We start from the raw sequence: 224,435 nt of genomic DNA, 5'->3' as shown, positions 1-224,435 counted from the left end.
TTGACAGTGTAGACTGATGCAATCCTGCAGGGCTAAATAGATACTGATATTAGCACTTAATTGTTGCTACCCCCACCTTACATCTGAACTCGCAAAAGCTTTCTTAAACAATCGTGTCATTTTTAATGTAAGGGATGATGTACAATCAGCTGATATTATCATAAATTAACTGCTAACAGGGTTATCAGGACCTTGGCAAGAAGTGCAAAGTTATCATCCTGAAGGGGTTTATTTTGCAATATTGGCCAGGATGTACATTATCCCCCCCTTATTACATGACTACTTACTAAATAAAAGAAAACATACTGTTTGTTTATAACAACAATTCATATTATTAACATCATTATTAATATATATATATATATATATTTTTTTTTTAAATGCTTTTAATTAGCATGGATGCATAAAATTGATCAAAAGTGACATTAAAGATTTATAATGTTACAAAAGATTTCTATTTCAAATGTTCTTTTGTAATTTCTATTCATAAAAGTATATCAGCACTGCTGTTTTCAACATTGATAATGTTTCTTGAGCATCAAATCATCATATTAGAATGATTTCTGAATGATCATGTGACACTGAAGACTAGAAATTCAGCTTTGATCAGGAATAAATTACATTTTACAATATTAACATTTAAGTTATTACAGTATATTGTTACGGTATCTATGTATATAGGAAGAATATATGAATATTTAAAATGTTAATAATATGTTTAATATTTATTTTTTAATCTTACCTGTAGATTATCTTCTACTTCCACAAAGAAATTCTGCAACTGCGATATTAATTGAAACATTTACTAATAATATTAATAACATTAAATATTGATATTATAAATAATAATAATTATATATACATGTAAATTATAGCTACATATAGTTAATATATGTTAATATTATATATAATTAATATAATATATAATCATAATAATATATATAATTATATATTATATTAATTATATGGCTTCCTGAACTATTGACCATTTAAGAAATACAGAGCTGTAACAGTTACTTCTTAAATGTTCAATAGTTCAGGAAGTACACTTGGGCTACATTAAACTCACTAAATTGATTTTTCTCAGAAAGCAAACAAGCATCTATACAACTTCCTAGGATCCAAGATGATGTTATCCTCTCTTGTACACAGTGGAGGCAGAGGACACGGGCACTTAGCACATCAGATTGTCAGCGTGTCCCTCACAAGCCCCCTTTCCAAGCCCTTCTCTCTTGCTGCGCTGATGTGTGCTAAGCTGGACGTGTCTCTAGACACCCTGTCGTAGCGTATGCCGCCCTGGTCCCAGGCTTCCATTAGGTCTTGGTCATCTGAGTGCAGCACCAACACGGCACACTAATGCACGGCCTCTCAGGGCTCTGCTTCTACAGAGAGCCCATTGCTTTCAGCCTGAAACAAGGGAGCAGACACCACTTTACACTGCACATGTCCCTGTGTGCAAGGACCACTTGCTAAATTTACTTGACCTGATACACAAAGCTAATGGCTTGTTTTTAGGTGCATCTGGAGCAGCTCGTGTTTGCGAAGCCTGGAAGGGTCTTAATCATCTCTTATAGTAATAGTAGCTTCTCTGTCGCACAGTTTCAAATTTGGCAGACGATGTTTTAATAAAGACGACTTTATTACACAGATGCTCTGGAGCTTTGAAGTGCTGACATCTCTGATCACCTTGTAGTCTGTTGACTTTGAAGTGAAGTTCAGAGGCTCTACCACAGCCAAATCCACAATCAAGGTGCGTCTAAATGAGAGACTGTTTAGTTTGTTTTAGTTTGAATCTCTTTTAGAACAAGTCTGAGCGTGTTTGGTGTCTGTACCCAAATGGAGTCTAAAAGTTTTTGCAGCTCAGGAGGCCTAGTTAGAAAAATAAAATATGAACACTTGCTTTCTAGGGGAAGTAGAGTTTCTGCCTGTGACCTAACGTTTGTCCCTACATAATGCACAATGACATGGGAGTCCTAACAAGGTGTACACATGCCCAGAGGGAGGTCACTCACTCGTGCCGGCTGATATCCTTCCTTTCGTGGCTGATGATGTTGGATTATTGTGAAATACATTAATGCATTGAAATTAATATTTTCCAGATAATAATTTAATAATTTGTACAGTAAGAATATAAAAACTGCATTACAGTATAATGCTTAAATACCATCTAAAAGCCAATTATTTAATTTTAGGAGAAAAAAATGTTTTCACATCGGGTCCATGGACAATTGAAGAGGGGAAAAAAAGATTTTGCTGTAAAAAGCACAATACAAATGATTTGCAATGCTTTATACACATTCAATATTTTCCTGATTATATTTTAATAATTTGTTTTGGCTTTAGAATATAAAATCCAACTGTTTAATTTTAGAGAAAATATTTTGTCTTTATAATATCATACTTTGACATCCAATCCATGGGATTGAACCACATATGGCCTTAAAAATGAAGACTCCAAAAGAAAAGTTTGTTTTACAGTAAACACTTTTAAAGGCATGCAAATTTTGGAAAAAGAATATTTATGGTAGGTATATTAAATGCAATTGCATTGATACAAAAAAAAAAACAAGATACATTTATAGTTTCAACATTATGTGGTCCAGATATTCCTCCTTAAAAGAAAAAAGTATCAGCTGTATGCAGTGACCCACATTTGTTTTTCGACGACTAAAAATGTGTACAATTGATACATTTACTCATGAAGCCACATTAGGATCTCCATTTCCCTGGGATTGAACCATCGAGGGCCATTAAAATGAAGATACCAAGAAATTTTTGTTAAGACCCCGAATCTATATAAGGATATTAGGGTATCTTTAATACTTCTTAAGTTACAGGCATTCAAACTTTTTTTCAAACAAAAAAACACAAGTGCTTTTCCCCATTTTGAAGTATGGCATGTAATGCAATAAAGATTGCTAAAGTAAACAGATTTAACTAACATACCTACCGATATCTGTGTAAAAACAAAAAAATGATGCTGCCATCTTTCTAAAGTCATTTTTCCCCCCTGTAATTTGGCTCCAAATCTCAGGTGAAAATTGTCTTTTTGATCCTCCCTCTACAAAAGAGTGAATTACTCAGTAAATCTGATGACATTTAATATTTTTGCTTTCTTCTTCATTTATGCATTTCTTTCACCAGAAAAAAAAAGATCAAAATCAAAAAATGTTGCCAATAAACCAATTAATTTTATCACACATTTTCTCACAGAAGATAAATAGGTCTTTATGCATACAAATATTTATCCGCCTTTATATTTTAGGTACGAGTAAGGATATCCCTTTCGTATTTGTGAGTCGTTTGAAAATCTCTGATTTAAGTGACCGACAAAAAGCCACAGGTTAGTTCATTGTTCAATCCCTAATCGTGTGACTAACCTACCATCCTAACAACGTGCACAGACACTGAGAGAGCTGGAAGATAAATCGGGCTCACTTCATTCAGGGACCGACAGGAAAACAGGGCAACCCCATAATCCCCTTCTCTGAGCCAACACTTAAGGGAGGCACAATGAGGCTCTTTCCACCTCAACCAAAAAACTAAGTGCATTGAGACTGCATCCACCGAGATGGAGATGGAGTACTCCGCGTTCAGCGTCTCCATCGCCCGCTCCTTTTTCAGGGTTTGGATGAAAGTCGCAGCTCTAGGATGCGTTTCCACAATCCCTAACAATATCATCACAGAGCCAACAGTCAGTGGATCTCAGCTCTGGCTGCGTGCTCTGTGGAAGTGTGCGAATAGAGAGATAAAGGACGGAGTAGAGATAGAGGCCGAGCGAACTCCCTGCTGCAGAGCCTTAGAACAACAGTGTCTTCGTGACAAACAATACAAATAAGGTTGACCAGCCATGCAAAAACTCAAATCCCCCAGCAGAACGCCTGTCAGAGCACAGCTTTCACTTGGCACACAAATAAAGCCCGAGATGAGAGAGGTGGGGGCAATGGAGAGCCCTGCTTATTTAACAATTTATCAACAGAGCAAATGTGGCATCACACGGCAGCATCAATTAGAGAGATATCAGGGCACACATTGGCGCGCTGGCATATTAAATGAGTATTAACCGCAATGCCTCGCTCTGCCAGCCCTGAGAAGCAACATTGAGATTCCCTGTTTATCTCATGGCACCTAAAGACAAGCGTTAAGGCGGCAAACCATGCCGATATATTCTAGAAACAACAACAAAAGCAGCTTGTTCTGTAAGTCTCTGCATTTTGTCACACAGTGGCACTAGTTTAAAAATGACATAGTGGTATTTGTGGGTGCCTGATTGCCAAAGCCAAACTACTACTTTCAAAGTGAAAGTACGGAAATGCTCATTACTGTAGGAAAACAGGAAAAGCTCTGCTGTTTCTCACACGAGGCCTGGCAGCACATCCCCATGGAGTCGCAAAGCCTGCAGCCAGATGTCTCAGTATGGCATAATGGCTGTATAATGCATTTTCCACATATATATTTTAATGTATGTCTTTGTTAAATGGGAAGTGTTCCACTTTATGACGTGAGATGTAAATGTGTCTGGACCTGTGATGGAGAGGCATAAGATCATCTAACCAATGAGAGGCCGCAAAGGGATGTTTGCAAGAAAACTTAAATGATTACATTAATAAGTAATAATCCCTGTGTTAATGGGAAGACTAATTAAAAGTATTAAAAAAAACTCAGCCACTTAGATACAGTGGTATGAAAAAGTTTGGGCACCCCTGTAAATTTTCATGATTTTCTTTTATAAATCATTGGTTGTCTGGATAAGAAATTTCAATTAAATATATCATATAGGAGACAAACACAGTGATATTTGAGAAGTGAAATAAAGTTTATATGATTTATGGAAAGTGTGCAAGAATTATTTAAACTAAATTAGGCATGTGCATAAATTTAGGCACCACAAAATAATAATTAACTCAATATTTTGTGCATCCTCCTTTTGCATAAATAACAGCCTCTAAACGCTTTCTTTTTCTTCTTTACAAAACATCTCCAGTTCAGTCAGGTTTGATGGTTTACGAGCATGGACAGCCCGCTTTAAATCATACCACACATTTTCAATAATATTCAGGTCTGGGGACTGAGATGGCCATTCCAGAACGTTGTACTTGTTCCTCTGCATAAATGCCTTAGTAGATTTTGAGCAGTGTTTTGGGTCGTTGTCTTGTTGAAAGATCCAGCCCCGGCGCAACTTCAACTTTGTCACTGATTACTGGACATTGTTCTCCAGAATCTGCTGATATTGAATGGAATCCATGCGACCCTCAACTTTAACCAGATTCCCAGTCCCTGCACTGGCCACACAGCCCCACAGCATGATGGAACCGCCACCAAATTTTACTGTAGGTAGCAAGTGTTTTTCTTGGAATGCTGTGTTCTTTTTCCGCCATGCATAACGCTCCTTGTTTTGCCCAAATAACTCTATTTTAGTTTCATCAGTCCACAGCACCTTATTCCAAAATGAAGCTGGCTTGTCCAAATGTTCTTGAGCATACCTCAAGCGACACCGTTTGTGGCGTGTGCTGAGAAAAGGCTTTTTCCGCATTACTCGTCCATACAGCATCTCCTTGTGTAAAGTGCGCTGAATAGTTGAACGATGCACAGTGACACCATCTGCAGCAAGATGATGTTGTAGGTCTTTGGAGCTGGTCTGTGGGTTGACTGTGACTGTTCTCACCATCCTGCGCCTCTGCTTATCTGAGATCTTTCTTGGTCTGCCACTTCTGGCCTTAACTAGAACTGTGCCTCTGGTCTTCCAATTCCTCACAATGTTCCTCACAGTTGAAACGAAGAGCTTAAATCTCTGAGACAGCTTTCTGTATCCTTCCCCTAAACCATGATGTTGAACAATCTTTTGTTTTCAGGTCATTTGAGAGTTGTTTTGAGGCTCCCATGTTGCCACTCTTCAGAGAAGATGCAAAGAGAAGAAATACTTACAATTGGCCTCATTAAATACCCTTTCTCATGATTGGATTCACCTGTGTATGTAGGTCAAGGGTCACTGAGGTTACCAAACCAATTTTGAGTTCTAATAATTAGTGCTAAAGGTATTGAAATCAATAAAATGACAAGGGTGCCTAAATTTATGCACATGCCTAATTTAGTTTAAATAATTCTTGCACACTTTCCATAAATCATATAAACTTTATTTCACTTCTCAAATATCACTGTGTTTGTCTCCTATATGATATATTTAATTGAAATTTCTTATCCAGACAACCAATGATTTATAAAAGAAAATCATGAAAATTTACAGGGGTGCCCAAACTTTTTCATACCACTGTATCTCTGCTTTATGTCACGTAGTTGAAATGGCCTGAAAACATGATGGCTGTGAAAGGTTCATTTTAGTGCCTGTGACCATGTTTACCGAGCTTGATGACTGATGAAAATAAGATGGCGATTAAAAAGAACAGCTGAGCATCAGTTCACGATTAAAATATATAGTTTACTAAAGTTATTGCTTTTAGTTATTATTTTGCAATAAATTTAAAAATGCATAAAACTAACTTGATGAGATTTATACTTGGTTTTAATAGAACAATTACATAGTGTAAAAATACAAAATATAATCGTGCAGTGGTGCTCAAAAAGTTTACATACACCTTGCAGAATCTGCAAAATGTTTTAACATTTTAACAAAATAAGAGGGATCATACAAAATGCATGTTATTTTTTATTTAGTACTGTCCTGAATAAGATATTTTACATAAAAGATGTTTACATATAGTCCAAAAATATAGCTGAATTTATAAAAATTATCCCGTTCAAAAGTTTTACATAGCAATGATTCTTAATACTGTGTCGTTACCTGGATGATCCTAGGATGTTTTTGTTTTGTCATGGTTTATTTTACTGTATATTTGATCAAATAAATGCAGCCTTGGACTTCTTTAAAAAACTAACTAGTTAAATTAATATAAAAAACTAATTAAAAAAATCTTACCAACCCCACAGTTTTGAATTATAATTTTTTTTTAAATATTAGACTCTATTTATATTTTGGGCTCTGTGTGTCATACATACAAATGTATTCAGACATTTGTATGTATGACACACAGAGCCCAAAATATAAATACAGTCTAATATTTTGAAAAGAATTATAATTCAGAAGCGAAGCACATATCACCCACTGCCTGAGTTTCCCTCTCTCACCTGTGGTGTGATATCTCTTGTCAAAACCAGTGAGCAGTGGCCTTTTTATAACAAACACCAGTGGCTGGGAGGCCAAATGTGAGCAGTACCTCAGCCTTCAGCAACCTGGACTGTAATGACACTTGATTTGCACTGACCTGCTGCAGTGTTTATCTGGTGAGCACAGATCCATCAGTTGGGTCAGTATGAAGCATTCATAAGTTACAGCCCTTAATTCAGCGGCTGAAGGATTTACTGGACAACAGCTGATTTATTGATTCAGGCTGATGCAAGTTTTGGTCTGCGGCTTGAAAGACATCATAGACCACGGTTTATTATGTTGCAAGCTGCAGCTGATTGACAGAAAATGCCCTTGAAGTTGTGCACGCTGTCACGATTATTTCAAACCCGCCTTTGAACTCATAAAGCCGCTATATGGTCTCTCACTCTCACAGCGTGGAGTCGAGCCTCTTAAAATGGCAGGAGATGAATGAGGGGTGGGATTGGTCCCTTGCTCCTTCCATTATGTTGCTGGATTTATTAGCTTTTATCTATGTGCTTGTAATTAACCCTCCTTGTAGAAGTCTGCAGCCCCAGTACTATATAACTAGTGCTGGCAAATGTTCCAATTCCTCTCAGTCAACCCTGTGTGCCCACAGTCATTATTCAGAGGGACTCACAGAATTAGTCTGGTGTCCCTGGGGCTCGTACAGAACCTGGATCCACTCCATCATCAGCCTCTGAGACCGAAGGTACGTCATGACCACTTTCAGACATCTGCCTTCTCCAGAGCGACTCCAAGCAGAGATGCAGGCAAAGACTGAGGCGCTAAAATCAGTATTGATAGAAGTCTTATTGATAGCCTTTGGAGCCTGTATCCTGACCAACCAAACAGGGAACACAGTGGTTATAAGGTTCAACGTGAGACTATTTTGTCTCCTGTTTTTAATTGGGCTCAACTGATCTCATGAGGAAAACATTCAAGGACAAAAAAGCAAAATCAAAGACCGTGAAATGGCTTAGGTTCATTTTAGAAGACATCAGAAATATAATGTGACCTGGTTAAATTAGCATGGTTAAACATCTCCAACCCTGTCAAATAAAGTGTATAAAATAGGTTTGTACATTGTAAAAATCTGCAGTTTCATTTCTAGTACTATCTCTTAAAAATATTCTTTATGACATTGATGGTTCCATGAAGAACCTTTACAGTTTTTCTCAGTCGCTTTGGTGCATTTCTCACATCACTATTTACATTTGCACAACAGTTAGTTCAACCTCCACAACATTTAGTCATTTGTGCACATCATAGTAGCAGTTTCTCATTCCTTCCAACAAATTGCAAATGCTTTTGGACATGCATCAATTGCTTTCATACAACTCTCTGCTGTTTTATAACATTATCCTTTGCTTATGTCATGTCAGTCAAAATTAACTATACTTGTGAATGCTGAATAGTCATTCCATATAAAACTAATAGTCCTCATTTCATTGCTTGAGTCATTACATACAAAAATGTTGAACTAGTTGTCAAAATCTGTCAAACAAATTTTACACATTTTTTTAAAATCTTTTTTTTTTCTTTCTGAAAATGTCTCCTAAATTGAACAATTTCTCTCAGGTGAATCTCAGCTTTCACTGATGAGGAACGTCTGGATGTGCATGAATGATTACAGTACTATGTATGCTGTATGTTCAGTTCCAATATGTACTGCAATATTGTGTATAGTTGTGCACAGCTCTACCCAAAGGGAGTTTATGTTTGTTGTAAATAAGGGTGTATTTTTTCTTTTGCACAATGCTGTGAACAAATTAGAATTGCAAACAGCATATGCAGTAAAAATGTGAAACATACATATTCAGTGTCTTGTACTCGGTTACCTCACTAAATACAGTAATGTGTAACTTTACTGTATTTTTCAAATGGCTGTGCAAATAGTATATAGTGCTGTCTTGAGCATTTCCAGGTAGTGTCACCAAGATCAGACTTTTTTGCATTGGAAAACATTTACAGAGTAAACTGTCATAATGAAAACATGACAAAGCCATTTGACTATCTTGTTCATAAACAATGGTGTCAGGACTTTTCATCTTGATGACACTGACACTTTCATTGACATGAATACTTGCTTTTGAGGAGTGAGCTATCCATTTTGAGCAAGTGACACGCTTTTGCAGGTTATCAACTAGGTTTTGCAGTTTGTACTAATTGTTTTGAGAACTGCATTAACTGTTGTGCAAATGTAAATAGTGATGTGAGAAATGCACCAAAGCGACTGAGAAAAACTGTAACATCCATGGAAACTTTTCATTCTACAAAAGATTGTTTATAGTGGAAAATGGTTCTTTAGATTATTAAAATGTTCTTCACTCGTTCACAGTAAGAAAAAAAATGGTTATTTTAAGAACTGTTCACTGAAAGGTTCTTCTGGGAACCAAAAATGGTTCTTCTATGGCATCACTGTGAAAACCCCTTTTAGGACCTTTATTTTTAAAGTGTCGGACGGACGGACAGATATATAGACAGACAGACAGACAGACAGACAGACAGACAGACAGACAGATAGATAGATAGATAGATAGATAGATAGATAGATAGATAGATAGATAGATAGATAGATAGATAGATAGATAGATAGATAGATAGATAGGGTTTTTACTATAAGGTTTCACTGGAACAATAACAATGAACAATAGCCTATACTTCTACAGCATTTGTTAATCCTAATTAATGTTAATCTCAACAATTACTACGTTTTTTTAATTAAAAGTTGTATCTATTAAGATTATAATGCACTGTGAACTAACATGAACATGAACATTTTTATAACATTAACATAAGTTAATAAATGCTGTAAAATGTATTGCCCATTGTTAGTTTATGTTAGTTAATGCACCTTATTGTAAAGTGTTACCTATGTTTTTGTGGAAACTGATACATTTTGTTTTTCAGGATTCTTTGATTTAAAAAAAAAAAATCAGAAGAACAGCATTTATTTAAAACTGTTTTACTGGAACATTTAAATAAAACTAATTTCTTTTTAAACAAGAAAATAAAATCTTGACCCAAACCTTTGAACAGTAGTATATATGCCATTATGCAATATTCTGTATTCTGTACATATTATTTTCTGGAGCTAATAAAGTCCAGAATCAAATTTATGTTGTTTTAATAGCTAATATTCCGGTGTGAAAAAGTGCAGTTATTCACCAGAGGCGTGTACATATGAAATTAGGAACATTAACAGCAATATTTATAAGATAAAAATCAAGGGAAAAAATGCTTTCAGCGTACATGGGATTAAAATCGAGCGGCAACCTTCCAGTCGCTCTTGTGAAGCCAACACGGACTTACACTTACACAGCACAACAGTGACTTAAACTGCAATTCATCGATTGGCCACTAGAGACAGGCCCCAAAAGGGAGTCAATTCCATATATCCCCCATGTTAAAATGCCCAACTTTACAGCAGAAAAAAAAAACGTTTACAGCCTGGTACAAAAATTGGTTTTGGTCTATAGCTAATTTTGCCCTTCATGACAACTGTGAGGGGGGTGAATTTTTTTTTATAACTCATCCGTTTAAATTATATTAAAGGGGTGGTTCAGGATTTTGGACATCGGAGCTCATTTCCAAGTTAGCCTGAGTGTTATTTATCAGTGGAGACAGTTTTCAACATTTTTCATCCAGTCCTTCCAGTTGCATAGTTCGCCGGTGCTAGGCTAGCGTGAGTCAACGGTATCTGCTAGCCTGCCATTAAAAACAGTTTTACCCACTCCACAGTACACCAAAATCAAATAAATTATAACGCCAGACTATCGATGTAAATGTCTGTTGAGAGAATAATGTTAGAAATCAAACTACTCTTGCATCTCAATGATCGCATTACATTTACAGGAACTAGTTTCTCAGCAGCAGCGGAATTTTACTTTGCTCCGGTTAGTAGTACTGCGCCGAAAAGTAAACACAGAACAGAAGCGCACTAATGTTACAGTTGGGACGTCTAGCTAGCTAGTAGTAAGAGAACAATTCGGTAAGCCACCAATCGGTTCTGTCCCGGTTCTCTACGGCATCTCCAGCTGCTGTTGACTCTACAGACATTCTTGCTCTTTCTGCCCTTTTAGCATCCATCTCGATTAGTTCTTCGTCTGTGTATTCCGGCTCATACATGTACAATGTATAACATTGCAATTGCATTCTTACTAGTAACAACTAAAATTAGAGAGCTCTCTAATTGGAATTGTTACTAGTAATAATTTAATTAAAGAGCTCTGCAATTGCATTCTTAGTAATAACAATTCAATTGTAGAGCTCCGTAATTAAAAATGAATGGAAGTCAATGGAGACATATGACTAGTAAAAATGAATTTGTAGAGCTCTCTAATTGTAATTGCTACTAGTAAGAACTGAATTGTAGAGCTCTCTAATTGAATTCTTACTAGTAAAAATGCAATTACGACGAGTAACGTTGGGTACAATTTAAGCTAAAACGGCTTGCCATAATAGTCTCACTTTTAGGTATGTCTTTTAACTATTATAGTATTTCGAAGGGCAAAAACAGGAACTTTATTGACTCTATTTTACTCTATTGGCTTTACATCTGTCACTTTAGCACGAGGCCCTGTGCTGCGACAATACTGCCAATAGCATATAGCATTAGCTCCTTGGCCTGAGCAAACTCGATCACGTCGAGCTAGGCGGGTGTGGTTTCAACAACCAGCACCTCAGCTCCACCCGCGTCGCTCCTCTTTGCCCATTTTCTGTTATCCGGGAGTGACTCGCTGCTAAGATGGCAACAGCCGGCTCCGCCCACTTTAGGCTTCAAACATGCTCTTCAGAAACCTACGGGTGACTTCACGGACACTACGTCCATTTTATTTTAAAGTCTATGGTTAAAATACAGCCATTGCTTATTAAATCGATTGCCATTGCAATTAAAAGTGGTGCAGTAAACACCTGAAGCACCTGAATAATGTTGACTCTTGGTGGCACATGGAGGGTGGGTAGCCTATGTTGTGGCACCTCAGTGAAGGGCAGGTGTGACAGTCTTTTAAATTAATCAAGTATTAATCATTAAAAGAAAGGACAAGACATCAATTCACAGGGCCCCAGGGAACGATTCCAGGCTTTTCTTTCAAATCCACAAGTTCACCTTTATTCTAGAAGCGGGAATATGCATATTGAACAGTCTGCAATCTTGGCGGTCCATCAGAAAATGTAATAGGCTCCTCAGAGAAAAGACAGTCACCTTGACAGTTGCTATTATTCAAATGTAAACAATAATGAGAAAAAGATAGCTTGGGACACCTTTGCCCATTCTTAAACTCGTCCTTGATGGTTAATAATGTTACAATTCAGGCAGCTGAATATACAGTGCTTTTCAATTGCTGTGCAATAGATCCTCAGTGTAGCCAGTTTTCCAACCACACCGCATGCGCTACATGGATATGTGACACTCCACTTCTCCAAACCAGACAGCAGGATCAAGCAGCGCAGGCTAACCACAGATCCCATTGACTCAGCAGTCTAACACACACAAAAAAACACATCGACTCCCTTAATAAGAACAAGGGCAGTCTGTCCCGCGCGGCACACACAGTGAGTTTGGAAGGGAGCATGTTGGGACACGGCTGGTGTGGTTAGAGAGGGACGTCAGCGGGCTCGGATCCAGCAGAAATAGCACTGTACTGCAACCTGGACCTTCATCATCACTGGGCAGATGGAGAACCATTAAAGCCATGATCAATACACAACACAGACTGCAGGAGCTGAGCCCATGCCTGGAATCTATCACGGCCTTTGCTTGCCTATAGTCCCACAGTGCCAGGCAGCAGGAGCCCTGAGACATTTAGGATCAGCTTCCATCTGTCTCTGCTTGTAGACATTGCGTGTCAGACGGCAAAACTGTTCCAGGAATAGCACTTCTACAAAATTAATCATTGTGAATATGCTTAAAGAGATTTCATATTTATGTTCCGCTGGCTCTCTGGCCTGATTTACACCTCATGCGTATAAGCAGCAGTAGCGCAATGCATCAGCAAACTAAAACAGATTTAGTATATAAATACATTTTATTTTTTATTTTATTTTTCCCTTTTAATAATCATTTTATTTACTCTTGATTTCATTATTTAATTCAATAATGATTTATCTAATTTAATTATTGTTTTAATAATTTTTATTTATTTATTTATTTATTATTTTAATGCTTATTTAATTATTTATTTTAATAATAATTATACTATATTATTATACAATATTTATCTTATTATTTAATTATTTTATTTTTTATTTTTAAATGTAATGCTAATTAAATTATTTTATTAATTATTTATATAGTTTCTTTTAATTTACATTGTTATGTTTCTTTTTTTTCTACGTATTTTAGTACATACTAATATACTAATAATATGTACTCCCTTGCGGCCCTCTAGGGGCCCCAGATTTGAAAACCCCCACTCTAGAAATAACTGGGCTTCATCTCATGTTTCAAAAATTGTCATCAAAAGTAGGCATCAAATATTTTTTCAAGTTGAAAAATATATACATATATATATTTTCTAAAAGGGTGTATTAATCTTACTATGACTATATTATATTGGTATTATTTTAAAATAAATACAGAGAGGGAACTGTGTTACAAAAGGCATAGTATAATCCAGTTATTTCAGACTTCTGTCTATAAGGAAAATGCTTGTCTAGCATTACCAGGATCCACTGTGACACCTGCCCTGCAGAGTACTGAAGAAAAAAAAAAAGCAGATTTGCACATGCATGCACGAGCACACACACAGCACATCACTGCCGCAATCTGCTACAAGTCACCTGTTATGGCAGCATAATTACCTGCTGCTGTGCCAGGGCCTCATATGAGCCTCCCCTCAGTGTCGTTATGAGACAGGTGGCTGAGATAACCATGACTCTGACTGACTCAATCTCAGACCTGCATTAAATGTGGGAACAGCAGTCCAGGGATGCCACCGCATCAGCATAACAACAGGAAAAGGAGCCCTGCTGTTTGGGATCTCACTGTTGGAGTCATAGGGCCTCTACTTAAAAAATAGCATGTATTTTCTTTCTCTGATTAAGGACAAACCACTCAAATATTGACAAGGAGGGCGGCCACATAATGGATAACTTATTGCTGACCCCAGTATAACCTGCACGATGAGTGATATAGCATGGCTGTTAAAGTGCTTTACTTCAAATATGATTTCTTTTGATAGATGGGACAATAATGATAAGAAATTGAAAACCGTTAAAGCCAGGGCCAGTACTGTAGAATGGACAGATGTAATACATACACATATATATATATTTCATTCAAAAGTTTGAGGTCAGATTTTTTTTAAAGAAATTATTATTTTTATTCAATAATGATGCCTTCGATTGGTTCAGCTTTGTAATCACAGGAATAAATAACATTTTAAAATATATTAAAATAGAAAACAGTTGTTTTAAATTGTAATACAATTTTACAATATTGTTGTTTTACTGTATTTTTAATCAAATAAATCCAGCCTTCTTTCAGAAATATTAAAAAAAATATATACTAACCCCAACATTTGTATTCATATATGTGTTTTGCTTATACTGTGACAATTTTGTAACAGTGTCATTCTCTCTGTATTTCTAAAGACATTCATAACAGCAATAAAAAAATTACTTCATCTATATAGCTTACCTTAATTTGATTTTCTTTTGAAATGAGCATGGAAATGAAATTGAATTAAATTATCCAACAATCCTAAATTAACTTAACATCTGCCCTCCTTCTACAGTGTGATCAGATATAGGATCCCCTCTGAGGCCTTAGTGTACCCACCCAGCTGTTTGAAGAGTGTGCCCCATTGTTTGCTTATACATTGTTTTTTCATCAGTTTAAATGAAATTCAATAATGAAGTCAAATATGTGAGGATGCTCATCCAAGCATAAAAGCACTTCTACATGTTTGTTGAGGGAGGCCTATATTTGCCTCGAATATACACACACACTACAATCATTGGCTACAGCTGCAAACTCAAGCTGTAGAATAGATGCAAATGGGCTGGAAGCGAGTGTGTCTGGGCGCTGCACGTCTGGCTATGCCTTTAGCAGCTGCTCTTATACCTTCTCATGTGAAACAGTTCCACGACAATAGTCTCACTTTCCCAACTCAAGCTAATGATAAACACGCTGGCATCTGGGAGGTTTGATAGCAATTCCCAGCAGTGTCATCTGCAGAGATGTAGAGATGCCAGGGGCGACATTGAGGGAGAGAGCAGCACAGAGATAACAGAACCAGCTGCTGAAACATAGATCCTTCTTTGGGCTCACCTCTCTCCCAGAAAAGCCAGATCTGCATAGTCAAGCAGGCTCGTGGACTCAGTGTGCTGCAGAGAGATGTTAAAAGAACAGCACCTGGTCAATACAGCATGCAGTGAAGACACTGGGACCTTAGCAAAGCAATGTTTCTTGGCAAGAGTTCTAAAAGAATTTAAAAAAGTCACCCATAATTGCTCTACAGAGACATTATTGACTTTATTGTGCAGATTCATGAGACAAATGCATGTTACTAAACCATTCATTTAAACATTTTAAATTAAAACTTTCTGGCGTTACACAGCAAGAGATAAACTGAATGTCTGTAATAAATTTAAGTTACTTACTGGATGATATGTTTGTGCCATGCTAATAGTGGGTTCAAATCATGTCAGAAAGATTGTACTTATGACATGACCGCACACTGAAGCGACCAACATGTTGTAATTACAAGCGGGTAACTTTCTTTGAGCCTCGAGTTTATGAGTTGGGGGCACATCCGCGAGAAAACATGGCGGACAAATCTGTATTGACGTTGAAATGAATGTTGAATGAATCATTATTTTTTTGCGTTTACAATAAAACTCACTAAGTTGCATGTACAAAATATGATAGTATTGTATACTTGCGATAAAATATATAACTATTCAGTTTAAAGCACCTTCATAAATTAAAAACACTCCTGATGAGCGTTCTTTATTTTTCATTTTGCGGAGGTAATTTTGTTCATCACCATCACCATCAAACATTACCATCTTGCTCTAACTGATTTGAACATACCTGACGTTGTTATGACTGAACAAGAACGTCCTAGGAGCAACTGAACTCACCAAAGGTTCTGTTCTGATTTATGAAATTCTTTGATAAGCAGAGCAACTACCCCTAGTGGTCAAGAGCATATTGATTGTGTTGAGGCTTAATTTAGCCGTGTTGTCAACTTTAACTTGCTTTTTACATTTAGTTGTTTTGTGAATCTAGCCTATGGGTCACCGTAGAAGCATGCTATTAGTGACTATAATATTCAACAAAATATAACAACAGCAATATTAAAAGATGGACCTGAGTCGTATCTAGACTTGAATGTGGGCTCTTTAGACTTTGGCTAGTAAGTAACCCTCCAGAACACCCTATCATTTGCAAAGCCACTACTAAAAACTGCTCAAAACACCCTAGATTTGTAGTTGTAACATTTGACAAAGCAAGAACCAATCACATTTTTTTGAAAATAAGAACAAAAACCTAGTAGCTTAGCGTAAACCATATAAATCATCCCTGGCTGATCTTTCAGTGTGCCCTTGGTTGATCCTGTTGGAGAGATCCATCTCTCTCCTGTTTGCCTGCTGCCAAGGAGATGTGTGAATGAACAGGGAAAATTACACTCTCTGAGACCCTGCTAATGAAGTCATCTCCCTCGGCCCAGCCAGCCAGTCAACTTTTTAATTAGTAACTAATCAAGTCAATACAGAACTCACCAATGAGAGGCGGGCTGGCCTACACACACAAACCTGCCTTAGTCCCTACGTCCTTCTTTCCCATGCAGCGATAATATTTACAGACTCCTCTCCTTTGGCAGCGTGGGTTTAGATTACGTTAATTACTTGGGCCTTAGACGGCATTAGTGAAACGTGATCTCCAGTGTATCAGCTGTACAGAACTGTTGGCTTGTAAATAGAAAACCATAGGACGCTAAAAGGGCTTAGAGCCGCTCTACTGTCTGAACGCAGGGGCACCGATAGGGGAAGTGAAGTCAGAGCAGCTGCCTGAGAGAGTAAACACAAATACAGATACAGCCCCCAGGAGATACATCTGATACTGCGTGAACACAATCATCCCTTCAATCATACAGCTTTCACTCATGCAAGCAGGAATATGGCTATTCTGGAGGGGACCTTTAAATGAAAAACAGAATTATGTAGTGATCAAGTAAGGAGGAAATACATTACTAAATACAAGGGAAACGTTAGACTTAAAGTGCTCCTATTATGCTATTTTAAAGTTTCCTAATGTTGTTTTGGAGTCTCCTACAAAAACGCCCATTGCCATAACAACGTCAGCTCTGCGTGTCCTGAGGGTTCCTACACCGTAAACTAAACACAGTAATGAACAATGACATCGATTTTACCATATCAATGCGAGCACGAGTCCGATGATGAACACTGGAAGAACTAGTTATTCAACCCATCTCAAGGACGACTCGAGCAGGACGTTTCTCAGTGAAGCACTACTCAGTTTGAGGTACATTATATGAGATGTTGCAACTGTAATTCCTCACCACATCAGCATTAAGTTCATGTCCATCAACAAACCGACTATTTTACTTGTACTAATTTATTTACTGAGTATTTTTGTAATATATTGCGGTGAACACGTGGAAACTGTATCAATAACAGTGCATGTATGCAATGTATACATTAGCCGAGCTCTAGCTTGAATGACTGATGTAACATAAACGTTGGTAAAACAAATCTTGCTCCATGCTTAATCTTTCCTCAAAGTAGTGAGAATGACAGACAATCTGCATTAATAGACACAGTTTTAGGTAATAGTGGCCCACAAACTGATTAGCAGAAGTATTTCAGTAAGACAGTAATAATGTGAGTTAGCCGGTTAGCAGGAGAACTACACAATATAAAACTCAAAACTAAGTATTTTGAACACCAACTTTCAAGAGCAAGTGGTTTGCGAATCCTGCATTGAACTCCGAGATTTGAGAAGCAGTCATCAGTGAAATAAAGGGAACACAGCAAAAGTTTAGGATTATATGATATTGTGGTAAAGATGAATTTTAACCACTGATTCTTCACATGCTCGTCCTTGGGCAGTGAAAAAAAACTGGCTTTACCTTCACATTATAGAGCACAGCGCCGTCTTCTCGACATGATGCTATCCAGTATCCACAGGAATCAGCTGCTGGTTTGAGGTTCAAGTTTTCCCTGGTGTCTGCGCGCAATAAGTGGGCGGGCAATATGCTAATGTTTGGCCTTGACGTCACAACGGAACGGCTTATGACTCGTTTGAAAAACAATTAATTTCATTGACTCTTACTTTTGAAAGACAATAACTTTATATACGGTGCACTTTCAGATTTAAAACTTTGCAGGATGTTTTCATTCACTTTTCATTCAGCTATGTTACACACCATATAGGGTCCCTTTAACAATCGGATAACGTTAGCTATGGTAGATTTGTGTCTGCCGTATCACTGAACTGTCTCTCTCTTTTTTTTTTACATAATCAAATTATTTGGGGCATGAGAATAGTAGCATTCCTGTTTTGTTCCTGCTTCCTCTTAACGATTCTGTTTTTTTTCTTTATTGGTTCTTATCTTCAATGGTTCTATAATGGTTCTAGTGCTTTTGCAAAAAGTACTGGAAAATGACTGGCGAAATCATTCAGTCATTTATATGGTGCTGTGGCCTACCGTCGTTCGTTGGTGAAATCCTTTAGGGTGCGTTAATATGGCGGGCCGAAAGGTCCAAAAATAAGACTAATGACTTGTCAAAGTCACTTTACTATAACCACTAGCTACTGATTCCCCACTGATAGGCCGGCGGTGGATCTACTCACTCTCCTCAGCTGGCGACTCACTCTCCTCACGCAGGAGCGACTCACTCTCCTCACGTAGTAGCGACTCACTCATGTATTGACCTAATTCATACCCTTTTCAAATACTGTGATGGTGCAATAAACATTCAGTAAAGTTAAAATTTTTTGTAAATGTCATTTATTCAGAACCATTATTCCCATCAGTGTTCTGTAAGCTAGCCTAGCCTACTTAAATCAGCATATTTGTATACGCCCTCTAATGGATTCTCAATGCATTTTTTTTTTTTTTACCAATTTCCCCCTAACCTTCGGCTGTCATCTTTCATGTCAAATTCTTACATTTTATCAATACATTCAATAAGAATAAGTCACTATAGGGCTTTTACAAATCAAATTGGACTCCGAATCAACGAAAATCATTTATTTTTTCACTGGAGAGAAAACAGAATCTACATCAGAGGTGGCATTTAGATCCACCTAAATGGATTCTATCAGTGGGGAATCTCAGTAGCTATAGTGGCTATAGTAAAGTGACTTCCCACGACAAGTCATTAGTCCTATTTTTGGACCTTCTGGCCTGCCATACGTTCACATTTACCATTGTTCGGCAAATTTTCGTTGGTGGAATCCTTTAGGGGTGCATTCACATTTACCGTTGTTCAGCAAATTTTCGTTGGTGAAATCCTTTGCAGTCACATTTACCGTTGTTCAGAAAAAAAAAATGTAGGTGAAAACCTTTAGGGTGCGGTCACATTTAACGTTGTACAGCAAATTTTCTGTGACTTCAGTGAGATCTGTGCTTCATACATCGTGACACTATTGACAACAGACTGGATCTTTTTGCAGAGTCTATATGAAATTTCACTCAAAAACATCTGGTTCATGCGCCACGGCACATCAAAATAAATGCTTTCAAAAATAGATGAAATGGATGTTGTGAATTAAATTTTGGGGTGGCACCCGGGGTGGCCAATCAGATATCAGAGTTAATACCAGTGCTGGACACCCCCCTCTGGCTCTACCACTTTTGGAGCAGTATATTTGTTCAGTATAGAAAGTTACACACACAGCTATTAGATCCATTCCACCTTCAGCCATACATTATGCCAAAGCAGTGCAGGATGCAGTTTCCTATCGACACAGCATTTAATAAGTATTTAAACAGATACCTAGGTTCACCTGATTAACATTTTAATCAATATTTATTTATTCATCAGAATCTAAGAGCAGCAGATGGTTTGATAACGAAAGCATTTGATCAACACTTTCAAGACTCACTTTGGCCCATTCCGACATTACAAAGCTAATTCTGTTATCAGCCAGACCAATCTTAATTGGAGTTTTAAGCCTTTCAAACATGGCTAGAGAGCACTGATACACGAGCTGGCCTTGTGTCACACTGCTGTTAATATTAGGAAAGCCGCTACTGCCCCCAAGCCCTCAGCTGAAGAACTGCATCCTTTGGATAAACTTCATGAAAAGTGCCTCACAGCGTGGATCAAACCAAAGGGTCTGTGTATGGCTATTTAGTATGTTCCAGCTATTTCTTGCTGGTAGATGTCATAGCGAAACACTATTTTTCCATTGATGGGCGCTGAATTGGGCAAATATTTAATTGAACTATATTAGCTTGCTAATACACCAAAGCCAAGATTTGTTTTGTAGGGTTTCTAAAGGAATAGTTCACTTAAAAATAACATTCTGTCATCATTTACTCTCATGTCGTTACAATCTGACTATTATCTTCTTGAGAAAAAACAAAAGAAGGTATTCTAAAAAAAAAAATCTCCATTTTTTTTTTCATAGAATGAAAGTCAATGGGGTCCAATCCTGTTTGTCTAATGTTCTTCAAAATAAAGAAAGTCATACAGGTTTGGAACCACATGAGAGTGAGTAAATTATGACTCATTATGGAGTAAATGAGTTTTGATTTTATAGTGAACTATCCCTTTAAAAGTAATTCAGCCATGTTTTTTTGTTTTTTTCTTCAGTGGATGATGTTTAATTTAGGGAGAGTATGATCAGTGTCTAAGAGATGAAGGGAGAGTTTTGTAATGCTGGGACCTGCTCATAAAACAGCATCCTCTTGTTCTCAGTGCCTTGAAGCCTATTTTTCACAACTATGGACCACAAATGCCTTCTTCAAGACAAAAATCCATTTGAAACAACCCGTCAGTCTTTGAGTGTTCGATGGCGAGAGGTTGTTTACTCACATGCCTCTCTCAGAAAAACAACTCCTTACCAGCATTTTCTGAAGTCCACAGAGCACACTCTGTTCAGCTCTCGCAGTCTGCCCACGTCCTGAACATCACCTTGGGTCCAGACGGGCCCTCTGCCTCTGTAAACAGCTCTCCTCATAGCTCAGCACAGCTAGTGCTCATTCATTCTTATACTTCCAGCATCATACAAAATGTCACCTTATCTGGATTCATTCATAAATGATGATGATTAGCTCCTGGTTTGGTTTCAATCTCTCTGAGCTGAACAGGAGGGTCGGCTGCCCTTCCACTGCCATTGTGCTAATTGACTCATCAGCTCCGTGCTTGGCCCGGCCAAACCGGCCATTTCAGCTAATGCAGACAATATGGTTCTCTGACAGGCAGGAGGGCCGGCCTTCTGTCCTCTGCTTGGTCTCTACAGGACGCCTGCTCTCTCATCACGCTCTGAGAGATACCGCTATGCTAAATGGGATAAAGAGAAAACAGCGATTGACTGATTTATGACTGACCTTTACAGGATTAGTTCACCCGAGAATGAAAATTCATGATTTATAAACTCATATGATTTTTTTTTTCTTCTGTGGAAATACGGAATTATGTTCTTGCCCATTTTTTCCATAAGCTTCAAAATGGACATAAAATCAGAGTAAAATTATCTTAAAAGTAGTCTTAAGAAATCATGCTTTATGTGATGAACAGACCAAAAATTTAAGTCTTTATTCACTGATAATGTATGAATACTTAAGATTACACCGTTGCAACCAGATCTGTACTTGCAAGCAGAACCTGAGAACCAGTTTTGTGCACAAATCATTTAGACTGGTTTTGTAAAACAATTTATTGATGATTGAATTAGACTTTGCTACTTATTTGGTTAACGTGTCAAGGAGATCTAGCGCAGATGTCTTACATAAAGCTATTGTATGACTTCAGAGGACTTGGAATATAGTGTACAGGTCGTATGAACCACGTTCTCATACTCTCATTGTGCCTTTCTTTGATTTTGGAGCTTGACAGCTCCAGTCTCCATTCACTTTCATATATTGGAAAATAATGCACCTTTTGGTTCCAGAATGAAAGTCATAATGGTTTGGCACAACATTTGGTTGAATAAATAATGACATAACTTTAATGTTTGTGCATTCAAGTTATAAAGTCCGGAATTCATGGAATGAAAATTAATTTTCTAAATGCATGCTATTCATCTTATTGTGAATGTTTCATCCATGCTTGTTTACATTTTGGAGGATGTAAAATTCAATCAAAATGTCTTTCCATGGAATGACAGACTTCTCCAAACAGTTTGTTTCATATAAACCCCGTCACTTCTTTACACTTGACTGAGAGATCACAATTTCTCCCTCCAATCAACAACCCATAGAATCAAATCACACCCTAAATTCACACCCTAAACAAAAAAAAAACAGTCTGTCGCTACTTTAGCTTCATTGTGACATTGCGAAAATTATGAATTGTGAAAAAGAAATTCGCCAGATTCAGTCTGTGGCCTTCCTAAACCTCTTCTCCCATTTTAGGACACTGAATAGTGGTACATGGTCAGGTTCTACAATGGAGGAGTTGGGCAAGGCAACACGGTTTAAGCCAGTTTCTTGTTTCCTTGATAGAGTGTTTTGATAAGATTTCTTGGTAAGTTGCTGAAAAGCAACTATTAAGAAGTCTGAGATGGAGTGAGCGCTATAGCGGAGCCATCTATTTACAGTGCCTGTTTGTGCTCAAGCCCCAGGCTGCCCACCGCTTTCTGTTTCTTCCTCTCTGTTGCATCGTTTTAATTACTAGTTGTGTTGTCACTGTCAGCAGGCTCTGTCTGTCTGCTACAATCTTCTCCTTTGCCTGAGTTTTCCTTGAAAGTACACTGCACTGAGTGCAATTAACTCCTATAATTTACGTTCTATGGCATGAAAGTAACAAATGTGCTTTCTGCAGTAAGACACACCAAACACACCTAAACAGTATAAAATGCATAAGATTACACGTTACTAGACAGTCATTTGAATGGAATCTCCTACTCTGCAAATTACGTATTTACCATCTATTCAACAGCCACCCACCCTATGACATTTGGCCAGTGATTATAGACTGAAAACTTCAGAAGGCGCATAATGAGGCACTGTTAATAGAATTATAATGATTATAATAATTATGCCTTAAAAGATTATTGTTCCATACCATATATTACAATAACCTTTTATGCATTTATGTTAAATATTTTTGTGTATTCATTTTTTTTATTTATTATTATTTAGAAAAGGTAATAGAAGAGTGAAATGAAATTTTTAAAACAATTCAATCATTTATTGATCATTATAATTATTTAATTTATATAATGTAATCTGCATTTTATTGAATTAAAGGTAATGAAAAACAATTATGATTAATAAATAAATAACTGAATAACTTTATAGTCCACATACATTGGCACTCTTGAAGTGAATCGACCATTCATAGGTGATTTGTTTAACTTTTTCTCATGTGAAAGAGCCTAAAGAAAGATGCATGTTTAAGCAAACTGACTGACATGTTTTTGTTTACTTACAAAACTACTATGAATTTCTTTAAAGGATACTATGAAGGACAAGCAACTAACTTCCTTAAAACATATTAAGGCTTCATTCTCTATGTTAATAGAATGAGCAAACTTTTAAATTCATGTAAATATTTGCTCATGCAACAGACTCTGGTTCAGAAGTGAACTACCTAAGCTATGCTTTTTTAAAACATTACGTCTAATGTATGCACAGAGGATATGAATCAGGGAAATGTCACTTTAATCAGAGCATTATGTTTGATTAATGATGTAATTATGGGTGTTAAATAGTGACTGAAGTGTTTTAGGCAAGCTGTTCACTGAGACATTGTGAAACACCATTAAGGCATTACAGAGGAGCCCAGTCAAAAGAACAACCATATAGGCTGTTGCTCATTACACCAGTGGCATCTGTGAGATTCAACGCACTACCCCATCAGCCCACAGAGAAGGTCCCATCACACAGAAACACACGACCAAATGGGCCTGAACACCCAACATCTACAGTCATCAAAGAAGCCCTTAGCCAGCAGGGGCAATGGCCTGGACCTGATTACTGTCTTCACATCTGATATTACAGCTTCCATACTTGAAGGAAAAGTTATTATAGATGCCCAGGAGGAAGAAATGGAGGCTGCATTTAATACAAACTGGCTGTTTTGTTGCATTACAAGTCAGCAGCTTTGAAACGGTACGTTTTCAGCCATGTAGAGTTGAAACTTCATTTGGTTTCATTCAACTTTTTCCTCAAAATATTCGGTTTGCAAGAAGAAATGTAGACGTAGATGTTGACCTGTTTTCCCAGTAAATCATAAATACCTCAATTTGATTTACAAAGTTAAGCCGACTCCAAATCTCAGAAATAAATTCAGTCAGTATTAATTATATACTCGGATTGTCAGAAAATAAGCACCTGCTTCCAACATAGCTCCCTTCGGAGCAGAACAGTTTTCACAGCAAAGGCAGGTGAGACTGAAAGGTATAGAAAAAGACCGAAACAGACACGTCTCCTCTTTTGACTCGTCTCCAGTAAGCTGGTTGTCATGGCAGGGAGGAGACAGAACAGATGCTCACAGATGCTTAGTGGCGGGTACTCATGTCTAGAATAGTATTTCTATTAATGTTAGTAAGCTAAAATTGTATTTTCTTAAATAGCTATTTTTTTTCCAGACGACGAATAAACCTAATGCTAACTGATATCAGTGTGTAACATTATTTATTTTACACTATTTTTGACAGCATGCTAGTAGTCTGACCAAGGCTTTGACCAACTACAGTTCTTTAGAACTTAATCAGGGTTCATGGAAATAAGAATGAGTGGCAAAGGCTTCTTACTGCAAGACTCCAAATAAATGTAGTGTCAGTCTGTCATAAAATGAGGACTACCTAACTTTTTCTGCATCTCCTTATGATTCTAAGCTGAACTCGAATGGCACTGAGAATTGGGTAAGAGACAAACATAAATTACTTGTGGAAATTGAGAGATGAAACCATGCTGATGACCTGGGTCTGTGGTGGAGTAGTGAGGTTGACGTGTAATTAAACTAGAGGTTCTGTGGGGTGCGGACTGGATCGATTCCATTCCTAGAGCTTCCGAACAAATCTTTGGGGTGCAGACTGGTGGGAAAGTGAACCAGAGGTTACCCCATGAGGAAACCAGGTCTATTGGAGATGTCCAAAATATTTCTTAGGCGCCAAAATAACACGACAGACACAGTGTAATCACCATGGGAAAAACTCAGAGTGAAAAATATGATACACCAGTGTTTTGCCAGATGAGAAGTTTATCCATGTATCTTTTTACTCTTCAATTCCTTTTATAAGAGTTTTAATTTTCCTTGCTTTTATTTTGTGATTATGTTAATTCCTTTCTGTGTAAAGCACTTTGAATTACCTCAGTGTATGAAATGTGCTATATAAAGTTGCCTTGCCGACATGACAATGGATTCCCATGTATCAAGCAACAAGAGCGCCTCCTGCTGGTAGATCTAAGCAGATGTAGAAGACCATGCTCACTGCAAAACCAATGGGTCTGAGAAAGATGCCGAGTATCATTCAAGCAAAAAGCAGTGGTGAGCTTTTATGAAGTTAAATCATTTAAGTTGTTCATTTTTTTTTTTTTTTTTTTTAAAAAACCCCATGCAAATATATTTCAAGCTTCTAATGTAAAGTCAGAAAGTCAAGTGACATGAGCTTGATTAATGTTCTAGGACCGTTTTTTTTTTTTTTATCCTCCAACACAATTACTATGAAAAACTGGACTTCACTAAGCTTTGAAAAACTATTGTTTAATACCTTCAAATCATAACATCAGAAACCCCACACCTATTTGCCATTTAGAGACCTTTAAACTCCAAACAGCCTGACTCTGAAGCAAGTGCCAATTGTTTCACATGCTCAAAGTACATGAGGACTTTTCCCCCCATTTCGTACAGGCACACAGTTGAACATCTCTCTCCAAACCACAGTCTAGTCAAGATGAGACATGAATACTCCAAGGAATGTGCATTTCAATGTGAACCCCATTAACACGCACTCATTTCATTCCTCTTCCAGTTGCTAGTCCTGAAATATTGCCACTTAAGTTAAACAGAGCCAGTGATAAGTCACTGCATCTTCTCTGTTAAAAGGTCAGTTTCACATAAATCTGCTGGTCCCAGAAAAACAGACATTAAACACTCAAACTTAAAATTCCAGCAGGGAAGTTTTAAAGCTTTTGAACTGTAAACTGAGTAAATGAAAAAGCCTTTCTATTAGATCTGCATTTGTGTTATGACAGCATCGATTTTGACAATGAAATATTGTACTACTTCCAGCCAAATGAAAGTGTCAATCACAACACAAGTGGCAGAACAATTGTTTTCACTTGCAGTGTGCACATCTTGTGATTCTTTTGCTCCTGTGTTAATGAGAACATAGCGTGTTATGCATTAAGAAAGCAAAGCACACATATAACTTATCTTCCACTGTTTATTTGTTGGTGACTTTACATGTTTAGAAAAAGAACCCAAGGATTTTTCCTCCTGTGTGTTTCCGTCTGGCCTCCTCATGGTCCATGATGCCAGCTGAGGTTGTCAAAACAATGAATCTGCAAAGAATAAAAAGACAAAAAGCATTACCAGGCTATCCAAGATGGTGCTGCCCTTTGAATACATTTCGCCCAAGGCAGATGTTTAGATGATTCTGCACTGCATCACTGACATTTGCAAGATCTTAATGTCAACACAAAGCAATGAAAAGGGATCATTTGTGACAAATGTAGGCAAATTTGGACAAAACCAGCCTTTAGGTGGTCAAGACGACAATTCAGTTACAAATAATGAACAAAAGTTAAATCAAACATGACTATGAATGGTTGACCAACGCAGATTTTCTTTTAATGGTTGACTTGAGTGCAAAGTGTCCAAAAGCCAATATAATGCTGATATACGTCAATTAAAGACAAAAATGAAACTGTTCAAGTGCATAATCCAACGTTTTTTTATTTAGAGCTTCAAAATGTACAACTCAAACGATAGTTGAGGCGTAAAGTTTTTTTGCAGTTTGCCTCGTCAGGTGCTTAATGTGCAAGACGTGTTTTCGTCAGTGCAGAACTTAAATTTCATAGGCATATTCTCGATCTGTAAATGTTAGAAAGTCTTGCAAATATTTCCATTTTGCTGTCAGGAGTGGACGAGCCTTATACTAGTCTCTGCTAAACTTCACAGACTACAGTGAACGAGCGCCACCGCAAGCATGCGCACCAAACAGATGGAGCGCAATAGAATGGGAGTGCAAATAAGTGTATTCTTATGACACCATATTAGGGGTGCAGAATTTTCCACATCCGCATCGCGATGCAGTAATAGACCATAATCGATTATACACAACTGACGTTTCTCTTAGATCGTTCGTCACATACGCACTTCACCCACTATTTTAACAGCATGTGAGCTCAAGTGTGTATATAAAAATAGTAATATAGCATATATGGGTTTTTTCCTAAAGAGAAAATGTAGAAAATACAGATATACCATAAAATCACAATTCTGCCAAAAAAAAAGTTTTTTCCCATATCATCCAGCCCTATTTAAAAGGTAGGGGAGAACGATTGCTGCTGTGACTGGTTTTCTTTATAAGATTTTTTTTTATAACAGCTACATGGCCTTATCTTGTCGTTGAAGTAGTGCATATTAACATATGAATGACTATTTGAAACATGCAAAAATATCATGTTTTTGACCGAAATTTGAATTGTCAGCAAGCCGACTATCTAGATAGCACGGTAAATGTTTAAAGGCTTGTCAACGAATGTGATACTACATTTTATTCAAAATTAAATGTCTTCAATACATTTTGGCTTTAATATTTCCCCAAGAAATAGGCAAGAATGAACCTGATGTCCTTCATGATTACGGTTCTTTCCTACAACAAAGCATTGAACTCGAACTCGTAATCATGACTTCACAAGCTATCAGAAATTTCCTACTTATTACTTCTGAAGGCAGGATAAATCTGCTCTGATGCAAACGAAAGTCAGAGCCTGATACTAGGTTACTATACTGTATTAAATTTCTAGCTCAAGTTTACTTTGTGAAAACTCTACAATTATCTTTAAAAAAAATCCAATGAAATAATCATGGAAGAAAAGTTAAAATGCTGTAACTAAGAATTTTAACAATGTTAATGTGACGGCACAAAAAAAGGAATAGTTTATCTACCATTTTGATATTTAATTCATGTTTGGGTTTAGCGAACAGAGATCAGTATTTGTCAGATATTCACATTCAAGAATTATTGAATGTGCAGCTAATGTTTAAAATCTCAGAAAATTCAGTACACAACTTCTGACAATTCTAAAAATAATCAGTAGCCATGTTTACTAAGTTACGAATTTAACGAGCGCAAAAATGGAATATCGCATAAAACATTTGCAAAGCACCAAAGTTTCCATACAGTGAGTCGAAGAGTACAAAATCGTCACTTTGAAGGTGCTGCAATAGTAGCCACTTTATCAAATATTTTCATTTAGCCTATCATTTTCTTTATTACCTGCGCCTCGGAGCGCACGGACGGAACAAAAGCGGTCATGTTATCTTGAGGCAGGTAATTACACCGAACCACCTCTGACGACTGCTCAGACATTTCAGAACTAAAACAGCATTTGAGATGCTGTGCAACGAGATCAAGTCCACTGGTTGGTCCAGTTATGGCCTTCCCATCGCAGTCACATGACATTTTTGATGCGCATTGAGGAATTTTAGTAAATGTTTCCATCGTAGTTTATGCATAGGATTTCTTATCGAATAAAATGTTTTTATCCGACTCAATTTAGCGCATACGTTTTTTTATGCGCATCACATTAAGTGGATGGAAACAGCTTGTGAAAGATAGCATAAAGCTAATATAAAACAGTAAAATGCAAAATAAAATAAAATAAACATTTACTCACCCGAACTGTCTGGACGGGAGAAGGTTGTTCTGCCACTTCTCCAGATCCTTCAACTGCACATCGAACCGTGGGCTGATAACACCACACTGCATTACAGATAAAAAGTTCAGAAAAAGTGCTAGAACTCCTACTTCATTTACATAAAACACCAGTAGCAAAAGGTAGAGTGCGTCAGTAAGTAATATGAACTAGAGGTCTGCAAGCCCGTCGGGTCCCGACAAAGCCCGACACGCTGAGTCCATTCGGGCCGGGCTCGGCCATTTTTTTTTTTTTTAACAGATCGGGCTCATTTAGCTTCTCTCCTTTCATCGCGCCCATAATATACGTGCAGAGCGCAGGCTACTGTATGAAATATTGTTATATTGATAATATCATAAATATGCAACGCAATATGCGATTACGCGAGTAACGCGACGCACGTGCAACGCATTAGGTGACAGTTGACCATGCAGAGCATCAGGGAGAAGTTGGAGCGTGGGGAGTTACTAAGTTCCCAATACTTCAGGAAAAGCTGCATTTTGAAAGTTTTGATTTGATTACCACAACAATCAATGAGCCTGAAGCCTTCAACAGTGGATGCTATTCTTTTTCTTCACAACACTCGCGAATAAACAGTGAATTATGACCAACGTACATGTAGCCTACTCAGTTCAACAGATTTTTTTATTTATTATATTTGTATTATTATTTAACGTTAGCCAGTTGGCGAAGAGTTCTTTGAAACGTTGTTCTTCAGTAAAGTTACTTAACATCAAAAAAAAGGTAGGCTATAGGCCGTAAATCTTTATGGACAGTCTGTATTAATATTTGTGGGCATAATTGTCGGTGGTGGTAGTTATGTTTGAGGCCTATAATAAGAGTTTACCTCTTAGTAGCGTGTGTGTGTGCATGCGTGTAGCAGAGACAGCACGCATCAGATAGCGCGCGTCAGAGAGCTTAAAGTGATATTGATGTTGGTCTCGGATCGGGTTCGGGCTGAAAAATTGCAGACGTTGTCGGGCTGGGGCCGGGTTAGGGCTTGAAGACCACGGGCCAGGGCCGGGTTAGGGCTGGATTTTTTTGGCCCGTGCAGGGCTCTAATATGAACCCATTTATATGATACAGAACCACTAGAACCAATTCAATAAGGCTCGTCATTATAATGTTCTAAAAAAAATCTTAAATTTTAAAACCAGCTGTGGGTTTTACCCAACAACGTAGGATAGCCTGGTCTATATTCACAATATTTTCTACCATATTGCTTAAATATAGTAACAGTGATGACGCAAAACACCCATTTACCTAGTTGCTGTCCATTTCACTGGGCAGAAGCCATAGACACTACTAACCTTGGCACAGGGTGCAATAGTGCCTACGTGTCAGGGACTATAACGTCTTACAGAAAAAGGCACTTAACGAATTCACTTACAGTTTATGAAAAATTACTTGAATAGTTATTTTAATAGAACCAATAAGTAGGGTTGGGTACTGAACTGTTCTTTTAATGGCACCGACCGAATTACATTGGTACTACTGAGTACCGATTCACATTAAATCAATCGGTGCCAAATTTCGGTACCTGAGAACGCATCTGGGCGAGAGAGTAAGACTATTTAAATACGAATCCTGCATGTTCTGCATGTCTGTGTAATTGAATGGCGCAGACGTGCCGTTTCTTTTAACACACACACACACACACTGAAGCACGCTCTGCTGTTTTCAGCCTCTGCAGTCTCACAATATGAGGACATGAATGCATGAACATCTCTCCAGAGCCACTCCTCAGCATTTTACAGTTTCATTTAAGAAAAACTATCATATAATAAAACACACGGAAACTCAACGGTCTTCACAGCAACCTGTCAAAATAAAAGTTCGGTTTAACTAGACAAATATATTACTGTTGTACAGATGAATTTAGATACGTCTCAATGTAATAATACTAACTAACACTAATAATAATAATCAAAACTTTAAGGAATAATCACTATTTTTTCTCCATGTTTTAATTTTAACAGTAGCACGCACAGTTGTGCAGCATGTTGTTTGACAAAAGTTTGATTCATTTCATACGATTAAAATTACATTGTTTTTTTCTCTTCATTTGATTACCAGAAAATACACTTTTTTGTGGAAATTTGTGGAAAAAACATTTAATAGAAATGATTTTTTATTATTATTATTATTATTATTATTATTACTAAAATGGTTGTTTTTATGAATATACAAACATCACAGACAATGGCAGACAGCGACCAAGTCAGCTCTAGCATTGTCAATAACACTTCAATAACTAAAGAAACAGTCATTTATAGAAGTAAACATGCCTAAAGTACCGAAAAAAGGTACCGCTGGGTACCAGCACCAAATTTCATGTAGGCCTACCGGTTAAAATGTGAACGGTACCCAACCCTATACCAATAAGGCACTCCATGTTTTATACGGTGAATATAGTAGATTGTGATCTCTCCACGCAAGAAAGCCCTTTAGTTGTCACTAAACATGCAACACAGTACAAGTCTCTCATACTTAATGGTGTAATTCTAGACATTTGTGACCATCTAGTGAAGGTTTTTCAAACCACACTTACCTTGTTCAGCCTCCCCGTGAGATTGACAACAATTTTCCCGGCTCGGTGATCATCAATGATCTCAAATTCTCCAATATAACCTGCAAAGATCACAACCAGCTTGAGCAGCTTGTTTCACGAGATATAACATCAGAATCTGCTTTACAAGACACTGAAAGGCTAATGAACCAACTCACCATGCTTCATCATCACAGTAAGAAAGCGCACTATAACTTTAGAGCAGGGCCTGATGAGAACCTGGCGTTTCCCACGTTTCTCAGCATTGTTGATGCTTTTCAGCGCATCAGCGAGAACGTTCATGCGCACCATGATGCCTGTGGAGACAAAGAAAGTGTTAATTATCCGATATTCAGTTAATATAGCCATTAAACAGCTTCATCCTCATAGCCACGGTCACAAGCCAAACCTCTACTTTAAAAACCAGGTACACATTGACAAAGCAGGTTAAAGACAAAACGACCATTTTCGGTTCGTTATATAGTCATGTGAAAACTGTATACGATTTTCAACGACACTATGCGCAATGCTGAACGCTTTGGTAAGGGGTGAATTAGTTAGCAAACTGAGCTACCTTTGTTTGTCTCCACAATAATACTTTCTTCTTAAATACAGCATATATTTGAGATTAGAAACAAGGCACCGGACTGCTTGAGGACTTTGGTTTGACTCGGGTTTGTAGTGTCTGTCCCCCAGAAACATGGGCAGAGGCACTACTGAATGGTGGAGGATGGCGAATCATGAATATCAGGGAAATATATGCGTTTATATAGTCACGATTGACCAAATGACTCAAAAATCTGGCGTTTAGGCTGCTCATAAACACATATTTCAGTCTAGCTGTTGTTGATACACAACGATGTCCGTGATTTTAAACAGATTATTCAAGCATTGTAGGAATCCTGAACCTTACCAGTTCTGCAATATGGCGGAAAGAGGAAGGAAGAGGGGCGCGCGGTGCAATTTGGGAAAATATGTACTCTCGCGAGAGCACAGAAGGACTGTCTGGACGGTACTGCCACCTAACTGTCTGGAGCGCCTCTTTGACACGCTTCAACAACACAAACAAACAAGGTACAAATCTCTGAATATAACCGCAATTGTTCAGCCTTAGGTTGAGCATAGCTAGTACAAAGAACAGAAAACTCAATATAGAACAAACAAATAATTAAATAAAAGAAATACAAAAATAAATAAAATGAAAAATACAACAAAAGGGGCTTTTTAAATTAATTGAAACTCTTTGACAAACGTGTTTAACTAAACATATTTTTTTCATAACTGTCTTGTTTGCTTTTTCTCTTTATAGTCAATACTTATTGCAATCTTATATGCACTAGTATTCAGCTTTTTTAGAAAATTGTCTGTACTATTAATGTTCTGCTATCTAAGCTTGTGCTTAACTATACAGGCGTGATCAAACGTTTACACCTTGCAGAATCTGCAAAATGTTAATTATTTTAACAAAATAATTCATACAGGGATCATACAAAATTCAAATTATTTTTTATTTAGTATTGTCCTGAATAAGATTTTTACATAAAAGATGTTTACATATAGTCCACAAGACCAAAAAAAAAAATAGCTGATTTATAAAAATGCCCGTTTTTACATGCCCTTAATTGTTAATACTGTGTCGTTCCATGATCCATGGCTGTTTTTTTTTTTGTGATGGTTGTTTTTGGGTCCCTTGTTTGTCCTGAGAAGTCAAACTGCCCAGTGTTCTTCTGAAAAACCCTCCAGGTCCCACAAATTCTTTAATTTTCCTGCATGTTTTGCATATTTGAACCCTTTCCAGCAGTGACTGTATGATTTTGAGATCCTGAGATCCATCGTTTCACACTGAGGGACTCAAACACAACTATTTAAAAAGGTTCAAACATTCACTGATGCTCCATGAAACACGATGCCTTAAGAGCCCGAGGGTGAAAACTTTTTGAATTTGAAGATCAAGGTAAATTTTGTCCCAGCACATGTAAGTGTCTTCTGTAGCTTCCGAAGGTCAGTACTTAATAAAAAAAATGACCTTTAAGCAAAATAAGAAATATTTGGACATTTTCATCCTGTTCAAACGTTTTTACCGCCCGACTCTGTTTCCTTATAGAGCATGTTTGAACCTTTTGTAAAATATCTAAATAAAAAAGTAACATATTTTGTATGACCCCTTTTGTTTTGTTAAAATAATTAACATTTTGTAGATGCTGCAAGGTGTATTGTAAACTTTTGATCACGACCATCTAGGCTCTCTCTCTCTATATATATATATGTGTGTGTGTGTGAGAATTTCAAAAATGGCATTGAAATCAAATAGTTACCCCTCTGAATTTGACAAATTGACAAATTTATTTTTTGCCCTGACATCTTCTATGGTCTACTAGAGGTTGGAAAAAACAAAACATACAATAAAAACAGGCCAAACACATTTCATGCACATTGTTTATTCTGTTGATCATTTCAGATAATGCTTCATAATCTCAACAGACTGTGATTTTATTTTGTATAGCTGTACAAAAGGAGCTTTAAGCCACGCTTAAAGGTAAAAAACAAAAAAACAAACAAACAAAAGAAAACAGTCACTTAAATGTTAATGTCAGATGAAGCATTGCTTGGGCCATATAATCTTTGATAGATGGCTTTAAGTGCCACACAGTCGACCATAAATCTGTCTGATCAGAGTCTATGGTGCATGTCCATTTTGCTGGTTCTTCAGTAAGAGATCCATGTAAGCGCCATCTATCAGATCCTCCTGCTTCACTCCCAGCTCCAGCATCAGCTGGTTTGCGATGGTCACTCCTTCTTCTCTGCTCTGGTGTTCTTTCATCACCACCTCAAGCTCCATGAAGTCCCCCAGGCCCTCCACAGAATCAACATGCACCCTGGTCTGCCCCACCATGTACAGCCTCCTCTCCTTCTTCACCTGCCCCACTTGCCCCAGTGCATCCGTCAGAACCTTGACAAGCCCCTGTGGGTCGCTGGTAGGGGTTATGGAGTAGTTTGACAGCTTGGGTCCTTCTGTATCTGGCCTCTCATAGAAGATCAACTGCCCTGTCCCATCCTGGAGGTCCCTGAGTTTCAGCCGTCCTGCGGGCACTTTGAAAAACGTGTCTTGCTGACGGATCACAGTCCCATCGGTACCGCTCAGCTCCTTTGCACGCTGCGTGAGGTAACGCAGGTCACGCAAAACTGCTTTTATTTCTACATTTGACGGCATGTTCACAAAAAATGCTTATTACAATAGTGCGCTGCAGTAGATCCAGGAGCTCTTGTTGCTTTGGCGCGCTTACACGCAAAACTATAAAGCGCATGTGTGGTAGTTGGTGACGCTATTGATTCATCCAAATGATTCGAATCTTTTGAATCAGTTCACGATCAGTTCACGAAGAAGAACAAATCCTAAACGTTATGTTACAGTCATTCGTTAAAAACTCAATTTTTTTCAACCTAAAAACGTCTTGTTGTACTTTATTACAATTATTAATAATCATAAAGATAATATTTAAATATCATAAACGCTTTCCTCACAAATGACTACAAAGCACACCTATGACTATGTCCCTCCTCCATTTGGTCAAGCTAGGCAACTATTAAAAAGACAATAATAATAAATTTTCATTTTATGGTCATCAATAGTATACAATTCAATTCTTCCCTTCCCTTATCTTGATATGAATAAGATTGACTTGACGAAATAAACATAAATCGATCCGAAATGAACACGTATTTGTTCAGTGAAAGGAGCGTATACGTTAACTATGTCCATACAATTATATGTTTTGTGCTATGATCAGTCTTTGACGGTAGGATGAAAATATGAGCTCTCAGAAGGTGACGAGAACGATTCGTTCACTTACAAGATTCATCCAAAAAACGCCACTACTGCGCATGCGTACACAAGTATAGCTTTTCACTGCTGTGACTGAAGTCAAATGTCGGGTAGAACTCAAATGGATTTCTAAACAAAATATTTACACGGCTTTAATGCATTGACATTTTTAGGTCAATTCGATTTTTTTAGCTATCGTAATAGCACGTAATCCGTAGTGTCGCTAGTCTAATTTGCTTTGCAGAGACATGTTTACATCCCAGACCTCTTCCTTCCAGGAGTCCATAGACGTGGATGAAAGGGATGTAGACTTCGACAACGAAGAGATCGCCGGATTCAGCCAGAAGATACAACAGATTAACAGCTACTATGCAATATACTACTACCAAAACACAAGGTACAGTGGTTTTCACTTACTAGTCATGAGATAGTGACTTTGTGCCAAGGAGGTGTTCCAACTGCAGAATGCTTTGCAATATGCTAGTTGTTTTAGAAATACTTTGCCCTTTTATGCCTCATATTAAAGAGTATTTGAGATTTATGCATGTGTACTTAGGTTCAGAGAATTTTGCTTCTTTTCTACGTATATGAGTTAAAATTCACTATTTTTGTGCTTATGAATTAAGAGTTGCATGACATGAAGAGCAATGTCTTACATTGGCAGCATAGTTCATAATAGTGAGTTAGTCTTATGAAATAATATGACTGTATAATGGATGAGTTATACACAGTATATGGACCCTAATATGTATACAAGACATTGTAAAACACCACACATGAACATGTAGGCCATTTATAACCTGGGAGATCTTAACGTATCAATGCTTATAAAGTATTAAATGCATTATCAAACTACCCAGATCTGAGGCTTCTGGAGAGAGTGTGGCCTGGAGCCAGAGGAGATCAGACTCAACCACAAGTCAGGATGACTTTAGGTAAAGAGGGGTCCATCCATCATCTCTCAGTCATCGCAGTCCAGTGGCTTTCAATGTTGTGATGGAAGAAAAATCATGGCTTTAGTCAAAAAATGCACACAGGATTCTGCGTCTGGCTTTTCATCATGTTGACTTGCTCATCTCATTCATAACCATTGAACTAATCTGTCTAACGGCAAACTCTTTAGTATGTATCTCTGCTAGGTGCCGTTGGTGATTCTGTGTACATCTATGGTTCATTAACTGCTTGTCTGTCCGCTTGTTCACTTTGCCCTTCCTTGTTGATATTATAGTTTTTTAAAACATATTTTTCACTCTTAAAGTCTCACCCTGCTGGACGCCAGCTTGCCATCCGAGGCGGAGCCAGAACTACGAAGCTACATCTCCCGCAGGCTGAGCAAGGGCGCTTTGCTGGGGGGTATGGGTAACATTGCCACCGTGGAACTAAGGTAGATCATATCAGTGTTGTTATTGTTAACTAACACTATAAAAAATATTTTAGTTAATTGTAATGAAGCTGAAATAAAATACATGTAAAACTTTAACTTTTAAAACGTAGAAATGTTAAATGAATTTTAAATGAAAATTAGAAATATTGCTTTGGCAACTAACTGAAATAAGTTGCACAAATAAATATCCAGAACCATACCTCATTGTCATTCAGTATAATATCACCATGTATTTTCTTTCTCAACTGATTCAATGATTGTTGGTGTTCAAGCATCCCTGAGCAAGCGGTGGGCTGTTACTGCTGTCTGCTGGAGCAAGAGAAATCTCCGGAACAGCCTGAGGCCGATGGCAACGGCTGGGTGGTGTGTCTTCTCGGAGGATCAGAGAAGGGCCTGAATCTATATCCTCAAATCACAAATGACTGACCATAAAGTAGCCGTGAAACAGAAATTTTAATAGTCTTTTCTTTTCCATTGTTCTGTATATCCGAGTGAAACGGCTTATCTCGAACAAGTAGAAAAATGTGGAATTGATTGTATGGTTGTAGTTTGCTATTGCTATGATGTCATGTGAGTGACAGATTGTCCCGTCCTTGCGCCAGTAAACACAGAGAAGAGGTGTCACTGCAATCTAAGGGAGGGGAAGTTGTTTTGATTAAAGATTATGAGGGCACATGAAAAAAAAAATGAAAAGATATGCATGCACGGGTAAATCATTTATAATAATAAACTGAGATATTCCATAAAAATAATTGTGCATTTTAATTTCATGGTGACTTTAAACTGAAAAAAAAAAAACAGCATTGTGCATTAAGGAATGAAGTGATATCAAGTTTTACCATTGCATTCAAATACTGTTCTCTCTTAATAGGATAATTCATTTTACTTAACCATACAAACATTCAGAATTGAGCTGGACAAGTACGTCCAGGGTCTGCAGGGCTGTTTGACTCCAGAGGTGAGGACAATTTTTATTTTTATTTCCAGAAACAATAGACATAACATACATGTTGAAATCGGTCTGTTTTGTTGAAGTTATAAATCTGCTGGCACACTACCTTTGATATTCATTTGCTGTAAACATTGTTGGTAACCTCTTGTTACAGATGCATAACTTGGAGACAGATGTCAGGCCCTACCTGAACCAGTGGTACGAAGAGTCAGTAATGCACATTCACAGAGTGGTTCAGCTGTTGCAGGCGAACGTCGGGTACCTTCTGCATGCTGTAAGAAACCACTGCTGTCTAGATCACATACACTTTACATCTGAAAACAATAATATACTGTATTAAATGGAATGGTAAATGAGGGTAACATCACGTCTCTGCTGCAGGCTTTGAGTCACAAGCTTGTAGAGGTCACAGGGACGGATGAGAAGACAAAAGCAGATGTAGCAAGGTGAGCAGAAGAGAGAGTTCGTTTTACGCAGTACTCTTGCAGTTTAAGTACTGATAGTTACTGCAGCTTGATCAATTGTGTTGATTAGATTCATCAAAGCAGCAAGCCTGCAGGGTCTAGTCCAGGAAGACACCACTACAGCCTCCCTCTGTAAGGCCATGTCAGAGGACTCTCACACCAACCTGATCATCAACTGCTCAACCAGCCCTCCCACACTAACCAATGAAGGTCAGCTGGAGCATCATCATCATAAGCCACTAAATCTACAGGCTTTCTCCTTTCATGTTATTTTGATAATGTTGTGTTGTTATTTTAACCTCTGCAGTCAGTAACCGGTTCTGTGACGACTGGATCCAGGCCTTCCTCAATGCTGCTGAGCGCTTTAACCCTTTCCTCCTCCGTCAGATCCTGGAGAACTTTAAACTTAAGGTTAATGTGGTGTTCACTCATTTTTGTTGCTTGCTCAATCTACTTGATTAAAATGTTATAATAAATATTTATTAATAAATTCATATTACAGAAGTTTACTTAAAATACATTTGTGTTAGGAGCACATCAATAATTTCATTGGCTTTAACAAAGAATTGCTGAAAAGGTTACATTTAGCATGCTAACATGCTATCGGTAGCAAATAGTTAAAGGGATGGTCCACCGAAATTGAAAATTCTGTCATCATATACTCACCCTCATGTCATTCCAAAACCTTTCTTCTCCTGAACACAAAAGAAGATATTTTGTAGAATGCTGATAACCAAACAGTTTCAGTTCCTATTGAAACTATATTTTTTGTCTATAAAATGGAAGTCGGTGGGATCCAAAACCGTCTGGTTACCAACTATTCTTCACAATATCTTTTGTGTTCCGCGGACGAAAGGAAGTCATACAGGGTGAGTAAATGATGACAGAATTTTTGGGTGGACTATCCCTTGAAATGCAGGAGATTCATTTGAGTTATTCTAATTTTATTTGGGTCAAAGTATATTTTTTAAATGTTATATTGGTAACCGTAACACTCTTCTGTCTGGTTTTCAGATCTCGCATTAACACTTGTAACTACTCATTTGTTTCTGGTCACCCTCTGCAATCTGCAGTTTGATTTAATTATTAATATCTCAAACTAGTTTGTTGTAAACATTTGCTCGCAGTATAATGTTACAGTATAATGTATATGCAGTATAGTATGTTAAATGTAATTTAATACATTAGAAAATGAATCTTAAAGTATTAAAAATCTTCTTTAATTACTGATATCATACACTCTTATTTCTGGTATTGTTCCGTCTCAACTGAAAACTGCTGTGATAACTCCTATAATTAAGAAACTGGGGGCTGATTCAAGTAACTTTGATAATTTTCGCCCCATTTCAAATCTCCCGTTTCTTTCTAAACTATTGGAAAGGTTTGTTGCAGCCCAAGTCCAGAATCATCTTTCTCATAATGGTCTGTGCGAGCAATTTCAATCTGGGTTTCATCCTTATATATGAAGGACTAAAAATGACAGAACGAAAAATAAATAAATAAATAAATAAAAGTAGAAATAAATAAATAAATGCAGAAATAATAGTGAAAATAAATACATTTTGGTAATATAAACGGCTATTTCTGTATTTTTACATGTATTTATTTATTTATTTATGCATTTCTATATGTATTTATTTATGTATTTATACATTTATTTATTTATATATTTATTTATTTATATATTTATATATGTATTTATTTATACATTTATTTATTCCTACATTTATTTATTTCTGTATTTCCACATTTCTACATTTATTTATTTCTGTATTTCCACATTTCTACATTTATTTATTTCTGTATTTCCACATTTCTACATTTATTTTTCCCTGCGCATGTATGCTAATTGACCAATGGCTAAGCCACGCCCCCAAACGCGATGAGCCAATCACAGTACGCATAGCTAACCCTCTCGTCCATTGCAATGCATTGCGGTTATCAGTTTTCATTCGTTTTTATGTTTTTTTCTTGTCATTTTGGTTTTTAAACAGCGTGTGTGTGTGTGATTTTGGTTGGGCGACAGTTGTAGGTTACAGTTTGACAAGAGTTTACAGTTTGACAAAAGCACAATGTTGTGTTTTACACAAATATAAGTGGGCTAAACAACTTTGCAGTTTTAATTATGTCCTGTATGAACAAAATGGAGTATGTTTTTATGTTTCCACTGTTCGATCGCGCCCGCTCTCTGACACACACACAGACGCACACACAAACACACACACACATTCCAGCAATGCAAACTTGACATCGCAGCCTGTTCATTATTCTGCGCTCACACCAAACGCGAATAGAGCGTCAGATTCGCGCGTATCCGCGTCTAGTTCGACGCTTGAACATTTTGAATCCAAAGCGAATAGGACGCGCGTATAAAGCGAGCGTTTGAAGCGAAATAGCACCAAACTATAACGTTTACACTGTGAACTGTAAATCTTTGTTCTGGTCTGGAGCTGAAGCTTATCGACCTTCTCAACAATAAAATTATTAATATAACCCTCCAATGCATATTTAAGGCCCTTTTGGTGACATCGAGATGATATATAATCTGTCTCCAAAAAATCATCAATTGACTCCTGTGAAATGTCTCCTGTGACAGCTGCCATAGCGCCTGTTACCGAATGTTGACTGTTTGTCCGAGTGAGTGGAGGGGGCGTGGTTAGCCATTGGTCAATTAGCATACATGCGCAGGGAAAAAGAAATGTGGAAATACAGAAATAAATAAATGTAGAAATGTGGAAATACAGAAATAAAAAAATGTAGAAATGTGGAAATACAGAAATAAATAAATGTAGGAATAAATAAATACATATATAAATATATAAATAAATAAATATATAAATACATAAATATATAAATAAATGTATAAATACATAAATAAATACATATAAAAATGCATAAATAAATAAATAAATACATGTAAAAATACAGAAATAGCCATTTAGAATACCAAAATGTATTTATTTTCACTATTATTTCTGCATTTATTTATTTATTTCTACTTTTATTTATTTATTTATTTATTTTTCGTTCTGTCATTTTTAGTCCTTCATACTTATAGTGTTGAGACCGCATTAGTTAAGATCTCAATGACTTATTGTTAGCTGCTGACTCAGGACTTTTATCTATACTAATTCTGCTCGATTTAAGTGCAGCATTTGATAATATCTCGCACAGCATTGTGTTAGACAGATTGCAGTCTATTGGAATTATTGGTACCCCCTTGACTTGGTTTCGATCGTACTTTACGTACTCAATTTGTATAGTTGAAGCAGTTTTGTTCAAAGCCTTCGTATGTCAATACAGGTGTCCCACAGGGCTCAGTATTGGGTCCTCTTTTATTTATTATTTATCTTTTACCCCTTGGTAATATTTTTAGAAAATTTGGTATTCAATTCCACTGCTATGCCGACGACACCCAACTTTACCTGTCCTCCAAACCTACCTCTACTTTTCCTCCATCTGTCCTCTCAGATTGTTTAGCAGATATTTAAGAATAGTTTACTTTAAATCTTCTTAAACTTAAAGAGGCTACATGCAACTTTTTCTCCAAAATAAACGTAACAATAGCCTTTTTATTTTACCATTTATGACTCAAACATCTCCTGATGAGCATACTGACACCATGTCAGCTCACAGTGGGTGCACCTATAAGCCTGTATCCTATTTTTCCTATTTTCTGTCGGGTCGGATTTTTCGCGCGCTGTCTGCGGATGTGACGTCAAGCGCGTTCATGTTAAACGTTTCAGATCACTCTGCCACCACCGCTAGTCAGCAAACAAACTTAGTTTCTCAAACAATATATGTATTTGACTGTTCTTACCTCTGTAAACATAATGTTGACTTCTTTGCAGCGGATGACTTGTGAAGTGTGCACGTACGAGAGCGAGCAGAAAGGAAGAGCAGTTCCGTTTTTTGGCCACAGGTGTCAGTCGCGAGTTTAAATTTCAGAAAATCGCATGTAGCCTCTTTAACAGCAGTAAAACGGAAATTCTTCTTGGTGGCTCAAAAACCAATCTGACGAAATCCACGTTCATCTGTGAATATTGACAACTTACCAGTGTCTGTATCTAAACAAGTTAAAAGTCTGGGGGTCATCCTTGACAGTACTCTCTCATTCGAAGCACACATTTAGTGTCATTCGCTCTGCTTATTTCCATATACGTAATATTAACCGACTTCGTCCGGCTCGCTCAGTAAAAAGCACGGCAATTCTTGTTCATGCTTTAGTCACTTATTGCAATGCTCTTTTTTTATGGCCTGCCTTCAAAGCTACTCCACAAACTCCAGCTAGTCTGCTCGAATCATCTGCAGAACTCCTCTAGCTGAACACATTACTCCCATATTACATTTGCACTGGCTCCCAGTTAAATATCGTACTAATCTTAAAATTCTTCTTCTTACAAGGCACTCAACAATCTTGCCTCTTCATACTTATTTGACCTTCTTCATATTTACACTCCTGCTCGGACTTTAAGATCATCTTCTTCACTCACACTTGTTATCCCTCAAACTCGCACTACTTCCATGGGGTCCCGAGCCTTTAGTCATGCAGCTCCTTATTTATGGAACCTGCTGCCACAAGATGTGCGAAACAGTGGAAGTCTTCGCGTTTTTAAATCTCGCCTTAAGACCCATCTTTTTCGGCAAGCCTTTTATGTGATTACTTTTATATTTTAATTCTGGTATTCAGGCTTTAATAATGAGTGTTTGTTTATTGTTGATTTTTTTATTGTGTTTGTAAGGTGTCCTTGAGTGTCATGTAAGTCGCCTATAAAAAAAAGTATAATAATAATTTTTAAAAAGTTTAAATTTAAAAAGTATTTCAAGTATTAACTAATAATAATAATTACTAATCAGCTAAATTATTAAATTAACAAAAAATCTGTATAATATCTGTATATTATAATCTGTATATTACCCAACCTGATTTAAGAGTGATCATATTCAGAAATGGCAATTACATCATTATGGCTGTCTTCAACATGCACATTCTTTCTCCATGCAGGCCATCCAGGACATGAACAACCTGAAGCGCTTCATCCGTCAGGCTGAAATGAGCCACTACGCTCTGTTCCGCTGCTGTCTGTTCCTGCAAAGCTGTGGAAACGGGGATGTGCTGCTGCAGAACGCACGCGCCGAGCACAGCAGCTTTCCCGAGGCCTGTGGAATCATAAACGTGCTGGAGGAGTTCCTCAGTGAGCAGGCGCAGGGCACGCTGTACTGACACCTCCCCGTCTGCAGGGGGACACTTACCTATCGGAGAGAGCACCTTGAAAGGAGTTACCCCTGAATTGCTATTCAACCCCCATAATCATAGTAGTGTGGTCTGCATTTTGGGCACTTGAAAACACTAAATATAGTCCATCTTTTTGTGTGTTTTGAGGTTCAACAGCAAAGATTGAAAAAGATTTTGCTATGATGTGCTGCTGTATGTTGTTGTGGCTGCTTAAAAATTATAATCTGAATAGACCCTATAAAACGGGCCAATGAAAAATCCATGTGATTAAACTTTATTTAAATTATTCTTCTTAATAATGTGTATATGTTAACACAATAGTGTTTAAATGTGATTCTAGGGTGTAGTCTCAGCTGTGTAGCAGTTGTTGTTTAGATTTTAAAACAAGTGTTCTGCAGACCGCACTATACATTATAGGAAGCTAATCACGAATCATGTGTACTAATCATGAAGCTCTCCACAAACTAATAGCCCATTATCACTCCACTCCATTTCAGAAGAAAAATTACTGTGACCTGCATAATGCATTGCCTGTTTTATTTTTTAGATAAGTGCATCATTTGATGTTTGATATTCCTTTTTGTTCTTGTTTGCTATTTAAAAACCTCTGATAATCATAAATTCAGAAATCGTATGTAAATGTAATGGTCGAAAATAACAGGGTTAAAAACATACCTTAAACATGAGATATATATATAGGCGACAGCAGTAAGTGGCAGTAATGTGTATAATTATATGTGATTCTCCCTCTTGTTCAGATTTGACATGACTGTACTGTGAAAAATTTGTTCCAGGAACATATCATTTGTGTGAATTTGTTAATTAAAGAAATGTATAACACTGTAGATTGAGTTACTGTTAACTCTTTTTCTGCCATTGACGGAATTTTCCGGCTTTCTGTGTTTTCACTGTTATACGGTAGGGAGCGATATGACGTTTTCTGAAAGAGCACTGAATCTTCTGATAAAAACACAGGCAAAAAAGCAGCAGGAATAAATGGACTGTGAAGCTTTAGGGGTGTTGATGGGGTGCTTCTCAATACTAATATTGTCCTCCAGCACATGACCCGGAAACCGATTGAATTCAGCCATCTTGGAGGACATCTCAATTCCACCATGAGGAATGAGGAGTGAGGAAGATTCCTGAGGAGTCATGAGGGAGGATACACAGATGGATCCTTCCCTCGCATAATAAGGGGGTGGAGCTATGATACGAGGGAAGGAAACGAGGATGCACAACTAAGAAATGAGAAGCACCCATGGACTCGATCTGCTACGTCTATGTTTTGATCATCATTCTAAATCCGATCCAGATATAGTCTTCGACTAAAATGCGATTTTCTCAGCTTTTTGCTTTAAATGTTTATTTTTTTAATGAAACTTAACCATATTCAAGTGTTGATAAAAAGGAATGCATAAAGCTTGAAAAAACGGGTGTTTTTGTTTAAAAGGAGAGGGTCTGTTCTTTCGACATATTACATGTTCAGATATTCATACAACAACATATTCAGGGGGCTATTAAACTTTTGTGAAAATTATCAAAAATGCTGGCAGTGGCTGGCAACTTTTTTCAAAAACGCTGGTGGGGAAAGAGTTAACAGTTAACCTTGATTCTTAAATTCATGCAAGAATTAAAATAACTCTGTAAATTCATACAGGCAAAGCTGTAGTTATACCTTTTTTAATCTAACTGCTTACACTTCAAACACCTCATACAGGATGGAATAGACCGAGAAAATATTCATAAGCTGTTTTACCTGTAGGATTAGTTGGTAGGAACCAATTGTAGATTGTTGTAGAATGTTATGTTATATCATTGTTCATTTAAAAGGACTTCAGCTGGACAGATTAAGTAGGAGTCTTGCCTGGAGGGAATAATCATTTAATACCACACGTTTAATGTATCAGGATTACAACACATAATTGCATACTGGAACTACTGTACTGTTTTGTAATGCAATATCAGGCATATTTCTACAACAGATTCTAAAGTTTATTTGTATTAAATTTATATATATATTGAATTTCACTTAAAGTCACCACCCAAAAAAATGTATATACAGTATTGTTACATCCTAAACATTTACATATTGACATTAATTCAAGGAAATATCACAAAATAACAACAACGCACCTTGTAAGTATAGAGAAGAGAAAACCATGCCTCGAAAAAATATAGGATTAAACGATAGCATGGTTAATAAAATCACATTTTAAAACATTATTTACTATACACAGCATCACTGCAATATTTGATTTCCAGCCAAAATAAAATTTTAAATAAAGATTTTTTTAATCATTCAACAATATTCCCTTAAAACAGGTTTATGAGACACAAATGTCAAAAAGAACAAAATGAATATACAAATGCAGATGCATATTCTTCTATACATATACATATTCATATCATTAAGCTCCCTTACAGTGATTTGAATATATGGTTTCACTCTGCCACCTTGATGTCAAAAGCTACTACTCCATGAAGAGAAAACCCAAGGTAGAAGGTCACATTCTCATTTGAACTTGGCAAGGAGGCAGTAAAAAGTGGAATGACTCTGATGTTGCTTTGATCAGATACCCGAACAAACAGATTTCCATTGTCGGTGTATCCAGTTACCCGTTTAAGCACTTTTACAACGTCTGGGTTAGTCCACACTTCACCGCCTTGCCACTTGAGGCGTCTCTCACTGAGGGTACCCTTGCAGAATTTTTCAATTGTGGTCTTGTGCACAATCTTATTGAGACCCCTTGCTTTTCCAAGGAGGAAGTGGGTGAAAATCCTTCCTTTTCTTGAGGCAGCAGATTTAATCTCAGAATATCTGTGAAGTGCTTTTATTGCATTCGCGGCAATGTCACTTCTTGGATTGGAGTCCTCAGGCCAAAATAACAGTGAAAGGAGCAAATACGTAGTATCTGGTAAGGCAGTTCTCTTTTCACTACAAAACCGCCTACTGAGATCTTGAAGTTCTTCAATGGAAAGAATTTTTCCAGAGCCAGGTGAAGCACAGGAGAGCGCTATCTGACAGAAGATGAAGTTTATGAGCTCCGTCTGGTCAAGATCCTTTTTCAGGTTAGCTGGAAAAAGGCTAATTATTTCCTCAAGTTTTGCTCCAGCTCTTTGTTTCTTGTTATCAGAAAGCAGGTAAAGAATTGTTGTAATGTTACCACCTCCGAGTTGGAAAGATTTCATTTGTCTCATTAATGGGGTAACTGTGTTTGTATCAGAAGCCTCAATGTCAACAAAGAACAACTTGGCATACACAGCACATTTCCTGAGGAGCCATCTTCTTGGATTATTTACCGTTTCAGGCTCTCCTTCATCCAACTCCTCCTCATCCTCAGAAATGTAATTCTGAAAGCGAGCAAGATCCTCAGAAATACATTCCAGGGCATTTCTAATGCTGTTTTTCATTCCTTTTAAAAGGCCATGAAACTTCTGCCAAGTTGTCTGTACTTCCTTTGGTATGTAGTCAGTGAGCAGGTAATTCATCAACTTCCTCTTTCCCTCTTTGTTAGAAAAAATGTCTACATATGACAGGAGCTCAAGCAATCGACATCCAATATCAACTTCTCCAAAATAAGAATTATTCAAGCAGACAGTCTGTGACTGGGGGCATTTTTCAGATTCTCTAAAAGTAGTGATTCCTTTCAGAGCAGTATCAATGATATCAGTGGCATCCTCTGGTTGAATAGGATATTTCATTTTGAATATGGCATCATGTTTTTCATAGAACCACTTTTTGTATACTTGTCCCAGTGTGTCAAGTATATATGTGTGCTGTGGGAGACGATACTTGGCTCTTTTGGCCCAAATCTCCGCTTCCTCAAAAATTTTGTTTTCATAAAGCAGTCGTGCAAGCTGTTGAGCAACAAATGCATCCTCATCAAAACGAGTGTAAGCCACCTTTAAAAGGTCAATGGCTTTCTCCAGATCTTCTGTCTCCATAACATGCTCTATTAAAGGAGAAAACCAACTGTCATTTGGATCTCCCTTGCTTTTTTTGGTCCGTTTGATAAACAGATCTCTGATAAACTTTCGAAATTCATCTCTTCCAAATCTGTGGTCGAACAGCACTTTGTCCTTAAGGAGACGCATTGCTATTTCACTTTGGCTCTGATAGATGGATAGCTGCTTCAGAATTTCCTCAGCTATCAAATGGTGAATTATTCTCACAGAGAAGATGTGTGTCTCACTAGATTTTAGCTGTATGAAAAAAAACCTGGCTTGCTCACTTAAGGAATTTTCAAATGTTTGGTGTCGAATTTCATCAGCCCATGTGGACTCTGGACATTCGGCCATTTGATCCAATTTGTCCAAGTGAATTCCTAAACCTAGGAATGCCTCACAGTGTGATACAGACAGGTAAGAATTCTCAATATGGCTGTTCAGTAGTGCCACAAATTTGATCAACTGTGTCTGAAGAGATGAATGATCAATTTCCTTTAGCAGATTCTTAACACAGTCTGTGACATAAGACTGTTCAAACTCTTTACTCATGAGCACCAAAGTGAGAATAAATTCTGCGTCAAACTTCAGCTCGAGACTCTCTGCTTTCTTTGAGAAGAGCTTCTTTTCTGCTGGGGACAGTTTGTGTGTAACTGCGACTGTGCGTAAAGGCAGTGTTTTACACATTCTTTCTGGATCAAGTGACCTTTTGCAGCAGAGAATGATGAAACACAGTTTTGATGAACTTATTTTCATTGTTGTGACTGCATTGCTTAATTCTCGTCTGAGGTCATCCTGATAGTTTACATTGCAGTCCTCCAGCAACAGAAGTACAGGTAAACAGGTGTTCTTGTCAACTTCCTCATAATTCCAAAGTTGTACAGCATGCTCACAGACAGTTGCAGCCGGGTACTCTTGCTTAACAACAGCACATCGCATTTTTTTCCTCCAGGTCCAGAGGATCTGACGTGCCACTGTGCTTCCGCCACTACCAGGTTGATGATATATGTTGATATTTTCAATGGAGCGTTTTAATGAGTCGGCCTGCTCGAGGTCTTCCAACATTTTGTTAATTTCTGCGTATGCATCACGCTTGATGACTTCCCCACATTGATTTCTGTCAGCCAGCCACAAATTCAACCAGTCAATTTCCCCTCCTTGATAGAAGTATTGTTCAATTTTTTGTATTTGCTCTTGTTCCATGACATTTACATTTGTTTCATCACACTGGTCAACACGGACTACTTCTAAGGAGAGCATACTATCTTCATCCACAGGTTTTAAAAAGCATACTCCATTGTTTGACACGGGCAAATGCCTTGTGGCCTGAACACTGGTGAGCTGAATGCTTTGAACTGTAGCATCTACATGACTCAATGACATACCAACAATACTGATTTGTTCAAGCACATCTGTCGAGCAAGACACTTGGGCAAGGCTTGACCACTTCTTGTAATTCTCCCTTGATTCTGAGATTATGACTATGTCCTCATGGCCACTCATTTCTGCAAAGAATTCATGAAATGTGTCAATAAAGGGTTGTTCAAAGTCAGACGTGAGAATGAAAAGCACCACAAATGATCTTTTAGGGAGAATCTCATTGCAGATCACAGATATAGCTCTTTTCAACAGTTTTTTCTTGTTTTTGATCCAGGTTTTTTCATCACATGGAGACTCATCTCCAATGTAATCATTTCGACCATTGCAGAATATCCAGCTTGTTCTGTCATAGAGCTGTAACTTCTTGACTAAGTCAGCAGTGTTATCCATATGATCATAATCACGCAGGAAGTGCAGGTTTACGGCATGGTGCTCTTGGTAATTGTGACAAAGTCCAGATAATTTTGAGTCAGGGTCATAATCAAAAACACAGAAGATATTCATGTGGGCAAGGAACTTGATGTTTTGTAGGTTTTCTTGATCAAATCTATTTGAAACAATAATGTACCGCAATGTTTTGTCCATGTATTTCTTCCCATGTGTCAGAAGGACTAAGAGTTTTCTTCCTAAGTCCTCTTTAAAATGAGCCTGTATCTGATTCTGGTTGTTTTCTTCCCATTCTCTTTTTTGGTCAATGTCTTTGAGAGCTTGAATGAAACTGACAAGTTCATCTTCAGTAACACGTGGTGTATTAGGTCCAACTCTTTGATAAAAAGCTTTTTGCTCATATTCAACTTTATTTGCTTTCTCGTTGAACTTTGGAATGCGGGCACCATACAGTTTTCCCCTCACAACGTTCACTATGGGAACTACATCAACTTCTACAATCCAGTTTTGGGCCTGACTGTCTTTGTCAATTACTGGTATGAATTTTGGAGGCTTGATACATTTTCTGGCATCAGAGTGCTGTGTTGGAAAACAATTTTCAATGTAGTCTAAAGCATCTTCAAATACCTCTTTGTCTTCAATGGGAATTCCAATTATCTCTCCATGTTTGTATGATGTTTTTGTCTTGTCCATGACCCCAAAGTGGATTGTGCCATTTGCACGCATATTCATGCATGCACATGCAAATCGAATGACTTCACTGGCAAATTTGATCTTTAGCTTTCTTGGTTCTAATTTACAGGCAATTTCCAGTGATTTATACTCATGACATGGAGTGATCAGATTGTCTATTCCTGTCTCTGGTGGGAGTATGGCATGTTTTATGTAGATGAAGTGTTCGTCATTATCATTAAATTTCCGAAACCTACTCTGTGGCAAACACACAGTTGATTCAAGAATATCACATGTAGAAAAGTTTTGTTCAGGACTAATGACATCACTGGAAGACACAATTTCATGTTTTGCTTCCTCTTTGCATTCTCCGACAAAACAAGGTTTCTTTTTATTTGTTTTTGACTTGTCTGGTTGTAAAAGTTCATCTCTTTTACTCAGCAAAAGCTGTATTTGGCCACCTCCAAAATCAAGTTCTTTTAAGTATGATTTTGTAACATTTAGAAGAACAGGTCCTGTTACCTCTTCTTTCTCAAGTTTCTGAATGTGCTCTGGTTTAATCCCAATTGTCTTTGACCATGCACTGACGTGCTGTTCATTCCAGTCCGAGCATGGTATAGAATTGTAGTCTAAAAAGAGCAAATTATTGGGCATTTATAAAAAGGGCATGTCAATACCAAATAAGCTGAGAAAAATAATGTCCCATTTATCCACAAATTCACATTTTGAAAGGTCCATCTCTAAATAATTTAATAATCTTCATAAATTATGTATGAGTTAAAAAAAACTGCCTCTAAGCTGTCAGGGTTTTGTTTAGTTCTGTTTAGTTTCATTTTGTTTTGGTTACATATTCTCTGTTCCCGTTTTGCCTGTGTTCCTGATCATTATTAGTCTCCCTGGTAGTTAATAGAAGGTATGCATTGACGTCACTTTCCCGCCAGAACACGCCCCCCTCAGCTGGACTGAGTGGCAAAAGAGCTGCTGCATGACTGGATTTACTAGAGGAAACTGCAAAAAACGTGAGTAAAACAAACGATTATCAGTTAAAACTAAAGGTTGAACTCAATATAGTGTTCCTTACAACTTACCAAAGATTCATGGATATTGAAATGCTGCCAGGAATCTTTATATTTATATAACGCGTTCACAGGCAAATTTGCTTTATGTATTTCCCCGCTGTCGAAATCAGGCTCACATAAATGTCAGGGTTTTCTATCAAACTTCATCCTTACGTTCTAAACTTTAAAGCAGATTTTAGATTGGTTAATATTAACTGTCAATCACTCCCACTCCCTTTTACTGCACTCCGTTGTCACGTGACAGGGAGCTGACTACCGCACGAAATTTAAAAGGCTGAATAAGAGAGAAGATGAAACAAGGTTTTTCCTGCATTTAAATTTTTTTGGCGGCCACCAAAGCAAATTTTTATCCCGCCAAAGCCTTATTTGATCGGTGAGTGATAGATGACTGACTGCTGCACTTGTGACAGGGCGCATGTTACTGAACGAGCAGAAAGAGAGCCATCTCCTCCGGCCAGGACCTAGAGGGCTAGCGCACTATAGTCTGAGGGCTTAGTGCTCTACAGGGGCTCGATGCAAGCTGGGCCGGCCAATTTTCCACACGGCAGGGGTTTTATACGTTCCCCATACGTAATGTCGAGGGACTGACTCGATAAGGGAACGTCTTTGGTTACTCAACGTAACCGTAGTTCCCTGAGAGGAGGGAACGAGACATTACGTAAACTGCCGTGTGGAAAGCCTTTTCAGCCTCAATAGCTCTAGTTCAGTCGAAAGATTCTGAGTTTTTTTGGCTATTTGCAAGCAAAAGAGTTATTCAAATCAGGCTTCGGCATTGAGGAAAATGGATTTCCCCATACGTAATGTCTCGTTCCCTCCTCTCAGGGAACTACGGTTACGACACTAGAAACCTTTTATAATGACAGCATTTTTATAACTGTTTTGGTCACATTTGGTCGGGAAAAAAAGAATAATTAACTATTATTATTATTATTATTATTATTATTATTTGCATCTGTGCAATTGGTCAAATCGGTGTTACCATGTGAGCGAATGAATTGCATTCCCGCTTAAAACGAGCGTTCGTAAATATTTCCAATAAAAGCTGCACTCATCCTCAAATGTGCATCATTGGATCATTATGGATCATCCTATCATCATAAATGATAGGAAACCCAGCAACGGCGATGATCAGCTTCTCCTCCATTTTCTCGAAACTAATGTTTTGGTAGGAACGAAAGTTTACATCATATGTTTCTCCGGAATCAGCCAGCGCGAAGGACGTCTAATCCGATTGGTTGCTGGCGTTTTGCCGCTTAACTGCGTCATAGCTCATTACCATAAAGTTGAGCTACTTTCAACTTTCTGATTGACGCTCTGGTCGCTCAAAACGCCCAAAACGCGACGCCACTGGATTTAACACTCCTTGCAGCTGAGAGAAGCCAGCTTCCATTAAAAATTAATGACTTCCGGTAACTTTGGAAGCTCAAGTCGGCGGCGGTGTGCGTAAAGTTAACATTAGCCTAATCCACTGTGAAGTAACATGAACAAACAATGAACAGCTGTATTTTTTAACTAACATTAACAAAGATGAATAAATACAGTAACAAATGTATTACTCATGGTTCATGTTAGTTAGCCTAATCAATTAACAAATCAAACCACATTTACTGAGAACACCTCTTAAAATGAGAACGTAAGTGTGCTTACCCTATTTTTTTTAGTAAGAGTGGTTAGCAAGATTTAACCTTAATAAACTACAGTATTTTCAGGTTATTTATATGACAATGTGTAGAAAACTTACCAAAAAAAAAAAATTGCAAAGCAAGTTGTTGTTAGCTAGCTGCTAATTGTATTCAATTGTATATGGTAGAAAATTAGACTATTAGTTAAAAAAACTTTTTAATGCTACTTTTTTTATTCTACTTTTTGATATTGATATGATTATATATCAAAATAATTATTAGGTCTAGCAAAGAAGGATTTTATCTTACAAAGCTATGAAATCTAGTGGTAAAATCACAGCTTTAAAAAAAAAAAGGAGACCACCACCGAAGACCAGTTTTGACCCAGGAAAAACCCTGTAACGCTGACAGATTTATTTGTAAGCCGTCACCTAAAGTCACAAATAATCGTGGAGTTGGTGATGTGGTTAATGTGGATCCACCAGCTGAAAAGAAATCGTACAGCTTTCGTAGAGAGCCTAAAAGATTTCGAGTGGCTCCACTATGCTGAAAGTTCAATGGATTGTGTTCACTGCAGGTAACACAGCGTTCGCAACTGAATCCATAAATATTAAGCGCAAGAGCTTGGTTAAACACTGGACTCTGGACATTCGGCCATTTGATCCAATTTGTCCAAGTGAATTCCTAAACCTAGGAATGCCTCACAGTGTGATACAGACAGGTAAGAATTCTCAATATGGCTGTTCAGTAGTGCCACAAATTTGATCAACTGTGTCTGAAGAGATGAATGATCAATTTCCTTTAGCAGATTCTTAACACAGTCTGTGACATAAGACTGTTCAAACTCTTTACTCATGAGCACCAAAGTGAGAATAAATTCTGCGTCAAACTTCAGCTCGAGACTCTCTGCTTTCTTTGAGAAGAGCTTCTTTTCTGCTGGGGACAGTTTGTGTGTAACTGCGACTGTGCGTAAAGGCAGTGTTTTACACATTCTTTCTGGATCAAGTGACCTTTTGCAGCAGAGAATGATGAAACACAGTTTTGATGAACTTATTTTCATTGTTGTGACTGCATTGCTTAATTCTCGTCTGAGGTCATCCTGATAGTTTACATTGCAGTCCTCCAGCAACAGAAGTACAGGTAAACAGGTGTTCTTGTCAACTTCCTCATAATTCCAAAGTTGTACAGCATGCTCACAGACAGTTGCAGCCGGGTACTCTTGCTTAACAACAGCACATCGCATTTTTTTCCTCCAGGTCCAGAGGATCTGACGTGCCACTGTGCTTCCGCCACTACCAGGTTGATGATATATGTTGATATTTTCAATGGAGCGTTTTAATGAGTCGGCCTGCTCGAGGTCTTCCAACATTTTGTTAATTTCTGCGTATGCATCACGCTTGATGACTTCCCCACATTGATTTCTGTCAGCCAGCCACAAATTCAACCAGTCAATTTCCCCTCCTTGATAGAAGTATTGTTCAATTTTTTGTATTTGCTCTTGTTCCATGACATTTACATTTGTTTCATCACACTGGTCAACACGGACTACTTCTAAGGAGAGCATACTATCTTCATCCACAGGTTTTAAAAAGCATACTCCATTGTTTGACACGGGCAAATGCCTTGTGGCCTGAACACTGGTGAGCTGAATGCTTTGAACTGTAGCATCTACATGACTCAATGACATACCAACAATACTGATTTGTTCAAGCACATCTGTCGAGCAAGACACTTGGGCAAGGCTTGACCACTTCTTGTAATTCTCCCTTGATTCTGAGATTATGACTATGTCCTCATGGCCACTCATTTCTGCAAAGAATTCATGAAATGTGTCAATAAAGGGTTGTTCAAAGTCAGACGTGAGAATGAAAAGCACCACAAATGATCTTTTAGGGAGAATCTCATTGCAGATCACAGATATAGCTCTTTTCAACAGTTTTTTCTTGTTTTTGATCCAGGTTTTTTCATCACATGGAGACTCATCTCCAATGTAATCATTTCGACCATTGCAGAATATCCAGCTTGTTCTGTCATAGAGCTGTAACTTCTTGACTAAGTCAGCAGTGTTATCCATATGATCATAATCACGCAGGAAGTGCAGGTTTACGGCATGGTGCTCTTGGTAATTGTGACAAAGTCCAGATAATTTTGAGTCAGGGTCATAATCAAAAACACAGAAGATATTCATGTGGGCAAGGAACTTGATGTTTTGTAGGTTTTCTTGATCAAATCTATTTGAAACAATAATGTACCGCAATGTTTTGTCCATGTATTTCTTCCCATGTGTCAGAAGGACTAAGAGTTTTCTTCCTAAGTCCTCTTTAAAATGAGCCTGTATCTGATTCTGGTTGTTTTCTTCCCATTCTCTTTTTTGGTCAATGTCTTTGAGAGCTTGAATGAAACTGACAAGTTCATCTTCAGTAACACGTGGTGTATTAGGTCCAACTCTTTGATAAAAAGCTTTTTGCTCATATTCAACTTTATTTGCTTTCTCGTTGAACTTTGGAATGCGGGCACCATACAGTTTTCCCCTCACAACGTTCACTATGGGAACTACATCAACTTCTACAATCCAGTTTTGGGCAAACACACAGTTGATTCAAGAATATCACATGTAGAAAAGTTTTGTTCAGGACTAATGACATCACTGGAAGACACAATTTCATGTTTTGCTTCCTCTTTGCATTCTCTGACAAAACAAGGTTTCTTTTTATTTGTTTTTGACTTGTCTGGTTGTAAAAGTTCATCTCTTTTACTCAGCAAAAGCTGTATTTGGCCACCTCCAAAATCAAGTTCTTTTAAGTATGATTTTGTAACATTTAGAAGAACAGGTCCTGTTACCTCTTCTTTCTCAAGTTTCTGAATGTGCTCTGGTTTAATCCCAATTGTCTTTGACCATGCACTGACGTGCTGTTCATTCCAGTCCGAGCATGGTATAGAATTGTATTCTAAAAAGAGCAAATTATTGGGCATTTATAAAAAGGGCATGTCAATACCAAATAAGCTGAGAAAAATAATGTCCCATTTATCCACAAATTCACATTTTGAAAGGTCCATCTCTAAATAATTTAATAATCTTCATAAATTATGTATGAGTTAAAAAAAAACTGCCTCTAAGCTGTCAGGGTTTTGTTTAGTTCTGTTTAGTTTCATTTTGTTTTGGTTACATATTCTCTGTTCCCATTTTGCCTGTGTTCCTGATCATTATTAGTCTCCCTGGTAGTTAATAGAAGGTATGCATTGACGTCACTTTCCCGCCAGAACACGCCCCCCTCAGCTGGACTGAGTGGCAAAAGAGCTGCTGCATGACTGGATTTACTAGAGGAAACTGCAAAAAACGTGAGTAAAACAAACGATTATCAGTTAAAACTAAAGGTTGAACTCAATATAGTGTTCCTTACAACTTACCAAAGATTCATGGATATTGAAATGCTGCCAGGAATCTTTATATTTATATAACGCGTTCACAGGCAAATTTGCTTTATGTATTTCCCCGCTGTCGAAATCAGGCTCACATAAATGTCAGGGTTTTCTATCAAACTTCATCCTTACGTTCTAAACTTTAAAGCAGATTTTAGATTGGTTAATATTAACTGTCAATCACTCCCACTCCCTTTTACTGCACTCCGTTGTCACGTGACAGGGAGCTGACTACCGCACGAAATTTAAAAGGCTGAATAAGAGAGAAGATGAAACAAGGTTTTTCCTGCATTTAAATTTTTTTGGCGGCCACCAAAGCAAATTTTTATCCCGCCAAAGCCTTATTTGATCGGTGAGTGATAGATGACTGACTGCTGCACTTGTGACAGGGCGCATGTTACTGAACGAGCAGAAAGAGAGCCATCTCCTCCGGCCAGGACCTAGAGGGCTAGCGCACTATAGTCTGAGGGCTTAGTGCTCTACAGGGGCTCGATGCAAGCTGGGCCGGCCAATTTTCCACACGGCAGGGGTTTTATACGTTCCCCATACGTAATGTCGAGGGACTGACTCGATAAGGGAACGTCTTTGGTTACTCAACGTAACCGTAGTTCCCTGAGAGGAGGGAACGAGACATTACGTAAACTGCCGTGTGGAAAGCCTTTTCAGCCTCAATAGCTCTAGTTCAGTCGAAAGATTCTGAGTTTTTTTGGCTATTTGCAAGCAAAAGAGTTATTCAAATCAGGCTTCGGCATTGAGGAAAATGGATTTCCCCATACGTAATGTCTCGTTCCCTCCTCTCAGGGAACTACGGTTACGACACTAGAAACCTTTTATAATGACAGCATTTTTATAACTGTTTTGGTCACATTTGGTCGGGAAAAAAAGAATAATTAACTATTATTATTATTATTATTATTATTATTTGCATCTGTGCAATTGGTCAAATCGGTGTTACCATGTGAGCGAATGAATTGCATTCCCGCTTAAAACGAGCGTTCGTAAATATTTCCAATAAAAGCTGCACTCATCCTCAAATGTGCATCATTGGATCATTATGGATCATCCTATCATCATAAATGATAGGAAACCCAGCAACGGCGATGATCAGCTTCTCCTCCATTTTCTCGAAACTAATGTTTTGGTAGGAACGAAAGTTTACATCATATGTTTCTCCGGAATCAGCCAGCGCGAAGGACGTCTAATCCGATTGGTTGCTGGCGTTTTGCCGCTTAACTGCGTCATAGCTCATTACCATAAAGTTGAGCTACTTTCAACTTTCTGATTGACGCTCTGGTCGCTCAAAACGCCCAAAACGCGACGCCACTGGATTTAACACTCCTTGCAGCTGAGAGAAGCCAGCTTCCATTAAAAATTAATGACTTCCGGTAACTTTGGAAGCTCAAGTCGGCGGCGGTGTGCGTAAAGTTAACATTAGCCTAATCCACTGTGAAGTAACATGAACAAACAATGAACAGCTGTATTTTTTAACTAACATTAACAAAGATGAATAAATACAGTAACAAATGTATTACTCATGGTTCATGTTAGTTAGCCTAATCAATTAACAAATCAAACCACATTTACTGAGAACACCTCTTAAAATGAGAACGTAAGTGTGCTTACCCTATTTTTTTTAGTAAGAGTGGTTAGCAAGATTTAACCTTAATAAACTACAGTATTTTCAGGTTATTTATATGACAATGTGTAGAAAACTTACCCAAAAAAAAAAATTGCAAAGCAAGTTGTTGTTAGCTAGCTGCTAATTGTATTCAATTGTATATGGTAGAAAATTAGACTATTAGTTAAAAAAACTTTTTAATGCTACTTTTTTTATTCTACTTTTTGATATTGATATGATTATATATCAAAATAATTATTAGGTCTAGCAAAGAAGGATTTTATCTTACAAAGCTATGAAATCTAGTGGTAAAATCACAGCTTTAAAAAAAAAAAGGAGACCACCACCGAAGACCAGTTTTGACCCAGGAAAAACCCTGTAACGCTGACAGATTTATTTGTAAGCCGTCACCTAAAGTCACAAATAATCGTGGAGTTGGTGATGTGGTTAATGTGGATCCACCAGCTGAAAAGAAATCGTACAGCTTTCGTAGAGAGCCTAAAAGATTTCGAGTGGCTCCACTATGCTGAAAGTTCAATGGATTGTGTTCACTGCAGGTAACACAGCGTTCGCAACTGAATCCATAAATATTAAGCGCAAGAGCTTGGTTAAACACGGAGAGAGTGCCAAGCACAAAAAATGTGTGTGGCAAACAAATCAGGTTCATCAGGTTCGATTATTAAGGCTTTTAATCGCCAGGATGCTGCTGGTCGTTCAGCTCTACTGGCAGAGCTAAACGTCAAATTTGGTGGGTGCTCCTAAATTTTTGCTGGTGCTCCTAACTTTTTGAAGTTGGGAGCACCAGTGCTACCAAGTAAAAAAGTTAATTTCGAGCTCTGTATATTATATATATATCGTCATATCGTATTCGTATCGTATCGTATCGTATCGTTATTATATTCATATCGTCCAGCCCTAAAACTTGTATAGTTTTTTTGTCACTCAGTGGGTGTGACCGCAGTCACTCCAGCAGACAGTGACGTCACACGCATACCCTCTAGTTCCTGCACCTGTTCTGTTTTACCTTGATTACTCCCCTGTGTGTTTAAATCCTGAGTCCTTTCTGTTCATTGTCCCGTATCGTTTTCATCTTTAGTTTACATGGAAGATTTCTATTATTATTATTATTCCTGTGATTCCTAATTGGACTAGTGAATAAAGACTGCCTTTGTTATGGATACCCATCTTGTCTTCATTGTGCGTTTAGTACAGCTACCAAGCATGAAATAAGCAGGGAAATGTACATGTAATTTAAAATGACAATATTCCATTTAAAAGAACAATATTGAATTGTACACTGAACTGAAACTACAGAATATGCTCTATGGTTCTAAATTGAATTCTAAAGAATTAGCTTATCTAAGGACTTCTTAAAATTATTAATACTCACCCATTCTGTGAGGAATATTCAAGGAGTATGTTTCAAAGATTTTGTGCCATCATTGCTGAAACAAAGAAAAATAATCATATTTACTATATTTGAACCATATCTATTTGAATTGTGTTACACTGATTAAAACACATAGGCTAACAAATGAATGTTTATAGTTGAATAGTATAAGTTATCACAAATGAAGAAACGATCAAATGATGAATGCTTTGTAAAATAACAAAGGGAACAAACCTGAGATCCTTTTTGCTTTGAAAAGCCTTAGTTGAACAAGATGCGTTTCATCATGGGGCCCTCTGCTACCAAGTCATTTTAAAATCATTTCATCATCAATTTCAAATCATCATTTGAAATTAAAACCGTTAAAAAAAAACGTAAAATATCTGATGAATGCATAATGTAATAATGTGTCACTTGTTGAGCCAAGTAAGCTTATATGTTAAATAAAACACAAAGAAAAGCCAAATTTTTTGACAAGTTTGTATTGACGAGCAAAGAAAACAGAGCTGCCAACATTGTATGAGATAGCCTATTCAAAGCAACGCAATTTCTTCATACGTTTGTGATATATAATGAAATTTTAATTTTAATTACAATGGTCATGTTTGTGCTTTTTGATTAGGCCTATTTATTATGTGCAACATTAATATTCAGAAACGGGTAAAGTTACTTCTACCGTTTGTTTTTCTGATTAACTTTTATTAGCCTGCAAACCAAAATAAAATGGGCCTAGGCTAGGCTACTTGATTATATTACTATTATTATTATTATTAAATTGGATGGGCTATCTCTGCTATTCTGAATTAACAGGATAGTTAAAGTTTTTCTTCTGCAGAACAAATTGTATAACGAATAGCATACGAATAATAATTTTAAAAAAATCATATAAAGATCAAGAAATCCAGAAAAAATGTTTAACAAAATTACGAAAATAAGGATAAATTATGTTTGACAGGGAACGCATCTCAAGGTCGCATGCACAGACTCATGTTGCAGTTGGAGCAGTCATCACCGAACAACAGGCAAATTAAATATTAAGCTAATTAAAGTTAGAAAAGTTCAGTGAGTGATTTTCTTTTTCTTTTGTTCTTTGATCAACATTAATGGTAGCAGCGAGTATATGCTGTCAGTGCACTGATTCAATAGACATAGGCTTACCGTTTTTCTTTCTCAACCATTTAGGACAAAATAGCAGGCATGCAGACGTGTTCTCTCGCGTCTTGTGCTTAAAGAATGCTATCAAGAAGAACACCGTTCCTGTCCAGTGACGCAAGATCAGCGGCGTTTGAGGGGCCCCTAATTGGCACGGGGCCCTGGGGCGGCCGCACCCAAGCACCCACGCTATCTCCGCTACTGGTTGTATAAGATTACTTGATATATCTGGGAGGTTTACTATATGAACATAGCACTGATGTGGTAAAGAACTTCCTTAATGATTTTATGAACAAATGGACATCACTTTTTCATTTATACAAATATCACAATCAACAGCCTGCAATCGATATAGACCAGGCCTATTATTTCACGTTCTAGGCTTATCACAATAGCATTCAGATTGGCATGTCTCCCATCCTACAAAAATAAAATAAAATAAAGTACTCTTAGAATTAATTTCAGTGATTCAAAAGACCTATAAAGAAACCGATGAGCATGAAAACAAATTCAAGGAGGCAGATATTACCTTGATGAGAAAAAAGAAAACATTTTTGACACTGTTTAATACAGCGGATGTCTCTTCCGCGTAGCCTATCTGAATACGGAAAGCCAATTTAGCGAGCTGAACACACAAAATGTATAATGTAAGATATTTAAATTAAAACCAAACACTTACCTATTGAATCACAAATTCCAGTAACTTCGACAACTTTAAGTCTAACTTTCAACGCTAACGTTAAGTATTGGGTGGGAGAGGGAAAATAAGTTGTAGGCCTACTGCACTTCCACAATATTCCTATAAGCCTATATATATTTACATTTGTTTAAATACACAGAGCCGATCCTGACCTCCCAGGGGCCCTAAGCAAAACTCTGTTAAGGGGCCCTCCTACCTGACCCATGAGCCATGTAAACCATTTGCCATTGCCACACAGTCACACCTGACACCCCAGTGCTCCCACTCCTTTAACTAGTAGGCTACTAATGAAAATGTAATTCCTGATATCAGAAATAGACATTGTTACTAGAAAAAGTACATTAATATCTAGAATTCACATTTTAAATAGAACAAATTTAATTAGGCTATTGATATCAAAAATGCATCCTGTGAATGAATAAAAGCTAAAATGGCTTGTCATAGCATGTCACTGTGTTTTAAATGAAATACTCGATACTTGATGGTTATTATTTACTGAGGGATGTACATCCATATTGACCAGTATGTCCAGCCAATCAACATTTTAAATTGCAATATAGCCTATAAATCAATAGTCAATGTCAATACATTGCTTTCCATCTTGCTTAATTGCAGAGTTGTAACTAAACTGACTTGGAGACTAGATAATCATTGTCTTGTTTTAAAGGTATGTGCGCCTATAATGAGGAGTGCCATCACGCCCATATTGTACTGGTCCCCACAGATGTTGTGCTGGAAAGAGCGCGTTTCATTTCGTGCACGCGCATGAACGCATGTTAACGCGCCACGCGGTTATCTTTTCCGAGCTGCAGTTTATAAACAAACACCGTTGCCCTTTGTCGTTTATCAAACGTAATAAATAGTTGTATTTCAGTCTCACTTATTTTTTGTCAGGCACAAAGTCACAGAACACAGGCACAGCCCTGGAAGTGGCCGGCATTAGCAAGCAAGACACAGAAAGACCAAAAGATGCATTGCACTCCCCAGCTAACGTTAGGTTAGCAAGACACACAGACTAGAGAGAAATGCACATCAACTTAAATGGTTAGTTCACCCAAAAATGAAAATTCTGTCAGTAATTACTCACCCTCATGTTGTTCAAACCCCGTAAGACCTTCGTTCATCTTCGGAACACAAATTAATATATTTTTGATTCAATCTGAGAGCTGGATCACTCGTCCATAGGCTTCTAAGACATTATAACTTGCTGGCCCAGAAAATGTATTAAAGACATCGTTAATATAGTCCAAGTGACTCCAGTGGCTCATTAAGTTTATAAAGCGACGAGAATACTTTTTGTGCGCAAAAACAAACAAAAATAACGACTTTATTCCACTTTTCATTTCCTTCTCTCTGGGCCTCGAGTCTTTTCACGTAGTGTTTAAGCGTAGCGCGTCTGGGTTGCACGTCACCACTTATCACACACATGACCAGCGTCGCCCAATTTTTCTCTCTCTCTCTCTCTCTCTCTCTTCGTGACCAGAAGGATAGTTCTGCTTAATTTTCTCATCGATGTTGTAAACTTTGATTGACGCGCTTTGACCTGGCTTTGACACGAGGGGGAGGCGGGGCCTTGAGTAATTTACGGGGCCCTACGCAACTTGCGTAGTGTGCGTATAGGACTGGTCGGCTCTGTAAATACACAATAGACATAGGCTATTACGAGCCTGAGGCAAATTCAAAACGTAATTCAAACAGTGATACAACTTGCATACGACCCTTGTCTGGTTCACTCACTAAGGAAAGCACAAAACAACATAGGCCTATACTCACACACAAGGATGCACACGGTGGAGCGCGTCTTGTCTCTCTGCAGGTGAACTGAAGAAATGAAACCATCAGAACACATTAAGTTTAATTTCAACAGCCAGGCTTCTTTTTAAAAAAAAAAAAAGATATGGGCTTTTTCCTTTAACAAATTTCCCATATTTACAATTTATGAATTAATAAACATGGTTCCCTTCAACTCAGTTGCATACAATTTTGTCAGTTTTCCAACATTATCTATACATTACACATACAAAAGAACTGGGCTCGATTTGGTTGTTCTAAAGGTATGTAATAATAATAATAATAATAATAATAATAATAAAAGTCACACTCATGGTCTTCGGGGTGTTTGTTATTAATTATAATTTAAAAATTAATTTCTTATTCTAAAGTTTGCATTTTGATTATTGAAATAAATAATGTGAGATCACAATCAAGTCTTGTCTTTTAGTGGCAGTTTATGTGGAATTTTTGCTAATTTATGTGGCATTGCAATTACAAGACACTTCAAAATACCTCAAACAACAACAAAAATTCTAAACTTTTACAAAAATACTGATTTAATGTATTTTATAATGTTAAATATACGTTAACAAAATATTCAACACAAAAGCTGTTATAAGAGTAGTTAGCCACATCCAGAAAGATGAATTGGTATCCAGAAAGGGTATTGCAGGCCAGTAGGGAAAGAGGAATAGCACAAAAAATTAAGCTTTGGTTGAACAGAGGATGAAGCAGCGTGAGACCTGGGCGTATATGAAAAGGAGTTTCGCCAAACTATATGGCCTAGCACACCTATGTGGATGTTAGATACATTAGTGGTAGATTTGGAGCTATAACCAAGACAATGAATAAAAATGCCGATTTGGTGAGCGAGTTTACTAGATATGTGAAGCATAAGTACATACATTTTAAGCATATTTTTACAGATGGATCAAAGCATCCAGTAACAGGAAATGCAGGCTCTGCAATATAGGCCTAGTTCCCAGTCAGAGGAATGAGATATGCAGGCAGGCCTCAAATGACTTATACTGCCATCTTGATAGCCAGAATGGATTGAACAAAATCAACCAAACAAAGCTTTAATCTGTAGTGACTTGAGTCTTGAGTCTCTTGAGTCTCAAATCAGGTATGACCAAGAATCATTAGTAGTTACTTTATGAAATTATGATTATCCAATCAAGAATAAAGAAACAAGGCAACAAGGTTGTAATCATTTGGATCCCAGCGCAATAGGCATTATGGGAAATGAAAGGTTATAAAATAGCCAAGCAAGCTTTGAAAAAAAGAGATTATAGACATCAAGCTTTCAAGATCAGAAGGGAATTATTTTTGTATGGAAAATAATTTTTAAAGAATGGCAAAAACAGTGGGATCAAGAATTAAAAGTAAGACATCTATATTCATTAAAAAGAAAAAGAAAAGAGTTGACACTGTGGAAAGTATGGGGTATAAGTTAAATAGCACACTTCATGTTTAGGGAAATCCCAAATGGATTTTGTGAACATTGTCAAATACCAGAGACTGTAGAACATGAAATACAGAGGAAGGACAAAATACATGGAAAGAATAGGATTAACAGTAACAGGACGTTGAGTAAAAAACATACTTGAGTAGACAAGGAAGGAAATACTTGATCTGCTTTCTATTAAAAACAGAACTGATGACGAGAATATGACCTTGCTTTGTATAGAAGTTAATTAACCCCAGAAGATGGCAGTAGTGCAACATCAAGGATGCAAGCTGTTGTTAAAATTGTCAGGTCTTGTCCTTATTTTGGTGTGCTCAGTCCTGTTTTTATTCTGTCCTCTTTTGTTTTGATAGTGTTTGAACAATATCAATTTACAAACTCAAAAAGGGAACAATAATATGCATATTAAAATATACATAAATGAAATGTTATTAAATCTGCATTTGAATATCTATCATTTTGTGTATATATGCTTAAATAGGTTATGACAGGTTAAACAGCATATTCAGTACAATAAACAAAAGCATAATCTTCATATGTTTAGGGGGGGGGGGGGACTCATACATGACTATATAATTCACCAAGGTATTGATTATCTGTGGATAAGTATTTTATGGATGATAAATAATTTTTACATTCTTTTTTAAAACAAGTTAAAGAGTGTTTACTTAGAGTTTGTTACGTTGTTTATTTTGGTTCTTTTATATAATTTTAATAAACCTTATTTACACTTGAATCCAACCCTCCCTCGTCTAGTTCCCCCCACGTTACACAGACATACATGCATTTAAAGGAAAACCTTTGAACAATTTTAAGCCCATTGATAATTAGAGAGTGTGGGCAAAAGCCCTCAGCACCTTGTAGCTATGCACCTCACCACCTGTAGGGGCTCTCAACTTAACATTACACAAATCAGGACAAGATTGCCTTCCCATGACAAGATTGCCTTCCCATGAAGTACCACTACTGAAAATAGACTTGTCTCGTGAAACTGTAAAACAAGAGGTTTAAACATTCTATTGAAAGGTTAATTTGTTTGATTCGAAATTTATTTTGAATTACAACAAGACAAAGGAAAGGAAAAAGACACGTTATTGGCACTTCCCTGTTTAGCGTAGATGCCCAGGGACAGTTTGAAACTCTACAATGAGCACAAATTAATCATTGTTCTACATGAACGATGACAGTCTGGATGGAAAATGAACAATAAGGTTTATTCCATCAACGCACATTTAATATCACCCCAGTCTTGCTAAAAGTGACCCAGGTTCACAGAGGAGCAGTTTTGACCCAGGCAGCAGATTCACTGTCCAAACAGGCTATCATGTCATTTAGAAGATCGTCACTCGCAGGACTCTGAGATTCTGCGAAAAAACAAAATCACACATCCACTGGTTTGGTAAGTACATTTCATTTTCAAATACATAATATTGCAAATATGTTGAGCTGACCTAGTTATAACTCCTGAGTCTGACACATGATAAAAGAAGAAATTAAGACACTGAAAATCCTATATTCTCTACGCTTTTAAAAAATAAAGGTTACTTATTGGTTCCATGAAGAACCTTTAACATCCATGCTGTTACCACAAAAGGTTCTTTATAGTAGAAAAATGTTCTTTAGATTATTAAAAAATGGTTATTTTTAAAACTGTTCACTGAAAGGTTGTTTGGGGAACCAAAAACAGCTCTTCCACGGCATCGCTGTGACACCCCTCTTTTGGAAACTTTATTTTTAAGAGTGATAGAGGCATAACAGTCAACACAAATATTATAAAAATGCCCATCAACCTGTAATTTTCTAAGATCTTACCAATTGTATGTTCAGTCAGTTTCCTAATCAAGGCGTTTGGGACATCATAGATGCTTTCAGTCACCTCTGTAAAACGGAGAACAATCACAGCACACTGTGTGGAATATATGAATGTTTACAGTGTAAATGTATAATTTGAGTGGGTGGAGACTTGCCATGCTCTCCCTCATTGGTTGGCCATTTGGAAGGGGGAGTGTCATAGATGACTTCTTCAGCAACTGCAATTAATCATTAGAAATCATCATCAATCAATTATCAAGAATAATAGGTTCAAACAATATACAATAATTTTTACCAATGAATAAGTATACAGCTGGCAAGGCAAACCTAAATGCAGACATGTGGACATTCGAAGTTAAAATACTATATTATATTTCACAAAGCATTTATGAAAAAAGGTCATTATACACACGTTTTCGAGATGGTAGAACGTCATATTCATAGTCATTCAGTATAAACTCCTCAGTGCTTTGCTCCATTTCATTGTCTGTGTGCAGAGTTTCTTGAGTCTCATCAGCATCTGAAGACACAAATTCTTGTAAGAGTCTTTCTTCATAGACATTCATAAATGTATTTCAGTTATATATTTATTTATTTATTTATTTTATTATTTATTTATTTATTGCCTGTGATGTTTCCCAGACACAAGGTTGACAAGAATATTAATCTGCTAAATAGAATATCTTAAAGTTAAAGTTCACCCAAAAATGAAAGGTCTATAATAATTTACTACACATTTGTTAATCTTCAAAACACAAATGAAGATATTTTAATGAAACCTTAGAGATTCCAGTCTCTCCAATGAAAGTCCATTACACCAAAAATTTGACGCAATATTGTTTTTCACAATATAATAAAGGCATTTTATTATTACACAAAGTTACCATGAAACCAAAATTTACAATTCTTAATAAGTTTCCCATCCCTCTTGGATCAACATTCGCTCGACGTGATGGTGGGACAACCTGTCACTCCCATGAGGTCACAGCAATAACAAACCACCACTATCCAACAATCCAATCAATTTGCGATGGACAAAATCAAGTCCCGCCCTAATTTTTTTCTTGTTTGAGAAGCTGTTTAACTTTAATAAGTCACAATAGGGAAGAAAAAACTATCACAAATTCTGTTCCATGTCAACTTTAAGAGTGACAGTTTTGAATTGCAGAAGGTATTACAGAAAAGCATTAAAAGTCAGCAGGAAGTGGAACTGGAGAAAGTCGCATCATGAATGCGGGACATACCAGTGAAGGACTGGAATGATTCTTGACCAATGGAGAGACATCTGCTGTTCATTGACGTGCTGCCGGTCTCAGTATTTGATTCTTCACACCGGCTAGACCGAGCTTCAGGGTTGTTATCTGGCACCAGCTCCCTAATCTCAATAACACACACAACACATTCAGAGCGTTATAAATCTCATACAAATACAAAAACTGACATGAGCGTCTTAAAGAGCAGCGGTACCCATTGGAGACAGATCCAGCTCTGTCGGGCCCATTGAGCAGCATGGCTTTCCAGAGCTGGTCCATCCACTCCTGCCTGACATCAGCTGTATCTGCAGCCTATTAGCACACAATTCACAAATGGATTGCAAATGTTTATGGACAAAAGAGGCATAAAGAGAGTATTCATAAGTCCTTCACTCACAGTGCAATGCATGTTCCCTTTTTAAACGAAACTATTATGACAGTCCTGTCTTAGTATCAACAAAATAACATTATTCACATGTGGGTGATGGCAGACCACATCCTCAAACACAGATTATAGACACTCTCCTGATTAACATGGAAACTCACCAGCATTTTCTTCTTCCCATTTTTCATTGTGATCTCAAATAGATAGCGATTGTTCTCCGATCTGTTTACCTCCCGCACAGACTGAACCTGTTAAGCCATGTGGTTAACATAAGGAAGCACTTATTTGGCCTTCTGATCAGTTTACCAGCATCTACACAATGATACTCAGATAATATTACAAATCAACTTTACCTCATATATGTAATATTGTCCCCTGAGGTCTAACTGTTGGGGTCAAAGAAAAACAATAGATTAATAACCTTACCAATAAACGGCAGTAAATTGCATTTTTAATTCAAAGCAGAGGTCTTCAACAGGTGGTCCATCTTTTTTTTTTTTTTTTTCTTTTTTTTTTTACACATTACACAAAAAAACTTCAATCTTCAAGTCTGACCTCTGAGGTCCATTTAAAATGCACTATTAAAATATTAAATCAAACACTTAAATACTTACAGCACTCCCATGTTTTCTAGTGTAGAAAAAAAGTGTTGTATTGTAAAGTCTGAACCAGTATGTCACCCACCGAAGCCTCTGAGGAAAATATATTGAATTACTGAGCAAAGAGATTCCCTCAGGTTCATATATTATGTAATGAGTATTAATTAGATCACAAATTACATAATGTATAAAACGAAACAACTGCTGCTGCTAGAACTACTTTAAAAGTATTATAAGAAAATAGGTATCCCGCAACTACCTTTTAGACCAGGGATGGGCAACTTCGGTCCTGGTGGGCCACTGTCCTACAGAGTTTAGCTTCAACCCTAATCAAACACACCTGAACAAGCTAATCGAGGTCCTCAGGATTACTAAAAAATTACAGGCAGGTGATTTTTTCAGGTTTGGAGCTAAACTCTGTAGGACAGTGGCCCTCCAGGACCAAAGTTGCCCATCCCTGTTTTAGACTGTCTAAAAGTCTAATGATTCCTCCAAATGACAGACATGAAACACTAGCAATATGTACATTATATTCATACCATTTTGTCTTTCCGTTTCTTCAGAAAGCCCTGGCAGAGCGGAGGCGGCACTCCTCTTCCAGTCGACATGCTCATGCTTAGTTTTGTAAACTGAAAGTGTTCACACTTCATCATAAACGTAAATCAACACCATGACTTCCCCTTGAAACTGTTACATCCTCACTTCAGATTTTTGTAGAATAAAGAGATGCTGTCCTCAGTCAAATGCCAAAATATGGGGGAGGTTCTTGTTCATTTGCTTTGCAGTTCTCAATTTTATTCAATTTTTACGCACTCAGTAAGTGTCATTATAATGTGATAATACTGAAAAAAAACTATACATTACGTAAAAACTTTCAATATTCACTGTAATGTTATTTGAGTAGTTTTGTTTCACAGTAATGTATTTAACTGCCATGAAAATGTCTTAAAATAAAAAAGTCAATTAAAAGGTAAGTAAATAGGCTTAATTTATTTTATGCAAAATTATTATTAATTAACTATTATTATTATTGGGTGGGGGAGACAATTATTTGAGCATATAGTAATGCAAAAAAAAAAATGCCTAGGAAGTAAAATTCAAGTAGGCACAGTGTCTCTGAAGTAAACAGGCAGATTTATTCACACAATTATTTATTGTAAATGTTTGAAAACCCACAAGTGCAACAATCCCATGGTTTTGAACAGAGAGCATTGCATTGAAAGTTACATATGCATAAGAGCTAAAACATTAGACAAACAAAATGACTTCGTCTCTACATGATTGTTAGTTGGGAAGAATGTCATACAGTCCTTGTAATGTAGTGAGGAGGAACTATTTAATCTGGTTTGGAACAAACCTAGTTATACCATATCAATACAGAAAATAAAAAGTTTTTTTCCTGTGCATAATCTTTATAAAGGCCATGAGTAGTATGGAAAAGAAAAGAAATACAACTTAAAATAAAAACCAAATATTGCATAAAAGAATCCCTTGTTCTATGCATGTTTCAAGCAATGCCAAAAACAACATAGAAAAGGCTAATAAATTAATAAACACAGCTGTGATGTGCTAAGAGCAAAATGACCTTTACATTTGAGAAATGGCTTTGTTTCAGTGCTTCTCCCTAAAGCACGAGTGTCTATGTGATACAGTTCAAATATGGTTTGTTCACTAGCTAGAGACAATCTTATAACGTCCAGTAAGATATTTACATATATAAACAGAGTTCATTCACCTATCAGAGTAAATCCTGACGCTCTGCTGTCTCTTTTAAATATAGGTCACACCAATTATACTGACCTGAGGAAAACATGAGTGTGCATCAATAAAAACCTCCTGTCGGATCAGCAGAGGACGCGATTACAGCTCCCTGCCATACTGTAGATGTCCCGTTCCAGTACACGGCTGATGAGGCGAGTTCCTATAACACTTGGTTTGGGAAAGGCAGTTTTTATACAAAATGTGGCTAACTATTTCTAGGAATCTTCTGTCCTAAATGAAATAAGGATGGAATGAGGGATCATGGGTTTTGTAGTTTTTTAAGAGGGCCTGGGTTGCTGTAACATGCCGGTTGTACTGATCACCGTTGCTTGAGGAGAGCTTTGTACATGGCGAAGCCAAGGACAGCAAACACGGTGGCACCGACACTCGCCCTCAGCCAAAACGTAGAGTTTTTCAGGTCAGCTTGGGTCATGTGTCTGTAGAAAAGCAAAAGTAAGACAAACAACAGGATTGTTAAGACATACTGCTCATACGGTTTGTGAGATATGACAAATGGCAAAATGTCTGAATCGGCAAGGTAGTATTTTCACACACACACACAAAAAAGGTTTGAAGCCAGTTCTTTATATTTTTTTGCTGTAGTGTGTCAGTCAGTTTACATTTCCAAACATTCCTTTTGTCAATAATTGTAATAATCCAGTGAGACAACAGCCGGTATGATCCACACGGAGATCTGATCTCACCATTATCTCAGTCCGTCTGTGATTACATGAAGAAACAGAAAAACTGAGACCGACTAAATGCAGAAGAACTGCGGCATCGTCTCCAAGATGCTTGAAGAAACCTTCCTGCAAAGCTACAGTACTGTGAAAGGGTTTAGGCACTTGTGTAAAACTGCTTTAAAGTGAGGAAGCTTTCAAAAATAATGTCATAGATTTTATTTATGAATTAACTTCTATTAACTAAATCAAATCAATATTTGGTGTGACCACCCTTTGCGTTTAAAACAGCTTTTGTCCTAGGGACAGTTGCACATAGTTTTTCAGGCAGCTTTGCAGGAAGGTTTCTTCAAGCATCTTAGAGACATTGCCACAGTTCTTCTGGATTTAGCCTGTCTCAGTTTTTTCCTGTTTCTTCATATAATCCCAGACAGATTCGATGATGGTGAGATCAGTGTGGATCATACCTTCTGTTGTCAGACTCCTTGTGCATTAAAAAAATCTCACTGGATTACTACAATTAATGGCAAAAGGAATGTTTGGAAATGTAAACTGATATTTCATTAAAATTCACAGTGATAGACATTTATTTGATCATATAGGTTTTTTGACATTTATTTGATCATAGTTTTTTTTTTTTATCCATTTAAAGGCATTTAAAGGGGTGGTTCAGGATTTTCGACATCGGACCTCATTTTCAAGTGAGCCTGGTTGTTATTCATCAGTGGAGACAGTTTTAAAAAAACATTCATCCAGTCCTTACTTTTGGATAGTTCGCCGGTGCTAGGCTAGCGCGAGTCAACGGTGCACGATAGCCTGCCATTAAAAACAGTTTTACCCACTCCACAGTACACCAAAAGCAAATAAATTATAACGCCAGACTATCGATTTAAATGTCTGTTGAGAGAATAATGTTAGAAATAAAACTACCCTTTCATCACATTGCATTAGTTATAATTTGTTCCCTGTATTTATAAGCAGTCTACAGCAGCGGCGGAGTTATATTTGGTTACCTAGGAAACCGAGAGAGCCGGTCCACATAACAATCACGCAAGTGTATTTACCTGCCGCTGACAAGAGTACTTTGATTTCTAACATTATTCTCTCAATAGACATTTACATCGATAGTCTGGTGTTATAATTTATTTGCTTTTGGTGTACTGTGGAGTGGGTAAAACTGTTTTTAATGGCAGGCTAACGTGCACCGTTGACTCGCGCTAGCCTAGCACCGGTAAACTATCCAAAAGTAAGGACTGGATGAATTTTTTTGAAAACTGTCTCCACTGATGAATAACAACCAGGCTCACTTGAAAATGAGGTCCGATGTCGAAAATCCTGAACCACCCCTTTAAGCATACAGTAGGATTTATACTTAATACAATTGAATTTTATTTTACTTTTGGACATCTGATAATATACAAAGACAGCAGCACATATACATTTCAGAGCTGCTGAAACTGGAAAAGAGGCAGCATGGGAAAGCAGGAATCAGTCAGCTAATGTTTTCAGGGGCAAAAAGCCAAAAATGTTTAAAGAACACTGCTCAGACGGTAAAGACAGGGTGAAAGAGAGCAACACTACAGGAACAAGAGGTTTCTTGTGAGGTTAAACTCACCCAACACGCATCCAGAAGGTTTAAACAGCTCAACACTACCTATCCAAATTCCAGGTTCAGACACAAAACTTTAAAGGCTTATCATAGCAATGTTTGTTTGAGTGAAACCTATGAAAAATATTATGTCGCTAAAGGGAAAAAATCCCATCAAAGCAACAAAGGTGATATGGCATTCACAAAGCAACAAATAATAAAGAGTATTTTGCAGAATTCCACCCAGACATCTGCAGATACCTTAAGGTTGTGGTGAAAAACATAAATAAAAGTGAAGAAGAAATTAATTTTATTTAACCACCTGACTGTAAACCGGTCAAGAAGATTTCTTCTTTGAACTTAACATCCCATTTAAAATCCCATTGTGGCACTGGCACCTTGTACCCCAGGAAGGGGGTCTTTACCTGTTACAAATGGGCAGAAACGGGTCAACAGACGACTCCATGTAGACAGAGTCCTCTACAAAGCAGACTGCATGAACCTGATGGGTGAGGCAGGACTCCTCGTCAGCCAACAGAAACGTGCCCGCATCTTGTATAAAAGATCTCAACCTTATACACACATGCACACAGCATGGCAGTTCAACAACCGCACACCTGACAGGACCACCCCAACATACCCCACTGCTCACCACATGCTGTAAACATACAAACTCTTGCACACCACTATATAGTTATTAAACTATACTCACCACTATACTATGTCACTAAAAACTAACATATTGGGAATTCCGAATGCTTTTTTCCATTTTAACAAATGATTTGTATGTTTTTAACCGTGGCAATGAATGCCACTTTAAATGTATATTTTAAATATGTGTACATACATATACTGTGTATACATATATACATACACACACATATACATACATATATACATACATACACACACACAAATGGGTTGGACCATGAAACTGAAACACCTGGTTTTAGACCACAATAATTTATTAATATGGTGTAGGGCCTCCTTTTGCATCCAATACAGCATCAGTTCGTCTTGGGAATGACAGATGCAAGTGCTGCACAGTGGTCAGAGCGATTTTGAGGCATTCCTCTTGCAGAACAGTGGCCAGAACACTGTGATGCTGGTGGGGGAAAACGTTTTCTGACTTAAAAATACTCCAAAGTGGCTAAAAAATACTTCGATCTGGTGACTGTGCAGGCCATGTTCAACTTCACATTCATGTTCATCAAATCATTCTGTCACAAATCTTGCAGTGTGTATTGGTGCATGCTGATACACAGCACGATAAGGATACAATGTTTGACACATCAGATGCACATGGTTCTCCAGAATGGTTCAGGAGTTCTTGGCAGTGATGATGAATGCTTTTGAATGCCCCATCAAGCACAGTAGGGAATGCCATGATATTGCAGCCCAAACCATCACTGATTCACCCGTGCTTCACTGGGCAGCAACAGTTTGGTGTTAAGCCTCTTTGGGGCTTCTCCACACCATAACTCACGGATGTGGGAAAGACAGTGAAGGTGGACTCAGAGAACAATACATTTTCACATTGTCCACAGCCCAAGATTTGCACTATTGACACCAATGAAACCAACATTTGGCATTGGCATGAGTGACCAAAGGTTTGGCTATAGCAGCCCGATCATGAATATTGACTGTGGAGCTCCCAATGAACCGTTTTGGTGGAAACAGGAGAGTCGAGGAGCAGATTTAATTCTGCAGTGAGTTGGGCAGCTGTGGTTTTATGCTTTTTGTATATATTCCGGGTTAATACCTGGACATCCCTTTCTCTTTTGAACTCTGATATGTCTCCCATACAGCTGTGCTATTGCTCTGCTAATTCAACCTTCACACTCTGATCTTACTGATGGAATGTAAAATCAGGATCAGCCACCAGGCCACACGTATATAGGTGTGAAACCTCCAACACTCATTGCCAGGTTTTCAGTTTCATTGTCCAACCCCTGTGTTTGTGTGAGATTACAATGCATACACACACATACACACAGTTGTACTCAAAATTATACAACGCCCATTGCAAATAGGCTGGTTGCAGGTTTATTGGCAAAATTTACAGACTTTCAGCTGTTTGCAATGAACAAATCAAACAAAAGTAATTGAAATAGCTCAATAAAACAAATGTTTCAAGTGGTTTCAAATTCAACTAAAAATGCAACTTTTAATGATTTCTGTAGTCTCAAAATTATTCAACCCCCTGAATAGAATAAGTTAAGAGAATATATAATTGCCCTTCACAAACAAGGAACAGGATACAAAAAGATAGCTAAGGCACTAAATGTTGCTGGAGACACAGTTGGAAGCATAGTTCGCAAGTTAAAAGTTTAAGGAACAGTGGTTACACTACCTGGACGGGGCAGAAAAAGGAAGCTATCAATGGCTGTAACCAGATTTCTTAGAAGGCAGGTTCAGAAAAACCCTTGAGTGACTGCAAAAGACCAGACGTTCACCACCACTGACCCAAAAGCACAAGAAAATTGCTCAAAATCAAATAAGCCAAAGAAGTTTTGGGATTCTGTTCTGTGAAGCGATGAAATAAAAAGGCCCTATGGATTAGCGGTATGTCTGGAGGAAGAAGAATGAAGCATCTGCTGAAAAGAACACTGTCTACAGTTAAGCATGGTCGGGCTCGGTGATGCTCTGGGGCTGCTTTGCATCCTCTGGCTCTGGAAACCTGCAGCGGGGAAGGCAAGATGGATTTATTGAAGTATCAGGACGTCATGCCGTCAGTGAGGAAGCTAAAGCTTGGGTGTCATTGGACCTTCCGACAGGACAATGACCCCAAGCATACCTCAAATTCCACCAAGGCTTGGTTGAAGAAGTAGTCCTGGAAGATTCTACAGTGGCCATCACAGTCACCTGACTTGAACCCCATAGAAAATCTCTGGTGGGATTTAAAGGCGGCGGTTGCAGCACACAAACCCAAGAATATTACTGAACTGGAGGCCATTGCTCATGAGGAATGGGCTAAGATTCCTCAGAAACGCTGCCAGAAGCTGGTGTGTGGTTATACATCTCGTTTGCAGCAGGTCAGAACAGCAAAAGGGTGTTCTACTAAGTACTAAAGATGCTTTCCATGAAGGGTTTGAATAATTTTGAGACTGCAGAAGTCATTAAAAGTTGCATTTTCAGTTGAATTTGGGGAAACCACTTGAAACATTTGTTGTGTTGAATTTTGTTTGATTTGTTCATTGCAAACAGCAGAAAGTCTGTAAATTTTGCCAACAAACCTGGGGGTTGAATAATTTTGATTACAACTGTTTATATATTCATGCATTGTGTATATATATATATATATATATATATATATATATATATATATATATATATATATATATATATATATATATATATATATATAAAACGTTTTTTTTTAATCAAATGTACTTCTGCCACCTACTGAGCACTGCAGTATGGACAACCAATAAATAACCTGAATTTAAAGACCATACACATCTTAACCCTTAATCGCTGTTAAAAAAGGACAACATTTAGGCTGTTTGGGGTCATTTTGACCCCAAACTTTTAAAGAGCAATTGCATAAGGAAATATACATTTTTTATATGGAAAACTATATATAATTTTTTTTATTTACTTCTCAACTATACATTTATGCTGTGTTTTTGTGGAAATTTTGAAGTTTTTTACCCATTTACTGCACAATTACATAACTAGGCCATAAATTGGCTCATGAAAAATGATTTTTTAAAGAAAAAATTACTTAAATGATGATCTTAATTAAATCTAAATAGTTTTTGGTCATTGCTCTATGTGTTAGAGATAGAATACTGACATCTGCTGGTTTGTGGAAAAACTTTAGAAATTATAATTAAAGAAAGAAAGTGCAATGACCACATATATCCAATAGAGGGCCATAGAGACTCATTCATTTTCACTTTATTGTTTGTGATGCTTCAACTTCTCCTCACAACTTTGATATATATATTTTGTGAATATTTCTTTAAACATTTTGAAATACATAAAAAATCTGTATTTTTGTCAGAGTTAGAATTTGTTGTTGTTTTCTGATATATTTTGAATTATCTGCTTTTGCAAATTATTATACATACATTTGCAGAACCATTACAAGTCACCACTATGACATGACTGTGGTGTGTGTGTGTGTGTGTGTGTGTGTGTGTGTGTGTGTGTGTGTGTGTGTGTGTGAACAAGCTTGTTCCATGTTGCATATGTGACATTTTTCAGATTTATGCCAGTTTAGTTGATTTTATTTGCCAATTTCTATAAAAATGCTCTCTGTTGCAGTGACATAGATGTGTGTGTTTGTGTGTGTGTGTGTGTATGAGATAGAAAGTTCGTTCCACTTTGGGTTTATGCTCTAGGACCAGACCTTGATTTAAATGTAATTTTTTTTTAGATTTATGCCAGTTTTGTTTATTTTATTTGCCAATTTCTATAAAAATGCTCTCTGTTGCAGTGACATACACGTGTGTGTTTGTGTGTGTTTGTGTGTGTGTGTGTATGAGATAGAAAGTTTGTTCCACTTTGGGTTTATGCTCTAGGACCAGACCTTGATTTAAATGTAATTTTTTTTTAGATTTATGCCAGTTTTATTTATTTTATTTGCCAATTTCTATAAAAATGCTCTCTGTTGCAGTGACATACATGTGTGTGTTTGTGTGTGTTTGTGTGTGTTTGTGTGTGTGTGTATGAGATAGAAAGTTTGTTCCACTTTGGGTTTATGCTCTAGGACCAGACCTTGATTTAAATGTACATTTTTTTAGATTTATGCCAGTTTTGTTTATTTTATTTACCAATTTCTGTAAAAATGCTCTCTGTTGCAAACACATACATTTGTGTGTTTGTTTATGTGTTTGTGTGTGTCTGTGTGTGTGTGTGTATGAGATAGAAAGTTCGTTCTACTTTTTATTTATGCTCTAGGACCAGACCTTGGTTTATATGTATAAATTTTCAGATTTATAATGGATTTAATTTTATTTTTTTGACAAACAAAATAAAAAAAAGTCATTTTTTTCATTTTCCCATTCATTTTCAATGTGGGGTCATTTTGACCCCAAACAGCTTAAACGGTAAATTTTTTTTTACACACCTTTAGAACAACCAAATCAAGCCCAGTTTTTTTGTGCATGTTTAGATAGGTTATTTAGGAAAAGTCCCAGAGTTTCATGCCTCTGATATGAAGGTAACATTTTTAAAAAATGAAAGAAAAGTCCAGTGGGGTCATAATGACCCCAAACAGCGATTAAGGGTTAAACATCAGACTGGCTATAAAACACTGACTATAAACGACATTGGCAAGAACAAAATAGGGGGGAAAAAACTATTCGTCAAAGCACCAAACAATAATGGCAAGAGAAGCATATGTTTTAGATGAAACAATACATTTGCAGCAACGGGTTAGACATGTTAGCCATTCAAATACGGACACAATGCAACACAAAGTAAGCCCCTTGGATGTCAAATCACTGCATATGAACAGTTAGTCCTGAAGCTTTCTTAATTAGTGCTGAGAAACATGACATGGTTAGAAGAGGGACACTCCATTAGGGACTGCTAACATGATGTTAAGAGATGCAAAACAAAGACGAAAAGAGCCAGCCAAACAAATGAAAAGGAACACCTATGGAGGGACAGAACAAAACAAATTCACAAGATTACATTTAATAGACATGTAAAGGACTTCGATTTAAAAAAGGTTTAACCAAATGACCAAATGCACTATTAGCATGACATTAAAAACCATAGAGGTGTAAGAAAGGCATATGCTTAGAAGAAAATTTTATACAATAAAACTGTTTTAGTCATGCACTAACTTTAGACATTAATGATCACTTATTCTTTACTTTGGTTCTTATTCTTTATTCTTATGTGAATAAGGAAATAATACAACTCACACCCATGCATTTCACCTGGTGTTACATTTTATAGGCATAGGCAGTAAGAAAGATTAGATCTACCAAATCTAAGAGAGCAACTGCTCAGTATGAAATAACTCAGTAAGAATTGCAACCAAAAATGAAAGGCTTATATGAACCTTGCGGCCACATTTGACGCTGAAGCAAGGATGAGTGAATTAGTGCAAATTTACAGCTTGCATATCCACTTCAACTGACTAGAGAAAAGGGTTTAACATCATCACAACACGAGGACAAATGCAAATCTGTCTTATTCGGTCCAAAATCCAAAGGATGCCTTTATAAACATCTGTTTTTAATGTTTATGGCATGTTTGAGAACAACCGTATCCATTTTTAGGAATTATAAAAGAAAACAAGGCTGCATGACATTTGAACTAGAAATGGAATGAAATCATATGGAATTTAACATTTATGATTCTGACCATACAAAAGTTTGGGATCAGTACGATTTTTGAAATAAGGCCTCGTCACACTAATACATTATCGTTTGAAAACTAATCTTTTTCTCTCCGTTTTGGCCTTCCATCCACACTGAGACACTGTTTTTATTCATGAAAACGCTCCCCAAAGCGGATAAATTTGAAAACGCCATTTTCGCATTGTAGTGTGGACTGTCAAAACGGAAGTATTAAAAAACGATGATGTAAGTTTAGTCATGTGACATATTGTACTAATAGATATTCATGTTTATACCGGTATTGTGCCTGTTATGTGCTATTCACTTTCACACTGTTGCTAAAACATGTCACTTTGCACACTTTTCATATCACAGTCCTGCAAAGATGACAGAAAATGCACTCGCGTTTGCTGTCCTGCGGCAATACATGAGAGCAGTTCACTAAAAAAATTTAAGTTACACATTCTACATTGATTAAAAAAGAAAATCAAATGTGTTTTTAATGGGTAGTATTATTTTGTACAGAAATAAATTATTTATAATTAATATGGGAATAAAGTTAGTGTTAATTAAAATTTGAAGGAAAACAAATATATTGATCTGAAATATAGCAAATTAATTTTAAATTCATTCAGGTAGGCCTACAATTACCAAACATTTCTCAAGGTCTTTTTGTATTTTTATTAATTTAATTAATTAACTAATTATATAAAACTATTGTCAATGCACTACAAATAAACTGGTTCTATGCCTTTACTTTATTAATAAAACTTACTTAAAAAATACAAGGCTTATGACATTTATTTTCCTTTGGTGGTACAGCCTGAGACATGCACAATAAAAAAAAAAATTGCCTTCTGCTTTTTTATTTTGCTTTTCCCTCCATTGTACCGAACTCGTACCGAACCGTGATGTCTGAACCGAGGTATGAACCGAACCGTGACTTCTGTACTGTTCCACCCCGAATATTTGATAATATATATTATAATATATTATATATATATATATATATATATATATATATATATATATATATATATATATATATATATATATATATATATATAGTGAACAAGTTTTATATTTAAAAAAAATAAAATAAAAAAGATTCTCATCTCTAGTTTTACTTTGGCTTACATTAGTCTTAAGCTTGAGCACACAAGCAATATTCAGTCTGCACTTTGCAAACTGGGTTAAGATACGGTTGGGTAAGATGTATCACAGGCTGAAGCAGAAGTGAAAGTGCGATTATCATGCCTCAAATGCATCACTGATACTTTAGAAAACTTACAGAAAATGCTAGTTTCAAATACAATGTTAATCAATAGGAGCTGCTATAACACCATGTTTGGGCCTTGTCTGGATGAAATGCGTTATTCTGGCCGACCAGTCTACTTTAGTTATGATAAATTCAGTGACACAAACTTTAAAATAACACAGCCTTCATCATTTTAACATATAGCCAGAAAAATTCCCAACATCCCTCTGTGGATATGCAATGTAAACCTGTCAGGCCAACAGCAAATAAAGGGGTGTTAAGAAGCCGAGATTAGAGATCGCCCAGCGAAGAGAGAGAGTGGTGGTATATAGAGCTGTACTCAGAGACCTGTTCAGAACTGCACTGTAGATTTTGGCCTTTACAGAGCGCACCAGCTCAGAGTTCAGGAGGTTGTGACAGATGCAAAAGGTACACCTGTTGCAGCTGCACATGCAGCGTAACTTGGCGTGGCTGCAGAAACACACACAGACAAGAAGAATCAGCATCACGTGACGAAGTTGCAAGAGAGCTGGATCCTCCACTTGGGCTTGGACATGAAGTAGCGCAGGGAGGTAAGCACAGTTTAAAGAAGAAAAAAAACTATTCATTTGCTGGGAGAAGAGAATTGTGGGGAAAAACAGCGATCTATTGACAAGTTACGCAAAAGGAAAAAAAACAGGAAAAGAAAGAGTACGCTGGGAAGGCTTGAAACATCATAATCAAAACATATAAAAGGAAACATTTATAGAACTTGGCAAAACAAGCTCAACCAAAAAGCTTGAATAGGGCTGCACGATTAAGTGAAATAAAACTGAAATTGTGATATGACTTGATTATCAAATCGCATAGGCTGCAATTTAATTCTATTAAAATCTGCACTGGACGTCTCAGAGGGAAGCACACGGTTCATTTACACGTGAGCAGCTTTTTTGGCCAAACTGTGCAGCCCTACCAAAAAAAAAAAAAAAACAAATAGGATTTTTTTATTTAAATGAATAAAGACGGTTAAAAAAATAAATGTATACTTTGAATTACATATTTATACTTAAAGTTCTTTCCTAAGAATCGCTTATCAAAAACTAAGTACTCTGTATTGTACTGGACCATGAGTAGGTGTTTTCACACACACAGCCTTTTCCATAAAAAATGATATTTTTTGTTTTCAAAATCAGTTATTTAAAACAAAGTTCTTGTACACAGCCTTAGGAAAGAACATAACTTTCATCACCACCAGCCACTACAGAACCGTTTTCCTTGATATTATGCACTTCAGTAAAAGACCATGGAACAAATGATACTTGAATGTCTCCGAAAACCGCACCAATGAAACAGCTTTCCAAGATACTGCTAATATGACACCTACCTAACAGCTTTAAAAGCACAAGGAGATGATAAATAGATAGACAAACACAAAAGAGGCGAGCAGGGAGAGCCGGAGGAGCCAATCACAATCTAACAGGAGTAGCAGACAGTGGGGCAGATTGGTTGGGTTAAAGAAGGGGCTTCAGTATATACTCACGGATACATGGCCATAGTGGTGAGTTTGGTGTAGATGTCTTTGCTGGGTGCTTCGGCTGTGTTGCAGGTGAACAGCTGTGGCGGGTGAAGCTTATGTTTCCGGCAAAAATCCAACGGGGACAGGCTGTAGTACTGACGCGCTTCATGCAGATCTGACTTGGCAGCGATAATCATACAGGGTGTCTTGCTGTCCATATAATGTTTCTGTGAAAAGACATCAAGGTGTTAAAAAAAATCCTTGACCAGCATAACAACATATATTTGGAGTTATTTATGCGTTTTTGTTGAGCTTAAAAAAGGATGCAAACAAAAGCACGATTCTTTCCCCATATCTCATCCTGAAGAGTAGGAAAGAAGCTACACATGTACACACAGATGTCAATCCAGTGGAAACCGACCAACAGATTGTTGACCCTGCCCGTCGAGCTTTAACTTAAACTAATTCACAATAAAAATGTAAATGTTCTATTCATCAAAGAACACCATTTTCAACATTGATAATAATAAGAAATGTTTCTTGAGCAGCAAATCATCATATTAGATGTGATACTGAAGACTGAAATAACAGCTGCTAAAAATTCAGCTTTGACATCACAGGAATAAATTACTTTTTTTATATAAAATAGCAAACCGTTATTTTAAATTGTAATATTTAACAATATTACTGTTTTACAGTATTTTGATCAAATAATTGCAGTCTTGGAGAGCATAAGAGACTTTTCAAAATCATAAAAAAAAAAAATGTACAGACCCCAAACTTTTGAACGGTAGTGTGTGGATGACAATTACATTTATGCACTTTCTTACTAAAGTGAGTTTCAGTAAAGTACATATGTCGCATTACCAGAACAAGTAGCCAAGTGTATAATGCTACATGCTAAGCCCTCTCCAAGCTTATATGAACACAAGAAAACCATACAAGAAACCCACAATAACGACATTGAAACTTTAAAGCTACACTGTGTAGGATTTTCTCCCATCTAGTGGTGAAATTGTTTATGACTACCAACTGAATATTACTTTCTAGCCCCTCCCATTCCGAGGGCGTTTTAACTCCTACGGTGGCCGTATTATTTCAAATCTGCCGGCAGTCGCGAGTAATCTCCCCCTCGCATTCGTCACGGTGCCACTGAGTGTCAAAACGCGAAAGGCGAAGCTTGAATTTCCAGGTATGTCCCTCTTTGGCACATGTATTTTCAAGATGGAGGCGCAACATCGCTGCCGCCATTCGAGCGACTCGCTCGTATGTATTCTAAATGGCAGATTCTACGCTTACGAGAATACTTGATTAGTTGGTAGAAGTAATTACACATTAATGAGCACATATTTTTGAAAAAACAAAGTGTTTTTTGCTAAGAATCAACTTAAAAATTACACAGTGTAGCTTTAAAATGAATTTGACACTAATTCAATACATAGTTTTATTGCTACTGCACATATAAAATCTACAGCTGGGATGCACGTTTACAAAAAAGGCCCATTTCAGCAACATAACTTACTGAAACCACCATATCAAATTGAATGAAGTCTTGCCAATAAACATATTTTAAAATATACTGACCTTGTAGACTTTAGTGCAGTACTCAAATGAGCACGGGTTGCTGATGTCATACACCAGGCAAACAACATCACAAGCCATATCAGCCTCAGAAAGGAACTCAAAGTCCGGCAGCACCTCATGCAGCTGAGAGAGAAAGAACCGCTAATCAGCACTGGCCAGACATGAAGACTACCATATATCAGTGTAAAAAGCAAAAGAACTTTGACTTACGAGCAGATATTTCTCTTGTCCATAAACATAAGTTGTGCTAATGGCATAGTAAGACTTGTGGTCTTCTCTTATCCTCTTCTGACGCTGCAATATGAAGAGGGAGAAAGTCAAAATCAAAGTCAAAGTCAAAACGCTAGACGCTCCTGTGAGGTATTTGTACTCACCACAAGGTTCCTGCCCAGGAAAGCCTGCAGAAAGCCACTTTTACCACTGCCCCGAGCACCTAGGACATTGCAGCGGAAAACACTGCGCTGGGTCTGTTTCTTCTGCAGATCGATGCGCTTATTCCTGGTGACTGCACAAGGATAAATAAATCAGCCTTACAGATAAATGAACGAATGAAGATGCATGCTAAAACACACTTACTTGTTATAGCGGCTGCCTGTGACTCCTGTTCTTGGATTATAGAGTAACCAAGATAACCCAGGTACTCCAAACATCGCTGCACATCGAGGTATGTTGTTAGCCTGAGATGGAGATAAATTATGTGTTCAACATTTGAATGAATGACTTCAGCAAAAATCAAAAGGTTCATCTTCAAATCCTGCGGGATTGCACTCACGTCCACTGGGAAAGGTAGCCTTGGTAAGTGATCCAGCCCTGCTCATTGGTGCAGACAGTGTGGTTGACATCAGGACCCCAGGGCATGTAGGGAAAGACCTTGAACAAATCCTTCAGCTCATCGGGAGACAGGGAACAGTCTCGATCCTGACACAAACATTTTGAGATTAATTTAATAAGGCATTCTTAAGTGTTCACCAACAATTTTTATATTGCTTTTTCTATATAAAATAAGCGCCATATGGGCGTCTTTAACTTTTGCTACTTTTTCAGCATCTTATGCCAACTTATAAAAATGCAAGAATGCGTGTGAATGACCACAATAATGTCCTTCTTTTAGGTGCTGTAAAATACACCGCTGTATTATGCAATTAAAACAAAAGGCCAAGCCATTCATCATAGAAGGTCTTTATTCAAACTCAAGTTACATAGCTGTCCTTATCAAATGCAGCTATTTGGGAAACTCTTTTTGGCATTTTGCTCTGCTCACCTTGTCATGCTTGTCAAAAACGCTCTGGAGGAAGAGGTAGGCATTGTGGTTCAGCTCTGTGGTGCAGTCTGGGGGTATTTTTAACCTAGAAAAACATTTCTTTGATTATTTAAAAAACCAGGGCAGCGCAACAGATCTGCAAAAAAATTTATCCAATCAGAGATTATGAGCTGCTTAATGTGGCATGATTCATTTAAAGTTGAAGTACTGGATTTGGGGTGGGACTCACAGTGGAAACAGGTATTCTTGTGTCAGCTCCAGATCATCATCATAACCAAACCTCCTGAGCACGGTCCATGTGGTCTCATGCCTTCCCCGCTGAATGAAGAGTGTATGAAGGAACAGGAAACCTAGAAAACAGAGAACACGCGTATCAGACACAAACAGAACCTGATGGATGAACGAATTAAAAAATGTCATATAACATTTATATTATATACCATTACATTAAATTATAAACATCAGGGAAAATATAATTACATTATCTAAGATTATTATATACTAGTATATATTAAAATAATTATTTATATACTTAAAATATATATAAGATTTGAATTCATACACTTAAAATATATAATAAAAATAATATTCTTTTTAATCATAATTTTTTTAAACAAATTGATATCTATGGGATGCCAAATATCACTGTGATATAAAAAGCCGGTGGCATTTGCCTTTCCACTCAGCTCACCCTTCCGTGTGAGGCCGTTGTCCTTTACCCCATCTGACATATTTTTCCGCACAACATTCTTCACGTCCTCCAGCGCTTGAGGTGCCAGGGGTATGTTAAAACAAGTTCTCTGCAAGGCAGAACCACCAATCATCATCAATATTGCTTAAGAAAATATGACAATTTTCTTTCACTCTCATTAAGGTGCAGTTTGTGCAGCTGTGTGTGTAATCAACCTCTCCTGTCACTTATCTGGGGAAGTATAAAAAAGCCACAGCAATTTGAGCACAAAGTGCTGAAGAAACCTGCTCTCACCTGGAAGAAATTAAGCTCATTATCATTCAGAATGCCATCATTGTCAAGGTCTGATATTTTGAAAATGCGAGTAAGTGCTTTGATGCAAGATGGCTTCATCTGGAGAATAAACAGAAAGAAACTCATTACTATACAGCATTACAGATCATTTTTTAGATGTAGGGATCAAACCCACTCATGTGCTTCTTTGCGATAGAAAGAGGCCAGATTCAGGTCCAACAGAAGTAATATGAAGTGCTAAATCTCTTACCTCTTTCTCTTCTGGAGAGTACAGAGGTCCTGTTGGGTGCAGAACGGCCTTCTGGGCGTAGTAGAACAACTCTGAGATATTCTTCAGGTTTTTGGCTGAACACTAAGAAAGTGTAATAAAATGAAACCATGATGGGCTTTCCTGATGTTCAGCATGTCTTTTTCAAGCATTTCTTTTACTCTACTATGCTAACAACTTTAATATAACAACGCTCATTAATAGTTGTTTTGATCTTTATAAGATGGGGTCTTTAACCTTATCAACCCAAGAATCCATTAACTAAAAATAGCATTTGTCACAGTATTTATTCATCTTTGTAAACGTTAGTTAATACAAATACGACTGTTCAGTGTTAAAAATGGAACCTTATTGTAAAGTTTTACAAATAATCATTATTGATGTATAGAGTCATATTATACAGTGCATTTGAATTTTACTTAAAGCAACACTAAGGAACTTTTCCTCTTCGGTCACCCTACAGGTTGGAAGCGGAATTGTCCATTACCGCTGTCGTAAATAATTTCGCCGCCCGCAGCCTACTGTCGCACGCACACTCGCTGTTTATCCAGCAGCGGCTTTGGAATGAACGATGTCCACTGACAAGGTAGAGTATGTTGCATGATTTCATGAAAGTATGATGTATTGCGACATCAGAAACGAAGGAAAACTAAATAATGACTATTGTAACGCTTTACGTAAAGCAAGTCAAATTTGTAGTTTTCTTATGTCTCATTCGAACTACAGAAACGTGACCCAGTTTGGAAAACTTGCATGGTGTGGTTATAGCAGATATAGGGCTGCAAAGCGAATCCAGAAGTGCCTTTCACCCTGTTACGACTTGATGAATCACTGATACGATTTTGGAAACATTATTTTAAGGTAAAAAATGTTCCTTAGTGTTGCTTTAACATATTTTAATGTGGGAGGGACAATTTTTTTTATCAAACAATAACTAGCAGACACCCTGCAGTACAGGACTGATTTGATCTGCATTCACTGGCCTCTTAGTGTGAGAGCTCTGTCTCTCCTTTCAGACTGAAACCAATGCTCTAATACAGCAGGAATGAGTGACGGACACAAGACCGAAAGAATGATGCCACTTTCCTCCATGGCACTACTGCTCCTCTGCACACACTCCATCTCATAGGGACTGGAGAGGCATGTACAGAACATCATCACATACGTTCAGACCAAAAGCACACTTTTCAGACTGAGAGCATCTCTCACCTCCACGCAGGTCTCAATCTCAGAGTACTGGTTCATGATGGGCAGGATGGTCTCCATGCTGCTGTGCTCCACTAGGTCAGATTTATTCCCCACCAGGATCAATGGTACTCTGTGACAAGAAACACTGATTACAGTCCTTGAAGGTACATTTCTGTGGGGCATTGTGCCAGAATTTCAAACAAGCAGCAATTGTTACATGGGAAGTACATGGATTATTTATTTTTTTCATTGCCAATCAGTCAGAGGACTATCTTCATGGGAGGACGGAGTAAACAAGTCATAAAATTAATAAAGAACGATATAAAACAGTGAGTACATGGAAACATTGTTATTGTTTAATGATATTTGCTTTACTGACAATAACAGCCTGTCAAATAACTATTTATATGTATTTATTTACCAGACGCTTATCTAATATTTGCATAATTGTATTATGCAAATATAATCATCCAAAAATACAGTGCGTCTCATTTTTACTGTACATGACATCTCAATACAGATTAGATATTATATTATATATTGTTATAATCTATGTTATAATTAATCAATTATGTTAATTTATCATTAATTCTGTTGCAGAAAGAATACAGACTATTATTTTTAAAAGCATGCAGAAAGACCAAAGCGCATTCATGAGAACCGAGGCCTTCAAGAACCTGGCAGGAAGCCACGCACCTGCTGTCCTTATCCGTCCTCTCATTGATGAGGGGAATCCAATGACTTGTCACCTACAGAGAAGCCAATATAACGAGACACAACAGAACCTTTCAGACTATCAGAAGTTAAATAGCAAGAAATGTATTTGGTTTGGTAACTACAGAAAGAAAGAAAAATGAGTATGGCATACACGGAAACAAAACTTACCTTTTCGATAGATTTCTTGTTGTTTACTGAATATATGATGCATATAACATTGGCCTGTGCCGAGAGAGAAAACGCTAGGGAGGTGAATAAAACAATAAAATCAAACTAAATTGTGTTATCAGAGAGACTAAAACAAGCCACACCTTTGTTATTTCTTGGTAAAGCTGCTCATCTGACTGTTCTGCTTCTGTGGGATAAAAAAAATTAAACATGAAAGCACACAAAACACCAGAGGATTAACCTTGTCAGTAGAGGTTTGCATATTAATATTTATATAAGAACAGTGATGCAGGCTTTATGAATCTCATCATACAGAGATATGTGATCATGCATCCTTACCGGAGTAGTCCACTATGTGAGTGGGCACTCTCTCAGGTGTAACATCAGCAGGAATAGTGATCTCTTCGGCTCTGAGAGGAACCTTCAATGAGATACACAATACAAGTGAGTGAATGCATTTAGGCAAGTATAAAATTGGCTTAATAAAATAAAGTTAGTTTAATGAGTACCTCATCAGGGAACTCCTCACTGACAAGTGACATGATCAGAGAGGTCTTCCCCACTTTGGCTGTGAAGAAAAGGATTTCCAAAGTGACCGTTGAGTTCTAGATCTATTCACAGCACTAAATGATTCCCAGAAACATGCCTGTCAAGATTTGAGTGCCCTTATAAAGGGGCAGTTGGCGATGTTAAAGCCGAATTGTTCTATTTGCACTTTTATGGCCTCAAATTGCAAGACTACTTTCAAAAATTCATGTCACACCACTGGACCATTTTAAATGAACTAGCAAACAACAAAAAGGTGATTAAAAAGGGGGATAAACATCTATATAAATTGTAACCTAAAATCTAAATGTTGAAAAAAGAAAAGCTTGTGAACAAGTCCTGATCAGTGTTATTTTAGTATCATTGAGAAAGTAGTAAAAATGTTTTATTAACATTTTGAATTACTTTTTTCCCCATTTTCATTTTAAAGTCTAAGTATTCTCAGTTAATGTTTATTTCATTTCAAGAGACAATGTATGGTTTTAGTTAAGTATAAATAACCTAGGTTCTGATATTTCCAAAAATGCAAATGTACTGATCCCGTGATCAGTATGTAAGCTAATGTTCTCAATGTGTTGGTGTTACTATCTGAATATTAACACTTGTAAGATGCTGAAATGTCAAAATATCAATTACGACTGAAGTTGTCACTGAAGCTTGATGTTTTGGCATTGGTGAGCAGTACGTTTACATGGACACGTACTATTCTGGCTGACCTATCTAAACTTTGGCAGCTCCTTCAGTAGATGCCTGAGAGTTGCTCTTAAAACTGCTATAAATAACCCTGATAAACAAGGGTGAATCTAACTAAAATTATCAACAAAACATGAATGATGGACTAGTGTCATCCTTCATGTCAGGGTTTGCTGATCTGGTTAATTATGATAATTAAAAACTGCAGTTTTTTCAGTAATTTTACTTAGAACGGACATGCATGTAGATTAATATAACATGTTGGATGACTGTAGACAACGTTTCAAAACATACAGAGCTTAGTAACGTTAACTTGGCCCTGTTGTTTCATTCTGTCACTCGTCAATATATTGTCCCGATGGCTGAATAGAATTGTTTGTGAAAAAGATAAAATACAGAATGAAAGGGGTTTATTGTGCACATAATAGTGAACAGCAGCGCATGTCGACTCACTTACTTAGAGATATGCATTGCGAATCAATTCAGCAACTGCAGCCAGCTAACGTTAACACAAATGATAAAACAGGAAAACATGGAATTAATTCACTTACGTTCTCCGACTAGTAATATCCTCACGTCCTTTCTCATCGTTGCGACTTTAATGTGATCACAATAAATACTGAACAAGTCCTTTGTCGTGGATCACAGATCCTGCTGCTATATATAATAAGGCGGGCCTGTGTAGGGCAAAACGGACGGATCCACTTCTGTCTGCCTCAGTCTGTATAAAACATCTGTTCGCACCAACTGAACACAAAGACAATTCATGCCATTTAGACAAAGCGTTTCTGCGTATATGAAGGCACTGCTTGCTTTCTTCAGATTCACTTCATGACATTTCTGGGTTCACATTTCAAGCTCATACCAGAGGCGGCTGACCTCCAATAATAACCGGTAACTACGGAACACCGTTACGGACAAACGCGAATCTCCTTGCGCTGACAGTTTCTGATTACAACATTCGCAGTTATACTGTTATACCGTCTCCTGTAGGACTGGAGAGGAAACGCGTGTCAACTTTCCCCCGATGAAAGGAAAAACAGTTCAACAGTTCTTTGCTGAGAATGATGGCCTCTAGAGTCACTATTATCTGTGAAACTGCTATTACACTGGGTATTTTGTCTGATTTATATATGTTTTTACCTATGTTCTTATTATTATAATAGGGTAGAATATGTTTTAGCAAAATTTTGTTTGTGTATTTGTTTTTAGTATTATTATTATGGGTTATTGTATGTTTTAGCTAATATATAATAGGGTACAGTTTGTTTTGAGCGAAAGTTTTGTTTTCGGAGTGTAGTCAGGCAGATAGATCGCTGTTGGCTGTGTGCGAGGACTGAATGTGGATGCTGCTACTGTAACAAATCTAATTTCCCGTGAAGGATTAATAAAGTATCTTATTACTTCACTATAAATAATAGACACGTTATACATAATATTTTAAATATAATAATATAATTGATTAATAAATACATTCAATACATATTACTATCAACATACTGCTAAAGTTGTCCGTCTACGAAACAAAAAACCTTTTAACAGAAAACATGGGTGGCTACTTAGTATTGATAATGATAGAAGATAGATTTTAATATAAACAAAATTGAAGAATTATGAACATAATTCTGCTTTGTTCAGTCGCCCATATGATTATAAATCAGAAAACAAAAAGTGTCCAAATGTCAGTTTAATGAAACCTCTGTGTTCTACAATGATCATTTATCATCACACACTCCACTTGCATTCTCCATTTCTGTACAGCCATAATTCCTTATTTTTAGCTTCTATTTTGAGTCTCAGCTCCTGCACATGTGGACTCACTGTCACATGTGCGTCTAATTCAGTTCTCTCGCATCTAGGCCTAAGATGAGATTCGCTTCTTGGTCAAGGCTCAGAATGTCTCCTTGTATTGTGTCAAGATCTTATCCATCTTCATATAATTTCTGCTCCTCAGAGAGCTCAACCCATCCTGGTCCATCCTCATCTGACCTACTGCAATCTTCTCAGTTTGGTTTCACATCCCAAAATGCACCAAGTGGGAATATTTTTTTAACTGCTTGTTAGAAACAATGCCCCAAAGTGACATTCTTCCAAGGTTCCCGTTGAGTAAATAATTTCTGGGACTCAAATGTTAACCTTTGATTCACCCAGAACATCTGGTTTCATTTTAAGATTTAGTGACAGTGTCCATGTGTCCAGAGTGTTGTGCTTTGAGCTTATTATCCCATCCAGCCATTGTGTTCACCTCCGTCTACGAATATTGGCTTCGGCTGAAAAGAGGTAAAGTATAATTTTTTTACAAACTCAGTTATGTTTTGTTATATTTAATTAACACACTTGATAGAGAGTGGTGTAATCTTACTGGTGTAATCTTGGGGCATCATAGGTTTGGAGATGACTGTTTTCAAGGCCTCCACCCACTCTCTTTGATCTCGCTCCTGCTCACACATGAAGACGAACTGCCGATCCGGAGTCTCCACAATTACCCCACACTTCCATTTGTTCCCTCTTGTCCCTTTAGGGACACACTCTCTCACTGAATACCCATGATTCTCTGAGCCAATAAAAACAACTCCAAGTTCAATGGCATCCTTTAGGATAAAAAGAAAATTCACAATATTAAATTAAAAATGTGTTTTTTTTGTTTTTTTTTAAATTGATTACACTTACCATGTGTTTCAAGTTTAGATTTTTGCTGAACTGAAAAACAGCCAACACTTACTCAGTAGGAAAGGAAAAAGCAATGCAATTCATACCAGTTGTGTTTTAAAATAGAGTAGTTTCCTGTCCAGGGAATCCAAAATAAACCATCTTTTCTTGAATGGCTCTCGCTGCTGTTCAACATAAACAAAGAGTCAGAGATGTTTGTTTTAGCGTCAAATCACTTTTAAATTAATTTCAAAGGTTTAAAGTTCAAAATGTATTTGTCACATGCTCAACTTAAGTGGTAGGAATATTTTTTTCCTACAAGCTATTATACTTTCCTTGAGACAGCAGGACAATAAAACACAATTCAGAAACATTAGTTACAGAATATGCAGATATGTACACAGTGGCCTAACATAGTGGTTTTAGTTTTTGTGAGTGTGTAAAGAGGTGTTTGAGGAGCGTTTTACAAGAATAGCATGATTTATCCTTAAAGGGTTAGTTTACCCAAAAATGAAATTTCATTAATTACTCACCTTCATGTTGTTCCAAACCCGTGACTACAGTGGTTCAAATGTAATCTTATGAAGCAACGAGAATACTTTTTGTGTGCAAAATATCTTCATTTGAGTTTCGAAGATGAACGAAGGTCTTACAGGTTTGAAACGACATGAGGGTGAGTAAATAATGACAGAATTTTCATTTTTGGGTGAACTATCCCTTTAAATGTTTGTGCAATTTAAAGACAACTACAAATACCTTGCTACACTGAAAAATCTAGATTTTTAAATATACATTTAATGAAAATAGAGAGAACCATTTGTGGACAAAAAAAGAAAGAAAAACTTACCAGAGGGCCAGTCTTCTCCATGAAACCCTCTTTCAGGTAGTTTCTGGTTGTCCATGGTATTAGCTTAAGACAAAAAAATATTAAATTAAAATTTACAATCAAGATATTAATAAAGAAATGATTAACCCTAAACACGGGGGGGGGGGGTTTCTTGAGACACCAACTTCTGCTCCTCGGACACATTATCGGTGATGAACCCAGGGGTCACGGGGTGTTTTGGGTCTAAGATCATCAGACACCCTCACCTGGGCGACCCAGCCGGGGAATGATCAGTCCCTGGCTACACCATTGCTCACCCTTTTTAATCCACAGACACCTTGATGCTTTTTCTGCAGTTTCGTTTATGTTCTTGGTGGCTGTCCTTTCCTGCAACCCTTTAATGCCAGAGACTGAATGCCTGATGTAATGACTGCCCTGCAAAGCCCCTGCCTGCAGCCAACCTCAATGGCCTTCCAACCATGTCTAATACATTCCTCAACCAGCTCATTGGGATTGGGTTTCTTGAGCCCCTGCCCCTTTAATAGTGAAAGCGAAAGTGCCCTTCTCTGTCGTACTTCTCTGTTTTGACAGAGGGGGGCCCAGCTCCCTACTCCCCTGCGGAACTCTATTTCGCCACTGCCCCTTATTCACCAAAAAGCCACAAATGGAAACTACAGAGTAGAACATGTAGCACAAATATCATTGATGTTTACATCTACAGTGATATTCTGTGATGATGCACCAATCACAGAACAATCTGTTCCTCGACTAGACTAGAATACTATTAAAATATACTACACATATAGCATTTTGTTTGTTAACCAACTAAAATAAATGTGTTTCTTGTTTAGAGATGCAGCAACTCACAAAAAAAACTAAACAAAAAATGCATTTCCATGTCCTGTTAACATTGTTGTGGTGTAGGGCGTTTATCTGGTGATCATTCATGTTGTGAAATTGGAGAGAAGGCAGGCCTTTAGCTGTTGATGGTTTTAGGAAGTAAAATCACTTGGAAAAGGGGAAACTTGCAAAACTTCCTTTTTATGTGGCAATGTTAGCTACAACATGAAAAGGCTCAACACATTTTTGAGAAAATCAAAAACTTTGTACGGTAAAGCAAATTAAAAGCACTGAGGAGACACGTGGTATTTTAATAAGTCCAAAAGCAACTATACAAAAAGTACTTACATCTCTATCACTAGCTGTAGGAAAGGCTGTTTTCAGGTAGATGTGGCGAATAGCTCTAATGGCATTAAACCAATTGACAATCTCCTAAAATGGAGAAATTACAGAGTAGATACTCTTTAGTATACAAGCTGCCTCTGAAACTCATTAAGTTCAATTCAAACAAATATGAGGTGCACTACAGCTGCACAATTTTTTGGAACAAAGCAGGAAACAAGATAGATTTACCTGACCATTTTTACTGTAAACAAAAAGGTTTCGGGTTTGATCATCCACACAGTAGGTGATCTGAAGGCCGTGAGCATGTCCTATCTTTTCAGGCTGGAAGGTTGCATTCAGGTCCTTCACAGAAATAGTAGCCTTTGGCCCCTTAGATTCCTGACAAGCACAGATACTATTTAATGAATTGTGCACCTAATATTAATTTGATTCTATACATTTTTCAATCAAAGGCAAATGTTTTAAAACAGAGCTAGTATTGTGTTAAAAGGATATTAGATGATGTATGCATAGCTTTGATTGTCTTAAAAGTCATATACTCTAGTTACTCTCAGTCTGTGCTGTGTTTTACGACAAATGCATTCACTAAAGAAAATAGCATTTCTAAATGGTCCACAAACTTCATTGCTCAATGAAAAGTTTTTTTTCTTACATCCTCCCTGTAGTATTTGAGGGTAAAATCACGCACTGAAAGAACAAACTTCCTCTCGAGAAACTGTCCGTTATCCTTTCCTTTCTTCCACAGCATGCCCTCATAGACACCTATAGCCAAGCAAAACAATTGAAATATTAATGTTAATATTAGCAGATAGAACAGGCTTAAGTAAACAGACTAAGATGCGAGCTGAATGCATTAAGTATAATGTCAGTTATTAATCTTTCATTTTTATTATTCAAGTGTGGGCCATTTTGAATAATTCACCTGATTTTCTTCAATAATACACTTTTTTACACTATAATGATAAGTAAGAGTTTAAAATAAAACTTCTGGGAGCTGAAATGGATTACCTGCTATCAAGGGTCTTTCTGTATTTTTCTCTGTAAACTCCATTCTTTCGTATTTGGCTCGAATCCATTGTTCTCTAAGGACCCTATTCAGTGCACATATAATACATTTTGTTGAGCTACATGATGGAGTGCTAACTGATGTAATGTCATTATATATATTACAGTTTATAGTACACTTACAATACTATTTTATAAGAAAGTGGATTGTACTATTTCAGTTGAATATGAACATATATTCAACTACATGCGCAATGAAGCATAAAGAATCAAGAACACAACTGACAGAATCAAAGGAATGGACTTCAATACCCTTTTAGTGGAATTAGTAGTTCCTGTTACTGTGATCAACAGTAATACACAGCGTTTTTTCTTGCCAGTAAGATGTTTGATGCTTAATCAGCCCTTTTTTTTTTAAACTTCCCAAATCAGAGATCTGTTCCATTATGATATAAAAGTAGTGTTTCAGCTGTAAATAAATGGGTTTAGTTTGACTTTTCAGTCAGTAGAAGAGCCTGGACTACTCACTCGCAATCATCTGTGTGGGGCTGATAATAAAACACAGGGACATATTTCTCATAGAAGTTTTTGGCAGAACGGTTTCCATTGGCCTTCATGAACTTCTCATCCGAAAATGCATTGAGAGGAAACAAAATGGTGTTAGGGTTCACATTCAAGACTTAATGGAACCACTAGATGCTCACATGTAAAACAGTGACTATGCAAAAAGTGACATGTAATAATCAATATATTTTCATTAAAAGCATTTAGTTCACAAGCTCCTTTTTACCTGCACAAGCTCATCATCCCAGAAGTCTAAGCGTATGGACTTGATACGACTTACTGTAGGAAGATTGCGATGAGTTCCAGAACAGTTCAGACACACAAATATTCCCAGAGTATATGAAGCCCAGTCTGGATCTTCAAGTGATAACAGAGTAAGTAAGTGAGTCAAACAATGGTTTCACTTTATTTTGATGAACCCTTTAACACATTCTGTTGTCTAGAAGTAACATTGCACCTACATGTCTACTAACTCTCATTAGAGTATTAGTAGACTGGTAGGGTTAGGATTAGAATAAGTTGACATGTAGCCTAGTTGCAAAGTTACTTATAGTCAGTAGAGTGTCTGTTGGAGGACCATCACAATAAAGCGTTAGCAGATATTAAGCAGACTGTACAGTAATAGTCTAATGAGAGTTAGTTGACATGTAGTTGCAAAGTTACTTATAGTCAACAGAATGTTCAAAAGGGAAAAGTGTTACCCAAACGATTGATAAATAAAGTTCCCACATTCATGGAAAAGCATAGTAATTTTAAAATTGTGATTTCCAAGAAAGGCAATGAAAAATAAACATTTTTATATTAAATATATTTTCTTAATCACGAATGACTACATATTATGGGGAAAAAAAGTCACAAAAAGGCATGGAAATTCGTGGGTTAAATATGTGTGGGGAAACCCTGCCAACCATTCTGTCAAAAAAAAATCTGAAGAAATTTCATATAAATACAACTATGGTATGAATAGATTCTAAATGCTACGGGTTTCGAAACAACTTGTTTATAGAAGCCATAGTTACACTGCTAGAACCATGACTGAAAAAAAAGCTGTTTACTCAGGGCTATACCACGACTTTACTATGAATACCTACAACCAAGGGCGTAGATTTGGTTTGAACATTGGGGGGGTTGAAGTTAGGGTATGCCTCCTGATGCCTCCTTTTCATGTGATCATGGTATAAATATTGGGGGTTTGTAATGCATAGATTTAAATATTGGGGGGGTTATCTCCCCCCCAAATTACGCCCCTGCCTACAACTACAACTTTCAACTATAAATAGTGTCAAAATATTGTCAGAGAGCTTTCCAATAATTACTTGCATCCCGAGTAAAATTACACAAATAACTACCGGCTGAGAGTGAATGCAGTGTTGACAATGGTCCTGTACTCACCTGCAGCTCCACAGTCAGCACAGCAGCTATTCTCTGGCAGCTTCGCCAACTCTAGAAGTGTCTTCTTGTTCTTTTCCCGATTTGCCATAAGCGAAATGCTTTTAAACACATAAAGGTTGTAGTTCAAACTTTAAACTCTCTTATCCGTTTCTTGGTTATCCCGGAGGTCGCGGTTTCACTGTTCATTCAGTCTCCCAACACTGCTGCGCACCGGTCGCGTCAGATTCGAAACTCGTATGCGCTTCAGCGGCAAAACGCTGCGGTCTCAGCAGCTGGACTCGAGGTCTTCCGCAAGCATTCACTAAACCCCCCTTCGTGTTCACTTCCTGGAGAAAACAACAAACTCGAAGCTACACCTATGATGTGTGGTCTATTTAATAATCTATTTACTCTCATTACTTTATAATAAATATGAGAGGATAATTAGGCAATAATGAAACCAAGTTGTAAACAGTGGCTCACTGTGGGTAGAGTTTTTAGTGCTTAATATGGTTAAAATATTTCATATTAAAATATTACATCTGTACCAAACAAAACATGAGAATGATTATCAAGATTGAATTAACTCATAATTAGGTTAAATCATAGGTGCCAACAGCTATAATATTCTTGCAAGCTAGTACATTTACTCCAGTCACACACTGAGACTGCATACAAAACAAAAATGTTGCATTTTCAGGATTAACAGGTATACAGTTATCTTCCAGGATTCAAATGGACTAAAACCATCCCATTTAGGAGATGTGGAAGTGAAAAGTGTGCTTCATGACTCAAAGTTTCACGTAAAACAATGTAAGGTCTATCGTCTCATGATAAAATATGAAATATGGTAGTGAGGGGGTCATACACAACCTGTACACATTCCAATAGCACCATCATGTTTACAGAGCTCTTGCAATTTACATACATATTAAAAAAAACAAAAAAAAAAACATGTTTGCTGGCAAATAGCAAATCCACATTTATTACTTGATAAAACTTTTTGGAAGATGCATGACAAAAAGTACAAAACAAAAATGATCAGCAAATTTAAAACATCAGTACATATATGTGAGGTCTACAACAACATAAAACCACACTCCTTCTGAGTATATATTACTGTACAAATGCATGTTCACCAGCAGCCTTTAAGCGGCTGCCTAAAGATGCGTGTAATTTAAGGGAACCCGGAAGCCAGGAACTCCACTGTGCTTTTAGGAAGAGTGAAGTGTATACCATCCAAATAGTGCAAGAACCTGTAAAAGTAGGGGAAAAACACAACAGTATGATCATTTTGTTAAATATGGATCTTCAGAGTAGTTTTGCCACTACAAGACAAGTGAATGTGATCATTTAAAAACAAGTCGACAAAACGTTGATCTGTTGAATTGTGACCTCATGCCATATTTAAGCTTTGCAAAAGCCACATCCTGTCCCTCCACTGCATTGTGTTTTTTTTAGACCTGTGCACTATGACCAAGTTGAATTTGACACGTCGTTGTCAGTTCAGCAAAAAACAAATGCATCAGGTACTAAACATTATATTTATGAGATGCGAGTTCAGACTGTGAAACTGTGGTTGGTTACCATGTTAGGCCATCAAATACAGTGTTCAACCTTCATGAGACAGCATGATTTTTACAGTTGTTTTCTTTGTGACGCTTTTGCCTACTGTAAATATAGAGTGTAATCTTAACTTGTGAAATGTGCCCACTGTGTAAAGGGTATTTCCATTGTCACTGTTCAACTCAGTGTGGTATCTGGATAACTGGAAATGATCTCACATTGGGAGCGTAACAAAGAACAGGGTCTCTTGTTCAAAAACAAGGGTGTGTCATGCATTCGAGAAATTTCAGGCTTTCAGGGTGGTCAAGACAATAGTGTACAGCAGACTATTTTAAACCAAAAGATTTCTCTCCTAACCTGCCACAGGGTTTCCATACCTCTTAAATAATCCATTTCCATGACTTTTTAGTCATGGAAACACACTAAAATAATAGTCTTAATGCCCATTTCAAATACAGGAAAATACAGGAACATACTCCAGACTTCTCACTGATGCCCCACCTAGTGGAAGGGAATGATGCCTGCTATAATTAACAGTATGATGTGATTGATATTAATAAATCAGTAATATGAAAAAAAAAAAAAAAACAACTAGAAAAAGACAGAAAGACAGTTCTTTCAAATGTGTAATTTTGTAACCACTATGTAATATGTGTACATATGTTCACTGCAGATAGTCTATAAATGAATCTAATAATAACTCTCACCTGCGTTTGATCTTTCCCTGCTCCTTCAGTCTCTCTGACCTGCAGATGGTGCGTAGAGAGGGGAGGTAGTCCAGAGCCACTGCTGCCCGGTTTCCCAGCGTACCAACTGACATGGTAGAGAGCAGCGACTTCAGCACCTCACTTCTCCTCTCCATCAGCCTGTACAAAACAAAATGAACACAATCTTACAGCACGCTGTGTATAAACCGCCTCACAGGGCAGAGAGCAAACGTAAAACATTGAGACAAGGGATGGGTATATAGAATATTTGTGTTAAGTTTACAATGATTTTGAAGATTTTTTTGGTTTTCCAAAGACTGTCATTAAACTAGTTTCACGATCCTTGTCTCACAACTTGCCGTTTTAAGAACATTAATACATATTTTAATAAACTTTAGTGGAAAAAAACTTTCAAGAAAGTTTTGCCATTGGCATTTTGATATACTATTTTGGTAACACTTTGCAATAAGGTTTCATTAGTTATCTACATTGGTTAACATGAACTAAGAATTAACAATACATCTACAGCATTTATTCATCTTATTTAATGTTCATTTCAACATATACTAATACATTATTAAAATCAAATGTTGTATTTGTTAACATAAGCTCATGCACTGTGAACTAACATGAACAAACAATGAACAGCTGGATTTTTATTAACTAACATTAATAAAGATTAATAAATACAGTAACAAATGTATTGCTCATTGTTAGTTCATGTAAGTTGATACATTAATGTTAACAAATGAGACCTTATTGTAAAGGGTATACAAGACATTTTTATATATAACACGTATGATTTTAGTTCACTTAAAAATGAAAATTCTGTCATCAAGTCAATGGGGTATCAACTGTCTGGTTACCGACATTCTTCAAAATATCCTCCCTTGTGTTCAGCAGAAGAAAGAAATTCATACATTTTCTGCATGGCATTTTGATGAATTTTATACATATACATATATATATATATATATATATATATATATCAGGGAACTACACTAACCTTTTCCACTGGTGGCACTTGCGCTACTAACTTTTTCAGTTACTGGCGCAAAACATGATTTGGTCGCACAAATTATTTATAGTAAGCTGCTCTGGATAATAATGAACAATAATGAAACTGTATTGCATACAGATGTGCTTTTTATTTTACTTGCCATCTTTTAAACCACATGCCTTTTTGTTTTTGTTTTCTTTAACATTGGTTGGGATAGATTTACTGCAATAGAAAATACAGTACACAATAAAGTGCAAAATGGATTTCAACATGCTATGGTTGGCACAGATGGGCAGACTCCTGAACTCTTAAGTAGTGATGCACCGATGTGAAAATTATTCCAATATCCAAATATGATACTAAATAGCACAGGGAAAAGGGCTTCTATTTGTGACGTGCTGTCTTTGCATTTGAACATTGCACATTTTAAACAGGACACGCATTAGCTGAATAAATGTTAGCCAATACAAACATATTTATAGAAAACAGTTGACAATGAATAGACAGGAGTCCAATAATAGCATAACGAATCACTTATTCTAAAAATAATATCAAGTATAAGTTAGACGAATCCGACATATAACGAGGGCTGTGTTAACAGTAAAACGTCCGTCATTTAACGAATTTTAAAAACACGGATGGATAATACAAAATGCTTTCTGACATTTTGACAGAAAAACAAAACAAGCAAGAACAAAATTTAAACTATAGCCCGTCAATTTTCATTTTACAATTATCTTCTCTCTCTGTGTGCGCGCGTCCGTGTTGTGAGAGAGAGAGAGCTCGCGCAGCACTGATACAATGGTACGTCTAAGTAACGGTCGCGGGGCTGAAGCCAACTTGATGTGTTGAATGCTCAGAGCACGTTATAAAACGTATTCTTAAAATACACATTTCTGTTTTAATAAATGCTCATAGTAAATCATAGCATATTGCCTAAAACATAGGTGCAAAAATAATCAGTGATACATTTGCGACCCATTAAAAATGAGGGTCGCAATGGCATTTCAAAAGGTCGCATATGCGACCATTTTGGTCGCAGTGTAGTTCCCTGTATATATATATATATATATATATATATATATATATACACACACACACACACAGAGCGAGCGAGCGAGCGAGAGAGAGAGAGAGAGAGAGAGAGAGAGAGAGAGAAAATAGAATATATATGTAAAAACATGTAGGTTAATATTGCTCCTTGTTACAATGTATTATTGAGATTTTTTTTTAGAGACATGACCTAGCCTTGGATTAAATGCAGTATAAATAAAAGCAACAAAAAAAACACAGAAAGGCTGAATTCTCACCTTGGTTCACAAGGTGCGACTTGAGCAAGGCTGAAGCCATCTCTGTGTGGAGCCACAGGGAGGGTGAGCTCCTCTTCTGCCTCTCTTCTGATCTCCTCCTCCAGTTGCTGTGCTCTGTCCCAGGCCTCAGAGACTACAGCCTTGCACTTCCTAAAGCTCAAATGCCCCAATGCAGCGTGGATTTCATCAACACTAACACTATTTACCTGGCTAACACACTCTAACCGAATGTCATCGGTCATCCCACTTTTGACCTTCGCACCGGTCCAGCCAAAGTCCTGTGGTCTGCAGGAACCCTCTCCATGCAAAGGTGGGTAGTGCAATGAGGAGTCCAGGAAGGACATGTGGTCCATATACTCTGCTAAACCGCTTAAGCAATGCGTCACTGGCTTGCTCTTCTTTCTTTCGGTTTCAGATAACACAATGTGCCTCGGTTTTATCGGCACAGCTTCAGGCACATTCATGGACAGATTGGCTGCTTCCGCATTAGTGCTTTTAGCAGGATCTCTGCTGGTTTTTGGCAGTGAGAGGAAGTCTTCCTCCGACTCTGAATCAGACTGGAAAACGTCTTTATTGCCCATCTTCTTTCGCCCTCTCATTCTGGAGGACAATTTAAGGGGACTACCTTCTTCAGAGGGCTCTTCCAAAGCTTCTAACCTCACATTTTGAGGTACTTGCTCAGGTTGGGACTGTGGGTTTGATGCTGATTGTGATTTGAGGGTGGACTGCGGTAAAGGGCGAGTTGGCAGAGGAAGCAGACACTCTATATTGCAGTAGATAAGTTCCACTCCCATTCTGTGGACCTTTGAGAGAATATCCCAGCACTTAATGCTCTCTAGTATCGAAGACTCGTGCTGTAAAATAAGATCAGATTGATCAGGAACAAATTCTGGAAATGAACATGTTTAAACAATTATATTTGTAGTGTATTAATAAATATATACCAATGATACACAATATAGTGGTACTATATCTGTTATTGGCCAATAAATGTTTTTTTTATATATAATTATCGGTATTGATATTGGATATTTAACAGTACATGCTCATTTAATCTTTAAAAACACACAAAAAAATTATAATTTAAAAAATAATTTAACAACAATATGGAACAAATAGGGAAATTAGTATTAAAATATTTTAAGATTTATAATAATTCTATAATATTCTAATTCTATTATATATATATATATATATATATATATATATATATGGCATTTTTTGGCTATTGCCAATAACGTAAAATAATTATCGGCTTAACAGTATTGGACAGAATTTTAGTATAATTGCATTCTTAATTAGAAAATATCACAAATTCAATACTCACCTTTAGCAGCAAATCTGCAATATTTTTTGTTTGCATCTTGCAGATTCCCAGCAAAGTCTCTGTGCATGCAGTGTGGCAAGGAGGTAGTTTATCCTCATATACATCCTGAGCTTTGATAGACTGATGGTGAATGTCACCCGTGACGTTCTCTTTGAGATCTATAGTGTGAAACAAGATGTTTTTGATAACTATATACAGATATTATACCATAAATCCAAAAGTTCTTAGTGCACCTTTTTTAAATCAATTAAATATATCTTTACCTGATGAAGGCAAAGGTCTCTGCATCTGCTGTCCACCACCACTGCATGCCCAGAATTGTAGGTGCAGGAGGCTTTGCCGAATATCACAGCTGTTCCAATCTAGCAGACAGGACACATCCTTAGTGTCCGTTCTCATGTTTTCTACCAGACACAGCAGCTGGAGGTAACTTGACACATCCGCCTGGAAAAACCCAATGCATTGACTATCACAAACCAAACACAATATAAGAGAATATAGGAGAAAGTAATTAGACAAGTAGAAAAAAATTAATTAACTGCACTTACCACTGAAGGAGATTTGAAATGGATTTCCTCAAAGTACCCATCAAATGTAGCACCAAAGGTCGGATCTGGAAAAAAAGGTCCAATGATGACTAATTCACAAATCTTGCATAGTACATTTCTGTTCACTGCCAACTTTACTTACCACTGGTTGTTAAAATAACTGGTCTCTTGGTTGTGGTCATGAAGGTTTTTATTGCAGCCAAGAATCCAGTGTCATCATCAAAAATGATGTCCACCTCCTCAAATAATATGAGGGATGTGGCAGTTTTCTTGCCCTGGTCTTCAGCTGAGATCTTGGTGCTGGCTGGAGTTCCACTGGCACACTCTTTGCTTTTGCTGTCAATCTCTTTTGCTTTGGCAGACTTTTTCGGACATGCTTATAATAAAACATGAAATGCCATTAGAAAGGTCTCAAACATGAAGCTTGAAAACAATTTCCTTAAAGTGCCCCTATTATGCTATTTGAAAGTTTCCTAATGTTTCTTTGGAGTCTCCTACAACAGGTTTACATGCATCAAAGGTCAAAAAACTGTTTCATTTTCTCATAATATATATTTGCACATCACCACATTTTCAATGATTCTCAAACGACTCGTCAGATGAATCAATCTCTCTAAATCCCTCCTTTCTGCAAGCTACTCTGCTCTGATTGGCCAGACAGCTCAGTCTGTTGGTCTACCACGTGCAGCGTGTGTGTCGAAAACAAAAACACCCATTGCCATAACAACGTCAGCTCTGCGTGTCCTGAGACTTCCTAAACTGTAAACTAAACACAGTAACGAACAATGACGTCGATTTTACCATATCAATGCGAGCACGAGTCCAATGATGAACACTGGAAGAACTAGTTATTCAACCCATCTCAAGGACGACTCGAGCAGGACGTTTCTCAGTGAAACACTACCCAGTTTGAGGTACATTATGAGATGTTGCAACTGTAATTCCTCACCATCAACATTAACAAGTTCATGTCCATCAACAAACCGATTATTTTACTTGTAATAATTTATTTACCGAGTATCTTTCGAATATATTGCGGTGAACACGTGGAAACTGTATCAATAACAGTGCATGTATGCAATGTATACATGAGCCGAGCTCTGATGACTGATGTAACAAACGTTGGTAAAACAAATCTTGCTCCATGCTTAATCTTTCCTCAAAGTAGTGAGAATGACAGACAATCTGCATTAATAGACACAGTTTTAGGTAATAGTGGCCCACAAACTGATTAGCAGAAGTATTTCAGTAAGACAGTGATAACGTGAGTTAGCCGGTTAGCAGGAGACCTACACAATATAAAACTCAAAACTAAGTATTTTGAACACCATCTTTCAAGAGAAAGCGGTTTGCGAATCCTGCACTGAACTCGTCAGTAAAATAAAGGGAACACAGCAAAAGTTTAGGATTATACTGCTGTGTTATCGTGGTAAAAATGAATTTTAACCACTGATTCTTCACATGTTCATCCTTAGGCAGTGAAAAAAAAATGGCTTTACCTTCACATTGCAGAGCACAGCATCTTCTCGACATGATGCTGTCCAGTATCCACAGGAATCAGCTGCCGGTTTGAGGTTCAAGTTTTCCCTGGTGTCTGCGCACGCAATAAGTGGGCGGGCAATATGCTAACGGCTTAAGACTCGTTTGAAAAACTATTAATTTCATTGACTCAGAGTCGACTCTTACTTTTAAAAGACAATAACTTTATATACGGTGCACTTTCAGATTTAAAACTTTGCAGGATGTTTTCATTCTTTTAGAGCTATGTTACACACTACATGATAGGTCATTTTCAAAAATCCATAATAGGGGCACTTTAATATAGCTCACAATAAATGTCAATATCATTTCAATATTTGTGTTTGACTTAGATCACTGGATTTTGAATTATTACCAGGTGGTGTTTTCTTGTCTTGACTGTTTGCTTCTTTGCCAGTGGGTCTTCCACTTGCTTTGAAGAAATTGGCCAGAGATGTCGGAGCCAAGCCACCTTTTCTGGATGGAGCACTTCGAGGAGACTGAGGAGGCTTCCTGGGCGATGATACAACCCTTCTGGGGGAGTTAACCTTTCCTGTGATTAGAAGAGACACTGAGAACCCATCCAAATAGTCATGCACACTATACTGTAGTGCAATCATCAAGGAAGAGAAAATTCATACTGGGAGAGGTGCCAGGTTTGATGGTGGTGCTGCTGCTGCTATAATTGCTGAAGTAGGACGGTTTGTGAGCGTTGACACCTTGGATGTCCACTTGGTGGGACTGAGTGGCTTCCTTCAGCTGAGATAAGATCTGACGACCACTCCTTTGAGAGGAGGAGTTTACCTCAAATACCTTGAAGGAAAAAAAAAACAGGGTGGATAAATACTTTACTTTTTTGAACAACACTAGACAGTCTCAAAATAGTAAAGTGAAATGAAAAATGAACCAGACCTTGAATCCCAGTTCTTGCGCACAGGCATAGACTGCAGCAGTCTTGCCCACTCCAGTGGGTCCAGTGATAAGAAGTGTGTTACACAGATGATCTTCCGTCTCATCCAGGCCTTCACCTATGAGCCAGGAGTCTGCATAGAAATAAAGTTGAGGCAATGACAAGAATATGAATATTGGCACAGCCGAAAATGGCAAGCAAAACAGCAAGCACTGTCATTTAGGATCTTTTCATACCATTACTGTCCTCATCTTGCTTTTTTTCCTGCTGTTTCCTCTTCTCTTCCCGGTCAGCTCTCAATTTCCACTCTTTCAGCCAGCTAACGGTAACGATCAAAATGAAATGGGAAGAAATGTTATCAAAAAAAGAAATATTCATTACTGACACGTAGATTAGTGAATGGAAACTTTCACCATCTTTGATTAAACTTGGCAGGATAACAACCTGTGTAGTCTCCGGACAGACTCCATATTCCCGATTATTTCACTGGAGTGCTGAGGCTGATATTTTTCTGTCCAAAGCACATCCTCTTTCACTCCATCTAGAAATGAAAACATGAACAGCCACATTTAAACAACATATAGTGCAAACAAGTTTAATAAACATATATAAATATTTAGTAATACTTTAGGTTCAGTTCATTATGTATCATGCACTAACAATTACAACCATGTTGTACAGCATGTATTATTCTAGATTGATGTTAGTTTATAAATACACTGCCGTTCAAAAGTTTGAGGTCAGTTTAAAAAATTTTTTTTTTTTAATACATTTATTCAGCAAGGCTGCACTAATTTGATCAACAGTCAAAGTAAAGACTTTTACATTGTTACCAAAAAAAAAAATCAATTTCAAATAATGCTGGGTTTTTTTTAGCTTTCTATTCTTAAAAGAATCCTGGGGGGGAAATGCAGCATGGGTTCCAAGAAATATTAAGCAGCACAGCTGTTTTCAACATTGATAACATTAAGAAATGTTTCTTGAGCATCAAATCAGCACATTAGAATGATTTCTGAAGGATTATGTGACATTATGCTAATGAATTGAACATTATTGTAAAATCTTACCAAAATTTTCACACAGACTTTAAGAGGAAGATAACTACTCAGCGTGTGAAAAGATTGTCTACAAACTTATTTAATTTTCACCTTCTGTGCTTGAATTTTCTGGGACAGAGGAATCTACTATAATGTGAATGTCCTTCTGGTTCCCCACAGGTGAGAGTAACTCTGCTGGCTTGGGTTCTTCTTTCTGCTTTTGCCTCTGTGATCGACCTCTTCGACTTCTGCCAGATGGAACTGTGTCAGAGACATTCCGTGCTGCCTGACCTCCTGATGGTGGACTTTCTTCAATCACTATGACATCCCCTTCTGAGTGACTGGCCTTTGGTTTTTTACCCACTTTGCCTGTTGTCTCTCCTTCATCTACACGCTTCCGTTTCCTTCCGACGCCATCAGATGATCCAGCAGGGCAGGATACCTTAGACTCGCCTTCAGGTTCTACAAATAATCATATAAATGACATATGCAAAAAATCTGTAAATAATTCAGGGTTACGTTTCATTATAAATACATTTATGCATTGCATATTCATGTGGGAAGAAAAAACAAAAACAAAATGATTAATTGTATTTTTTAGTCACCTGAGGCAGAGGCTTGGAGGATGCAGTCCTCACGTCTCTTAACAAACCGCATAAAGAAACGTTGATGAGGGAAGGAGGGATTGGAGATTCTCATCTCCTCTAAAAGATGCTGTCTGATTGGCTCAGAAAACTCTGAATTCCGACAAGAAACCTAAACAATAAATAAAAAGAAAAACAAGTTAAATTCGTTGCTGTACATAAATACAGGATGCATAAAAAAGTCTCCTTTGCTCACCCAAGCTGCATTTATTTGATTAAATATACAGTAAAAACAGTGATATTTTGAAATATTATTACAATTTAAAGGTGCAGTATGTAAGATTGACAGCTAGTGGTTTGAAATGGGTACTGCAGTTCAAATTCAAAATATTGGAGAGGGTTGTTTCTCCTCAGACTCGAAGCTCACGCGGGTTTCCAGATTGAGGACACGCAACAGGAACAAGCACAACTGACAATGGAAGGCGAGGAGATATACACACTTATAAGTTGATGAGTTGATTTATCTGTGTTTTAATATGCTGCCGTTCATAGAGATTTTTAGATGGATGCAGAGGCTTTTTAGGTTGGGTAGAATCTGTAATCTCTGATCTAGTTATATACCCGTTTTCTATTCTAAAATATAATTTCTTCCTGCGATGTCAAAGCTGAATTTTCAGCATCATTACTCCAGTCTTCAGTGTCACATGATCCTTCAGAAATCATTCTAATATGATGCTCAAGAAACATTTATTACTATCAACAATGTTGAAAATATTTTTGAGGAAACCGTGAGTTTTATTTGTGATGCTTTGATTAATAAAAACTTCAAAATAAAAGCATTAATTTTAAAATAGATTCCTTTTGTAACGTTATACATATCTTTTGATCAGTTGAATGCATCCTTGCTCAATAAAAATAAGAAATATTCTGCCTTTTGAATAAAAAATGTGAAAAACTTTCATCTAAAAATTGTAACCAAAAGATTACCAACCTTCTGGCAAAATGCTCTCTTAGCAGGAACTGTAGCATAACCTAAAGACTTCTCCAAAGACATCGTTTGAACAGCTGGTAAATTATAGGACTCCTTTATGCACACAAGGAAAGGATTTGTAGGCCACTGGAGGTTCCAAACAGAACAATCTGACATGGAAAGAAATTAACACATTAGTCTCACATTATTCTCAAATACACACCCACACACACACACACACACACATGCGTCTGGTTCAGCAACTTTGTGGGGACTCTCCATAGACGTAATGGTTTTTATACTGTACAAACTGTTTATTCTCTCCCCTTACACAAACCCTACCCCTAAACCTACCCATCACACAAAACGTTCTGCATTTTTACATTTTCAAAAATACTCATTCTGTATGATTTATAAGCTTGTTTCCTCATGGGGACCTAAATCAAGTCCCCATGAGTCAGTGTGCATTCAGGTTGAAGTCCCCACCGGGATAGAAAAACAAGCACACACACACACATCAATGTAATGCTCTAACCAACAGAAGACCTGTCAGCTTACCTGCAGCCCTCTGCTGAACATGCACCACTGTCTGGAAGGAAGCACAAGCCTGACTATAAGCCTCTCGGCTGGCTGCTGTTTTTGCGATCTGCTTTTTAAAAGACTCCGGAAGGCCGCTCTTCAGAAACTCTCTCTTTGCTCTGAACTGTTCATCATCTTGCGAGTTCTCGGATGCCTCTCGACTGACAGGGTTTAGTTTGGGGAAAAGCATTTATTAGATTTATAAACTAATGACAAAATAAGAACATTGAAGAGAATTTGCCAATTCAAATACTGTCTGTTTTCATTAGTGTAATACCTGCTGTCGTCAAAAATGGAGATGACAACAGACGTTCTCTGGGCTTTTTTGTCAACAAACAGAGGAGCCAGTTTAGAAGCTGAAAAAGAAATCGTAAATAGACACGAATGCATTTTTTAAATGACTTGAATATGCAGTTTCCATGTTTGCCCCCCAAATAAACCTTCAGATATTAAAGCAAGTATTGACTTAATTTTAACTATTTGTGTCAGTCCAAGTTACCTGCAGGAGTTTTGGATGTTTTGTTTTGAGTTGCATTTTTACCCAAAACCTCGTTCAAACTACGAATCTTCTTTTGGCTCTTGTCACTTTCTTGTGAGGTGACTGGAGTGCTTTCGGTTTCATCCAAAAAAACTACAGAGTCCTAAAAAGATGACATTGATATAAATGAGAGAATAACTTGAGAAATTATTAGCAGCATTTATAAAACATTTACACCAGTTCAATTAAGACGCATCCACTATCTCACCTCATCTTCACAGTAATTTATGATTGACTCTTTGCCTCTTGTAGAGCGCCGTACAGTGTCTTTCTCCTTATTAGTGTCCTTTTTACTTTGTTGAAGAGCTTTGGCTTTCTGCACCAGCTTTCTAGCTTGTTTTCTTTTTTTAACTGCATTTAATTCCTAACAAATGAGAGTTTTGTGAGTTTGTGAGATATCTTTAATCTTAAAACATCTGGCAATAACAACAATTATTAAATCATTTATTTTGTATTTATTATAAGCATTTATTAATGTTATTGTACAGATTTTCTTAATTAAAAACAACTATATAAAACAATTTTATAAACAACAAAATATAAATATTAAATAATAATAATAATAACAATGTTTAAAATATATAATAAAAAAAAAATATATATATATAGCATTATTTTTTTGTAACATATATAAATCATAAATGTTAGTTACCTGTGTGGAGAGAGGACTTGATATTTCAAAATCTCCAGCTTTTGTAGCAGAGGATGGAAATACTCTGGTGATTTTCATCCTATCAAACAAAATGGCAAATTCATGAAACAATAAATAATTCAAGAAAAAGTAAAAGGAGATTGTAGGAAATTAAAAGTTAGTCTCACCTGATGGGGCTGCCTTTCTTGTCTGGTGGGCACAGCATTTCAGCTCTAAAAATGCCCCTTTTAGGCCTGTGAGCTTTTGGGGTGGAGGCCAAAGAGGGTAAGGGTGTATTTTGGGACTCATCGTCATCTTTCACAGTGTTCTCTTGCCTCTCTTTCTTCTGCGACACACTATTGAGCACAGCGGCTGATTGTCTGCGTGAAAGCTCTCTGGTCGACCTCCTCAGCTCTCTGACAGCCTGTTCACTGTTGTCATTATCAGCTGACCCACTCTCATTGTTGACCTCAATGTCTGCGGCGGGTTCTTCAGGTTTTGGAGTTGCAGCTTGTGCATCTTCAGCTTTCTTAGCTTGTCCCTTTTTCCCAGGCTTCCTACCTCGCTTCTTTTTGTCCCCAGGACAGGTCTTCTGTTCTTCATTCTGCTCAGAGCTGGTTTCTGGTTTGTGCTCAAGAGATCTTTCTTCATGTTCCTTGTCTGTTGTCTCTGGATCCTTCTCTTGAACCTGGTTCTGCTTGCTCTGACCCTTGCTGGTTTTGCTTTTAAATCCATCAAGACTAGGCTGCTTAAAGGCATTCATAAACTGCTTTCTCTCCGCCTCAGTGCTTTTAGGAGGATTGGAGCTGGATTCCATCACATCAAGTTCAAGATCTTCCTCGAGAACAACAACGTTAGACTTCCTTTTGAGGTCAGGCAATACGTCCAGTTTAACCTCTGGGATAGGAACAGACAAACTCTTGTCTTCTTTTGTTTGACTTTTTTTATTTCTACTAAAAATGGATGCGACTTTTAAATCCTTGGCAGCTTTGACAGACTCATGATGATCGGGGGAAATGGGATGCACCTCAGCTTGGATTGTGAGAGTTCGGGGTGACACCTGCAGAGGACCGAATGCAGAATCACCCTGACCATCACAGGTGTTGCCTTCATTTGACGTCTCAGCTGTGTCAGTCTTGGGAATCGCATTGCTCTCCTTCTGCTCTTGGTTCTGATTTTGTAGGAAGTCTTCAAATGAGATTGTGACGGTGCTACTTTTCTTTTCCGCACTTTCCTCCAATTTAGGGTCACATACAGGCTCTTGAGCATCAGGATCACATTCCTTAGTCTCTTCACTGCCCCCTTTCGTCTTTCGGTTTCTCCTCACAGCAGATTTTCTGTTCCCACAATCTTTCTTCCTGCTTTGGTTTAAAGAGGGTTTTTGCTCAGAACTTTCCCCAGAACTCTTAACCGTCAGGACATCTGGATCAGCCTCTGTGGTGTTTTTCCTCACGCCAGATTCTTTATTGAAGAAGGCATCATTACAGGCTTGAGCTGGAACAAGAACAGTATCCCTTTCCTTTACAGCTGATTCACTGGTTCTCTCTATCAAGATAACATCATCTGTGACCACCTGTGCATCCTCCTCTTTGGACTTATTGTGGCCCTTGGCCTTCCTGGTTCGCTTCTGCCCCTGTCCTCTTATAGGTTTTCCAGGGACTTCTCCACTTCCTTGCTCTGAAGGTTGTGGGGAGTTCTCTTTAGCTACCAGAGAGCAGCTTTTTATTTCTTGTGCAGGCGAGGTTCTCTTAAAGTAGTCCATAATGTTGTTAGACCGTGGTGGTGAGAACGGTTTCTCCACTGGCTTGGGCATAAAGTAGTTAGTAATAGTTTTGACAGATGGTGCATCGCCATCCTTCCTCAATTTCTTGCATGGCTGGAGAAACAGAGCAATAATGACAAATGATGAAAATCATTCAGTGTATTTCGAATATAAAAACGGTGCCATATAACAGCATATCAACTTTTTATATGACACATACCTGACCCTCAAAATCCTCTATGACAGCTGCCATAGCAACAGCACCAGCCATCGTTTCACCCCCAAAACTAAAAATCTGTATGGAATTAACAGACAAAGCCAAGGTTTTAGAAGAGTTTAAAGACAAATACACAAAACAAAGTCACTTGAATCAAGTGTTAAAAGTGTATTTAAACATATTTACAACATGTAAGTTTGTATAATTTCATAATTCATAAGTAGCTACATTTACAGTTTGAATAAACAATGCCTCCACAATTGCATATATTAAAAGTTTACCTGTCAACTAACGTTAGCTATGTGTTTGTAGAAAATTCATAAACATTGCAGACACTCACCGGTTCTTTTCCTTCCTTCGGTGATACGTTGATACATGCTCCAGAATTACAGATCACAGTGTATGAACTATGAATACAACAACGAGTTTAAGTAAACACAAAGCCTATCTATCTACACATTTTCCAAACATCGATATACATTCCCAAACCGGCGAAAAACAAACATAACATGTGGTATTATCCAACCCGAAACCCGCCATGCGTGAAATCTGAAATTAAAAGTGCATTTGACCCTAATAATGAGAGAACATATTCTGTAATAATGTAGGTTTTAGTGTAGTTGAATTGTTTTCGACAAATGGCGCCAAATATCATGGACGTCTTTCGCCGCGCCGGTTCGGCCAATCACAGTCCGTTTCGTCATACATTCTCAAACAGGAAAAAGCGCGACATTAGATTTCAAAATAGCAACACCCCAACCGTCATTCTGGGAAAGAGAACACAAGAACAAAAAGGTATTTCTTTAATTAATTTCTATTAACATAGTTATAATGTCCTCTTAAATGTAATTAACTTTATCTTAATTAATTATCTTAATTTTATTTTGTAATTAACCATGTCTTATCAAAACATATCTTACATTTGAGGTTTAAACGTACATGTGTATTATGACAAAACACTCTTTAATAAGTATCTTAATATTTTCTGTCAGATCAATGGTTTTCCCTCTCCCTCTCTCGCTGTCAATTTTTAATAAATTAAACATATGTCATTAATAAGAGCAATTAATGTATGCTGTCACAGTCGGAACCTTTATTTTGAAAGATGAGCCGAACCTTTGGTACGGGCTTGTTGATGCGACGGTCACACTTGCTTACGCCGCTTTTCTAACTACCGTCTACAAAAGAAACGACGGATGCCTAAACGAATTTAATCTAAAGTCCCAGGTATTTTATATGCATTTATATGTACATTTCAGCATGTGAAATGCAATTCTTATTTTGACAGAAAACTTTTCCCTTTTAAAACACACAGCAAAGCATTAACGTTACTAGTATTTATGCTAACAGCTTTGTCTGTACACTATTTTTGTAGACCAGGCTTTGCAAATGTATTAGAAATGCTAGTTTTTGAACAAAAAAGGTTAAGATACTTCAAATTAAGTTAAAGATATATTCAAATAGTTCAATTTGTTTTATCTCATTTGTTAGTTAGCCAGACATATTACATTAATATTAGATTTAAAGTCATGTTGTGAGTTTTAGTATTATTTTAAATTATAATAATGCATAATTAACACTAACACTAACAATACCGAAACTCTTACCACGCAATTAAAGTGTACATTTAATGTAACATACAAACAAAAGTTTTCTGTATATTAAAATAATGTAAAATATGAATATGAAAGTCATTGGATGCGACTAGGCCTATTCTTACTATTATATTATTATTAAACTCACTGAAAGACTCGGGAGATTAGTCTGATTTCCAAGCATACATGTGATTGTTTAGCATTTCTGATGTTTTGTGTGTGTGTGTTTGTGTGTGTGTGTGCCTGCCTTATTTTCTGATCTTGACATCTTTCAGGATCATCTGGATGTGTGTAATTATGTGCACAGCCTCATCATAGTCTCTTCATTTCTCAGGAGGGGGAGTGTGTTTGTGGTCTCTGTGAGACTAACTGAGGACTGGAGAGCCAGTAACAGGGTTTTAATCAGCCTCACATTGAGGAGTATTTCTGTGAGTGTATGCATGTGTCTCATCATGGGCGACGTCATTGACTTGGACAGACAGATCGAGCAACTCAGACGCTGTGAACTTATCAAGGAAAATGAGGTCAAGGCGCTGTGTGCCAAAGCGAGGTAATGCCTACACTCAGGTGTTCAAGAGACCAGATGTCTCATTGTGCATGCCTTATTAGTTTTTTTTTATATGCATCTAAATGGTTATTGCATGCTGATTGTTCTTAAGTTGTATATCAGTATAGAGTTGATTATTGAATTAATGTTGCAAGTGTCGTTGTTTTGCTCTGTAGGGAGATTCTTGTGGAGGAGAGTAATGTTCAGAGGGTAGATTCTCCTGTCACAGTGTGTATTTCTTTATAAATGTAATATATAACTAACTTTTCATAGGATTATGCAACTGAAACTAAATCACTATTTTGTTTGCAGGTCTGTGGAGATATACATGGGCAGTTTTATGATTTAAAGGAGCTATTTAGGGTAAGCAATTGAGCATGCAACATGGCATTCATTGAATTCACCATACATTTACTTTCAAATTTGTATTGCCCTTGGTAGATCAGTTTTTTTCAAAAACCCAATGCATGTGTCATTTGATTCTGATTGTTGTCCTCTGGGTTTTCAGGTGGGGGGTGAAGTTCCAGAGACAAACTACCTCTTCATGGGGGACTTTGTGGACAGAGGGTTCTATAGCGTCGAGACTTTTCTATTGCTGCTTGCATTTAAGGTGCAATATCTGTCCAGAAGTTCTTGAATCTTGTTTGCTTGTAATGTTATAGCTGCGTTAAAGTTGTTCTACACTCTGTAGTCTGTTCTAGTCTCAGTTCTTTGTTTATGCCTTCAGGTGCGATACCCTGACCGAATAACGCTGATCAGAGGGAATCACGAGTCGAGGCAGATCACACAAGTGTATGGCTTTTATGACGAGTGTCTTAGAAAATATGGCTCTGTTACAGTCTGGAGGTACTGCACAGAGATATTTGACTACTTATCCCTCTCTGCCATTGTTGATGGCAAGGTAGGTCCTCTTATATTTTAGTATCTTTCCACTTTCTATAACTTTTACGTTTTACCACACACACACATGTTAGGGATGCACCAATAGGATATTTTGGCCGATACTGATTTTAACAAACAACTATGGACAGATACCAATAGATACTTGCTGTCTTATTTGAACTTTTGTTGTTAAAGCAGGGCTCAGTAGTTTCGGGATTTCTTCGCTGTATTCTCGCTTTTTGCTCGCAGGTTTCTCTCTAGAGCTCCCCCTACAGCTTCGGAATAGATATTTGACAACACTGTTGTAAAAACTCGTTGGAGATTCTCAGACGCCAGAGGCTAGTAGATCAACGACATCAAAGCGGATGGGACATTCTTTAAAACGTCTTCTTCATTCGGGTTCGAACAGCGTGAGGGAGCGCAATAATGACAGCATTTTAGCAGATTTCTTTTGGCCTTAAAGCAATTGTTTACATCGCGAGACCTGATATCACGCGATACTTCCTGACGCGGCGGCCCGCCGGCTCAAAGTTGCAAGTGCGGATTCTCCGCTCACGGGCACCAGGGGGGTGCGAAACGACCACCATTCAACCCGAAATAAGTAATATAACCATTCCAATGACTCCAAAGCTGTTCAGTTAAGGTAAAAAAAGTTACTTAGTTCACCTTTAAATTAGTTTTTTTTTTCTTTGCACGTTTTTAAGACTTAGCACAAATTGAAATAAATTAAGAAGCAAAGCCAATTTGACAGTCGTCGTAGGAGAAGTCACACTGCAGGACTGCGAGTCAAAACTTCTGAGACTGCAAGAATTTCGTAGGTAAAATGTTGTCCCAACGGTCATTGATCGGCTGTCAAACTAAATTTGTCTCATACAGCCAAATTGTGGCCAAAATCGTACAGTGTGAACCCAGCTTACATAACTGACTATGTTTACAAGGATACTTGCCAAGACAGGCTTTTTCATTATAATTTTGAAGTGAAAAAGAACTCAATTCAGTATTTGCTCGCTGTCCAAAACTGCGAGCCAAAACTGTTAGCTGTTCAAAGCTGCACTGTCGCGCTTTAGATGTGTGCGTACTAGGGCTGAATGATATGACCTAAAATCAAAATCTCGATAACAATTTTGTTTTTTGTCTGCTTTTATTTATTTATTTATTTTATTTTATTATTATTTTTTGCCCTCATAGTTCACTGACAAGGTTTGTACTGTAAATATAATCGACTATTAAAGGTGGGATATTTTTTTCTAATGAAAGAGTGCATTTTTGTATTTTTTATTTTTTTATAATTAAAAAAAAATTACAATTAAATGCATTTATATATCTGTAGTAATTTTAGTCAGTTTGTGGCAAATCTGTATTTGAGTGACATTTGCCACTGATTGTTGTAATACCAGCGCTACTGTATGTTGTTGATCACGCAAACTGTTCATTCTAGGAAATAAATAAATCGCATCCGTTACTGTTAACCTTTATTTTTGCGTGCATGCCGGTAAGTGTCGGTATAAGTGTAAAATTGGCCAGCACAAGATAAACCAAAACTTCAACATTTGAGGAAGATCCACGTTTGGCGTTTTTGTTATTTGTTTCAGTTATACGTTAGAAAAGGTTCTTATCTATGGCTTTATGGAATAAGAAATAAAACCGTTTTTAACAAGTTAAATATAATATCTAGAGACCTACATTACATTGTGAAGTGCCGATGTCAAGTTCCAATATACTTCTGAATGCTTGGTCCCAGTTTTCATAATGCATTTCAGAATGGTAGGTGTCACTTTATAATGGTTTGTGGCATTTTCTGTCATGGTAGTTTACAGTATGAAATACCTGATTGGTAAGTGTCAATTTGTGGTGGCACATATCCCTGCTGGTTTCACTTTTTTAGTTGTGGCCACCTATCTAAATTGTTTTATAATTCCAAAAGACACAGCTGAGCTATCAATCCTATGCAAATAGAAAAATAAATTGTTGAGTTATCAAAACAACTGTGTATTTACAATGTATTTAATTACATTGTGAAAATTATTTAAAAAAAGAAACGTATTATAATAAAAACATACAACAAGATATACAGATATTAAATAGGGAAAAGCTTAATGGTTGTAACGATTGCCCCCAGGATGTAATAAACTCTGTTTGAAAACAACTAATTAAATGTCGTTCTGCCGTTTAGTGCATATGTTACAACATCTACATAATGGGCAGCAGACTGTCACTGAGCTACTGAAGGTGCCACAACATACGGCGACATGCTCCGCAAAAATGTCAGTGGCACATGACGCAATCCATCGGCACGTCACAAGTTTTATTGGCACATAATGGATGTGCCACTAAGCATAGCGGCATGTGCCAATGGCTTCTGTGCGCATGATACCGCCTCTGATGGTTTTAAATCAAAAATCGACCGATACATCGATGGATCTCTTAAAGACATTAAAGTCACATCGATGTCACATGTCTTTACGGGATTTTTATGGGTTGTGTGTAAACGCACTCTCTGATTCCGGAAAATCACTGGCAGTGTGAATGAACCAAAATCAAACGAACCCGGGTCAAATCCCGGGTCACTTTATCCGTGTATTTTCCGGAATCTCTGTGTGAAAGGGGCTTTATGCTCACCAAGGCTGCATTTGTTTGATCAAAAATATAGTAAAAACTGTATTTAAATTTAATTTTAAAATCGAACTATCCCTGTAATGGCAAAGCTATTACTCCAGTCCAGTTACTTATTTGAAATAGAAATCTTTTGTATCAGTGTAAAACTATTTTTTGTCACTTTTGATCAAGTTGATGCATCCATGCTGAATAAAAGTTTTTTTTTTTTTTCTTCTTACAATTACTGACCCCAAACCTTTTAATGGTACTGTATGTATACTGTTTTTGCTCCCCAGATATTTTGTGTGCATGGTGGGCTTTCTCCATCTATTCAAACTTTGGATCAGATCAGAACTATTGACCGAAAGCAGGAAGTTCCTCATGATGGACCCATGTGTGACCTACTGTGGTCTGACCCTGAGGGTGAGAGACTAATAAAATGCAACATAAAGGAAGGACCTTTAATATGTTGAGCTAAAGACCTAAGATTGTTTGCTTCCTTTCTTGTTTCTAGACACCACAGGGTGGGGAGTGAGTCCAAGAGGGGCTGGATATCTGTTCGGCAGTGATGTGGTGGCGCAGTTTAATGCTGCCAATGATATCAGCATGATCTGCAGAGCTCATCAGCTGGTGATGGAGGGCTACAAGTGGCATTTCAGTGAGACCGTGTTAACTGTGTGGTCTGCGCCAAACTACTGTTATAGGTGTGTGGGTTTTTTTCACTCTTACAGTGGTTCCATAATTTGTTTGTACAAATGATTATTTAGACGTGAGCATGCTGCTTTGCATTGCTTAATTTACAGCTCCTGAGAAACGTCTCACCAGGAACTGTTTTTATATTTCCTTCTCTTGTTATATTTTCTTAGGTGTGGTAATGTGGCAGCCATTTTGGAGCTTGATGAGCATCTCCAGAAGGAGTTTATCATATTTGAAGCTGCACCTCAGGAAACCAGAGGCCTCCCCTCTAAGAAACCTGTGGCTGACTACTTCCTTTGACTTTCCAGTCCAGGAGGACATTTGGAAGCATCAGAAACAACACCTGTATAGACTGCCATTTTTAATGTTTTTTTTTTTTTTTTGGCCAACTTTTATCTGCACAACATCAGTACTTAGTTCTCGTTTCTCATAAGCTTTCACATTCCTTCCTCAATACAAACTTTTTCTTACATCTTGTAAAATGTATTTGAAACTGTTATGACTTCCTAATTATGTGGTAGTTTTGTATTTTCAAACTGGTGATATTTTTTCCCAACAAAAATAAAATGAGTAGGTTTAGATATTTGCATATATAAATCTGTACAGAAATTAGCATATTCATGAACTTGTACAGAAATTTGCATATTCATGAACTTGTTCGTTTTTTGCTGCTTGTATTTATATAAACCAGTGTTGCATATTTGTAATCAGTTAGAGCCGATCAAAATGTTTATATTCGCACCTGAATAATTTACAGAATCTTTAATCATAGACAATGGTAGAGAAGCTTTCAATATAAGCGATAAATCATGATTGTCAAGGACACGATCATACACTAAAGATAATTCTTATCAATTTTCAGGTGCTCTGAAAACTTGAGTCACTACATTGTATATTTTGATTCACAGGTTTCATATGGTAATGCAATCTCATTGATACACACACATACATGTATATATAGCGGGTAAAATAAGTATTTAACACGTCACCATTTTTCACAGTAAATATATTTCTAAAGGTGCTATTGACATGCAATGTTCACCAGATGTTGGTAACAACCATCCATAGATCAAAGCAATCCATACATGCAAAGAAATCAAACCATAGATGTCCATAAGTTAAGTTGAGTGTAATGTTAAATGACACCGGGAAAAAGTATCAAACGCGCTTGCTGAAATTGATTTAATAGTACAAAAGCTTTTGTTGGTAATGACAGCTTCAGGATGCCTCCTGTATGGAGAAACTAGGTGCATGCATTGCTCAGGTGTGATTTTGGCCCATTCTTCCACACAAACAGTCTTAAATGTCAATGTCACTTTTATTTGTATAGCACTATTAAAACAACACGTTGACCAATGTGCTTTACATCATCTCAGTAAAATAGACAGTAGACTATAGAATAGACACACACACAAAAAAAAAAGTACAATAGTCGACCTAATAGAATAAAAAATATCATGAATAGGCCATGGCAAACAAATATGTCTTTAGTTGTACTTTAAAAACATGTACAGAGTCACCGTCCCTAACATTTAATGGAAGCCATTCCAAAGTCTTGGCGCTACTACCGCAAATTGCACGATCCCCTTTCTGACTTAACTTGGTCCTTGGAATTTTAAGCAAATTTGGCCCACCGAACGTTCAAATCTTGAACCAAATAGCAGTGCACAAAACACTTTGCTTCGGAGCGGTATTCGAGGCAAAGCGTATCCCATCATGCATAATGTTCGGGAGCTCATGTGCCCCGAAATCGCGAGATGTCGAGGAAAACATTCCACTCTAATTTAAATTAATTAGATACATATAATTTGGTAGTAAAAACATAATGTGTTACACATTTTATTGATGCAAAGATGAGTATGGTATGTGTAGGCCTATTTTGTACAACATTTGATTTGCAACTGTTTTTATCACTTGATTAGAAGCACCACAATTTAAAACGTGTCTTCTGTTAGTTACATAGAGACTACTGAACAGACATGTAGAAGTTTATTTTAAAATGCAAAGTATTGAAAATATAATAAATAAAAGCTCTGTAAACATTTGCATTTTTTGCAAGACTATAAGTGTGTCCCATCGAATAATCAAAAGTTCTACACATACTTGCAGTCTTTACACCTACTTGAACACTTGGGCCAAATAGAGAAAATACATACTGCAAGTAGAGTCTACTTTTTGTGGCAAAAGAACTTAGACAAAGACAAAGAACTTAAACACATGTCTTGTCCAAATACCCACACTTTGCACTTGACCACTGGTCTACTTAGTAGATAAGTGGTCAAGTACAAAGTGTGGGTATTTGGACAAGACATGTGTTTAAGTTCTTTGTCTTGCTGAAATGTCCACACTCATTTCATCTTCATCATCCTGCATGGTAGATGGCAGCAGATTTTTATCAAGAATGTCTATGTACATTTTTCCATTTATCCTTCAATTATATGAAGTTTGCCAGTAGCCTACAGTTTATGCTGAAAAACAGCCCTACACCATGATGTTCTCACCTCCAAACTTCACTGTTGGTGTGGTGTTTTTGGGGTGATGTGCAGTGCCATTTCTCCTCCAAACGTGTGTATTATGGCATCCAAAGAGTTGAATTTTGGTCTCATCTGACCAGACTATATTCTCACAGTATTTCACAGGCTTGTCCAAATGTTGTGCAGCAAACGTTACACGACCTTCAACATGCTTTTTCTTTAGCGATGGTGTCTGGCGTGGAGCCATGGCAGTTGAGTGCATTACTTATTGTTTTATTTGAAACAAGTGTACCTGCTATTTCCAGGTCTTTCTGAAGTGGTCCACAAGTGGTCCTTGGCTCTTGGACAACTGTTCTGATAATTCTTTTACCTCATCTGTCATAAATCTTGCGAGGAGCACCTTGTCGTGGCCGGTTTATGGTTAAATGATGTTCGTTCTTTCCATTTCCGGATTATGGCCCCAACAGTGCTCACTGGAACACTGGAAATCCTTCTGTAACCAATGCCATCAGTATGTTTTGCAACAGTAAGGTTGCGAAGGTCTTTAGAGAGCTCTTTGCTTTTACCAATCATGAGATGTTTCTTGTGTGACACCTTGGCAATAAGACCTTTTTTTAGGCCATCAGTTGGGACTGAACCAGCTGATATTCATTTGCACTGACAAGGGGCAGGATTGCTTTCTAATCGTCTTGCCTTTCCATTCCTTTTTGCACCTCCTTTTCTTCATGTCTTCAATACTTTTTCCCTGTGTCATTTAACATTATTAAACGTAACTTAATTTATTGACATCTATACATGTGTGGATTGCATGGTTTGTTACCAACATCTGGTGAAAATTTCATGTCAATAGCACCTTTAGAAATATATTTACTGTGAAAAATGGTGAAGTGTTCAATACTTGTTTTACCCGCTGTACATTATTTATATATATATATATATATATATATATATATATATATATATATTGCTATTTTACAAAATGTCCAAATGTTGAATCTAGCAGCACATACAAACTGAAAAAGTCATTGAAATCTAAGACTATAATATAATCAGTGATGTCAACATGGCTCAGTCGCTCAGTGGACAATGACTGGCTATTTTTGCAAGGTTAAAGCCAACGTCAAATTATTTTCCCTTGTTTCACATATCAGCATTACTGATGACATCAAATCTGTTGAAAAAGGCAATGCGTGAATATACACAACTGAAGTGCCTTGACGTCCCTCGCGTTTTCGTGAAAATTGTATTGAACCTGTACATTCTTTCAACATGCCCTTTAATAACAATTCAAAAGAAACAGGCTTTCAGAGAATTCACAATATTCATGTTCAGACCAAGCAGACTAAAAACTTCTTCATATTTCTTGCTCTAGTAGTTGCCTTTGAGTATGTCATAATAAAAGAAATTGAACCACTTCAGTATCAAAGTATCACAGATGCCCAATGACTTTTCTTTAAATATAGCACAGCAGACAAAAGGTAAAGCAACACACAGAGTAAGTGTATGATATGGCTTATTCATTTGGTTATTACAGAGACAGTACATGCATAAGATGACCAAGTTCTTATTCAGGTAATAGTGTTCAGTTCAGTCTAACAAGAATAACTGAATTAGTGAGCTCTCATTTTCGGTAGCCATGCTTATTGGAATGCAAGTTTTGGCAGTGTTGAGACGGGTCACACTCCACATTAATATGTGCCAGCACCAGAACTGATTTTTCTAGTTTCCATTTGAATTATGTCTCCAAGCTACAGTTCTTCTTATGCTTCTGTCAGATTAGATTTTCTTTCATGTCTGTCACAGCAGAAAGGCACTTTTACCAGCTACCAGTGGGCATTCCTTTCCTTAGCAACTGTCTCCAGGAAATGCAAGTGATTCGCATAAAGGGCCAAGGAGGAGTCGACATCAGTCCAACTCACTTGACCAGCATCATCGCCTGCTTGCAAAGGAAGCTCACTTACACTATTGCCTAGATGGAAAAAAACTGAATCAAACACGTGGGGTAGAACAATGTACTTATATCATTAAGTGTTTCATCAATATACTGCTTTTACCTGATTCATCATGGAAATTGACCGCAACTGTCTCCATCCAAGCATTATCTGTGTTTCTTGGATCATCTACATAACCTTTATATACCTATAGAAAAAGTTGCTGAGTTATAAAGCATTGCAACGCTTAAGGTGTGGTCACACTTACCATTGTTCATTGTGAGGTGTGCTTCATGCATCACTACGTGGCTATCACAATGCAGCTTTTTTCTCGTGAAATTTCACTAATGTGGCTGCACCTTTAGACACTGAAAACCACACATGATCTCACCTGAAGACCTTCTGAGCTGAAAAGCTTAGTGATTCGCTTTTGGATATTTTCCGTCTCACTTGCAGATGCTTGCAGACAGTTCATTGCCTCTTCTGAGAACTCGCGCTGCAGTGTTTGAGAAATGCGCTCCCCGGGGTCCACCATACCCTGAACACGCAACAACAAAAATATTATAACCCTATGTTAGCACATTAGCAGAATGGATAAAAAAAAAAAGAAGCTTAAAAATCACCCCACACATGCTGCTCACTCAAAATAACCATTCTGAAAATTTGACTCAAAATTAATTGTGTGAGATGGTCCCTGTTAAAAATATATAATAGATAAATGCTTACATTAGCATGGCAGTTTATACTCACCCCTGGGATTGCCCATTCGCCGCAGTCCAACCTCTTGATGGACACAAATTGCAGCATGGGTAGTTGTGAGGTAGTGTGGTGGACAAGTTGTCCTTTCGAGTCCCTTTTCCACCTGTATGAAGCAGCCACAGGAAACGGGAATGGGTGATTGTTTATTAAGCATGTGAACTCTGCCACATTGAACTTGAAATACCTTGCATGCATGGAATTGTAAAACCGGTCAAATGGGAGAAAGACTGCAGTTGAAAGGTTGGTTACCACCATTTATTATGACACATTCTAGTACCTGGTAACTATTGGATCAGCAGCGTGGTTTGGACCCCACCTTCCCAGTAATCCTCTGCCCTCGAGTCCAGTTCTTCCTTGTGGATTACTGAGGATGATTTACAGCGAGTAGATTTTAATAAGCAGCAAATCAAGACCTTGTAAATATTGTAAATATTTCAATATTTTAGATGACCTAGTATTTTAATGTTTTGAATCTCTTCATTTCATAATAGATACATTTTGCAGCATCGACAGTTACTGAACTGGATTGAATAAACATTTAACTGACCCAAGCTGAATAACGACACTATTGTCTTCAGTAGAGCCGCTTATAGCTGAACTGAACTTTTATAATTACACTGAATCTGCTTTGATACAAGCACAATATAAATAAAGGTGACTTGACTTTGACTCACAGTGGTTTTCCATTCTGGATACCATATTGGCCCTCGTGGCTTCTCCTGTCCACAGATCCGTCCAAGGAATTGAACAGTGGGGAAAATGCACTAAAGGAAGTGTTAATAGTCTAAATGAATTAAAAGATACACATATATTTAAAAACATTATCAGGTATACTGTTTTAATTTAAACCACTATAATTCTCCTGTGCATTTTTAAATTTTCAGTGCAGCGTTTTGGATTGAAAAAAAAAAAATATATATATATAACGGTATATAATGAAAACAAATCAAATAATATATTTATTTGATTATTTATTTTCATTACTCATGGTGCGTTTTACATATGTTGTCACTCACCCAATCTCTGGGTCAGCCCAAATTGGCTTTTTCAGCACAGTGGAAGTCGTATAGTTAACAGGGCTGTACTGGGGCCAGTCTGTCTTCCAGTCAACTTTGTCATCTGGGACAGGAAAGCGGCTTGTGTCTGAGCCAGGATATACTGGACAACGAGCCTTAATGTGAGCGACAGGAGACATGTAGACAGATGTTGATGAACAGACACTGGGGGTGATGTTAATGGCGTTCTTCCTGCTGAAAATGGGTTCAAATAAACCATTCATTTAAACTTGACGTTTCAATTTCACAAAGTCAGTCATGTTTCTTAAAATAATAATAACAATAATTTTAATAATCACAAGACAAAATACAAGGTACTACAAGAAAACGTACATTATTAAGAAATTAAAAAGCTGTCGATAATAGCTGTATTACAATTATAGCTTCAGAATTTAAATTACTTTCATTCATTAATTTATTACAGTAATTTACATACCAGATTCCACTTGTACCGGCAGAATACGGAAACCCAAGAAGACTAAGCGCTACTTGCACCGATGCAACCCAGTTACGGGAAACTGTTTTCATTCCAAATCAATAAATGAAACCCAGCGCTGCAGTAACCAGGAAGTGAGAGATCAGCCCATGGATCAGCCCAGCCTTTCAGTGACGCAATTCATGTGACTTGCTGCAGTTGCTGTAATGATCACGAGCCACTAGGGTGCTCTGCTGTATGATCTGGAAAATCTCTCTGGTAGTAGATTTTTTCATTTATAAAGATTTTTTCATTTTTCCATCCCAATATAATGGACATAATTGGGACAGGTTTAAACGCATCAAATTAGAAATTATATATATATATATATATATATAAATTCTAGTGTTGTCAAATCGACAGGTTTTTGTTTACATAATACGTGTGTATAGATATTTTATATATGTCTCTGTGTGTGTATATACTGTATCACATAATTTATACATGCATGCATATATATATATATATATATATATATATATATATATATATATACATGTGTGTGTGTGTATACAGACGTGTATATAATATATATAAATATAATAATATATACACATATTATGTAAACAAAAACGTTTATGTTAGATGCGAATAATCGCGATTAATCGATTTGACAACACTAAAATGATATTATAATATATACTGATGGAAAATATGCCAAGTTCGTATACTATTTCTCTTGCATCTCTTGTTGAGATACCCTCTTCTGTCTTTATTTTTTTCCAACCACAAACTGTAAATCACGCCGGAGTGCCTACTAACCGTAACCGTGGGAGGCATTCTGCACACCCACTCGAGCGCTGTGTAAATGCGTCTGCTTTGTGGCTTTTCACGCGCAGCGCGCGCCCCCGAATGTTATACAGGAGAAATGCGCGTTCGCGCTCACGATCCGTTTGATGCACGCTCGTTCCGCACTCGCATCCACAGGGGGGCCTTGACGACTCCTCTTCGACTGTCAAGAAAGCGCACCGTATAACGGCAGCCTTTGCTATCCAATAAACCTGTGTTTGATCTAAAGGCAAATACGAGCCCCCCTCCCGCCAAAGACTGAGCGAAGTCGACTGATTTGTGGACAGAAACGATGGCGGAATCGGGCAGCAGCGCGGCGGCGGTTGGAGCCGCGGGCTCGAATAGCAGCGCCGCCGGGACTGGAGGAGCCGTCGCACCCGGGGGAGCGAATGGAGCGGCGGGATCCAAGCCTGGCCTGGAGTCGGTGAAGGGACAAAATTTTGACGTTGGCCCCCGATACACCGATCTCCAGTACATCGGGGAGGGGGCCTATGGAATGGTCTGGTAAGCGGAAACTGCTCGTTTTTGCAGTCGCACACTTCGGTGGAGATACTGTTGGATCGGGGCGAGAATTAGTGGGCTAGTACTACTGACCAGCTCTTCGTAGTAAAGAAAAAAAGGGTGTTGATTAGCCGAAAACAAATAGCATTCCGCATTCCAATTTCATGGACAGAAAAGCAGATATAAGCGTTGTTTCGAAATCAACAGAATTAGTTTGGCTCAACAAGTTTTGTGCATATCCTTCCCAGAATATCAGGGCTAACAATAGATTTCGAGTAATGCATTGGATTAAATCCCATTTCTTCAACATTGGCTGTGTTTCAGAACACAACGAACTGCCTACATAAACACCTTTTCTTTCTTTTTTGCATCATAGGCACGTTTAAAATGTTCAAAAATCCTATCTAAGTAGGCACCTCACTTGGTTTAAAGGCACAATCAGTGTCTTGCTGCACGTTAATCTGTGTTATTGAGAACAGGGGTTTAGTTCAGACGTTGAATGTCCCTTGTCACTCTTGATTTTAGGAGTCTTTTTAGTTGTTTGTATACTGAATCTGCACGCTAGGGCTGTTAGCGCCACAGCTAGCAATCTGACATCTCACTCTGAGCTCGTAAAACAGGCGTGGTTACGATGCGGCCAAATGTGGATTAAGTGCTTTAGGAAATATTTTTGCGGTTTTGGTAAAAATGCATACCCACTATTTTTTAAATATAATGTCAACTGCTTATAATCTGTCATCAAATGATGGTAAACATTAAAATAGATAAGGTGCAGAATTCAGAGCTGAGCGCGTTGGTCTGCCCTCCATCCTCAAAATGACTGTCAAGTTTAGCAGGAGGATGTAAACAAACCCCCTGTAATAAAACATTAAGGCCTTCTATGGATATCTTTGGTTAGGGCCATCAGACTGCTGCGTAAGAAGAAGAAAAAATATATAGAATCTAGATACTTGGTATATTCCACAAATACAGTGCGCTTAAGTAGTTTTAAACACATCAAATGTATGGAAAATTGGATATTTTGGCCTGTGCAATCTCACAGTTTTTTATTTTTAAATTATATAAAAATGTTGTCATTTTTATGTGTTGATTTGATGCTCAATTTGGTAAACATTTAAAAAATCTAAATCTAAATTATGTCTTGTAATAAATGTATGTATGTATGTATATATATGTGTATATATATATATATATATATATATATATATATATATATATATATATATATATATATATATAAAAACCTTTAATTTAAAAAAATAATAAATGTTATTTATAAAACACACATAACAGAGGTTTAAACAATTTAGACATCTTATATAAAAATAAACGGCTCATATAATATTTAGTATGGCTTGAGGTTGACACAATTTTTTAAAATTAACCTCCATTTACTTTCAATTGTGCCACTAAATCAGTTGTTTTGTTTCTGACATTATTCCACATTCTATACAAGTTAAATATGTGCACAAGTTGATTTTTTTTTCTGAATTCTCTCTCCTCTCTTCCCGTCATCTCTTTTCCTGCCGCCTGCAGCTCAGCTTTTGATAATGTGAATAAGATCCGAGTGGCCATTAAGAAGATCAGTCCATTTGAACATCAGACCTACTGCCAGCGCACCCTGAGGGAGATCAAAATCCTCCTGCGGTTCCGTCATGAGAACATCATAGGCATCAATGACATCCTGAGAGCTCGCCGCATCGACTTTATGAGGGATGTGTATCCTTAAACACGTACATAAACTGTCTCACAATGCATTAGGCCAAATTGTATCTTGAACATAGTGTGTATATCTCATTGTTATATTGGGCGTTATGTTGTAGTTCTTTAACTGCGTTTCAGCTATATCGTACAGGACCTGATGGAGACCGATCTTTACAAATTGCTGAAGACACAGCAACTCAGCAACGACCATATCTGCTACTTTCTGTACCAGATCCTGCGAGGGCTGAAATACATTCACTCTGCCAATGTCCTGCACAGAGACCTGAAGCCTTCAAACCTTCTCATCAACACCACTTGTGACCTCAAGGTCAGAACAGCCAAACAAACCAAACATAAAACTCTTAAAGGGATACTTCACCGATTAGCATTAAGCTTTGTATCAGTAGAAACCCGGTAGTATTTTCGAATGACCGTGCTTCCCTCCCTCATGTTCCCCTGAGACGAGAGATTTCTGTATTGTGTGTCTGAAAAAAAACCTCAGATGATGCAAAAATCGTCATTTTGCGTCATCAGAGGCTTTTTTGGCCAGAGGCTAGAGACTACAGCCAGTAGTAGGAGCCATAGACTGTAAAAAAAATATGGACGACGCCCCTTCGCTCTCTTCCATTGGTGAGAAGTGAAGCCGCCAGTGTCCCGATATGGTGCTGACATCTTGGGGTTTGAGTCTGCGCAGTAGCGATCTCGGGACCAGACCTGCGCAGTAGTGAGCACGAGCAGGAAGTAAAGCCGCGAAATCAAGGCCCCGCCCTCACTCTCGGTGTGAAATAATTAATTATAGAAAATTAGATAGTAAATTTAAAGCTCCAATCTCCTCAGTCTTCCGAAGATCCCGAAAAAAAGTCTGTTGGTGCTTCAGTGACCACTTCACTCAGAGAACCTGTCAATCACAGCTGTCAATCATGACGTCACACCACCGTTTTTATAGCATCAAATAACTAACTAAAAACAAGCTTATTTTAAAAACAAACACTTGAATTTACATCAGCGTTATAAAAACTACAGTAAATGACAGAAACCACCTTCGGAAAAAAGATATTTGAAGTGTAATTTAATTGTTTAGTTGGTCTCATGTCCCGTTGAATAACACGGGGAGGCGGGGTTTATGACCTATACTAGGACCAGTCACCGGGGGGCGATCACACTTTTCAGGGCGTGTGCAGCACGCTTGGTAGGAGCTCGTTCCGCATGTTTTCAGCCCGCCCATCAGTTTCGAGTCAACTAGTAGCCTAGTTGTATCATTTCTTCCGATACTGCCCTCTGTAACAGGTAGGCGTGGCTTGGGAGTGGTTGGTAGGGCAGCGAAGCAAGTGCATTCTGGGAATTGTTGTCTTTCATCCACATGAGCCAAAAATAGATTTTCTGGCTTTTCTCAGTCTAGAAGGCACCAACTTCTAAAATAATTTCACATTTCTACTACATAAATTACCCAATTTAAATGCACATTAATCTTTCCAGCGGTGAAATATCCCTTTAATATAAGAAGTAGTGTTTAGTAAACAATTGGTAATAACACAGCAGCTTTGAACCTGACATTAAAAATTAAATGAATATAAAACTAATGTGATTTTAATGAGTGGAAATTTTTTCATAATAGATCTATTTTGGTGAAGATATTTTTGAGGAACGCAGGACCAAATTTAGTAATATAGTTCTTGTGCTTTGTTTAATCTGAAGGCAATGGTCCTAATGCAGCTAAATATAGAAGTTAGGGTCTTTTTTTAAGCAAAATTGCTTGTTGGAGGGTTGTATAGAGGACAATTATATTTCCTCACCCATAGATCTGTGACTTTGGCCTGGCACGGATAGCCGATCCAGAACATGACCACACTGGATTCCTCACAGAGTATGTGGCTACTCGCTGGTACCGTGCCCCTGAGATCATGCTCAACTCCAAGGTTTGTGCATGTGTGTTTGTCTTTAGCATTTAAGATCTGAACTGGATGCATAATTTGACATGATCTCTTTATCTTTCAGGGCTACACCATGTCCATTGATATATGGTCTGTGGGTTGCATCCTGGCTGAGATGTTGTCCAACAGACCCATCTTCCCTGGAAAGCACTATCTGGACCAGCTCAACCACATACTGGGTAAGAACATGAGTCTAATGCTAAATGGAATTTCCTCTTTTTCCGACTTCTCTTTTATTTTCAAATCTGCACTACCTGAAGCATAACATATAAAAAGGAACTTTGATGATCTGCATGTTAGTAAGGAGTGACGCACTGTATCAGTGAGGGCAGGAAACACCCTGAAGAGAATAGACTATCGGCTTCTGAACAGTGTGCAATGTTGTCAGCTAACTTCCCTGGGCTTAGGTTCAGAAATAACATAGAAGTGCACTAGTACACTATTGTTTGAAGGTTTTGGGTCAGGGAGATTTTAATTAATACTTTTATTAAATCACTCATTTAATTGATCAAAAGTTTTTTCAAATTTTCTATTCATCATATAATCCTGTAAAAAAATGATCATGGTTTCCACAAAAATATGAAGCAGCACAACCGTTTTCAACATTGATACCAAGCAATCATTGAGCAACAGATTAGCATGAAGACTGAAGTAATGATGCTGAAAATTCAGCTTTGAAATCACAGGAATAAATTACATTTTATGTTAAGACCGTATACTAAAGCAGTAGATCTGTGGATCTTTTTGACATGAAATCTATTTTAGTATGCATTTAGTAAAATTGTATTTTATATTAAAATAAAATATAATATTATATTTTATTACTGTGTTTAAGTGGCAACCCAGCACAGTACCAAAATTATTTATTGTATGAAAGTAAGCAAAAATGTCTTTAATCAATCATTAAAATGTATTATTATTAATATAATTAATATAAATAATAATTTACATTTGCAAGTGAACTCACATTTAGCTTCTTCTTTGCATTTAGTTTTGTTTAACTATATTTGGTTTAAGAATCTTCTAACAAGATAGATTTTGAATGCCAAAATACTGTTTTCAGAAGAATTTTCTACTCCCTTTTAAAAACTGAAAAGCTTAACCAGGCACAATGTTAGTTAAACATTTTACTAGCATTTTAGCATTGCCATTTTATTTTTTTTATTCAGCATCATGTTCTTCCTTGCTGTCCGTTTTACACAAGCAAACCCAAGGAGATTGTAGAAACAATGATTTTCAGTTGATGACCACTGTATTGTTATTTGACTTATATGGGCATGCAAACATTTTAGCTCGTTCATTATGTGTCAATTTTCCTGCCCCATCAACCAGGTATTTTGGGCTCCCCCTCTCAAGATGATCTAAACTGCATCATCAACATGAAGGCCAGGAACTACCTCCAGTCTTTACCCCAGAAACCGAAAATCCCATGGACCAAGCTGTTCCCCAAAGCAGACAACAAAGGTAAGTTCAAGCATTAGGATCTTTAGGAATGTTTAGTGAATGGACTAACTAAATGGTGTTTTGTTTTTATTCAAAAAATGGCAAAAGTTCTCTGTGATTGGTAGGGTTAGTGCCAGAGGTGGACAGTAACAAAGTACATTTACTTGAGTACTGTACTTAAGTATACTTTTTGAGTATCTGTACTTTACTTGAGTACAAATATTGTACTTTTTACTCCACTACGTTTCTGTAAAGGTCCTTGAGTAGAAAGTAGTAACGTCAGTCAGGGGATGATTTTGGTTTGGAAATGAAAGTCGAGTTGACGTCAAAACCCGACGTCAGATTTACGTCAGAACCCGACGTCGGACAGACGTTGGATTTTGGTTGGAAATGAAAGTCGGGTTGACGTCAAAGCCAAAAAACTAAGCCAAGGGCACTATTTGAGGGAACAGCCATTTGTGTGTCCGAAACCATTGTAGACGTTATTGAGTGACTTATTCAATCTCATATTCAATCCCACTACTGGAACTGTGTTCTAGAAATAAATGTGATATTGATATGAGGGTATGCAGGCATAGATTCAGAGGCATACGGTACTGTAAGTATTACATTCAACAATGCAACAATAATAAAACAATGCATTGACATTTACTTTTTACTTTTGATACTTAAGTACTTTTAAAAACGAGTACTTCTGTACTTTTACTTAAGTGAGAATCGGTCTTTACAACTTTTACTTGTAACGGAGTAATATTTGACCAGTAGTATCTGTACTTTCACTCAAGTAAGGAAGTTGTGTACTTTGTCCACCTCTGGTTAGTGCAACACTGTGTTTTCAGCAGACGCGAGTGGCGTGATGTGACGAATCTAAAGAGAACCCATTATATTCAGTAATGCTGTCTACTTTGGATGTGGTGCAGACACGACAAATTCCCAACAGTAAACTGATGTCCCATTCCATTTCTGTTTTACTTCAAGCGCTCGCGCTTCTTCTGACACAAAGAATAAATGGATTCGCAACGGTCGCGTCTAGTGTAGACAGCTGCCAGTTTTTGCGGCGCGATTCAACACGACAACTGTCACATCTGTTGCAGACACAGTGTAAGGGGATAGGGTATACAGTTTATGCAGTATAAAAACCATTACGTCTATGGAGAGTCCCTGTAAACCTCATATACAAGTGTGTGTGCATGTGGGAGTACTGAACAAATGTGGGTGTCAACGAATGGTCTTTTGATGGTCTGGCTGCCTTGTGCAAGTAGGTTTAATGAAACATTGGCTGGAAAGACTAAAAAAGAAGAATGAACTACTGTGTTTGTACGTGTACATCCTGGTATGCCTTTTCTCTGTGACTATCGGTGTGTGTTTTGTTAGCTGTGCATGATTTATAGGCTGTATAGTAGTACTAATGAATTAGTTCTTTTGTAATCATAGATTTAACATAGTAGTGTGGAACTTCTTTATGTACTTCTACCTTTGCGTTTCAGCTCTGGATTTATTGGACCGCATGCTAACCTTTAACCCCATCAAACGTATAACCGTGGAGGAAGCACTGGCCCACCCCTACCTGGAGCAGTACTATGACCCCTCTGATGAGGTATCTCTCTTTCCGCTCTCCAGCTTCATCCATTTCACTCCCCTTCAATCTGTCATCTGTACAATCCCATATCTGTTAGCTAAGCCTAACAGCATTTCATATTGTTTGCAAATTTAGCCGGTGGCTGAGGAGCCCTTCACTTTCAACATGGAGCTGGACGACCTTCCTAAAGAGAAGCTGAAAGAGCTCATCTTTGAGGAGACGGCACGCTTCCAGGCCAACTACCAGGGCTCTTGAGAGGGACAGGTACAAAAACGCAAACGCATGACAAAAAATCTACATGTTTAATATATTTATATATGCTAGCATTTTAAGGCATGCAAGAAAGAAATTACAGTTTTCAAGAAAAGTGACTAAAATAAGTTTAGAGGAAGTCAAATGCCATGAGCAATTAAAGACATAGTTCACCCAAAAATTAATTGATGACAGTTTTACTCGCCTTCATATATGACTTTGTTTCTTCCATGAAACACAAAAACAAGATATTAATCTAAAAAAAATATTTAAGCTGTACTTTTCCAGAAAAGTTGACCAGAGGTTGTCAAACTGCAAAAAGGCAACAAAAAAACACACCATTATGACTCACATTTGTGCAAGATCTTTGAATGGTTATTCTCAAATTGAATTTGTGCATGTGCATATTATTTGGCATATTGGTATTGGCAATGCGTCTCAATGTACATGTACAAATGAGATTTGAAAACTGCTGCTGTCTATTCTTGGGTGAACTATTCCTTCAACATTTTTTTGTAATATTTAAAAATGTTTTATTTTTTTTATTTTTTTATTTTTTTTACAAAAACCTTAATCATAATTATTTGGTCTGTTTAGTATATTAACATGCATGTATCAAGAATTCTTTTGAAAGTTATATAATTTCAAATGACCTTTTAATGAAAGTAATTTTTATATTCTCCTTAAATTGAGTAATTGCTTTCATTAAAAGATAATTTGAAATGATATAACCTTCAAAAGAATTCTCCATACATGTATGTTAATATACTAAACAGACCATTTTTTGAGTTTGTTAAAAAAATAATGGAAGGTATTTAAATAATTTAATTTATTTATTTTAACTCAAAGAATTAACCATGTTTAAACCTGTTGATGTCCACTGATGGTCAGTAATCCTTTTTTGCAGCCATCATTGAGAATAATGGAGCAGCGTGGAGTCTCAGATAAAGATAACTCCAGACATCCTGCGAAAACATATACATGCATATATACATTTAAAAAAGAAAAAAAAACAAGATAAAAAGAGGAAAAGTGTACATTTGAAAACTTCAGCTTTGTTTTATCTGTCCATCTCTCTTTCTTGCTGGGAAGCTGTGCGCTAGTTTGGGCTTCTAACATCTTATCATAACGCCATTAATGGGGGCCGTCAGACTTTCTATTCTCTTTGCATACCGCACACAGCTCCTGCTCTCTGAAACAATTGCATCTTTCACCCTTTCTATCAGTACCCTGCTTCTCTCTGTATCCGTCTCTTTCTCTTTATGTCTCTCTCGAAGGGTGTCTCTTTACTGGTCTGTGCTGTTCTGGGTGTTTTTTTGTTTTTCATTCCAACAGAGATGGAGAGAGAGAGAACGAGAATCTCTACGATGGGCACTGACTGATGTGTGTGTGTATATATAAGTGGTTTTGAGTTTCATTGGAGTATTGTAAGTTGGCGATCTGTATGTACACTGTAATTTGAACGTTAAGATCAGTTACAAATCGTGTTTTGTAATGTTGGGAATTTATATTTGAATATCTTTTGAAATATAAAGTCAATGCTTGTGTTTCTTTTCTTTTTTAATTCATTCAAAAACAAATGATGTTACATTTAATAACGAGCTTAGACTTTTATTTTGTTTTCTGTTGTGAGAAAAAGAGGTCTTGTTTCGACTCTTGAGAAATATATTGCGTAAAAGAGAAACGTCGACAGGCAGGTTGAACGGAGGAAAGAGCAAGATGGAATAGGATCATCTGCTGTAAAATATCATGTTCTACTGTTGAGAACTGAGACTATTTCTTGCCAATGTTCTTGGGAAAATTAAGCCATCAGTATCATCTTTTCTTTTTTTTTTAATGTTGGCTTCCTTTCCCTCCTTCTCTTCTCCTCCTCTCGCTCGTCTGTTCATTTCATGGAGGTTCTGTGGCTTCTGTGCAGACCTTCATCGTGTGTTTTTTTTATTTTTTTTTATGGGGGGTTGATACTGATTTCTTTGTGAATAACAATAGTTGTCATTGGTTACCATGTCCATGGCTACTGTTGCCATGATTCCTTTCTGATAAGTCACACATAGTTCCCCACATTCTGGCTTTGTTAGTCGCAGATATCGGTCCCTTACTCTTTCTTTCGCATCATCCTTGTTCTCTTTTGTTTTGCTTTTCTTCACTTGTCCTGAAGTGATTGAGGAATCATAGCCAAGCTTAACACTTTCAGAGCCATAGCACATTTTTTCCTCATTCCCTCCCTGTGATGTCAGAACTTTTCAAAGGGCTTTTCCACAGGGCTTGCTGACCTCATGCCTCTCCTGCCTGTGATTGGCTCATCTAGTCTCAAACTGACTTACTCTGCATGCATTGCATCTAAGACGTAACAACCTGCCTTTATTACATGTTTTCAGTGGAGAAAAAAAAAGAGCTGTTTTTAAAGAAACCGTCATTGCTTTTGGCCAGTCGTGGATGAGGAAAGCATGTTCAAGTGGGAAGAGTTAAAATGGCACAGTGTGTAGCTGTTTTTGTATAAATACAGGGTGTGATTTGCATAAATTAATCCCCCCCCCCCCCCCCCGTGTAAAACCCCATTGAGACGAGCCCCAACTGCAGAGGGAATTCACACCGCACGTCAATCACGTGACATTTTTCAATCGGTGCACCTGCACTTTGTGTCTCCTGACCAAACGTTTCGTTTCGTTTCAGTTTTTAGTGCAATTTTATTGTTATATCTATTCCTGTGACAAAAGGTTCCTTGTTTTCTCTGTTTTCTTTCTATGCTTTAGTCTTTCTTAATCCACCACTTGTTAGGGTAAAATCTAATGTAACAGGCAATGACGGTTGGTCGCGTTCCATGTCTGTGTCTGTACGTCTGTCTTTTCCAACCAGAAGCTGCTCTTCTCTGCTTCCTTATGAGGAGGGGAGATCATCCCGCTCTGTGATCTGAGGGAAACATTCATTACCAAGAAAAAGATTATTTATATTACTGTATTGTCAATGGCAATGATATGCTTATTGTGAATGGGACCATGGGGACTGTCAACAGTCTTACACGCGCGCGCGCACACACACACACACACACACGTATTTCTCACATATAAACCTGCACGCATACAGTATATGATTTCAAAAGCCTGCAAATGAGGCAGATATCATAATGTTCTTTTAATGGCTGTTATTATGATTATTGCTGGTGTTATATTGGTGGTCTTTTTTATTTTAAAAACTGAAAAGGGATTTAAAAACTTTTGTCCTTTTTAAAGTATGTTTTGCTTTTCTTTCATTTTGTTCGCTTTGGGTGTGAAAAATAATTGGCTGTTCACTCTTTCTGGAGTCTATTTTTTCCCTGAATCTTATAAGGAATTATTTTAAAAGATGATTAAACAATATGGGTAGATTGTCAAGAGAAATGAGCTATGGATGGTTATAGTCTATGTATATGCTTATGGGTATAATAAATTAAACAATTAACAAAAACAGAATTATATACATATATTAAATAAAATTCCTGATACTGTAAGTCCTTGTGTTGTGTTTTTATTTAATTTATTTTTTTAAGAATAAATAAAACCTCCACTTACCTTTTTAAATAATCATATCTGTAGCATATATTAACATCACATCTTTTGAATTTAAAATATATTTGCAAATGAGTGAATTCACAAATTCTCCTTTAATTCAGGTATTTTAGTTTTTTGATTATATTTTTAAACCTAATTGTGCATATGTCAAAAAAACAACTGCTCAGCTCATTCACTTATGGCAAAAATAATAACAAATTTAATTGAGCTCAATTTCTTTTTTTTTATTGCCACTCAAATATAGATCATTATCTTTTCTCTGCATTAGTGTATTAACAATGCATTTATGACCTTGCTTCCAGTTTAAAAGGAATAGTTTAGAAGGTCTGTTCCAAAGTGTATTGTGAATAAATTGCAATCTGAAAGCCAATTATTTGCCTTTAGCCATATTTAGTCATGATGGAAGAAGTTATCTGGTTCTCTGTCAAGGGAGTGGCATAGCAATCAAAAGCTACTTAATTTTCCTTAGCTATGGAAAAATAAAGTATGGATCATGTGCATGTCAAGTTTAAACCGAGCAAAGGTTATTGGAAGTATGATGTGTATGATTTGTGGATAATGAATGGACTAATATTTGTCTTGTTTTCTGGGAGCTCTTTTACCTTTTTCTTCTTTCACGTATGCCAAGTTGCCAGTCCAGTTGGACCACTCCTCAGCTTTCGACAACATGTTCCAGCATGGTTCGAGAATTCAGCTCCGAGGCGTTCTGCTCTTCAAGACAGATCAAGCTGTTTGGGTTGAGGGTGTGCTTTTCTAGTACCACTGGTTCAAATGCAAAACTGTGACCTAATACATTGATTCATTGCCATTTTTATATGAGACTGAGCTGAATCAATGCTGTTACAAATTAGGAATGGATTATTAGTGTCCATCTCAGCCTCACTTCCCATCTGTCTCTGCCTCCCTTTATTTGTTCAGTAACAGTCTCTCAGCAACTCTATACAAAACCAGAACAATAGAAAACAAAAATGTTCTGCTGACAGGCAGAACCAATAGAGTGTATATTACTGTGAGTTTGCATCCCACCGTAAGCCGTTGTTAAACACTGAAATGTGTGAAAACGTGAATACTGACCAAACATCAAATCGTGTCCTCCACTACCTTCTACCAACTGTTGCAATGATAGAAGCAACAGAAGCCCCTTGTGCTTTTCATCCCCATTTTGTTGTTTCTCCCTTCAAATGTGGCCTAATTTGCTCTAGTGAGAACATGTATATGTTTACTACTAAACAAAAACGGGACAAAAGCACGCACATCACTGACAAAAATGCTCAAGTTGGGCGCTTGACAAAAGAAATAATAGGTCATGTGATCCTTAATTAATCACCTGTTAGTATAAAGGCTTGTTGGTTTAAATTTTTAATTGTCTGATGAAGAGCCAGCGTGTTCAAAACATCACCTGTGTCAGAGACCTTATTACATTTTTGGAATGGAGCTTTGGTGTTCCAACTTTTTTCCTGCTTTTTATGTTTACTACTATAAAGTCATGAAGCACAGATAAAGTGTAAGCAGAATAATATGTGCTGGGATTCCACTTGCCACATGCACTCAAAAAGACGAGCAAACCGCATTCCTAAACACTCATACCCCATTTAGTCACAAAAAAAGGAGGAGGGAATTAGGAGTCACAAAGAACTAACTACCAATGACTGACTGATTACTGCAAACAGAAACCTAGAAAGAAAGATTTCACATGTAGGTCTGTTTCTCTGCTGCGGTTGCATTGATATTAGTAGGAGTGAAGGGAAAAAGGAGGGGCCTTTACATTGCTGTGTAGTTTTGCTTTGCTTTGGGGCACATTGGGCAACATTTCTTGCAAAGTAATATGATAGGTAGGCAAGGTATAGGAATTCAAAACAGGAGTGGCTGAGAAACTAGTAAACTAGCAGTGAGAGATACAAGGGAAAAAAAGGAAAGGAAAGATAAGGACAGTCATATTGACATACGCATTGAAGACAGGTGCTTGTGGGAGTTGCCGTGTTCTTGGATCAGATACACCAGGATATCTCAATTAAGGAGTTGAAGGAGCAAATAGTCCTGGTAAGTTTTTCTTTTTTTTCTTTTTTTTTTGTGGATAATTAAGGGTCCATTATTTATGGGAGAAACAGAGAAAAAGTAGATGGTTAATTTGTTTTGGGGGTTTTTGTATTTATATATATATATATATATATATATATATATATATATATATACGCAATAGACACATACATAAAAATATTTATTTGACACTTTTGCTTTAATGAGTAGCCTATATGTAATACTTACCCCTGGTTTCACCGACAAAAGGCTTAAGGCTAGCCCCAGACTAAAATGCATGTTTGAGCTGTTTTAACTGAAAGCAATTTAAAATATAATAAGTTGATAAATAACTTAAAATATGTCAGTTCTATTGTTTTGTCTCAAGATGCACACCAGTAATGTTTTTTTAAAGGGCACATTTATAAAATCCTTGAACTAAGGCCTAATCCTGGCCTAATTTAAGCCCTGTCTGTGAAACAAGGCCTGAATATAATAACATTTATTTAATGTTATTATTGTGTAATATTCACATTTTGAATGAACAAATTAAAATAAAACTTTCCTTCAAAGATCAGATCAGATCATCTTTCCATTTCCCGTGGGAATCATGGCGAGCTACCTGTACTACCTGCTGCCGGCGGTAGGGGGCTACGCTCTCACTTCACTGTACTTTCTGAAGAACCCTCATATTCTGCACAGGAGGAAGCAGACAGCCTTCTACTGCACCCACATCTCTCATAGGGGAGGTACAGTACCTGATCCGAGTCAGTGACCACCTCGTGGCCTTGGGATACTTGCCTTCGCGTTTAAGATTTAAGCCACATTCAACCTAATTAATTGTAAAAATGCTGCAGTTGACTAATTCAATTTTCGTTAAAAATGAACCAAAATTGTTGCTCTATGCTAGCCTAGCTCTATGCATGTCACGGCCAAATTCCTTCAAGGATAGATGGCATATCATAAAACTTCTGTTAGAGAAATCTTGTCATAAAACTGTCAGTGAAAGGCATTAGATAATTCTGTGTTTGTGACTGTGGTTGTGAATGTTTTCCTCATGGGGTTTGAATATAAAGTGCTAGTTAATATGTGACTGACTGAGTGATTAACTCTTTGAGGAATTTTTATGTTTGTGTGTGTATGAGAGTCGGTCCACAGCTTCTGACCTCCTGTTTGTTCTCTGTCCTCAGGCTGTGGTGAAAGGATTGAGAACACTATGGAGGCCTTTACACAGTGAGTGGGAAGCCTATGCCTCAAAGCTTTCGGACTGAACAGTAGATCAGTATCAGCTTCTTTTAAGTCCTTACTTATATTTGTATGACTGGTCAGTCCTTCTAATGCTTGTCTTTTCACAATCCTTTTGTGCCTGCTATACAGACTGTGTGATTTCTGCAACCATATAAGATCATTACAAATCACACTGTATGACATGGATCTAATGGTGCGTTCATGTCATGTCGTAAAGATCGTATTTAAGAGTTGAACGCACATGAACGCCACAATGTTGGAAATACGAGTGGGAAGCTCGGGATTTCCAATCTTTCCGAGTTGGGGCGTGTCAGTATAAGAAACATGGTGGAATACCACCATACTTTAAAGTAGCCTATATTATGCAGTGATATTGTCAGGCTTTAATATCTACACACGAAGTAAGCTAATTGCCTGCACGAAATATGACAGCATTATAACAATATATTATGTAACGTCAAATTAATTAAAAACATAAAAAAGCAAAACACACCCAAAGCAAACATAACTGATGACCATGCTAAATTTCTGACACTGTCAGAAAATTATTGCAGGCTATCTTTGGTCGCAAGGCCGTGACAATGGCCATCTTTGAACCTCTCTCACTGTACGACGTAGGACCACCGTGTCTGGGACATCCCAAAATCATACAATGTGTACTTATGTCTCTATTTACTCATCATTATGTTTTTCCAAACATGTATGATTTTATTAGAACATGCTCCAAAATGATAAAAATTGCCTCAAAACAAGTATAATAAAATGCTTATGATTATTATTTCTTTTTTTTTTCCATTAAATGTCAATTCTTCTAAAGCAGTGTTTTCTCAACCAGGGGGCCCAATAAGTCTTAAAATTATTTAAATGTAGTTATATTAGCAGCATAATCTTAAATAAAATGCTATTGTATGATTTTTTTAGTTTATTTATTTAATTAAAACAGAAGTAACAGAGGCACATATCAGCTTAGATAGGAGGGCCTTTGATTATCAAATCTTGGATAAAAGGATGGGCCTTGGAGATCAACTGGTCTACATTCATATGATTGCTTTTTGTGAGGAACAGAATAAAATATAAAAAAAGTCATTATTCACTGAAAACATCTGCCCTGACTGTTGATTAAAATTCCTCTCTGTTTGCCTCTCAGTGCTGTTGAAGTGGGCACAGAGATGCTGGAGTTGGACTGTCATTTGACTAAAGATGGTCATGTGATTGTGTCACATGATGAGAACCTCCTGAGGCAGACTGGGCAAGATGTCACTGTCTCCTCCTTAAACCTGGAGGTCAGAGGTCAACATTAACATTTTCTCCTGAAATGCTTTTACAAATAATTCTCTAATATTTCATATTACATGTTTCAGCATGATGCTGAAAATTCAGCTTTGACGTCACAGGAATAAATTGCATTTTAAAATATATCCAAAATTCTTTAAACTAATAATATTTCACAATATTACTAGTTTACTGTATTTTTGATCAAATCAATGCAGCCTTGTGAGAATAATATACTTCTTTCAAAAACATTAAAAATCATTAAGAAATTTTGAACGATAGTGTATTGTTACACGTTCTCTGCTTTGCGTACCTTGTGTTTCTGTTTTTTTGGACTTTTAGGTTGTATTCTGCCCGGGTCTTTTCTTGTTTCCTGTTCCTGCTTGTAGTCAGTTTGTAGTTTTCTTGTTGATTAGTTGATTGTTCCAAGGTGTGTCTTGTTTGCCAATTACCCCATGTGTATATAAACCCCAGTGTTTCCTGTGTTCTTGGTTGGGTCTTGTCCAGTGTTGGATGTTTTTTTTTTTTTTTGGTGTCCTCAGTTCTGCTCCTTGTGGTTCCTGCTCCTTGTGGTTCCTGGTTTCTGTTCCTTGTGCTTTGATTGTTGTTTGTTTAATAAACTGCATTTGGATCCTACCCTCCCTCGTCTCTGAGTTCTCACCAGTGTTGCATGTATAAAAACTTAACTTTTTGGTTAAGATGTTTTCTGTTTTCATATTTCTTTTCAGGAGTTGCCACCTTATAAAGAGACACTCGAGGTCACCTTCAATACAGGTTTGTTTTTTAGCAATGAAATTGCCAACATATATTAATATATTTATTAATGCATAATGATTCTACTCTTATTAATTCCCCTTGTACAGGCCACTTCAGCACTGGATCTGATAGAAACTTTGCATTATTAGAGGATGTTTTCTGCAAATTTCCTCATACAGCTGTGAACATCGAAGTGAAAGAAAATAACCCCATGCTGATTGAGAAGGCAAGATCATCATTATTGACTTACCTGAGGCACATTATGGCCCCTAATATTTTTCTTTCCTAATTTTTCAGACATATTTAAGTACATCTATTTACTAAGCCTCCCTATTTTCTTTTTTCCCCAATAACATTAGGTTTTATACACTGTCTCTTTCAGATTTCTGATCTTGTGAAAAAATACAACAGAGAAGGCATCTCAGTTTGGGCCTCTGTTGAGTCCTCCATCATGAGAAATTGTCGCAAAACAGTGCGTGTGCATTTATGTCCCTCTCTACCTGTTTTGTTTCAGTAATAAATAGTTTTCATACTTTGCTCTTAACTACTGTACATCTTTGTCTCCTCTTTTGTCAATGGCAGAACTCCTCTATGCCCTACATGTTCACTGTAAATCGAGGTTTACTGCTGCTCCTGCTGTACTACACTGGTCTTCTGCCATTTGTTCCCCTCGGAGAAAGTTTCCTGCAGTTCTACTTGCCACAACTCTTCAACAGGTCTGTATACACTAACAATTTCCATACTATGTGTGCTTGGTACTCACACAGATGCATATTCACTGAGCTCTTTCCTACAGAAAATATATACCTGATATGTGGATTTTGAGAAGCAGTCTGGTCATCTTTTTCATTGAAAGGTAACATCTTAGTAGTGGTGTCAAAAATAAACCTACAAATTAAATTTTGTTTGAAATGATTTTGTGCTCTACATATTTTTGTGACAGACTGACATTGAGAAAAGGGATGTTCAAGCACCTCAGAGACCGAGGAATTCAGGTTTGTGGCCATGCCATATCATGTCCTGTTTTGTAATATTAAGAAACCACATAGTGTATTGAGTAACTTGTGTTTTCGGTGAGAAACTGTCTGGTTGCATAAACTGCTTAGACTAGTCTTACAAGCTAGTCATCATTTAAAAAAAAAAAAAAAAAAAAGACTCTTAACAGTGGCTGTGTTTATGCAATTTGCCACTGGTCTCAAATTGTGAGTACCTACATGCTTCAAAATTAAAAAAACAGCATGTTTTTCTTTGTTTTTCTTTAGATTCATCTCTTTGTTTGCAATGAGGAACAGGATATCGAGGCTGCATTTGCCGCAGGAGCAACTGGTGTCATGTCTGACTATCCCACCCTGTTATCAAACTATATTCAGTGCAAACAAGCCACATGATCAAATGCACTGAGTGTACCTTTGTCTAGACAAACACTGTAAAAACGCAGTTTGCAAGACAAGTTTATTTTAATGCCACTATTACATTATCAACACTTTATCATTTAATCTTTTTGGGACAATTTGTGTGACTATAAACACATTAAAATAAATGGAACTCATATTCTACGGTTGAACTGTTTAAGGGTGTTTTCTTTGGTCCTTACATTATTATTCCACCATGTCCATTGCATGTTTATTATGGTTTTCAGTCAGTCACTTAGCGCCTCCCTGCTCATGTTTGCAAACAAACGTTATTCGACTTTTGTGAGAGACCGTGCAAAGTCCATCCAGCTGTGACAACACAGAATCAGTCGACATCAAAGCCTGCCCTGTCTTTTATCAAATGTAAAATCTTATTTACATCTAAAAAATACATTCGTTTTTGGAGAAACATTGTATGTCATACAAAACGTCGGCCGAGGTTCATGAATGCTATTTTCAAATCGTCTACATCACTCATTAATTATTGAACAACCAGGGGACACAAAAATCGCCACTTCCAAAAAAGCGATAAGATTAAGATAACCAAAACACGAGGACTTTGTTGTTTTGACTGGTTGAAACGTTAACGCAACTGTATCGTTCAGGTGACTTCAAACGCACGGGAAGAGCGCATCTGATTGGCTGACCTATATTCGGGACGTCTCTGTCTGGATTTTGATTGGTCGACGGCGGTTTGTTTTGCGCCATATGACGTATAAGACACTTCCTCAAAAAATACAGTAAACAAATCTACGGATTATATTCGGCTGCGACATATTCTGCACGGTGGCTTGTTTGAGTTTTGGAAATACGAGGCTTTCAGTTAATACCACACGGTTTGCCCATTAGAGCAGGTCGACAGGAGGGACACAAAGGAGGGAATTGTAGGAAAAGCGCAGCGTGCCGCACGGTTGTTTGGTTGAGTGCGCTCAAAGTGAGCTCAGTGAATGATCAGGCTTCATGTCGTTGAGTTGAGCACGCTTCTCTTCTGGTGACAATACTGCGAACAGCGTTTGTCTTGAAGAAATCATTCATATATAGGTGGGTCCTTTTTTATTGTTGCGTAGCATTTCAAATGGAGCGAGCATGTTAGAAAGGTTCTAATGTAAGACGGCTCCACTCATGGGTTGAGAACCTGAATAATATGCTGAAATTATGAAGCGACTATATTACTTGAATATGTTTATGAGGTTAGTTTGAAACGTTAATTTAGCGGGCATCTAGCCGCACGAGTTAGCGAGATTTCCTAGAAATGATTGGAAGTCCGAATTAATTCCATGTTTCGGTTCTTTCGAACGGGTTCGTTTCAAAAAACGATTCGGTTCTTTTAAGTGTGTCGTTATTATGCAATAGAGTTGTCCCCCATCCCGACGCGTCTTTCCCCAGCTTCTTTTACATTTGGCCTTTATATGTTATTTTAATTTCGTGTCTTTGGATATTATTTTTATTATTATTATTATTATTATTTCAGTGGTGATTCATCTAATCACATGTTATTTAGTACCTAATTAATTTAGCCTACATTTACATTGTGAATGGTAATTTCAAATTGAATTTACGTTTAAATAAGAGTTTTGGCACATTTTAGTATAATGTATAATTTTAGTATAATGCTCTCTCTAATATAATGCAATATTATGGATTGACACAAAGTGAAGTGAATTAGTTTACAGTAAGCTTTATTTGTAATATTGGCTCACTGAATATTAACATTTTGTTTTTTCGAATCGGTTTTGCACACCGGTTCAACCAAATCGTTGAAAGCACCCGACTCATATGAACGATTCGTTCGCGACTCGTGCATCGTTATTTTCCAGCTGCACTGTGGGCCAAGCTGTAGCACTTAAGTCCATAAAAACCGAAACTAAAATCGTAAGCATGTCTGTGGAGATTTAGTAACTTTGTAAAGATTTTTTAAAGACAAAATTGTATCTAAAACTGTATTATTACTGCATGCCATAGTTATCCATTGCCTCTCACTGCTGTTTACCCTCGTGCCTGGCGGGCCATATATGGGGTAACTACAGTGTGGGCAGCCAAGCAAAGTAGGTCATGTGGATGTTTCCTTTTTCCTGGTATATCTCTGAATAAGGATATGAGATGATATTAAAATGCTTTTCAATTGCCTAAACAAAAAATTGCTGTAAATGTCATATCCAGCATGCATTAAAAAAAATCAATCTCAGAGCATTTAGTCTGCTTTGATGTTCACAACATTACTGGTTTATGTCAGTGCCATGCTTCCTAACTACGCAAGACTATTTGGCAACCTCGCCCTGAAATGTTTTGGCAGTAAAAGCTGTTTTGTAGCATTTGCCTTCGAGTTTTCATGGTTCGATTCAGATGAGAAGGGTCAGCAGGATTTTTGATATAGGTATGATCTGACATTGTTTTTTGTTTGTGTGTGTTTTTCAAAGACATGGTGAAGCAGACCAAGGCCAAAACTTTCCAGGCCTACCTGGACTCCTGTCACCGTCGCTACAGCTGCGTCCACTGCCGTGCACACCTGGCTAACCATGATGACCTCATTTCAAAGGTGAGAGTTACTTTGTGTGACTTTTGTGGCACATTTACTGCTCGATTTGTGAATTGTGATGCTGTTTGCGTTAGACTCGCATGTTTGTGTATTTTCAGTCATTTCAAGGCAGTCAAGGACGTGCCTACCTGTTCAATTCTGTGTGAGTATCACTTCTGGGAAAAAAAAATCTCAGAAATTAGATCACATCTTGATAGAGGAAATATTTTGTTTAACTGCCATTTTGTGATTTCAGGGTGAACGTGGGCTGTGGTCCAGCAGAGGAAAGGCTGCTGCTGACCGGTCTTCATGCTGTGGCTGATATTTACTGTGAGAATTGCCATACCACACTGGGCTGGAAATATGTGAGTATGTATTATGTTTTAGAGAAAATGAAGTAGGACACATGCCTAAATTACTTATCATTACTCTACAGTCTGATCACAATTTCTGTTTTTGTGCTCTTTCTCCCTTCCTCTACAGGAGCAGGCATTTGAGTTAAGTCAGAAGTACAAGGAGGGGAAGTTTATTATTGAATTATCTCACATGATTAAGGATAATGGCTGGGACTGAAGCCTTCAGCCTTTGCTTTAACTTGCTGTCACCACTTGCAATGACATGAGATATGCTTTCTTTTATATATATCTTGGGTGATTTGGTTTGTGTGTGTGTGTTTGGAGGTGTGCTTGTGTGCAAGCCAGGCTTAGGAGAAACTGTGCTAAAATTCTTAATCAACCACTTCAATTCAGTTAAAAAAAATTCTTGATTTTCTGTTGGGATTTTGACATAAGCCCTCAAATTCTCCCTATTAAGTGCAATTCATGAGGTTTAGGCAAAGTGTGATCAAAATGCCAAGATCCAATGACTTTTTATTCAATTAATTTTTACTTTAAAGAACGAGGTCTTTGTGAACGAGGTAGTGTGAGTGAAATTATTTTACTGTGTGTGTGTGGCTTAGAGAGGATTATGTGCAATATGAGTGTGTGTGTGTATGAGAGATTTTGCATAAAGGATGATTCATGCCTCCAAATTCAGTCATTTCGGTTGAATTCATCTTTTAATTTACCAAGTCACTGAGGAATCCCAACAAATGAACATCTGCTCATAAGTGTGTTTGTGTGAGCTAGCTTCAGGCTTATTGGCTGAAGAATAGAGATGGTCCACAGTTGACTGATATTCTTTAGACACTTCACTTACAGCTTATAAGATGTAATTCATCTTTATGTTCGTCTTGTTTCGTGCATTTTTGTCAATGAGAATGTTGAGTATAATCTAACATTTGAGGAGCATGTACAGAGACATTGATCTGATCATGCTAGAGCAGACATGCCATGTAAATGTGTTTATGATTGTGTAGCAAAGTATTTCTTTGAATGCTAAACCATTAATGTATATTATATTAACCTGAATTCTTTACATTAAAGTATGGGGTATAAATGAAAACTTTTGTCATGTTTTTTTAAACTTTATTATTTTTCACCTCCATTGAAATTAGGTTTGGAGATTTTATCATTTTTAACATTACAGAGCATTAAAAGTAGTGTGCAGTGATCACAAGTATGATGGACCTTTTACTATATATATATATATATATATATATATATATATATATATATATATATATATATATATATATATATATATAATTAACATGGCAACTTCATACAACAGTTGTAATAAAATAAGTTTCTCAACTTATTTAATGGCATTCTTCACAAGCTTCTAAGTAGAAATAGTCCAGTGATTTTAAGCCAAAATGGGGGTCAACCTTGAACAAATTGCAACAGAAGCAAACTCAACTGATTTTGTATCCTCAATATGTCCTGAGTAAGGGAAAAAAAGCCCAGAAGAATCCCATTAGGGGAAAACTTCAAAAAAGACCCAATTTCGTGGGACTGTTTCTGGGGGACGAGTCTGAGGGAAGAACAGGAGACAGTGGTAAGGAGAATGCAGAAGACAAAAGGTAGGCAAAATAAAAAGTGAATCCCCAGAAACAGTTCCACGGACCCAGGCCCAAACCCCATCTCTGCATTAATAATTAATAAAGGCTGGTTTCTAAAGTACTTCTTCCTGCCTCTAAGTATTAATACTCATGGGTAGCCTAAATGGGTTCCATTCAGACCTTAAAATGAAGCATTTTACTGTTATATGTCAACAAGATTCAACAAGACATTTTCACCTGGCTATACCCAATGTTTAGATCTGTTGTGGTATTTATACAAATTAGCACACGTAATTAGATTATGCACCGTTTGTCCATGTTAACAAACAATTTAAAAAAAAAAAACTTGTAGGCCTAATACATTTTTTGTTTGTCTTGATGCAAGTAATCAACACAGTCATTTTCATGGTGATATCTAAAGGTTAAAATTTTTACCCTATTCACGTAAGAAAAATAATGAATAGGCGTATAAATAGGCTATATTTGGGTCTTTTTCGAAACTTTCCCCTAATGGGATTCTTCGGGGCTTTTTTTTCCTTACTCAGGACATATTGAGGATACAAAATCAGTTGAGTTTGCCTCTGTTGCAATTTGTTCAACCTTTTTTCATAAAATGACTGGACTAAAAGGGCACAACTCCTAAATGATTAATCGTTACATAATGGTCTACAGACGACGTGATTCATAAATAGTATAGGGCGGAAACTAGAAATCGCCTTTGTCAGAAACGGCGCGAGCGAAACGGAATAAAGACTACAACCTCCATAATGCTCTGCGAAATCTGGTGAGTCGCGGTGACGTGGCCACAGTTACCCATCAGACCGGGGCGATTTGAACTTCATTTGGATGTGAGTAAAATTTTATGTCGTTTCTTACATTTCATACAATTTTTACCAGTCAATTTTACTTCGTACACGCTAAAACACGCTGCTTTATTACAGCCCATAATTGTACATCACTATGTCCGGGAAAATCAAAAGCAGGAGTGCTGCAAATGCTGACTCCATATCTGCCAGTGTGTCCTGCGACGAGCGCATCTTACGGGACTGCCATCAGATGTACATCGAACCGGATAGCGGTTAGAGAAAAAACACATCCCTTTATAAACGACTACTTTCTCATTCATTTATTTGGTTTAGTAAGGTGTTCAGAAATTAGATCTGTCTCCAGGCGTGGATTAGAGGTGCTAACGGTAGCCGGATAGCTAAAACGCCTGTTGGTTTGACATTTATTCACTTTAGTGTGCCAAAAAAAAAAAAAGTCACCTGTTTGCATTCATTACCCTGTAATCCAATAAAGTTTTCTTCTGATATTAAATGTTAGTTTACCCAAAAATGAAACTGTCACTTAAAATTCAGTCTCTGAACCTGGATTCAAAATCAATGACACTTTCTTTTCCAGTCCAGTTTGTCTAACCACTAATTCCCTTGTCCTGTTAGGACTCATAACAATCGCTCAAACTGTTGGGGTGACCTTGCTGCCTCCCCGAAAAAAGATAACTGTGATGTTGATGGGGAACCACTCAGCTGGAAAGAGTAGCTTTATCAATTGGTAGGCTAATATACATGCATTACAACCATGTACTCAGATTAGTGTGTGTGTGTGTGTGAGAGTAACCCATGATTTTTTCAAGCAGTAACCCATGATTTTATTGCTTTTGCAGGTACGTGGAGGAGCATATACAAAGGACAGGGGTCGCTATAGAGACACAGGGCTTCAGCTTTGTTACCAGTGGGCGAAAGAGGGAGTCGCTCACTGTAAGTTTGATCCTCTCATACATTTTTCATGAAAGTTTTGTGTGGTGTGGTTTGAGCATGAAAATGGCACCACTGATATAAATGTATTTCAAATTTTATTGTATAACAGCTGTTGTTTGGTTTTAGGGAAATGCAACACTCCATCTCTATCCGCACTTCAAACCACTGCAAGACTTTAAAGGTTTGTTGTTGAATTTTGGAAAGTGTATTAAAAGCAGGGCTAAACGCATTTAGGTTTACATTGCAAATGTGCATGAATTTGTGTCTAAAATGCAACTTTCTCTCAATTTCAGGGGTGTCAGAATACCTCGGCACTGAGATTTGCACTTCACGACAGAAACGTTTCAGCTTGGTGACGTTTGTTGATAGTCCTGGTCTGGTGGATGGAGATATGAAGTACCCCTTTGATGTGGACCAAGCTATTCTGTGGCTCGGTGTGTGTTTGTCTTTAGTTGTTTGTGTGTTTAGGAGTTGACATTGTTTTAATGTTTTTTATTTTTATTGCATGTCTATATGTTTAGCATTCTAAATGTATGTTTATGATCCTAATATAATTATGTCTCTGTATTACGATTCTACCTGTCTACATCAGGTGAGCTCTGTGACCTGATCCTGGTCTTCTTTGACCCAATGGGACAGGCTTTATGCAAGCGCACACTCAGCATTGTAGAGAAACTGAATGAGAAGCAAGGGGACCGTCTCCGTTTTTATCTCAGCAAAGCTGATGAGGCTGGAGGAGAGTCTGATCGACAAGTAAACTGCTCTTATACACACTCGTCTTCACTGTTATGTTTTATTTTGCATGTACACTACCGTTCAAAGCCATTCTCTTCTGCTCACCAATGCTCATATTTTTATTTGAATGTATTTTAAAATATTAATATCTTTTAAAAATAAACAGTTTATTCCTGTGACGGCAAAGCTGAAAGTCTGATTCTAGTCTAGACACTGAATAAACAGTGTTTATTTGAAATAGAAATCTTTTGTAGAATTATAAATGTATTTCCCATCAATTTAAAAGGTCCTTACGAAATAAGCTAATTTAATTGTTTTTTTATTTTTTTATTCTTACTGACAACAAACTTTTAAAGGTTTTAAAGGTTGCATGTGACTGTTTTAAGTAAAATAGTTTTTGTTTGACTGCTTGATAATGGCACATTGATGGCTGTGTTATTGGTTATTTCAGAGAGTTATGATGCAGATTGTGCAGGAGCTTTGCAAGCGTCCAGGACTTAACAAGTGTGGCTTTGACATGCCCACAATCTACGTTCCCAACCCTAACAAGGTATAAATATTTCAGCTCCTCACCATTTTATGTGGCAACCGCTTATTTTGTAATATTAATGTATCTTTCCTCACTGCCTCCATCATCAGCCCAGCCGATGTGTCAATCAGATTGAGGAGGTGTGTCGGACTATAGAAAAGACCATAAATCAGACTGTGCAGAACACACTTAACTCGTTGGAGAAGGACTGTAACCTTATCACTGAGGCCATCACTGAGACACTTGATAATGACAGGTAGTGCATTCTTAGATGGGCATTTGCCTATACAATTGCAAATGCTTGCTATTACAGTTGCAATTGTGTGTTTTACTCCCTATAGGCACTGCAGTATAGAGAACCGTCGAGCACGTTTTAAGGGTTGCTTGTTGGGCATGCTGGGTTTCACTGTGCCCCTGCTGCTGCTCGTCGCCCTGGTGCTTGGCAGCCTCTCCAGAGAAATACTGGAGCTCATGCTGGGTGATAAAGGCACAGAGGCACTCTCACTATATGTGGTTAGTATGTATATGCATTCATGTGTGCATGTGTTTGTGATTCTCTGTAGATACTGATGTAAGTGTGGGTTTGTGTGTTCAGGCCCCTGCAGTGAAGGTGTTTGAGTCCCTGTCAGTGGAAGTGCAGCTGTACAGTTGTGCTGGACTGGTTCTGTTGTCCTTCATCTTTCTCCTCCTTGCACGCTTCTCTTTCAGGTGAAAAAAGCAGATTATAAACTTAAGCACTATTCGGATGGTAATTGTTTCTCATGTGAATATCTGTAAAAAATAAATTTGCATGGCACCTCAGTGATAAAACTCATGCGTTCGGTTGGCGATTTATTTTATGATTGTCTGCTGTAAATAGAATGCCATTTGTTTTGAATAATATGAATAAATTAATATTTAATGAAATGATAAGAAAATAATATTCTAGGGTGGTTTTGCTCACACACTGCCAACACACATTTATGTTCAAACACCATGTAAAAGTGAATTTTGCATAATAGGTGCCCTTTAATGTAGCCTAGGCCTATATAATTGTATATAATACATTTTATTGCTGTAATGGCCCATTTCAAATGTTTGTGCTTTTTTCCATCTTTGGAAGGTGGAGCGGTGATGAAATACTGTTCTTGTAAATAATTCCCAGCATTTCAGTAATAGAAGTATACATATTTAGAATGCATACAAATTACAGTGAAGCGCAACAGATATCGTACGGTGCTCCGCAGTGGTCAAAACCACTCTTTACCTCTTGTAAACTCAAGAGATGTAGATTCGGACAGCAATTCAATTACCACATGACCTTGGTGTTTGCCAAAAAACAGTAGGTAATTCGGCCGGGGATGTTTATGCGGGTGGTGGGAGAAAAACACTGACATTCTGGATTCGGACAGCAATAAAATCACTGACTAGCCCCTGTAAATGTTGAAAATACCTTATGTCCTCATGAGAAACAATTACTGCCCAAATAGGGCTTTATACATGCAGACACTTGTAGTTTAAAGGGATAAATGGCAATTTACTCACCCTCATTCTTAAGTTTATCTTTTTCTGTGGTGCACATAATAAGGAGATATTTACCAGAATGTTTACAGTCAAGCTGTGTATTTATTGTGTCTGTGTTCTTTTTCTCTTCATTGTACTTTTAGGACTAAACCAACACTCTCTGGGAAACAAAAGAGACAGCTTCAGGAAAAACTGGAGTATGTCCAGGAGGTGGTCAAGACCAAAAAGGTATAGTGTGCATTTGTATTGCTGACGCATCTAAAGACGGCTACAGTGATGACTGACTCATCTGATGATTTCCCTGTGTGTTTTTGCAGAAAAAGCTTTATGAGGAGTACCTGCGTCAGAGTGTGGGTGATCAGGACATGAACTGAGAGGGATTCTACACTTCAAGGATCTCGATGGGAAGAACACAGCACCCAGCAGTACCACTAAACTGCATCTAATCATTCCTCTAACGTAGTTGACATGGATGAGCTATTTTATGGGCGCTTAGTTACACATTACTGCTCCTGTAAGCTCTGTCTTCCAGCATTAAATAATGATGGAGCTGTGGACCAATACTATGTTTTATTTTTTATCTCAATGCAATACAATTGTACTGTAAAGGTTAATTGAAGGGCCACGTTATGAGATTGGACCTAATGCTCTGAAATATCCTATTGTTGTGTATTAGCATTTTTAAAGTCATCCTCCTCTTCTCTGCCTTGTACCTAAAATACTCCGTGTATTGTATGGTAAATTACCACAGTGACTGAAGAATGAGGAGCCCTTCATATATGGCATGAGATTCTAATGACTCCTGGTATTTATTCACATCATTATAAATTTTAATAGAAATATTGAAGCTGGCCTTTGCATACCATGGTTTCCTACATTTGTATGTCAACTTATTGCTGTTGTGATAATAAAATATAATAAATGTATGTGTATTGTATTGGTTTTAATTGGCATTCAGGAACTTTCAAAGCATGGACTTGAAAGATTCCTAACTAGGTCAAAGTCAATATCCAAATCCTCCCTGGAATCTGTTGCATTAGTGTGAAAAATCATTTTGTTTTGCTGTAATTTGTATATTTTAGATATTATGAAATCAGAATCTAATGTTAAAAAACAAAATCATGTGACCATTATTGTCCTCTATATGTATAAAGAGTCTGTAATCGACAACCGGCGGTGTCTACAAAAAGTGTTTTTGTATTTTTTTTCCACTCGTTTTTGTCATTGAATTGACAAAACAATGCGTTAAAAAAAAAGACATTAAACGTCATTACTTTGCATATATTTTCAACGAAGACCGCATGGGATCTCTTGGATCGTCCACATCCTCTCTGGATCCGACTCATAATCTAGTGAGCTGCCTACCTAGACAGCATCACAGCCAGGCGCGCGCCCTCAGTCTTCGGACGCCTATGAGGCCCAAAAGCGCGGTCTGTGTAGGTCAGCTCACTAGATTTAAACCAGTGTGCGTGTGTGTGTGTGTGTGTGTGTGTGTGTGGCGCTGACTGGCTCTAGGGAGGATGGTTAGGTAACATCCGCAGGATTGAACCGGGGAAAGTTGTTTCCTGAACTCTTGGTGCAGTTTGTTGAAGCCCGGCCCTGCTGCACTTCACACAGGAAAAGGAAGACGGATGCAGACGAATGGAAAAATATCGAAACGAAACGAAAATATCGAGACAAATGACTTGAGACCATGGAAGTGTCGGACACACCAGCATCGCGCAGTGAGGATAATGATGGTATAGTAACGTTACATGTTAAATTACAGTGTGTCGATGTAAACATTTTTGTCAGTTATTCCGTGATTTTTTAGATTAACGCTGTCTTCATGGGCTATCGGAAATTTCCTACTTCCCACTTCTGAAGTCGTCATTACGAGCTCGTCGCATTTAAATTTCGACTTGAGAGGGGAAAACTAGTATTTACGATAATTTCGATAGCACGATGGCATAAATCCGTAAGTAATGACCATTTTGAGCTCGACCTGCAAACATATCCGTTCATGTAGCTGACAAAGCTTAAATAAAGCGTACATGCCTCATTATATTTTACATATGGGTTTTACACAAATTGTGGACCGTTTTCTATTGATAAGAATAATAGCAGAAAAGCGGTGCAGCATAAATCAACAGGTGTTTACGACTAGAGTCAATATAAGAATCTTTGCCATGTGTCAGGTTTAAATCTTGAATAGGCATTGGACAAATCAAATCAAGTACTTTTAGGGTTAATCTGCTTTTGGCAAAATCCATCTTGTTAATGAAGTAACGTTAGAGCTCTTTCATGTGTGTCACTTATCTGTCACGCACCTGTTTTCATATTATGCACCTGTTTTAAACGATTCTTTAAAAATAAGACGGAGGATAAGAAAGGGAACAAGGCTACTATTTAGAAGAGTTTCAGAAGTCCTTCTGTATTGTTTCCCTGCAGAACTACAGACGCAGCTAATCGAGTGCCGAGCTCAGCTGGAACACTGGCAGGGTGTGGCGAAGATCTGTGAGCTGAGCAAACAGGAGGAGCTGCAGGATCTGCAAAAACAATGCGACCAGGAGATCCAATCCTTGCAGGAGGCTCTGAGAGGTGAGGAGTGAGAGGGAGGGAGGGATTGCATTAGTATGGTCCACCTAAGGTGTAAAGCACAAGTCTGTTTGGGGATTGTTGATTGGTTAAGTGGAGCTTCTGTATGTGTCAGAAATGCCCACAGACTGGTTTTAAAGTCAGCATGAAATGGAAGTTGTGATAGTCTTTTCTACCCTATGGTGATGTGTGTGAAGCGAGTGAAGCGATTTCTCAAACAAGAAAAAATGTAGGCCAGGACTTGATTTTATCCATCAGGAATTGATTGGATCATTGGATCCTTGTGGTTTGCTTTTGCTACTGTAAGGCTGTAAGCTTACGCTGCTATTTTTTAACCGATAATCGGAACAAAAGGCAGTTGAAAGATAACGTATATAATTCAAATATTTATCTGACTCCAATATAATTAATCTGACTCCATTAAAGTTGTTGTTATTCTTTAACCTCTTATTCTTTAAAGGTAAAAGTCTTTCTTAGAACTGATAGGAAAATGTAGGATATAACCTGAACATTGAGATAACGAAAGTAATAATCACTTTAGCTTTCAGCATAATCAGTGATAAAAGGAAAGATTCTCAAAGCCTTTAAAGCAGGCAAAGTTATTTATTAAATGACATGTTTAAATATACAGACAGTAGAATGGAACAACATACTGTATAGAAAACTTGGTTGTAACAAATAATGCACTGTCGTGCAGAAGAGGCCGTAAAAGCCTTTCTATGAGGTTACGCACCGGTGTGCGGGAGTGGCGGGGTTAAAGCCTTTCTCCCAGATCAACAGTTACCTTTCCTTCTTATACCCTGAGCAAAGCATTGTTAAACATGAGTGGAATACCAACACCAAAACCAGCCGACAGGAAACCAAAAGATGAGGCAAATGGGTGGTGATCCAGAGGGGGAGAAGAACATTAACATATTCTCCTCAATGCATGTTTAACCAATAGTACCTAGATTGTACATTAGGATACTTTAATATCTCTATTAAGTTCACCACCATTCATTTCAGTTTATAGGCTGTCAGATGAGACCAAACATGGCATAGTTAGGCTACATATTAGAACACACTAGTAAATAAACTGTATGTAGTTGAAAGCATATGTCCTGTGAAGCAAATGGTACAGGCTTGTCATTGAGGTGCAAACGACTCTGTCTCTCCCGACAGAACCATCCTGTGCCTGGAGTGTCCCAACAGTCCTCAATCAGCATATTGATGAAATCCCTGCACTAGATAGGCATTAGCATACTGTGATGAGAAAGGCCATTGTGCCACGTTTAATTCACATGTACACCTTTAAAAGGATTTCTGAAGTACTAGGGCAGTAAACAGTTCTGCCCATATTTGCTCAGCCCTACACTGCAATCTCATGTGAGTGACAGGTTGTCACTCCTTGTCACTCCACTCCTTGACTTGTTGTTGCCACCCTCACGCTAGCAAACATTGTCGAATGATTTGCAAATCAAAGTTGGGGCGTTATAGCACAACTTAGTTTGAATAAACGAGCAGACAATGATTAGCTACTTGATCGCCTAAATTAAGAAAATATAATTAATATTTGTGTAGTGTTCAATGTTGTTATCGATAGAGATACGCGGATGGGGTATTATTTCATCCGCAACCGCATCACAAAACTCATCATTTTATTTATTAAATACATGCAATTGGTTGATGAAACATTTATTATAATTAAGATACAATTTGTACAAAACGAAATTCGGCTTTCTACAAAGCAAAACTTAATGAAGTGGTAAAAATCATGTCCGACGATTTACAAAACAAAACTTCATTAAGTGGTTTATTATTGCAAATGTTTATTGCTAATGTTTAAGCCAAAGATTAAGAAGGCACGTGAATTTGACTCAGATAAATCATTTATAATAAACACAACAGTATACCATAAAAAATAAGAATTGTCAGTTTTTATGTTATGGTGTCTTTAAAGGAGTCTATAGAATTTGGAACTGTATTCTCTCAGTCTTCTGGTTTATAGTAATTCTTCATTGCGATCCAGTCAATATAATTGAAAAATGACTTAGGCTTAAATCACACAGAGCTGATATAATACATCAGAAGACTTCTGACACAAGTCATTTGGACTAGTTTTATGATATTTTTATGAAGTTACTTTAGTGTTTCACTGATAAATGACTGCATACAGGTTTGAAATAAGGGAGAGAAAATGATGAGAGTTTATTTTATTTTTTGGAGTGAACTATTACTTTACTTAATTTACTATACTTAAGTATATTACTATACTTAATTTTTTGGCCTTATTTTCTTGATGCATTTTTTTTAACGCAGAATATCAAGTGTATAGATAACAAGCCCATTCACCACTAGTTGAGACTCTGCAATATTATTGCTGTAATTAATTAAAAAAAACAAAGAAACTATTATGTACAAAAAAGTAGTAAAATAAAATACTTGACAAACAAATAAAATTAGAACCGAATATTACATAAAAACACATAATGCAAATATATCCATTAAAAATAAAAATTGGGTCACACTTTAGATTAGGGTACAATTCTCACTATTAACTATGATTTTTGCCTCAAACTCCTAATTACTGCTTATTAATAGTTAATAGGTAGTTGTTAAGTTGTTAGGTATTGGGTAGGATTAATGGATGTAGAATATTTTTATGCAGAATATGGAATTAATATGTGCTTTATAAGTACTAATAAACAGCCAATATCCAAGTAATATGTATACTAATGAACAACTAGTTAATAGTGATAATTGGACCCTAAACTAAAGTGCTACCAAAAATGTCTGATACACACACACACTATATATATATACCAAAATATGTAAATAAAAGAGGGTTCTTAGCTTAACTGTCTATGGAGTCTGCCAGTACAGTATCCAAAAAGGAACACCATACCTTATCAAAGGTCTTTAAGGAGCCTGTGAGTGAGAATCTGGTTTTCTTGAGCACCTCTTAAATCCACATATCAAGGGTAGGGGGTGTTTCCACTTTAAAATAATGAGATATCTAACTAATGAAATTGTAAAGGGTAGAGTCTTTTGCAGCAGTATCAGAATTACCTTATCTTCAATCAAAATGTGATATGAATCACTTTACTCTGCTGACGTATTTAAACCTGTTCGCTCTAAATCGGTCTCCATTCCTGAATGCAACACTTGCTTTTTACAATCCAGTTAACAACTGCATTCCTGTTGCTCAAACAGTGTAGTATGGAACTGAACTGATTCAAAATGTATAGTATACTTTGAATGTAATGTAAGTCACTTTGGATAAAAGCATCTGCCAAAATGCATAAATGTAAATGCAATCGATACAATAAAATCTCACCCTAAATTTTTTTTTTTGTTCGATAAGCCATCGCACAATTCAGAAGTCGGTTGCATTTTCCATTCCATTTGCTAACTTGAATGTCATGAAGTAGAATTTTACCCAAACAACTGGAAGCGTAATACATAATTATAATTACTCAATGTAATTAAACGTAATTATAATTCATAATTACTCAATGACTGATTCCAATTCCTTGACATCCAGTTCTTCTGTTATTTTCCCCCCTTAGAAACAGCTGCTCAGTATGAGGCCAGATTATCTGCTTTGCAGTCAGAGCGAGCACAGTGGAGGAGAGCCGTTCTGCCCCATGACACTAAGGTTAGTGTGTTTCTGTGTCCCTCTTTTTCTTTTTTTCTCTCTCTTATCCAAGGACTCAGGCTGAGACACAAGCACTGGTGTGTTTTTTGACATATTATGTCTCAAGAAGGAAACAAGTATTTTTCCCCTAGTCATATTATTGCAAACTTCTTTCACTTTCTGTATTACAGTGTCCCTCTTTCACATTCCTTACTTCTCATTGTGCATGTAGGGCAATAAGGGCACCTTAAAAAAGGGGAAGCTGGAGGGTACCTCTCCCAACAGTGAGGGAACACAGGGTGACTCCTCTCCCCCGCGAGGTTCTGACCATGAGGGCTCAGGCTCCGACTCTGATCCACTGGAACTGTTGGGAGAGACGTCAGATACAGAGACAACAGGCCTTATGATGGACTACTTCCCCCAGCATTGTGACTCTGCCTCTATGTCTTCTTTCTCTCTGGACACTCCCTCCATGCCCCGACATCTGCCTCCTCAAGAAGACACCGCCTCACTGGTGTCCACAGGAACGCTGGTGCCTGAAGCAATCTACCTGCCACCACCAGGACACAGGCTGGTCTCGCATGCTGACTGGGACAAATTGCAAGCACATGTCAGTATAATTCTAGTCTTTCAAGCAGGTTTTTTATTGCCATGGACAACTGGATCAGGACATTTTAAAACTGCTGTTACCAGGCCTGGAAATTTGCAAAATACTAAAAAGTAATGGAACGTTTTCCTAGTTACACTTGGCTCTAAAATATCTTATTAATTAGAAATTGCTCTTCATGAGTTTAGCCCTTATCCAGTAAGTTGCGAACAGTTGAAAACATCATACCATTTAAAAAGTGTAGGACATTTCTAGCCTGTTGTTTGTGCGTTAGAGATCACTCTCAACTTATTTGTTGAATATTTTGCCATGCCATTATAGCTTGTAGAGCTTCAAGAGGAGGTGACAGAGCTCCGAAAGCAGAAAGCTGATCTGGAGAGAGAACTGGATGTGCAAAGCACAGAGACACAAAAACAGGTACAGAAACTCTCAGTTCCTGTCTTTCGCCACAGATCTTTTGGCATGGACAAATTAAAAAGCACAGATATGCAAAAAAATATTTTACCATCTCTTATGTCTGGATTACATTGCACTTATGGACTGTAACTGTCTTAAATTCTCGCCTTTGTAAGATAAGGAAATGATCTGAGATACAACTTTATATAATCTACTATTGTTCAAAACTTTAGAGTCGGTAAGATTTAACTTTAGTCTATTTTAAAGTGTAATTTCTTCCTGTGATGCAAAGCTGAATCTTCAGCATCATTACTTCAGTCTTCAGTGTCACACAATCCTTTATAAATCATGATGATTTGTTGCTCAATTTCTTATTTCATGATAAAAACAGTTGTGTTGCTTAATATTTTTGTGGAAATAAAATATTTTTGATGCATAGAAAGTTCAAAAGAACAGCATTTCATTGAAATAGAAATGGTTTGTAATGTTATAAAAGTATTTACTGTCACTTTTGATCAATTTAATGTAAGGTATTAATTTTACTTAAAGTATTAGTCTTACTGACACCAAACTTTTTAATGGATGTATATAATATAATATAATATAATATACAGTGGGTATAGAAAAGAATCACCCGCCTTTAAAATAATCACATTTTGTTGCTTTGCAGCCTGAAATGAAGACAGACACAGTTTTTGTTTCATTCAGCTGTATTTACTCAGTGTAACTTATAACATTCAAGTGAAAGATATAACACCAACATATCAGAAAAAAAAATTAAAATAAAAAAACAATCACTGAGTTGGAAAAAGGATCACCCCCTTGTTTCAGTATTTTGTTGAACCACCTTTTGCTTTAATTACAGCCTTTAGTCTGTTGGGATATGTCTCTACTAACTTTGCACATCTAGACGTTGCAATATTTGACCACTCTTCTTTGCAGAAATGCTCCAGTTCAGTTAAATTTGATGGTGATCGTTTGTGGACTGCTGTCTTCAAGTCATTCCACAAATTTTCAATGGGGTTTAAGTCTGGGCTCTGACTAGGCCATGCAAGGACATTCACCTTTTTCTCCTTCAACCACTGTGTGGTCAGTTTTGCTGTGTGCTTTGGGTAATTGTCATGTTGGAAGGTAAATCTTCTTCCCATTGACAACTTTCTGGCAGAGAGCAGCAGATTTTCCTCAAGAATTTGACAGTATTTTGCCCCATCCATTTTTCCTTCTATCCTGACAAGTGCTCCAGTCCCTGCTGAAGAGAAACAACCCCATAACATGATATTACCACCTCCATGCTTTACTGTAGGAATGGTGTTATTTGGATGGTGAGCTGTATTGGATTTTCGCCAGACATATCGTTTGCCGTTGAGGCCAAATAATTCAATTTTAGTCTCATCTGACCATAACACCTTTTTCCACGTGGCCTTAGAATCTTCAAGGTGCGTTTTGGCAAAGCTCAGTCGTGACTGCATGTGGCCTTTCTTGAGGAGTGGCTTTTTTCTTGCAACCCTCCCATACAAGCCACATTTGTGGAGAATTTGTGATATTGTTGTCACATGCACACAATGACCACTCTTTGTCATGAATTCCTGCAACTGCTTCAGAGTTGCTGTAGGCCTCTTGGTAGCCTCTCTGACCAGTTTCCTCCTGGCTCTTTCATCCAGTTTGGAGCGACGTCCTGACCCAGGGAGGGTCTGTGTTGTACCAAATACCTTCCACTTCTTAATAATAGACTTCACTGTGCTTCTAGGCACTGATAAAGCCTTTGAAATGTTTTTGTATCCATCTCCTGACTTGTGCCTGTCCACAACTTTATCCCGGAGATCTTTTGACAGTGCCTTGCCACCCATAGTTGATTGTTTTCTTCAGTTGCACTACCAAGGACTGAAATGCTTCAGGAAAAGCTTGTTTCATGCTGAGCTAATCAAAATGACCACAGCTGATCACAGTTGAAAGTCAGTTGGCTTTGTGTGCTATTGAGAAGGTGATTAACTACACCTGGTTGGGTTTACAAGTCATTTTTAGGAGGGGGGTGATTCTTTTTCCAACTCAGTGATTCTGTTTTTTAATTTGTATTTTTTTTTTCTGACAAGTTGGTATTATATCTTTCACTTGGATGTTATAAGTTGTAAATACAGCTGAATAAAACAAAAATTGTTTTTGTCTGTTTTCATTTCAGGCTGCAAAGCAACAAAATGTGATTATTTTAAAGGGGGGTGATTCTTTTCTATACCCACTGTATTTTTCTAATGTGGTTTAATTTCTCTGAGCATACACCCTGATATAGCATGTCTGCAGATGATTACTTGCAAAACAAATTCTCATATATTGATATCTTTGTGTTTTTGTTTATTGCAGTTGTCATTACTTCAGTCTCAGGTGCAGACTTCTGAGGCCCTCCTTCAAGACCTACAGAAATCTTTTAGCCAGTCACAAAATGCTGTTCAGAGCAGATTGGTTAGTAGTACTGTAGGTTGACTCCATGAGCCAAAATCCTGATGAGATCACAAACTCTTTAAGAGTCTGCATGTATTTTTTTACCTAGGCAGAGCTGTCTTACTCTCAGAAGAGAGTCTGTAATGAGCTCTCCAAGTTGAAAGGTGAAGACACTGATGTGGATGAAAATAGCCTTCCGCCCCACAGTCCAACTCTAGAGGTAAGCGAGTGTGTGCAGTATGTTTACAAGCGGATTTGACGAAAGGAAGACAGAGGTCTGGAAGAATTGAATGTTGTGTGTGTATTTGTGCTTATGAGACTTTAAGTCAGTGTATATCTCTATACATAGGCAGCTCACTGTGAGGAGAGGCTTCGTATTGAAATTGTCAACCTACAGGAACAGCTGGAGACACGCACAGAGGAGAGCGGTCAGTCTATAATATATTACATTCACATTTATGCATTTGGCAGATGCTTTGATCCAAAGTGATTTACATTGCATTCAAGCTGTATAGTTTTGCACAATAAAACATGATTCATGTCTGCCAATTTGTTCTGTTTGTTGAAGCTTTTGAATGTTTTCTTTGCATTGACGCATGTGTTCTCCTCCCTCCTCCTCTCCTCATCTTTCTTGTCACATCTGCTCCTCCAGAGATTTTAGAAGGCAAGTCACATATACTTTGACTTTTATTCAGTTCTAGTGTAGATCCTAGTTGTTATTTGAGGGTAGGTGTTGATATTTTAGTGTGCCCAGTGTCAGTTTGTGATTAAAATCTCTCTCCCTCAGTCAAGCTTGCCAGCCTAACAGTAGAGACGGACCGCATACAGATCCAAAGGGAAAAGGTAATTAAATAATTCCTTCAAGATATCTTTTGACATGTCAAATCCCATTTGTTTGTACTTCAGTGTCATTGTAACCTGTGTAGGATTTCTCTATAAGTTTAGGTCCTTTGCTTTTAGTCCAACTTGGCCTACCATTTCCAGTGATATCATCGGTGTATTATTGTTGTTGTTGTTGTTGTTGTTGTATATAAAACATATATATATATATATATATATATATATATATATATATATATATATATATATATATAAATATAAATTCTAATTCTAAATATACTTTTTTTTTATAACATGATCATCTCATTATTTAATCACATTGCGAAGACTTAAGACATTTTTACACAAAATTGGATTACGAAATGGAAAAATAATCCCATTCATCCCTTATAATTGTATGCACTCACAAAGTTAAACATGTACATAATACGGCCATGTGACAACCATGTAGAATAGTGCTTTTGAAAATGTTTGTTGTATATTGCATAACTGTTTCAAAGACTATCAGTGTATATACGACGCGTTATGCCAGTATTCCAGTGAGAACGTAGCCATTATTCCATCTGTGTGTGTGCAGCTGAAGGCTGAGCTGCAGGAGTGTCGCGTGGAGGTGCAGGGTCTGCGGGTGGCGCTTGCTCACCTTCAGAAAGAGAACAAATCTCACATCCAGGAGAAGGTAGGCCTGCATCTTGGTGTGTAAAGTGTGTAAAGTATGATTGAGTTTTATTACATAGTAGTTTACATCTCTCTGTATCTTTCAGGCGGTCTTACAGCAGCAGTGTTTAGAGTATCGCAGTCAGGTGATCAGTCTGCGCACTCAGCTAGACACTAGTCAGGCTGTGCAGAAGGATTTTGTGCATCTTTCACAGTCACTGCAGGTACTGGATCAGCATGAAGTTCTTACTCTTCTAACAATGCAGTCTCTGTTGATGTATACATAAGGACGTGCTCTCACTACATGATTTCTACTCTGATTTTGCTATTGCAGACAACACTTTGATGTCTGCAACTAAAACTTTAAGCATGAGCAGTTCAGCGATGCAATTTTTGACGTGTCACATGATATTTTGTTTGAATTTATTGCTACATTCTTGTAGTTTGAGCCATGCAACAGTAATGTATCTCATTCAGTGAGAGAGCATAAGGCAGGAGGGAGCCTGAACAAAAAACAACTTTAAACTAAAATATTATTCATATATATTTTATTATTGTGTTCTGTGTATGTCTGTTTTTAAAAAATCTTTGATTAAAAATAAATGTAAAAAAAAAAAAAAGATAACCCAACATTCATATTAAATTACACATTGTGTAATATTTTTACGATTAGAAAAAATTTGCCCTCAAACAAGTAAAAATTATTTTAAACAATAATGACCTTTTGTAGTTAATTAATTTTTGACATGACTTGAATGTCCTGCTGCAATTTTTGTATTCTGACAGTCGTGTAGTGAGCTCACGAGTCTTGTATATATCCAGTTATATACTTTAGAACTGTAATTTCCTCTCTCTGCATTCTCAGGTGAAATTGGAGCAGATTCGCCAAGCAGAATCATTGAACCAAGTCAAGCAGATCCTAGGGGAGGAGATTGAAGAAGTCACTGATTTACCTGCAGATGCCACATAAAACAATAAATATAAGAACAGGTGACATTCGGAAGACCAAAAGGAAGAGACTCTGTGGGCAAAGAGGTGGTCCTCAGAAAGGGCCAAGTTGAGGTGGGCTGCCTATATTAAAAGAAATGCATTGACATTGATCGAAGACCATTCCTGCACACAGGGATTCACAATGCTTCTAATGATCTCAAACATACCGGCTAAACATGATTCCTTATCAGTCTGAACAAAATGGAATTGCTAATACTTGAATTTTGTGAAATTCTAACTACTGTCTGTACTAGACTTAATGCTACTGCAGTGTAAGTTGTATCTTGCTGGCCTAATCTTTCCTAATAGATACTGACAGACATAAATATATAATTCATTATCAGCACCTGTCACCAGCAAAAATCAAAACCAAAAACATACTGGGGATGGAGACTGGGGTCAATTGTACATTAATATTATTTTCCCCCATTATAATAAACTACTATAGATCAACCTGCCATATTTTGCTATAAGAAAATAAAATATATGTACCAAAGTAACAGTACCATTAATAAACATGTATTGAGAAAGACCCATAATATCAAATATTATTACATGTGGCTTTAATTGCTGAATATTTTTGGTGCTAATCTATTTTATTAGCTGTGTAAAAATTGTTTAAAGTAAAAGTGGGTAATGAATACAACTGTTAGAAATGAGATGCATCATTTTTACTAAAATATTTTACTATTTAATATATATTTTAAGTGTAACTAGTTTTTGACTAGATATGAATCTAATGTTTTGTGAAATTACTAGTGAAATCATGCTTATTTGTGTGATTTTAAATCTTTTAGTTCATAAAATTTTTATTCATAACTAGTGTTACAATTGTTCCCGGCCATGATGAAATCTTTTGAGTACCACCAGCAACAGTGTTAGCATATTCCTTCAGTTAACTTAAAACCAAAAGATAAAATGTATCTTACTTTACAATAAATACATTAAAACTTTAAACAGCATAAGAAAATGTAACATGTAATATTTTTATACCTCAAATGATTTTTGTGGAAACGTTCTCTCAACTTATTGTTCTCTGGCAAAGCGAAAACTCAGTATGTGCTGAAAAGGTGTCATCACTTAAATCTGCATATATTTTGTGTATTACAGTTACCCCTCACTATACTATTATCTACCCTACAATAATGAGATGTGCATTCAGTTTCTGGCCAAAGTCATTTTACTGGAAAGAGCCATCATTTCATTATGAAGTATCTGGTGCCTGAGCCAATGAGCAGTGGAAGATCAATGATATGTTAATGATATGTGATAAAACACTAAATCTGTTTGAATGGGGCTAATAAATGTTAATGTAAATGTAGCACAATGTTAGTAACAAATCTGAATGCATTAAATATGAAAAATTAAGAATAAACTAAAAGACGGTATCGGACCACGCTTGTTTTTTTTTATACACATCTTTATTTTAAGAATAGCATTTTCAGTGGAATATACTGTTCATAACAATATATATATTAAGTCTTAATACATATACATAACACTTTTTTTATTTAAATAACTTTTTTTTCCTTTGTTCAATAAGGTTTAACATTTTCTGGGTGATTTTCACTGGTTCACAGTGTTCACTTATTCACTCCTCGTGAATTTTCTGTGTTTTTCTCAGTTCTTCTTTTTCTCTTTTTCAGTCCCACTTTTTTGACACTAGATTCTCATCTTTCTCTGTTAAAGAAAATCAGTTATGTGAGACAGGATGCCATAAAGATTAGTCCACAACACTATTGTAAAGTTTGAATAATATAGGCATACATTGATTTGCAGCACATAATCCTAAATGTCTTTAAAGTCATAATTAAGTATGTAAATATTCTTTAAACTAATTGCTTTAATTGAGCAGAATCTGTACTGTTTTAACCAGACAGAACCACGTATATGAGGATGAATTTGCCATTAAGACATTAAGCATCTACAATGGTATGTATTACTATATGGAGCATTACTGTACAGTCATTCACTGATTCAGATCTGAGGAGCTCCATGAATGACAGCATAATATTTACATGTCAATCAACAAGCCAAAGAACATAGCACAATTTGTCTAAACACAAACAGACACAGGGCCGCAGGCAGGCAGAGAGGATTGTGGGATACCTTGCTTTGTTACAGGAATATGGAGGGGAACAGGATTAGGCTGGAATGAGATAAAGAGGGGTTAAATAGGGGATTGAGTGAAGAGTAATTAGGAGAAGGGTAAAGAGGAAGAATATTATCACCACTGGAAAAATGGGGTGCAGTGAAGAGGGTTTAAAAGTGATAAATATAGGAGGATACCATTTTAAAAGGGAAATTAATAAATCATCATGGGAATTTATTTGCTTATTAATATTCAATTAGTTAGTCAAGTCTTCATTACATACAGTAAGTTATTTTAACTAACATTTAGTTTTGTGTTTGTATGTTACATTTTAAATATGCTTAGAGTGTTTAGTTTAGTTTAAATATCAGTATTTAGGAACTGTTATATATTTACTGTTATAAATCTAAATTTGTCAGTATGTTTTTGTGTGTGTGTTAAATTGTTACTCACGCTCCAGGTAGTTGCGAGCAACGAACTTGAGCACCTCGTCAATGAGGATGACGGGGAAAGAAAGCTTCAGTACAACGATCCACTGCTCTAAATTGAGATGGGTTAGCTTGAAGATCATCTGTTAGAAAAAAGGCAGGGATTAGCAAATGAGAAATGACAGATGATAAAAAGCAATTGGATTTAAATAGAATGATGCAATAAACTTCAAATGTATTAAAGAAAGAAAAATATTGGCACTTTTATGGATTTGCCATTAAATCCAGCAGTGTTTGGGAAATGTAAGTGTCTATGGGCTGGGCCTAATCATGGTCTCCTGGGCACATATGTCTTTGGTCGCCCCCTAATGGCAGACCCTTTAGCCTGTTATACTGATAAACACACAAACTGAAGCAAATTTAGCTTGCTGGATGGATGCAGTACTTACAGGCAGAGGGTCCACATAGATGATCATAAAGTGCAGAGACATGGAGAGAGACATGGCTCCAACCAACCACAAATTGCTCCATGGAGGCATACGCAGCAGAGACTGATTCTCGGACAAGCTGCAAAAACATGCACCAATGTATGTTACAATCAGCAAAAAAAAAAAAAAGAAGTACATTGAGCTACTTTGTGATGTTTGGATTTGGAGTAGGTCAGTTCTGACCTGTTAAGAGCGTTGCACATCTCAATGGTGACCAGCACAGACAGAGCCATTGTCATGGGTGGAGCGGCCTCAAACACCTCGCAGTCAATGCCGGCAAAATCCTCGTTCTCAGCAGTGCACTGCATGAAGTGGGACTGGGGACAGAGAATAGGTACAGCATTATTATTTTATTGTGAAATGTATCAGGTTGTTACTGTATTGTATTGTTAGCAATTGCTTCATTCTCAACATTCAGAGACGTCAGGCAGCAACTATTGTATCCCTGTAGCCAGTGCCGCAGTACTCAAGTCCAAGACCATGTTTTTAGGAGCATTTGGAATACACTCTGATTTGAAAGAGCTGATCTCGACCTAGTCTTACTAGAAAATACGGTCTTGGACTCTGTCTTGAGTACTGCAACACTGTCTGTAGCATTATAGTTAAGATGATGCTAGACTCACCAGCTGGTAGAAGGAGACCATGGGGCCCTCGTCGCAGTAGAGGAACCACCACCCAGCAGCAGCAACAGTTGCAGCACCAACATAACCTGAGAGAAAAAGGGATTGAACAGAATATGTAATGCAATCTGAGGTAATCAGGGAAGGTACAATGGTATGAATGCATGGTGAACCTATAATGGCTCACGAATAAATCAGAAGAATGGAAAGTAGCATACCTCCAATGGCCAGGTACCTGAAGAACAGCCAGCCAGAGATGAGGGGCTCTTTGGGGGAGCGGGGAGCCTTGCCCATGATGTCCAAATCAGGTGGGTTGAAGCCCAGAGCGGTGGCAGGAAGTCCGTCAGTCACCAGGTTCACCCACAGAAGCTGAACAGGGATCAGAGCCTCAGGAAGACCAAGAGCAGCTGTCAGGAAGATACTGAAGAAGATGGAGAAAATAAATAAGGTTTAGAATCAACCTATGCCTGATTTCAGAAGGTAAATAGACGTGTGTGTGTGTGAGCGAGAGGCTGTCACCCACCAGACGACCTCACCGACGTTAGAGGAGATGAGGTAGCGGATAAACTGCTTCATGTTGTTGTAAATGGCTCTGCCCTCCTCAACAGCAGCCACAATGCTGGAGAAGTTGTCGTCGGCCAGGACCATCTCAGAGGCTGACTTGGCAACAGCGGTGCCAGAGCCCATGGCAATGCCAATCTCTGCCTTCTTTAGGGCAGGAGCATCATTCACACCATCACCAGTCTAGAGTATGTATAATGGGGGTAATGGAATATTAAAAAGGTAAGACTTCATTTTATAGTAAAAAACACAAGCATGTTAAGTTTAGTGGATTCTAAACTACTATGCAGTCCACTTCAACTTAAAGGAGCGACATTTTCTGACCAAGTGACCAAGATCCTGTCTGGTCAAAGATGGTCTTTTGTCCCATTTAATTTGCTCCATTCAGTTCACTTACCATGGCAGTGATCTCATCAAAGCCTTGAAGGAACTCAACGATCTTGCTCTTGTGAGAGGGCTCGACACGGGCATAACAGCAAGCCTTACGCACAGCCTCTCTCTGCTGGGCCAGTGGAAGGTCATCAAACTCACGGCCAGTGAAAGCACGTCCTGTCACATCCTCATCATCAGTGAAGATGCCAATACGGCGGCAGATAGCCACAGCGGTACCCTTGTTATCTCCTGGAAACGAGAAAAGTTGAGAAGTATTATGATATTTTCTGGATTACTGCATTAATATTAACCTTTTCTTTTTTCAAATGTTCTGGGCCAAGTATAAGTGAAGTATCATTGTGGGAGATTAAATGATAATTTCTGCTAACTTGTGAAGTTAACATCACAAGCAAGTTTACTGTTGTGCACAATATGATCACCCGTTTTATTTATTTTTTCAGGAATAGTTTTTAAAAAAAGAGGCAAAGCAGGATTAATCGTTGTGTCACAGAGCAACAAACAGACTGACAGTCTGCCTAGAATGACATGTTCCAGTGCTGTTTTGAAAATTTAACATGGTTTACCTGTGATCATGATCACACGGATGCCAGCAGCCCTGCACAGCTCAATGGATCCAACAACCTCTTTACGAGGAGGATCCAACATACCAACACAACCCACAAAGGTGAGATCAGTCTGTGAGGAAAGCAAAACAAAGAAGAAGAAAAAGGCAGGGTTAAATCATGTTAGATGGAATATTTGGCCATGTTTATCTCTCTTTAACAAAAATACCTCATATTCAGCAAACTTGGTAGAGTCCTCCAGGTTCATTTCCTCCCGTCTCAGAGGGTTGTCACGGGTTGCCAGAGCCAGGCAACGCAGGGTATCACGGCCAGTACCCCATTCCTTGATCACAGCCATGATCTTATCCTTAACTGGACCAGTCAGGGGCACACGGGTGGTGCCAACACGCACATAGGCACATCTCTCAATCACACCCTCAGGAGCACCCTACAACAATAACGGTTTTGTGTTTTAGATTCTTTTTAATGTATTTATTTTTACTAGTTAATTTTAAGGATCGGTCTTACCTTGACAAACATCTTGTTTCCAACAGGGGCCTTGGAGGCCTTTGCAGGGGAGCAATAGGCAGACATGGACTTTCTGTCACGGGAGAACTCAAGAGTAAAGTCCTTCTTCATAAGCTGTTTGATCACCTAGGAAACCAAGAGCAGCAAACTACATAGATATAATGACTGATATGGAATTTAAAATTCAATCTTTCCACATGTGATTTAACAGTCGCACATCTCAATCCATTACAAAAATCCAGCCATAAACTCAAGTGTGTAGAAATAAATACTACTATCATAACTCTCCTTGAGATATTTCAGTCATGAAAACAGGACTAAAGATTTCAACTTAGAACTGAAATATATTCAGACACAATACAGCTGTCCAAAATGAACTTCATGGGCTCAGAAGAGACTGAGATACTTACAGTGCAGCATGTATTGGCTCTCTCAACCTTGGACAGACCACGGACGTCAGTGTTGAACACGTTCATCTTTTCAACCAGGCAGCACAGGGCAGTCTCTGTAGCCTCACCCACTTTCTCATAGATTCCTTTAGACTGTAAAACAAAGAGAGTGAGAGTAAAACTCTGTTATTGCTCCACAACTGGAATAACAGAGATGAGATTGAGATAGAATAAAGGTTTGTTTACCTCATTGAAGTCCAGAGAAGAGTCATTGCACAAGGCGCAGATGGTTGCCAGCTCAACAAGGCCATCGTACTGGCCACACTTTACAGGACTCCCACCCCTAGTACTGCAAGGTGAAGAAAGAAGAATGGTGAGTCTGTGTGTGCTTGTGTGTGACGTGAGTGTCACTTAATAAATATAAAATCACTCACACTTCTCCCTCTGGTGTGTACTTGGATCCAGAAATGTCATACTGGTCAAGAGCCACAGATTCACCTTCCACCTTATCAACGATGAACATCTAAATACAAAGAGAATGAAGCTTAAAACGGTGTGTAAAGGAGAAGGATTTTCTGGTTGTATCGAGATGACTGGTGTATTAGTGAATGCTTTTGGAGTTAGATTCTCACAAACCTTTGTAACACACATCTGGTTGGTGGTGAGTGTGCCAGTCTTGTCTGAGCAAATGACAGATGTGCAGCCCAGAGTCTCTACAGAGGGAAGAGAGCGGACGATGGCATTCTTCTTAGCCATGCGTCGGGTTCCCAGAGCCAAGCAGGTAGTGATGACAGCAGGCAGACCTGCTCGGAAAAGAAGAGAGTTAAATACTTTCTGTTGGATTTGCTCAACTTACAAAGTCTGCATTGAAAAGAGGAGTCGTGAATCTTGTCTGCATTTTACTCTTGATTTCACACTGATTTGTTTCATGACTCCTGTATTCTCACCTTCGGGGATGGCGGCTACGGCAAGAGCCACAGCGATCTTGAAGTAGTAGACAGCACCACGGATCCAGGAGCCGCCGTGGACTGGGTCGTTGAAGTGGCCAATGTTGATGAGCCAGACAGCCACACAGATGAGGGAGATGACTTTGGAGAGCTGCTCACCAAACTCATCCAGCTTCTGCTGCAAGGGGGTCTTCTCCTGCTCAGTGGCAGCCATCTGATCACGGATCTTACCGATCTCAGTTGAGACACCGGTGGCAACCACAACTCCGACAGCCTTGCCAGCAGCGATGTTAGTGCCCTGGAACAATGAGAGGGAGAAGATGTTTCAGGGCTAGTGCTGGAGAAAGAAGAGAACAGTAACAAAAGGCTGAAGGAAGGGAAACTCACAGAGAAAAGCATGTTCTTCTTGTCCTGGTTGACAGCCCTGGGGTCAGGAACAGACTCTGTGTGTTTAATCACACTTACAGACTCACCTGAGAATAAAGGGATAAAGGAGGTCAGAGAAGGCCAAAGAAGTATGTGTATTTTTGTGTGTATTGGGAGGCCAGATATTGTATATCAGAGACTAACCAGTGAGGATAGATTGGTCCACACGCAGAGTTGTGGAGCGGATGGCGGTGATTCTGATATCAGCAGGGACTTTGTCACCAACTACACAGGAAAAAGTTAAGAATTGAGAGAATGCATATATGAAGAACAATACATGTTCAAAACTAATACTAACAAAGTATAGCAAGGCTCTCGAGTGTTAGGAGTTAAGGTGTCTCATCAGTCCTATTCTTGATTTGATATGTTTTCTTTCAATATTTCCAATTATTTTATCATAAAAGTTTCTAAAATTATGTATATTCAAAGCTTCTCTAGAATATCAATCTGATTAATGGTTTGGCAATGATTTATATATTTTTTTCTAGTCCAGTCTAGGTTGTCCAATCCTGTTCTTGGAGGTCCACCTTCTTATAGAATTTAGCTCCAACCCTACTAAAACACACATGAACCATCTAACCAAGGTTAGTAGGATTAATGAAATATCCAAGCAGATATGTTGGAGCAAAATTTTGCAGGAAAATGACCCACCAGAAGCAGGATTGGCCCCTAATCTAGTCTAAAGATGTGACTGTCAATAATGTTTGCAGATCTTTTGGTGAAAGATTAGAGATCAAAAAGGAGGATCTGATCAAGGGACAATTGAATGAAAAAGAAAAGCAAGGGCAAGTTGACCTTCATAATGGTGTAAACAAGAGGCCTGGAGAGAAAAATGAGTGATGAGGAAGGAACAGGTGGAAGAGGGAAAGAGAAGGGGCTAGGGATCGAGAGAGGGCAAGTAGAGGAACAGGTGCTGGGATGTATTTATATACAGGCCTTTTCTTTGCTCGTGCTCTCGTGGGTTCTTTCAGCCTTTTCTGATCCCATTACTCTATATGCTTCCTCCCGCTGTCACACACACCCCTTAATTGCCTTAAAAGGATGCTCACACTTTCTCAAGGGCATGAATCCCATATAGTCCTGTCCCCTCTACACATGTCTCATGTCTCATTACTTGACAGTGTAACAGTTGGCTTGAAGGTGTTGCTTACTCTGCATTTCCATTTTCAGACGCTTGTGCTATTCTGATGTGTGTGAGGATTATGGGATCGTTCTGTTCTACCGATGCTCTGCTGTCAGATGCTCAGATCCATTGGTATACCTGACACTTCCACAATGTCTCCAGGAACGATCTCTCTGGCTTTGATCATCTGTACGCTCTTTCTGTCAGCGCGGTAGACTTTGCCCATTTCTGGCTCATACTCCTTTAGAGCCTCAATTGCACTCTCTGCATTGCGCTCCTGTAAAAACAAACATCTAGATCAGCTCCTGTTCCCCTTAGGATTTTACACCTTGACAGCCCTATCCTTCCAAGGGTGTTGATACTATACTTTCTAAATTACTATTGTGCCAGCCCCATGGACCCTTGATGAAATCTGACCAGCCTCTAGTATTTTTACCATTGTCGTAATTTGTGTTCCTGAGGCCACTAGGGTAAATACGGCTGTGCCTTTAACCTGTGATGTAATTTACACCACTTTGAGTTCTTCAGTTTTGGGCTCTTAAGTTTCTCTTGAATTGTATGAATTTTATTGTATTAGATCACAAAATATCAAACCGAATGGCATCTCATTGAAAATGTCTAAAAGTAAAGATTATTTGTAAAGTAAAGTAGATTATTTTATTTCTTAAAAAAAAAAATATATATATATATATATAATATAGAATTTATTTATTTTTATTATTTATTTGTTTATTTTGTTTTGAGGCTGCCTTCAGTGTCCAAATACTTTTTGGGGCCACTGTATTGGGAATGTAGAATTGATGTGCATATTCACCTGCCATACTCCAACCACAGCATTGGCGATAAGGATGAGGAGAATGACCAAAGGCTCGACAAAGGCAGTGACGGTTTCCTCACCTTCCTCAAACAAGGCCAGTACCTGATGAACAGAGAGAGAGAGCTGGAGTGTGAGAGAGACATCAAAGATTCATTCGAGAGGTAGAAAAGAAATAGATTAAAGATCTAATATTTGTGCACCTCATTAGAGTCTTAATTAAAGAACCAGTGGGTGTATGTGAAATTGTGAATGAGTGTGTGCATGCATACCCTCTGAAAGCCCCCCCACCACCACCATCACCACACACACACACACTTACACTTACACTTCATCTGAACATTGAGTTATGGTTGAAGTGTACAGCTGATCCTCTTCCAGTAACTCTCACATGTGTGCATGCTTTACTCGATTTACGGCACGATAGCACCTGCTGTCTGTCTTTCTCTTCTTCACCTTTACAGTCTTTCTACTGAACTGCCTTTCATTCCTTCCATCTTTGACCCTTGTGGGTGGATACAGTTTCTTGGACTGGCTTAAGACCACCTTAAAATAACACTCTTCCTCTCTCTGTCTTAATCGCTCACTCTTTTCTCTTTTTCTCTCCTTTATTTCTCTGTCCTTGCTTCTCTTCAAAGCTTCTTTCCTGGCCTTCTAAGGCCATAATGACAGCTGTGATGTCACGGGCCTGAACAAAACAGCAGAACTAATGCTGCCTGCTTCGTTTATTCCAAAACAGATTTGGAAGAAAGAAAGAAAGAAATGCAGTTTTATGTGCCGACACTGTTTCATTATCAGTATGGAATGTACTCAAATTTCAACAGCAAGGGCATATGCGCATCTGGGACTAAAGATGCCTCATGCTAGCGGTGTTGTTTTATGCAACCATAAGGGTTCCATACTACCCGGCACAGATAAACAGCTGGATTATGGTCTACCCATTATATACACACATATATAAGACACAGGGCTGAAGGGTTACCATTTAACTTGATTGACAGGAACGGATGGGAATGTGGGAAATGTGTCTCTGTCCTTCTCATGTACATTATTAATCATCGTCTGCACCCATAAATTAAAGCCTGTGTAGTCATTAAAATGTTACAGCTCTGTGACTTTAGACTTAACCCAGGTCAGCATAACCCAGGCTATGAAATTACTGAATTACTGACGCACTACCTGTGGAAAGTGAGGTTTCTGAAGATTTAGACTACATTATGATGCCATGCGGTTTCTATTTACTTACAAAAGAGATGCAGGCAGCCAACAGCAGGATCCTGACCAAGAGATCTTCAAACTGCTCAACCACCAGCTCCCAGATGGTCTTGCCTGAGAGAGAAGGTAGGTAGATAGATGCATATGATAGACAGACAGTATGCGTAAAATACAGACATGCCGTCAATTCCAGGTCTAGGTCTTGTCATATAAAGCTATAAAAACAGTAAACGAAAAACTTACCTTCTTCAGCGGGCAGCTCTGTGATTGGTTGATTTAGTCCAGTCGACAAGATGAATGGAGGAGGTGGTCAAAACAGAACCATTAGAATTAGACATTAATATATTTCCCATCAACAATCACCACAACATAGCATATTAAATAATTGTATAATATGGTTCATTCTGAAATTAGATCGCACAAATAAAACTATTCAATTAGTAGTCTAGCAATTTGTCCTTCTGTTTGACCTTCTACTGAAGTCCCTGTAGGCTTAAAATGGTTCCTGTGTTTCAGCTGTCACTTTTTTCTTTCTTTGTCTTTCTAATCTTGCTTTTGCAACTTAATGTTATTGTGCAGCATGGATCAGTGCATCTGTTCAGGGTTATTTCGCCTTTGGCTGAGAGCTCTAATTTCTTCTAAATGCAGCATGTTCTGGTAAGAAAACACTTCTGGAGATGCATGTGTTCTGTCAGTTTTGAATGCGTTTGAATAAGTCTTAAGATACAGTGTAACTCATTCATCTTGTCTGATGCCTGTTCACAACTAACTAATCACAACTAATCATTCTACACAAAACACATTTTTAATACTAAGTTGGGAATTCTTGCTTCAAAATTGCTTGTTCTGTCAATTCACTCCAACTTTGTTTCATTGTAATCAAACATCCATTCATATTTTAAGAAGCCTCCATCCACTTGTCCATGCTTTCCTCACCGTTGAATCCAAACTTTTCTTGGTTTTTCTTGACCTGATCTAGAGCGAGGCCTGTGCTCTCGCTCACGCCGAAGTAGGCCAGGCATTCTGCTGTTTCCTTGGTGTGTGCGTTCTCCATCCTGTCTGCTCAAAGGGGAGACTTCACAAAAACAATACAAGATGTAGGTAAGTTGGATTTCCACTCAGAAAAATTTAGAAATGTCCGGTTTTAACACTTTTTACAGGTCACTGAGAAACTAATAAATCCCTTAATTATAAAAAAAAAAAAGAAAAGAAAAAAGATTGAGAGAGTACGCACCAACACTTTTTAAAGTGTAGGATAGGGACAAAACAGATGGCCCCTTGATTTCTCACTCCCCTCTCTCTTTCTCTCTCTGCTCTCCTTCCTCTGGAGCGCAGGGCTGACAGAAAGTGCAAACTTCCACTCATCTCCGTAGAGTTTTATAAAGACACCAGGCAAACCATCGCCCAGGTCACACCCAGAGGAGGCCCCCTATTGGCTGAGACAATACAAATATGGTGGGGAAGGGGCAAGGCCTTGGGAAAAGAGATGAAGAGATGTGATTGGAGCAATTGGGTGACAACTGCAGCGGGTGTGAGCAGCCTTGAAAGCGGGGTTAAAATTGGGGTCTGTTTTTGGAACATGCACCAACAGGGGAATGGAGACGGTGAATGGGGAATTGTGGTGTTGGGACTTTGGTGGGGAGGGTCAGATGAATGATAGCTCAAATGATTTTGGGATGTTGATATGCATGACCAAGGACTTGGATTTTTGTGGGGATTAAAAACTTGCAGGGCTTTGTTATAATTATGTGGTACAATTATGCGGTACGGGATTAAAATATCTATCCATTCTATAAGAACTATAATGTGAGGGTACGTTTGAAAATGTATGAAGACTGTCAGGTCTCCATCCTCAGAGAGGATTAGCACCTGGGGTGGAAAAAGTGAGTGAGGGTAAAGCAGCACTTCAGACATGGCAAGTGTGCTGTAAAACAGTCTGAGGAGGGATTAATTAGCAAGAGTGCATAAAGAGGGAAAGAAAGAGGGGGGGAAAGTAGGAAGAAGGGCCGTTAAGGTACAAATGAGGGCTCTATGTTTATAATCTTTTATCTTGTTGACAGATAGTTTGGATGAATAGACAGAGATGGATGACTGGTTAAATAGTTTTTGTCAAACCAAAGCAGCAACAGGAAGAAACCACCATGTGATTTTAGCCAGAGGTGGACGAAGTACACAACTTCCTTACTTGAGTGAAAGTATAGCTACTGGTCAAATATTACTCCGTTACAAGTAAAAGTTGTAAAGACCGATTTTTACTTAAGTAAAAGTACAGAAGTACTCGTTTTTAAAAGTACTTAAGTATCAAAAGTAAAAAGTAAATGTCAATGCATTGTTTTATTATTGTTGCATTGTTGTATGTAATACTTACAGTACCGTATGCCTCTGAATCTATGCCTGCATACCCTCATATCAATATCAAATTTATTTCTAGAACTCAGTTCCAGTAGTGGGATTGAATATGAGATTGAATAAGTCACTCAATAACGTCCACAATGGTTTCCGACACCCAAATGGCTGTTCCCTCAAATAGTGCCCTTTTTAAAGTTTTTTGGCTTTTAGTATGAATATGTTAGCCTTACTGTTATCTATAAGCTAGTGTGCTCCAAAAAAGTGACAAAATCTGCATTTAGAAAACCAAACCCAGTGTTGAAAATGAAAATCAGGTTTATGTCAGAATCCAATGTCAGATTGACGTTGATCTCCAACGTTGAACAGACGTTGTATTGTGGTTGAAAATGAAAATCGGGTTGACGTCAGAAACCAACATCAGTCGGGTTCTGACGTCAACCCGACTTTTATTTTCAATCAATATCCAACGTCAATCTGACGTCGGGTTCCGACTTTCATGCAAATGCAACCCCTGCAACCAAAATCATCCACTGACTGATGTTACTTTCTACTCAAGGACCTTGACAGATTTGTAGTGGAGTAAAAGTATAATATTTGTCTTTCATATGTAGTGAAGTTAAAGTAAAAAGTTTCCAGAAAAAATAATACTCAAGTAAAGTACAGATACTCAAAAAGTGTACTTAAGTACAGTACTCAAGTAAATGTACTTTGTTACTGTCCACCTCTGATTTTACCCATTTAATGCCAATTCTTTATCTTTTCTTCTTTTTTAAACTTTCTTTCTTTTTTTTTAAATGCAATGCTTTCAATTAAAAGCTGATAATTGAGGTGCAATGGATAAAGTAGGACAAACAAGTTTTTGCATTTAATATTTCTTCTTTTTCCACTGTACTGTGTAATGGAGATCTTTAGTTGTTTAAAATGATATTGTGTGAGTGGGTTAAGACATTTGGCATCATCATTTTTAACAACATAAAATGATAAATGATGGTCATTTCAATCAAGTCGCAGGCTTGCAGATCATTTGCTTTAGAGTGGGTTCACTCTGTCATTCTAATGTCAGCTGAAACTAAATCCATTACATGGACAACATGACATGATCCATTTTAAAAATTCTCAGTGTTTAGTATATTCACTTTTTTTGGCTACATTATTTGCAAAGGTCTAGTAATGCACAGTCAAGTCAAGTCAAGTCAATTCAAGTCTCCTTAATTTATATAGCGCTTTTCACAATACAGATTCCTTCAAAGCAGCTTCACAGTGATAACAGGAAAATAATGAAACAAAGTTTGTTTCGTCTGTACAGCAGATCTAGAAGAAAATAGTGTCATAGTCCAAGTTCATTGATGGTTCATTTCTATTGTAAAAAAGTTATTCATTTAGTTAATTTATCTATACAGCCGCTCTGGAGAAAACAGTGATGTAATCGTCCAGCTCAGTTCAGTTTTCATACAGTGGTGTCAATGCAGGCAGATCAATAATATTGCTGAATATTAAGTGTCTCCAACTAAGCAAGCCAAAAGCCAAAGGTGACAGTGGCAAGGAACCAAAACTCCATCAGGTGACAGAATGGAGAAAAAAGCAGGTTCAGTCGAGGGGCCAGTTCTCCTCTGGCCAATGAACCAACAGTGTACAGTATGATTATGATTCAGGCAGCATTACAGGTCAGAAGTCAGATTGGATCAGGACGTTTAGAATATTCAGAATATATAAGTCTTATCATATGTTTTGGCACTTGGTCATGCAGTCCCAATGTGCATTACACATACAAGCACACCAGAGCATTATAAGACTGTCAGAATGGTAAGTAAATGTCTTATGTATGTTTTATTATAAACAATACAATGGCTGATCATTTATGATAATGTTTTCATTCGTCATCTATTTACTTTTTTCACACTTTATATGCTATTTGACAAACAGTCTCTATCACTCATTCCCTTATTTTCAAGACATCACACTTTATAGAACACACCACTATCTGTGTTGTTGTTTTTAATTAAGACTATAACAGTTAAAGTATAGTCTTCGTAAACTAAAAAATAAAAATAAATAGTAGATAGAAAAACTTAGTTGCCAAGACAATATTTTTAATTTTCTAAGTTTAAGTACTAAAATTAATAAAACTAAATATACTGAAATAAATATGAATTATAGCTAAATAAAAAAAAGAATAATATGACAAAATATCACAAAAAATACTAAACCTTAAACTAAAATGAAACTGAAAATACAAAAATAAACATTAAATATTACAAAAGTAATACTGTCCACAATAAAATGTTTTATTTAACAGTATGTTCATGCTGGTCTACAATGCTCAGTATAGTCTCTGAAAACCATTCATTGCCTCTCCCCACTGAAATGTTTGCGTGAAGACTTGTTCTCCTACTTCAGCTATTGTTAAGTAGGTGTTACAGTGGAACTAGACACTCTTGTCTGTGTCGGTGGGGGCTGATGGTTCTTTTGGTACTTGTGTAACTGTAGATTGAGTTGCAGTTGTGTGTGTCCTGTATAAATAGATCTGAGTGATGTGGACCAGCAGCAGCTCAACCCAATTGTTGGATTTTTTGCTCCAGCCACAGCTCCAGTGCTGCTGAAGAAACGGAGAGCATAATTTAGCCATTCTTAGCCCGTGTTAATGTTGAAGTTCACACACAGGTCTCATGCATCCTGTTTTGTTTCATTTGTCTTTCTCCTGTTATTTCACTCTCTTGAAAGTACTTTAAATATTTTTCACTGACTCTCTGTGACTTTTCAACTCTGACCCCTTGCTCCCTTTCTGACCCTGGCCCCATCAGGTGTGCTTGTGTGTCATGATTCTGACGTGCCTCCCTGTCTCCCACAGAATGTGTCCCGATGCTGCTGGCGTGTCTGTGCTCATGTTGCAGCATGTTTCACATAGCTGAAAAAAAAAAAAAAATTATCATTCAGAGTCATTGGACTTGTGGATTTTCTTATATTCAAAATTACAAAATAATTTGTATATAAAGATTTATAATATACCCTGACCCTGATTTATGAAGGATATAAGTAATTTTTGACAACTAAATTAAATATTTTGGGGGATAAAACAGTGCCATTATATATATATATATATATATATATATATATATATATATACTGAAAAAAATGATTCGTTGAATTTAATAAAAAATGTTATGGTAAGTGGTTGCACACAATTGATTTTAGCTAGGCTACATTTAAACAAATGCATTACGTTGAAATTGATTAGGTTCAACTTAATGCATTTGTTTAAATGTAGCTAAAATCAATTGTGTGCAACCACTTACCATACATTTTTTTATTAAATTCAACGAATCGTTTTTTACAGTGTGTGTGTGTGTGTGTGTGTGTGTGTAAAATATTTATGAAATATCATTACACGTTATCAGTAAGCCAGCTGCTAGGTGTGAAAGATAGCAGTGCACAAAATGGCAAAGCACTTGGACTTTAAGAACAGGAAGTTTTCATTCAGTGCTTATAGCAGGACATATGATGTTTAACTGGAAAGAGTCAGTTCACTTTTCAAGAGAGTTCAGTTCGAAAGATTTAAGAAATAAGTTCCCTGGTTTTATGGTTATATTTATCCTTCTGTAACACTGTCATTGTGTATGTGTCTTCCTTTTTAGGTCTACACTTGCCCTGCGGAACATACAGAGACGCTGCTGATGACAGGAAGACGGATCAAGGGAAAGAGAAGAGGGACTCAGGAAAGCCAAGATGCAGGGATGAATTGAAAGTTAAATATATACAGTGGCGAGTGAGAGGAGTGAATGGAGATAGCGAAACCAGTATGAAGAAAAAGGTCAGGAGTGAAAGAGTAAAAAATGTGCACTTGAGGAATCAGAGAAAGTAATAATGGGGAAAATAAGGGGGAACAACAGCTTGGGAAGATCTGACAGTCGTTTCAGCTGTTATAGCTTTAGTTAACTGCCACTGACAAATTCCTTAAGTGATTAATGTGGCCTTTCTTTCTCATTCACTTTTTTAAATCATAAATGAACATGAATATTGTAAAAAAAAAATAAAGGTTATTTATTGGCATCATTGGTTCCATAAAGAACCTTTAACATCCATGGAACCTTTCAATTCCACAAAATGTTCTTTATGGTGGAAAAAGTTTCTTTAGATTATTAAAGTATTCTTTACACTAAGAAAACTGTTCGCTGAATGGTTCTTTTGGAAACCAAACACAGTTCTTTTATGGCATAGCTGCGTAAACCCCCTTTTGGAACTTTTATTTTTAAGAGTGTACCATATGCAGAGGCCAATGTCATTTTACACACGTGTACAGTATGTTGTGTACATGTGTGTGTGCCAAACAAGTGTGTGACAGGTGTTGGACAGGAATGGTGTTAAATTCTCAGCACTGTCCCTATTCTTGGTTATTTGAATCTCTGGCTCCAAAGTATGGTGCCGTAATCCGGTCTTTAATGACTAACACCTCTATATAGGCTACACACGCAAGAAGGCACGTGAATACATTCATACGATCATCTGGATGGACCCGGAAAAGAACTTTTTACAATTATTTGTTATTAAACAATTATGTTTTACATTTATGTTAGGAAGGGATGTATTGCTTGCTTTGAAAAATGTTCTGCCCCTAAAAATGTTTTGTCAAGTAATCTACAGTGCTCATGTGGCAACTTCTAAATTATTATTTTTATTTTTTATGAAAAATATGATTTAATATTACTTAATCTACATCAGGTTACACAAGTGTTATACTGTACATTTTATTCCCAGTGTGGCTTAGCTGCTAATGCAATAAAACTTGTTCCTTTGTTATTTAAGTTGGGTAAAATGAATAGTAGCACCTTTGAAACCATTTATGATTTAATGTGTTTTGACACATCTCACTCTTAGAAATAAAAGATGCACCGACCGTCATAAAGGCAGGGACAAACATTATCTATATAGGTGGTTGGGTACATCAGATGTCACAGCTGTGAAAAAAACAGTTATCAGCTTTTACAGTGAAGGAACAATTCTGTGGGAACAGATTCTTACCGCTATTAATAATAGCGAGGGTTGTCCTTGGGTATTCTTGAAAGAGGAGAGGGCAGAGGATATCCCAAAGAAAGCCCAACACTCTAACTCAAAACCCTCTCTCTCTCTCTCTCTCTCTCTCTCTCTCTCTCTCTCTCTCTCTCTCTCTCTCTCTCTCTCTCTCTCTCTCCCCTCCAGGTTATATTTAGCTCGGCTTTAGGGGTGTTGACCTCTTGCTCTGCTGCAGGCTGTAGCCTTACAAGGCCCAACCACAAGTATTGTTTCTTAGCAACCCTTGATGTTTTCACCTAAGTGGACGGGTCCACCAATGTGCTGTTGTAGCAGCTAATCATTATAATCATCCTATAAGCAGCATCACCACCACCATCAGCAGCAGCAGCAGCAGCAGAATGAGCGTGTGCACCTCGTGTCTGCTGATGCTCCTGTTGGTAGATGTGCTATTATATATTCATTTATTATATAGACATTTTCAATTTGTTAAGTTTAGTTTAGTGTTAGTTTTCTCACAGTTAATTTTAGTTTTTCTAGTTTTCTAGTTTCAGTTTGTTTTAGTTGTGGTGTTTTAGGAATGGCAAAGTTAATGCGTTAACTGATGTAATTTAAAAATGTTACTGCAAAATATAAAAAAACTGCTAAATTTATTAGAATAGTCTAGTTTTATTGCCAGGTAATGTATACAATGTTCTAAAATGACAATTATTTTGTGGCCATTTTAATTTTTTTAGCTGGTTTTGTAATCATGAAAATGCATTTTAGGGAAGCGTTAGTTGTTCCCAGATATCTTTTTTTCACATCAGCTAATGATAATGATAACATCTATTTTATATATTTTGTTTTGTGAATTTCTGTAGCCTGGCCAGTCAACAAAGCTGTTTTTACACAAACAAAGAATAAAACTAAAGTGGACAAAGACTGACAGATTAATCTATTAAATTTAATTAAAATGCTGATTAACGAATAAGGTAATTACACTTTATTTTACTGTGTCCTTGTTACACATTTTACATGTAGTTACTATTGTACCATAATTACTATAAATTATGCATAACATTCTTTTCATCAGTTGCCATTTGTTACTGTTAGAAGGAAACACTTAAACCTGGCAGCCGATTACTAGCATTTAATGCTATCCAATACCATTTATTTATAAAAAAAAAAAAAAAAAAATCTACTATGTATTAGTTTGGTTTATGAGCGTAAGTCAAGTCAATTCACATTTATTTATATAGCGCTTTTTACAATACAGACTGTTTCAAAGCAGCTTTACAGAGATAACAGGAAAATAATGCAAAAAAAGTTTGTTTACAGAAGAAAATAGTGTCATAGTCCAGCTTAAATAAGTTCAGTGATGTTTCATTTTTGTTTTTAAAAAAGTTATTAATTTAGTTCATTTATATATATATATATATATATATATATATATATATATATATATATATATATATATATATAGCCGCTCTGGAGTAAACCGTGATGTCATCATCCAGCTCAGTTCAGTTCTTGTATAATAGTGTCAATGCAGGCAGATCAATAATATTGTTGAATATTAAATTACATGTTAAATTTAATGTCCCCAACGCAAGCCAAGCCAATGGCAACAAAGGTGGAAAAAGGCAACAGTGGCAAGGAACCAAAACTCCATCAGACAGAATGGAGAAAAAAACCTTGAGAACCCAGGCTCAGTCAGGGGCCAGTTCTCCTCTGGCCAATGAACGAACAGTGTATGATTATGATCCAGGCAGCATTACAGGTCAGAAGTCAGATTGGTTTGGAACAATCAGAATATTATCCAGTTCCATCTGGTTTAAGATCAGAGTCATCACACCGGGATGGAGACGGGTTTGTTGAGGATCAGTGCTGATGGATACGGCCTGTATCCAGCTAATTACAGTAAACCTCGGAATAAGCAGAAAGACTAACATTAGCGTAGACCTAATTTATGCAGCCTAATAATAATTTAACTCATTTGAATAATAGGAATGTATAACTTTCTATGTGTATGCCAGGTTAAAGAGATATGTTTTTAGTCTAGCTTTGAACTGACAGAGTGTGTCTGCTTCCCGGACAATGTTAGGAAGACTGTTCCAGAGTTTATGGTGTTAAATAGGAAAAGGATCTACCGCCTGCAGTCGATTTTGATGTTTTAGGTATTATCAACTGGCCAGAGTTTTGAGATCGCAATAGACGTGAAGGACTATAATGCGTTAAGAGCTCGCTCAAGTACTGGGGAGCTAAACCATTTAGTGCTTTGTAAGTAATCAGCAATGTTTTAAAATTTATAAGATGTTTAATAGGGAGCCAATGCAGTGTTGATAGAACCAGGCTCTAAGCACTTAAATGTGGTTGTAGTATGTGTAAACACTGGATGGGATCAACAGAAGTGAACTATAAGCATTCTGCATGTGTTTGGGTGTGAGTATGGGTATCTGTTTGTCTGATAATAAATTAAAAGGGTGCAGTTGTCCTGTCCACTATAGAGTTACGATATTTGTTCCCATACAATTAGGATGAGATTTAGGGTTACTATGGAACAAACAGCTAAATGTACTGTATTTGTGTGGGGATCAAGGAGCTGTACCAGGATGTTTTTTTAAGAGCATGTCATGTGTCCATGCTATATGTGTACATGGATCCTCTTTACTGTCCCGCTCTGTTTTTGATGAGGTATTTTATTGTTTTATTGTTCCTCCATTCTTGAGGTTGTACTTTCTTTGGTGGGTCATGTTTTGATTGGAATGCTCTGCTCCCAAAAGGGCCGTCCTTGTCATGCCATGGACACTGATTTAAACTAGGGAGAGGGTTTGAAATGCTGCATTTCACACATAGTGGCCTGACACTCACATTCATGGCTTACTGGCTCCAGTCACAGCAGAAACACACATGCCTGATGCCTACATAATTACCCTAATCAGTGCTCATTATAACTCATCAGCAGCTGTTACAATGACGGTCAAATGTGTTTCTTATGACTAAAACTAATAGCTTCAGTAGCATTGAAGGAATATTTTGGGTTCAATACAAGTTAAGTTCAATTGAAAGCATTTGTGGCATAATGTTGATTGCCACACAAATGTCCACTTTCCCCTCCTTTTCTTAAAAAAACAACAACTCTGAGTCACAAGGAAAGTAAATGAGGCCAATCCATAAATGCTAAAATATTTTCCAATAGTATCACCACAAGATATTATAGTTTGATTTTAGTGTGAAAAATTGCTTACTAACCTTTTCTGTGTAAAGTTATAATTAATTTTACAACAAAGTTGTAAACGAAAAGCCTGAAACCCAAAAAACTGCATAAATTATTATTTTAAACATAATTTTACAGCTCAGTTAATTCACAAGTGTTAACAGATGAATTAATGTAAGTTCTTTTCTAAAATTATAAGCTTCACATTTCTGCTTTTAAATCCTTCACAAATTCCTATATTAAAATCCTTAATTTGCTTCCATTGTAAGTGCAGTGGAGTTTAAATAATTGAAACATTTGATTGTAATAATCAACATTATGCCACAAATGTTGTAAATTGAACTTAACTTGTTTTAAATATTTCTTTAACTGCTACACTTTTAAAAATAAAAGTTCTTTATTGGAATCTATGGTTCCATGAAGACCCTTTAAAATCACTAAAAACTTTCCATTACCCAAAAGTTTCTATATAGTGGAAAAGTCTCTTAAGATTATTAAAAATCATCATCACACTAAAAAAAAACAAATGGTTCTCTCAAGAACTGTTCACTGAAAGGTTCTTTGAATCCTAAATGGTTCTTTGGGATCACTTTTTTTTTTTAAAGAGTGTATTTATGCATCATGAAACATAATACTTTTTTTTTCTTTAAAAAAGAGAAACAACTTCACACATAAGTGTTTTCTCAGAATATTTGTCCATTTATAAGTCATACGTATAAACGGTCATGTACATGATTGCAGTCACGTGGCCATGGTGAACAGTGTCACCTGTGGTGCTTGTCTTGTTATAATCTTGAGCGTCAAAATAACGTCAAAATAACTTCACACATCTGACACTGAATCATTGAAATAGGATATGAGCAGTAAAGTAAGGGTCACCTCATGTACTTTTGTGCATCTTTGCAATGTGTGCTACAATTTGACATTCAATATCATTTTAGTAACTCCAGATGGTGTTGCACTCTTGATGAATTGCATAATTCCATTAAACATCTTATGTATGTGTATGTGTGAGGGATTGTTCCATGAAGAAGTCAGTTAATTAGTATTGGAAGGGTGTTTGGATGACGCAGGGATCAGTCTCTAAAGTCTAGGAAGATAATGTCATAGTCTCTTTTTGACTGTGCTCATGCCTGGGTTCAAAGCCTTCCAGGAAATACGACAGAGGGATTTGTGTTTGTGTTTTACAGTCAGGACATACTGACCCCTGCTGCTTATGTCAGTAACTACAGCATAAATGTGTAGAAAGATTTTAGCCCAAAGTCATTAGTGAATCTGCACCTTCAACTCTCGGTGCCTTTTGTGTTATTATGTCAGTCTTTATGGCCTGTAGTCATTTTTGATAGATATTTATTTGATATATGCAATGTGACAAGTCCATAATACATGGATACTGCCTGACTCTAGTCTGAGAATGCCATCTACTGGTTTATTTATTTCAAGAAATATAAGGTCACTGTTTAGATTTAGTTTTAGAGCACTTAAAAAAAAAACTACAACACTTTTTGAAATAAATATCAAACATTTTATTTACATAGTTTTAACACAACATTTATCAACATGTAACCGTAAGAAAACATGAATGGAAAATAATTTAAAAACATCTCTTAGAAATTTCAAGCTTATTTTTTAAGTCAAAACATATTGACTAAATGTCAAGTTGCAGAGCACTTTTTTTAGTACCAAAATGTTTTCAAGAGCAGATGGAGTGAAGTAATACTGTACAGTGATATGATGGTTTACAAATAATTTTTGGACTGAAGAAAGGTGTGAGCATTAGGGGGGTAAAAAAAGGAATTATAAAGTAATAAGACCTGAAAACAAAATGGAAGAACCAAAGAGAAAGGATTTATATCAGTCCCTGCAGCATTCAGTTCATGAGGTGTTTTAATCCACCTCTTCAATAGTTGGTCCCTGGGAAGCGGCCCCTGATCCGCCACGTGCCTGAGCTCCACAGCCTCCAGCTGGCATCCCTCCCTGATAAAGCTTAGTGATGATTGGGTTGCAGACTTTCTCCAGCTCCTTCAGCTGATGTTCATACTCCTCCTTATCAGCCAGCTGGTTGTTCTCTAGCCAGCTGATGGTGGCGTTGCATTTCTCAATAACTTTCTTCTTGTCATCCTCGCTGATCTTGCCTTTCAGGTTCTCATCTTCCACACTGCTCTTCATGTTGAAGGCGTAAGACTCCAGGGAGTTTTTGGCAGCAATCTTCTCTCTTTGCTGATCATCTTCAGCTTTGTACTTGTCTGCGTCCTGCACCATTCTCTCAATCTCCTCTTTGCTCAGTCTGCCCTTGTCATTGGTGATGGTGATCTTGTTCTCTTTTCCAGTGCTTTTGTCCACCGCTGACACATTTAGGATTCCGTTGGCGTCAATGTCAAAGGTCACTTCAATCTGCGGGACTCCACGAGGTGCAGGTGGAATTCCTGTGAGCTCAAATTTACCCAGCAGATTGTTGTCTTTTGTCATGGCCCTCTCTCCCTCATACACCTGGATCAGGACACCGGGCTGGTTGTCTGAGTAGGTGGTGAAGGTCTGGGTCTGTTTGGTGGGGATGGTGGTGTTACGTTTGATGAGGGCCGTCATGACTCCACCTGCAGTCTCGATGCCCAAAGATAGCGGCGCAACATCCAGCAGAAGCAGGTCCTGGACATTTCCAGATGTGTCACCCATGAGGATGGCGGCTTGCACCGCTGCACCATAAGCCACTGCCTCATCTGGGTTGATGCTCTTGTTCAAGTCCCTGCCGTTGAAGAAATCCTGCAGAAGCTTCTGGATCTTTGGGATTCTTGTGGAACCACCAACCAACACAATATCATGGATCTGAGACTTGTCCATCTTGGCGTCTCTCAGGGCTTTCTCCACAGGCTCAAGTGTTCCCCTGAAGAGGTCTGAGCACATCTCTTCAAAGCGTGCTCTGGTGATGGACGTGTAGAAGTCGATGCCCTCGTACAGGGAGTCGATCTCGATGCTGGCCTGAGAGCTGGAGGAGAGGGTTCTCTTGGCTCGCTCGCACGCTGTTCGCAGCCTCCTCAGTGCCCTCTTGTTCTGACTGATGTCCTTCTTGTGCTTCCTCTTGAATTCTTCTACAAAGTGATTCACCATGCGGTTGTCAAAGTCCTCGCCACCCAGATGAGTGTCTCCGGCTGTGGCCTTCACCTCAAAGATGCCATCTTCAATGGTCAGGACGGACACGTCAAAGGTGCCTCCACCCAGGTCAAAGATCAGGACGTTGCGTTCTGCTCCTTTGCCTTTGTCAAGGCCGTAGGCGATGGCTGCAGCCGTGGGCTCGTTGATGATTCTGAGGACATTGAGCCCAGCGATCACTCCAGCGTCTTTAGTGGCTTGCCTCTGCGAGTCATTGAAATAGGCAGGAACTGTGATAACTGCATTTGTCACCTTCAGCCCCAGATAAGCTTCAGCAATCTCCTTCATCTTCACCAGGACCATAGAGGAAATTTCTTCAGGATAAAATGTCTTGTTTTCTCCTTTGTAATCGACTTGAACCTTTGGCTTTCCGCTATCACTGACGACTTGGAAGGACCAGTGCTTCATGTCAGACTGCACTACTGGGTCATCAAACTTCCTGCCAATCAGCCTCTTGGCATCAAACACGGTGTTGTTGGGGTTCATGGCCACCTGGTTTTTAGCTGCATCTCCAATGAGCCTCTCTGTGTCAGTGAAGGCAACATAGCTGGGTGTTGTTCTGTTCCCCTGGTCGTTGGCGATGATCTCCACTTTTCCATGCTGAAACACCCCCACACAGGAGTAGGTGGTGCCCAGGTCAATTCCAATGGCTACTCCTTTTGCTGATGACATGTTTGGTTGCTTTTAATGTCTACCTGTCTTCAACAAGCAAAAGAAATAGGAAAATTACCATGTAAAACTGCTAAATTTTAACCATGAAATTAATTTTATGCAGTTAAACAATAATTGTCTCTTTATAATTTTTATTTTTGTGTTCATTGTTCACTCTAATGATTTGAAAAATGAGAACACCATATTATTATTATTATTATTAATGTATAATAAGACTAAATATAATACATAGTCAAATATAATTATTTGTTAAAAACGTAAATAAATTCGTAAGTAGCCTAGGCTATTAATTCATTAGGTGGCTCTTCAGTCTTCATCACATATTTTTGTTGACATTAATCATGAAACAGATGAGTAGCCTATAGAATAAAACATTATTTACTGCAAGCATCTCATGTCTGATATAAAGCTAGTTGTAAATGTACAAGTTTATGTCGTAAGCATAAACTCAATAGAAAAATAACAGTGGTAGTTTAAATTAATTTTCCACTTACCCTTTATGATTTAGATATTTTGTGGCAGGTGTGTTGTGGCTCGTTGTCTAGAAGATGGCACACTTCGCTGTCTCGCTCTTTCCAATGTGTTCCGAACTATCCCGAAGTTAATAAAGAAGCACTGCCACAGTCCTATTTTATATTCTCTTACATAGCCCTGTTGAAGTTTCTCGAAAGCACCAGCGAGTTCGACCAATCAAAAACCAGCACAGGCGGAATGGCTCCACCCACTGCGCTGCGTCATCGTATAGTCCTGCTCTAGCTATTTCTGGAGATTTCTGTGATATTGTTGGGACGATATTAAGTCATAACATTGTATTGATCTCGTAAACGCTAAACAGCTTACTGGCTCCAGTCACAGCAGAAACACACATGCCTGATGCCAACATTCATGAGCAGCTGTTACAATGACGGTCGAACTTGTTTCTTATGACTAAAACTAATAGCTTCAGTAGCATTGAAGGAATATTTTGGGTTCAATTAAGTTCAATTGAAAGCATTTGTGGCATAATGTTGATTGCCACAAAAATGTCCACTTTCCCCTCCTTTTCTTAAAACAACAACAACTCTGGGTTACAGTGGAAAGTAAATGAGGCCAATCCATAAATGTTAAAATATTTTCCAATAGTATCACCACAAGATATTATAGTATGATTTTAGTGTGAAAAATTTCTTACTAACCTTTTCTGTGTAAAGTTATAATTAATTTTACAACAAAGTTGTAAACGAAAAGCCTGAAACCCTAAAAACTGTATACATTACTATTTTAAACATAATTTTACAGCTCAGTTAATTCACAAGTGTTAACAGATGAATTAATGTAAGTTCTTTTCTAAAATTATAAGCTTCACATTTCTGCTTTTAAATCCTTCACAAATTCCTATATTAAAATCCTTAATTTGCTTCCATTGTAAGTGCAGTGGAGTTTAAATAATTGAAACATTTGATTGTAATAATCAACATTATGCCACAAATGTTGTAAATTGAACTTAACTTGTTTTAAATATTTCTTTAACTGCTACACTTTTAAAAATAAAAGTTCTTTATTGGAATCTATGGTTCCATGAAGACCCTTTAAAATCACTAAAAACTTTCCATTACCCAAAAGGCTCTATATAGTGGAAAAATCTCTTAAGATTATTAAAAATCATCATCACACTAAAAAAAACAAATGGTTCTCTCAAGAACTGTTCACTGAAAGGTTCTTTGAATCCTAAATGGTTCTTTGGGATCACTTTTTTTTTAAAAAAAAGAGTGTATTTATGCATCATGAAACATTTTTTTTTTTCTTTAAAAAAGAGAAACAACTTCACACATAAGTGTTTTCTCCGAATATTTGTCCATTTATAAGTCATAAACGGTCATGTACATGATTGCAGTCATGTGGCCATGGTGAACAGTGTCACCTGTGGTGCTTGTCTTGTTTTAATCTTGAGGATGTATTGAACGTCAAAATAACTTCACACATCTGACACTGAATCATTGAAATAGGATATGAGCAGTAAAGTAAGGGTCACCTCATGTACTTTTGTGCATCTTTGCAATGTGTGCTACAATTTGACATTCAATATCATTTTAGTAACTCCAGATGGTGTTGCACTCTTGATGAATTGCATAATTCCATTAAACATCTTATGTATGTGTATGTGTGAGGGATTGTTCCATGAAGAAGTCAGTTAATTTGTATTGGAAGGGTGTTTGGATGACACAGGGATCAGTCTCTAAAGTCTAGGAAGATAATGTCATAGTCTCTTTTTGACTGTGCTCATGCCTGGGTTCAAAGCCTTCCAGGAAATACGACAGAGGGATTTGTGTTTGTGTTTTACAGTCAGGACATACTGACCCCTGCTGCTTATGTCAGTAACTACAGCATAAATGTGTAGAAAGATTTTAGCCCAAAGTCATTAGTGAATCTGCACCTTCAACTCTGGTTATAATCTCGGTGCCTTTTGTGTTATTATGTCAGTCTTTATGGCCTGTAGTCATTTTTGATAGATATTTATTTGATATATGCAATGTGACAAGTCCATAATACATGGATACTGCCTGACTCTAGTCTGAGAATGCCATCTACTGGTTTATTTATTTCAAGAAATATAAGGTCACTGTTTAGATTTAGTTTTAGAGTACTTAAAAAAAAACTACAACACTTTTTGAAATAAATATCAAACATTTTATTTACATAGTTTTAACACAACATTTATCAACATGTAACCGTAAGAAAACATGAATGGAAAATAATTTAAAAACATCTCTTAGAAATTTCAAGCTTATTTTTTAAGTCAAAACATATTGACTAAATGTCAAGTTGCAGAGCACTTTTTTTAGTACCAAAATGTTTTCAAGAGCAGATGGAGTGAAGTAATACTGTACAGTGATATGATGGTTTACAAATAATTTTTGGACTGAAGAAAGGTGTGAGCATTAGGGGGGTAAAAAAAGGAATTATAAAGTAATAAGACCTGAAAACAAAATGGAAGAACCAAAGAGAAAGGATTTATTTCAGTCCCTGCAGCATTCAGTTCATGAGGTGTTTTAATCCACCTCTTCAATAGTTGGTCCCTGGGAAGCGGCCCCTGATCCGCCACGTGCCTGAGCTCCACAGCCTCCAGCTGGCATCCCTCCCTGATAAAGCTTAGTGATGATTGGGTTGCAGACTTTCTCCAGCTCCTTCAGCTGATGTTCATACTCCTCCTTATCAGCCAGCTGGTTGTTCTCTAGCCAGCTGATGGTGGCGTTGCATTTCTCAATAACTTTCTTCTTGTCATCCTCGCTGATCTTGCCTTTCAGGTTCTCATCTTCCACACTGCTCTTCATGTTGAAGGCGTAAGACTCCAGGGAGTTTTTGGCAGCAATCTTCTCTCTTTGCTGATCATCTTCAGCTTTGTACTTGTCTGCATCCTGCACCATTCTCTCAATCTCCTCTTTGCTCAGTCTGCCCTTGTCATTGGTGATGGTGATCTTGTTCTCTTTTCCAGTGCTTTTGTCCACCGCTGACACATTTAGGATTCCGTTGGCGTCAATGTCAAAGGTCACTTCAATCTGCGGGACTCCACGAGGTGCAGGTGGAATTCCTGTGAGCTCAAATTTACCCAGCAGGTTGTTGTCTTTTGTCATGGCCCTCTCTCCCTCATACACCTGGATCAGGACACCGGGCTGGTTGTCTGAGTAGGTGGTGAAGGTCTGGGTCTGTTTGGTGGGGATGGTGGTGTTACGTTTGATGAGGGCCGTCATGACTCCACCTGCAGTCTCGATGCCCAAAGATAGCGGTGCAACATCCAGCAGAAGCAGGTCCTGGACATTTCCAGATGTGTCACCCATGAGGATGGCGGCTTGCACCGCTGCACCATAAGCCACTGCCTCATCTGGGTTGATGCTCTTGTTCAAGTCCCTGCCGTTGAAGAAATCCTGCAGAAGCTTCTGGATCTTTGGGATTCTTGTGGAACCACCAACCAGCACAATATCATGGATCTGAGACTTGTCCATCTTGGCGTCTCTCAGGGCTTTCTCCACAGGCTCAAGTGTTCCCCTGAAGAGGTCTGAGCACATCTCTTCAAAGCGTGCTCTGGTGATGGACGTGTAGAAGTCGACGCCCTCGTACAGGGAGTCGATCTCGATGCTGGCCTGAGAGCTGGAGGAGAGGGTTCTCTTGGCTCGCTCGCACGCTGTTCGCAGCCTCCTCAGTGCCCTCTTGTTCTGACTGATGTCCTTCTTGTGCTTCCTCTTGAATTCTTCTACAAAGTGATTCACCATGCGGTTGTCAAAGTCCTCGCCACCCAGATGAGTGTCTCCGGCTGTGGCCTTCACCTCAAAGATGCCATCTTCAATGGTCAGGATGGACACGTCAAAGGTGCCTCCACCCAGGTCAAAGATCAGGACGTTCCGTTCTGCTCCTTTGCCTTTGTCAAGGCCGTAGGCGATGGCTGCAGCCGTGGGCTCGTTGATGATTCTGAGGACATTGAGCCCAGCGATCACTCCAGCGTCTTTAGTGGCTTGCCTCTGCGAGTCATTGAAATAGGCAGGAACTGTGATAACTGCATTTGTCACCTTCAGCCCCAGATAAGCTTCAGCAATCTCCTTCATCTTCACCAGGACCATAGAGGAAATTTCTTCAGGATAAAATGTCTTGTTTTCTCCTTTGTAATCGACTTGAACCTTTGGCTTTCCGCTATCACTGACGACTTGGAAGGACCAGTGCTTCATGTCAGACTGCACTACTGGGTCATCAAACTTCCTGCCAATCAGCCTCTTGGCATCAAACACGGTGTTGTTGGGGTTCATGGCCACCTGGTTTTTAGCTGCATCTCCAATGAGCCTCTCTGTGTCAGTGAAGGCAACATAGCTGGGTGTTGTTCTGTTCCCCTGGTCGTTGGCGATGATCTCCACTTTTCCATGCTGAAACACCCCCACACAGGAGTAGGTGGTGCCCAGGTCAATTCCAATGGCTACTCCTTTTGCTGATGACATGTTTGGTTGCTTTTAATGTCTACCTGTCTTCAACAAGCAAAAGAAATAGGAAAATTACCATGTAAAACTGCTAAATTTTAACCATGAAATTAATTTTATGCAGTTAAACAATAATTGTCTCTTTATAATTTTTATTTTTGTGTTCATTGTTCACTCTAATGATTTGAAAAACGAGAACACCATATTATTATTATTATTATTAATGTATAATAAGACTAAATATAATACATAGTCAAATATAATTATTTGTTAAAAACGTAAATAAATTCGTAAGTAGGCTATTAATTCATTAGGTGGCTCTTCATCACATATTTTTGTTGACATTAATCATGAAACAGATGAGTATAGAATAAAACATTATTTACTGCAAGCATTTCATGTCTGATATAAAGCTAGTTGTAAATGTACAAGTTTATGTCGTAAGCATATAAACTCAATAGAAAAATAACAGTGGTAGTTTAAATTAATTTTCCACTTACCCTTTATGATTTAGATATTTTGTGGCAGGTGTGTTGTGGCTCGTTGTCTAGAAGATGGCACACTTCGCTGTCTCGCTCTTTCCAATGTGTTCCGAACTATCCCGAAGTTAATAACGAAGCACTGCCACAGTCCTATTTTATATTCTCTTACATAGCCCTGTTGAAGTTTCTCGAAAGCACCAGCGAGTTCGACCAATCAAAAACCAGCACAGGCGGAATGGCTCCACCCACTGCGCTGCGTCATCGTATAGTCCTGCTCTAGCTATTTCTGGAGATTTCTGTGATATTGTTGGGACGATATTAAGTCATAACATTGTATTGATCTCGTAAACGCTAAACAGCTTACTGGCTCCAGTCACAGCAGAAACACACATGCCTGATGCCAACATTCATGAGCAGCTGTTACAATGACGGTCGAACTTGTTTCTTATGACTAAAACTAATAGCTTCAGTAGCATTGAAGGAATATTTTGGGTTCAGTTAAGTTCAATTGAAAGCATTTGTGGCATAATGTTGATTGCCACACAAATGTCCACTTTCCCCTCCTTTTCTTAAAACAACAACAACTCTTGGTTACAGTGGAAAGTAAATGAGGCCAATCCATAAATGTTAAAATATTTTCCAATAGTATCACCACAAGATATTATAGTATGATTTTAGTGTGAACAATTTCTTACTAACCTTTTCTGTGTAAAGTTATAATTAATTTTACAACAAAGTTGTAAACGAAAAGCCTGAAACCCTAAAAACTGCATACATTACTATTTTAAACATAATTTTACAGCTCAGTTAATTCACAAGTGTTAACAGATGAATTAATGTAAGTTCTTTTCTAAAATTATAAGCTTCACATTTCTGCTTTTAAATCCTTCACAAATTCCTATATTAAAATCCTTAATTTGCTTCCATTGTAAGTGCAGTGGAGTTTAAATAATTGAAACATTTGATTGTAATAATCAACATTATGCCACAAATGTTGTAAATTGAACTTAACTTGTTTTAAATATTTCTTTAACTGCTACACTTTTAAAAATAAAAGTTCTTTATTGGAATCTATGGTTCCATGAAGACCCTTTAAAATCACTAAAAACTTTCCATTACCCAAAAGGCTCTATATAGTGGAAAAATCTCTTAAGATTATTAAAAATCATCATCACACTAAAAAAAACAAATGGTTCTCTCAAGAACTGTTCACTGAAAGGTTCTTTGAATCCTAAATGGTTCTTTGGGATCACTTTTTTTTTTAAAGAGTGTATTTATGCATCATGAAACATAATACTTTTTTTTTCTTTAAAAAAGAGAAACAACTTCACACATAAGTGTTTTCTCAGAATATTTGTCCATTTATAAGTCATACGTATAAACGGTCATGTACATGATTGCAGTCACGTGGCCATGGTGAACAGTGTCACCTGTGGTGCTTGTCTTGTTATAATCTTGAGCGTCAAAATAACGTCAAAATAACTTCACACATCTGACACTGAATCATTGAAATAGGATATGAGCAGTAAAGTAAGGGTCACCTCATGTACTTTTGTGCATCTTTGCAATGTGTGCTACAATTTGACATTCAATATCATTTTAGTAACTCCAGATGGTGTTGCACTCTTGATGAATTGCATAATTCCATTAAACATCTTATGTATGTGTATGTGTGAGGGATTGTTCCATGAAGAAGTCAGTTAATTAGTATTGGAAGGGTGTTTGGATGACGCAGGGATCAGTCTCTAAAGTCGAGGAAGATAATGTCATAGTCTCTTTTTGACTGTACTCATGCCTGGGTTCAAAGCCTTCCAGGAAATACGACAGAGGGATTTGTGTTTGTGTTTTACAGTCAGGACATACTGACCCCTGCTGCTTATGTCAGTAACTACAGCATAAATGTGTAGAAAGATTTTAGCCCAAAGTCATTAGTGAATCTGCACCTTCAACTCTGGTTATAATCTCGGTGCCTTTTGTGTTATTATGCCAGTCTTTATGGCCTGTAGTCATTTTTGATAGATATTTATTTGATATATGCAATGTGACAAGTCCATAATACATGGATACTGCCTGACTCTAGTCTGAGAATGCCATCTACTGGTTTATTTATTTCAAGAAATATAAGGTCAGTGTTTAGATTTAGTTTTAGAGTACTTAAAAAAAAACTACACCACTTTTTGAAATAAATATCAAACATTTTATTTACATAGTTTTAACACAACATTTATCAACATGTAACCGTAAGAAAACATGAATGGAAAATAATGTAAAAACATCTCTTAGAAATTTCAAGCTTATTTTTTAAGTCAAAACATATTGACTAAATGTCAAGTTGCAGAGCACTTTTTTTAGTACCAAAATGTTTTCAAGAGCAGATGGAGTGAAGTAATACTGTACAGTGATATGATGGTTTACAAATAATTTTTGGACTGAAGAAAGGTGTGAGCATTAGGGGGGTAAAAAAAGGAATTATAAAGTAATAAGACCTGAAAACAAAATGGAAGAACCAAAGAGAAAGGATTTATATCAGTCCCTGCAGCATTCAGTTCATGAGGTGTTTTAATCCACCTCTTCAATAGTTGGTCCCTGGGAAGCGGCCCCTGATCCGCCACGTGCCTGAGCTCCACAGCCTCCAGCTGGCATCCCTCCCTGATAAAGCTTAGTGATGATTGGGTTGCAGACTTTCTCCAGCTCCTTCAGCTGATGTTCATACTCCTCCTTATCAGCCAGCTGGTTGTTCTCTAGCCAGCTGATGGTGGCGTTGCATTTCTCAATAACTTTCTTCTTGTCATCCTCGCTGATCTTGCCTTTCAGGTTCTCATCTTCCACACTGCTCTTCATGTTGAAGGCGTAAGACTCCAGGGAGTTTTTGGCAGCAATCTTCTCTCTTTGCTGATCATCTTCAGCTTTGTACTTGTCTGCATCCTGCACCATTCTCTCAATCTCCTCTTTGCTCAGTCTGCCCTTGTCATTGGTGATGGTGATCTTGTTCTCTTTTCCAGTGCTTTTGTCCACCGCTGACACATTTAGGATTCCGTTGGCGTCAATGTCAAAGGTCACTTCAATCTGCGGGACTCCACGAGGTGCAGGTGGAATTCCTGTGAGCTCAAATTTACCCAGCAGGTTGTTGTCTTTTGTCATGGCCCTCTCTCCCTCATACACCTGGATCAGGACACCGGGCTGGTTGTCTGAGTAGGTGGTGAAGGTCTGGGTCTGTTTGGTGGGGATGGTGGTGTTACGTTTGATGAGGGCCGTCATGACTCCACCTGCAGTCTCAATGCCCAAAGATAGCGGCGCAACATCCAGCAGAAGCAGGTCCTGGACATTTCCAGATGTGTCACCCATGAGGATGGCGGCTTGCACCGCTGCACCATAAGCCACTGCCTCATCTGGGTTGATGCTCTTGTTCAAGTCCCTGCCGTTGAAGAAATCCTGCAGAAGCTTCTGGATCTTTGGGATTCTTGTGGAACCACCAACCAGCACAATATCATGGATCTGAGACTTGTCCATCTTGGCGTCTCTCAGGGCTTTCTCCACAGGCTCAAGTGTTCCCCTGAAGAGGTCTGAGCACATCTCTTCAAAGCGTGCTCTGGTGATGGACGTGTAGAAGTCGACGCCCTCGTACAGGGAGTCGATCTCGATGCTGGCCTGAGAGCTGGAGGAGAGGGTTCTCTTGGCTCGCTCGCACGCTGTTCGCAGCCTCCTCAGTGCCCTCTTGTTCTGACTGATGTCCTTCTTGTGCTTCCTCTTGAATTCTTCTACAAAGTGATTCACCATGCGGTTGTCAAAGTCCTCGCCACCCAGATGAGTGTCTCCGGCTGTGGCCTTCACCTCAAAGATGCCATCTTCAATGGTCAGGATGGACACGTCAAAGGTGCCTCCACCCAGGTCAAAGATCAGGACGTTGCGTTCTGCTCCTTTGCCTTTGTCAAGGCCGTAGGCGATGGCTGCTGCCGTAGGCTCGTTGATGATTCTGAGGACATTGAGCCCAGCGATCACTCCAGCGTCTTTAGTGGCTTGCCTCTGCGAGTCATTGAAATAGGCAGGAACTGTGATAACTGCATTTGTCACCTTCAGCCCCAGATAAGCTTCAGCAATCTCCTTCATCTTCACCAGGACCATAGAGGAAATTTCTTCAGGATAAAATGTCTTGTTTTCTCCTTTGTAATCGACTTGAACCTTTGGCTTTCCGCTGTCACTGACGACTTGGAAGGACCAGTGCTTCATGTCAGACTGCACTACTGGGTCATCAAACTTCCTGCCAATCAGCCTCTTGGCATCAAACACGGTGTTGTTGGGGTTCATGGCCACCTGGTTTTTAGCTGCATCTCCAATGAGCCTCTCTGTGTCAGTGAAGGCAACATAGCTGGGTGTTGTTCTGTTCCCCTGGTCGTTGGCGATGATCTCCACTTTTCCATGCTGAAACACCCCCACACAGGAGTAGGTGGTGCCCAGGTCAATTCCAATGGCTACTCCTTTTGCTGATGACATGTTTGGTTGCTTTTAATGTCTACCTGTCTTCAACAAGCAAAAGAAATAGGAAAATTACCATGTAAAACTGCTAAATTTTAACCATGAAATTAATTTTATGCAGTTAAACAATAATTGTCTCTTTATAATTTTTATTTTTGTGTTCATTGTTCACTCTAATGATTTGAAAAACGAGAACACCATATTATTATTATTATTATTAATGTATAATAAGACTAAATATAATACATAGTCAAATATAATTATTTGTTAAAAACGTAAATAAATTCGTAAGTAGCCTAGGCTATTAATTCATTAGGTGGCTCTTCATCACATATTTTTGTTGACATTAATCATGAAACAGATGAGTAGCCTATAGAATAAAACATTATTTACTGCAAGCATCTCATGTCTGATATAAAGCTAGTTGTAAATGTACAAGTTTATGTCGTAAGCATAAACTCAATAGAAAAATAACAGTGGTAGTTTAAATTAATTTTCCACTTACCCTTTATGATTTAGATATTTTGTGGCAGGTGTGTTGTGGCTCGTTGTCTAGAAGATGGCACACTTCGCTGTCTCGCTCTTTCCAATGTGTTCCGAACTATCCCGAAGTTAATAACGAAGCACTGCCACAGTCCTATTTTATATTCTCTTACATAGCCCTGTTGAAGTTTCTCGAAAGCACCAGCGAGTTCGACCAATCAAAAACCAGTACAGGCGGAATGGCTCCACCCACTGCGCTGCGTCATCGTATAGTCCTGCTCTAGCTATTTCTGGAGATTTCTGTGATATTGTTGGGACGATATTAAGTCATAACATTGTATTGATCTCGTAAACGCTAAACAGCTTACTGGCTCCAGTCACAGCAGAAACACACATGCCTGATGCCAACATTCATGAGCAGCTGTTACAATGACGGTCGAACTTGTTTCTTATGACTAAAACTAATAGCTTCAGTAGCATTGAAGGAATATTTTGGGTTCAATTAAGTTCAATTGAAAGCATTTGTGGCATAATGTTGATTGCCACAAAAATGTCCACTTTCCCCTCCTTTTCTTAAAACAACAACAACTCTGGGTTACAGTGGAAAGTAAATGAGGCCAATCCATAAATGTTAAAATATTTTCCAATAGTATCACCACAAGATATTATAGTATGATTTTAGTGTGAAAAATTTCTTACTAACCTTTTCTGTGTAAAGTTATAATTAATTTTACAACAAAGTTGTAAACGAAAAGCCTGAAACCCTAAAAACTGTATACATTACTATTTTAAACATAATTTTACAGCTCAGTTAATTCACAAGTGTTAACAGATGAATTAATGTAAGTTCTTTTCTAAAATTATAAGCTTCACATTTCTGCTTTTAAATCCTTCACAAATTCCTATATTAAAATCCTTAATTTGCTTCCATTGTAAGTGCAGTGGAGTTTAAATAATTGAAACATTTGATTGTAATAATCAACATTATGCCACAAATGTTGTAAATTGAACTTAACTTGTTTTAAATATTTCTTTAACTGCTACACTTTTAAAAATAAAAGTTCTTTATTGGAATCTATGGTTCCATGAAGACCCTTTAAAATCACTAAAAACTTTCAATTACCCAAAAGTTTCTATATAGTGGAAAAGTCTCTTAAGATTATTAAAAATCATCATCACACTAAAAAAAACCAAATGGTTCTCTCAAGAACTGTTCACTGAAAGGTTCTTTGAATCCTAAATGGTTCTTTGGGATCACTTTTTTTTAAAAGAGTGTATTTATGCATCATGAAACATTTTTTTTTTTCTTTAAAAAAGAGAAACAACTTCACACATAAGTGTTTTCTCCGAATATTTGTCCATTTATAAGTCATAAACGGTCATGTACATGATTGCAGTCACGTGGCCATGGTGAACAGTGTCACCTGTGGTGCTTGTCTTGTTTTAATCTTGAGGATGTATTGAACGTCAAAATAACTTCACACATCTGACACTGAATCATTGAAATAGGATATGAGCAGTAAAGTAAGGGTCACCTCATGTACTTTTGTGCATCTTTGCAATGTGTGCTACAATTTGACATTCAATATCATTTTAGTAACTCCAGATGGTGTTGCACTCTTGATGAATTGCATAATTCCATTAAACATCTTATGTATGTGTATGTGTGAGGGATTGTTCCATGAAGAAGTCAGTTAATTTGTATTGGAAGGGTGTTTGGATGACGCAGGGATCAGTCTCTAAAGTCTAGGAAGATAATGTCATAGTCTCTTTTTGACTGTGCTCATGCCTGGGTTCAAAGCCTTCCAGGAAATACGACAGAGGGATTTGTGTTTGTGTTTTACAGTCAGGACATACTGACCCCTGCTGCTTATGTCAGTAACTACAGCATAAATGTGTAGAAAGATTTTAGCCCAAAGTCATTAGTGAATCTGCACCTTCAACTCTCGGTGCCTTTTGTGTTATTATGCCAGTCTTTATGGCCTGTAGTCATTTTTGATAGATATTTATTTGATATATGCAATGTGACAAGTCCATAATACATGGATACTGCCTGACTCTAGTCTGAGAATGCCATCTACTGGTTTATTTATTTCAAGAAATATAAGGTCACTGTTTAGATTTAGTTTTAGAGTACTTAAAAAAAAACTACACCACTTTTTGAAATAAATATCAAACATTTTATTTACATAGTTTTAACACAACATTTATCAACATGTAACCGTAAGAAAACATGAATGGAAAATAATGTAAAAACATCTCTTAGAAATTTCAAGCTTATTTTTTAAGTCAAAACATATTGACTAAATGTCAAGTTGCAGAGCACTTTTTTTAGTACCAAAATGTTTTCAAGAGCAGATGGAGTGAAGTAATACTGTACAGTGATATGATGGTTTACAAATAATTTTTGGACTGAAGAAAGGTGTGAGCATTAGGGGGGTAAAAAAAGGAATTATAAAGTAATAAGACCTGAAAACAAAATGGAAGAACCAAAGAGGAAGGATTTATATCAGTCCCTGCAGCATTCAGTTCATGAGGTGTTTTAATCCACCTCTTCAATAGTTGGTCCCTGGGAAGCGGCCCCTGATCCGCCACGTGCCTGAGCTCCACAGCCTCCAGCTGGCATCCCTCCCTGATAAAGCTTAGTGATGAATGGGTTGCAGACTTTCTCCAGCTCCTTCAGCTGATGTTCATACTCCTCCTTATCAGCCAGCTGGTTGTTCTCTAGCCAGCTGATGGTGGCGTTGCATTTCTCAATAACTTTCTTCTTGTCATCCTCGCTGATCTTGCCTTTCAGGTTCTCATCTTCCACACTGCTCTTCATGTTGAAGGCGTAAGACTCCAGGGAGTTTTTGGCAGCAATCTTCTCTCTTTGCTGATCATCTTCAGCTTTGTACTTGTCTGCATCCTGCACCATTCTCTCAATCTCCTCTTTGCTCAGTCTGCCCTTGTCATTGGTGATGGTGATCTTGTTCTCTTTTCCAGTGCTTTTGTCCACCGCTGACACATTTAGGATTCCGTTGGCGTCAATGTCAAAGGTCACTTCAATCTGCGGGACTCCACGAGGTGCAGGTGGAATTCCTGTGAGCTCAAATTTACCCAGCAGGTTGTTGTCTTTTGTCATGGCCCTCTCTCCCTCATACACCTGGATCAGGACACCGGGCTGGTTGTCTGAGTAGGTGGTGAAGGTCTGGGTCTGTTTGGTGGGGATGGTGGTGTTGCGTTTGATGAGGGCCGTCATGACTCCACCTGCAGTCTCGATGCCCAAAGATAGCGGTGCAACATCCAGCAGAAGCAGGTCCTGGACATTTCCAGATGTGTCACCCATGAGGATGGCGGCTTGCACCGCTGCACCATAAGCCACTGCCTCATCTGGGTTGATGCTCTTGTTCAAGTCCCTGCCGTTGAAGAAATCCTGCAGAAGCTTCTGGATCTTTGGGATTCTTGTGGAACCACCAACCAGCACAATATCATGGATCTGAGACTTGTCCATCTTGGCGTCTCTCAGGGCTTTCTCCACAGGCTCAAGTGTTCCCCTGAAGAGGTCTGAGCACATCTCTTCAAAGCGTGCTCTGGTGATGGACGTGTAGAAGTCGACGCCCTCGTACAGGGAGTCGATCTCGATGCTGGCCTGAGAGCTGGAGGAGAGGGTTCTCTTGGCTCGCTCGCACGCTGTTCGCAGCCTCCTCAGTGCCCTCTTGTTCTGACTGATGTCCTTCTTGTGCTTCCTCTTGAATTCTTCTACAAAGTGATTCACCATGCGGTTGTCAAAGTCCTCGCCACCCAGATGAGTGTCTCCGGCTGTGGCCTTCACCTCAAAGATGCCATCTTCAATGGTCAGGATGGACACGTCAAAGGTGCCTCCACCCAGGTCAAAGATCAGGACGTTGCGTTCTGCTCCTTTGCCTTTGTCAAGGCCGTAGGCGATGGCTGCAGCCGTGGGCTCGTTGATGATTCTGAGGACATTGAGCCCAGCGATCACTCCAGCGTCTTTAGTGGCTTGCCTCTGCGAGTCATTGAAATAGGCAGGAACTGTGATAACTGCATTTGTCACCTTCAGCCCCAGATAAGCTTCAGCAATCTCCTTCATCTTCACCAGGACCATAGAGGAAATTTCTTCAGGATAAAATGTCTTGTTTTCTCCTTTGTAATCGACTTGAACCTTTGGCTTTCCGCTATCACTGACGACTTGGAAGGACCAGTGCTTCATGTCAGACTGCACTACTGGGTCATCAAACTTCCTGCCAATCAGCCTCTTGGCATCAAACACGGTGTTGTTGGGGTTCATGGCCACCTGGTTTTTAGCTGCATCTCCAATGAGCCTCTCTGTGTCAGTGAAGGCAACATAGCTGGGTGTTGTTCTGTTCCCCTGGTCGTTGGCGATGATCTCCACTTTTCCATGCTGAAACACCCCCACACAGGAGTAGGTGGTGCCCAGGTCAATTCCAATGGCTACTCCTTTTGCTGATGACATGTTTGGTTGCTTTTAATGTCTACCTGTCTTCAACAAGCAAAAGAAATAGGAAAATTACCATGTAAAACTGCTAAATTTTAACCATGAAATTAATTTTGTGCAGTTAATATATTATTGCAGTTAAACAATAATTGTCTCTTTATAATTTTTATTTTTGTGTTCATTGTTCACTCTAATGATTTGAAAAATGAGAAGACCATATTATTATTATTATTATAAATGTATAACAGGACTAATATAATACATAATATAATAATATAATATAATACATAGTCAAATATAATTAGGCTATTTGTTAAAAACGTAAATAAATTCGTAAGTAGGCTATTAATTCATTAGGTGGCTCTTCAGCACATATTTTTGTTGACATTAATCATGAAACAGATGAGTATAGAATAAAACATTATTTACTGCAAGCATCTCATGTCTGATATAAAGCTAGTTGTAAATGTACAAGTTTATGTCGTAAGTATATAAACTCAATAGAAAAATAATAGTGGTAGTTTAAATTAATTTTGCACTTACCCTTTATGATTTAGATATTTTGTGGCAGGTGTGTTGTGGCTCGTTGTCTAGAAGATGGCACACTTCGCTGTCTCGCTCTTTCCAATGTGTTCCGAACTATCCCGAAGTTAATAAAGAAGCACTGCCACAGTCCTATTTTATATTCTCTTACATAGCCCTGTTGAAGTTTCTCGAAAGCACCAGCGAGTTCGACCAATCAAAAACCAGCACAGGCGGAATGGCTCCACCCACTGCGCTGCGTCATCGTATAGTCCTGCTCTAGCTATTTCTGGAGATTTCTGTGACCTTATGATGTCATAACATTGTATTGATTTCGTAAACGTTGAAATGTTTTAACCGTTTATACTTAAGTCCTTACGGAAATGCAGTAATGTACAAATAACACGCTTTGATAATAGGCTACTCATGTTGAAGCTTATTTTGTTTCAATTATTAATTTCAATTATTAAACAAAAATGTTTTATGGCATATGCCATTTCAATTTTTTAAGTTTTGTAATATAAAGATTGGTATTAGAAATAACCAATAATGTTATCTGTGTGAATTAAAATCGATATTTAATTAAACTGTCCGAGACAAAAAGTCTCACATGACAATGTGTCTTGGCAAACTATTTATTACATTCCAGAAGTATTTTTGTGGGAATTCTGTCCTTTTCAGTACCTGTATTTCTTTGTATGTTCCTTTTTTCTTTTTGTTATTTACCCTAAGGTTTACATTTCTGTATGACTGCGGGGATGATTCTGGAACATTGGTGACTTTGTGGCACGTTTTGTCATTCTGCTCTATTGTCAACAGAGGTCACTGTTTAAGTGCATTCAGGGCGTTATTTGTTTTTCTCCCATTTCACCCATTATTCTTTCTCAAATGTTGAGCAATTGTGGCACACAAGACACCTCACCTCGTATGTGTCTTAACTGTGAATTTATTGAAAACGCATAGTTCATCTAAAGCTACTAAATTAACTTATGTAGGCTATGGACTGTGAAATGCATCAGTGGCCAAAATAAAACCTAGCTGGGTGGATGTTACTGTTAATGGCAATTTAATTAATCAGCAAACTAAAGCTGCTCATGTTCAAATGGTCTATTAAACAGAGGTAGCTGTATTTGGAATTTCAGACTAGTTAATTAGGCTACACAGTACTTCAATTAGCCTTTTCAGTGCGTACAATTTAGAAAATATGTCAAGATCTTTATACAAATGTTAGTTTATTCCATCATTAACATAGCCTATAACGGTCTGATATTGTATTATAACAATCGTGTTGCCCTGGGGGGAATTAAGCAAGCTAGCTTTACTCCAAACTGGAATAAATAGTGAACTCAAAATGTTTAATTCAAATAACTTGATATTTAAGTCTGTGAAACTGATGTAGCCTACATAAACCCAACAAAAAGTTAGTTTTGGAGTGAATATATTGTTTATTCTATGTTTTTAATGATCATGATCATCAGGCGCCGCAATCATTACGGGATTTACGAACTTAAACCATATAGTTAAAAGCACTCAGCTCTTATATAAAATACTTGTTTTAGCATAACTGCAGGGAGGCATACCATTTTATTTTTTAGTCTATAATAGCCAGACTAGAAAACCAGACTAGTAGAAAACCCGCTTTTTTCATATTTCACGTAATTATCAAGTACTCAACTATGATAGCTAAAAACATATTTTTATAGTTCATTGCAGTTAATTTGACTTTTCTTCTCTGTTTGGCGTAATTTCACAGCACAATTCTGGAAGCGTCCAGAAACTTCCTCTCAGTTGCCTGAGTGACAGCTGACGTGACGCTGCCGCTTTCTGTGTTTTGATTGGTCTGATTCACTGGACTTTTCCAGAAATGTATAGCGCTTGAACGGGTGCGCGCTCTTGTGTATTTAAAGAGCGGTGCATCATGGCAGATAACGAAACTCATCAGAAGAAGAGCGATCTGTGAAGCAAGCGATAAAAAGCCCAGTCTGTATTGACTTTTTCCGCGACGAGGTGTAAATTAATTTGACTGAAGAATCACTCTACGGTAAGTCAACATTTATTTTACTTTAGGGTCTAGGTTAAATACATTGTGCAGTACTACTACTCATGCATCTATTCATGCATCTACTTAATATGTTTCAATAATAGCTTTGTATATTACTATTTTATTATATGCACAATAAAAATGCATTTTTCAAGAACGCTAACTAACTTTTACTTGGTAGACTTCTAGTCTATATTCTACTGAATAAACAAGCAGGGCGCCAGTTGCATAAACTTAGCCACCTTTAAGACTGACTGTGTCTTAAGAACTAGTCTGACCAACTAGCAGTTTACCAAGATTTAAGTTAATTTAAGTTAATTTTGAATTCAAATTAGGCTGATCTACCATTTTATGTAACTTAAAAAAATTAGGCTTAGTCTTGAAAAAGAAATTTAGATGACTAATTTGTAAGACTAGTCTAAGCAGTTTATGCAACTGGCCACTGTATTCACTGTTACACTTTTTTTACTATTATACTGTATGAGCACAATACCTATTTTCTTTGCACAACAATTTATATACATTTAGAAAAATTCTTATTGTTTTTTTTTTGTGTTTTACTAGTTTTTTACTAGTAACCAAACATGTCATCAGCAAAAGGAGTAGCCATTGGAATTGACCTGGGCACCACCTACTCCTGTGTGGGGGTGTTTCAGCATGGAAAAGTGGAGATCATCGCCAACGACCAGGGGAACAGAACAACACCCAGCTATGTTGCCTTCACTGACACAGAGAGGCTCATTGGAGATGCAGCTAAAAACCAGGTGGCCATGAACCCCAACAACACCGTGTTTGATGCCAAGAGGCTGATTGGCAGGAAGTTTGATGACCCAGTAGTGCAGTCTGACATGAAGCACTGGTCCTTCCAAGTCGTCAGTGACAGCGGAAAGCCAAAGGTTCAAGTCGATTACAAAGGAGAAAACAAGACATTTTATCCTGAAGAAATTTCCTCTATGGTCCTGGTGAAGATGAAGGAGATTGCTGAAGCTTATCTGGGGCTGAAGGTGACAAATGCAGTTATCACAGTTCCTGCCTATTTCAATGACTCGCAGAGGCAAGCCACTAAAGACGCTGGAGTGATCGCTGGGCTCAATGTCCTCAGAATCATCAACGAGCCCACGGCAGCAGCCATCGCCTACGGCCTTGACAAAGGCAAAGGAGCAGAACGCAACGTCCTGATCTTTGACCTGGGTGGAGGCACCTTTGACGTGTCCGTCCTGACCATTGAAGATGGCATCTTTGAGGTGAAGGCCACAGCTGGAGACACTCATCTGGGTGGCGAGGACTTTGACAACCGCATGGTGAATCACTTTGTAGAAGAATTCAAGAGGAAGCACAAGAAGGACATCAGTCAGAACAAGAGGGCACTGAGGAGGCTGCGAACAGCGTGCGAGCGAGCCAAGAGAACCCTCTCCTCCAGCTCTCAGGCCAGCATCGAGATCGACTCCCTGTACGAGGGCATCGACTTCTACACGTCCATCACCAGAGCACGCTTTGAAGAGATGTGCTCAGACCTCTTCAGGGGAACACTTGAGCCTGTGGAGAAAGCCCTGAGAGACGCCAAGATGGACAAGTCTCAGATCCATGACGTCGTTCTGGTTGGTGGATCAACAAGAATCCCAAAGATCCAGAAGCTTCTGCAGGATTTCTTCAACGGCAGGGACTTGAACAAGAGCATCAACCCAGATGAGGCAGTGGCTTATGGTGCAGCGGTGCAAGCCGCCATCCTCATGGGTGACACATCTGGAAATGTCCAGGACCTGCTTCTGCTGGATGTTGCGCCGCTATCTTTGGGCATCGAGACTGCAGGTGGAGTCATGACGGCCCTCATCAAACGCAACACCACCATCCCCACCAAACAGACCCAGACCTTCACCACCTACTCAGACAACCAGCCCGGTGTCCTGATCCAGGTGTATGAGGGAGAGAGGGCCATGACAAAAGACAACAACCTGCTGGGTAAATTTGAGCTCACAGGAATTCCACCTGCACCTCGTGGAGTCCCGCAGATTGAAGTGACCTTTGACATTGACGCCAACGGAATCCTAAATGTGTCAGCGGTGGACAAAAGCACTGGAAAAGAGAACAAGATCACCATCACCAATGACAAGGGCAGACTGAGCAAAGAGGAGATTGAGAGAATGGTGCAGGATGCAGACAAGTACAAAGCTGAAGATGATCAGCAAAGAGAGAAGATTGCTGCCAAAAACTCCCTGGAGTCTTACGCCTTCAACATGAAGAGCAGTGTGGAAGATGAGAACCTGAAAGGCAAGATCAGCGAGGATGACAAGAAGAAAGTTATTGAGAAATGCAACGCCACCATCAGCTGGCTAGAGAACAACCAGCTGGCTGATAAAGAGGAGTATGAACATCAGCTGAAGGAGATGGAGAAAGTCTGCAACCCAATCATCACTAAGCTTTATCAGGGAGGGATGCCAGCTGGAGGCTGTGGAGCTCAGGCACGTGGCGGATCAGGGGCCGCTTCCCAGGGACCAACTATTGAAGAGGTGGATTAAAGTTATGGACTAATATATGTCATGTGTCAGTTAGAAATCACTTAAACTTTGAGCAAGGATTTTTAAAATGACATTGCTGCTCTAATAGCCCTGTTTTGTTATTTATTAACCATAAACCACTGTATTTTATGTGCTCAATTTGTATATACTGTTACGATGTAAATAATACAGGCATGATTATCTTTTATGGACAATGAACATTGTTCAAGTTTTTTTCTATTAAATATGAAATGTTTTCTCATTCAGAAGGTCTAGTCATGTGGTTTCTTTTTTCAGTTATAGTAGTTAAAATGTGTAAAGTGCTGTCTTTTTTACTCTTCGCAAACACACTTGCAACCATATGAAATGATAATATAAAACATGATGCACTTTTTTAATTTGTTAATACAAGTTCAGCTGAGTTATTTTGTTCTGTTGCCATTACTCAGTTTGACTGTTCATTCTACTTTTTAAGGTGCAGATTTCATCCAAGTTTACTGAACTTGGTGTTTTGTGTTTCTGGTAGAGTTTTAATGTATTATGAAGATATAATGAAGAAATGAAAAAATAAATGCTATATTGTGTTTTTTTTAAAAATGGGTCTTTTTTGAGGTGTTAGATAAAGGTAAAAAAAAATGATCAAGCATCCTAAACTACAGACTGCAAGACAAATCATGTTAATGAAAATATTACTCTAAAGTCAGAGTAGAATGTGCCAAAAATAAACTTTATGACATTTTCCTATCTTAAGAGGGACTAGTGAGTATTTTCACAGGCAAGTATGACATCATGCAACAGCCAGACACACACACAGATGATCAACAGTTTCCAGTTTATTTTATTTTAAAAAGTGTAAAACAATTTTCACTCAGAAAGGCTAATTTCACAATTTATTAGAGAAACAGCAAGTAACACAATAAATTGTGAAAATCTGAAAATAGTTTTTTCTTGCAAAACGTACTCCTATAATTATTTTATTTACAACTTCGAAAAATCCTTTTTACATTGCTGTTAATTTCTCTTTTATCTATCTTCATCTGTCAAAATCACCAAGAAAATGTTCCTTTATGAAAAATTTATTTGAATAAATGATTAAATAAAAATATTCATTTAGCTATTACCATACCATTAAAAATCTATTTAAAAAAAAGAGCTATGCTAGAAATGTGTCCATCTTGATACATAATCTTCACATAATCAGAATGATCAGCTAATAAGGGTAAATTGACATACTCTGGTACACTGGAGGGAGCATCTGAGTTGGGTTTCCACAGTTGTACTTTGACAGGCTGTAGAGATCTCTGATGGAATCACGTCCTTATGTTCTGATATCAAAGATACACCAAGTTCAACTTGTATGAAGTTTGCATTGCATTTATTTATTTTATATATTTATTATGTTATTGCATTTGCAATATTTCGCATTTATATTGTTTGTATATATTTGATAGTTTTCACATGATTTTATATAATTTTATTGACTGATTTGTTAAATAAACTATCGCTGTGTTATTGCTGTATTATGTTTAATACAGTTTCTCTTCAGTTTAAACCATAAACGCATGTTGTCCACTCAAGTGGACATCTGAAAATCTCTTTGAAAAATAAGTGTAATTTTTTTTCAAATTTAAAATCTAGTTTTTCATGCAAAAAATCCTGACTGAGGAGGTTATCATAATTCTTGCATGAAAGGGTTAAAACATTAAACGTATGATTGAAAATATATAAGATCTATAAATGATTGATTCCACCCCCATCCCCCCATCATAAATTTAACATTCTCAAAAAAGTTATTTACTGAATATTTCTTTTCTACATGTTATTTAATATTTTACCACAGCTGGTGACATGTAGGCCTACGGTATGTGTCAATTCGAAGTTGCACCTGCTGAGCAAAAAAATAAAAAAAAGAGTGTGAAACCAGAATGTTTACACCAAGCTGGCCTTGTGATAGCGGAGAAAGCTAAAACATTTAAATCAGAGACAAAGCAGTTAGACGGACCACTTCAAATGCAGCGCTTGTCTCTGGAGTTGCGGACTGATGTTTTATTGCACAAATGGAGCAGAAAGTTGTTCTCATTACTGGATGCTCTTCAGGGATCGGGCTCAGCCTGGCTGTGCATCTCGCATCAAATCCGTCAAAAGTCTACAAAGGTAATAGATGTAACATAAAACAATGTATTTCTGTGGTTCATTAATAGTTTATACTGACATGCCTATGTCTAAAATTACTATTAGCGTTAGTGGAAAGAGAGCTTTATATATAGTCATTGTTTAAAACAAGTACGAGTGATTATTGATGTTGTTTAGTTTATGCTACCATGCGGAACCTGGACAAGAAGCAACGGCTGCTGGAGAGTGTGAGAGGACTGCATAAAGACACTATGGCCATACTACAGATGGATGTGACAGATCAGCAGTCTATACTTGATGCCAAAAGAAATGTTGCAGAGGGTAGAATTGACATACTGGGTAAGAAAACGTAAGACATTATGCCCTTTCAAAGGGAAAAGGTGTGTATAAAGATTAAGGTTAAAAGTCCACATGAACTTCACTGTGCTTACATGGTTTATATGATATAAACCCCATGTTTTAACCAGTTGATTCCCTCCTAATATCTTTGTGTTAGTCTGTAATGCAGGTGTAGGTCTGATGGGCCCTCTGGAAGCTCACTCGCTGGACACTATACGTGGAATCCTGGACGTCAATCTGCTGGGCACACTTCGCACCATACAGACCTTCCTACCGGACATGAAGAGAAAGAGACATGGACGAATCCTTGTGACAGGCAGCATGGGAGGACTACAGGGTGAGTGGGGATGGAGATAGAGAAAGTGAGATTTTTCAAAAACACGCAGCGAAGCAAAGCGATTCATTGCAAAATTGATTTTCTAAATCAGAATTTCTCTTGTTTTTCCATTTCTGAAAAATGACAAGTTGTCATGTTTATTTATACAGTATAATACAGATTGTTGTTTTCCAGTGTATAACTGTGAAGCTGAATGTTGGAGAATTCATAAATTATGAAACAAGTTCAGATATAAAGCAAGCAGCTCTACGGGAGACGAGTCATTATCCAGCTCAATTCAGTTCAAATTTTGTTCACATCTGACAGTGTCAGTGCAGTTAATCAATATAACTGGAAATTTGTATTTTAAACCCCAACTGAGCATGCCAAAGGAGGCAACATCCTCCTAAGAAGCGAAATGTAAAATAATCTTCAGAAAATCTCTCTTGGAGTGTTTATTTTTCTTACATCATCAGCAAAATGCTTTTTTCTTGTTTTAAGCTTAAATCCCGCAAGATTTTTTTTGCTTGCAACAAGAAATAAAACCCTAGAACTTGCCAATGGGGTTAAATAAATAAATAAATAACCGTTTATGTTCTCTGTCTGAAACTCAGGTTTACCATTCAATGAGGTCTACTGTGCTAGCAAATTTGCAGTAGAGGGCGCTTGTGAGAGCCTGGCTATTCTACTCCAGCACTTCAATATTCAGTGAGTGTATAACTATACAATGTGCTTGTATAACCAAACAGAACCTTTTTGCCTATTAAATGTTCTTCAGATAAATTAGCTTAGGCACCCATACAATTTGCTAAGTCCATCTCCCATGCTGCAGTGTGAGCCTGATTGAATGTGGACCAGTCAACACAGACTTCCTGATGAACCTGAAGAGGACTGAGGCCAGCGATGAGGCGCTGGAGGTTGACGCACTCACACGCAGCCTGTACGATCAGTACCTGCAGCACTGCCAGTCTGTGTTCCAGAACGAGGCTCAGGATACTGATGACATCATACAGGTGCTACATTCAGCACTGGCAGCAAGCCGTCAACCTCTGAGTGAGGGTGAAGGACTGTGTCTGATTTAGACAGTCAAAACCCGACAGAGCTAAATAAATATAGATTTGAGTTTAAATTATTCTATAATCTTACCTGAATATTATTTTAAAGCTTACACTAAGAAAAAAAAGGTCAATGTACAAGCAAATGGCCTAGCAATATGAAGAAAAATTCAATAATAATATTAATCTTAAAGTAATATAATAAAGTAAATATACTAAAATCCTATGAGGCCCTTTTTACAACAACAACAATAATAATAATAATAATTCATTAGATTTATATTGCACTTAGTGCATTTAACAATCGCACATGTAATTATTATTTTTTATTTTTTAGAGATTTAGTCTGTTGAAACAGTTTTGAGGTTAATTGATCTAATATTGTGTCTGGAAAATAGTGACCTGTGACAATGTATTATGTTGAATATCAAATATTTTTTTTATTTTTTTGTTAATGAAATGTATAAATCTGAATATCAACATTTGTGTGTGTGTATATATATATATATATTGATGGATATATATATATATATATATATATATATATATTATTATTTTTTTTTTTTTATCCTATATATTAGCTATTTACCCATTGTTTTATAAGATATTCTATATACCAAATATATTGCCGTGACCATTTTAACATATTCCATCCTGCTCTTAATTCTACATTTAGGTATATCTGGAGGCAATTGAAGCACCGACTCCATTCCTCAGATATTACACTAACAGAGCCCTACTCCCCATGAGCAGCCTGAAACTCACCTCCATGGATGGCTCTCAGTACATCCGGGCAATGAGCAAACTCATCTTCTCTGCACCCGATACAGATCCAAAGATATGATGCTAATACGTCCTGTACGGTACTTTTTATAAAGCCCTCAACTATGAAAAACAGTAAATTCACAATTTAAAAGTTTTGATATATTAAGCATTCAACTGAAACTGAAGTGTTTCTGCTGGCACTTTATGCTCGAATCACTAACATACTCTGAATAACTGATTTGTACAACAGAGCCAGTGAAAATAAAAGCTTTGGGTATTTTGTCTACTAGTCTGTGCTCTATGCCCCAGCCCTTGAGTTGAAATTCTGTACAGAGTTCAGCACTGTCTGTTCCTCTCACCTAAATCCGTTAGTGTTTCACATCTTTTGTTTACTAGAATCGGAGAACAGCGAGTCTGTGCAAGGTCAATATTTTTTTCTATAATGTGAGCGTATCATTCAAGGACACTGATCTTGATCGTCACATGCAGACGTCACTGATGCCCAACATATCACAGGCTCACAGAAGCCTTACACCTACATTCTCATTTATTAATCTGTAGAATATATATGCAAACATTGTGTGATACTTTGCAAACTACCTTTCCTTTGCCCTAGAAGGAAGGAAGATGAGATCGTTCATTGATATGGTGCAGTAACATGCACACACGGATGTACAAATTTGCATGCCACAGTATCCTAACTATATCCGATCTTCCTTAGGGACTCTGATCAGGGACTGTAGAATGGGATTAGATCTAACACGAGAGATCGGTTTTGGTGGGACAGTCACATAACCAACTTAAGCCACTTAATGCAAGGATAAGCCATTGGGATGCATGTGGGAATAGTTCAGGTTTGAAATAAATCGAAGGAGTGACCCTTTTGTTTAAGGTCATAATATATTTCAGTTTCAATAAGTGGAATAATACCAACAGAATACGTTGAACTTTCTTGGCCTTGTAAGAAAATAAGACTGATATCTGACCCTGTGAAATAAATATAGATATAAAATTTTAGCAGCCGGGCCATTTTAGCAACTGTGTTTAATCTTGAGCATGTCTTAGTTATAAAGCAGTATACAATGTGTGTTCCCGATAAAAGCCAAATAGTTATAATGACCAAGTGTTTAGAGCATTCAGTGCTAACATAACTCTTTATATCACATTCACACACACACAGCTCCTCTCGGCACTAGCCTGATAAAGTACAAATACCATTGACTGTCTTTGCCATGTGTACCACAGCGCCAACTCACCTGAAATTGTGGACTCTGATCTGACTCTGAGAGACCAAATTCTAGTTCTAGTTTGACGTTCTAGTTATTACACAACACGAACAAGTTGCACTTTGCAATCCTGTACTGACTGAAAAGTTAACATTTAAGCCTTTCTGTGACGTTACCTTAATTCCAAAGGCGGTGACTTACCGAATCTGCCTTATCAGGATTATTTCTGTTCCTCTTCATGGGTTAATGACATGTTGGGTCAGGCGGAGGCTGAAGCGCGTGATTCCTCCCCTCCAGCTGTTTAGATCCTGTTGCCTCTGTTCTAGATAGGCCCATATTCTCTGTAAAACATATTAGATGGCAAATATCACATACAAAAAAAGATAATGATTGAATTTAATGTTTAGGTATTTAGTTATAGAACACAACAAAAACAATTCTGTAGAAGGGAGACTGTTGTTGTAGGATGCCATTGGTTCTCTGCTCACCATAAAGCAGTGATTCTCAAACAGGGGGCCTCAGCAAACTTCCAAGGGGGCCTCAAGACGACTTAAAATTATTTAAAGTCAGCAAGAAGTGCAAACTATGATTGCCTTTCTTTTTAATATATTGGTGTAGGCTATATCGAAAAATTTAATTTGTTCACTCTCTCAACATCTGGTTTCCAACATAGTCTTGGAAAACCTGCAACTAGCCTACTAGTACTAGCCTACTAATATTTGAGTTTGATTTTTAATAGTGTAATTTCAAGATTTCATAACTCCATGGGCATTTTTATACATTTTATTCATAGGCCTATACATTTTTCTAGTTATGCTAAGCTCTAAAATATTGTGTAGAAAATGTGAACCAAATTTTTTAAACATCTTTATCTTTCATCTTTTTTATCTAGTCAATCACAAACAACTGAAATGCCACGAGGTCAAATGTTGTTGTGAACAATTGAGGGCTTTGGAGTCAAAAAGGTTGAGAACCACTGTCCTAAAGCTTGTTCCAGACTGCCGTCTCGCCAGAGTGAAACACCTGAAGGTGAATGAACATATAATTGACTAAGCACCTGCGGGAGTCTCCACTCCTCCCCTCTCAGTGCGTCACTCTACAGCTCTGCCCTTAATAGTAAACCTCTCCACTTTCGCTCAGTTACAGCGGAGCCGCCGGTTATTACGGCCATCGACACAGTCAGCATTGCGCAGAGCACTTTTTGAATAGTTTCAGTGATTTCACAAGCTTCGAATAGCACAAATGGCAAAAAAGTCCACTTCGCTTCTACTCCGGGCTCTGGAGATGTCGGAAAGACAGTCGTGCGATGTCATGAGGAGAAACTCCAGCTGCTCCCTCAGGTAAAAGCGCATCACTCAACATTTACTATACTAATAACTGCAATGTAAAAACTATTTATAAAAAAAATTAAATCGATTATTTATTACACCTAAACATATCAAACAAAAAAAGCTATCTGAAGAACGCGTAATATAACAGGAAATAGCCCAAACTCATTTTGGTTTGTTACAACATAGGCCTATTTTAAAATAAATAATCTTGTGTTTATTTAAAATGGTTGCCGTGGTGAAAACCTGTTGAATTGGGCGACTATGTTGTAAGTTGTTGTCAATTGCGTGGGAATGTTGAACAAAGCAGAAGAGCAGCTAGTACTGTTGTAAAATAACTCACAGGGGAGTGAGAAGTCGAGAAGTCACGAGACGGTGAAACTGAAAGTGCTGTGAGGGAAAAGTACCAAGAGTACCAGAACAAAAAACGATAGTTAGTATTTGTGTCAAATATTCCTGGTGCTGTATCGTAAATATATCATAAAGCTTTCATCCAGTATATACATTTTGCTTTTGAAAGATTTGAAGAATTTAATTTTTTCCCTGAAAGCGAAGCGCGTTCATCTTTTGAATAATGCAGTGCCCGTGCGCGCGCTGCTGGCCGCGTGCCATGCAATGCAACTGACAAACAGGGTTACCTGTATTGATCGTCTACTCTTTACTATTTACTAGAATGTACGTCATTTTACCGGGTCAACACAGAAATTTCTTAAAACACTGCGTCACAACGTATTTGTAGAGAACAAACCAGTCAACATGCAAGTGTCATAGTGCAACCCTTTAGACACATATGACAATGTATTCTAATTTTGTTAAGTGAATAACTGTTTATGTTTCTTCTGTAGGCATTTGAGCTCATGTGGCATCTTAGCAGCGCGACGGGTGAGTTTACCTCCTCCTTCAGCTTCTTCTCAAGTGGTGCCCACCCGGAGCTTCATTAACTTATCAGCCCACCTCATAACACGGAGAATGGAGTACTTAGAGAGCCGAAGCATTGGGTACGTACACACCACTAGATATAAAACCATAAAATCTTCACTTTTAATCCAAATTAATTTTCATTTAACAATATCTTTGGTAACGCAAGTTAATTTTCCCTCCAGTTACTCACCCGAGCAGATGTACAACATTGTTTCCAGTGTGGACCAGTACCAGCAGTTTGTGCCTTGGTGCAAGAAGTCAAAGGTCACGAGAGGGCGGAACGGGGACATGCAAGCTCAACTTGAAATTGGGTTCCCCCCGATTGTAGAACGCTACACCTCTGAGGTCACAGTCATCCCGAACCACCAAGTCCGAGTGAGTCTATTTAAAAGTTAGAAAGCTGTTTCAATTGCGAATGGAAGACATTATTCTTGTTTTAACAAAAAGAGGTAGTGATTTGGAACTAGATTTCTTTAGATTAAGGGATACTCATTTAACAAGGGTAAATCTGACTTAAGCCTTCAACATGTCCATGCATCATAGGATCAGCTTACATATTGGCCAAGTAAGCTGTCTGTGGCTGTCTGTCTGAAGTGTGTGCATGTGTTTCAGGCGCTGTGTACAGACGGGACACTCTTCAATCACCTTGAGACATTGTGGCGATTCACTCCTGGAGCTGCAGGCCAAGCCGAATCATGCAATGTGGAGTTCTTTGTAAGTAGTGCAACCGGCAAAAACAGACACTTTAACAATCTGTTTGACACTTCCTTTACTCCTGTTCCTCCTCTTTAGTGGTTTAATCCAATAATTCCTGTTGTGAACAGAAAGTGAGCAGAAGTATTAGACCAGATTGGTGGCTATTTTTACCACATGTGGGTTGCCTTTCCGGTTCTCCTTAAATAGCCAGTAACGAAGACAGGCATGATAACCATTCAAGTGCTGGAGGGATTTATATGACCTAAATGTCACCGGATTAGACATGGTGCGATGGACATCACAGGAAAGCGACAGGGATTTGGGAGATTACAGGAGGACCCATTTAAGAAGAATCAAAACTGAATGAACGTTAGCATCAGTACAAAGCAGGATTATTATGTTATATACAAACTAAAACTTATTATATAAAACTAAAACCATAAAAAAAAACAAAAAACATTTTTGTTATTAGAACTAAAAAAAATAAAAATAAAAAACTATATAGACAAAAAAATAAACAAAACAAAGACAACAAAAGACTAAAACTTAACCTTAATCTTGAGGCCAGGGGAGTAAGGTTTACACGCACAGCTTTTACTGGCCTACGACAGTTACATAAAGATAATAACAAATTCAAAATATCTCAATGGCACTGGTACAAAGCCCATGTTGAATAAAGTAAATAAAAAAGCATGCTATTTCAAATCATACAATTACATGAATTCATTTTTGCAAATTGTGCTAATTTTACCCAAAAACCTTTGTTCCCCTCTCTAGGTGTCATTCGAGTTCAAATCTCTGCTCCACTCACAATTAGCGACAGTATTTTTCGACGAGGTGGTCAAACAGATGGTCAACGCTTTTGAGAAACGAGCAAACAAACTTTACAGCACCGGCGTCCATCGACAGCAGACTTCACTCAAAAGAGCAACCTGAGAACACAATAGACACAAGGAGTTACATTACAACCACATACACTGTTACAATGTATCAGTTCTGGAGAAGAACTGCTCCTCTTTTTAATCCAGTTTGTTGGATTTTGGACAGTTTATGCCCGCACAGATTTTTGTCTTGTGTTTGAAAAGCCTATTTATTTAAACCATAAGAGTTATAATTTATTGAGATGTGTGTGTGTGTATAATTTATATCAGTGGAATGAAAGAGGAGGATGATTGCAGTAAAAAGTGTTGAGGAAGGATGCTTTTTCATATTTATGATCATTATGTTCATATGGTTGACCAAAGGGACCAAAAAATCAGCTCTAAATTATTATTCAGTGCACTTTTTCCAGACTTGTAATAAAGCGAAATATTTTCTTAATCCTGTTTTTTCATGTATTTATATGCTGTCAGAAATACACAACACTACAGTCATCCAAAGTTCAATCCTTTAAAAAAATACCACAAGAGTTACAAAAATAAACCTTAAAATCTTAAAGGGATAGTTTACCCAAAAATAAAAATTCTGTCATCATTTATTCAACCTCATGTTGTTCCAAACCTGTATGAGCTTATGTCTTCTGTTGAACACAAAGGAAGAATTTTTGAAGAATGTTGGTGATCAAACAGTTGACGGAAGCCATCGACTTCCATAGTAGGAAAAAATACTTTGGAAGTGAATGGTTACCGTCAACTGTTTGCTTACCAACATTCTTTAAAATATCTTTTGTGCTCAGCAGAAAAAAACTCATACAGGTTTGGAACAATTTGAGGGAGAGTCAATGATGACAGTTTTCATTTTTGGGTGAACTACCCCTTTAACATGGCCAGCACAGTCGATATTTTTTAGTAGGTTCGGTTTAAAGCTAATTTTCTTACTCTAACTCAACAATATCCGGTTTGCTTTACAAAATGTTGTAAGTAACACAGGAGGACACAATGTTTTTGTACATATACGAAAGATACAAGACATAATAGGTATGCATTTCTACTTCTACTCTATTTCTACTCTATGTGCCTGATGGGTGCAACTATTTACACTTTATCTTGGCATTATGTGTCTCACAGTATCATGTTCATAATGCTCTTTCAGTGTGAAGTCTTGAAGATGTTCCAAGAAACTCACATGATTTCAGGATCACTTACATAAACCCCGGCTACAAGCAGAGACCACATCCCATTCTTTCTAACCAGCCAATTTCCTCCGGTTTCTTCAGTGTCTTGACCAATCACAGATGAGCTGATAGCACCGCCTTTAGAGTGAAAATATTTCCTTTAAAAAGGTTCTTACACACACCCTAACTGAAAATGTTTCCAACAAGAGTCAGACTGACATTTTTTTTGTTCTGTCTATATATCTGTCAAATGTCACATTGCTTAGTCATGATGGTGCATTTCCAGCTATAGCTTTTGCTGTTCCCTGCAATGCCCGAGTTAGAAGATAAACCAGTCTATATATTTAATTCGACCTGAATTGTATTCAAGTTATGGAAGAAATTCTACTCAAACAATGCATTATAATGCACGCAGAATGCAAAACAAGTAACCCAAATTGTGTATTATTTTGCTATTTGATTCAGAGGCAGCCCCTGGAACAAACTGCAGAGTAATTAAGTCATATGATAGCCGAGCTTGTAGATCATGACTCGTTCAGGGCCGGTATCTCTGTATTTACTGCCAGTTCTGTGTGGTTAATGTAGCCATTTTGCCCATGTAAATATCATTTCATATCAGTTACTTAAAACTAGATTTTTACACTTTCTGAAGAAAATGTAAGGTTCTTGTCATAATCATGATGCCAAGTTGTGTTAAAAATGTCCAATGCAGCTGTAAGATGATGATGATGATGATGATATGGTTTGGGTCACTCCAGGACCCTCTCTCACTCTCAATCTGTTAGAAAGGTAAAAGCACACCTGTCCTCAATATGCCTCATGATTTGAGGTATCATTCATGTCCACAGCCAAAATGTGCAATTAAATATATTTATTGTGGATGCTTTACATTCATTTCAAGAAATCTTAATCAGAGCTTGTGTACAAGTTTGAAAAACAGATTTTTGAAGCCTATGAATCTGACATTCTAATGGCTAAAAGGTGGCCTAAGAAAAAAACAATTGGACAATTGGAAAGGGATTTACAATCCCTCTTCTTGTATTGTTTTATTAATTGGGAAATCATAGTTTTCCTAAAACCAGTGTATCTATTGTAGTATTTCTGTTACAGGTAATGTCTGTATTTGGTATCTGAGAGGTGACTGAGGGTCTGACCCCATGTCAGGAATGCAGTAACAGTTTTTACTCATTTAGCCTGGCTTCCAGTCAGAGAATAAATATGAACTTGTTTTGTGCTTAACTCATACAACCAAAATTAACCAAGAGTCATATTTTGTAAAAAGAGAATTGTCGGTTTGAACTTTATTCTTATGATAGCAGTATAAGACATGTAAAGACAACTGTGTCTAAGATCATGAAGGTCAAAAATGTTTCCACTGGCACAAATGGATACTTAGCATGTGTAATTCTTTATAGGATGTATAGCACCATTGGTCACTATATGCTAAACTATGACAGTGAATTGTTTCTATCAGTGCTCTATGTGGATATAGTTTTCATGTTCTGTTCCATTGAAGTCCTGACAAAAACTCAGCAGAAGGGAAATTATATCGCCTATGTTTTATCGAAATATGCTTGCAGGGGTTGTTTATTATTCTTAAGAGATACATGTGACCATGCTAAAGGAACAGTCTCCAGGAAAAAGCCCCAGATGAGAAGAGTCCTTCCTGAATTTATGATTTAACTGTGATCCTTAGAACAAAGCATGCCAAAGATATTGTCTCATTTGCATAAAGAACAGAATACCGTTTTCGGATACTGCTAGAATTATCTGTTCTGTTAACTTATAGTTGTATGGATAATCAGTTGATGTTATTACTACAAGTTCTTATAAGCACCAGTGTTTCTTAGTTTGAGGCTGGATCCTCTACAGCCTTGTCTTCAGTAAACTCTTTGTCAACTGATTGAACTTCAACTTTGACTCCTGGGGCCCTATCTTGCACCCAGCGCAATTGACTTTGTACGCTGACGCATGTATCATTCCTATTTTGCACCCGCGCAAAGCGCGCTTTTCCCTCCACAGACGCACGTCGCTAAACTAGGGAATGAACTTGCGCTCCCTGGGCGGTTCAGCGCAAAAAAGGAGGCGTGTTCCGGCGCAAACGTTCCTTCATGCTATTTTGCAGGTTTAGAAAACAATTGCGCCACTAACCAGGAAAAAATAGTTTAAAGTCAGTGGCGCGTTGCGCATGTTATTCATATGCTATTTTAAGGGCGCATGCTTGGCCATAATGAATGTAGCGTGTGCACAACGCGCATACACTTTGATTCTCTCATCTACACAGAAGCAGCAGTTTTCATTTTTGCAAATCATACATTATTATGATAGATAGATAGATAGATAGATAGATAGATAGATAGATAGATAGATAGATAGATAGACAATTTATTATAAAAGCATACATCTAGCTTACACATTTACCCAAATTATCATACACCTTTTTAACCGAAGTTAATTTGGGTGGGTTTCTCCATCCCCAACGTCCCTGACGAGAGCGTTGCTCTCCTTGGCTGTGAACCGCTCCTGGCGCGCGCCTGGCAAATCCGCCGTTATAATAGGAATCCGCTTTAGAGCAAAGCGCGTCTGCTCTTAAAGGGAATGTGAGATGACGCTCTGATTGGTTTATTTCATGTTACGCCCAAACCACACCTATGAATAATGAAGCTACTTCAGACCAACCCATTTTAGATTTGCGCCTGGCGCAAGAGTTATTTATTCCGCTGGGAAAATAGCAACAGCGCCAAGACCCGCCCACAAAGTTACTTGCGCTTTGCGCTTTGACACTTGCGTTTCAGATCGTTAAAATAGGGCCCCTGGTCTTCATTGTAATTCCCCTACATTGCCATACATGGGCAGTATTTCAATTAAATGTATTTTAAATACATATTTAATTACTTTAGTGTATTTTGTAATTTGTATTTTGCAGGTGTGGAAAAAATAAAATGTAGTTTGTAACAAAATATTTTGAGGGAGTGTATTTAGAGTATTTCAAATACTTAAATACTTAAGAAAAATCACCATATGCTTATCACCATAGTAAATGATTTTGCCATATTTTCGGTCTGATGTTGGCAATGGCAATGTCAAGGTTAGATGCACGAAAATCACGTGACACCCTGTAGACCGGGCTCCCTCCAAGAAGTGAATGAGTTTTGAACCCCTACGGGTGACGTCACGGACACTACGTCCATATTTTTTTTACAGTCTATGTTTTGAACACAGGAGAAGAAGTGGTGCTGCTCCTCTTAAAAACGGCATTAAAGGGATAGTTTGTATGAGTTTCCTTCTTCTGCTGAACACAAAAAAAGATATTTTGAAGAATGTCTGTAATCAAACAGTTGACAGTAGCCTAGCCATTGACTTCCATAGTATTTTTTTTCCTACTATGGAAGTCAATGGCTTCCGTCAACTGTCTGGTTACCAACATTCTTCAAAATATCTTCTTTTTACTTCAACAGAAGAAAGAAACTCATACAGGTTTGGGACAACATACGGATAAGTAAATGATGACAGAATTTTCCTTTCTGGGTGAACTTACTATCCCTTTAAGGTAAAGTGTTTTGTGAAAAATATACAGTCTACACACACACATATTGCACACTGAACAGCATTATAGAGAAAATAATTGTGCCTTATGAGATCAATGCACTGTGTTGTCATTCATAAAAGGACCTCATACCTATTATGAAACAGCGCGTCTTTCGTAACTCCACTGAAATCTCCATACCAAGCAAGCGTTCACAATATAACATCCATCTGCAGGTTTTACACGTTTTTAAACGTATTACATATGAGAAATATTGATATTCCGTCGGATTTTGTATAAAATAATCACCAATCCTAGCCTGGGTGCCAGGCCAGCCCGAACCCCGCCCACAACATTTTTTGGTCGGGAAGTTCGGTCTGGACTCGATCCGTTGAGGAGTAATTATGCTCGGCTCCCAGAAGGCCGAGCCAATCAAATTGCCAGGGCGGGCTTTAATCGATGATGGACAGATGATCTGCGGTTACGTAATCACCCACGTCACCAAAGGTTTTCAACAAAGATGACTGCAGCAGGAGAATTGAGATGTTTAGATTCCGCTATCACGTCTGTTATAAAAGAAATCGACAGCGCATTCATTTTAAAAGACGAACAGAGAACCGCAATCAAGGCATATGTTGATCGGAAATATGTGTTTGCCGTCCTTCCTACGGGATTCGGCAAAAGTTTAATTTATCAGCTGACTCCGATGGTCGCTAAGAAGATGGGACGCAATGAAAACCCTGTGGTCATTGTGGTTTCTCCTTTGGTCGCACTCATGGAGTGCTTTATTATTACTTTACTCATTACTTTACTACTTCTTCCTGCGTGTGCAGTTGAGCTCTGTTGACAACTATGCGTCGCTCAACATACATCACTTACTGCGTTGCTCTGATTGGTTGTAGGTCTATCCAATTGAGTGCAGAGTTTTTTTTTTTCCTGGTTCGGTTAAGACACGCCTCATAATCAAAGCCCTATGGAGCAGTATCAGACGCACGCAGCGCGATTCTACTATGGAAAAGGCATACGCGATCAGGGCAGTTAGAGTCTTGTGTGTAAAACAAACCCACACATATTATGATTAATATGATTAATCATATATATTATGATTAAAATGGAATTTTGATTTTGTGAAAAATTCTTTTTGCTACTT

The 224,435-nt window shown here is 37.7% G+C and overlaps 22 protein-coding genes and 1 long non-coding RNA gene across 42 annotated transcripts; 10 read left to right on the top strand and 13 right to left on the bottom strand.

Annotated features, from left to right (window-relative positions):
- Positions 1–26,691: 26,691 nt before the first annotated feature.
- Positions 26,692–32,713, bottom strand: rps15a (ribosomal protein S15a). The gene is made up of 5 exons (XM_084125133.1): positions 32,646–32,713; positions 31,912–32,049; positions 31,736–31,815; positions 29,167–29,252; positions 26,692–26,823 (listed from the first exon to the last, which is right to left on the bottom strand). The coding sequence occupies exons 2-5, from the start codon at positions 32,042–32,044 to the stop codon at positions 26,730–26,732; spliced, it is 393 nt and encodes a 130-aa protein (XP_083981259.1). The 5' UTR covers positions 32,045–32,049; positions 32,646–32,713; the 3' UTR covers positions 26,692–26,729.
- Positions 32,714–35,620: 2,907 nt separating this feature from the next.
- Positions 35,621–44,436, top strand: cUnh17orf75 (chromosome Un C17orf75 homolog). 2 transcript variants are annotated; one of them, XM_084125117.1, is made up of 10 exons: positions 35,621–35,952; positions 36,416–36,490; positions 36,814–36,939; positions 37,212–37,342; positions 37,842–37,897; positions 38,046–38,165; positions 38,273–38,337; positions 38,426–38,565; positions 38,663–38,766; positions 43,361–44,436. In XM_084125117.1, exons 1-10 carry the CDS (start codon positions 35,804–35,806, stop codon positions 43,577–43,579), a joined length of 1,185 nt encoding a protein of 394 aa, XP_083981243.1. In that variant the 5' UTR covers positions 35,621–35,803; the 3' UTR covers positions 43,580–44,436. The 2 variants fall into 2 exon arrangements, with proteins under 2 accessions (XP_083981243.1, XP_083981244.1); XM_084125118.1 differs by lacking the exon at positions 36,416–36,490 and having other exon boundaries at positions 35,668–35,952.
- LOC311089995 (sterile alpha motif domain-containing protein 9-like) lies at positions 38,138–60,342 on the bottom strand. 5 transcript variants are annotated; one of them, XR_014607809.1, is made up of 4 exons: positions 60,263–60,342; positions 59,339–59,403; positions 59,105–59,159; positions 38,138–38,205 (listed from the first exon to the last, which is right to left on the bottom strand). XR_014607809.1 is itself a non-coding variant. In XM_084125081.1 (4 exons), exons 3-4 carry the CDS (start codon positions 59,106–59,108, stop codon positions 46,034–46,036), a joined length of 4,575 nt encoding a protein of 1,524 aa, XP_083981207.1. In that variant the 5' UTR covers positions 59,109–59,159; positions 59,339–59,403; positions 60,263–60,342; the 3' UTR covers positions 45,457–46,033. The 5 variants fall into 5 exon arrangements, 3 of the variants coding, with proteins under 3 accessions (XP_083981207.1, XP_083981208.1, XP_083981209.1); XM_084125081.1 differs by lacking the exon at positions 38,138–38,205 and adding an exon at positions 45,457–50,604; XM_084125082.1 differs by lacking the exon at positions 38,138–38,205 and adding an exon at positions 45,457–50,604 and having other exon boundaries at positions 59,339–59,400; positions 60,263–60,298.
- Positions 60,343–65,228: 4,886 nt separating this feature from the next.
- Positions 65,229–68,919, bottom strand: LOC311088584 (uncharacterized protein). Its single transcript, XM_084122784.1, has 10 exons — positions 68,786–68,919; positions 68,262–68,339; positions 68,001–68,033; positions 67,809–67,895; positions 67,477–67,574; positions 67,254–67,384; positions 66,422–66,529; positions 66,165–66,227; positions 66,010–66,075; positions 65,229–65,561 (listed from the first exon to the last, which is right to left on the bottom strand). The coding sequence occupies exons 1-10, from the start codon at positions 68,897–68,899 to the stop codon at positions 65,467–65,469; spliced, it is 873 nt and encodes a 290-aa protein (XP_083978910.1). The 5' UTR covers positions 68,900–68,919; the 3' UTR covers positions 65,229–65,466.
- A 461-nt stretch (positions 68,920–69,380) lies between these two features.
- Positions 69,381–89,653, bottom strand: rhot1a (ras homolog family member T1a). 5 transcript variants are annotated; one of them, XM_084122752.1, is made up of 21 exons: positions 89,292–89,645; positions 88,011–88,069; positions 87,841–87,922; positions 87,645–87,688; positions 87,502–87,555; positions 87,313–87,365; positions 86,638–86,746; positions 85,411–85,512; positions 85,161–85,259; positions 84,867–84,975; positions 84,405–84,525; positions 84,176–84,260; positions 83,687–83,832; positions 83,491–83,591; positions 83,289–83,419; positions 83,125–83,208; positions 82,915–83,037; positions 81,355–81,557; positions 80,184–80,306; positions 72,701–72,847; positions 69,381–70,444 (listed from the first exon to the last, which is right to left on the bottom strand). In XM_084122752.1, exons 1-21 carry the CDS (start codon positions 89,326–89,328, stop codon positions 70,327–70,329), a joined length of 2,130 nt encoding a protein of 709 aa, XP_083978878.1. In that variant the 5' UTR covers positions 89,329–89,645; the 3' UTR covers positions 69,381–70,326. The 5 variants fall into 5 exon arrangements, 3 of the variants coding, with proteins under 3 accessions (XP_083978878.1, XP_083978879.1, XP_083978880.1); XR_014607522.1 differs by having other exon boundaries at positions 70,308–70,444; positions 72,701–72,777; XR_014607523.1 differs by lacking the exons at positions 69,381–70,444; positions 72,701–72,847 and adding exons at positions 75,662–75,744; positions 77,519–77,883.
- A 759-nt stretch (positions 89,654–90,412) lies between these two features.
- adap2 (ArfGAP with dual PH domains 2) lies at positions 90,413–96,641 on the bottom strand. Of its 2 annotated transcripts, none has more exons than XM_084122735.1 (11): positions 96,362–96,641; positions 95,196–95,326; positions 94,934–95,025; positions 94,409–94,491; positions 94,053–94,162; positions 93,629–93,778; positions 93,404–93,487; positions 92,237–92,299; positions 91,497–91,574; positions 91,103–91,331; positions 90,413–91,010 (listed from the first exon to the last, which is right to left on the bottom strand). In XM_084122735.1, exons 1-11 carry the CDS (start codon positions 96,447–96,449, stop codon positions 90,982–90,984), a joined length of 1,137 nt encoding a protein of 378 aa, XP_083978861.1. In that variant the 5' UTR covers positions 96,450–96,641; the 3' UTR covers positions 90,413–90,981. The 2 variants fall into 2 exon arrangements, with proteins under 2 accessions (XP_083978861.1, XP_083978862.1); XM_084122736.1 differs by having other exon boundaries at positions 95,250–95,326; positions 96,362–96,612.
- Positions 96,642–97,297: 656 nt separating this feature from the next.
- atad5a (ATPase family AAA domain containing 5a) lies at positions 97,298–112,206 on the bottom strand. Its single transcript, XM_084128126.1, has 23 exons — positions 111,885–112,206; positions 111,548–111,622; positions 109,754–111,441; positions 109,587–109,665; positions 109,143–109,298; positions 108,896–109,037; positions 108,674–108,752; positions 108,376–108,557; positions 107,839–107,987; positions 106,869–107,019; positions 106,375–106,725; positions 105,671–105,767; positions 105,463–105,545; positions 105,229–105,359; positions 104,958–105,129; positions 104,693–104,869; positions 102,941–103,174; positions 102,799–102,863; positions 102,514–102,694; positions 102,251–102,408; positions 100,924–101,777; positions 98,614–98,772; positions 97,298–97,596 (listed from the first exon to the last, which is right to left on the bottom strand). Exons 2-23 carry the CDS (start codon positions 111,596–111,598, stop codon positions 97,518–97,520), a joined length of 5,418 nt encoding a protein of 1,805 aa, XP_083984252.1. The 5' UTR covers positions 111,599–111,622; positions 111,885–112,206; the 3' UTR covers positions 97,298–97,517.
- Positions 112,207–112,664: 458 nt separating this feature from the next.
- ppp4ca (protein phosphatase 4, catalytic subunit a) lies at positions 112,665–118,440 on the top strand. Its single transcript, XM_084123272.1, has 9 exons — positions 112,665–112,771; positions 113,474–113,689; positions 113,863–113,914; positions 113,999–114,049; positions 114,195–114,296; positions 114,414–114,587; positions 117,460–117,586; positions 117,678–117,867; positions 118,030–118,440. The coding sequence occupies exons 2-9, from the start codon at positions 113,580–113,582 to the stop codon at positions 118,157–118,159; spliced, it is 936 nt and encodes a 311-aa protein (XP_083979398.1). The 5' UTR covers positions 112,665–112,771; positions 113,474–113,579; the 3' UTR covers positions 118,160–118,440.
- A 3,152-nt stretch (positions 118,441–121,592) lies between these two features.
- On the bottom strand, positions 121,593–124,681 carry nudt9 (nudix (nucleoside diphosphate linked moiety X)-type motif 9). 2 transcript variants are annotated; one of them, XM_084123586.1, is made up of 8 exons: positions 124,515–124,681; positions 124,040–124,273; positions 123,698–123,787; positions 123,301–123,387; positions 123,015–123,126; positions 122,656–122,802; positions 122,388–122,472; positions 121,593–122,302 (listed from the first exon to the last, which is right to left on the bottom strand). In XM_084123586.1, exons 1-8 carry the CDS (start codon positions 124,604–124,606, stop codon positions 122,157–122,159), a joined length of 993 nt encoding a protein of 330 aa, XP_083979712.1. In that variant the 5' UTR covers positions 124,607–124,681; the 3' UTR covers positions 121,593–122,156. The 2 variants fall into 2 exon arrangements, with proteins under 2 accessions (XP_083979712.1, XP_083979713.1); XM_084123587.1 differs by having other exon boundaries at positions 124,040–124,270; positions 124,515–124,680.
- Positions 124,682–125,384: 703 nt separating this feature from the next.
- On the top strand, positions 125,385–136,239 carry mapk3 (mitogen-activated protein kinase 3). The gene is made up of 9 exons (XM_084122891.1): positions 125,385–125,846; positions 127,380–127,562; positions 127,686–127,875; positions 129,347–129,463; positions 129,543–129,657; positions 130,811–130,942; positions 132,409–132,518; positions 132,636–132,764; positions 133,660–136,239. Exons 1-8 carry the CDS (start codon positions 125,635–125,637, stop codon positions 132,753–132,755), a joined length of 1,179 nt encoding a protein of 392 aa, XP_083979017.1. The 5' UTR covers positions 125,385–125,634; the 3' UTR covers positions 132,756–132,764; positions 133,660–136,239.
- A 1,716-nt stretch (positions 136,240–137,955) lies between these two features.
- gdpd3a (glycerophosphodiester phosphodiesterase domain containing 3a) lies at positions 137,956–143,161 on the top strand. 2 transcript variants are annotated; one of them, XM_084123567.1, is made up of 11 exons: positions 137,956–138,340; positions 138,895–139,065; positions 139,507–139,549; positions 140,712–140,847; positions 141,565–141,610; positions 141,700–141,818; positions 141,975–142,064; positions 142,175–142,308; positions 142,389–142,448; positions 142,536–142,587; positions 142,855–143,153. In XM_084123567.1, exons 2-11 carry the CDS (start codon positions 138,927–138,929, stop codon positions 142,978–142,980), a joined length of 945 nt encoding a protein of 314 aa, XP_083979693.1. In that variant the 5' UTR covers positions 137,956–138,340; positions 138,895–138,926; the 3' UTR covers positions 142,981–143,153. The 2 variants fall into 2 exon arrangements, with proteins under 2 accessions (XP_083979693.1, XP_083979692.1); XM_084123566.1 differs by having other exon boundaries at positions 137,963–138,340; positions 138,890–139,065; positions 142,855–143,161.
- Positions 143,162–143,695: 534 nt separating this feature from the next.
- Positions 143,696–146,962, top strand: ypel3 (yippee-like 3). Its single transcript, XM_084125562.1, has 5 exons — positions 143,696–144,045; positions 145,422–145,540; positions 145,639–145,682; positions 145,776–145,884; positions 146,003–146,962. Exons 2-5 carry the CDS (start codon positions 145,424–145,426, stop codon positions 146,090–146,092), a joined length of 360 nt encoding a protein of 119 aa, XP_083981688.1. The 5' UTR covers positions 143,696–144,045; positions 145,422–145,423; the 3' UTR covers positions 146,093–146,962.
- A 1,231-nt stretch (positions 146,963–148,193) lies between these two features.
- Positions 148,194–152,911, top strand: LOC311093905 (uncharacterized protein). The gene is made up of 13 exons (XM_084131543.1): positions 148,194–148,309; positions 148,403–148,539; positions 148,901–149,012; positions 149,125–149,218; positions 149,345–149,399; positions 149,512–149,652; positions 149,811–149,971; positions 150,405–150,503; positions 150,593–150,738; positions 150,824–150,995; positions 151,078–151,190; positions 152,129–152,213; positions 152,303–152,911. The coding sequence occupies exons 2-13, from the start codon at positions 148,422–148,424 to the stop codon at positions 152,357–152,359; spliced, it is 1,353 nt and encodes a 450-aa protein (XP_083987669.1). The 5' UTR covers positions 148,194–148,309; positions 148,403–148,421; the 3' UTR covers positions 152,360–152,911.
- Positions 152,912–153,450: 539 nt separating this feature from the next.
- rabep2 (rabaptin, RAB GTPase binding effector protein 2) lies at positions 153,451–165,486 on the top strand. 2 transcript variants are annotated; one of them, XM_084114470.1, is made up of 12 exons: positions 153,454–153,724; positions 154,416–154,565; positions 158,111–158,199; positions 158,411–158,788; positions 159,107–159,202; positions 161,537–161,635; positions 161,724–161,834; positions 161,964–162,042; positions 162,402–162,457; positions 163,032–163,130; positions 163,216–163,332; positions 163,974–165,486. In XM_084114470.1, the coding sequence occupies exons 1-12, from the start codon at positions 153,679–153,681 to the stop codon at positions 164,076–164,078; spliced, it is 1,425 nt and encodes a 474-aa protein (XP_083970596.1). In that variant the 5' UTR covers positions 153,454–153,678; the 3' UTR covers positions 164,079–165,486. The 2 variants fall into 2 exon arrangements, 1 of the variants encoding a protein (XP_083970596.1); XR_014606213.1 differs by lacking the exons at positions 163,216–163,332; positions 163,974–165,486 and having other exon boundaries at positions 153,451–153,724; positions 162,183–162,457.
- A 28-nt stretch (positions 165,487–165,514) lies between these two features.
- atp2a1 (ATPase sarcoplasmic/endoplasmic reticulum Ca2+ transporting 1) lies at positions 165,515–176,026 on the bottom strand. 2 transcript variants are annotated; one of them, XM_084114438.1, is made up of 25 exons: positions 175,899–176,026; positions 175,601–175,739; positions 174,908–174,925; positions 174,696–174,778; positions 173,450–173,554; positions 172,774–172,912; positions 171,657–171,737; positions 171,474–171,559; positions 171,087–171,384; positions 170,776–170,942; positions 170,574–170,662; positions 170,386–170,488; positions 170,161–170,292; positions 169,751–169,876; positions 169,452–169,670; positions 169,244–169,355; positions 168,685–168,908; positions 168,250–168,470; positions 167,945–168,147; positions 167,730–167,815; positions 167,290–167,423; positions 167,068–167,185; positions 166,644–166,761; positions 166,208–166,247; positions 165,515–165,778 (listed from the first exon to the last, which is right to left on the bottom strand). In XM_084114438.1, exons 2-24 carry the CDS (start codon positions 175,716–175,718, stop codon positions 166,243–166,245), a joined length of 2,985 nt encoding a protein of 994 aa, XP_083970564.1. In that variant the 5' UTR covers positions 175,719–175,739; positions 175,899–176,026; the 3' UTR covers positions 165,515–165,778; positions 166,208–166,242. The 2 variants fall into 2 exon arrangements, with proteins under 2 accessions (XP_083970564.1, XP_083970563.1); XM_084114437.1 differs by lacking the exon at positions 166,208–166,247 and having other exon boundaries at positions 175,899–176,024.
- Positions 176,027–186,723: 10,697 nt separating this feature from the next.
- On the bottom strand, positions 186,724–189,707 carry LOC311066083 (heat shock 70 kDa protein-like). 2 transcript variants are annotated; one of them, XM_084087064.1, is made up of 2 exons: positions 189,530–189,707; positions 186,724–189,062 (listed from the first exon to the last, which is right to left on the bottom strand). In XM_084087064.1, the coding sequence occupies exon 2, from the start codon at positions 189,033–189,035 to the stop codon at positions 187,104–187,106; it is 1,932 nt and encodes a 643-aa protein (XP_083943190.1). In that variant the 5' UTR covers positions 189,036–189,062; positions 189,530–189,707; the 3' UTR covers positions 186,724–187,103. The 2 variants fall into 2 exon arrangements, with proteins under 2 accessions (XP_083943190.1, XP_083943191.1); XM_084087065.1 differs by having other exon boundaries at positions 186,730–189,058; positions 189,530–189,659.
- A 1,977-nt stretch (positions 189,708–191,684) lies between these two features.
- On the bottom strand, positions 191,685–194,653 carry LOC311090715 (heat shock 70 kDa protein-like). Of its 2 annotated transcripts, none has more exons than XM_084126182.1 (2): positions 194,476–194,653; positions 191,685–194,019 (listed from the first exon to the last, which is right to left on the bottom strand). In XM_084126182.1, exon 2 carries the CDS (start codon positions 193,994–193,996, stop codon positions 192,065–192,067), a length of 1,932 nt encoding a protein of 643 aa, XP_083982308.1. In that variant the 5' UTR covers positions 193,997–194,019; positions 194,476–194,653; the 3' UTR covers positions 191,685–192,064. The 2 variants fall into 2 exon arrangements, with proteins under 2 accessions (XP_083982308.1, XP_083982307.1); XM_084126181.1 differs by having other exon boundaries at positions 191,685–194,023; positions 194,476–194,611.
- Positions 194,654–196,631: 1,978 nt separating this feature from the next.
- Positions 196,632–199,592, bottom strand: LOC311080615 (heat shock 70 kDa protein-like). Of its 2 annotated transcripts, none has more exons than XM_084110663.1 (2): positions 199,436–199,592; positions 196,632–198,971 (listed from the first exon to the last, which is right to left on the bottom strand). In XM_084110663.1, the coding sequence occupies exon 2, from the start codon at positions 198,946–198,948 to the stop codon at positions 197,017–197,019; it is 1,932 nt and encodes a 643-aa protein (XP_083966789.1). In that variant the 5' UTR covers positions 198,949–198,971; positions 199,436–199,592; the 3' UTR covers positions 196,632–197,016. The 2 variants fall into 2 exon arrangements, with proteins under 2 accessions (XP_083966789.1, XP_083966788.1); XM_084110662.1 differs by having other exon boundaries at positions 196,632–198,975; positions 199,436–199,590.
- A 1,978-nt stretch (positions 199,593–201,570) lies between these two features.
- On the bottom strand, positions 201,571–204,585 carry LOC311088867 (heat shock 70 kDa protein-like). 2 transcript variants are annotated; one of them, XM_084123242.1, is made up of 2 exons: positions 204,413–204,585; positions 201,571–203,910 (listed from the first exon to the last, which is right to left on the bottom strand). In XM_084123242.1, the coding sequence occupies exon 2, from the start codon at positions 203,885–203,887 to the stop codon at positions 201,956–201,958; it is 1,932 nt and encodes a 643-aa protein (XP_083979368.1). In that variant the 5' UTR covers positions 203,888–203,910; positions 204,413–204,585; the 3' UTR covers positions 201,571–201,955. The 2 variants fall into 2 exon arrangements, with proteins under 2 accessions (XP_083979368.1, XP_083979367.1); XM_084123241.1 differs by having other exon boundaries at positions 201,571–203,914; positions 204,413–204,584.
- A 1,661-nt stretch (positions 204,586–206,246) lies between these two features.
- Positions 206,247–209,514, top strand: LOC311083137 (heat shock 70 kDa protein-like). The gene is made up of 2 exons (XM_084114457.1): positions 206,247–206,432; positions 206,997–209,514. The coding sequence occupies exon 2, from the start codon at positions 207,017–207,019 to the stop codon at positions 208,946–208,948; it is 1,932 nt and encodes a 643-aa protein (XP_083970583.1). The 5' UTR covers positions 206,247–206,432; positions 206,997–207,016; the 3' UTR covers positions 208,949–209,514.
- A 226-nt stretch (positions 209,515–209,740) lies between these two features.
- LOC311083178 lies at positions 209,741–213,673 on the bottom strand. Its single transcript, XR_014606217.1, has 2 exons — positions 213,536–213,673; positions 209,741–211,669 (listed from the first exon to the last, which is right to left on the bottom strand). It is a non-coding gene; the product is annotated as an uncharacterized lncRNA (long non-coding RNA).
- hsd17b1 (hydroxysteroid (17-beta) dehydrogenase 1) lies at positions 210,985–213,614 on the top strand (the record flags this gene model as incomplete). Its single annotated transcript, XM_084114505.1, has 6 exons — positions 210,985–211,081; positions 211,238–211,399; positions 211,557–211,736; positions 212,330–212,423; positions 212,548–212,728; positions 213,447–213,614. The coding sequence occupies 6 exons, from the start codon at positions 210,985–210,987 to the stop codon at positions 213,612–213,614; spliced, it is 882 nt and encodes a 293-aa protein (XP_083970631.1).
- Positions 213,674–215,777: 2,104 nt separating the features above from the next.
- LOC311083154 (coenzyme Q-binding protein COQ10 homolog, mitochondrial) lies at positions 215,778–219,026 on the top strand. 2 transcript variants are annotated; one of them, XM_084114488.1, is made up of 5 exons: positions 215,778–216,101; positions 216,935–217,087; positions 217,193–217,385; positions 217,623–217,724; positions 218,484–219,026. In XM_084114488.1, exons 1-5 carry the CDS (start codon positions 216,004–216,006, stop codon positions 218,640–218,642), a joined length of 705 nt encoding a protein of 234 aa, XP_083970614.1. In that variant the 5' UTR covers positions 215,778–216,003; the 3' UTR covers positions 218,643–219,026. The 2 variants fall into 2 exon arrangements, with proteins under 2 accessions (XP_083970614.1, XP_083970615.1); XM_084114489.1 differs by lacking the exon at positions 218,484–219,026 and adding an exon at positions 217,860–218,345 and having other exon boundaries at positions 215,865–216,101; positions 217,623–217,823.
- Positions 219,027–224,435: the final 5,409 nt, after the last annotated feature.

Source organism: Abramis brama (genome assembly GCF_963993115.1).
Source record: "Abramis brama genome assembly, chromosome: 1".
NCBI lineage: Eukaryota > Metazoa > Chordata > Actinopteri > Cypriniformes > Leuciscidae > Abramis > Abramis brama.
Note: the sequence above shows the minus strand (reverse complement) of the source record. Positions and strands in the feature narration are given on the sequence as shown.

Bases quoted from the DNA above. Each gene is read 5' to 3' on its own strand.
- rps15a (XM_084125133.1), bottom strand. From the start codon at position 32,044: ATGGTGCGCATGAACGTTCTCGCTGATGCGCTGAAAAGCATCAACAAT. The intron at 31,816-31,911 runs GTGAGTTGGTTC...TGATCTTTGCAG, and splicing joins TACTGTGATGATGAAGCATG to GTTATATTGGAGAATTTGAG. The intron at 29,253-31,735 runs GTAAGTGTGGTT...TCTGTAATGCAG, and splicing joins TCACGGGGAGGCTGAACAAG to TGTGGTGTTATCAGCCCACG.
- cUnh17orf75 (XM_084125117.1), top strand. From the start codon at position 35,804: ATGTTTACATCCCAGACCTCTTCCTTCCAGGAGTCCATAGACGTGGAT. The intron at 37,343-37,841 runs ATCCTCAAATCA...CCATACAAACAT, and splicing joins AGAGAAGGGCCTGAATCTAT to TCAGAATTGAGCTGGACAAG. The intron at 38,166-38,272 runs GTAAGAAACCAC...TCTCTGCTGCAG, and splicing joins TCGGGTACCTTCTGCATGCT to GCTTTGAGTCACAAGCTTGT.
- LOC311088584 (XM_084122784.1), bottom strand. From the start codon at position 68,899: ATGATGAAGTGTGAACACTTTCAGTTTACAAAACTAAGCATGAGCATG. The intron at 67,385-67,476 runs GTACCGCTGCTC...TATTGAGATTAG, and splicing joins GCTGGATCTGTCTCCAATGG to GGAGCTGGTGCCAGATAACA. The intron at 65,562-66,009 runs GTAAGATCTTAG...GTTTTTTCGCAG, and splicing joins ACTGACTGAACATACAATTG to AATCTCAGAGTCCTGCGAGT.
- rhot1a (XM_084122752.1), bottom strand. From the start codon at position 89,328: ATGAGAAAGGACGTGAGGATATTACTAGTCGGAGAAC. The intron at 85,260-85,410 runs GTAAGAGATTTA...TTTATTCTCCAG, and splicing joins ACTCTCCAGAAGAGAAAGAG to ATGAAGCCATCTTGCATCAA. The intron at 84,976-85,160 runs GTGAGAGCAGGT...TCTGCCTTGCAG, and splicing joins ATGAGCTTAATTTCTTCCAG to AGAACTTGTTTTAACATACC.
- adap2 (XM_084122735.1), bottom strand. From the start codon at position 96,449: ATGGCAAATCGGGAAAAGAACAAGAAGACACTTCTAGAGTTGGCGAAG. The intron at 93,779-94,052 runs GTAAGAAAAAAA...TGTGCTTGTCAG, and splicing joins TCAAATACTACAGGGAGGAT to GAATCTAAGGGGCCAAAGGC. The intron at 91,332-91,496 runs GTATGAATTGCA...TTTATCCTAAAG, and splicing joins TCTATTTTAAAACACAACTG to GATGCCATTGAACTTGGAGT.
- atad5a (XM_084128126.1), bottom strand. From the start codon at position 111,598: ATGGCTGGTGCTGTTGCTATGGCAGCTGTCATAGAGGATTTTGAGGGT. The intron at 105,130-105,228 runs GTCTGGTTCATT...TTTTCCTTCAAG, and splicing joins CGCAAGAACTGGGATTCAAG to GTATTTGAGGTAAACTCCTC. The intron at 102,409-102,513 runs GTAAAGATATAT...TTCACACTATAG, and splicing joins GAGACCTTTGCCTTCATCAG to ATCTCAAAGAGAACGTCACG.
- ppp4ca (XM_084123272.1), top strand. From the start codon at position 113,580: ATGTGTCTCATCATGGGCGACGTCATTGACTTGGACAGACAGATCGAG. The intron at 114,050-114,194 runs GTAAGCAATTGA...CTGGGTTTTCAG, and splicing joins ATTTAAAGGAGCTATTTAGG to GTGGGGGGTGAAGTTCCAGA. The intron at 117,868-118,029 runs GTGTGTGGGTTT...ATATTTTCTTAG, and splicing joins GCGCCAAACTACTGTTATAG to GTGTGGTAATGTGGCAGCCA.
- nudt9 (XM_084123586.1), bottom strand. From the start codon at position 124,606: ATGAAAACAGTTTCCCGTAACTGGGTTGCATCGGTGCAAGTAGCGCTT. The intron at 123,388-123,697 runs GTGAGTCAAAGT...AATCATCCTCAG, and splicing joins ATCCAGAATGGAAAACCACT to TAATCCACAAGGAAGAACTG. The intron at 122,303-122,387 runs GTAAAAGCAGTA...TTTTCCATCTAG, and splicing joins CAATTTCCATGATGAATCAG to GCAATAGTGTAAGTGAGCTT.
- mapk3 (XM_084122891.1), top strand. From the start codon at position 125,635: ATGGCGGAATCGGGCAGCAGCGCGGCGGCGGTTGGAGCCGCGGGCTCG. The intron at 129,464-129,542 runs GTTTGTGCATGT...TTTATCTTTCAG, and splicing joins AGATCATGCTCAACTCCAAG to GGCTACACCATGTCCATTGA. The intron at 132,519-132,635 runs GTATCTCTCTTT...TTGCAAATTTAG, and splicing joins ACTATGACCCCTCTGATGAG to CCGGTGGCTGAGGAGCCCTT.
- gdpd3a (XM_084123566.1), top strand. From the start codon at position 138,927: ATGGCGAGCTACCTGTACTACCTGCTGCCGGCGGTAGGGGGCTACGCT. The intron at 141,611-141,699 runs GTTTGTTTTTTA...CCCCTTGTACAG, and splicing joins CGAGGTCACCTTCAATACAG to GCCACTTCAGCACTGGATCT. The intron at 142,309-142,388 runs GTCTGTATACAC...TCTTTCCTACAG, and splicing joins TTGCCACAACTCTTCAACAG to AAAATATATACCTGATATGT.
- ypel3 (XM_084125562.1), top strand. From the start codon at position 145,424: ATGGTGAAGCAGACCAAGGCCAAAACTTTCCAGGCCTACCTGGACTCC. The intron at 145,541-145,638 runs GTGAGAGTTACT...GTGTATTTTCAG, and splicing joins ATGATGACCTCATTTCAAAG to TCATTTCAAGGCAGTCAAGG. The intron at 145,885-146,002 runs GTGAGTATGTAT...CTTCCTCTACAG, and splicing joins CCACACTGGGCTGGAAATAT to GAGCAGGCATTTGAGTTAAG.
- LOC311093905 (XM_084131543.1), top strand. From the start codon at position 148,422: ATGTCCGGGAAAATCAAAAGCAGGAGTGCTGCAAATGCTGACTCCATA. The intron at 149,219-149,344 runs GTAAGTTTGATC...GTTTGGTTTTAG, and splicing joins GAAAGAGGGAGTCGCTCACT to GGAAATGCAACACTCCATCT. The intron at 150,504-150,592 runs GTATAAATATTT...CTCCATCATCAG, and splicing joins ACGTTCCCAACCCTAACAAG to CCCAGCCGATGTGTCAATCA.
- rabep2 (XM_084114470.1), top strand. From the start codon at position 153,679: ATGGAAGTGTCGGACACACCAGCATCGCGCAGTGAGGATAATGATG. The intron at 159,203-161,536 runs GTACAGAAACTC...TGTTTATTGCAG, and splicing joins GCACAGAGACACAAAAACAG to TTGTCATTACTTCAGTCTCA. The intron at 161,835-161,963 runs GTAAGCGAGTGT...CTCTATACATAG, and splicing joins CCCACAGTCCAACTCTAGAG to GCAGCTCACTGTGAGGAGAG.
- atp2a1 (XM_084114437.1), bottom strand. From the start codon at position 175,718: ATGGAGAACGCACACACCAAGGAAACAGCAGAATGCCTGGCCTACTTC. The intron at 171,738-172,773 runs GTATACCAATGG...TTTCCTGTGTAG, and splicing joins AGACATTGTGGAAGTGTCAG to TTGGTGACAAAGTCCCTGCT. The intron at 170,663-170,775 runs GTTTGTGAGAAT...CTTTGTATTTAG, and splicing joins ACCAGATGTGTGTTACAAAG to ATGTTCATCGTTGATAAGGT.
- LOC311066083 (XM_084087064.1), bottom strand. From the start codon at position 189,035: ATGTCATCAGCAAAAGGAGTAGCCATTGGAATTGACCTGGGCACCACC.
- LOC311090715 (XM_084126182.1), bottom strand. From the start codon at position 193,996: ATGTCATCAGCAAAAGGAGTAGCCATTGGAATTGACCTGGGCACCACC.
- LOC311080615 (XM_084110663.1), bottom strand. From the start codon at position 198,948: ATGTCATCAGCAAAAGGAGTAGCCATTGGAATTGACCTGGGCACCACC.
- LOC311088867 (XM_084123242.1), bottom strand. From the start codon at position 203,887: ATGTCATCAGCAAAAGGAGTAGCCATTGGAATTGACCTGGGCACCACC.
- LOC311083137 (XM_084114457.1), top strand. From the start codon at position 207,017: ATGTCATCAGCAAAAGGAGTAGCCATTGGAATTGACCTGGGCACCACC.
- LOC311083154 (XM_084114488.1), top strand. From the start codon at position 216,004: ATGGCAAAAAAGTCCACTTCGCTTCTACTCCGGGCTCTGGAGATGTCG. The intron at 216,102-216,934 runs GTAAAAGCGCAT...TTTCTTCTGTAG, and splicing joins AACTCCAGCTGCTCCCTCAG to GCATTTGAGCTCATGTGGCA. The intron at 217,386-217,622 runs GTGAGTCTATTT...CATGTGTTTCAG, and splicing joins TCCCGAACCACCAAGTCCGA to GCGCTGTGTACAGACGGGAC.